This window comes from Mytilus trossulus, chromosome 14, assembly GCF_036588685.1.
Source record: "Mytilus trossulus isolate FHL-02 chromosome 14, PNRI_Mtr1.1.1.hap1, whole genome shotgun sequence".
NCBI lineage: Eukaryota > Metazoa > Mollusca > Bivalvia > Mytilida > Mytilidae > Mytilus > Mytilus trossulus.
Window position 1 is genome coordinate 11,502,603 of NC_086386.1, and position 264,144 is coordinate 11,766,746.

The 264,144-nt window shown below is 32.2% G+C and overlaps 13 protein-coding genes and 2 long non-coding RNA genes across 18 annotated transcripts; 7 read left to right on the forward strand and 8 right to left on the reverse strand.

Annotated features, from left to right (window-relative positions):
• Positions 1-10,401: 10,401 nt before the first annotated feature.
• On the reverse strand, positions 10,402-19,847 carry LOC134697241 (cyclin-I-like). Its single transcript, XM_063559390.1, has 7 exons — positions 19,625-19,847; positions 18,417-18,564; positions 14,426-14,554; positions 13,550-13,624; positions 12,719-12,859; positions 12,141-12,371; positions 10,402-11,736 (listed from the first exon to the last, which is right to left on the reverse strand). Exons 2-7 carry the CDS (start codon positions 18,534-18,536, stop codon positions 11,455-11,457), a joined length of 978 nt encoding a protein of 325 aa, XP_063415460.1. The 5' UTR covers positions 18,537-18,564; positions 19,625-19,847; the 3' UTR covers positions 10,402-11,454.
• A 106-nt stretch (positions 19,848-19,953) lies between these two features.
• LOC134697240 (cyclin-G2-like) lies at positions 19,954-39,829 on the forward strand. 2 transcript variants are annotated; one of them, XM_063559387.1, is made up of 9 exons: positions 19,954-20,056; positions 20,222-20,570; positions 31,163-31,234; positions 31,570-31,716; positions 32,228-32,302; positions 32,825-33,076; positions 35,615-35,719; positions 36,831-37,030; positions 37,871-39,829. In XM_063559387.1, exons 2-9 carry the CDS (start codon positions 20,487-20,489, stop codon positions 37,968-37,970), a joined length of 1,035 nt encoding a protein of 344 aa, XP_063415457.1. In that variant the 5' UTR covers positions 19,954-20,056; positions 20,222-20,486; the 3' UTR covers positions 37,971-39,829. The 2 variants fall into 2 exon arrangements, with proteins under 2 accessions (XP_063415457.1, XP_063415459.1); XM_063559389.1 differs by having other exon boundaries at positions 20,029-20,087.
• A 5,534-nt stretch (positions 39,830-45,363) lies between these two features.
• Positions 45,364-70,281, reverse strand: LOC134696915 (mediator of RNA polymerase II transcription subunit 16-like). The gene is made up of 8 exons (XM_063558882.1): positions 70,041-70,281; positions 59,073-59,250; positions 58,625-58,717; positions 57,833-57,970; positions 53,606-54,497; positions 52,387-52,616; positions 48,631-48,757; positions 45,364-46,103 (listed from the first exon to the last, which is right to left on the reverse strand). Exons 1-8 carry the CDS (start codon positions 70,169-70,171, stop codon positions 45,394-45,396), a joined length of 2,499 nt encoding a protein of 832 aa, XP_063414952.1. The 5' UTR covers positions 70,172-70,281; the 3' UTR covers positions 45,364-45,393.
• Positions 55,244-56,557, forward strand: LOC134696917 (uncharacterized). Of its 2 annotated transcripts, none has more exons than XR_010103034.1 (3): positions 55,244-55,391; positions 55,742-55,820; positions 56,380-56,557. It is a non-coding gene; the product is annotated as an uncharacterized LOC134696917 (long non-coding RNA). The 2 variants fall into 2 exon arrangements; XR_010103035.1 differs by lacking the exon at positions 55,244-55,391 and adding an exon at positions 55,504-55,599.
• Positions 64,435-69,536, reverse strand: LOC134696916 (uncharacterized). The gene is made up of 2 exons (XM_063558884.1): positions 69,110-69,536; positions 64,435-65,270 (listed from the first exon to the last, which is right to left on the reverse strand). The coding sequence occupies exons 1-2, from the start codon at positions 69,471-69,473 to the stop codon at positions 64,744-64,746; spliced, it is 891 nt and encodes a 296-aa protein (XP_063414954.1). The 5' UTR covers positions 69,474-69,536; the 3' UTR covers positions 64,435-64,743.
• Positions 70,282-73,394: 3,113 nt separating the features above from the next.
• Positions 73,395-82,266, forward strand: LOC134695789 (vascular endothelial growth factor C-like). The gene is made up of 6 exons (XM_063557198.1): positions 73,395-73,583; positions 75,831-75,927; positions 76,347-76,394; positions 77,319-77,506; positions 78,235-78,524; positions 81,785-82,266. Exons 1-6 carry the CDS (start codon positions 73,524-73,526, stop codon positions 82,029-82,031), a joined length of 930 nt encoding a protein of 309 aa, XP_063413268.1. The 5' UTR covers positions 73,395-73,523; the 3' UTR covers positions 82,032-82,266.
• Positions 82,267-89,185: 6,919 nt separating this feature from the next.
• LOC134696033 (uncharacterized) lies at positions 89,186-93,732 on the forward strand. The gene is made up of 4 exons (XM_063557583.1): positions 89,186-89,484; positions 90,628-90,815; positions 92,913-93,193; positions 93,615-93,732. Exons 1-4 carry the CDS (start codon positions 89,346-89,348, stop codon positions 93,697-93,699), a joined length of 693 nt encoding a protein of 230 aa, XP_063413653.1. The 5' UTR covers positions 89,186-89,345; the 3' UTR covers positions 93,700-93,732.
• LOC134696030 (allene oxide synthase-lipoxygenase protein-like) lies at positions 92,630-118,042 on the reverse strand. 2 transcript variants are annotated; one of them, XM_063557580.1, is made up of 16 exons: positions 117,902-118,042; positions 115,088-115,571; positions 113,811-113,855; positions 111,166-111,294; positions 109,883-109,980; positions 107,099-107,231; positions 105,728-105,823; positions 104,875-104,971; positions 103,488-103,605; positions 102,827-102,919; positions 101,477-101,537; positions 100,547-100,655; positions 99,873-99,964; positions 98,564-98,737; positions 97,866-98,029; positions 92,630-92,984 (listed from the first exon to the last, which is right to left on the reverse strand). In XM_063557580.1, the coding sequence occupies exons 2-16, from the start codon at positions 115,544-115,546 to the stop codon at positions 92,969-92,971; spliced, it is 1,884 nt and encodes a 627-aa protein (XP_063413650.1). In that variant the 5' UTR covers positions 115,547-115,571; positions 117,902-118,042; the 3' UTR covers positions 92,630-92,968. The 2 variants fall into 2 exon arrangements, with proteins under 2 accessions (XP_063413650.1, XP_063413649.1); XM_063557579.1 differs by lacking the exon at positions 92,630-92,984 and adding an exon at positions 94,956-97,217 and having other exon boundaries at positions 117,902-118,041.
• Positions 118,043-123,681: 5,639 nt separating this feature from the next.
• LOC134696031 (allene oxide synthase-lipoxygenase protein-like) lies at positions 123,682-148,388 on the reverse strand. The gene is made up of 16 exons (XM_063557581.1): positions 148,253-148,388; positions 143,824-144,308; positions 143,038-143,082; positions 140,107-140,235; positions 138,512-138,609; positions 136,398-136,530; positions 135,490-135,585; positions 134,890-134,986; positions 132,228-132,345; positions 131,785-131,877; positions 131,085-131,145; positions 130,145-130,253; positions 129,526-129,617; positions 128,146-128,319; positions 126,367-126,530; positions 123,682-123,918 (listed from the first exon to the last, which is right to left on the reverse strand). Exons 2-16 carry the CDS (start codon positions 144,280-144,282, stop codon positions 123,804-123,806), a joined length of 1,983 nt encoding a protein of 660 aa, XP_063413651.1. The 5' UTR covers positions 144,283-144,308; positions 148,253-148,388; the 3' UTR covers positions 123,682-123,803.
• Positions 148,389-150,364: 1,976 nt separating this feature from the next.
• On the reverse strand, positions 150,365-173,745 carry LOC134696032 (allene oxide synthase-lipoxygenase protein-like). The gene is made up of 16 exons (XM_063557582.1): positions 173,632-173,745; positions 168,984-169,464; positions 167,578-167,622; positions 166,335-166,463; positions 164,408-164,505; positions 163,681-163,813; positions 161,145-161,240; positions 160,251-160,347; positions 159,882-159,999; positions 158,394-158,486; positions 157,613-157,673; positions 156,623-156,731; positions 154,039-154,130; positions 153,085-153,258; positions 151,374-151,537; positions 150,365-150,619 (listed from the first exon to the last, which is right to left on the reverse strand). The coding sequence occupies exons 2-16, from the start codon at positions 169,440-169,442 to the stop codon at positions 150,505-150,507; spliced, it is 1,983 nt and encodes a 660-aa protein (XP_063413652.1). The 5' UTR covers positions 169,443-169,464; positions 173,632-173,745; the 3' UTR covers positions 150,365-150,504.
• LOC134697476 (uncharacterized) lies at positions 172,275-191,173 on the forward strand. Its single transcript, XM_063559756.1, has 10 exons — positions 172,275-172,589; positions 174,064-174,231; positions 179,664-179,831; positions 182,361-182,482; positions 183,346-183,527; positions 185,225-185,378; positions 185,729-185,785; positions 186,808-188,332; positions 189,150-189,241; positions 191,037-191,173. The coding sequence occupies exons 1-10, from the start codon at positions 172,372-172,374 to the stop codon at positions 191,171-191,173; spliced, it is 2,823 nt and encodes a 940-aa protein (XP_063415826.1). The 5' UTR covers positions 172,275-172,371.
• A 6,387-nt stretch (positions 191,174-197,560) lies between these two features.
• Positions 197,561-202,496, reverse strand: LOC134697341 (uncharacterized). Its single transcript, XM_063559552.1, has 2 exons — positions 201,367-202,496; positions 197,561-200,141 (listed from the first exon to the last, which is right to left on the reverse strand). Exon 1 carries the CDS (start codon positions 202,345-202,347, stop codon positions 201,370-201,372), a length of 978 nt encoding a protein of 325 aa, XP_063415622.1. The 5' UTR covers positions 202,348-202,496; the 3' UTR covers positions 197,561-200,141; positions 201,367-201,369.
• Positions 202,497-205,391: 2,895 nt separating this feature from the next.
• LOC134697477 (uncharacterized) lies at positions 205,392-210,451 on the forward strand. Its single transcript, XM_063559757.1, has 5 exons — positions 205,392-205,403; positions 206,292-206,327; positions 206,620-206,721; positions 208,051-209,295; positions 210,253-210,451. The coding sequence occupies exons 1-5, from the start codon at positions 205,392-205,394 to the stop codon at positions 210,379-210,381; spliced, it is 1,524 nt and encodes a 507-aa protein (XP_063415827.1). The 3' UTR covers positions 210,382-210,451.
• A 13,493-nt stretch (positions 210,452-223,944) lies between these two features.
• LOC134696879 (uncharacterized) lies at positions 223,945-230,297 on the reverse strand. The gene is made up of 3 exons (XR_010103030.1): positions 229,928-230,297; positions 228,710-228,781; positions 223,945-225,706 (listed from the first exon to the last, which is right to left on the reverse strand). It is a non-coding gene; the product is annotated as an uncharacterized LOC134696879 (long non-coding RNA).
• A 2,685-nt stretch (positions 230,298-232,982) lies between these two features.
• Positions 232,983-246,068, forward strand: LOC134697114 (heat shock 70 kDa protein 12A-like). Its single transcript, XM_063559157.1, has 5 exons — positions 232,983-233,088; positions 235,007-235,334; positions 237,487-237,705; positions 242,521-242,683; positions 244,512-246,068. Exons 2-5 carry the CDS (start codon positions 235,032-235,034, stop codon positions 245,564-245,566), a joined length of 1,740 nt encoding a protein of 579 aa, XP_063415227.1. The 5' UTR covers positions 232,983-233,088; positions 235,007-235,031; the 3' UTR covers positions 245,567-246,068.
• Positions 246,069-264,144: the final 18,076 nt, after the last annotated feature.

Consider the following 264,144-nt stretch of genomic DNA (forward strand, 5'->3'; position numbering starts at 1 on the left):
CAAATTTGATCTGCGTAAGTATTTTCATACCTGCAGGGCAGTTAATCGGTGGATTTTGTTTTATATTAAACCTACTAAGCATGGAATTTGGTTGTTATGCATTATTCTTAACTTCTGTTTTTATAAATGATTTGATACTTAGTCTGAAAATTGATATTGAAATTTACTGTGTATGTGAATTAATGTATCTGCCATGCAGTCATTTCATATACTGTAATATCTTAAATTTTTATGATTTCCACCGATCATGAACTTTTTAGTTAAATAATACTCAGCTTATATTCTTCAGGAGAAAATTTATATTTTGTTTTTAAAAGTTAAATCACAATTTGTACCTTTTAAGTTCTTTTCAGATATGCAAGGCTATCCCTTCTTTCTTCTGATATTTTTGTTAAACCAATGAAATTTTCCATCAGCTTGCACTTACTAGTGGAGTATACTTTGCACAACATGACATGCAACCTATTGTTGATATGGTTTATAACCTACCATGTTCTGTTGAAAATACACAAAGTACTTATTATATTAAAATAAAGAATTTGACCCATGGGGACTTTTTTTTAGGATAGTTTCATGTCATCAGATGGATTTTCAACCATTACCTAAGGACTTAGCAAATTGGTTACAGAATTTAGAAATTTTTACTTCTCATATAGCTTATTTTTTATACTAAACACTCTTATAATTTTGTCAAGATTATGGCACTACCAAACTATCTACTGTTCATAATTTTTTTCCAATTTTTTATAATCACTGCATGAATTGACGCCTCCAGCACATTTTTTCATTATAAGTAGAATATAGATTTTATAAAAGTGTTTTTTACATGAGTAATAATATGTCTGTGATGTTTTGTAAAAAGATAAATTGTACATTTCTATTTTGTTACCGTTTTATTTGTTATATTAAACTATATATTGTTTGTACTTAAAAAGTATTAAAAATAATTTTGCAAATAAAATTTTTAACTCTTGATGTCTTGATTTTTCTCTCATCATATTAATTACAAAGTTGTGTTATTTTTAAAGTCTCTTAGTACATGTACCAGGTTGTTAGTAGTAGTATTAATTTCTTCAGTCTCTCACTTTCATAACGTGATAGGATTGTGTCTTGTAATTCTTATAAAGTTCCAAGAAGATAGGCAAATCATATGAATCCTTTTACTGGTGGTGATGTCAGTTACTGTGCACTAAGTTTAGGAGGTTGCCATGTTTTTTCTCAACTATGCATATAAACTTATCATGTGTACAAGGTTTCAATTTTCTACATCAGATGCATGTTCTTCTACAAAGGACTCATCCATGACGCTCAAATCAATTAAGTTAAAAAGGCCAAATAAAGTCAAGAGCATGCAAAATGAGTTTCATTTGCTACATTAATTCATATAAAATTGAGAATGGAAAGGAGGAATGTGTCAAAGAGACAACCGGACTAAAGAGCAGAAAAAACTGCAAATGCCTATTGAACATGCTAATAATTGTGTGCTCTAGTTGTATAGTATCCAGGATAAAGTGTGTTACTGGTATTTACAGGTCAACATATTATCGTTTGAGGATTCCTTGTATGGGTACTTGTAATCCTGACAAATGAGACAATATCCCTAATGCACCTTAAAATGAGGAACTCAAAAGTCATGTGTAAACAAAAAATCACTGTGTAGTGATATTTAACACATTTCTATGATAAACAAATGACAGGAACCAGAAACGCTGAAGAAACCCAAAATAAGTGTACTGCTAAGGAATCAAATGACACATTTGGAGAAAAGCCGATAGGTTCCATTGTAGCACCAAAGCAGAAAATGTACATAGGATGTTGGAATGTGAGAATAATGGCAGACATATCAAAAGAAGCACAAGTAGCAAAGGAAATGAAAAATTATGGTTTTGACGTACTAGGTATCAGTGAGAGTAGATGGATCGATATAAGTACAAGTGATATCAAGCTTCAAAGTGCAGACACAGTGATCTATGTCGGCGATGATGAACATCAAGTCAATGAAGTAGCACTAATGATGAGTATAAGAGATACGAAATCATCGATGGAATAGACACCAATCAACAACAAAAATGTTAAAAGCCAGATTCTACTTAAAAGAATATTAAAGAAGTTGACAGTTAAACAAGCATACCAACCAACAAATGATGCAAGAGAGGAAGAGAAAGAAGGTCCATCCTGCAATAAGTATGATACGCTTATAGTAATGGGTGACCTGAATGCAAAGATAGGCAATGACAACAGCCATATGCAAGAGGTGTTAGGAAAACATGAATGTGGGACAATTAATGCAAATGGTGAATAATTATGCAACTCGCCAAATCAACGCCTCATCATAGCAGACTCTATATTCACACAAAAAAATACACAAAGTAACATGGAAAACACCTGACGGAAAATAATAAATCAGATAGATCATATAATGGTATGTGGGGATATGAGGACATCAGTTTTAGATACCAGTGTGATGAGAGGAGATGATGTGTATACTGACTAATACTTCGTAAGGTCAAAGATTAGAATCAAACTGGCAAGAAACAAAGACGACAAGAACAATAGCAAGAGAGTGAGAGAGATATGATCTTAACAAGTTAAAAAGTAGGAATATACGGGAAAAGTACAATCTTGAAGTGATACACAGATTACAAGTACTGGAAGAAGGTGACATATAAGATCCAGTTATGAAATATAAAGGTGCAGTAGAGATATACACTGAGGCAGCAAAACAAGTATCGGGCAGTAAAAAAATCTGTAAACCATGGATAACCAACCAACAATACATGGAAAATGGTTGATGAAAGAAAATAAATAAAAAATGAATAAGAAGGTAATTATAATAGATCAGAAAGATTAAAAGCGAAACTAAATGAAGAATACAAACAAAAAAATAAAGGTGTTATGAAAAGTGCTCGAGAGTATAAAAGGAAGTGGTACAATATGATGACTGGAAATACTGAAAAGAAGTAGAAAATGGCAGAAGCAAAGATCTATATAACAACACTTAAATCCTTACAGGTAAAAGAAAGAGGCAACACAGGAGTAATATGTTAATTAAGAAAAAGATCTGAAAAGTGAAAGAACCTATACACTAAAAAGATGAACAGAACATTTTAGTGAAGTTCTGAATAGGCATGGCCCTCTTCATCAAATTTTAGAGGAAGGTGTAGATTTTGAAGAAAATATAATAGTCGAATTCGAATTTGGAGAATAGACAGTAGCTGAAGTTAAAAGCTCATTGAAGAAGATAAACATGGGAAGTCAGCAAGTAGACAGTGTAATACCAGAGCTAATAAAGGCAGACATCGACCTAACAGCAGAGAAAATTACAGAAATATTTAACAGCCTATGGAAGAAGAAAAATGGCCATCAGACTGGAGAAAGGAATTGACTTGCAAGATCTTTAAGAATGGCGAAGTGACAGATTGTAACAATTTGAGGGGAGTGACTCTTTAAACTGTTCTCAGTAAAGTATTCTGCAGAATCCTTATAAAAAGAATAAAAGAAAGGATAGACAAAAGATAAAGGAATGAGCAGACAGGTTTAAGATAAAAAATAAAAAGAAAAAAGAAAAAGAAAAGAGGAACAACCGAACAGATTTATATCCTCCGAAACATACTTGATCCAACAAATGAATGGAGTTCCTTTTTAATCATACTTTTTGCAGACTTGAAAAAGCATTTGACTCAGACCACCGAGAGAGTTTATGGATGATCAAGTAGATCTTTGGACTATCAATCAAGATCAATAGAACAATAAAGGGAACATATAACCGGTACTGATTTTAAGTGAACCGTCGTCGATCAGGGAGAAACACCAGAATGGTTTGATATAACACCAGGAGTGAAACAGGGTAAACCGTTGTGTAATGTCAATTTGTCTTTCCTTTTAGTCATAGACTGGACCATGCAGCCAAGGGATAAGACGGAACTTAAAAACTGTTCTAGAAGATCTTGACTTTGCTGATGACATAGCACTTCTTTCTTCCAAACTTAGCTACCTTGATGAGAAAACGCAGAAATCAACAACAGAAGCTAAAAGAGTTGGAATGAAAATAAACTCATCATAGATACCAGAACTAAAAGTTTTGCACTTACGCCAGACGTGCGTTTCTCTACAAAAGACTCACCAATGACGCTCTTTTCAAAAAATGTTTAAAAGACCAAATAAAGTATGCAGTTGAAGAGCATTGACGACCAAAAATTCCTAAAAGGTAATCTACTTCTGAGGTAAAAAAAGGCTTAGTATTTAAAAAAAAATCCAAAGTTTTGTTAACAGTTAATTTATTATTTTGGACTGGGTTGGTGATACCCTCGGGGAAATAAATCTCCACCAAAGTGTAAAACTCTGCGACCCAATCATCCAAAGAGTAAAGAGCTAGAAAGAAGATGTAGACAAGTTTACATACCTGGGAGCAGTCATGGACAAAAATACAAAAAATAAAACTTAATACTGTACAACACAAATGCTTAAAAAAGATCCTAAAACTAAGATAGCAAAGTAAAACATCAAACAAAACATTAAACGAAATTGATAATACCAGAAACATCAGTTTTGAAATCAGAAGGAGACGGTGGACATGGATAGGACTTACATTAAGGCGTGAAAGAAGACAACAACAGCTATGTAGCACTTCAATGGTCCCAGAAGGGAAATAAACTAGAGGAAGGCCCAAAACTACATTGAGAAGAACAACAGCGAGAGAAAGGAACCAACAAGGATGGTCGAGTTCGAACGTGGCCAGAACTGCGTCTAAGATGGAAAAGGTTGGAATGGCAGCGTTGAGGCCTTATGCGACTCCTGGGTCGGAGAGAATTAAGGTTAAGGTAAGCTTCATCTGACCTAGAACTTATTTATAGGGTTTATTTGTCTCAGTTGACATGGTTAAGTCGATTTCTCAGATTCAAAAAGAAATAGGTCAACTATATTTGGTGTATGGAATGATTTTAAGGTGAATTTACGTGTCTGTTTGGCAGGTGTCATCTGACTTTGACCTCACTACGGTTCAGAAATCAATGAAAAGTTTTCATGGTTAAGACATAGGAAAGACGTGCTATATCACCAGCAAAGTCAAAATACCATCTATATTTGCTATATGGAATGATTGCATTGTTAGAATTTCTGTTTGGCAGGGGTTATCTGACATTGGTTTCACTTTCATAGATTATTGATAATGTTTAGTCTATGCAATACTTGTAGTTATACCTTCATGATTCAGTCTATCAACATAAATTCAAGCATTATACGTAAAGCAGGCAAGACATTTCTGCGTTTTTACTTTTCTTCAGGTTTTGATGTTAAATTTGGATTTTGTCTAATGCTTAGTCCGTTTCTGTGCGTTACATTTTAATGTTGTGTCGTTGTTCTCCTCTTATATTGAATGCGTTTCCCTCAGTTTTATTTTGTTACCCCGATTTCGTTTTTTGTTCATGGATTTATGAGTTTGAACAGCGGTATACTACTGTAGCCTTTATTTATGGTTGATGTCTTTATGAAAGAAAAGACAAGTCCTCCGAGGGATCAAAGTGATAGACTTTAAATTGTGTGTTATTTTGATGTTGATTTGATTTCAGATATAGTCAGCACCTCGGTGTTTTTTTGGCATTTTTCTAAATTTCCTGTTTACTAAACTTTGAATTTTTCGAAAAACTATGTATTTTCTTATCCCAGGAGAAGAGAACCTTAGGCGTATTTGGCACAACTTTGTTTGAACTTTGGGTCCTCAGTGCTCTTCAACTTTGTATTTGTTTGGCTTTTAACTGTTTTGATCTAAGCGTCACTGATGAGTCCAATGTAGACGAAACGCAAGTATTAAATTGTAATCTTGGTACCTTTATATATGCAATATTTGGCATGTCCACTTGTAAGTAGTAAGTACATATCTGGTAAGTGTAATTTGACCTCGACCTCTTTACAGATTTCACTGAAAGTTAAATATTTCATTAGCGAGTCTGATGACCAACTATTTTAATAAACCAGTGTTGTTTTTTTTGTGTTTTTTTTTACTGGGCATTTCCTTTATCTAACCTATGTTCCTGTATGTCAGGATTTTATATCTATTTCAATAAATTTCCTACATCATTCATGGAAAGAGGAGCAGCTTCAAATTGATTCAAGAAAAGGGGTCAAAATGGAAAAGTAAGAATACTACTGTGACAGAATCGTCGAATGCCAATTAATCATTTAGGAGGAATTCCAATGCATCAGTGATTAAAGGAACACACACACAACAATAAATAACTAACTCTTAAGTAAGCCTTGGCGTTATAAGATGTAACATTTTAGAGGTCATTATACAGCCTTTATCATTGGGTAAATATTTTAAATTATAAAGAAATCCATACTACCCAGGTACGATTAAATTCTTCTGATATTACCAAAGACCTGAATTATCTATACTTATTCTATGGCACTGAAAAGAACTCCTTGTGTACAGGTATAGTTACAAGTTATAAAAGCCCCTTTCGACTCTGTCATACAAGTGAGAGGTTTAGCTAGCTATCAAACCAGGGTTATTCGGATTAACCCTGGTTAACTTAATCCACCATTTACTACTTAAAACAAGAATGTGTCCAAAATACACGGATGCCCCAATCGCACTATCCTTTTGCATGATCCATGGACCGTGAAATTGGGTAATAATCTAATTTTGCATTAAAATTAGAAAGATTATACTATAAGCAACATATGTACTAAGTTTCAAGTTTATTGGACTTCAATTTCATCAAAAACTACCTTGACCAATAACTTTAACCTGAAACTTCCACTTTCATTTTCTATGTTCAGTGGACTGTGAAATTGAAGTCAAAAGTCTAATTTGGCTTTAAAATTTGAAAGATCATATCATAAGCAACAAGTGTACTAAGTTGCAAGTTGATTGGACTTCAGCTTCATCAAAAACTACCTTGACCAAAAACTTTAACCTGAAGGAACGGAGCCACAGACCAGAAAACATAATGCCCTTCTACTATTGTAGGTGGGGCTTAAAAATGCCTGTAACAAGTCAGGAATCTTGAGTTGCTGTCAATTCATTTGATGTGTTTGAGCTTTTGACTTTTTTTATGTAATTAAGGACTTTCCATTTTGAATTCCTTGGAGTTCAGTATTTTTGTGATTTAACTTTTTAGTTCTGAACCCTTCATTAAAAAGAACTGCTTATCCAGTTCCAGATTCCTGACTAATTATTTTCTTATTAGTTGTTAGTTGCTTTGAACTAGCTGTCAGTAACTACAGTACTCTCAGATCTGTACTTAGTGCCTTTTTGTTGTTGGGATGTGCAGGTACCCAGCCACGTCCACTCTTTGTTTTGTTAGATGTACTGTCATCTGATGAGTTGAGCCTTTTTCCGCTGACATGTTTAACCCCAAAAACATTCTGTATGTATGTGCCTGTACCAAGTCAGAGGCCTGTAATTCAGTGGTTGTTGTTTGTTTATGTGTTACATACTTGATTTTCGTTAATTTTTTGTACATAAATAAGGCTATTAGTTTTTTCATTTGAATCGTTAGTTGTTAAAGGCTGTTCAGTAACCAATGGTTAATAATGTCGGTGTCATTTGGTCTCTTGTTGTCTCATTTGCAATCATACTTTTTTTTATAAATAAAATGTATAACAATATATAATGTGCCACCAGACTTTATTGCTTTCTGATAACATGTAATCACAGCCTTCTTCAATCTATAATCCATATAAAAACTACATAATACAATATAGCAGTCTTAGTTATATATAAAGTACAGATGACCAAAATCAGACTTTTGGGGGTTATTTTTTTTTTTCAGATTGAAATATACAATCAGATCACAAAATTTTTGTCATTTATCTAAAAGTGTATCAATGAAAAAATTGGCACATTTAATATGTATTTAAATTCAAATTATTTTTAATGAATATTTTTGGGAAAATAGATTGGGAAATGATACTCTTCTTCAATCCTGATTCAGCACATGTTATCAGATTTTGTTCAGAAAATAATAATAATTCATGATAACTTACAATTATTTTGCCCTATTTAATATAACTATTGTGTATTAAATGGAATGACACAAAAATATAAGGTGGTATTAGATGTTCTGATATGTATGTTCTAGTCTTCATACATTCATTAAATTCCTACTTTATTAAGGATATATATCTTGCATTGTACTTTTCAAACACAGCTGATCTTCATGTGTTCATCTTTATAAATTTGCACCGTAAACAAAAAACAGAAAACATTTGTACAACTACATAACAACAACAAATTATATTTCTTATAAAACCTTTCTTACTAGTTGGTCTTTATTTGTATAAAAACAAAAAAAAGTCTTGCTTTAAAAACAAACTAAAATTTGGTTATAAAAACCATCTCTCTCTCTTCCCTAGAGTATTGCCAATCAAAAAGCATTATTTACAAAACTTCTATCACTGGTATACCCTCTGACAAAGTGACATTATATTATTACTATGTGTTTATTTAACTTCTTTGTGTATCAATTTTGTGTCTAGTATAGAGTGTTCAGACTTTAAAATATTGTTGATAAGTCGTTCATCATTTTCAATTGAGTACAAACCCTGTTTTGAACAATTAAAATTGAAATTTCTATGATAAAAACTATATTAATCTAAGATAGACACTTAATTCCAACATTTTTCTTCATTTAAAAACCTGCTTGACAAATCCTGTTAAAGATTTTTTTAACCGTTTTACATATATATAAACCCAGATGTAAGTTCCATTGTATCAATGCTTTACACTTTGTCAGAGTGCCAGCACACACACTACCACACCCTTATTTTCCAAATTTACATATTTTACTGGCCCAAAGTATACACATACCACTTATCTCTTTGGATTTTGCTGCCTTGATTTCATTTATTTTCATACGTTCTCTCTCTCCCAGGAATAAATCCCCAAAATAGCATTATCATTAACAGACAGTCTATCATTAACAATCACTAATTCTTATGCATCAACACAATAAAAAGAACAAAAGAAAAACTTAATCACTCTCTCTCTTTCTTGTTATGATATTGCTATTTTGGGAATAAAAAATTAAAACAGTAATTATTAACAAGTTTTTAAAAGATGCACCAAATAAAAATATACAGAATGGGTTGGTGAAATGATGAGATCCTTTGTTTCACATGATATCAAGCAATGAATTTTATATAACTTCTGCTTATCTCATTTGAATCATTGTTTAATTCCATGGTAAATACTTTCTGATGTCATCTAAGCAAGAATTTCAAATCAGATCTTATGACATTTGAGAAAATTTTGACAGTTTTAATCTGTTGAAGACCAAATATCTAAAACTACTGGTACATCAATTTGTATAATGATAAATAATAATACAGGTTACAGTGGAACTTTTCTATCAAAGAATAATTTCACTGTATAAACAATGTTCCAATTATGATACGTAAAATAAAGTTTTTTTTTCAATCATATATGATGGTGGCACATATTCCAATATCATGCATATCAAAATTGGGAAATTTAGGTTTAACTCATAATAGTTTCATTTATATCTTGAGATTATTATTATTAACATATTATTGGAAATGTTTTTATTTTGAATTATAAATGTCATTCAACCATTACAGCTCATATTTAATTTTATTTACAAGATTGTCAGAGTAAAAGGCTGAAGAGCTGAGATTTGTTTATATTAAGAAAGAACATGTTGTTTAAATGCTCGATAAAACCTAATTATGTGTCTATTGGTTTTGTTCCATATGTAGTCTTAACAAATCTGATTCATTATTATTATACTTAAAACACTAGATATAAATGAAACTATCGTCACAACAGTTTAAATAAATTAAAATATTTTAACTACAATTAAAAGCAACTGTTTTCTTACATTTTATGTTTATATATATATTTTTTTTAACAATTTTTTTTATGTTTCATGTTTTTTTTTGTATTTTGCTGAAAATATGAAATATAATATATTCTACACCACTCATGAACAAATAAGGGTTAGCAATAAAATCATAGGTTAAAAACAACAAAAATAAACTCTGAAACGTGCAAGTTATTTATTTTTCTTTTTATCTTAAATGTTGAAATTACTCAATTCTATTACAATTAATCATTTCTTTAAAAGTTAAAATAGTAATTATTGTAAAACTGTTAGAAAATAAGAAGCAGAGGAACAAATAAGACAAAATATCTTATCATCTACTCATGTAGTTTTTGTATAATTCGAAATATTCATTTCTTTTTTAATCAATTCAAATTGATATAATTAGATTTATTTTCAAATTAAGGTATGATATAATAAGATTTATTTTCAAATTAAGGTATCTTAGTGAAAAGGTCATATTTGAAAAAGTTTTTCTATAATCCAAGAAAATATTTTTTTATCTTTGGAAAATGCTCTTGAATCAAATTTTCCCTATCCATATTTGTAGATGTCAAATAAATTATATAAAATAACATTAAAGCAAAAAGATTCATAAATAACTTACAACACATAATAACATATAGAAATAAAATTAAAATCAAAATACTGTACTCATCAGTGGAAATAATAACATAATCGTTTGTTCTTGTCACAGCCTCTTCAAAAATTAAAAAGAAAAACTTTGTACAGGTATTTACAAACAAAAATAACAAGGAAAAAAAATAACAATTTATAATTTTCATATAATTTGGCTGCAGTATGAGCAAACAAAATTGTATGTTAGCACTAATATATTTTTGTGATTGAAAAAAATAAAATGAATTGTTATTAATTTCACAGATAAGAATTATTTCCAAAAATATATTCTTAGATTTAATAATTTCTAAATAATGTATTGTACAAAGATAATTTGAGAAATGTTACCAAAGAAAATTTTATTTTTAAAGAAGATCAACTCAACTGACCTGGATGTATAATATCTATGGTATCAAATTGAGAATGGGCAAGCTTCATAATAATGGCATTAACAATCATACGAGTGGGTAGATCTACAAGAATATGTTAAGTACGTAGTAATAATAAACAACTTCTATAAACAGAATAAAATATGGCACTTTAACATATTCTTGTGAAAAATGTAACATAAATAAAACAAATTATATCAAAAGAGACATGGGCTACAGTTCAAAGATTATTTCTGTTAGTTTTTGATTGACATATGCATCTCTTGGCCTCAGATAGGACTTGCATTTAGAAAAAGTTGAGAAACAGAAGACATAACAGTGTAGCATTTACTTCAACGCAAAGTTTACAAACTGTTAGTTTTTGTTCTTTTCGGTTTATTAATAACACATATTTCAAAAGACATTTACTCTTTAACTATTTATAAAGTATATATTTGTCTATGATTCTTTTTTGAAGAAGAAAAATTCAGAGAAAAAGATAAATTCTACAAACCAAGTCACACCAAAAGTATAATTTATAAAGTTTTCAGCAAGGATAATGATATGATTTCTCAACTCTATCTACCTGTAACATCCAAATTAAAACACCTGAGATTACATATTTAATTGGCACTAACAGTAGTCATTTGTATGAAATTGTCTTGGTTATCTTGGTGCAACTCTTTGGCACATGACATCCTGACGTCATTGCTGTCTTCATTGTACAGCCTCTTGATTCCGTCGTAGATATCGTCCTCGTCGTCTAGAATACTGGCCTTACGTTTGATAGACTTTTTAGGCAATGGCTTTTGAGAAGAAAATTTATAACCGGTGGGTAGTAGTTTGTTACTGGTTAGAAACCTTCCACTTTCCTCTCGGCATTGGATAAAATCTTCATTGTCAATCTGTAAGGTAAGAAGAGAATATTATCTCTGGTTTAAATAACTGGCTTAATGAAGGTTTTATTTATGAAAAGGAGAGTTTTCTCTACAAAAATGCAATGTTTAATTTAACTACATGAATATATAGTGATATAAAATATTTTAGTTGGAAATTAGTCGGAAAAGTGAAAACACCAAAATTAGTATCCTTTACAGGTAATCAGAAACGACTGTTTAAACATTTCAGAGATCCCAAGTTAAAATACATTAAAAACATTTTGTTGTTGCAAATTAGATTTTCTGTTTTCTTATGGTTTCTTGTTTTTTGATTGTTTTTATCTTTGATCTATCTAGTATTTGTTTATCTTGCCCTTATTGATTTTTTCCATCTGGAAGCATGTGTTACAATGTGATGTATTGATAAATACCTTAGCCATTTGTTGAACCATAATAACCATGGAGAGCCAATTAGGAGTCATCTGTTCCAGTTCTAAACAGATAACAGTCATAGCTAGGGTCACCGGTCTGAAGGTCATCAATCGATGGTCACTATAGCAACAAAACAAACGTCTCATCAGAAGTCCCAGATGACGTGAGGGTGTCATGTCAGAGAGTCCCTTAAGCAGTTGAGGGAAATAATTCATCAACAATCCGTGGATCTAAATATAGAAAAAGAAATAAATTAACACAATTTAATCAATTGTATGGTCATGAAGCCAATGTTATATGTTTGACACTTACATGTTATATGTAGACTATTTTGACCTGCAGATTATTTTAAAGAGCTAAATTACATGTCTAGTTCTATTTGACATATCATCATAGAAACACAAAAGTGATATTTTTAACTATTTTCTTAGAAATTACATTGGCTTTTATAAGACTCTCTTCATTTAATGCTTTAAAATATGGTCATAGTATTTCAATTCATGAAATACATTAAATTAAATATCTTTAAATTTATGCTTTAACTTTAACTATGTAACATATATTTGTTTACACTTACAATGTGAAGAAAGTCTACTGCTGTAACAAATTTACTGTTCCATGATAATTTGTTAAGAATGGCGAGCTCCATGCGTAGGATTTCTGCCACTGAGCAGCTACACTGACTAATCTTCACAAGATCTACGGTGCTGGGAATTACCTGAAATAATATCAAAATTTAGCTACAGAAAATGAAAAATTTGAGAAGATTACAGCTGTTATCCTAATGCTAGCAAGTTAAATGTTTGGTTTGCTTGCTTGTTTTATTTTTGTATGTGTTCTCGGGCATTGTAATTAAGATTGACACCGGCAATCAATACATAACCAGAGCTTCACAATGTTTACATTCATGATGGCGTAACTTCAAATAACATTTATATGTATAATTATACATACAAGATGAAGCCCCTAATATCTATTGAATATCAAGTGATTTTTACAATGTTACAAAAATGCCATTTACATGATTTATGAACTGAAATTTTTAATTATTATCTGAAATCATTTAATATTATTGCAACTGTGAATTTTTTAATGGTTATATATGAAGAGGGTCTCACTGTTTTGTCAGATTCCCCTATCCAGCTTACACTATGTATCGAGTAATTCTGTTTTATTTTTGTAATTTCCCGTGTCCCGCTAGACTTCATTTCCTGATTTCACGTTAAATAATTTGACTTTCACATGTCACGTACGCTTACAAAAACTCAGCAATCCTGAGTCACGCTTAGACCCCAGTGAGACCCACTATGAAATATTAGGTAATTTTCCTACCATGACTTAAACGACAGATTTATTTATGATCAATGAGGAATATTTCACAGAAAAGTTATTTCCCTTTAATACATACTTCTTCTTCCTCCAGGGTCTTAGCTGCGATGTAAAGACAGCTAATGGCTACACATGGCAGATACTTAGGTCGAACCTGTAAAAATAAATATCTTCATTTAACATAATCTCTCATGAGGCTTTTATTTCTTTCTTTTTTTTTACTATTTTGCATTTGAAAAACAGCACACTACAGTAAAAACATTCCCATTGACAGAACAATTTCTAAAGTACAAACTATAGAAATTGCTTTCATTCTAACTTAATACATATTCTTAATGTAGTGGTGTGCTTACAAACATGATTAACACCGTCTCATACTTTAAGTGCCTGTTCAAAAGGAGGAGACTGCATTGTGGTTCTTGTTTGTTATAATCCGTCACATTTGTTTTTTGTAAATTGTTTTGTTATAAATTAAAGGCAATTGGTTTTCTCATAGGAATTGTTTTACACTTATCATACAATTAGGATATGGTCTTACATTAGTAATTTTAGGGCTCTTTATAGCTTGTTGTTCAGTGTGAGCCGATGCTCCCGGTTGAAGGCAGTACATTGACCTAAAATGGTTTACTTTTTTAAATTGTTATTTAGATGGAGAGTTGTCTCATTGGCACTCGCACCACATATTCCTATATCTATTTATTTCATATTTTATAATTACTTTACTGAACCATGATGTATACGATGTTGTTGCCAACATTGGTGTAATTTTTTATCTATATTTTTTTCTATTGTTTATTTGGTGGTCCTCTGTACTGGACAAAGCCTATATATTGAACTTGGCATTGTTTGGAAGACCTTGGTAACAGCAAATTGGGACTTTGGATATAACATTGAGAATGGAAATGGGGAATGTTTTTAATAATAACTTCACCTACAATCATGTGGCTAAACTCACTTTAACAAGACAATGAAATCTGTCTAGAAGGGAAACACTGAGACCAAAGGTTTCTGGGGTAAATCCAAATCTCCTGTTTAGAAACAACATCCAGCGAACAGCCTCATCTCTCTGATTTCCATTCACTTCCTGTACAAATAACAAAACAAATCATTATCATGATTACTGATTACTTCCCGGTAAAAACAAAACATTTAAATTTACGTAAATATGCATCCTGGTTATTTCATAGAAAAAAGGAAGCTGGTGATTTTTTTAATTACTATTTCGTAGGTTTACTAATCCCTAATATCCCTGGTTTAATGACATCATACATAATACATATTTTGTAGTTTACTAGAATTATCTTGTCATGTTGTTGGCTGTTGTCTTGCTGATTATTCAATTATATCACAATTTTTAATCATCAAATAGAAAATGTAGTAATTTAAACAAATAAAATCTGAGTTAAAGCCAATTTTTTTTAATAAAATGAAAAGTAGAATAATTGATATGGAGATGACTGCCCAAAACACATGAAATGTGACTAACCCAACTTTTATACCATGACCCAAATGTTACTAAATGCACAAAACTATGTTAACTTACTATAGAGGTGAAATATATCTTTGATAATTTACTGAAATATTCTCATCACTCATGAAATGATGATCATAACAACTTTAAAAACATGCTTAACAGTTGTTTTAAACAATTACAGAAGGCTTGTTAGATATTACCCTTAACCCTTCATTTGGACCAAACTGAATTTTTCATGGTGTTCCAGGGGTAGGATATCCCCCCCTTTTCAAAATTGCTTGCATCTGCACCTGTTTAATATTTTTCTTTTATCACATGACTGTACAGACTTCAGATCACTTGACCATATTTCATGCACATGATATAAGAGAGTGTACTCTGTACTTATTCTTTACATTAAAAGCATGAAAAGTGTTTTAAAAAACAATAATGCTATGAACACTTATGTAAAGTGCTCTTAACTATGAGAATACACAAAAGTATATAGAACTCAACACAATAGGTTCCCTATAAAAAATAAAATATCCACATTACTTTGACATTTTTTGATGAATAAATCAGAAATTTTACTCTGAATGTCAAAATTATGATAGACAATGATAGATGTTGCATATTTAAAACAAATTTAAAATGCGCCTTTGAAACGTAGAAAAAAACAACTTCAGTCACTGACTTTTGGTACTTAATTTGTCAGTCATTTAGTAATTTCAAATACACTAATGTAAATGATCAGTCTATATGCAGTGGATACACAAATGTTTTATTCTTAATATTAATAACATTACAAGTCCCTAAAACCATGAAATATTTGATTGATTCTGAAGCCAATAATTTACTTTGGTTTTATGGTAAATATACATGATATATGTATTTATCATATATATTTAGTACAAAATACAGCTATTTTGTATATCTAATAAAGGTTCGTTTTTCCAGTTTGTATCACCTACCCTGTATCACATACCCCATATCGCATGGTAAAATCCGTATCGCATACCTTTTTTTTTTTTTTTTTTTTTTTTATTAAATCAGTTTTTTTTTTTTTTTTGCTTATAAAATAATTCCTAAAAATAGGCCAATTTTTTGAATGACGTCACTGTTTGGTTACGAACGTCAAGTTTTCATATTGTATGTGACGTCACGAGTGTTTACAACATATTTTGTGGCACACTAAATGCAACTATAAAAAATACAAAACACTCAAATAAATACAATAAGAAACAAAATATTTTCAAAACAACAGATTGTAAGGTAACCCAGGTGCTTCGTATGAATAATTGAGCAGTTATTTTAGAGCTTTGATACAAGACCAATGCAGAACTGAAGGTAATCCAGTGCAATGGATCAGAAAACAGTTCATATAATATAATACTCTTCTGTTGAAATATATGATAAAGCGTATAATACATGGCAAAATCCGTATCACATGCCGTATCAACCTCGACCAATATCATCCCTCGGGCTGATATTGATGTCTCGGGATGATACGACATATGATACGGATTTTGCCATGTATTATTCTCTATATATACAATGTATATGTATGTATCACTATTATACCATAGGAGACAGTAGCCTTTTCTTGTTTACATCCTACTTATTGATCAGACTAGATAATGGTAATGTCAGGGTTATACTTGGATAACATTTGTATTTACATACACCACAGGTAAAATGACTGGTATGCAGAAATATATCATACCTTAGACACTGTAGAGATTTAAATTTCTGTGTTGACAGTTGACCTACTTTTTTTGTTAATTAACAATGCATAACAATACTGAAACTATGTTTAGAATGTTACCTGTTGTTAAGTCTACAAAACTCAAATTAATTCATGTCTAAACATCACAAGTGAAATGTTATTTCTGACCTTTTTTTAAGGTAAACAATTTTTCACAGGTAAAATATCTATATTTAGTCTCTTGTGACTTAAAGCAATGTTAACAGATTTAACTATTGCTGGAGATAATTTAGAAAATACTTTAGTCTACAATCAAATAGACCATATTCTAAGTCTTGTTACTTAGACTGTTAAAAATGAATACCATTCACCAAAAAAATTCAAATATTTCGCCTGTTCCAGAAGCTGTTAGTGATAGAATTGTATTGACTATAATTACATGGTAGATACATATATATATTCATCTCTATTATAGGAGACCTATGATTATTGAACCTAGTTATTGATCACAAACAAAATTTTACAAATGGTAATTTTAGGGTAATACCTGAATTACATTGGTTTTATATATACCACAGGTAAAATTACTGATATCCAAAAATAAACAATATAGGAAAATTTGCAGAGATTTAAATTTTCTGTATTGACCGGTTGACCTACATTTATACAAACTAAAGAACAACGCAGTATTTCAGATTGTTTACATATATATATAACATTACTGAAACTATGATAAGAATGTACTGCCTAGAAAACGTAAGCAAGTCTAAACATCGCAAGTGAAATTTATTCAAGGTAACCAAATTGTTACAGGTAAAATATATAATTATATATAGTCCCTTGTGACTTTAATCATTTTCAGCTGATTAGTACTTGAGATACTTAAAATGTCAAAAACCTTGGGTGTACAATGTACATATTTACACAATTTGTAGTCTATAAGTGGGGGAAATGTCTTACTAATAATATACTTAAGTGACCTTAGTCTAAAATTAGAGTAGAAGATCAACTAAGTCCTATTAAAACAACAAAATAATGTTGTTTGAATGCTGAAATGGAGGTGTCAATTCACAATTATACTACAATACATGTATTGCCGATATATGTACGTGTACATGCAGTTCCATCATTAGCTATACATGTATACTCTAAACATTGTTGTGAACATGCTATGAATTGAACATTTACAGCATTATTCAGCATTAGGTTGACAAATATAATTCAAAATCAAATATGTTGATTAAATTTTGTAGAAAGAAGAATGTTATCAGATCCATTTTTTTTTGTTTTTCAGGAAGATAAAGTTGCAGTTTTTACTGCATTTTGATTAAACATGTTATATATATTTATTTCTCAAATATTGTCACATATTTCTGCTCTCTTTGCTATTTTTGTACTTTTTTCACTGCACGATTAATATAATTTAAAAATCCTATGCCTTCTTGGATTGCTTTTAGTGCAGGTTATATCTTTTATCTTGCAGGAATAACAATAAATATTAACTGACTATATAGCTACCTACCTTTTTTCACATATAATATAAATGTTGACACATACACAAATATATCTGCATACCTTACAGTGAGCCTTACAAAAATTTAATGAAATGATTCTGATGAGAATTAATTAAATTGAAAAAAACACTTCTTTTCTTTCTCAGACAGGAGGTTTGTTAAAAGTATTGCCTGAAGGAATTAATCAAATGTTCTCCTCATCATTAATTATTAGGATCATCAAGATTAGCATTTCGTTAATAATCCTGTATAATAGAAGGTCTATATTTCTTACCAATGTGTCAATATCAACAGAATTGTATGCCTTTGGTTTCCATTGGTCTTGTTCTTTAATTAAGTTCTGCCTAAGCATCTGCATTAGACGCTCAGCATCTATTCCATTGTGAAGCCTCATCCTGACCCTCAACTGTGCACCAAGATAACTAGAAAACAAACAACAAATCTAATAAAAATATTCATAAAAAAGGAGGGACCAAAGATACCATAGGGAGAGTCAAATTTAACTCATAGATAGAAAATAAACTGACAACGCCATGGCTAAAAATAAAAAGACCAACAGACAAATAATAATCCAGAAGACACATCATAGAAAACTAAAGACTTAGCAACACGAACCCCACCCACCACTTGGGGTGATCTCAGGTGGAACTTTTCCAAAATTTTAATATACAGGTACATGTAATACAAATAATCTTTTTTTCCCTGTGTGGTCTTCAAGTGAATTCATAGAAAATTGTATAAATACACCTTTTGAAATAAATTAAGGATTGAGTTTCTAATTTTTATAAGAATGTACATATATGTTTGTAGAAATATTTTACTGAACATTAATCTTTGAAAATATCCTTCATTTTTAGAATGCAGAATTATTCATGGTATTTGAAAACTTCCCTATTCAGTGGAATATATGCCTCACCTGTTGGGAACCCATAAATTTGGGGACATTATTATTTCACAATTAAATAGAAACACACAAATTACAAGCTGTATAATCAAATAACTGTGATGTGAGAATACAGAAAAATGAGAAGCAGTCTCTAGTCTGCAAGAAAAATTCCAGAATGTTCCATCTTAAAAATTATGAAATTCTTAGAAATCAATGGTATAAGAATATGATGTAACTATTAGTATAAATTAGAAATAAGTAATTACCTTCACGAAGTCAAACATGTTTATATAATTATGTTAGAAATTAATTGTCAAGCAAAAACAGCTGATGCAGTAAAATTGCCTCTGGGTATAATGGGTGGGTTGTCATAAGCAGTCTAATGAAATAAATTTACTGGGGAAAAGAAAATACTATTTTTTTATTGTTAAGTAAAGACATCCGACTTGCAATTTTGATAAATTTCTTCAGATGAATTTAGAAACAACATTTCATCATTCAATTTTGACATTTCTTATCATCTAAAATGGCTGCCATGACAAAAATTTGTTACTGAATACACAAATTTGGGTGGTAACAGTGTATTATAAACTCACCTGTGCAATATCTAGGAACAGAGCCTGGACAAAGATGTTCCTTTGGCCCATGAAAATTAAATCGACCTCTGAATCTTCTCTTATACCTCCATGGTTTTTAGTATGCGAAATTTACGATATAAAAGGAAGAAATTCTTGTTGATAATGAGATGTAAAAGAAGTTCGGGGAATACACAAAAATATTTACATAATAAATTAATGCGCAATGCTACTAACTAACTTTTCGGGAAAATGCTTCGATTTTTCTACATATGCATCAAATAAAAACAAATAGCAATGGTTTTTGTCGATACATCTTTTGTATTTACACAAGTTGACTTAAAACTCTTTGGATACTATTGAGGCTTCAATTTTCAAGCGCATGCTGAATACACTGACTGTAAACAGGCTCCGTATCGACTGAACTGTCAAAACATAGCAGGTGCCCGTTTGGTAAGATATTTTCGTTAAACTGCAAATCTAGGTAAAGAATTGTTGTATGCATCCAAAAAAGGAATATATAAAGTTCTTTAATAGAAATACGGGTGGCAAAATAACCTTTTATCTTCAAATTCTGATTTTCAATTGTTTATTTACAAACTTTACTTTTATTTTTAGATCAGAAGAATTGATAAAGTTACGACCAATGAGATAGCCAGGTTATTTAGTGAACCAATCACGGCGAATGTTACAATCACTGGCTGTCCGCCAAGATTTGAATTTGCAGATGATATTGACAGCTGATCGTCTGCCAAGAACCACCAACAAAACAACCCAGAAAAAAATTACAAAGGAGAAGCTGAAATCGTCATGCTAACACAGTAAAGAAAGGTGGTTGTTGTGACCTGTGTGAGCTTATTTGCCAGTTTAAAATTGAGTCAAGATGGTTAGTGGTCAACTTGTTGCGGCGTTACCATCGACCTGCAATCCACAAGACTCCGAGATCGAACAAAGAGATGACCGAAAGGTAGAATTTCTACTCTTTTTTTTGCACCCCTACATAAATTTGAGAATGGAATATTTTGTTCCATTTTGTTTTTCTAAAGTCGCTTTTCAACAAAACGTCTTCAATGTTTTATTTGTGTTACAAACATTTAGGTATTAAAGGTGTTGTAAATGGGCGAATGGTGAATGTACGAATATGTGTGAATGTGTGAATATATGAGTTACCTTTTAGTCGGGAGTATCCAACCAACTAGGTTATCAATCAAGTCTCTAGTTCTAAGTTATACGTCTAGACACAGAGGTTGTTTGCAAGTCACTCATTCGAATCGTCAAGTTCCCGCGGTCAGCTGATCTATATTTCCGGTTTCCGGTATGACCAAATACCAACTTTATCAATACAACATTCCTCCCCGTTTTCAGCAAGAGTGATCATCTCCTTATAATTCCACCATAAGACTATATACATATGTCCACAGATTAAAAATATCGCAACACAAAATTGTCCAACAATCAATGGTAAAATCTGTCCTTCTGTACACTAAAACCTATCCTATACATAAAGTCATATATGTTATCTACAGTTCTTTTATTTGGTATAACTTCTTGGCATTATCTGTTGTTATCCTAGCCACCTCCTCTGTGGAGACGTTGTGGAGGTTGGCTATCTTTTCAGCCAAATCTTTCACCAACAATGGAGAACCAGTACTTCCATCTGCTCCTGGTAGGTATGGTGCGTCTGTTTCCAATAGCAGGTCCCTTAGTTCCATCTTGCATACTAATTCCCTAAATTGGGGGTATTTTATCTCATTGAGTAGGAAAGGAGATATTCCAAATTTTACCTCTGGAAATGCAATTTTCCATTTGATATATTCCGCATACGATCCATTAAAGCAGTGTCTGTGGATATGATGGTCAGCAGGTAAGTTGTCTGTGAGACATCTAAGGCATTCGTTGGATGTGTCATAGTTTCCCCGACAATGTATGACCACAGGTAATCTTTTCTGTTTTGCAATTCTTGCCTGCTTTCTCAGGATATCTTTTTGTTTTTCAAAATCTTTTGACGATGGTCTGTCAGTTATATCTAACCCACATTCTCCTACCGCAACTACTTTCTTGGAGTCCAACAATCCCTCTAAGTCCTCTAGCCATATCTGTAGAGTTCTTGGGCTTTCCTGGTTAACTGTTCTAGGGTGTAAGCCGAAAGTCAATCTTACCCTTTTATCTTCTCTAATTTTTTCGCGTTCAGAACTGCTTGGCCATTTCTTAGGGAAACAGTAATTTGAAATTCCAAATTGAAGACAGTTTTTTATCCGGTCTTTATCAGTGTTGAACTGCGGAAAGTCAGAAGATCCGACTCTCCTTCTTAATTTTTCCAAATGAAAATGTGAATCCACATAGTTGATTTTAACTGGAGGTATGTATAGTTGGAGACGTTGTTCTGTAGATATATCAAGGTAACCCGAGTCCAAAGTAAGTAATGAAAGTACTTTCCAATGGAGAAGAGAAGATAGAGAGACGGCTGGGTATGGTTTCATATAGGCTGTATCCGGTTCTAAATGGTTTATACGGTTGAATGAAAGAATGGGAGATACGTCTTCATCAAGGAAGGTGGATTGATGACATAAATCTCTATATTTTTTGTTTTGGTTTACATAATCACAGGCTTGTGTAACTTCTTTGAATCCAAATGCATTTGATATTTGCTTTAAGTATCCATTAACCAATTCAACCCACTTCTGTTCATACTGTTCTTCTGTGTAATTACAGCCAACATCATCCGAGGAGTGAACTTCGATCATGTGTATTTGTACGAACCTTGCTTGTCCAAATTGAAGTTTGCAACTCCAGCATGCCGTACTTGGAGATAAATACCATGGTAAATGTGAACGAAGAGTGTGCCTTCTAGGGTGTGTGAACTTGCCTTTACACAGAGGACAGCTACGGCCGCGTTTCTTTACTAAAGTTGCCCCATTAATATGTTTTGCTTCAGTCTTTTGTGGTTCTGTTTCATCTTTGTCTGAGATATAATCTTCATAATCCAAGTCTGTGTCTTCATCCATACTGCAAAAATTCAATGAATCCAACATTCAGTGAATACAAATAATATTAAAATCCATAAACCAATGATTATACATATATACATTACCAATCTACTTCAACGAATAATCTATTCTAACTCCCAGTCTTGCACGTAATCTGCAAGATAAGCTGGTGCCTGACGTCTCCGTCTCCCCTTACTAGCAGTAGATGTGTCTGCGTTATTTTCTTCGACATCATATATAAATGTATGATCCAGGTCAGTAGCGTGGTCTAACAATTCGTCTATATTCTGGATAACGGGTCTATGTCCCTGTTCTGGGGTCAGAGTATCCGACTCCAGAGTGATATCCTGTAAATCATGTGTAAAATTAGTATCAGGTTCCGATGTCAGAGAATCCGACACCGTATCTGGGTTAGTAAATAGTCCAGAAATATCATAAATATCATCCAAATCTTCTGAATCTTCATTCTCTATTGGTACGTTGCTGTCCGTGTCATGTAAAATATTGTTTCTCAATCTTTTTAACCAAATGGGAAGTTCTGTGAAGTAACACATCTTAAGTCGGTCATGGTGAACCACAGACTCTGTTTTCTTGTCTTGTATCTTATATAGTACTGGGGATTTTACTTTCGTGACGATATAAGGTCCTTTCCAGGGTTGTTTAAACTTTGGGGTCTGACCCACTTTGGTAGCAGAGTTTATCTTAAGTACTATATCACCAATATCATACTGTTGTTGGTTGGTTTTTAAATCATAGTCCTTCTTCTGTCTTTTCTGGGCTCTTTGTAAATTAACTCTTGCCAGCTCATGAACTTCATATAATGTCTCCTTTAACTGTTTAATATACTCTGGTGGGTCTTTAGCAGTATCTCTTGATGTTCCTAACATTAAATCTATCGGATGGAAAACTTCACGTCCCAGCATCATAACGTTTGGTGTAAATCCTGTTTGTCTGTTCTCTGTAGCACGGATGGCTCCTACTAATTGTTGCAGATGCACATCCCATTCACATTGTTTCTTATTTAAAAAACATCTAATTATTTGGAGAACTGTACGATTATACCTTTCTACTTGTCCATTAGAAGCTGGGTGATAGGCTGTGGTTCTTGTCTTAGAAATTTCTAACAGCTCACAAAGGTTCCACATTAAATTACCATCCACATTCTTGCCTTGGTCGGTATGGACTTCCAACAGACACCCAAATCTGGAGATAAAACCATCAACTGCTGCTTTGGCAACTATTTCAGCAGTTTGACCAGGAATTGGAAAACATTCTAACCACTTGGTGAATTGATCAACAATCATGAGTACATATTTGTTTTTCTGTTTGGTTACTGGAAGTGGTCCAAGTAAATCCATGTGAACTCTACCCATAGGTACTCCTGATAAATACTGTCCAAGTTCAGCTTTTGGTCTGATATTTGGTTTTTTATTCATACTGCAAATCTTGCAAGTCTTGATGAACAACAAACAATCCTCCCTCATATGATGCCAAACTACTTGTTTTTTAAGTCTTGCCAGAGTCTTATCCTGTCCAAGATGTCCTGAAAATTTACGACTATGACAATTCTCCAAAAATTCTTTATGTAGTGCTTTTGGAGCAACTAACAACAATTTTGGTAATATTGGATCTTCCCACCAGTAGTATAAAATACCATCTTGTATTCTTAGTTGGGACTGACATTGCCAAAAATGTTTAACAGCCGGACTACACAATTGCAATTCATTTCTTGAAGGCGAGTAATTTTCTTGTAACCATGTCAGCAGTAATGACGTGTCTGGATCCTGTAACTGGCATTGTTTTATTTCTTCTCTAGGTATTTGTCCAATCCATACAGGTAAGTCTGGTACTGCATTTACTCTACGTACAGCCAATGGTGTCACATAATCTATATCCTCCTCAAAAGTTTTCCATTGTTCTTGAGCACGACGACAAAATTTGCAACCACCGCAAGGTAAGGAATCAATATCTATACCAGCCTTGTAGTTAAAGCAGTTCTCTGTTTCATCAGGTATTCTTGATAGGGCGTCTGCGTTTATATGTTTTTTCCCTGGTCTATGTTGTAAAATGATGTTATATTGAGATAACTCTTCAATCCATCGAGCCAACTGTCCCTCAATATTTTTGAAATTTAGCAACCAAGTGAGACTACTGTGATCTGTTCTTAGTATAAATGATCGACCAAGAAGATAGTGCCTAAATTGTCTTGTAAATGTCACTATAGCTAACAATTCCTTTCTTGTGGTACAGTATTTTCTCTGAGCAGGAGTCAAAACTTTGCTAGCGTAACTAATTATCTTTTCCTGTCCATCTTGTATCTGTGTTAATTCTGCGCCAATACAAACATTAGATGCGTCTGTATCTAACATAAATAAATCATCTGGATTTGGATAGCTCAATGTAGCTGCTTGAATTAATGCTAGCTTAAGGTCTTCAAATGCTGTCTGTTGTTCTGAATTCCAATGAAATTCTGCCTTCGATCCAGTAAGCGTATGTAAAGGAACTGCCATCTCTGCAAATTGTTTTATGTGGTCTCTATGGTAATTTGCAAATCCAATAAATGATTCAACCTCTTTTTTGTTCTTTGGGATAGGCCAACTTGAAACAGCTTGAATATTCTCCGGATTCACAGAGACACCATCTGCACTGACTAACTTTCCCAGGAATTTTAATTCTGTTTGAAAAAAATGGCATTTCTGTGGTTTAAGCTTCAAGTTATATTGCTGGAATCTTCTCAGTACTTTCTTGATATTTTCTAGATGCTTCTCAAAACCATTTCCTAAGATGATGACGTCGTCTAAGTAAGCGAGACACTCAATCCATGTGAGACCTTGCAGGACAAGTTGTATAACTCGACTGAAAGTGGCTGGACTGTTACATAGACCAAAACTCAGTCTTACATGTTCAAAAAGACCATATTTGGTGATAAATGCAGTCTTGTATCTGTCTTTCTCTGCTATCTCCAGCTGCCAATATCCTGCCGCCATGTCCAAAGAACTCATTAAAGTACTCCCTCTCAATGTATCTAAGCAATCTGATATATTTGCTATCGGAAATGCGTCTTTAATTGTGATCTGGTTTAATGGACGGTAATCAATGCAGTAGCGAAGTCCACCATCTTTCTTGCGAACCAATACTGGACTAGCTGCGTGATCAGATATTGAAGGTTGTATGATACCCTTCTTTAACATTTGTTGTATATGTTCATGTTCCTCTTTCTCAAATTTCAATGGTGTTCTTCTCAACTTCTGTTTTGCTGGTTTAGGGCCTTCTGTCTGTATCTCATGTTTTATTGCCCCATTGAAGAGTCCCAGGTCAAAATCGTTTTTTGCAAATATTTCTTGAAATTCAATTAAAAGTTCAAAAAATTTCATAGCTTGCTTACATGTTAAGTTATTTGATGAGTTCTTAAACAGTTGTCTAAGATGTTCCGGAAGTTTTAAATTTAAGTCTTCAATTGTTTCCTCCTGGACACTTTGTCTTTCTTCTGTTTTTAGTCTGTTAACTTTGATACTTTCAACTTCAAGTGCTGCGTCAAGGATCTCTTCTACTTCTACTCCTGTGCCAAAAGTGTGATATTTTCGAAGCATAATTGTACGTTCTGTAGGATTCCTCAGTAACGCTATAGGAGAAGTTTTATTACATACAATATGTGGTGCTAGTAATCCTTTTAAATCTTTCTGAGGATGAATTACTAAGTCTGATTCAGGTTCAGAATCACTTCCAATATGTACATATCTCATTGAAAAAGGAGGAACAATGGCCTTCTCAGTCAGCTTTATTCTGTATATCTTGACTTCTGTGTTTTCTTCATCTTTAATAAATGTCAGAGGTAAAAATTCATTGTTAAGCTGTATTGAATTTTTCTGCAAGTCAATTATTACTTTGTTATGTTCAAGGAAGTCTATTCCTAGAAGTACTGTATCTGGAATATCAGCAATAACCATGTTCCAATTAGACAATGTCTTTCCAATCTTTATAGGAATATCATTTGCTACCCTAGCCAGCATGTGACTGTCTTTTGTTATTCCTTTCAAATTAACATAGTCTGTTAATCTTGGTTTAGGATTCATTTTATCGTAAACTGTCCTATTCAAAACTGAGACTTGAGCTGCTGTGTCAATAACTGCATTAATTGTCATACTACCTATCTTAATTGGTAAAATTAAAGATTTTTTCTGACGAATAGTAGAGCTATTTTTCTCATATAAAGTGACTTCATAAATCTTGTGTGTATCCTCATCTTTTTTCTTAACATCATGTTCAGGCGGCCTTTTCTCTAAATTGTAATAGGTTGAAAATTGGCCTAAATTTTCAACCCGCTGTAGTTTAAATGACCATCTGTGCTTCTTACTCTGGGTGATGGTGACCTACTTCTGTCAAAATTTCTTTTAGGACAAGATGCAGCAAAATGTCCAAGATTCCCACATGCAAAACAGGTACTATTCTCTACTCTTTTCCTATCTGGACTAGGTGCAGGTGAGCTTTTTCTGAAAGCTATTGGAGATCTAGACCTTTCCTCTTTTCCTTTCAAGATGTTTAGTATCTGTGACAATGACTTCTTCATTTCTTGTATGTCGTCTTCATTTTTCTTAACTCTGATGTCCATTTTGGATGATTCTGACTGTGGCTTCTCCCTATATATAGCCCTAATAACAGCCTCTGACTCTTTTATTTCTGCAGGGTCCTCAAATGTTACTCTCTTGATATCAGTTGTTTTTCTGCTTCCCATTATTAACCTCTGATTAGTAATTGCACTTTTCATATACTGTGTGGCTTCATCTAAAGAACTTGGATTTTTATCCATAGCTACTAATGCTGCTTGTTTTTCAGCGCATCCTTTAAGAAAAGCATCTACAGCTACAATCTGAATGAAATAATCTGGAGATTCAGGGTATCCATCTGTGGCTAATTCCTGAACTTTATCTGCAAACTCTTCCAGTGACTCGTCTGATCCCTGTTTAGCTTCTTGCAATTGACGCCTCAAGATGTGCGGTAAGTCCTTCCTTCCAAATCTGTCATTCATCTTCTTACATAGTACTTGAAAGTTATCCTTTATCTCTACTGGTCTTGAACTGTAGAATTTAAGTGCTTTATCACGAAGGCAGACAATTAGATTATCTAACTTCTGTTGTTCTGACCATTTACAGCGTTTGGCAATATGACAAAACTGTGCGAAATATGGGCGCCAATCTGCTTTGCCATCAAAAGTGGACATTTTTGGTGTTAACGGTCCTTCTATCGAACTTTTAACATATCTATCTTCAGTTGACTGGTTCTTAGTGCTTGTTGGTAGTTTATTTTCTTTAACCTCTTCTTTTATAGGAATTGTCTGATGCTTAAGCAATACTGTCTTACTAGGTACTGAAATTTCAGATAATGTTGGGTCTTTGCCATATACCCCTGAAGGTGCCATCTGATTAATTTTTAATTCTAATTCATGCTTTTGAACCAGTTCCTTTTCTCTTTTATTCCAGTGGTGCTCCCTTTCTTCTCTAAATAGCTTTTCTTTGTCCATGTTGTCTTTGAATTGATTCTGCATATACACCAGCTTTTCTTCAAATTGTGTATGTATTTCTGCTATGTTCTTCTGATGCTGTGCCTCTATATCTGTTATTTGCGTCTTAAATTCTTGCCCTTGTTCTTCAATTGCAGCATTAAAACTTTGTAATTGTTTGTCTTTATCTCGCAGATTTTCTTGTAAACTTCTGACATATTCTTGCATTTCCTGATTAAATTTGAGCGAACCTTCTTCTGGTTCAAAATTAATTTTCCCTGTATCAATAAGGTTGTCCCATACATTTTCAGGTATATCAGGTATCAATTTTAAATCTTGTATTGACAATATTTTCTTTTTACTTCTTTCCTGCAAAATAACATTTGCCCTTGACTTTCCAATGTTCTCGAGCAACAATAAATCATCATATGTTGCGGTGTTGATATTCATAGCCATGGTAACCAAAGAAAACCGAAAATCACGTAAAACAAACAAAAATCACGAAAAAATAATATTTGGAAATAGAAAAATATTGATGTCAGAGCATCCGTCAACAATATATTTTCTATATGATCAAAATAAATACGTCAAACTACACGTATCTTGTTGTCAGAGCATCCGTCAACAAGTGTTTCATATGCGGTCAAAATATGTGTACAACGGCACATATACAAATGAACGCAACGCGATCAACACAATTCCAAATACTTTTCACTAGAAAGATAATTTTTATTTACTAAAAATAGTGAAAAATTACAATGTTTGATCACAACATCAACGAGTATATATGTACGTATGGATACACGCACACACCCGCACTACCAATGTTGTAAATGGGCGAATGGTGAATGTACGAATATGTGTGAATGTGTGAATATATGAGTTACCTTTTAGTCGGGAGTATCCAACCAACTAGGTTATCAATCAAGTCTCTAGTTCTAAGTTATACGTCTAGACACAGAGGTTGTTTGCAAGTCACTCATTCGAATCGTCAAGTTCCCGCGGTCAGCTGATCTATATTTCCGGTTTCCGGTATGACCAAATACCAACTTTATCAATACAACAAAGGTAAAAATTACTAAGAAAATTAAAAAAAAATGTTCCTAATCAAATAGCAAATTTATATAATTTAGAATTTGTTGATATATTAAGGGGGCCACACTTATATAAATTACCTGACTATAGAAATATACTATAAATGTCAGTTTTTTTTTTTTATAAATTTCTTTAAATTTTGAACTTATCACGAATGCTTTGTTTATTTAATGAAAAATAAATTATATAATGAAAATACTATTTATTGAAAGAAGAAATCTTTAATTTTTTTTGTAAGCATTTGATTCAAATGAGGAACAGATACAGATTTGTTTTTTGTAAATATAAACTAGAAAACTTAAGAGAGAAAACAACAACAATCATTTGCATTTTGTTAGTTCAGCTTTTAGTCACACAAAAAAATGATTCTAACTTTTACATATTCTTTTATATATAAATTGATATATTGATATGTCAATGTATATTTCTTCCGCCTAACAGAAGTTCCACTGGAAACTTTGTTATTAAAAATACCTTCTCCTGTACATGTTGGAACAGATGTTATGATACCTTTCTAATTTTGAAGTCAATCCTTTTTACTGCCTCTTGTAACAGTAAACTGTCAGAGTGTACAATAACATCTTGAAATATATAGTCTGGACTGTAGTTTATGTATTTTCCACTTTTATGACTTATTAACATTGATTACAATACAATGTATAACACTTTTAATTATCTAAAATGGAATTAAATTGCCTGTGGAATTTTTTTATTCAATTATATTTTATCTGATCAAATTAAAGATCTATGTTACATGAAAGGAAATGAAGTGTTATTAGCATTGATTGACAGACATAACATGTGTTATTCATTTATAGTAGTTTAAACATGATTTTTTACAATAAAGACATGTTTATTTCATATGCATGTAGGTAATGTAAAGTATTTTGTGGAATGTTGGTAAAAATAATATAATAATTAAGAAATTGTTCTTTCATCATGTAACTTTGTTTATTCAAATATATTAGGTCAATAATATAAACAGTTTGAGATTAAAATTAATTTCTTTTTATTAATTTAGATTCTAATATGAAGTCCTTATTACGCTTTGTAAACAAAGCCATGTTCTAATTAGCAAAAAAAATATGTTTGACACATGCGCACGAACTTACTGTGTATGTAAACGTTATTTCCATCGTTATCCTTTAAAATGTATACATTTAAGCTGCTAGCATAAATTTTTATCATATATTTTTATAAAACAGCATATATTTACCCTGCTTGTGGTTTTTAAACTAACCAAATATGAATTGTAATGCACAGACTCCTCGGTGAGGAAACGGGAAAAGCCAAACGTTTTTTTGTGTATTTTCTTACGCTTCGACCTATAAAAATACTGCATTTGTCCTATTAGAATCTAACGCTCAGTGTAAAATATCGACAAATTTAATGCCTACCCATGTTAAAATGAGCATAGAGCATGACATGAAGGAATTATTTCTTAATTATATTAATTGATATGAACAAAATAAGCACATTATTTTGGGTGGAAGGACCAGATATGAAAGATGAACATCCCCCTTTTTGTGCTTATTCCTACATATTTGTCATACCTAAAAGAAATATCAACGTTCTTGCTAAGCTAAATTGTACATCTTTAAAAATGTACTATTACATGCTATGCTACACTACAAAGATAGAAAATACTTGCTTTCTTTATTAAAAAAAATCTGTCATTTGGAATATGCCAACTAATAGTCTCAAATGAAACTTATTGCTTAAGCATGTTCCAGATCAGAAAAACAAGTTTTACTGAAAAAAGCACAAATAGTTGTCTCCACTTCCATTTTCACTACCAAATGTTCACGCTAAAAATTTCACTTCATTTGAGATAAAGTGGCTGTGTACCAACTGCAACACTTTAGCAGAAGTGTCTTATTTAATAGCCTACTTAATCATACAATGTATAATACTATAATAAGCAATTGTTCAGAAACTTGAGATGACCTAGCCAACACACATATTTTTGTTTTAATTTAGGAGTCTGTCTTGTATCAAGATCTGATGAATGATTTGATGAAACTGGCAAAGTGTCCATTCAGAGAAAATCTGGTGAGTTTCTTTCTAATTTGAATTACATTCATGACATAACTGTCAATTTTATGAAATTTGATTTGAACATACTCAAATATTCAGTTGTGGGAAATATTGTTGCTTTTATGATATGTTCCATTGCATTGAATTAAAAAGTAGTTCTTACACTTGAAAAATAGTCTTTGTTTTGACATGTGCATGATGTATAGTTACTCAACTTGAAACTTAGAACACATGTTCCCTATCAGAGTTTTAACCCAAATTTCACTGTCCACTGAACATAGAAAATGACAGTTCTAGTGGGGCATCATGTACTGGGGACACTTTATAATTTATACTTTATATAATTCTAGGCTGGGAAGTTGGAGAATAAGACAGACAATGACCAGAGAGACAATGCAGTGTCATCAATGAGATGTTTGAATCAGTTCTACAACTTCAGCTCACAAACATTTGCAACAGCTGTACAGTATTTAGACTTTGTTCTCTCAAAAGTAAAGGTATGCAAATTAGATATACATTTTACAATGTACTAAATAATAATATTTGTCTTAGATTTTTGAATTGAAGGTTAATGTACATGTTCAAATGATAAGCATAGTAAATTTCCACAAAACAAATTAATGCAGGTTAAAATTTTACATGTAGGCTTAGCTACATGTAGTATTCAAAAAACAAATCAAGAAATTAATAAAATACAAAAAATTATTCTTTATTCACAACTAAGGAGTCAACAAGAGAAATCGTTTTGCTTACACATGTCTGTAATTGGCCACCAAAGATTCTACACATGTATTTAAATCATGTAAATTGAATGCAATTGATAGCATTACAATTAAAAATACAAAATATTCTTCTATTGGCTACAGATAAATAAACTGAAATGTAAAAAAAATCAGTCTTTCCATGTTCATTCCTTTATTTACATCATGTCACCATTTAAACAATTAATAACTATACAGTATTGAACTATGTATAACAATAATATTTTATTCCTTTCACATGTTTCAGGTTCAGAACAAATACCTGTCATGTTTAGTTGCAGCTTGTCATTATATTTCTACAAAGATTAATGAGGAACCGGAGGTAAGCTCATTTATAAAATATTGAGGAATTCTAAATTATGTCAACAAATTCAAATCTTGTGACTTACAAATGTGTTGTTACTTTCCCCAACATTAAATTTTTCACAGTAACTTTTTATTTGTCTTTTCTTCCTGAAAAGAAAATATAAAGTTACTGTGGAACAATTTATTGATGAATGATAATCTGAAAATCAAAAAAAATCTGGCTTCAGCATATCTCAACAATAGTAATAGATAGTACTAAACAGCAGGTTCTTAGCTCAAAGGATTTGAACCAATAATTTCAGGTAAAGTGAGGCATCAAACTTGTTAAACTATTTTGAAATTTCATAGCTTTGTCAGCAAATATAGAGATGAACTTGGTATGGAAAGAAAATGTAACACAGGAAGTATACATTATTAATCCTAATGAAAAGTAGCCAATATGACAAAATAATCATGATAATTGTGTGTTTAAAATATAAAAGACTACCGTATCTTACTGAAATTTAAAGTTCTACTACATGTATGTTGTATAATTCAGGATACCCCATCAGCTACAGAGTTGTCCCACATTCACAGAAAGATGTGGAAAGCCTCAGATTTAAAAAGAATGGAACTAGTGGTACTACAAAAGATGAACTGGAAACTCTGGCCTGTTACCTGTTCTAGTATTCTTAAACACATCTGTGATATAATGAGTAAAGTCAATCCAAGTCTTCCAAGCTCTTTACTAGATGACCTTCTCCAAAAGTTTGAAGTTTGCATAAACTACAATAACTGTGTGCTTTATACTGTAAGTACACTATTGAAGTAGTTTTTATACGACCGCAAATTTTGAAAAAATTTTCGTCGTATATTGCTATCACGTTGGCGTCGTCGTCGTCGTCCGAATACTTTTAGTTTTCGCACTCTAACTTTAGTAAAAGTGAATAGAAATCTATGAAATTTTAACACAAGGTTTATGACCATAAAAGGAAGGCTGGTATTGATTTTGGGAGTTTTGGTCCCAACATTTTAGGAATTAGGGGCCAAAAAGGGCCCAATTAAGCATTTTTTTGGTTTTCGCACTATAACTTTAGTTTAAGTTAATAGAAATCTATGAAATTTTGACACAAGGTTTATGACCACAAAAGAAAGGTTGGGATTGATTTTGGGAGTTTTGGTTTCAACAGTTTAGGAATTAGGGGCCAATAAAGGGCCAAAATAAGCATTATTCTTGGTTTTCGCACAATAACTTTAGTTTATGTAAAAAGAAATCAATGAAATTTAAACACAATGTTTATGACCACAAAAGGAAGGTTGGTATTGATTTTGGGAGTTTAGGTCCCAACAGTTTAGGTAAAAGGGGCCAAAAAGGGACCCAAATAAGCATTTTTCTTGGTTTTTGCACCATAACGTTAGTATAAATAAATAGAAATCTATGAAATTTAAACACAAGGTTTATGACTATAAAAGGAAGGTTGGTATTGATTTTGGGAGTTTTGGTCCCAATAGTTAAGGAAAAAGGGGCCCAAAGGGTCCAAAATTAAACTTTGTTTGATTTCATCAAAATTGAATAATTGGGGTTCTTTAATATGCCGAATCTAACTGTGTATGTAGATTCTTAATTTTTGGTCCCGTTTTCAAATTGGTCTACATTAAGGTCCAAAGGGTCCAAAATTAAACTTAGTTTGATTTTAACAAAAATTGAAACCTTGGGGTTCTATGATATGCTGAATCTAAAAATTTACTTAGATTTTTGATTATTGGCCCAGTTTTCAAGTTGGCCCAAATCGAGGTCCAAAATTAAACATTGTTTGATTTCATCAAAAATTGAATAATTGGGGTTCTTTGATATGCCAAATCTAACTGTGTATGTAGATTCTTAATTTTTGGTCCAGTTTTAAAATTGGTCTAAATTAAAGTGCAAAGGGTCCAAAATTAAACTAAGTTTGATTTTAACAAAAATTAAATTCTTGGGCCTCTTTGATATGCTGAATCTAAACATGTACTTAGATTTTTGATTATGGGCCCAGTTTTCAAGTTGGTCCAAATCAGGATCTAAAATTATTATATTAAGTATTGTGCAATAGCAAGTCTTTTCAATTGCACAGTATTGTGCAATGGCAAGAAATATCTAATTTCACAATATTGTGAAATAGCCAATTTTTTTTTTAATTAAGAGTTATCTTTCTTTGTCCAGTATAGTAAGCAAGAAATATCTGCAAGATTTTTTTTTCATTGGAGTCATCTTTCTTTGTCCAGAATTAACTTAAATCTTTGTTATATACAATATACAATGTATATTCACTTTTTACTACCAACTGATAAATTTAAATAATCTTTACCATTCAGTGATAACAAGCAGTTTTTTTACATCTTAATATTTTATGATGTATTTAAATGAGTAGTAATTGTTGCAAACTCCATTAGAATATTTTAATTGAAATTAGTTTTGGAATAAGGGAAAGGGGGATGTGATTAAAAAATTGGGTTCAATTTTTCTCATTTGAAATTTCATAAATAAAAAGAAAATTTCTTCAAACATTTTTTTGAGAGGATTAATATTCAACAGCATAGTGAATTGCTCTAAGAGAAAACAAAAATTTTAAGTTCATTAGAACACATTCATTCTGTGTCAGAAACCTATGCTGTGTCAACTATTTATTATAACATGTATAGCTGTTTTTTGGTTTATAATATGCTTGATGAGAAATTGTTATGTGTCACTACTAAGTCCTATCTGTATATTTGTACTACTTGGGAATGTAAACAGATGTGGTTATTTTACTTTTTTATGGCAGTGTCAAAAACAAAACAAAATGTCAGCCTTCCTTTGTTGAAAACAGATGTAGATTTACCCCCTGTAGGATGTGATTTATTCAAAATAGATTTTTCTTTCTTGATGAATTTTGTAATTCTAAAAGATTTGTTTTTGTTTTGGGATGAGGTATTTTAAATATCATTTCATGAATTTTTAATATGAGTGTTTTGACAAGTGTATCAGGATACAAATGTCATTACTAATAATAGACTGAAATTTGTATCTTTGTCATGTTTGTTTTCTGAATGAAATAAATCAGATCATGATTAGGAAAATAAACTGCATGTATGGTATATCTGGAAGATTGTTTTGACCACCAAAGCATAATTTTGGCATTTTGTAATAAAATTAAGTGAGGACCAGCAGATTTTCTTCAAAGACACCATTGAACTTTTTTTTAAATTCCAAAATTCTATTCAAGCTCATTGCTGATTCGGGAATTCCAAAAATCTGATTCATGCCACTATGGCCATGCCCAATAGCTACAGGCTGCAATACATCATGTAAATGTATGTTTCTTTATTTCAGATTCCAACTCTTTGCCTTTCCTTGGTACAGTTACATTTGAAAGAAAGTGATCTGTTAACACCAGCTTTAAGTCTCTGTCTTCTGCAGCTTCATGAACTATGTGATGTAAGTCTTGATATAGAATATATAAAAAAGAAGATGTGGTATGATTGCCAACGAGACAACTATACACAAAAGACCAAAAGGACACAGACATTAACAACTATAGGTCACTGTACAGCCTTAGAAGTCAATACTATTATAGTAATTGTTGTTCGTAGATTTTCATATATAAGTAAAACTGATCCATCTTGATTTAGAAAAAAATATGAAAACAACACTATAAATTTTATGTGTCTGACATAAGTGGGCCCTAATAGCTTTCCTGAATCTACATTAGTCTTCAACTCTCAAAGTCAAATATATGAAACCCAAGGAGGTATAAATACAGAAACACATGATTCCATGAAGATGAGGTATAAATATAATTAGGAGTGACCTAAAATAATATGGGGATGCAGACCCGGACGCAGTCCCCTATTACAGTAGAAAATTCAATAAATAAAAAAAAAATCCGAGAAAATTTCCTGAATTTTTCATTGTACTAATGAACTCAAAATCGTTCAATTCTTTTTGTTTGTCGTGTTTTTGAATTTCCGGATCAGCGCAGAAATCTACTTCCGTTTCCGGTCTTGTTAACATGAGACTGAATAACATGTATAATTATCAGTCTAAGAAAGGAACTAATACTAATTCATTTAAAAAAAACAACGTTTGTTATTAAAAAAATGTTACCTGATGACAACGTTTCTTTGTTTACATTGAATATGACGTCATAACTTAAATGATGTCACAACTAAAATCCCTAACAACAGAACCAAAATCAGAAACTTTACGGTATTTACGTTTCTCTTTTTAACATTGTTGATTTAAAAAAAAAAATCAGACTTTGTCCCCATTCACAGGTTATGCCTGCCTCATATTAGCAAAACTCATCTATGGTCAACTCTGCTTACAACTTACAAGCAGACAATTTAAGAAAAAAATGTTTAAAATAAAGCCAGAAATAATGCACTGACTTCTGATGCCAATTTTCAAATCTGCTTAATGCTATCTCATACCAGTTGATGGGCATGTAAATTTCTTCAATCTTCAAGTGATCAGTTGTTATATCTGTTATCCATTTGTAATAATTCTTATACATGTAACACAAAATGTGTTTAATTTTGTTTTCCAGGTTGGAGATTCTGAGTTTTATGAGTGCTATGAATCAGTTACGAAGATTTTATATAACTATTGTAATTATCCAAGCAGTCATCCAGCTTGTCTCCCCTTGCCAAAACCTCAACCAAGGATCAACTTGATGACAAGACCTAGTGCCTATGGAGATACAGATCTACCCACTATTTATGAAAACCCTGTCACTACAATTTATGTGTGAGTAGACCATCATTTTATCACATGTCTGTTAGCATACTTCAGTCAGGTTAGAGAGCATGTTCTTCATAACTGACAAAGTATCTTTCAAAGTAAAGTGCACAGTGCATGAAGTAGAAAAAATTGCACCAAACTTAAAATAATCAGAAAAAAAAGGAAAGCAGTCAATTAAGTGTGAAAAAAAACCCTGAAGACATTTTATGTATTCAAACAAAGTTATGAACACATTAACAGGAATAGTTTATTTTTTTCTTAGGGCTATTCCAGAAAAAAATTAAATAGATGTAGGGGGGGGGGGGTATAGAAAGGCAGTTTTTCAGTTTTTTGACAGCACCCACCACCCAGACAATTGTAATGTAATTGAGAATTATAAAGCATTATAGTGTCAAAAGTTGCTCTGAAACCCATCACCCATGTATTATTAATACAATGTGCCTTCCAACCCCCCTACCGCCCATACATTTTTTTCTGGAATAGCCCTTTAAGAAACACTACTATGTATATATCATTGAGTTCTTATTTTAGGTGTTCAACTGACAAAAACTTTCATGTTTTTGTATAAATTTAAAGTTCATGCTTGTTATTCAGTGTGCTTCATACTTGCCAATACAATTTTTACAGTTCAAGATTAACTTGGAATTGGTACGGTCAACACAAGGCAATCATTTTATGTACATGCTCAAATTGATTCTTGAACATCTGAATAAATGACAGTATTAGATATGAGACAACATCCAATCAACACAAAACCAGAAAACATGAAATTTCCAGTACCTTTTTTTATAATGTATTTATAACATACTGATCATTATTTTTTGAAAATCAATTTTCTTATTTCAGATCTACAAGTGATTCTGATGAGTCCCCGGTTATAAAGAAAGAATATGACAGTTGGAGTTATTGTGTATTACCTAGAAGATGTTCCATTACGGCTGAATGAACTCAATCTCCCTTATTCCAATGTAGGCAGCAGTTATATACAATACTCTGGAAATCTTATTGTTATTGTTTCTCTGTACTAAATCTTTCCTCTTTTGTTGACAATGATTTCTGTTACATTTTTATAAATGTGTATGTTTGTTGATAATCAATGCAAATCATATGTGTACCTGATACGAAGGATATAAAAAAGAAGCTGTAATTGGAAATAAATGTGTGAATGTGTCAGTGTTGTATGATTGTTGTTGTGTAGTTGTTAGAGGGCAGATAGCTTAAAGTGTGATAGTATTATAACTTAGAGATGCAAACAAATATTTAATGTTTTATTATTTAATTTATTTCAATTATTTGAAATTTTAGGATTCAACAGTTAAACTGTTGAAGAATATTTTTAATAAATGTAAAATGGAGCTTGGATGTATCTGTTAAAGACTGTTCTTAAAATAGACAGTAGTTGCCAGCTGGTTTATTTTTAATTTAATTTTTGTTTCAATTTCACATTTTTAAATTAATTTTTAGAACATTATTTCCCTCAAGAATATTTTCAGTCCATTTCTAACTTTAAACAACAGATTTTGTTTATGTTTTTTTAAAATATGTTATTCATGTTCTTTATTTTAACAAACTTTAGTACCCATTTACTTACACTTGTATTTATTCTTTATATAACACAGACCCAGGGTGATAGAAAGAAAGGTGGAATATTTCACTTCCAAAGATCATTCACAAACAATATATTTATCTAATCTAGCACCTTCTTTCTTTGAGTAGAGGAAAGATAAAAAAATAATATATACCCTATTATGGTTGTGCCTGTCTACTTGCCAAAATTAAAAACAAATGTTGAAACATTTAAAAAAAAATGACGAACAAATTTTACCTTCAACTTTATTTATCTATTTATTAAGTTTACATAAATGACACATTATTTTAATTTTTTATATAATGGGCAACAGGAATTCTTTGGATTGAGATTAATGTTGGATTAGAGAAAATATCTTAAAAGAAATAGCTTTCAAAATGTGTATTTATTTATTTCTGGAATCGAAGAAGCTTTTTATTGTAAAATATTTTTATTTAACTTACATTGTTTGATTTTATCAAATGGCAAATTGTGTTAGTTACCGGTATTGTACATATTTTTTTAACGACCAAATTATAATTACAAGTTGTGCAATAACTATACTAATTATCCCTCCATACTGTTGAGTCAGTATTGTTATTAATCTGTTGATTATGTTAAAATTTAACATTGTCGGATATTATTGTTATGTGTAAATATATCTATTATTTATTGACATTATGTGTAGTGCCATACAAAATAATTGTTGAATGACAAAAATGGAACGATTTTCATATCAAGATTGCATGTCACAAAAATTCTGAAAATTAGTGCATACTTCAAATTAAAATTTATTACATTTTGTTTGAATGTAATAAAATTATAACATTTAGGGAGTTTGCATGACCAACCTATCCTTTTATAACCCCATTAAAGGAAGGCCCAAGCAAGTAAGAATATTGAAAACAAAATTGTTGTACTTTTTACTGATCTCACATTTGAAGAACAACTTCTGGAAACCCATAATATTTTGGCAAACTTTCTCCTGACCATGGCTTAACTGAGCATAAATTAAGAAAGACAGACTTATTGCAGTTTAAGTAATGTGTTTAATGCACAATTAAAGATACATACAGTTTTATTGATTTTAAAGCACTTAGTTAGATTTAACAACTGTTTTGTATGGCAAAATGTGATTGTACTTGTTCTATGCAGTAAGCATGAAAAAAAAAGTTTTATACATTTATATATTTTTAAAATGCAAAAATGGTGCAAAAAAGAATAAAATTTAAAAACAATGTGTAGTTTTTTTTTTAACTAACTCTCTTAAGATTTGCTAAAGGAAAAATAGATATAATCATTTTTTTACAGACATCTTAATAAAAGATATTACCTGTTTAAAATTCTACCAATGTATATTACCTCTTGAAATTACACCTCATTGACATATTTGTACAATTATATAGGAAGAAACTCCCTGTGCATAAACTGTTCACCTTGTGTAACTTTTACCTGGATTGTCGATTTGTCATCGAGTATGATCTACTTTTGAAATGTGAAAGTCAGCTTTTAAAGAGAAATAATTTAATACCTGCATCACCGATGGCGAAAACCGGACTTGTATCTGCTACTCTTTTCCATGCATCCATCCAAAAGAAAACATTTGTCAAACTTTTCTTGTTTCATTTGTGATAGTATACATTAATATTTGGTATGCAGGTTCATCATGATGAGTTGAAGGGAGTAAGCAATTCATACATTAATCGTGTAGCAATTTCTTGTTTGCTTTATAGTTTGAAATTTTCCAACACTCGTTACAGAAAATGTTCATCAGTTCTGGTTTGCTTCTATGAAAGAGAATGATTAAATATTTGGTCTTCACTCTACAGCATGTTAATTTTGAGGTGCAGCTGTAAGCAAATATTCATCTGCCGTATAGTCACTTCCTATTTGCTCACAATTAGAAATAGTTGGAAATATTCATTGTACAAGGAAAATTTGGGTTAAAACCATATTTGAGGCAGCCTGACATTTTATATCTGATCCTGATTGTAATCCCTTCAGACTGAGTAACAAAAGGCAAGTGTGGTAAACACTAAATCAGTTGGCTATCCAAATGATTGACAATTGAAACAAGAGTGCACACGCTGAAATGTCTCACCTTCTTTACTAATCATTGATATTCTGTTCATAGTCCTAAATATAAAACTTTATTACAACTGTCACATAAACTCAACATTAACCAAGAAAACTAAACATTGATCAATAAACTATGAAAATGAGGGCAAGGTCAAATAAACCATGCCAGGCAGAAATGTACAGCTAACAATTCTTCAATACAACAAATATAGTTGACCTATTGCTTATAAATTAAGAAAAACAGACCAAAACACAAATGCTTAAAACACTTAGCAATGAACAGTGAAAAAGAGGTCAAGGTCAAATAAAACCTGCGCCACTGACATATAGATCATAAAATATTTCCATACACCAAATATAGTTGACCTATTGAATATAGTATTAGAAAAAAAGACCAAAAACACAAAAACTTAACTATAACCACTGAACCATGAAAATGAGGTCACCTTACAGTCCTTCCATACACCAAATATACTAGACCTACTGCTTTTAGTATCTGAGATATGGACTTGTCCACCAAAACATAACCTTGTTAACTGATCCATAAAATGAGGTGAAGCACTGTCAAGGTCAAGTGAAAACTGTCTGATGGGCATGAGGACCTTGCAAGGTACACACATTCCAAATACAGTTATCCTATTACTTATAATAAAAGGGAATTTAACATTACAAATTTTTTTAACTTTTTTCCAAGTGGACATGTGACTGACGGAAAGTTTGTAACATGAGGCATCTATAATATACAAAGTATGAAGCATCCACGTCTTCCACCTTCTAAAATATAAAGCTTTTAAGGAGTAAGCTAACCCTGCCGTCGTAGCCGCAACTGCCGGATAACTATACCTATGTCGAGCTTTCTTCAACAAAAGTTGCAGGCTCGACAAAAAAAACGAAATTTTCCACTTTACATTTAAATAGATTTTTAATGTTCTGATGCAACATCAGCGTACTTATATCTGCCTTAGACTCTTTAAATTGTGCAAAATATCGTTGTCAAAAAGTTTACTTTCTTTTTAAAAATCCCATTTTCCTAATACAGGATGCTGACTTGACAATTGTTTAACACAGACCAGAGATGGATACGTTAAACCTGTCAAACTTTTTTTATGCGTCATATAATGCTAGTTTTTATTGAAGTGAATGATTAAATCATTTGGTCTTGGAATGATCAGCTATGCTCCAGTATACATGTTACCTCAATCAAAAATAGCATGAATCAAGGCAGATAAAGGTCTTGTTATAAAATAGAACTCCACCAGATTTAAATCATCAAATATGGCTCAAAAGGATGTTCTTTTGTCAAATTTTTGTAAAGCACAAGGATGCCCCACTCACACTTATCATTTTCTATGTTCAATGGACCTTGAAATCAGGGTAACTACTCTAATTTGGCATTAAAATCATTAAGATCATATCATAAGGGACATGTATATTAAGTTTCAAGTTGTTCGGACTTCAACTTCATAAAAAAATACCTTGACCAAAAACTTAAACCTGAATCTGGGCAGAAGGATAAACAAATGAAAGTACACACTGACCAGAAAACATAATGCCCCTCTACTATTGAAGGTGGCGCATAAACTAGAGGCTCTAAAGAGCCTGTGTCGCTCACCTTGGTCTATGTGAATATTAAACAAAGGACACAGATGGATTAAGACAAAATTGTGTTTTGGTGATGGTAATGTGTTTGTTCATCTTACTTTACTGAACATTCTTGCTGCTTACAATTATCTCTATCTATAATGAACTTGGCCCAGTAGTTTCTGTGGAAAATGTTAGTAAAAATTTACAAATTTTATGAAAATTGTTAAAAATTTACTATAAAGGTCAATTACTCCTTAGGGGGTCAATTGACAATTTTGGTCTTGACTTATTTGTAAATCTTACTTTGCTGAACATTATTGCTGTTAACAGTTTATCTATCTATAATAATATTCAAGATAAAAACCAAAAACAGCAAAATTTCCATACAATTACCAATTCAGGGGCAGCAACCCAACAACGGGTTGTCCAATTCATCTGAAAATTTCAGGGCAGATAGACCTTGACCTAATAAACAATATTACCCCATGTCAGATTTGCTCTTAATGCTTTGGTTTTTGAGTTGTAAGCCAAAAACTGCATTTAACCCCTATGTTCTATTTTTAGCCTATCAGCCATCTTAGTTGGATGGCGGGGTCACCAGACACAATTTTCAAACAACATACCCCGAAGATGATCATGGCCAAGTTTGAATTAATTTAGTCCAGTAGTTTCAGAGGAAAAGATTTTTGTAAAAGATAACTAAGATTTACGAAAAATGGTTAAAAATTGACTATAGAGGGCAATAACTCCTAAAGGGGTCAACTGACCATTTTGGTCATGTTGACTTATTTGTAAATCTTACTTTGCTGAACATTATTGCTGTCTATAGGTTATCTCTATTATAATAATATTCAAGACAATAACCAAAAACAGCAAAATTTCCTTAAAATAATCAATTCAGGGACAGCAACCCATTAACAGGTTGTCTGATTCATCTGAAAATTTCAGGGCATATAGATCTTGACCTAATAAACAATTTGACCCAGTCTCAGATTTGCTCTTAATGCTTTGGTTTTTGAGTTATAAGCCAAAAACTGCATTTTACCCCTATGTTCTATTTTTAGCCGTAGCAGCCATCTTAGTTGGATGGCAGGGTCACTGGACACATTGTTCAAACAACATACCCCAATGATGATTGTGGCCAAGTTTGAATTAATTTAGCCCTGGGTTTGAAGTCATAAAACTTTGCTCAGTGCTCAGAGCACACAAAGCGTCTTGAAACATGAAATCCAGTATTTTGATTGGTTGATTCTGGAGTCTGAGTACAAAAATCATGCTCGAAAGTCTTATGACCGTGCGGCCAGTAGTTTCAGAGGAGAAGATTTTTGAAAATATTACTAAGATTTACCAAAAATGGTTAAAAATTTACTATAAAGGGCAATAACTCATAAAGAGGTCAACAGACCATTTCATTCATGTTGACTTATTTTGTAAATCTTACTTTGCTAAACATAATGGCTGTTTACAGTTTATCTCTATCTATAATAATATTCAAGATAATAACCAAAAACTGCAATATTTCCATAAAATTACCAATTCAGGGGCAGCAACCCAACAACGGGTTGTCGGATTCATTCAGGGCAGATAGATCTTAACCTAATAAACAAATCTGCCCCATGTCAGATTTGCTCTAAATGCTTTGGTTTTTGAGTTATAAGCCAAAAACTGCATTTTACCCCTATGTTCTATTTTTAGCCATGGCAGTGATCTTGGTTGGTAGGCCGGGTCACGGGACACATTTTTTAAACTAGATACCGTAATGATGATTGTGGCCAAGTTTGGATTAATTTGGCCCAGTAATTTCAGAGACGATTTTTGTAAAAATTAACGATGCCAGACGACCGAAGCCGTACACAAAGTGATGGGAAAAACTCACTTGGCCATTTGGGCCAGGTGAGCTAAAAATGGTTAAAAATTGACTATAAAGGGCAATAACTCCTAAAGGGGTCAACTGACCATTTCGGTCATGTTGACTTATTTGTAAATCTTACTTTGCTGAACATTATTGCTGTTTACAGTGAATCCCTATCCAAAAACAGCAAAATTTCCTTAAAATTACCAATTCAAGGGCATCAACCCAACAACAGGTTGTCCGATTCGTCTGAAAATTTCAGGGTAGATGAACTTGACCTGATAACAATTTAACCCCATGTCAGATTTGCTCTAAATGCTTTGGTTTTTCGAGTTATAAGCCAAAAACTGCATTTTACCCCTTTGTTCTATTTTTAGACATGGTGGCCATCTTGGTTAGTTAGTTGAGTTAAACTAGATATCCCAATGATGATTGTGGCCAAGTTTGGTTTAATTTGGCCCAGTAATTTCAGAGGAGAAGATTATTGTAAAAGTTAAAGACGCAGGATGACGACGGACGCAGGAAGCCCGACGAAAAGTGATGTGAAATGCTCACTTGGCCCTGTGGGCCAGGTGAGCTAAATACTAGAAACACAAATATTATCCTATCCCCTGGCATTAATGATATTTGTTCATAAAATGTTCACTCAAAACTATAACAGCAGAGATACAGATATAACATTGAAACTTGTTTGATAATTTAGTCCCCATACCATGACTTTGGGGGCAAGGCCTTAAGATAGTCCTGAACCTGATATGTACTGATAGTAGTGACACTTCATACAAAATATCATTGATCTTTCACAAGTAGTTCTTATCAAACTAATGTGAGTATATTCCCCTGTGTTACATATTTGTTTTTCGTTCATTTTTTTGTTTGAACATGAATTAGGCCATTAGTTTTCATGTTTGAGTTGTTTTACATTTGTCATTTCTTGACTATGCTGTATGAGCTTTGCTAGTTCTTGGAGATTGTACGGTGACTATAGTTGTTAATTTCTGTGTCATTTGTTCTCTTGTGTAGAGCTGTATCATTGGTAATCATAACCCATCTTCTTTTTTATATTCAAACAGAAAACTTTTAACAATTATTGACGCTGTCATCCTCGCCAGAAAAATAATATCCATGTCTTACCTCTCACAACTTTCATTGCAGGCGAGACAAAAACCTCTCAAAACAGATCTCTCTATGATCTAAACTTTGAAAGAAATATTGCTTTGGCTTAAACAAAGTTATACAACATCCAAAATATATATTTTGAAAATTTACAAAATGTGATATAAAATGTTAATGTGTAGTATTAGGTGAATGTAGTTTCCAGTGTCCGCCACAAAGACAACTTTTCTGCCATCTTTGTTCCCACGCCTTCATGATTGATGACTTCGCCACACTTGACAACAATGAGAACGCCCCACATCTACAGCACTGCCTAACTAATGATGATAGTTTAACACCCAGATGAATTTGGCGAACAATGTCATGATGTTGATGGTTTTCTATTAATCCATCAGGAATAAACATGGAATTAGTTTTCTTAATGTTATACAGATAATCAGGTTCTTCATCTAGAGTCATCATTTGTGGAAATTGTTGTAAAAACAAACTGTATCCTTCATTTGATAATCGGAAACTTTGATTTATACCCGGAACTAGCATTTTACTGGGCAACACTAGACATTCATCTAAAAGTTCTTCGTCCAGATCAAGTTTTACGTTTTCTTTGCAACATAACCAGGCCTTTGTTAACAATTTGAAGAGGTGTGGCAGGCAGTCTAGAGATGATGCAGTGGTGAAGACAGGTTGACATGACGGACATATGATGCCCCAGATACGTATGACGATAATCAGTTCTCGTAAGATGTTGAGTATAAGGTTGTCACTGAGTAATGATGCTCCGGGGAAGTTGTTGTATGACTGAAACAATGGTATGGATGCCAAAAGATGTAAGGTGAAATCTGCCACCCACTGGATCAATGGTTGTATTGACTGCAGTGCCACTGAAATAAACAAAAGATGTAAAGTGAAATCTGCCACCCACTGGATCAATGGCTGTATTGACTGCAGTGCCACTGAAATAAACAAAAGATGTAAAGTGAAATCTGCCACCCACTGGATCAATGGTTGTATTGACTGCAGTGTCACTGAAATAAACAAAAGATGTAAGGTGAAATCTGCCACCCACTGGATCAATGGCTGTATTGACTGCAGTGCCACTGAAAAAGACAAAAGATGTAAAGTGAAATCTGGCACCCACTGGATCAATGGCTATATTGACTGCAGTGCCACTGAAATAAACAAAAGATGTATTAAGGTGAAATCTGCCACCCACTGGATCAATGGCTGTATTGACTGCAGAGCCACTAAAAAAAACAAAAGATGTAAGGTGAAATATGCCACCACTGGATCAATGGTTGTATTGACTGCAGTGCCACTGAAATAAACAAAAGATGTAAGGTGAAATATGCCACCCACTGGATCAATGGCTGTATTGACTGCAGTGCCACTGAAAAAAACAAAAGATGTAAAGTGAAATCTGCCACCCACTGGATCAATGGCTGTATTGACTGCAGTGCCACTGAAAAAAACAAAAGATGTAAAGTGAAATCTGCCACCCACTGGATCAATGGCTGTATTGACTGCAGTGCCACTGAAATAAACAAAAAATGTATTAAGGTGAAATCTGCCACGCACTGGATCAATGGCTGTATTGACTGCAGTGCCACAAAAATAAACAAGTGCATTAATTGTCATGAGGCTGCTGTAATGTATAAAGTCCTGTACTGAAAATCTAATGTGAATTTTAATGAGAAATTCAAAAGGAATGTTCATGTAATTTAAAAATAAAAGAACACAAAAAATAAAAGTTGAAATTTTAGGGTTGACCATGAAAATTATTAAGCGATTCGAGTTAACATTCATTAAGAGTTAAATCACTCTGCATGGCTACTGGTTATTTTCCCTTTAAAATACAACCTTTTCCCAGCATGAATTGAAACCCCAGCATTTTTGTTTAATTTATACTGTCTGCATTTTTTTTTTAAAAACTTAAAACATTTCAGTTTCTTGTGATTATACAATTTTTTAACAACAGAGTTAATTAAGGTTGGAATTCAAGAATGTTTTACGGCAGACAATCAAATATCCACAAAAATATTTTTTTTTACGTAATCCATGATATTTGGTCCACATAAAACGAAAGAATACACAGTATCAAATATATTGAAATTCATCTTATTTTACTTTATTATAAATAATGGGATGCTACAGGTGATTAATCTATATAAATCCATGACTTAATTTTACATGTATTATATATAATCATAAGCCTATTATGTATAGAATCTCGTTTAATACAAATACAGATACTACTACATGTGAAATGATGTCAGTAAAAAGGTGCTAAAAATATTTATGTGATGAACCACCCTATCAATCTTATTCTAGATAGTCTATATTAATCCTAATACGACTTCTACCACAGGATTAAAACTATTAAGTTATTTCCAAAATGAGTTATGAACGTGCTGTTGAGCTTAAGAACAGTAACACATGCTTGTTCAACACGTTTGTGTGACCATTTATTAATCATGAAAATATAATAGAAATCTTAACAATTCATTTTAAAATTGAAATTGGAGAAAGTGTCCATATATAAGACACATGTGATGCAATTTTGTAACTGGCACAGAACATCATCATCACAGAATTATATAACTTTTCAAACTTTCATTTTTTCTCTCTCTCCTCTTTCTACCTTTGAAAAAAAAAGACGGACGAAAGATACCAAAGGGACAGTCAAACTCATAAATCTAAAACAAACTGACAACGCCATGGCTAAAAATGAAAAAGACAAACAGAAAAACAATAGTATACATGACACAATATAGAAAACTAAAGAATAAACAACACAAACCTTACCAAAAACTAGGGGTGATCTCAGGTGCTCCTGAAGGGTAAGCAGATCCTGCTTCACATTTGGCACACGTCGTGTTGCTTATGTGATTACAAATCCAGTAAATAGTATAATTTCGGTAGGTCAAATTCATGAAAGGGAAGGGGATTGTAGTTACGACGTAAGGAACATATCCGATATCATAAATGATAATGGATGACAGGTGAAGACAAAAGCTTATAAGCCATGTGTGAGCTACAAGTATACTAATCCATATGGAAACATGAATATCCCTATATACCAAACCCCTATATCATACTAATGTCAAAAACACAATTCAACCAATGGATTTAAATCTGATGCTTTCACTCCTTTCATGATCCTGATTGTGTTATTTTGTAAGCTGTTCACTAGACACCAGTTAGTGAGCTAAATATTAACCCTACGTGACGATTTGACGTTTGTGATAATAGCATTACACAATACATTTATATGTTTAACTTAAAATCAATGCCATTTATCATCATTAGACAGTAAAAAATAATCTGATTATATGTAATTAAACTGCTAAATAGTGATGTATTGACCAATTTATCTAGCTTTTATTTAATATTTATTATTATTTTTCATACCATTCGGATTTCCAGACACTTTTCTGGTATCTATGAGAAATTCTTCTACTTCAAATTTGACTACCAAACTTTCTAGATCTCCATCCTTAGATTTTAGACACATTAGATTCAATCTCTCTGAGGGGCTCTAAAATAAAAACATACATTTTATCATGGATGAGTCATGAAATGTAACATGCAGTAAGAATATTTTTTTACAGTAAATCTGAGCTCTATGAGTACAACATATAATTGCCATATATACCCAGTACTTTAAACCAACTTATTTCAAGTTATTTTTCGCAGATACTTTATTTTGCATTTAGCTTTTTGTCACCCAATTACATGAATTAACAGTGATTCAATTTCGCAATTTCCAGATTTACTTGATCTAATTAGACAAGGGAGAGCCAAGTTTTAAATGTTCGCGAAGATTTGTATTTGCATTATTTTTCTTCTCGTGAAAGTTGTGAAACTAAATTGCTTGCCAAAATTAGTTGGTTTACATTACATATTACTTTCTGGATTGAGCGATGATGCTAGGAATAAAATCTGTAACATTCTTTGTTTGAGAAATCACCATAATAAAGAAGTAATATTTTTTTCTCACATTATAAGACAACCTTATTTTCCTGAACTATTTTCGTGTATTGCATTCTGTTGTAAAAGTCACAAACAAATTATTAATTAACAGGCTGTAATTAAAACTTGGAATTTCTTGTGCTAGAAAGGAGTAAGTTCGGTAAGGGCCATATTTGGCCCCAATTATAAAGTTCATAGTTACAAGACAATACATGTTTTAAGTTGCCTTAAAGACATGTTAGAAAGGTAAACAGAACAGATTTTGTCAAAGTTTAATTCTAACACGTTAATTTTTACATCCATAAAAGGTCAAAATAAGGGATTTTGGTGAAATTTGACAAAATCAGCCAGATTTCAACTAAATACAGGACCAGGAAACATAGAGCGCAGGCGTCGAGAAGCTTAAGATTCAAATAAGACATGTGAAATGTCTTCACAAACATTATATTAAAAGATCTTTGTTGTCGACGAATGCGCTCTATGTTTCCTCTCCAGTAATCTATGGAAATTTACCCATTTTCATTGCTTTTTTCGTGTAAAATCAACATGAGTACAACTTGTGACGTCATAATGAAACGCAGAAACGTAAAATTTTCAACAAAATGGTTTATATCTTAGCTAGTCAATGTATTAGCTTTAATTTATCGTGATATTGGTCAATGAATCCGAATTTGAAATTTACGCTAAAAAAGGGGGCCATTTTAGGACCTTATCGAACATACTCCTTTCTAATAAATTCTATCTTTATTCTGTGCTGTGCTCAACACTTTCTATTACAAAAAAGATAGTACTTTTTCAATAGAATGTTCTGTGCCGCACACAACACTATCAATATAAAATAAATTATATGGAAAGTGTTATGAAACGCTTAAAACATTATTATACCAAACAAACATGGAATTAATTAAAAATTTCTAGCACAGAAAATTTTGCAAATTCCATAATTAAAAATAATTCCAAGTTTAAATAATAGCCTGTTAATTGCAAAAAGGATGTATTTGTCAATAGTACTCGATGAAAGGACCAGTCAACTTATCATAACTCAAAAAGATTATTAAAAAATAAACTTATTTCCATGATCATAAATAAATGTAGATGAAAAAAATTGTCAAAATAGGTGCAATTTGGGAACCCTGAAACAAAATTTAAGAAATCACTGTAATGTAGAACCTGAGTAAAATGTGACGAAAATTTTGAACTTGGATTTCAAGTGCTAAAAGGTGTAGTGTTAGGTAAACAGGAATTGTTGAGTGATGAATCTGAAAACCCATCACACAGTATAGGTGACTTATATAAACCCTGAAACCAAATTTTAGAAATGCTTGGAATGTAGTTATCTATTGCTTTTATTATTAAAATTAGAGGCTCTAAATTAAAGAGCCTGTGTCGCTCACCTTGGTATATGTGAATTAAACAAAGGAAGCAGACAGTTCATGACAAAATTGTCTTTAGGTGATTGTGATGTGTTTTTACATCTTACTTTACTGAACATTCTTGCTGCTTACAATTATCTCTATCTACAATGAACTTGTCCGTGTAGTTTCAGTGGAAAATGTTAGTAAAAATTTACAAATTTTATGAAATTTGTCAAAAATTGATTATAAAGGACAATAACTTCTTAGGGGTCAATTGACCATTTTGGTCATTTTGACTTATTTTTTAGTCTTAAATTGCTGAACATTATTGCTGTTTACAGTTTATCTCTATCTATAATAATATTCACGATAATAACCCAAAACAGCAAAATTTCCTTAAAATTACCAATTTAGGGGCAGCAACCTAACAACGAGTTGTCTGATTCATCTAAAAATTTCAGGGCAGATAGATCTTGACCAGATAAACAATTTTATCCCTCGTCAAATTTGCTCTAAATGCATTAGTTTTTGAGTTATAAGCCAAAAACTGCATTTTACCCCTATGTTCTATTTTTAGCCATGGGGCCATCTTGGTTTGTTGGCCGGGTAACAAAACACAAATTTTAAACTAAATACATCAATGATGATTGTGGCCAAGTTTGGATTAATTTGGCCCTGTAGTTTCAGAGAAGAAGATTTTTGTAAAAGATCATGGAGATTTACGAAAAAAGGTTAAAAATTGACTATAAAGGGCAATAACTCCTAAAGGGGTCAACTGACAATTTTGGTCATGTTGACTTATTTGTAAATCTTACTTTGCTGAACATTATTGCTGTTTACAGTTTATCTCCATCTAAAATAATATTCAAGATAATAAACCAAAAACAGTAAAATTTCCTTAAAATTACCAATTTAGGGGCAGCAACCCAACAATGGGTTGTCTGATTCATCTAAAAATTTCAGGGCAGATAGATCTTGACCAGATAAACAATTTAACCCCGTCAGATTTGCTCCAAATGCTTTGGTTTTTGAGTTATAAGTCAAAAACTGCGTTTTACCCCTATGTTCTATTTTTAGCCATGGCGGCCATCTTGGTTTGTTGGCCGTGTAACAAAACACAAATTTTAAACAAGATACATCAATGATGATTGTGGCCAAGTTTGGTTTAATTTGGCTCGGTAGTTTCAGAGAAGAAGATTTTTGTAAAAGATCATGGAGATTTACGAAAAAAGGTTAAAAATTGACTATAAAGGACAATAACTCCTAAAGGGATCAACTGACCATTTTGATCCTGTTGACTTATTTGTAAATCTTACTTTGCTGAACATTATTGCTGTTTACAGTTTATCTCCATCTATAATAATATTCAAGATAATAACCAAAAACAGTAAAATTTCCTTAAAATTACCAATTTAGGGGCAGCAACCCAACAATGGGTTGTCTGATTCATCTAAAAATTTCAGGGCAGATAGATCTTGACCAGATAAACAATTTAACCCCAGTCAGATTTTCTCTAAATGCTTTGGTTTTTGAGTTATAAGCCAAAAACTGCATTTTACCCCTATGTTCTATTTTTAGCCATGGCGGCCATCTTGGTTAATTGGCCGGGTAACAAAACACAAATTTTAAACTAGATACATCAATGATGATTGTGGCCAAGTTTTGTTTAATTTGGCCCAGTAGTTTCAGAGGAGAAGATTTTTGTAAAAGTTAACGACAGACGATGGACGCCAAGTGATGAGAAAAGCTCACTTGGCCCTTTGGGCCCGGTGAGCTAAAAACAGACTTAAAATGTCAGGAAAGAAAGTAAGTTATATAAAATTAATGATTTAGTTCCTACCACATCCTGAATGGTAACATTCTTTGGTCTAAGTAATGCTTTGAACACAGCATACAGTGACAAGAGAACAAGTTTGGTATGACAGTCTGTGGCCTTCTGGTGACCAACACTACTACAGCAGTACAGCGCCATCTTCAGGGCAAGCAGACGTTGACTGAATACTTCTTGTGTAGCTACTGCTTGTTTGTTGTGCGTTTCTGTCAACTTCTGACAAATATTTTCAATCATACCTGAAATTCATACAGTTTTGTGATAGCAATAATTTTTTACCAGGAAGATATTTAATGATGAGACACGACTTGTTTATAATAATATTAATATGTGGCACAACTGCTAATGATACAACTATCCACCCAAAAACAAAGGACAAAGATGAAAAAAAGGAACATTGGAAAGTTGCAAGGATACCAACTTGATCAATTTCTAAACTGACTTTGCTCATATCCAAAGAGCACTACAAATTATATAATGTTGTCCTTAACCATGTTAACCATGTTAACTTAGAAAATATTATATTAAGATCATGTACAAAATTTGGACTTCAATCATACCTGCATGACCTGTAAGAAGATTAATTCAACAAAAAACTTTATACACAATTAATTTATTGTTTTCAAAAACTGGTATCCTAATAGTAATGTAGCGGGGTTGCTTCCCCTCAGTACAGGTAAAACATATATAGCCAGTTTTAATCAACTGAGCTCATGAATCGATTCTTTGGCTCAGAGGGTTAAAGCACTGACTGTCACGCAGACTACTGGGGTTCGAATCCCGGTGGTGATGATATGAATTTGTAGAGTAGATATGTGCTCTCCGGTAACAGTAATAACAAAAGCGTAGTTATAACTCAGGTTTATTGTTAAGCACATACATGAACCGATGGCACATGATTTTCTGTTTAACCAAAACATATCATAAACCAGTTCGTTCCCTGGATGTGTCTTGATGACACTAACTGAGTAATATCATCATCATAAAAATAATCCATTAGCTGTAAAAATGAGGCAAACACATGCTTCTTGTCAATATTTGTTTTTACCAGAAATTGACTTCCATTATTATTCCTGATTTCAATAGAGGTAGAATTTGAAAAGAAGGTGGAATTAATATGTGCTCAATTCATAAAGATTGGAAGTGAACATATTGATCTACCATGTCTAATGTAAGAAACAAATATTTGAATTTATTATACATAGTGAGTCATTATAAAAGAACTAACCTGGCTTGACTGCTAATAAAATATCCCACCAATCCTGACCTGTAATTATGGCATACTCTAACAACAAACACACATGAAGTGAGGCCATTGTCATGCTTACATCTCTCACATTATAAACCTTTAACACAGATATCTGTCCATCATGTACGGCTATCAGACCACATCCGCTCAATGTCTGAATCAAGTTAGTTATATGAACCGCTGTTTTCTGTCTCTTGCTTGGACTGAAGCCTTGAATCTGTCTTTGTAAGATATCTGAACTTGATTGCAGAACTTGATGTGTGAACCTGTGAATAAATTTGATACTTCCATCCCGATACGATACAGCAATGTATGGAGAAAATCCTGGTTCCATCTGGTTACTAAGAATCATGGGTAATCTAGGATTAGCTATAGAGGTTAGATAGGAAGCATGTTGAATCGTAGCTTTATGCATCCATTTTGGAATTTTGAAGCCAGCATCTTGTGTCTGTGGTATAGGGAACAATTTGTTCAATGGCATGTGTTGTTCAAGTAGCTGCCAGACTTCCATACAACTGTAACCATGACTACCACAACAGAGTATCAAGGTGTCGCTGGAGTCCATGTTTATAAACTCGACGTTAGTTGTCATCATCCTCTGAGTACTACTGCTCCCGTACTCAATCTGACTTTTCATGTGAAGACTTGCTCCAGCACGGATTTCAATCTTTGCACAGGTACCATTTAAACTTAATGATACCAGATGGCATTGTATGGCAGACGACAATTGACCATCAGTGGTTGCTATCATGACCTCACCATTACCAGTGTGAGCCATACTTGCTATGTTGAGTCTGTTGTAAGATTTACCTAAACATTCCTGAACATACTCCACACTTTGATCAAGTTGATTAATGATGCCTGCTTGGACCTACAATATATATCAAGATTAAACTTTAACAAGAAAGTGTCCATTGTACATGGATGCCCCACTCCCCCTATCATTTTCTTTGTTCAATGGACCATGATATTGGGGTCTATTTTTTGGCATTTATTAGAATAAAAAAAGATAATGATATAGGGAACATGTGTCAATGTACTTATTTTCAAGTTGATTGGACTTTTCAACTTCATAAAAAACTACCTTGAACAATTTTTTTTAACCTGAAGCAGGACAGAGGTACCAATGGATGGACAGAAGGAACCAAAAATATAATGCCCATCCTATGTGGACTCACACAAAAACAGAAATCTTAAAATAACAACATTATCATTTGAAAGTATAATAAAATGCAATTGTTGAATTAATTTGTCAATGATATTAAATACTCCCTCCAATCCAATCGCCTTTTTAAAAATTAAATACATGCAACCTGATAGAACAGTTAGGTAAAAACTGAACAAAGAAAGACAACTCAAATTCAATCATAGTTACTTTAGGTGTAATACCACCAAATCATGGTATGCCACATCTGGTTGCATACGAAAGTAGGCCTAAAAAAATATTCCCTTGAATTTGACAGTTGTAGAAAATTAACCCTGCATTTCAATGCACTTAAATTTTTCTGAGTCGTAAATATGTATGTTGGATGTCTGAATGAATCATTCTTTTTTTATTTGATCGACTTATAAAATATTCTGGAACGTTAAGGTTACATATTTACCAAAGCAAGTAACCAGTAAATACAAGTGTAAAAATTGGGTTGTTTACTTCCGGTGATGATTATTTTCTTATATGCAATGAAATGTAGTGTGAAATTTTCACTGTATCACTGGAAAGGATTAAACTTTACACATGCAAAGTATTTCTTTGGTTGAAATAAAGGTAAATACTGTACAATTTTTTTAAAAGTGCCAATTTAACAAAGACTAATAGGGAAAAATCAATGGTGGTATTACACCTATTTAGGGAAACCATATGTGCACTCGTGACCTTTTTGTACTTTCATTTTTAAAAGTTATAAATAAACCAGTTCATACATTGTAAACATGGACAATTCGGAATGGATTTAGACACAGAAAGCACGTTTGAGGTAAAATTGCCTTGAAATGGGGGTTTACAGGTGTTTTCTAAGTCAAATGGGTGGACAGACAAAGCTGTATTTAGTTTACTGTGTTAAATTTTAAATTACCCTAACAGTTTTGTTTATACAACATGTGAATTTTTTATTTCAGTGTTAACCATGTTCTGAAGAGCATTCTGTTGAAAAATCTTATATGTGAATTGGTCTGCAGATGACACTTCAGCATTAAAGTAAGTATCAACTATCATCATGTTTTTTGTTGTTTTTTTTGGCCGCAAAAGTTTACAATTTGCCATTGTGCCGTCTACATTTTGCACAGACAATAAATCATCTAAACACTTATTTGCCCTGGATTTATACACTTCAGATACCAGTCTCACATACTTAAACTTTACAATTTTTACCAATTATTTTTTGTACCAGCATTCCAAGGGACATAACCCTTTTTAAAACATTTTGAGGTATTTTTTTATCACTCTTTTTCCCCATTTTTTAATGTAAAATACAAGAAAGTTGACTCTTTGTATAAATCTATTAGAAATATACTGTTATGAGTAAATAAAAAGACCTTGATACCAGTAACAATAAATGATTGACTGAAAGGGAACCGTTATTTGTCACACTAGGCGAACAGACCAAAAACTCGAGTTACACATAAGGGCTTATAGAAACTTCCCTGTAGACTGTTTATAGAGACAGTTCTTTCAGCTAAAACACTTTAATTATTGATTTAACATTATATTTATTTAATTTTTGTGGGTAAAAAATCACATTTGTTTTATTTTTTAGACAAAAGATATCAAGTTTTGATGAAAAAGGAAGGAAGGAGGAAAAATGGACCAAAACAGACCAAAACAGACCTTCAAATGAACTCTAAAAGGTGCAATAAAATTGTTTATCATCTTAAAGTTGTCTTTTGTATTCTATTTAATTGTTTGAATGCATAGATCATGAGTTTATGATCAGATAGTAGTCAACACTGCATTTTATAATGATACACTGAAATGAGGATTTTTCGAAGAAATTAGACTGAAATTGACGTAGGATATGGCCTTACATTATAGTGATTTTCTCTGAAACTATAGCTCTGACTGAGACAAAACTTGACAGTTATGCTTGAAATAACTTGCAATTGGAGGGAAAAAAATTACATTAAGTTTATTTGATATTCAGGTGTTCTTTAGGTGTAATACCACCAAATCATGGTACGCCACATCCGGTTGCATACGAAAGTAGGCCTAAAAAAATATTCCCTTGAATTTGACAGTTGTAGAAAATTAACCCTGCATTTCAATGCACTTAAATTTTTCTGAGTCGTAAATATGTATGTTGGATGTCTGAATGCATCACTCTTTTGTTATTTGATCGTCTTATAAAATATTCTGGAACGTTAAGGTTACATAGTTACCAAAGCAAGTAACCAGTAAATACAAGTGTAAAAATTGGGTTGTTTACTTCCGGTGATGATTATTTTCTTTTATGCAATGAAATGTAGTGTGAAATTTTCACTGTATCACTGGAAAGGATTAAACTTTACACATGCAAAGTATTTCTTTGGTTGAAATAAAGGTAAATACTGTACAATTTTTTTAAAAGTATCAATTTAACAAAGACTAATAGGGAAAAATCAATGGTGGTATTACACCTAATGCAAACAGTGTATTTGACTACTTTCTCATGATAACTTTAACTGTAGAAAAATAGATTTAATAAAACTGTTTTAAATTAATATTAACATTTATACGGTTTTTCCATCCACAGTCTTAGATTGCCTAAGCATTATTTGACAGAACATTAGCACATTTTCTGGTCTTTAATACTCTTCAACAACAGATTTTATTTGGAGTTGTAACTGTTTAGATTCTAGCTCAACTAATGTCTTTCCTTTTCTAATATAAATAAGAAATGAATCATTTTAATCAGCAGATGAGATACAAAAGGAACACACAAAAATATAATCAAAATGAAAATCTGGAAGACAACTGATTTTCAACTATTCAAATAAAGGAAAGTGTGTATACTTATATAATTACTGGCTAATTTTCAAAAGTTGTTAACAAATTTAACAGAAATTACAAAATATCTCCCATACTTGCAAGGTTCCTGATTTGATACAGATACATCTGACAAAGTTCCTGGGTTGATACAGGCACATGTGACAAGGTTAAACTACATTAGTTTTTTAATAATATTGAGAGAAGATTTGATCTATTATAAAACACAATAAGACAATTTAACCTACCAGTCCTGTAGCAGTGAGAACCAACCAACCATCTTCTGCTTTTCCACCAAACTTGGTTAATGTTGGACTGAATGATTTTGATTTTTGAAACTTTTCCATATAAGAATTTGTATCTTTTTTATCTGGGTTGAAAATAACCTGAAAGTATAATTTCTACTTGTACAAAAGACATGATTTCACATATTTTATATGCTATTTTTTTCCAATTCTAAATAACTCAGAACTAATATGTCTGATTGTTTTGATAACATTTTGATTCATAATATGACTTCAGCTTCAGCTTTTCACTTTTCTTATTTGCTGAAATCATATTGATATTCTCTGAAAGTTGTGTGTCTAATGGATGAAAATCCAGGATGAGGGGGGCATGGTCTGCAACAAAGCAACAGTCATGATCAGAGTCAAAAGTTGAACATGTGAAAAAAACTATAGAGGGTCACTCCCTTGATACAACTCTGACTTGATATCTGTGTTATAAATAACCTATTCTTCATATCAACATTGAAATTTTCACTTCAAAACATATTTCTGGAAGCGTAATCTATATACCTGTTTTTTATACATCATATCGTACTTTACATTTAGTTCTGAATACTCCTGCAATTATATTTTTTTTTGTGTCATTTAGGTTGCTTTTGACCCAAAGGTCCTTTGTATGGTAGAATACCTACTAAATTTTACTGACAGCGCCAAAAATTTAGACCTTTTGATCTAAAGCATATTGAGAAGTTATACCTACACAAAATAAAATTGCAACAGTATTAAAACTTATCATATTAAAAATGTTTTTACCTGTACACCAGAATGGAACCAGACAGCTGACAATATTTCTTCTCCTTGAAGTACACTTTTCCCAATATTCTTCCATTTATTCACTAAAAAATCCTACAAAATATTATGTCTTATGTTAAACAATTGTTCATGTTATACATTTTTCATGTCAGGGTCATGTAAGGATTCCATAATCATAGTTGAAAGCCTTATAAAGCTTCTTCAGAACTTGTGTAGTCAGTAAATCCCATACTCTGTCTGACTGACAAAAAGTTGACAAAAAAATCATTCTGCAGAACAGGTGCTTTTTAATTTTTTTAGTCAAAAATAAAGTAGAAAACATCAAATTTTATTTCAGGTCAGAAATGTCCTAAAACAGTTTGGCATAGACTCTACAGTGTATGAAACAAAACAAGTAGCTAATATATTGATACCCTCAACTATTTTATAGAAATTGTATTACATATACCTCCATTAACCATACAGAACAACAACCATCCACAGTGGTCAGAAGTAAACGATGACCTGTTCTGTCCCATATCATACAGGTTACAGCAGATAGTCCATGTGTGACAATATAGGAGTCCCATGGTCTGTCTAAATCTATTACTTTCACTTCATATGTTGTTGATAATGGTGTATCTCCCCTGAAAATAAAAAAAATAAAACAGAAACAATGAATCAGAACTCAAAAATATAACAGTACATTTGTATGTACATGTATAGCAACAAAATTATTTAAAAGATTTAAAAAGTGCACCTTTTCAACATATTGAATTTGAGAATGACCCGACCCATCTGTTTGTATTGAAATGTGGTACAATATTTTTAATAACATTATAAATAAACATGCCCCTATTGTGAAAAAGAGGGTAAAAAAAGAAAGACAGCCTGAATGGTACAATAAAGAAATCTCATATGCAAGAAAAATGAGAGATAAATATCACTCACTGGGAATGTGGGCTGAATATAGATTCTGGAGAAACAGAACAAAATATATCATTGATACATCTAAACAGAAATATTATGATGATATGATAAAAGACTCAAAAGATTCTAAAACACTATGGAAATGTCTTCATAGCTTAAATCCATCTAATCCATCAAAACCATGTGAACTAATTACAAGTGGAGACCATAAAACAACCGATCATAAAGAAATTGCTAATACGTTCAATAATTAATGTGTTGTTGAAAAATTAAAGCATAGTAGGGCACCAAGCAACTCAAATTTTAATACTCTGACAAACTATGTACAAATGAAATTCTTGAAAAAAAGGCATAATAAATTCATCATTCCACCAGTAAAAGTTTCAGAACTATTTTTGAAATAACTAAACTAGATGTAAAGACATCTTGTGGTTCTGACAATATAGGTCCAAAGATTTTAAAACTGAGTGCTCCTTTCATAGCATCTTCCTTAACATACATTTTTAATCGAATGATTGATACTGGTATTTATCCATCTGTTTTAAAAAAATGCCAAAGTAGCTCCAATTTTCAAATCAGGTGAAAAAAATGTAGTTAGCAATTATAGACCAATATCTCAACATCTGTATAAATATTTGACAAAGTTTGATATTTTACACCCTTCTCAGTCTGGTTTTAGACCCAACCATTCATGTCAAACTGCCCTCATTAATATTATTGATAAATGGCTACATGAAATGAATAATGGAAATATCAATTTGGCAGTCCTCTTGGATTTAAAGAAAGCTTTTGATGTTGTTGATCATGAAATTCTATGTAAAAAACTTCTAATTTATGGCTTCCATGAAGATACTGTTGATTTTTTTAAATCATATTTGAGTGAAAGAACACAGCAAGTCCATATAAATAATCAGTTTTCTGAAAAAAAGTTTATAAATTTTGGTGTTCCACAGGGCTCAATACTTGGTCCAATTTTGTTTGTTTTGTTTATAAATGACCTTCCATTAGACATCAAAAACTGCCATACAGACTTTTATGCTGATGACATAACTATGCATACATCAGGAAAGACTATTGCTGATATGGAATTAAAAGTACAAGATGATCTCCAATGTGTTGAAAAATGGTGTCATGAAAATAGCATGTTCATAAATTCGGAAAAGACGAAATGTATGGTTATAGGTACAAGACAAAGGCTGTGTTTAAATCAAGCAGAACCAGTTCTAACTATTGAAAATAATATTCTTAAAAAATCGTCAATTGAAAATCTTTTAGGTGTTAGAATTGACTCTAATCTGTCCTGGACAGGCCATATTAATTACTTATGTTCATCAATTTCATCTAGACTTTTGTTACTCTCTAAAATCAAGAAATTTCTAAATATTGATCTAAGAAAATTATTTTATAATGGTTATATTCTCCCACTGATAGATTATTGTTGTATTATTTGGAGTGGTTGTGCTAAAAGTGAGCTAGTCAGAATAATAAAATTGCAGAAAAGGGCTGCAAGAATTATTTTAGATGCTGATCCACTTTCATCATCAGCTCCACTGTTTAAACAGCTTGGATGGATGACAGTAGAGAAAAGAATCTCATATCACAAATCAGTTTTGATGCAGAAATGCCTTAAAAATGAAGCCCCTGTATATATCTCACTGAAAAATTTAAAGAAATGCCAGAAATAAACCAATATTGTTTGAGAAATGCCTCTTGCAAAAATTTACAAGTTCCAAAAGCCAAAACAGAGCTTTATAAAAAATCTTTTATATATATATTCAGGATCTATTTTATGGAATAATTTACCAATATCCCTGAAAAAAACAACATCAAGTACAAGCTCATTCAAAAAAGATTTAAAAAATTACTGGTTGGAACATTAAGAAGCTGTGTTTTTTATATGCATAATTATTTTCACACACTTACTCAAACTTGTTATTGTTGATGTTATTACTATAAATATACCGGTATGTCATATGTGAATTTGTAATTTTTACCTGTTGTGAAAATTGTATACTTCATGACAATTTTTTATTTCATTATTCATGTATGTGTGTCTGTTTGATATTTTGTAATTGTTTGTTATATTTCATTGTATAATATTTATAATGAAAATGTGAAAATTAACACGCTGCGGGATCAAGTATTAAGGGACAACGGCCAATTAAGACGCTGCGGGATCTACGAAACTATTATGAAGGCGCTGCGGCACTGCAGGGTCATATCGGCCTGGGGAGAACACTGGGAAGGCCCCACATTATTACAAGTGTAAAACCATTCACACTGGAAAACCAACGGTCTAATCTTTATAAAAAACAAGAAACGAGAAACACTTATGAACAACAACAAAAGACGAAAACTATTTAACATCCTGACTTTATAGTTAACTTAGGCAGTATACATGATGTATTAACAATATATTTAAAAAAAAACATGTTTAAAAAGAAAAGGTGTTTGTATATTTGTAAACAAGATAGATAAAAAACATTTAATTGTTTTCTTTACATAAATGGGATTTTGAACTATAATTTTTTTTTTTATTTTTTTTTTAATAGTCCGGATTTAACATCACCCTTACAGCACCCACTGACTAAGGTGTTACAGGGTTTCAAATATATAACAACAAAAGACTATTGTTTTATCGAGATTTACACAAACTTAAATATAATTGTTTTGAAAATCTCTTTTTTTTTTCTCTTTCTCTTTTACAATAGACAATATAGACAATATTTTATTCGCACAAACACATTTACATTAAATGGTTATGGCATACAAAATTAAGACAGTAAACTTACAATAGTTAAATTGATTACAATTATATTAGAGTGACAGTGGTATTCACAGCAAAGAAGAAAAAAGGCTATAAATATCAACAGTTAACACATTATTAATGTTCATGAACAATTGAAAAAAGAACACAAACAAAAATTAGGTTGGCATTGCATATTAAAAGAAATACAAGTTATACAGATGTTCTTAATAAAAGACAATCATTGATATACTTTATGGTGATTTTTATAATGACTGGTAGACTGCTATTTAAAAGTACAGTCAAATGCTTATAAGTGTTATAGTGGACTGCAATTTAATAAAATTGAAATTAAGATTTTTATTAATATTTTGTATATACATGATATAGGTATCCCTTAATGATGTATAGCATGGACAGATTGAGAAGAAATGGTATTCATCCTCAATTTCTTGTCTGTTACAGGATAAGCAAATGCGTTTACTTCTTTCAATGTTGGTATAACGCCCTCTTTCAATTGCTAGGGAATGTGTACTTAGTTTAAATTTACTAAAAACTGATCGGTCAGTTTTGAATTTACATATATCAATATATGGGGGCCTTTTTCTAATACTTTTAGTATGACAAAAGAAATTTAATTTTTCACATTTATTGATAGAACAATTTATAATTTGATAAGCCTGGTCATAGATTCTTTGTTGGATACTATTTATGTGATATTTTTAATTAAAAGTATCAAAAGTGAGATGACCAAAACCTAATTTATTTAACCAGTCTTTTACAATGTTAACCCATTTACTTGTTTTCTCTACATTATTATATATTTTATGGACTAAAGTGTTAGGCGAGTTTACAATATGGTTTAGAAATTTTATAGCTGAAAGCTGAATTTTAAAGTACAAAGGGATTCTGTTTGTCTCAGTTAAACAGGCTACATTTGTTGTTTTGCACTGTACACCTAAAATTTCTTTAATAAATTTAATATGTAAATGTTCAAATGGATCTGAATCTTTGAACACTTGGCTTACACCCCAAACTTCACTTCCATAAAGAGTTATTGGAACAACTAAAGTATCAAATAATTTTTCAAGCATACTGCAGGAATTATCTAAAGAGACTGTTTTTTTAATTTTAAACCAAGCCTTTCTCCCTTTTTCCATAAGATTTTTTTTTGAATGACTTAAACTTCCTGAACAATTTATAGTTATTCCAAGGTAACAAATAGATTTAACAGTCTCAAGATGTTCTTTTTCTACTTTAAAATAATTACAGTGAGATTTTCCATTAGAATTGAATATTATAATTTTTGATTTTTGTTTGTTAACATCAAGTTTCCATAGGGAACAAAATTTAGTAAACTCATTTAGTGCATTTTGTAGCCCTTCTTGGGTTTCAGATAATAAAATAATGTCATCTGCATATAATGATGTTAATTTAACATCTCCTATAATAATTGGTTGAGTGTTTGCATGATCAAGGTCATTTACAAGGCCAATTACTTCTTGGCTTCATAAAAGACTGTAATAATAATATAAATTTATTTGGCCGAAAACATAAATCTTTACATACATGAATTACAATAATATAAAGAACAATTACCAATACATATACAAATATTAATACTTATTCAGTTAAACTAGAATAATATAAATTAAGGCGGGCCACAAAAATTAAATATCCGCCACATAAGTTACTGATGCATAAAATGCAGAAATAAAATAAAATAAATAAACTAGAAATTTGACAAAAATAAAAAAAAGGAGAGGGCGGGTGGGTAAATTTCGATCTGATTACTCTAACGTATTCTAATGTAATGACTAGGAAAAAGAATTCACTTTAAAACTAAAGGTGGAGTGAACACAATTCAAAATCAGTTATGCGAGAATATCAAATGATCGGCCAAAGGGGGGTAACTAGAACATATTTCGCATCTTAATTACTAGTTTTTTTAGAAAAAACAAACCAATTACTTCTTGGCTTCATAAAAGACTGTAATAATAATATAAATTTATTTGGCCGAAAACATAAATCTTTACATACATGAATTACAATAATATAAAGAACAATTACCAATACATATACAAATATTAATACTTATTCAGTTAAACTAGAATAATATAAATTAAGGCGGGCCACAAAAATTAAATATCCGCCAAACAAAACCAAACAAGTTACAGATGTGGTTAAACCCAAGAGATGTAACACTCTCTTGAAAGTTCAACTCCAAGCAGGAAGAATAAAACACTTCTTCAGCTGCTAGATCTACTTAGGAGATACTCACGGAAATCTCTCCTAAAAGTAGAGTACCTTAAAGAGACATATATACACTAATGAATCCAAAGGATGAAACACTCCCTTGAAAATTCAAACACCTAAGGAATGAAACACTCCCTTTAGGCTAGCCTATAAAAACTAAATAATAATAATGACATACATGAAGACAAAATACAAAATACTAAATTATTTACATATGATTAATAGCATGCTGGAAACACTGGCGCAATTCATATTGCCCAGCTTCATTAAGGTGAAGCCCACCATCTTTAAAAGCAAATAATGACCTTACTGGAATGCCTTTATGAAAAAATCTTTTAAAAGACCTAATATAGCTTAAATTACTCTTAGAGCACATCCTGCTCAATTCTAAATTAACACTTTTACACTTATTACCTGTATAAGAAAAATCAACAGGCCTTGGCAGAATAGAAGATATAAAAATTTTAATACTGGATGAATAAGATTTGATAGTAACAATAAGTTCCCTAAAATCAGCAATAATTTTGTCAACAGAGTTATTAACTATATCATTCGTACCTAAGTGAATAATAATATGAGAATAGTTAGCTAAACATATATCTCTACCCTTAATCATGTTTCTTAAAGAATATATCCTGGCTCCTCTGACCGCGACCAAATCCATGCAAATTATGTCATCCAAATATTTCCCTATAGAATCTGTAAAAACCAAAACCTTCTTACTGGTCACAACTTCTGAAAGACAATCAAACAAATTTTGCCATATTTCTAACTACAGAAATTTTATCCTTCATAGAAAATTCTAAATATATTTTATAGGCATCGCTTGCCCAGTCCCCATGTAATTGAATAAGATCACTAGGTACATGTGAACTAAATGCAAAAGTGGCACCACCTCTCCTAAAACTATGTGATGAATATAGATTAGGATCTCTCCCTGTCTTCAGAATAACAGATTTCAGCTTTCTCTGGAACTGACCATAAGTGACTGGTGTCAACTTCGAATTCTTACTTATAACAAAGGCAGGGGAATCATGAGATGCCGGAACTTTACTACACATATGATTATACACAGAAACCGGACAAAGGACAGAGCCAGGGATTTTAACCAACGGAATCTTTAATCTTCTTTCCCCATGTTGAATAGTCTTAGTCCATTCAAAAACAACTATAGCAATATTGTTAACAACAAAGACTTTACCTCTGGTCAATTGCTTATTCTTGTCAAATTGAGAACAAGAATCTGGAACTAAGTTAGATTTCCTGGACATCAAGAAAAAGGCAAACAAAAAAAAAAAACCAATATACACAATCAGAACCATTTTCTAAATTAAAATGTTCCACCATCTCTAATAAAATATCTGGTGAAATGGGTAAAGCTCTACGTGGCATATGTGACTTGGTTCGTGACAATCCTTTAAGCAGTAATTTATAAACAAAACTGTCTAAGTGTGGAAAAGAGCAATCCAACATTAAATGCATAACTTTTACACCATTAATATAATTCTTAATAGATTCTACAGATTTAAAAGACCGACTGAGAAATTGTGCATAACAACATATAGTATCCAAATTTGCAGGAATAAAACTCATATTAAAGTACGTGCAAAATAGTAAAAAGGCTCTCCATTGGACTAATAAGTTTTTCTTCGATCCTAGCGCATATGCTGCTCTAGTAGAAACTTTAACATCCTCTTTTAACTGTAATAATTCTAAATCTGAAAAGCATTCAAAAATTTCTTTTATTGGCTGTCCAATGCTTGTTCAAATATAAACTTTATCAACGTAATTACCACTTATGCGAAAATTTAAACAAATGTTCTTCCGCACTAAACTCTTCTAATGAACCTGATACCGCATTATAGAACAATGCAGCAAATTTATCCGAAGTATGCCATCTCGATAAATAATCAGGTAACCTATTGTCAGTTCCTGCTAAATGAACAGCCCTAATCTCAAATTCGTATATAGCAGCAATGTAGCAAAGTTCTCTCAGACAACACTGTAAAAAGGTATCTCTGGACTTACCAGTGTTAATTACAGTAACAGAAGTAATGTTATCGCACAAAATACGAATTCTCTTTCCCCTGAAGCACTGCGCCCACAACTTTAAACATACTATAATAGATAACAACTCGAGACAGTTTATATGTAGATTAGACTCCATAATAAATTCTGGAAAAACTTGATGAAAGAATTTTCCACCAAACCAACCACCGCAACCCGACAAGCAAGCGTCAGAAGAAAAAACTTCGTCCGGTATCGACCATTCCTCTATCATCATCATTGATATGCCGTTGTAATGAGGTAGAAAATTGACCCACCACAATATATCATTTTGAACATAACTAGGCACTACAATATAACCAGTTTGATCGTAAGCTGATCTAAGCCAATTGAGCAACCTGCTCATAAATATACGTCCAGGTCTAACACAGCTCGCCATAAAATTTAATTTCCCTACCAACGATTGAATATCGCGTAATTTGGCAGATCTCTTGTTTGTCCAAAAAAGTAAAATTTCCTGAATATCTTTTAATTTATCGTCAGGAATTTGTAACAAAAGTTTACTAGTATCACATATTATCCCCAGAAACTCCATCCTAGTACTAGGAGAAACTGCCTTATGAGACGATTCTTCTAAACCACAGGAATCAAGTAAACGCTTTAATTCAATATATGCCTTATCGGCTCTGTCAACTGATTCCACCCCCGCAAAATCATCTAAATAGTTTACTATATCAAATCCCATTTGCCGATACATGAAAGCAACTGCATTTGTAACACGCTGGCAAATATGAGCAGCTGATCGCAAACCCATGCTGAGGACTCTATCGAAATATAAATGATCATTCCATTTGTATCCAACTAAGTGCACATCGTGTAAGTCAATGAAAATTTGTCTGTAAGCCCTACTCAAGTCCCGTTTGAAAATAAAACAGTTCCGACCATGCTTTTTAATAAGCTCTACTAATGCATCAACATTTGGATATTTTAAATGAACCTCATTTCCTAAATAGCTGTCTTTGTCAATATAACCGTTGATAGCACCCCCTCCTATTACACTTAAGTCTAAGATGATCCTCCGTTCCTGAGAACCTTTTTTGGGAACACTATTCAGCGGCGAAATGACAATATCATGAGAAAACGGATTTACGTGAAACGGTCCTAATACTGCTTTCTTCTCGATTTCTTTTTTCAAATATTTCTCTAAATCATCCGGGAACTCGACCGCTCCCTTGTGATTTTGAACGATCTTCTCAGAAGAAAATTCAGTATAATTTTCACAACCAATAGGAAAACCGAATTCCAAAAATTGACAAATGTTTCTATCAAAATAATCTGTTAACATGAATTTGAAGAAGTCTATATTCAAATGCGAAACCACTGGGATTTACTATCCTCAAAATTATACTTTTGCGAACTCATAATAAGTTCGTGATCCGACACAGATCTTTCTAAAAACTCAAACCAATGTTTATCTAAATTGTGTACTTCTTTGCAAACTGAACAATTTGAAAAATCTCTATTACCTTCATATACTACCGTATTGGAACTAGAAAAAATTTTACGTGCTTGATTTCGTTTCAAATATTCAGGATAAAAAATTTCAGCGTCAGGATTCATCGGAGAAAAAGATATATCTAGTCATCCAGACTTTGGAAAATTAGGACAGGAGTTAGCACATTCAGGATGACTTAGTTTGCTTTTATCTTTTTTCCAGCATACTGCACAAATGTGCTGAACTACTCTCTGCTGACCTTTAATGAAAGTTGTATGTGACCCTTTGTGCGTACAACGGTTCCTATTAAAAAGAGTACAAAACCAAACCTGGTCATCCTTATTTTCCGACGACTTAGCGGGAAAACTCGATGTTTTTGCTTTAGGCACAATATACTGAGTAAGAATAGGAACTTCGATAGACGATGGATCATCATCCCAGGACTTCTGACCTAACTCAATTTTGCGTAACCACGCAGCATAGAAAGATAGCAGACCTTTCCAAGAATAAATATTGCTATAATATGTTATCTTCTTTAGTAGATTTAAACGACCTGACCTCTCTTTTTCTGAAATGTTTTTACTTGTAATTATCTCCAGCTCACCTGCAGTAAAAAGTTTAGGATCTAAATCGTTAAAGGACACAGACTCGTTAACGAATTCATATTGAAGAGCAGATTGGTGCCAGAGCAATTGAGTTTTGACTTTGTCGGAAGCCTTTGCTTTAATTCCGGACTTGGTTTTCTTGTTTTTCTTCTTTTTCTTTTCGTCACAATCTGACTCTGAATCGGAACTATCCGAAACCCTGATACAATCTACTTTCTTTTTTCCCTTCTTAACAGTGACAGAGTGAGATTTTTCAGATGAAGTACTAGAAGACGAATCAGAATCAATTGTTTGCTCAAGAAGACCTAGCTTTGATAACTTCTTGTCTACTATTTCGTTTAATTTTTCAAATTGCCTAAGTTCATTTAGTGAAGGGTCTTTAATTGATTTTTCCCGTAAAACCTTCTCTTTACTTTTGTCGCTAGATGTCGTAGCCACTTTCTTATGTAAAGTACTTTTACTCTCACCTTTCTCTTTTTCTAACTCCTGCTGTTTTCTCTTTAACTCTTCCTTCAACTTCAACTTTTCGTTTTGTAATCTCTGTGATTTTAAATCATCTTCTGTGCTTTTTAACTCCGCCCTTAAACATCTCAACTCCTCGTTTTCAACATCATCTTCATTGCAGGATTTGTCTAGACTGAGGGCTGCCGCCAACTTCTTCTTCGCACTGCTTAGAGATTTTTTCTCGTCCCTCACGTCCAACTTCCTTTTAACACTGCTTGGATCTTCAAGTTTCTTCTCCTCTTTGGTTTCCCCCACATCTGGGATCCCGTACTCCGATAGTGACTTATAATTCAATCCATGGACGTCTCTGCGAGGTCTGTCGGCCATCGTCAAACTTTTAACTTCAAACTTCTAACTCTAAATTTCGATCTGATTACTCTAACGTATTCTAATGTAAATTTCGATCTGATTACTCTAACGTATTCTAATGTAATGACTAGGAAAAAGAATTCACTTTAAAACTAAAGGTGGAGTGAACACAATTCAAAATCAGTTATGCGAGAATATCAAATGATCGGCCAAAGGGGGGTAACTAGAACATATTTCGCATCGTAATTACTAGTTTTTTTAGAAAAAACAAACCATTTATATAAATATTAAACAAAGTAGGGCTAAGTACATCCCCTTGTTTAACTCCATAATTTGATATAAATTCATGGCTCATACCATTTTGAAATTTAATTCTGCATTTGTTGTCATTATACATTGATTGGATGACATTAAAAAGCTTGCCTGGAAGTCTGTTTTGGAGTAGAATGTAGAATAAACCCTCCCTCCAGACAGTATCAAAGGCTTTTCGCAGATCTATAAATGCTGCAAAAATTTTCTTTTTTTTAGTTTTATATTTGTCTACAATAGACTTTAATGAGAAGATATGATCATGTAATGTCTCACCTATTCACAGTTATTTCGGTCGAAAAAGCCAAAAAGTTTTGGGGTGATAAAGAACAGCAGGCCTTTTTCTCTGATATCCAATCTTTCTCTCCGCCAGGAACATCACAGTCCACCGTGTAAACTAATTCCATCCTTTTCCAATATTCAATTCCCTCCTTTCGATGTCAAAAATTTTGTTTTATATCCTACCAAATTTCACCTTTAATCAAGCACATTGAAGACAAAGACATTTTCTTTCTTTTATAGGTGCGTTCTAAATTTAGTCATAAGTTACCATTATAATAAACGCGTTCTAAAATCTACGTTCGACAGCTTTACCGTCTTTCATCTAGCCGGGGATAACTGCTCTACAATAAAAGTATTAGATTGGATCAGCAGGCTATTTTGTCTTGTCTTTTCTGGTCTTGTAGTAGTTCCGTCCTATATAGGATCACCTCCAGTAAACGAAGTAGAGTATACATTCACTATTTTTCTATTTAAAATGTTGTTGGTTGTTTAGGAACAGTATCAGATGGCCAACAAATTGATGCAATATTATAAAAGAGGGAAAACAGATACCAAAGGGACAGTCAAACTCATAAATCTATTACATAAGACTTTGCCAAAGCCTTTGATAAGGTGCCACACAAGCGACTTCTCCATAAGCTCCAATACTACGGAGTCAGTGACTTTACTCTCAACTGAATGAGTGGAGAGCTTCATGAACAGTAGGAAACAACATGTCCTAGTGGAGGGAACAATGTCAGACGAAGCAAATGTAGTTTCTGGTTTACCACAGGGTCAGTACAGTAATGGGACCCCTGCTCTTTCTCGTCTTCATCAATGACCTCCCTGAATCAGTTAGCTCGAGCGTGAAACTTTTTGCTGATGACTGCCTGTTATATCGTCCTATTCGATCAACTAGCGATTCCACCAAGCTACAAGACGACCTAGACAAATTGGAAAAATGGGAAAATGTACCACCATTCATATAAGCAAGAAACGTAAACCCACCATATGCGATTACCATCTGCATGGCCACACCCTCGAAAGCGTCCCAGGTGGGAAATACCTTGGCTTATACATCAGCAAGGACCTGTCGTGGCGTGAGCACATTAACCAGACCACAGTCAAAGCCAGATCTGCGTAGGAACCTCAGGAGCTGTCCTCAGGAAGTGTAGCCTACACAACTTTAGTGAAACCCGTCCTTGAGTACGCCAGTGCTGTATGGGATCCACACCAGCATCAACAAATCCAACAACTGGAAAATGTACATCGCCAGGCTGCCAGATTTGCAATGGGGGACTTTTTCTCGAGGGAACCTGGTTGCGTAACTAAAATGACTCAGCAATTAGGTTGGGAACCACTGAAACACAGGAGAGCTAGGAACATAGTCATCATGTTCTACAAAATCATAAACCATATCGTAGAAGTTCCGGTACACCACCTGCTCAGCCATCATAACACCAGAACCCGTGGTTCCGTGTCAAACAACATCAGATAGATCAGGACCAGATTGGATTGTTTCAAATATTCATTCTTACTAGCCACCATCATATCCTGGAACAACATGCCTCCAGACATTCTAGCTTCCCCGTCTGTGGAACATTTTCGACATGCCATCAAAGATGTCAGCATGTCGACACTACTCCACATCTAAATTTATACAGCACTTATTTTAACTATACATACAGATCTCTTTTAATTAATTGTACACACTTGAAGGTTTTTAGCTGTTCGCTCACGCTGGAATATATGCACTCAAATATGAGTCCACTCCTTGACGGGAAGATAGATAGATAGTAATTTACTGAGGGGTGGATGCCCTTAATCCCTTCCTATTGCTACTAGGCAATATCTCTTATCAAATCAGTGACAAACCCATTAAAGGATATATTTTAATGACCTAGTCAGCCAAACAAGTTGCTTACAGGAAGTAAGGACTTTTGTTTGTCTGTTGTTTTTTTTTCTTCATTTTTAGCCATGGCGTTGTCAGTTCCTATTCCCAATAGAACCGAATCCGGGTTCGTTCGCGCCCATTTCACCTTTGCACCCTACATGTGCGCACCCAGAGTCCGTTCGCACCCTACATGATCGCGCCCAATTTTAATTGGTTTTGTGTTTAATAACTTTTGTAACGCAAAAATTCGGGGGACCTTCCTGGTGGAAATCTTATATAACCGTTGTTATTTTTTCATAGTTTTTGAAAGAAAAAAGGTGCCAAAAGTAAATGTATGCAAAATCCAGAGAGAATTGTTTTCTCTGCATCTTTATGAATAAATATAGCTGAGGATTTTTTTTTTTCGTGAGTACAAATAGTTTTATTGTACAGCAAGTAGGTTGCTTCAGAGAAAATGGATTTACGGCAATACTTAATGCCTCGTTCACACGGAGTTGACGTTAGGACGTTTATGTCGGTTAAAAGCTCATTAGAGCTTATGTTTGTCTATGTTTTATATACCATGCCGACTCTAAATAAAGCTTATTTATTATCTCCGATGGAACTAAATGATCTAGATCTTTACAGAAACTATCAGATATGTTAGAACATAAATGCAATTTATTTATAGGACCTCTTTTTACATATAAAGTGCTTCATAAGCCTATGCAGGCTGGCTGATATCTGTATTGTAAATTGTATAATCATGTATATATTCAGGTTGCATTATTATAAACAAATTTTTATATATGTATTTAATTGAAACTGCATATCCTCTGGCAATTAATGTTATTTTATGACAATAGCCATTATTAAAAACAACTTTCTGATTCATTAATACACACATATTAAAAATGAGGTACACCAGTTAGTGTATTCTAATAATTATAATACTTTCAAATTTCGATGATTTAGCCAATTTCTAATTACATAGATTTTATAAAATAGTGTTTTTCCTGTGAACAATTGTCGTTCCTAACAGAAGATGGAAAGTTTGTTCAACTCGTAGCATGGATACAGGGTCAGTCACCGGCAAAGTATAAATAATTATCATTTTTTATGTTTTTGATCCGATACTATTTTCAGGCTCCGTTTGACCGTAAAAAAATGAAGGTTTTAGATGATATTTACACGTTTCTTGAAAATGTTAAATACGCTCCTTTAAAAAAAAAACCAACATTTTGCTGAAGTGTAACAATATTGAGCTTGTTTGTATTCACACTTTCCACATACTTTCTTCACTGTATTTACTGGTTGAATATCGTGTAAATATCATACTAAAATAAATTAGTTTGTATCGTTAAATTGCCATTCATATCAAACACGTACGAATACTTGTTGATATATATTCAAACTGACACTAACTTGATTATAGTTTATCTGCTTTTTTTTATAAATCATATCTTAGTTAGAATTACGCCATTTCGATTTAACAGTCGTACTATTTTCCGAATGATAACACAGCGAAGCAATTGGCCAATTTTACCCTTTAACACTGCATGCATAATTAAACAAGTTGAGGACTTCGCTCTTCTGAAAATCATCAATCGATTAAAGCATTGACGATGGAAGGTCGTTATATTACCACGTTATTCTTTATTATACAAAATGGATTTTTTGCACTGGTAAGTGATTTAATATGTTAGTTCAAACTATTTTTATCTTTAAATTATAATTAGAGGAAAATATACTCATGAAAAAGACAAAGGATTTTGTTTTAAAATATTTGATAAAAGAAGTTTTCTTTTTTGCAATGTTAAAAGAGGAAACGTTTTGAATCGGTACCATACAATTTGAATGGACACGTTTGTGCATGCACCTCATTCCTTTGAATTTATTTAGCATTTTAGCATTTTTTGTTTCAATTAAATTTTTCTTATGAGTCAAATAAGATGAAAACTGGCGTATCAATAATACATTTTGTGTTGATAGGTTGCTCTCTATTTACTCTTGCACCACATCTTCTTTTTTTTTTTTATCAAATTCTACATACATCAAAATTTTGTGTTTGTCTCATTGTAACTTCCTTTGATATTTTCATGGTTTTCAAAGAACTGCCAACCCTTCCAGAGGATCAAAGATCAACCTTTGTTTATGATTCGGAGCATGCATGTTACTTATTCGCTTATTTTTTATGCCCTTGCTTTGCGTAATTGTGCGTTTGCTTATTTTTTCACGTATTTACATGGCATTGTCAGGTTTTTTTGTCATAGTGTTCTTCATTTTTTCCTTGGCGTTGTTTTTTTTTTCATTGCGTTATATGTTTATTGCAGTCGCGCGGTGCGTTTTTCTTCGACTTGAGGTTTGAATTTGATCATGGCCTTCGATCCGCCTTTTTAATACTGTGTCATTTTTTGGTATTCTGTTATCTGCATTTTCGGTTTGTAATGTATATCATGGAATATGTGATGTACTACAAACACTTTTGGTAAAAAGTTCTAACAATTTTAAAGAAATTTCATGATTCGGGTTAATCTAGTTTGTATCGTTAGCTAGAGATAAGTCAAAACTAAGGTAATATTTCTGTCTGCCATTACAATGATTAGCTTCACTCAGTTTAAATAAACGTCTTGAACCAAACAAAGTGAACACATTGAAAACACATTAGCTTGAACTTGTTATTTTACCAGAATGTGATACAGATAAGGCTGAAATTGAATGTCTTACTAGATAACATGTAAACAGTTTACGTCAGTTCTTATCTTCTCGTTTTTTTTTCTTGTAAATATTTATTTAAGAACACCAGCCTTGTCCTAGATATCTTACTTACGTGCAGTGTATTAAGAATCACGACTCTTTTGCCTGAATAATGCCTACACGATACACTCGAAAATACTTTTATTTTGCATAACGACTGAAGAATGTGTTCAATCAGTAAATATATAAATATTATCCAGATAAAATTCTATACTATTTATATTAATGATTAAGTTTTATATACATTTCGTATCAATAGTTTTTACTGGACGACATACCAGGATAAAGTTGTTTTACTACTGGACATCGTAAATGCACTCTTTGTCCATTTGTCCCTAAACCAAACATGTTAAAAAAAGTTTAAAACATCTTCGCTAGACAAGCTACGATTCAGTTCCCTCCTCTTCCTTAGTGAAGATGAAATTAGGTGAAACTCCGAGAAAGACTGAGCAAGCATTCTGATGTCACCTTCCCAAGTTAGAAGTCTATGTTTTTCGTGTATTGTTTTCGCATATATCAAGCAGACATTTACCTTCCTTTATTTGTTTTCCTTTTGAATTATTTCACATCTTTTCATGAAGTGGTATTTCTTAGCTTATTATACGGTTCTGGTGTTGTTCATTGTGAAAAATCGATACCATATTTTCAAAATGCAGAGCTTATTCGCTGCTCGATAAAATATCAATCCTTTAAGAACTCGGACGTTTTGGTTACTCGACGAAGAACTGATATTTTATAGTGTGACACACTTTACAGCAGATTCCAGCGAGTATGAAGCTACAGGTAGACTCCACCCAAAGGCTTGTTTACCTTACCTAATAATCATTTCATGGTTGAGCTAGCAAGGAAGCTAACCAAAGAATCTACATGTAGCTTCATACTCGTTGGAATCTGTTGTAAAATGATAGGCTACACATTATACAAATGACAAACATGTGACTTTCAAAACGTATTTTTTAACTTTTTTAAAAAATCTCAAATTTCTCTTAAAGTTTCACTCGCATCTGTGTTTTTTTTAAAACTGAAATAGTACTAAAAACAAGTACGTTAAAGAGTAAAGAGTAAAGAGTCAAGTAAATTACCAAGTTTGGTTTGGGAAACATCCAAGGAAACGTTTTTTCAGTGATTGTGTTTTATATATATTTTTCATCAATACATGGCTATATGTTTTACAGGCAATACCTCCGGAAATTCTCCGATCTGCTATGAATACGCCGGACTTTCTGCACAATTTCGTACGAATGCCAGACGGATCACGCCTCAACGTTTCCAGTAAGTTGAAGACCTTTGTGGCTTTGATTTCTACCTTATTACATTGCTTTCATATTTATTCTCTATACATTAACAAAGAGCCAGATTTAGGGGTGACTCAGGGGCCGAGGCTCCCTTATGATGTTACCTATATGATAAATGAATAGAACTGCTACAACTATCACTCTTGACGTTGGCTTGCCAGGTGTGTCCCTTTTTCAAAATCTAGATTCGCAACTTGGATAGACAAGATAAAATAATTAAAGTTGATCAAACTAGTACAATAGTTTAACAAGAAGCATTTGAGAGGAAGATCACAATTAAAAATCAGTACCAAGATTTTTGCATGCATGTCCGTTTATGTTTTTCATGTGGTTCTTCCATGACTTATTTAATAATACATATACTAAACACTTGACCATATTATGTTTTTGTTTCAGACTTGGTGCATGAAGATGGCAACACTGACGCTATGCACATAAGTGGAGGTATAGTACCTTTACATTAAATAGTTTGTTTGTGTCATATGATATGTTCTGACACTGATATAATTATATGATGAATTTTTAACCTGTCACTTTGTGTCCGTTGATAATAACAAAGTTATTATATTTTTAATAATATAGGGTTATTGCATGAATATTGGGGAATATTGTCCCGAGTAGAATTTTATATTGCACGAGCTTGCGAGTGCAATATATGTTCTACGAGGGACAATATTCACCAATATTCATGCAGTAACCCTTTTATTGTATAGCAATATAATATTTGAAAGTAAAAATTGGTTTAAACTAAGATTTTTTCTTTCATGACGTCATGAATTTTGAAGATTTATTGCACTAGTGCAATATTACAATTTATTGCACCCTAACATTTGGTTACTTTCTGTTGGAAATATTATATTGCTATACAATAATATGGTTAGTTTAACAAATTTCCTGTTTACAAAACTTTGAATTTTTCGAAAAACTAAGGATTTTTTTTTATCCCAGGCATAGTGTACATTTTGGAAATTTTGTACCCTCAATGCTCTTCAACTTTAAACTTGTTTGGCTTTAAAAATATTTTGATATGAGCGTCACTGATGATTCTTATGTAGACCACACGCTCGTCTGGAGTACTAAATTAGAATCCTGGTACCTTTGATAACTATTTCAGCACTATGTGTTAATGAAATTGTCTTTAAAGTAACAGAATTATTAATTTCTGAATCGTAGATTTTCCTTATTATGGAAATGTCATTAAAGAAAAATGCTACTTTTCCCCATTTATCTTTCAAGTTTAATCGACTAAAAATATGCATGTTTATACTTGTGTCTCATTGGCACTCACACCACATCTTCCTATATCTATGACACAAAGAAAACCATATAATTCAAATTAAATAAGAAGTCAAATGTTTGATATTACAGTCGGAACTGCTAGGTTGGCGTCGTATGATCGCTGTGAACCACGCTTTGTCACAGTTATGTTACCAAAAGATATGGACTCTAATGTTTTGTTATGGCCTCCATGTACACGTATTGAGAGGTGTTCAGGATGTTGTCCATCAGACGTGTTGGTCTGTGAGCCAGTACAAACAGAATTAGTCACTTTCAGGGTATATATTATATCTATGTTATGTATGTCGATAAAATATTCTCAATAACAAAATATTCAAGACCCTTGATCCTTTATTTTTACTTGGAATCACACGTAAAACCATATATTAATCCCGCTGCAATTATTTGCACCTGTTTTAAGTCAGAAATATGATGTTCAGTGGTTGTCATCTGTTTATGTGGATAACAATTGTTTCTCGATGTTTTTATATAGATTATACTGTTCCCCCCCGTTTGAATGGTTTTACACTAGTAATTTTTGGGCCCTTCATAGCTTGCTGTTCGGCGTGAGACAAAGCTCCGTGTTGAAGGCTGTACCTTGACCTTTAATGGTTTACTTTTATAAATTGTGACTTGGATGGAGAGTTGTCTCTTTGGCACTAATACTAGGCACACCTTTCTATATCTATTTTCAAAATGCTACTGCAGCAGTTTTTGACAATCCTTAAGTTATATTGATTGACGTTTTCTAAAATGTATAAATGAAGAGACCATAAAAGGCGAAATTATTCAAACGGAAAAACTATTCAAACATACCAACGTTTTGAACAATGTCATTTTGGTCTCTTGTGGACAGTTGTCTCATTGGCAATCATACCACATCTTTTTTTTTCATATTCCAATACCACACTTGATCAATTGTATTTAAAGATTGAGATTGCCATGCAGGTCTCATAAATGATAAATCTACTGGTTACTGTAAAATATTTGAACTGACTATTTACAGGTCATCAAAAACATAATGCCGTACCAGGGTTCTCCCGAGTTCCAATATGGTGGTATGAAGGAAGTCACTGTGGAGAGACATACAAAGTGTGACCAACGATGTCGTGTCAAGGCTCATCACTGCAACCCAAATATACACGATTATCTAGAAAGGGACTGTAGATGTCGCTGTAAAAATCGTGTAACATGTGCATCATCTAAACATATTTGGCGGGAAAACAACTGCAAATGTGAATGTGTACAGAAAAAGCCATGTACTGGATTTGCTCGCTTTGATGAGTCGACTTGCGAGTAAGTAGTTGCTTAAATATGGGTTACACCTCATAATCAGATCTATAGAGTGACTATCAAATAAATATTTAGAAAAAGGTGAAAAGGTTGTTACAGTTATCTGTGGTTAGTCAGCATTGCTTACAGATATTTATCGACAATAGCACTATATAATGTTTGAACTGAAGCTTGTAATATAGTTCAAAGGACAAGAAAAACACGAACCAGATAAATAGTATAGTGAAGAATACAGTAAAGGGCTCGAAGGACAATAAAATTGGAAATAGAAATGGGGAATATGCCAAGGAGACAACAACCCGACCAAAGAAGACCACATCCGATGGCCACCAATGAGTATACAACACAGGCTAACGAGGAAATCCCACACCCGGAGGTGGTCCTCAGCTGGCCCCTAAATAAAGTTGTGTACTAGCTCAGTCATGCAAATGGACGTCACTCTAAACTCCAAAACATATAAAAATGAACTAAAATTAAAAAAGCATATATTAAGACTAACAAAAGCAAAAGGCTCCTGACTTGGGATAGGCACAAACATGCGGCGGGATTAAACATGTTTTGTGAGATCTCAACCCTCCCCCTATACCTGTAGCTAATGTAGAATAAAGAAACCACATAGCAATACGCACAGTAAACCATAGTTTGAAAGAAAAGCTTATATTATCATCTTGAAACTGACGTGTTACCTAATTTCTATAATTTCAGTTAAATAGAAGGTATTGTGTACCTTTTCACACTTTTTTTTATAATACAGCATTGATTTATTATCGTACATTTCTAATCTAGGAATAATTCATTGCCGTTTCCCCGGTCTTTCAGATAAACTATTGACGCGTCTATCTTTCCGGAAATCTATTAATTTCCCCACTGCCTTTCATGAATTACATAATAAATGGTACAAGGGACAGGTGAACATTGAAATAATAAAGACATGGCCACGAATGCAGACAGATGACAAAGTCATTCTCGTTACTTGACCATCAGTTGACCATTGACACACGAATGAATGAGTAATTAGATAATGGAATATTACGGTTCCATTATAAGGACAAAGATAAAGTTGAAATCTTGTATTGATATCACGCAGGAAAATCAACAATCCAATTATTGTTACTTGTTCTATACAATATAACTTCGATATATGCTAAAAGACTCCGAGGATAGAAACATGTCAATCGTAGACATAAACCTAAAAATATGAAATGTGTTGGTTTTATTTTTAAAAGCCAGAAAAGATGTTTCTTGATCATGTTAATTTGATTACTATTTTTTGAACTAATATGATGTTTGTCAAGAAACAAAAGTAAAACATCTCCCATGTTCAACCCAAATATCACTGCTAGTTTTTTTTAGCTCACCTGGCCCGAAGGGCCAAGTGAGCTTTTCTCATCACTTGGCGTCCGGCGTCCGGCGTCCGTCGTCGTCCGTCGTCGTCGTCCTGCGTTAACTTTTACAAAAATCTTCTCCTCTGAAACTACTGGGCCAAATTTAACCAAACTTGGCCACAATCATCATTGGGGTATCTAGTTAAAAAATTGTGTCCGGTGACCCCGCCAACTAACCAAGATGGCCGCCATGGCTATAAATAGAACATAGGGGTAAAATGCAGTTTTTGGCTTATAACTCAAAAACCAAAGCATTTAGGGCAAATCTGACATGGGGTAATATTGTTAATCAGGTTAAGATCTATCTGCCCTGAAATTTTCAGATGAATCTGACATTCCGTTGTTAGGTTGCTGCCCCTGAATTGGTAATTTTAAGGAAATTTTGTTGTTTTTGGTTATTATCTTGAATATTATTTCAGATAGAGATAAAATGTAAACAGCAATAATGTTCAGCAAAGTAAGATCTACAAATAAGTCAACATGACCAAAATGATCAGTTGACCACTTTAGGAGTTATTGCCCTTTATAGTCAATTTTTAACCATTTTTCGTAAATCTTAGTAATCTTTTAGAAAAATCTTCTCCTCTGAAACTGCTGGGCCACAATCATCATTGGGGTATCTAGTTTAAAAATTGTGTCCGGTGACCCCGCCAACTAACCAAGATGACCGCCATGGCTATAAATAGAACATAGGGGTAAAATGCAGTTTTTGGCTTATAACTCAAAAACCAAAGCATTTAGAGCAAATCTGACATGGGCAAAATTGTTAATCAGGTGAAGATCTATCTGCCCTGAAATTTTCAGATGAATTGGACAACCTGTTTTTGGGTTGCGGCCCCTGAATTGGTAATTTTAAGGAAATTTTGCTGTTTTTGGTTATTATATTGAATATTATTATAGATATAGGTAAACTGTAAACAGCAATAATGTTCAGCAAGGTCAGATTTACAAATAAGTCAACATGACCAAAATGGTCAGTTGACCTCTTTAGGAGTTATTGCCCTTGAAAGTCAATTTTAAACCATTTTTCGTAAATTTTATATATCTTTTACTAAAATCTTCTTCTCTGAAACTGCTGTGCCAAATTGATCCAAACTTGGCCACAATCATCTTTGGGGTTTCTTGTTTAAAAAATGTGTCCGGTGACCTGGCCATCAAACCAAGATGGCCGCCACGGCTAAAAATAGAACATAGGGGTAAAATGCAGTTTTTGGCTTATAACTCAAAAACCAAATAATTTAGAGAAAATCTGACATGAAGTAAAATTGTTAATCAGGTCAAGATCTATCTGCCCTGAAATTTTCAGATGAATTGGACAACCTGTTTTTGGGTTGCGGCCCCTGAATTGGTAATTTTAAGGAAATTTTGCTGTTTTATATTGAATATTATTATAGATATAGGTAAACTGTAAACAGCAATAATGTTCAGCAAAGTAAGATCTACAAATAAGTCAACATGAACGAAATGGTCTATTGACCCCTGTAGGAGTTATTGACCTTTGTAGTCAATTTTCAATCTGCTTCCTTTGTTTAATATTCACATAGACCAAGGTGAGCGACACAGGCTCTTTAGAGCTTCTAGTTTTATCTACCTTAAACTTTTCAGAAGAATTTGAAAACTTTTTTAAATAACCATTGCAATTTCTATTTTTAGCAAAATATTGCTATTTGGTGTGTTGATATTCGTTCTTGTCTTTTTTTGTGTTTTGTATAAAAATGGGAATTTAAGGTAATGAATAAAACAAAACAAAAAAGAATAAGGTGTAGTGAATGTCAGATATAACTCACCGTATTATTATTATTATTATTATTTTAATGATCTTTAGGACTTTACGAATTTAAGCAAAATAACTTAAATATTTTTTTTGTGCATTTTCAGATGCGCCTTGCGCCAGACTATCATGAGCGAAATGACTGATGCAGAAAGAGAAGAGTTGAGAAATATTCTGTCTGGAAACGAAGGACCAGAACCGACGACGACGACGACGACAACGACTACGCCAGCACCAACAGGGTGTTCTTCTATGCATTGCACCATAGATGGGTGGGCACCGAGAAGATTTGGTACCACTTGTAGATGTTTTCCTATGTTCGGAAGAGGCCGGCGTCGACGTAGAGAAACGTAGACAACTTCTAAATGACAATCTTTGTGATTTAAAAAAAATATGCAAAGAGACATTGGATTTCACATGATTGCAAATCTTTTGCCACACATGTCTTTCCTTTTTTTAACACCAAAGGGGTTATATAATTGTTTATTTTGTCAGTATATTCTTCCCTGTAAAATGACTGTATGACGTTTATTGACGCCACTTTGAGATTGAAAACATTTAATGCAAATAAATTAAAAAGAATTTATTATTTACAGAGTTATTTTTCTCTATATAGATGAAGGAGATGTGATATGAGTGCCAATGAGACAACCTTCCATCGAAGTCACAATTTATAAAAGTAAACCGTTATAGTTCTCTTTGTCTTCCGATGAAGGAAATATTTCACTGTAAGTACACTCCATCTTCTGCGATAGATCATTTTAAACCAAAACGTTGATATGATGATTTGGGTCTAGTTACAAGAGTAAGGACGATTTTTAAGTATGCTCCGATCTTGAACAATTTTCATATACCAGCGAATTTTATAAAAAAAAATAATAAATCGAAATGATCCGCACACATACACAGTTAAAAGGAACGAAAATGAGAAGAAAAAGGATGAAATGACATTCGCTATCAAAATCATGCTTATTTATCTGACTCGGATTCTCCTATACGATTTACAACATACTAAACTGTATATTGACAAAAGAAAAAAAACCTGCAATCTATGGAATAGTTATAATGCTTCAACATTTCGTATTTACTGCAGATTAGGTACCATCAAATAAAAGAGGGGCAAAATACACCAAAGAGACATTTCAACAGATAAGTCGAAAACAAAACTGACAACGCTTTTGCAAAAAAAAAAGACGACAAAAAGACATTATACAATATAAAAAAGAAGATGTGGTATGATTGCCAATGAGACAACTGTGCACAGGAGACCAATCCGACACAGACATTAACAACTATAGGTCACCGTACGGCTTGAACAAAGCCCATACCGCAAAGTCAGCTATAAATGGCCCCGATAAGACAATGTAAAATAATTCAAACGAGAAAACTAACGGCCTTATTTATAAATAGAAAAAATTGAACGAAAAACAAAAATGTAACACATAAACAAACGACAACCACTGAATTACAGGCTCCTGACTTGGGACAGGCACATACATAAATAATGTGGCTGGGTTAAACATGTTCGTGGGATCCCAACCCTCCCTCTCACCTAGGACAGTGGTATAAGTCTAATTCTGTAGATCACATCCGGGGGGAAAATGACAAGATTGTGGTTACGACAATTGGAACATATCAATCGTTATCTGCGAAACATGTACTCCGTAACGGTCAAACAACACGTGATTACGTCCTTACAATTTACGAAGGGTAGATTTCAACTTCGCCACTTGGAAATCTCAATAGTCTACAATATATAAATACAATGTGGTATGGGTGCCAATGAGACAGCTCTCAATGTATTTTTATTAATAGATGAACTTGAGAATGGAAATGGGGAATGCATCCAAGAGACAACAACCCGAACAAAGAGCAGAAAATAACCGAAGGACACCAATGGGTCTTCAATACAACGAGAAAATCCCTTACCCAGATGCGCGCTTCAGCTTACCCCAAGACTTAATATGCTTTTTAAATCACAATGATTGGATTTGAGAGTTTTAAGATTTTTACCCATTTATAATTACCCGATGAAAATACAAACAATTTTCAGCTTGGTTTCCAGTCTCATCACCAATAATATTTCCATTCATATTAATAACCAAATAAGTATTGCAAACCAAACCGGAAGTTGTAATCATTGAATAATTTTATGTATAATTGAATTGAATTTCGATGAAAAAAGGTGTACTATTGTTTCTAAAGTAATTCATAAAAATCTTGCTAAATCACTGCATTTCCCCTTAGAAACAATACGACCCTTTACACTTAAGTAGCCACTCGAAACAAGGAAAGGGAAGCTTCATTGTTATACAAAAAAGATATACTAATAACGAAATTATATAAAATGATTCAATTAAGAGGAACACAATCAATGGTTCATGGAAACCATTAGTCTGATGAACTTTTTCAATTTTCGATTACTCAAGGTTTTGAAAAAATAGTCTTTATTCTCTCTGACAGATTTTATATTTAATATTGATTTAAGAAATTAAACACATAACACATACTTTTAAATGCTTTCAAATGTCTTAATTCCCTTTTTTTTATTCAAAAGATAAACATATAAAACTCATACGCCGAACTGACAACCACAGGAATGCTTCTTACCTGTTATATAAAGAAAAGAAAATGTACTGCATCAGAGAGACATGGTGAGTAACAATTGGATTATATGAAATAATCGAAAATCAGAAAGTCCAACCAAAATTAGTATTAATTCATATTGAATACTGGTCAAAGACTTTTTTGAATGTTCATGTTACCATGTTTAATGTAATATATATGTTTGCTTTCGTTCGCCTGAAAATAAAAATCACGAATGAAGCTGTAAATATTGATCTAAACTATTTTGCTGTATGAAAATATGTTGTTGCATCAATTGTTTTCCACAGCACATCGTTTTCTGCATGGTCTAGCGAACAGATTATCAATGTTTCATTGTGTTTTCAAAGGGTTTCTATAATACTTGTTTATGAGGAAGCTTACTGAGATACAAAATGCTCTAGAGCATACTCATAAACGTCTGTGCTTAAACGTTTCCTATTCCAATTAGATTTCTATAATGTATAACTTTGTAATTTTAAATTTCTATTGTAACTTTGAGTATCAAGTATCCTCGTTCCCGGTACAGTTCAGGTTCAGTTCAGATTCTTGTATATTCCACAGTTATTTGTGGAGCACTACCAAAAGGGTACCATTTTAGCATCTATATAAGTAAGTAAGTAAATAGTTTATTAAAGTGTCACATATTGATTGACATAAATATAAGCAACATTATATAAATATATACACAGAAAACAATCAATATCCAGCCATACAAACGACTTATGAGACACTAAAAAGCTTAAAATTCTATAAAAGTTTCAAATATATTCCGTAAAAACATACAAGTCACAAAAAAAAAAAAAAAGTCACCATTAAAATTAAAAATCTCTATATTTAATAAATATGTATATATAAAAATTGTCGAAATCTGACTTTCCTGGTAAAATTAAAATAATAAAACTCTGAAGCTAGTAAAAATTTCATGAAGAGCAGTTAAACAATTTTCTTCGCCAGAAAAATTTATATAAAAATTTGCAAAGGAGATATTGTATATCAGAACAGTTCATAATTTCAATAAATTTGTTATCTATGTCAAGGCTGAAAAAATTTTGAATTAATTTTGAACATTCATGAAAAAGGTTATACCGAATATCGTCATAAAGTGTACATTCCATCAGAAAATGTTTTTCAGTCTCTACACTGCAACTTTCACAAAACAAACAAAGTCTATCTTCTACGGGTGTAGGCGTCCTGGAGTATCTGCCAGTTTCGTGCGCTAGTGGTAGAGCCCCGGAGCGAAACAGAGCCTTTCCTGTTTAGAAATGTTTAAAAGCACATAAGGTTCTGTTTTCACACATTGTTTATAACATCTGTAAGTGCGCAATTTGTTTCCGTTTTTGGAAAATGACGCGTCAGCGGCATTCTTCCATTACTATTGACCAGAACAACAAGAACTCGATTATTGTCTCCGACTACCGCACTTGGATTCGTATTTACTATTTTACAAACTAACTGGTATTTGTTTGTATTCCGCTACACTAGAACAAAGTGTGTTAGTCGGACGGGAACCAGTTTACATACTTTATTTTATTTAGTACAACAAAAATGTTGACCTGTCCATAGGAAGTCTTGTATAGTCCGCGCTTTTATTCTCAACAATTGGACCTTCCTGTGGGGGTGCGCACTAAATAGTACAATTAGCAAGAAATAAGAGAACAAGTTCAATATTCGCGGCGAGGTTGTTTGTTTACATTCCGCCATCTTTGTTATTGATATTGTAGAGGGCGCTCTCATGATTTTTCAAACTAATTATTTTAACTCGTCCATATTAATAAGTTATTTCTATTTAATATCAAATTAAAAGTGATAAATATAAAAACTAAACCTTTCATTACAAATTTCTCCTTTCTGTTCAATGCATTTAGAATTTGTAAACTACAAAACGTAATCGGTTATTGTTCATTCCGGTTTGATGTTTCATACCGACTTAAAATTGGTTTGTATAAGCTTAGACCCTTCAAACATTAATGTGATAGGTATATTAAAGACTGTTTTACAAAAGGATGGAACTTTTTTTATTTTCAAAATCGTATTATAGTCATGTACGGATTTCGACTTTCACCGGTTAATTTCTTCTTTTACACGTGCGTTTTAAACTTCCTTTCAAAACATCGCAAAGTTTCAAAATTGTTTTTTAAGTGAATTAAACTTATTTCAACAATCATGAGGCGTTCTAGAATCATTTTAAAACAGTTTCTACTTCTGTTTGATGATCGAATCAGGGTTTCTCAAGAAAATACCGCAAACGATCGCAGAGGATTTGAAATGTTCAACTCAAATCGGCACCTGGTTAAATCGGCATATAGTCAAATCGGCACCTATTTGAAGTCAATTTGGCATCCAATAATATTTGTTATAATATTTTCTATTCAATCAACTTATAACTTTTACAAAGTACATAGTTAATTAGTTGTTGTGTATAAAGGTAAACAACGAAGCCCTTACCCAAGCTGTTACTTAACAATGAAACAATTAGAAAAATAAAATGGAAAACTATGAGTCCCTTTCAATAAATCTAACTTTCATGCCAAATAAAAGCTAATTTTAGGTGTTTTTTTCAGGAAAGTTTAAACAACATCAAACCAACAATCCTGTAAAATGCTCAACTGGTTAAAAAATGCATAAAAAATGAATATTCAATACCTTTAATTCCTAAATATACCTCATGTATATAATTAAAAATACATGTTCCAGACCATGAGTATTTGGACTGTACGTTCTGGACGGTACGTATACTCGTACAGTCTGACAATACTCGTATGGTCGGACCGTATAAGTAAACATGTATGGTCCAGTACGCGCTAACCATTTATCACAATCTTTATTTTTTATTTTTTATAAATTTTTATCATTACAATTACTTTTAGATGGATCAAATGAATAATTGAACAATTGAATTTAAATATTTTTTTAATTGAATATCTGAATCCTATTTTGGTACTCTCTCCCATGGTGACTCTTACTACCACAATTAATGATAAATTATTTACATTTACATGTTTGCAGTTAATTCATGTTCCTTGGCATTTGCATTATTTTATAAAGTTTCTAATATTCTAAAATTGTAGTTCCACATCATGTTAACTTCCGATAATGTAAATTTCTATGATCATAATTCAATTAATGTATTACTGATTGACAAGCTAAATACAAGATATTAACATGATGAACAGGTTTAATAAGCGTGAATTTTTGTATTAGTTAAAAAATTAAGTTTTTATTCCAATTACTATTGGAACTTTTACATATTAATTTGAGAGTTTAGTTATGTTGAGCTGTAAATGAACTTTACATGCATTTGTAACTTATAAACTTAAGCCACTTCTTAATGATATTAATCAGATTATTTTGAAAAAGAACGCATACGGTCCAGACCGCACGCGTACGGTCCAAATACTCATACGGTCTGGAACATACACATTTAGTTGAGAAAAATAAATATATACAAAATGTACATGAACCCCCAAAAATGTGAAAGTAAATATTTTCAGACAATCCTTTCCTTAGGTACTTAACTCTTTTTGCTTAAATACTAAAAACAAATCTGGCAACCCCTTTCTTATTTTTACTCTTTTTGCTTAAAATACTGTTAAAAATATATATTTATTAAACATGGGTGACAAATTGACTATATAGGGTGTCGATTTGACCAGGTGATGGTTTGACTATAATTTTTTTTAAATTACCTGAGTTTCATTAGACCTTTGATAACAGTAACAAAAAGTAAAATCACAAAAATACTGAACTCAGAGGAAAATCAATTTGGAAAGTCCATAATCACATGGCAAAATCAAAAAACAAAACGCATCAAAAACGAATAGACAAGAACTGTCATATTCCTGATTTGGTACAGGCATTTTCAAATGTAGAAAATGGTGGATTAAACCTGGTTCTATACCGAGATTCAAACTAGTCCAAAAATTATACATAGAATATATGAGAATCCAAAACTTTTTAAAGGGAACAATTTAACAGGACACAATAACATCTACTGTCTAAGAACACATGGATTGATTTGAGTGTCTGACGTTAGAAAAATTATATACGTCACATAAATTTGTTGTTCAATGTGCATACAAACAATTTTAAAAAAATAAAAAAGATAATTTAAAATTAATTAAAATTTTCTGAGAGAAGGGACTATGTACCAGTGAGAAATATACAAGCCTTTCTACGGTATTTATTTGTACAATTCAGGTAGTCTTGACCTATTCGTTTGTCTTAAAAAAAACAGTCACTTCACACACACACATATATACGAATATCAGTTATATGCTTACAAGACATGTTGCATTGTTAAATTAATTACGGTATGTGAAAATCAAGACTTGCATAAAAAATATCCCAATATTAGAGACAGTGGCGTCATTTTTCCTCAGAGCTTTCAGCTCTTTGATTTATATTACGACGGTCATCAAAAAGTTCTTCATACCATTCTGTGTTGTCCAGCTCACATAGTTTTTCACTAATCATATGCATAACTGATTTAGTCGATAATGTTAAGTCATACGTCGGATCCTTTAGTCTGATCTGGTCAACAATCTTATGCACTTCAAATGACCAACCCTTTCTTCTTCTAGACGTCCATTTAAAAGTTTTGTATGAAATTCTTTGTTGGTCAGTACGGATCAATTTGCACAAAAGTCTACAATAATTTATTCGTTGTTTGGTTATTGGCGAATATATACACCTTAAAACAGAAGGAAACATTTAATTATAAACAGATGACTAAATTTGGTTATAATAATCACTAAATAATAAATATCACAATTAATTGATAGGATTATCATAATGAAGTTGTTTCTATAATATAGCTTTCCAGGGTAAATACTGAATATTATACGATCGGGAACCAGTCTGAGTATTAAAAGTTATTGTGTGAGACGTTAAAATCACCGAACTAACTAATTTTATAACACTGTGGTTAGATAATCAAAATACTTTTTTAAGGAAAAACACAAGGAAGTTCTCTATATCTTGCAACGACATACAAGGAAAAACTTCACTTTCACTGCAATAGCAAACGACACAATCTCGTTTTGAAAGGTTCTTTTAACAGAAATGTTGCACACGACAGTATGTCTTGTATCTTTATATTTAGTGCACTCGATACCTATAGATAATTTGCGATCGTCGACTACTGAAGAGTTTTTACACAGATTTGTACGAATGGCGGACGGGTCACCTTTCAATATTTCCAGTAAGTTTCAAGTACAAAATAAATATTTCATTCAGTTTTTTAATTTGATATGTTTTATTTTTGTATTTGAAAAATACTATATATATTCGTTGAAGTTCACACACAAGTTATATATATATATATCATGACTTATTATTAAAAGAGGCTTTCAACCTCTCAAAATCTCTACATGATGAGCACAAAAAGAGCTGGTATACCAGTATTCAAACTTTATTTAAATACTTTAGCATCAATGAAAATTATGCACTTAATTTAAAGACTAAGTTAAAAAACTATTTATGTAAAAAGATGCAATCAAAATATGATTTAATATGGCAAACTGAGCTTAATAATGATTTCAGAGGCAATAAACTACATGGTAACAAGCTCAGAACTTATAGACTTTTTAAAAGCAGATTTTGCTTAGAAAATTACCTTTTGCAGGAAAATTTTAGATATAGACATCATTTAACAAAATTCCGTATCAGTGCTCACGATTTAGAGATTGAGAGGGGAAGGTACAAAAATCTGACAGTGTCAGAACGTATCTGTAAATTGTGTGGTACTGAGGTTGAGGATGAAATTCATTTTCTTCTTCAGTGCCACAAACTTTCAAATATTCGTTTCAATTTTTTAAATGAAATAAAACAACGGTTTAAAAATTTTAGTGGTTTAGATATTAAATCACAATTTATTTGGCTAATGTCCTCTGAAGATACTTTCATACTCCAGAAACTCGGAGAATTATTGCAAAATTTATCCTCATTTAGGAAAGTTTCCTTAAATAATATATAGATATAGAAATGCCCAGTGACAACCCCCCCTTATATTATTAAACACTGTGCTTGTTGTATTCTTGTATTTGTGTTGATAAATATGATTGTTCTGCTCCTTGTGGGCGCTTTGATTAGCAATAAAATATATTTGAATTTGAATTTGAATTTATTACGAGTAGTAAATTCGTTTTGAAATTAAAAAAAAGAAGATTTGTTTGAAAAGTAATGAAATTCAATCATCAGATATTATAAAATTGAAAGGGTAAATGACCAAAACGGATTTTTAGATATTGCTTCCTCGAAAAATCAAAAATATATAAGACACACAAACTAAGAAGAGGGATTTCCAAAAAATTGTTTTAACATTTTGATCTTTCTACAATTACAGCTACAAGATATCCTTTAGCAACGCTTGACCGTTGTCAACCACATTTTGAGACCATATCGTTACCAAAGGACACGGATCCAAAAATTGTAATACATCCGCCGTGCACAAGAATCGAGAGATGTCCCGATTGTACTTCTCTGGATATGCTGGTGTGTGAGCCCACAAAAACAGAAACAGCTACTTTTATGGTAACAATGTTAGAGTATACTAAAAATATCTGAACTCGTTGCTCGTCTGGTTTAACATATTTTTACCTGCATGACACAATAACAAAGTAGATCACTGAACAATATTTGTTAAATATTTGTTTGTTTTTATTGTGATTAAGATTATATCACAATATTGACTGCTGTACCCCTAATTTTGTCTGTTTGATTTGTTCTCGCATCGTTGTCAATTTAATGGAATTTGATGCGACTGTCGTACAAGTGAGAGGTTTAGAGCTATGAAACCAGGTTCAATCCATTTTTTTCTACCTAAGAAATGCCTGTGCCAAGCCAGTAATATGACAGTTGTTATCCATTCGTTTGATTGTTTGAGCGTGTGATTTTGCCATTTGAATAGGGACTTCCTGTTTTGAATTTTCCTCGGAGTTCAGTATTTTTATGATTTTACTATTTTGCTAGCCTGAACCTTTCACCAAACACCAGTTAGTATTATCAGGTCATACATAGATGAAACCTTAAGTCACAGTCTTAAGCATCTTCACTAGCCAAGGGTTACGATCCACTCCCGCTCTCTTCTTCACTGTGAAGAGAGCTGGACTGGATCGTAACCCTTGGCTAGCGAAGATGAATCTTTAGTATCTATGTTCTTAGTCCGTGAGACAGGCGCTTTTCAATTTTAGTACATATTCACTGCATTAACTTAAAAACATATCTTACATACATAGATGTGAAACCTAAATCTCGACAGCTTTTAAGGGACAATTCACATTATTCACACAAAATGGAAAAAATATAATTGTTAAAAGGACACAACAGAGTACAAGATCAACCATTACCACTGACTCATCTGAAAAAGAAAGAAAAAAACAGACATTCAAATAAAAAGAGTTGACCTATTGTTCCTTTAACGTTATTTGGTGACATGTGGAAAGTAGTCTCATTGGTAATCATACAACTTCTTCTCATTTTTAAATGGTCCGAGAACACAATTAATTCGTAGTGCATTTCTTTTAGAACATAAATGAAAATTTAAAAAATCCCACCTGCGCTTTCTCAATGAAATTTTTACAGTGTGTTGTACTACTTTTGGGACAAATTATATCAAAATTATAGAAAACTTCATCGCTTCTAACTCAAAATATGGACAATTTTGTGTTTAGGGTGTCTTGAAATCTTTTGACAGTTTAATTTTTAACCTTTTTCAGCTGGACCAAATCACTACTTTCTTGTAAAATTCTGGACCCAATTTTTTTTACAGTGTAATTTCACCCCCTACTTACAATTTGAGGCATTACATATGGAGAAATAAATTTGGAAGGGGTATAAAAATTATTGCACATGCACAAACATTTAATATGGTGGTGTTAAACAAGTCTTGCGTGCGCACACCAACCTAATATCTGTCTAGACTTTGTGTCATTAAATAAAAAATAACAGCAAAGTGCATCTTCCAAGTGGTGACCTAAATCAGGAGATAAAAAAAGTCAAATGATTTGGAAAGCAGCTCATGTAAACAAAATACTTGCTATTACATGACGCTAGCTTAAGGTATATACACTGCATCTTCGCTAGCCAAGGGTGACGATCCACTTCTCTCCGCTCATCCTGGTATCACTTACATAAAATCGTCAGACCAGCGAAAGAAATATATTTTTAATTATATCATGCTAGTAGGCCTTGCTTGTTTGTTTCTACGTTAATAATTTGTTATTTATGTAGGCCTACATTTGTGATAATTTTGCATATTTTTGAATTATAAATATTTTTTCGAACTGCATGCCTGGTAAATGTTTTTCATTTTTGACAATTTGATCAGTTTTTAGGTAACTTTACTTGGGAATTAGTAGCTTTTATTTGTGTTGCAACTGAGTAATTTCTAACATCGGGTTCAATTACTGATCAATTCAAGTTGTATATTTTTAGATAAATTTATTGAAAAAAACCTCAACATCTTCAGGGAAAGCTGAAGCTAGATTACTTTTCTGGTACTTCTTATGCTTTAGATATTATCTAGACGTTTAACCGATATTCTGCTTTAGTAATTGTTTGTCTCATATAATCTATATAACACATATTTAATTTTCCTGTTATCGAAATATTAATACTAACCATTTGTAGGTTCTTAAATTTCGATTGGAATCTGCAGAATTCAGATTTAATGGAACAAAAGAAGTTCAGGCTGTGAGACATCTAAAATGTGAACAACGATGTCGTGTAAAGGTTACAGACTGTAATCAAGGTATACACACATATATTGAAAGGGACTGTAGATGTCAATGTAAAGCACGCCAAACGTGTGCGTCATCAAAGCACATTTGGCGGGAAAGCAAGTGCTTGTGTGAATGCGTACAGACAAAACTATGCAGGGGGTTTGCTAGGTTCAATGAATCCAAATGCGAGTAAGTATGAAAATACGAATATTTTGAAAGTAAAAAAGTTACTAAATGGGACTATAGAAAACATTCACATTAAATACATCGTGACAAAATAAAACCGAAAAAACAAACAACTGTAACAAAACACTACGGTTAAATTTAAGATTGAGCCACACGAGCTCATCCAAAACGAGGGTTTATTTAGGTGCTCCGGAATGACCAACAACTCCTGCTCTACTGGAGCCCAGTGCATTGATTGAGACAGAGAAACATAACCGGAACCACACATACTTAGTATTACTTGCTTAATCGTAACTAGTCGCTTTAGTTTGTGTATTATAATTTTGTAAACATATTCGTTGAAGAATTTTTCGTGTGCTTTATTAAAAAGAATTGTGAGCATGTCTCTATTTCTCCAAAATAATTTTACCTACTTGTATTACAGGTGTGATCTGAAGAAAGATACCCGTTGGAATGTCAAAGGAAAACAAAAATCACTTAGAAATCATTATTGGAACAGAGATGTATAGGGAGACATGGCGTAATACAAAAACACAGTAGATAGAATAAAGATATTTAGATATTTGTATTAGTTTTATAATAAATACTTCTTGCCTTCATTCGGAATGCTCCCTCCTATCCCCAGGAGAAGAACAACACGTCGCACATATATAGGTACTCAAGGTGCTTTTCAGTTTATATTAGCAAAACGTAAAATCACAAAAGTACTGAACTCAGAGGAAAATCTAATCGGAAAGTTCATAATGACATTGCAAAATCAAATGACAAAACACATAAAAAACGGATGGACAAGAACTGTCATATTCCTGACTTGGTACATGCATTTTCAAATGTAGAAAATGGTGGATTAAATCTGGTTTTATAGCGCTAAACCTCTCACTTTGATGACAGTCTCATCATATTCCGTTATATTTACAATGATGCGTAGACTTAACAGCCGTAATAAATAAAATAGTCAAAATATTGATACAGCAAGCGGAATGTTTTAATTGATTAGCCAAAACCATCTACGGTCAACTTTTCCTGTGGGAGTTGGACTCGTAGTTTATTTATATGAGACGAGTTTCTTGTAATTCTAATGTAATCGAAATTTTATTGAATCAATGCATACATATCAGCCAAACTAAGTCCTGTTTTATATTTTCCATGTGTTCCCAGTTGTTTATTAAACTTTTCCTTAACAGTCAGTTGTTAGATGATTGTTTGCATTACCGATTAGTTATAACTGTTTACCTTATATACAGTGAAGCATGTTTTTGTTTTGTTCTAATCTTTTATTAAAGTTTCTCAGCTCGAACTTGCGCTGTGTGGTGGCCAACGTTCTAAGAAGAGGTCGTAGTTAAGGTCACTCGATCAAAAAAATATTGTCGAATTAGTGTACGGGAATACCACAATTCAATAGCAGTATATTGTTCTTTTACAAGAAAGTTGACAAGCACCTGTTCTGAAGTACTTCTTAACCATTCAAGTATATAACATATATTAAACTTTTTTTTTTTGAATTTGTATAACTTTAACATACTGGGAAGTTGATTTTAAATAACATCGGTACCCGTCTAGTGCTACTAAATGAAAATAGAATACTACAAATCTTGAATTCCAACAGTAAGATACATATTTCCAGTTGTTGTGTTAATATAAGTAAATGACGAATCAGTAAACTGAACTAGCACATTGGGGAATTTGATTACTTCAGTCCAAAGGTTACAATATATGATGGATTATATGTAAATTGTTTCTGAATAGATCTACAACTGAGGAACGGAACATACTCAATCAATATATAGACTTTCAATGCAAATGGGAATATTGCTTTGTTATTGATAGTTTATAAACATGTTTGATCGCTTATGTATATCGATATTGACGGTAAGGGCTGTTATATCCTATGTTTTCTTCGTATTGTTGATGTGTTTTCCTCGGTTTTAGTTTTTAAGCCGGATATGTTTTCTCTTTATCGATTCATGAATTTTGAACACTGGTATACTTCTGTTGTTTTTATTGATAGAGCCCTTACCATAGATACGACTCATTGATACTTATAGTTTGTAAAAAAAATATTCATAAAGGTGATTATTCTCACACATTAGTAAAATATTTAAATATTGTTTTTATCGGCACAAACATTGATTTTTGACAAATTGAAACACCGCAAAAAATCTGTTACTTAATAGGATAATTTAGAGTTAAAGTAACTAATTATCATACATCCTGAATATATTATATATATATTTTGTAGCATGAATGGCATTTTTTTCCATTAATCTTCGAGTGAGTTAACTTCTGCTAGTTAAGACGAATGCGTGATCTTCTGCCAGTAAAGAGGATTGGTAAACTGATTATTATTTTTTTAAAAGTTATGACACTCTATAGTCCCGCCATGTGTCCATTGTTGTAGAAAATCAAAGAATGGCTGGATGAGCTTAGACCAGTGTTCTAGTTGCTATCTTTTGTTTGTTATTTCACTGTCTAGCTGGACCTCCCCGGCTTGCTAAAGAACACACCCAAATGAGCATAATATGACCTCATAGTTTTAAACAAAACGCATACACATCCGTAAATTAAAAAAAAATCGTGAAAAGGGGATGGGTTGCTAAACCTAAATAAAAGCAACAGTAGTATACCGCTGTTCGAAGTTCATAAATCGATTAAGAAAAATAACCCAATTCATGTTACCAAATTTAATCTGAGGGAAACACATCAAATATAAGAGAACAACGTCACAGCAGAAACACGCCCAGAAACGAACTATAATAAAAAAATTAGCCAAATTTGTAAACATAGCCATATATAAACGTCGGGTAAAAGCAAAACCCGTGGCTTCCATTTGGAAATAACTATCTAAGGTAAAATTATGTTTGAAATAAATGTTTGATCTGTAGGTAAACTTACATTCATTAATACCGTTTAAATTGGTGTGTAAAAATTATTTATCAAATATTTGTTTGAGGGGTCTGTAGGTAAAATGACTTCCTGCTTGATGGGTCCGTATGTAAAATGACTTTTGAAATAACTTTTTGAGGGGTTTATATGTAAAATGACTTACTGTTTGAGGGGTCTGTAGGTAAAATGACTTAAAATATAACTTTTTAGGGGTCTGTATTTTAAATGAATTCTAAATTATCTGTTTGAGTGGTTTTTTTGGTGAAATGACCCTTAAATAACTGTTTGAGGGGTCTATAGGTAAAATATAACCGAAATGTAACAAGGTCTACACTGAAACAAAATTCACAACAAGTTATAGGTATTTTAATGTTTATGTACTACAATTAAACATTTTTCAGTGTTATATGGAAAAATAATTAAATACATATTAGCGGCCCAAGATAAAGCATAACACAAAGGTAAAAAATACGAAATAATATCGCATAAAGCATTTGTGAAGTTTCTGGAAACTAATGATCAGCTGGTGTGTAACTGGTATTCTCCCACCAGATATTATTGAACCTTGGAGTAGGTTTCCAATCGTCTGGAATGTTCTTAAGAATTACCTGCATCAAGTCAGGAATATTACAGATGTTCTCCTTCTGCTCCGTTAGTAACCAGAGTCTAAGGTTTGATTTTGTATTTTAATGCCCCTCCCCTTTTTTAATTGTTTTTCTTGGAGTTCGATATATTTGTCAGAAACTTTTTCTAGAACCTTAGATATATAAGAATGCCAATTGTTTCGACTGCTTTACAAAGACTACGCTGTGGTTGACACTTAACAAAATAATAGAAATAAGAACTTACAAAGTTCAACTCAACTTATCATCTCAGTTACAAATATAACAAACATAGCAGTTTTTATCTAGTATATAAAGGCGAACTAAAGCGTAATGACTACACTATATTAGAAAGCTCTCAATTATGCCTGTGTATACATGAACTATAATGGCTATTAGAAAAAAACTTAAATAATTGATTGGATGTCTAAATGCTTATGGCATTTGGGATTGCCGATGGTAGAAGCTCATCATAAGGATGTTTCCGTTCTTTGTTTCTTTCGTCAATGGTTTTACCAATCTCCCGTAAATTCTGCTGAAACCTACGACGAGATGAATAAGCATAACAATGAGAATACTTAAACAATAGTGCGAAGTAGTCGTTAATAAGAATATACTAAAAAATTGATGATATTTATTTTTCATTTATTTTATTAAGCATAAATGTGACTGCTTGTTTTCTCGTGAATTATTTCACATTTTGTCATGCAGAAGTTTATAGCTCACTATAGGGCATATATACTTAGGTAATTCCGGAAGGCCGTACAGTGACATATGAAATGATATATATTTGTCCCTTTGTAGTTGGTGTATAGCTAATTTCTTCGATGGTGATCAGTTACTGTAGTATCTAAATCACAAGAATAGTTGTCTCTTTTCTCTCGAAGACTTATGAAATGTCCTATAGCTTGGTAAGATGATACATGAAGTATTGCTTTGACATATTTTTGCCTTCTGAGATTTAGGCGTTTCAATTTAATTTGACCGAACATTAATCTAGTGTTTTGATATATTGATCAATGAAAGTTTACAATTTATCCAACATGTTTGAAAATGAGAATAGGTTCTAACGAATAACGGAAAACCAAATATTATATCAATTCATTTGCTATATATTAAGTTTTATCTTAATACCTGTATGTATTGCTTTTGAACAACTATCGTATGCATATGTGTGTTATAAAACTTACTCTTCAACAATTTTCATTGCTGGTGGATCCACTATCAATTGTTTCTCAAAATCACCCAGACTTTGTGTTGCTTTCTCACTGAGAACCTTATTGATGGTCATCGTCTCTAGAAGCTTGATTCGGTTTGCAATAGACCCAAGGACAGTTTCTATAGTAACTGGACACTTTATTATAACAAAAAATAATTATATATACATGATATCTGACCTCATAAAAAGTAACCACAGAATAGAAAATAATAAATCAGTTTACCTTAAAAAAAGTATCTGAAACTGTCATAAAATGAAGATTCCCTATGTAAAATAGAGTGGTTGAACTAATGGCGACGATGATGACACAAACATGAAATCCTCTCATCCCTCCGTCTGATTTTTATGTTAGAACATCGTTACCTAAAATTTTTTATTCCAAAATCCTCCAATATTGTAAGATAAAAATGAAGAAGTGTTTGTACCAAATAACCAAGATAAGTCTTATCACAGTTTTATCTCTAATTACATGTCAAATTCAAATTTTTGGGTTTGTAAAAAATCTTAATTAGCTTTTTTTAATTTTTCAACATTTAAAACAATTTTACACAATATTGATATCAAACTGGTTAGGATGGTGTATTGTTTGTCTTTCATAAGTTTGTTGTTTGTTCTTTTCCCCTTTTGAGAATCTTCCCTGTATTGTTTTTTTTAAACACCAGCAATTACCTTATCTTTAGGAGGACATCCAGACAGAAAGTATGGGTAATGAAATGGAGCACCATATTCATCGAATTGTTGGAAGTTGGCTGCGGCATGACCAACACTGCACGTGTAGATAATAGCTGTCAATGCTAGGACAAGTTGGTCTGTTGCTAAAAATTTACCGTTATTTGGGACTCCCTGTAACAAAACAATAAGAAGTAATCTATTTGTAAAGTTGTGTAACTGAAATTGTAAGACTAACAAAAATAATTGTAAGAAACCTTTTCAAACGTAAATCCCTACAATTGATTTTGTGTATTGTGGTAATGCACCTCTGGTGTAGCAACATTTGTACCGTTAATGTTATAATTAGACTGATTTGATGCATTGACAGTCCCCGATAGTACGATAACCAAGTAGAAAATTCGAATCCTGTGGTATTTAAATGTGCTTTTATGAATTTTTGAAATAATATATCTGCATCAAACTCGGTTGAATTGCACTGTTTTGCTTTACTTTTTGTACTCTTTTATCAGCATCTCAACATTTGTATAAAATTTTAGATTTTCAAAAATTGTGGTCTTAAACGTCATTAAAAGAGGGACGAAAGATACCAAAGGGACAGTCAAACTCGTAAATCTAAAACAAACTGACAACGCCATGGCTAAAAATGAAAAAGTCAAACAGAAAAACAATAGTACACATGACACAACATAGAAAACTAAAGAATAAACAACACGAACCCCACCAAAAACTAGGGGTGATCTCAGGTGCTCCGAAAGGGTAAGCAGATCCTGCTCCACACGCGGCACCCGTCGTATTGCTTATGTGATTACAAATCCGGTAAATAGTCTAATTCGGTAGGTCAAATTCATGAAAGGGAAGGGGATTGTAGTTACGACGTAAGGAACATATCCGAAATCATTTGTGAAACGGTTATTCCATAACGGTCAACCAACTGGTGATTAAAGATACGTTTATTTTCGAAATGCACACCTGTTTGCAATTCATTTGTTACTGTTAATGTCATCCATTAATCAAAATTTATATCAACTTCTTTTGTCCCATCATTTGTAAATACTGTAAGTTATGTTTTCAAAACCACAATATACAATATCACTATTTTATATTGGTGTGTTATTCAATGAATGTATTTATTTATATATATATACAAGTATAACTATATGCAGTCAACTTAATGCGCTACTGTCGCTTTCGTCTTTATGGTAATATCCTACGTAAACAAAACACTTGTTTGTGGACTATTGAAATATTTTTGATAAATAACACTTCGCCTTGTATACTTGAACTCACATATGATTTATCTACATACCAAGATTCCAATACCGCCTTCATCCCTTGATTTTACAAGTTCTGCACCCCATTTTTGTAGTTCGTAATCCATCGTCAAAGAATTGTGTGCGGCTGCAGAGGAAACACATTGTAAGTTATCAAAATATTCTGTAAATGCAATTTTGGTGCACCAACAATATATTAACAACGACAAGGTTAGCAGTTGATGCTTTCAATTTGAAAGGAAAACGACAAGTGGTATAATTAAAATCATATAGACCTGTAATGATTATCAGTAAGTTAAATGAGAATGGATGTCTCTTTAGTAATGTTAGTGGCCAACACCTTATAACAACGTTATTGGTACTTTAATCATGTTTAGCGCCAATGTGGTCGAATTGAAGGTTAAAGTTTAATCCAACACTGAACATCACCATCAAATTCTACATAAAACAACCATAAGTATCAAACATGACAGTAACTTCAAATGAGGTTCCAACTTCTAATGTTTAAATATTGTAATTTAAAAAACCCAATGTTAAGGTTTGATCATTTTCGTCAATCTCCGGCGCAGAGATCACATATCCGTTCCGTTCAATACTTTGTAACACTTTACTCATATTAAGTGCAGTATTGCAAAGCATGTATGGAACGGATATGAACTCTGCGCCGGAGATTGCATTTTCGTAGTATCGACGGTTACAATTAACTTACAATAGTAGTGCCCTACGTATTTCCTTACGTAGGTTCTGATGGCATCATATAACAACAGAGCATCATCTCTCATATGATAGGCTCCGTTCAGTACAGACTGATCAAATACCTATAAGACATCCAGAGAGATATAAGTTAGAAAAACGAAGAATTTCAAACTAAAGACATGAGATTGATATAACTGACGTCTATTAGTGAGAACAAAATAAAGGACCTGCTGTGTAAAATTTGATGTATGTGTTAAAATGTTTGTTTTCAACTACGGATTTAAGTTATCGTCGAATATCTGAAAACATCAAGTAAAATATCATTCATCTAAAGCGCATTTATTGATTTGTATTGACCATGAACATTCAAAGACAAATATTTGAACGCCATGGATGTCTAAGAATCGAAACAGTGAACGAACTATCTGACCTAAAAATCATGAAACGATATAGCATGAGTTGATGTTATTCACATATATTCATTCTTAGAAATGTTCTACCCATATGATGTAATTCTAAAACACATCTCTGTTTAAAGACCGGCACAAACTCTTTTAGAAAACAACAACTAATAAATCTCCAAAGGTTATGTCGAATTTATACCTTTACAATCCGGATTACTGTCTTAATGTACAAAATAGAAACGAATGAAAGATGCAGATTATAAAAGCCAAATCGACGTCGTCTTTAGGGTGAAGAATATCTCAAAAGATAATTTTATTTGCTTGTCCATTTCCTTTTTAGCGTCAAAGCTCGTTATACACCAATATCCCTTCTCTACCATGCAGTACATCATACATAGGCGTTCATAAACATAACTCTATCCACGAGGTATTTGTGTTTTTCTTCTAGTTGTTGTTTGTCTTAGTATGTATGTGTATTTGCCTGAGGGTGTCAAATATAAAAAAAGAAAAAAGAAATTAAACAAAATAAGGAAGTATACCCCTCGCTTCTTCAAATCCTCTGGAAGAGTACCATGTATATCCAATCTCCAGAAAGCCATACTAAAAAGTTGAAGTTAATATATTATTATGAGGAATTGAAAATGATAAGGAACGACATCAAAAACATAATAAAAGATAAAAAACTTAATTCAAATAGTTTAGTGTTGGGGGTAAAAATTGCTGCAATTTTTCTTTATACAAACACGATTTGGTCAATATTTTTTTCCCAAATTAAGTTAAGATAGGACGGTGGGGGTTCAGTGAAAAAATCAAACTATGTGAATTATGTTACTTTTGATGTCGTTCCTTATCATATAACGCAATTATTAAGTTGACACATGTTGTAATATTTTGTTAGTGTAGCACTGCAGACTAAATTGTATGTTATATTTAAAGAGTTTTTAAAGATATATATAGACAAACTAACATTTAATGTCATGCATAATTTCTTCAAGTTATTTATAAATTGACAAAACGTAACTTTCATTGCAATTTACAAAAATATGTACACCGTATACTTTGCTATTTATTTTACAAACAAAGCAGTTGTCCGACCATATTTGCAAGCCCGTATTTCATGAAAATGATTGCATAATAATTAAATGCAGTCTGCCTAAATAAATGCAAAAGGGATTTTATTGATAATACTTTGCATTTAAGACGAGGTAGTATCAAAGATTAATCCACGCATAATTGTAAAATGGACAGATTCAAAGGTGTGGTGAAAAGAACCCGACCACGTCCACTCTGTGTAGCATTTGTATTTATGTCCATCTGATGAGTTATTCCCTTTTCAACTGATTTGTTTAATTCGTTCTTATGTTGTACTGTTACACCACTATCCCAGGTTAGGAGAGGGTAGGAATCCCGCTAATATGTTTAACCCAACATTCTGTATGTATGTGCCTGTCCAAAGCCAGGAGCCTGTAATTCAGTGGTTGTCGTTTGTTTTTGTTTTACCTATTGTTTTTTGTTCATTCTTTTGTACATAAATTAGGCCATTAGTTTTCAAGTTAACTTGTTTTACATTGTCATTTTGGGACATTTTCTAGCTGACTATGCGGTATGGGCTTATTATTAAAAGCCGAACAGAGACCTATAGCTGTTAACTTCTTTGTCATTTGAACTCTTGTGGAGAGTTGTTCATTGGCAATCATACCACATATCATTTTTAATATATATTATTCCACAACTATGAAAACAAATTTCCATGACAAAATATCTCAACTATATATTATTATGCAAAAGCGGGTTCCCTTGTACCCTGAAAATTGGACAACAATTAATTAATTACAATAATAGTTTTCTTTCACAACAATAAAACAATCTTGTAAAACTAACTTTCTCACCTCTTTTTCATTATGTGAAAGTGGCCGTTGATACCTGCACTTGAAATTTTGTCTATTGCTCCACCAGGATTAATCAATGTGCCAAGTGCCAAACTGAAAAAAGAGACTTGATTGCAGTCAGCTAAGTATATGTCCTTTGTCAAAAACTCTAATATACTAGCATATTTATGGAAAGTTAAAAGCCAGAGGTTAAAAGCATAAATTTACAACAATTCATGACAGTTTTTGTCTTTTCGTTTTTAGTGCGTTTTGCTATTTGATTTTGCCATGTGATTATGGACTTTCCGAATTGATTTTCCTCTGAGTTCAGTATTTTTGTGATTTTACTTTTAACAAAATCAGTTTTGAAAAAAAACCGGAAGATCACAAATATTACCAGATCCAGATCGGAAATTTACTTCTTACTCTTGTTTCATTTTAACGATTAGGAACTATCAAAATAGTTCAACAGCATGGGTCAGGATATATATTTAGCTGATTTGCAGTATTAACATTGAGTATTGACAAGTTAAAGATCAAGTTCCTGTTCGAACGTAAGAACTTTCAGCCTAAAATTGTTTTACTTTTGTAAGAATTTGAATTATCTGAGGATAATTTACTGGTTGTCATTAAAACATGGTGTGACTAACTAACATATGATATTTTGAATGAAAATACATACCTATTTATAGCCATGAGATATAAGAAATGTGGATTAAGTAATTTCATAATTGGATGTGCTGGCGCTAGGTTTCTCTTGGCTGCGAGACTTATTCCTTCCATCATCAAATGAGTAAAATCTGAAATAAATAAATAAAAAAATGAACAAAATATCTATATAACCAAGTTTAAAGATCAAAATGGCATTTCAAAACATGTCATTGTTCAAATCCGTGACAACTACCTACAGAGATCATCCTAAATGTAGATTTAGTATCCGGCTTTGGTGCTATCTAAATTACCAATGATTTCCTTCAAAACTCTGTGGAGTAAAAAATAAATGATAACTGAAAAGATCTAAAATTAATTGTTATTTACTTTTATACTGTCATTACAACAATTTCAAGCTATTGATGATTACAAAAAAGGACTACACCAGATTTTTTTTTAGTGTATGCACGAAGAACCAAAACTGGAAAAACAGCCAAACATTCAGAGACTCATTTAAAATCTTAAGTCAAAATATTCAATCGAACATCTTTCTTAAAATCTTACCGCCATTATTTCATCATTTGGTATTCCAAAACATTGTGATTTTATCAATACAACCAATAAGTGGATTTTTAAAAGTTCGGAGATCTACTTCGAAATCTTCAAACACAAACGTTATACAATTTTGCAGCAATATCAAATTATCATTTTCTCTTTAAACCATGGCGTTGTCTATTTCTTTTCGATTTTTTTGGTTTATGTGTCCTTTCAGTATCTTTCCAACCCTTTAATGTAAAATATCAAGCATAAAGAGCCAAAATGTATGAAAACGTCTCCGTAAATTATCCTTTATCAACCATGTTCAACCACTAACACTTATTTGATTTATGCTTCATTGTGGAGTCGATCATAATGTATTTTCAAATTGATTTTCCTGTGTTCAAAGGACTGCCAGCGTTTTAGTGGAATTATGCCCGCGTCGAATGCATTTTGATGTGTCTATTGTAGTATGTCAAATCTTCCTGTGGCCTGTTATCTTTGAAGTAGGACATTAAAATCCTGAACATCGTTTCGGTACAGTACAAACAAAGGTTAGTATTCATTTATATATGCATTTACTCGTATTGGCACTCACACCACATCTTCCTTTATCTATTTAATTTTCCGATCAACCATCACAATCAAACCCCTGGGTTACTTACCCCTCGACATCAAACCGAGGTTGCATGTATGCCCGAATAAACTTTTTTTTCTTTTTAATTTGTAAAATGAACACTTACGAGAAAAGTTTTAGAATACTGTTGAAAATGCTCTATTTAATTTTCTATTAATTTTTTTCATGGGAAAATATCATAAAAACAATAAAAGCTAGGTAATTTAATTTCTACAAACTATCTTTGATTGAAAAATGTTCATACTTAGATGAGTAAGAGATTGGTGATATGTAGAATCAGCTAGGCTATACCACATCTTTGCCAACATCCACGTGTAAGTTGGATCTGATGGTAAGAAAACCTGTTTATAAGATATTAAAAAATCAAAATAGTTTTCCGGTAGTTACTAACGAGCCCATTGAAATGGTACATCTTTTGATCTGGATAAAAAAAGGCAACAGTAGTATACCGCTGTTCGAAATTCATATATCGATTGAGAAAAAAAAACCATATATGGGTTACTGACTAAAACTGAGGGAATCACATCAAATATAAGAGGATAACAACGAAACAACAGAAACACTAAAATTAATCACACACAAAAACGAAATATGTAAAACATAGACATAAAATGAATCTAGCTTAAAATTAAAGTCAAAACAATTACCCTTTGATAAGGTGTTAAAAAATGCCTTAGCATTAGAGTTCTGTTTTCATAATTTACCATCAGGAGGAATGCCAATACCTTAATTTAAAAGCATTTTGAGTAGAAATACGAATACACGTAAGTATTTCTATGATATCACTAGGTAAAATACCACAGTAAGGTATATCATTCTACCAAGATATATGCATCTATAAGTTTTTACCACAAAGGACGTTAACAAAATTATGCTAAATTCTGTGAAGGCCATTTTTGCGAGAGAATTACAACCTTAGTTAAAAAAATACTTTATCACCAGTGTTTTTTTCATTTTTTTTTAGAAACGTCTGTTACAAATCATGTCAGTACCGAATCATTAACTAAGAGTTCGAACCTTTATCATTTTCTCATAAGAAATGTACCCATACGGTAATACGACCACGTGTAGTTATATAGAAGGTATCCGCCACTTACCGGATTACATTGTCCTTTTTTCTGAAATAGCTGTATGGCTATTGGCATAAGACATTTGGCGTCGTTAAAATAAAATAGAGCAAATGGACAGGTCATCTGCAAGACATAAAAAAGATCTTAAATAATCGTGGTCAATATTTTTGATATTTTGTCGTCGTGTGCTTCAGAAGTTTTGCTAACTGACTTCTTTTAAATTCTTACTAACTTCCCAACTTGTAAATAAACTTATCATAGATACCAGGACTAACTTTTGTGTATACGCCATACGCGCGTTTCGTCTACAAAAGACTCATCAGTGACGCGTGAAGGGTCGTAACTTTTGTGTATACGCCATACGCGCGTTTCGTCTACAAAAGACTCATCAGTGACGCGTGAAGGGTCGTTATAAATTTTTTTATGTACAGCGAATCTTGTCTGATTTTCTGATATCTATCATACTGAATAGTTTTGTTGTTGATGCTATTTGCATTACAGAGAAGCTTATGGCAAACACTGAGAAATTGAAATCACATAGGCACTGACACTACATACATTGTTATTAGTTATTCTTATTGTCGAATGCTATACACTGGCCTATAATTGCTTTATTGTAAAATAAAACCACATCTCTTTATTCTTTAATTGACAAAATTATGAGAGAGAATTTTATTGTATCCACTGAATTAATTTGAATTGACGAATTATAAGATTACCGTAATTGTGTTTTTATAGTATAATTGTTAAGGAAAATCTTATACTGTATAAGTTATATTTTACATATTGTGTTATCCTAAGGCCACCAGAGCTAAAAAAATAAAAATCTTATACAATTAAAAAAAATATACTATGAAACAATAAACCCTCCATTACCAAAACCAAAACTAGCGCACAAATGTTAATTACAAATCATACAAGTATATGAAGCAGACAAAATTAACAGCTAGGTACCTAATGTTTAGTGGTTGTAAGATGATGTGGATCATAAGTGTTTCTCATTTTTTATATAGATTAAACCGTTGGTTTTCTTGTTTGATATTTTTTTTGGGACCTTCATAGCTTGCTGCTCGGTTTGAACAAAGGCTCCGTGTAGAAGACCTTACTTTGACACATTTATTTATTTATTTACTCGGACCGCACGAATTAAACCCTCCTATCCCGGTTCCAACGCTCACTGAACCCGGTTTAAACTCGTGAAACCCTCGAATGATATACTTTGTAATGCGTTAAATCTGGTGCAACGAAATTTGTAAATGTGCTGCATTGAGTAAATCATCATGACACATTGCCAAAAGATGCTAATGATTACTAATGAGTACTTAGTAACTACTTCTAGAAAGGCAACACAATTAACAGTTATCAAAGGTACAATTAAGATTGATAAATACTTCTTACAATGTTTTCCCCTGTAGTTGGACAGCCTTCTAATATTGCCAAGTCTATGATAAACAGCCTTTTAGCGTCCATGGCTTGTTTCATTGTCTTGCATTCTAAGAATGGTTTAACCATTGTTTCAGTCACTCCAAAACTATGAAATACAAAGATTAAATGCAAATATTCTACGACAAAAAGTAACATTAACACAGTAAATAAAAGTATTGCCTAACTGGAAACAAAATGCATCGATTCATGTTGGTGCCAATGTTGAAACACAAAACATAGTTGATTATGACAGATCATTAGTAAATAAGAATGAGTACTAGCTTCATTTGAATTTGATAATACTATTGTCCAAATACCGATGATATATGCGTGTTATGCAGTTGGTACTAAGTAAATACTTCTAATTGAAGACATTTTCATGGGAAAGAATTCGTTAAAAAAATCTTCTCAAAACAGAAAACAAGCAAAACAAAATAAAAATATAAATCAATTGCTTTTAAAAAGCAATTGTAAACGGTATTTCCCCCTTTGAAACATAGATTGATGGGGGGGGGGGGGGGGGGGGGTAGGGTGTTTGTTTGTTTTGTTTGTTTGTTTGTTTGTTTGTTTGTTTGTTTCTGTAAGGGGTCTAGTATTGTGTTACCGGAGAAGTTTCATGTTTAGTTTGGAAAGTTTTTATTTAATTTTAGGTCCAGCGCGCGCGCCAGATTGAGGAGACACCACGTGACTTGGGTTTATATTAAGAAAAACTTAGTCTTTTTATTTCTCTTTAGGTCGGGACGTTAAACAGACAACATCTATAGAGATGGAATGTACACAATGTAATTTCTTTTGTCATTGTAGGAAATTGACATTTTGATCACAGTTCACCAGCAGTGCATGATTTGGATTTAATTGATCCGGTGTAACTTTAAAACATGTTTAAGGATTATTTTCTTAAAATGTACATTTTTCAGCACCAGTTTGTAACAGATAAGTTTTTCAATCCAGGAGCGGACATTTTTATTGTAGGATTTCACTGAGAATAACGGACCTAGCAAGCGATTTTTACGGCATTGCCGTTTCTTTTCTCTAGGAAAAGTCTTGAGAGTTATCGGCACCAAGTTGTTTTATGAACCTTTAGTACATGTATGCCCTGCTGACTGTAAATTTTGGGATCGATTGGACTTGTAGTTTCAGTGTTTAAGTGATAACAAGGAGGCGGATTTTTTTTTCAGAAGAGATATAAGATCAATATTAAAAACCAATTGTTCAGAGAACCATTGATGGTCTTTCCACCAGTAAGAATCTTTTTTTATATGAAAATATTAAAATTTGGTTTTAAATGTCAATTGTACCGTCAAATGACAGCTTATTGAACGCTGATTCCCAAAATGTATGTTTTCTATGGAAAAAGATATAGTTAAGGGAGATAATTGTTTACTTCCGGTTCAAACGATGTTATTTCCGGTATAGTTTGATAGTTTAAGTGACACTGATTCCAAAAATATATGGTTCTATATACTTTAACATTTATTTAGAACAAAAAATAGCTACTTCCGGTAAACAAAAGGTCACTTCCGGTTGGCTTTTACAAGGTCACATTGCTTGCAACTCATTGCAAAAGGTCCCATGTCTTCATCATGTATACATATGAGGTAAAAGCAAAGGTCAAAATCTAGAACGTTAATTTTGCCTATGACCTTGAGCTCAATTTCAAGGTCAACAACCAAGGACCTCAAATCAAAAGACCCTAGGCCTCTACTGTATATTGTTAATGAGTAATATTACCATACAACTAATATAAGATATAAAAGGGGGAAAACTCGCATCAAATGTTTACGTACCCTTTTAACTAAAATTTACGTGTTACGACATGTCACAACTCACAATTGTGTGAAAATATTTTGTCGATATCTTATATGATTGCTGAAAATAAGTGATAACAAGCCAAAATCAAAATTTTGAACATGACTTTGACCTTTGACCTTGACCTCATTTTAATTTTTTTGGACCAAGGACCTCAAATAAAAAGACCCTAGACCTCTATCACTTATGGTTTTCCAGTTTTAAATGCATTTCAAAATTTCAAATACAAAAGGGGAAATAACTCTCATATGGAATCTCTATACGGCTTCGGTCAAAATAAAACAGAACATCCTGAGGATTTAACGAGCAATTTGGAAAAATAAATTTGTCGGTTTCTAATACGGTTGCGAAGCCTTAGAGATAACAAGAAAAACAGTGTTTGGGGAGATAACTCTTATATGGGAAAGTATTCGGTTAAGCAGAGTTGGTTTCAAAAGCGTATAAACTGTTCGATATCATATTCCAAAAATCTAAGCGACATCTTGCGAAACAAAAAAACAGCGAAGGAAAAAAATTAGGCGGAAGAAAAAAAAAAAAATAATAATAATCAGAAGAAATCCAATAGGTCTTTCCACGGAAAAGTGGAAAGACCTAATAAGTCTACTATTTTGTGAAATTATCTCATTGAAGTTTCTGATGAAAGATACCAAGACAAATAATTCATAGAACAATGACGTGATGTATCAGTACAGAGCCACGTCAAATGAATACCACCAAGTCTTTTAGTGGTAAATGAAGATGATCCAAACATATTGTAAGTGGATTTTGTTGAAATTTGAAGTACAGGCTTTCTAACTTTCAATCCGACACTTTTAGTGTGATTCAATGTATTAAGTTTACACACCAAAACATAAATTTCCATTTCACTCATCATTTCTCATATATCAAATCATATGTTTCATAGCGTTTGCTTCGTGTAAAATGATTATTGAATATATCTACGCTTACCATTCAGGAATGTTGGTACAGAGATTCAATATTGAAGGATTCAAACCGTTCAACCTCTGACGTCCAAATGCAGCATCATCATTGAAGGTTTTAGAACCCTGTTAACAAAACAATTACCATGATCATATAGTTATTCTAAATGTGTATTTCTGTATACTAGTAGTTCTTTTTTATTTTTCATATCCTGTTTTTTTTAATTTTATTAAGGTATGATCAAATTTTTACTTAATTTCACACTATCATTGTAAGTCAAAGTTTGGTTTGAAATTTTCACATGACCTATGCCGTAATATTCGCACTTTATTCCTTTTGCTAACAAGAGCTAACATTAACAAATATGATGATGCATGTCTAAATGATACCTACTCTATGGCTTCAATTAATTATTTCGACTCTAAAAAGTCTTAAACTGAAGGGAAGATATGTGTGCCGGATCGGAGGGTGTTGGATTTTACTCCCTGCAAAACAAATTTTAAAATGTCCAACAACTACATTGCATGGATTGTTCTAATAATAAAATAAAAAACCAAAAAACAGGAGAAAAAATGTGTAACATCCTTACATCCTTTCTGTATTATTTGATTTTTTGTAAAGAGTTCTCTCAATCATACCAAATCTGTTTTTTTGTATATTGAAACGTACAAAAAAAAGGAATTACTTAGTATGAGAGTTTTTATTCGAATGACACCTGTTTCTATCCATCATTTTTTAAAAATGTATTCTATTTCAATATTCTTGTCATATTGCGTTAGAATTACAAAAAAATACTGACCTTTTTTATTTTTCGTAAAGCAAAGTCGACAAAGTGGTTGAACATATGATTTACGTGTGAATGTACATGGGAAGGGAGAAATGTAACAAACTTGATCATGTATATAAACTCATCATACATACCAGGACTAAATTTAGTATCTACGCCAGACTCGCGTTTCGTCTACAAAAGACTCATCCGTGACGCTCCAATCCAAAAAAGTTAAAAAGGCCAACGAAAGTTCGAAGTTGAAGAGCATTGAGGACCAACATTTCTAAAAGTGTTGCCAAATACAGCTAAGTTAATCTATGCCTGAGGTAGAAAAGCCTTAGTATTTCAAAAAATTCCATATTTTGTAAACAGTAAATTTATAAATATAACCATATCAATGACAATTCATGTCAGCTCAAAATGTGCTGACTTCTGTATATTTGTGAGTCTGCTGTAAATAAAAACATATCGCAAATGTCATCACGGTGTTGTATATAGAGCGAAAATAGCACGAACTATTATAATTATGAGTAGTAGTTACCTGTGGTATTCCAAACACTGGAGTATACACAGATTTCACGTCTTCAACATCTTTCCACTCACTGCCGCTCACCATCACCAATCTCTGACCCTCTACCTGGTAAATTTTGCCTTTCAGACCTATGTTAAACTTTACACGAGAAAACAGTTTAAACATTATTCGAGCAACTAACAATCAAATTGAAAGGATATCCATCCCTGACATAAAATCAGTACTTGCAAAGCAAAATAATAATAATTAAAAACCAATTGTTCAGAGAACAATTGAAGGTCTTTCCATCAAAACAATGTATTTTGATATGAAAAGTTGTGAAACTAAGTTTAAAATGTCATTTCAATCGTCAAATGATAGCTCCTAGTAAGCTGATTCCAAAAATATATTGTTTCCATACATTTTTTTTAAATAAGGGAGATAATTTGTTACTTCCGGTTTGAAAAATGTTACTTCCGATTATATTTGAATATTTACTTGACACTAATTCCAAAAATATCTCGTTCTATATACTTTTATATTAATAAAGTACAAAAAAATAGCTACTTCCGGTTTACAAAAGGTCACTTCCGGTTGTTTTTTTCAAGGTTAAATGGTTTGATACCTTTTTCTAAAAGTTGTATATCTTTATCATGTACACATATTGAATAAAAGCAAAGGTCAAAATCTAGAACGTCAAATTAAGCTATGACCTTGAGATCAAATTCAAGGTCATAAACCAAGGACCTCAAATCAAAAGACCATAGGTCTTAATTATATTTAGTTAATGAGTTATATCACCAAACGCGTATTTTTAAATACAAGAGGGGAGAAAACTCCCTTTTACATTCAGCGTACGCTTGCAATCAAAATTTACATCTTACGACATGTCGTAACTAACAATTTAGTAAAAATAATTTGTTGATATCTTATACAGTCTTTGGATATAAGTGAAAATAAGCCAAATTCAAATATTAGAATATGACCTTGACCTTTGACCTTGACCTAATTTTCATTTTTAGGGACCAAGGACCTCAAATCAAAAGATGCTAGGTCTCTATCACTTATGATTTATAAGATAGAAATTCATATCACTTATATCAGATGCATAAGGGGAAATAACTCTCATATGGAGCGGTCATATCGCTTCGGTCAAAATAGGACAAATCATGCCAAGGATATAACGAGCAATTTTGTAAAATAAATTTGTCATAATCTTTTACGGTTGCGAAGGAGATGCGATAACAAGGAAAACAGTGTTTGGGGAGATAACTCCTACAAAGAAAAGTATTTGTTTACGCAGGGTAAATTTCAAAAGCGCATAAACTGTTCGAAATCATATACAAAATATCTAAGCGACATATTGCGAAACAAATGTTTATCGCAAGAACAAAATTAGGCGGAAGAAAAAAAAAAAATAATCAGAAGAAAAACAATAGGTCTTCTGTGGAAAGACCTAATAAAAAATAACACGCAAAGCAAAGGCAAATACATTGGACATGAATTAGTGTCCCCATAGTCTATATTATGTTTTTCAACTCAGGTTGTTCAAAGATCAGTGTAAGTTGCAGTTTCAGTTGAAAGTTGAAACATCTTGGCTCACATTACGCGTTGAACAAAAATAATAGTTACACTATTTCCTGTATGAAGTCTGGCTCGATCTTGGCGAATTGTACGCGAAATAATATTTTTCAAGTCTTAGAAATGATCTAATCTTAGTTTCAATAACGTATAAATATAAAGAAATGATATATATTATTATACATTATATGGACATTGTAAAAAAAAAAAGAAATTACTTTGTATCAACTTTAGAAATAGGAAGAAAGTTGAGACTCGCCGAGCTTGTATTCTGTTTCACATGTTTTTCGTTTTCCGACAATGCACATATATTGTTTTTGTCCTGAAATTTACGCCTAACACTTGAAACTTCAGTTGTTAAAATCTAAATTATTGTCTCCAAATCTCAAAGAAATTGGAGACATAGTTTAAACACGGATCGCAAAGACTACCAAAGCCTTGATCTTTCACCCATTAGATTTAAAATGGCAATACATATGCATATTTATACTATAACAAAACTATTCAAATTTATTTTGTGATATGCTTGAATTGAATGATATGTTCATGCTACTTTTCGTTAATTATTCATAAATCCCTGTTTATCTTATAAAAATGAAAACTTGTGAAAATGAGCAAATATACATTTATGTTTTCTAATTGACTATTACACTCCACATTTACTGTATGTTCATTTGTTTTGATGCTTGTCATGAAAAGACAATAATTCAGTTTTTATTAAATTTAATTTTTATTATTACAGACCATCATCTCACACTCAGCATTTTTTCTCTTCTGTGTCGTTTTATCCAGTTTCCGTTCAATTATACAAACTATCACAACTTCCAAACCCTTAACTATTTTTGATTACATCAGTATTTTTGACTATTTATTAAGTATTTTTAAAAATGTCTTGCACCGTCTCGAATGTGCGCTTCGCAGTTTAAATACATTTTAACTGACATGCAATTGCCACCAATACATGTACATTCCGTCATTTCGGCTATTTAATTTATTGCACCGACGTGCATGTGTCCTTCATCGTTCCGGCTATGGTACCTGACCATAAATAATTAGGGAAAAATAAAACAATTGCTTTGGTTGATTAAACTTACTTGATAATCAAACGAGAATCTCTCATCGTCTGGTAGCTCTTTTACCTAAAAGTATCATAATTATCCTTATAGCATCATAACATACTATAATGAAATAAGATTTTCACATCACACATACCGTAAAGCGGGTTATTTTCGTTTGTTTAAAATTTCGCTTATTTTCGCGGATAGAAAAAAATCGTCAAAATAAATTCCGCGAAGTTAAAATTGCGCATGCAAAGGTACTGATAAAAGTTTAAATCTGCCAACCCGGTAAAATAACCCACTATACGGTAAGAAAATAAAAAAAAAATGTTTCTAAAGTACATGTGACCTTTAAATTTCTTTGATGTATGAAAGAAAATAAACAAAAAACACCCTGACATCCTGCTCTTTTTAATTGGTTCTGTAATGACTATTCATTAATTATATGTTTGGCCTTTCCATAGATATTTTTGGACAATCGAATTTTGATTATGGCAGATTTTTGATACCATTGCTAATATCTAGCTAATACCATGATTTTCATTGGGTTTAAAGTATTAGAGTTAAATTTAAAAAAAAAACAATACTGAACCGTGAAAAATTCAAAAGGGAAGTCCCTTATATAATGGCAAAATAAAAAAGATCAAACATATAAAACGAATGGAAAACAGCTATCATATTCATAACTTGGTTTAATCATTTTCTCATGTAGACAATGATTGATTAAACCTGGTTTATAGCTAGGTAAGTCCTTCACTTGTATGAGAGACTCGTAATAAATCACAAACATGTGAATTATCATATGCATCACCTCTTTGTAGGATCTGGGGCATAAGTAGACAAACAATTCAGTATTGAATTAAGTGAGATAAAAAGCCCTGTTTTGAACGCTTAACTTCAATGGTACAAAACCCCGATCTAAGCACGGTGCACTCCGGGCATTCCATATCTATCATGGTTTATCAGTACGCCAACAATTGTATTAATCTTTTAAATGACGGGGCTAGTTTTAGCTATATATTGTTTTTTGCTAAACCAATCCCGAAAACCATTTTGCAAATATTTACAGATAACAAATCACAGTAGTTACTTCCATTTTTATACATTTTGAACAATCAGGAATCAATACATTGCAGTGGTCAATAAAACGTATTTTCTGGTGATTTTCTGGCAAAATGGAGGTAACCTAGTTTGCAAAATGTGAACATGTATTGTTAATATGATGCTGACGTTAGGTACCCCAAATAATTAAATAGTGAGTGGAATATTCAACACACTTTTAAGGTTTTGAGGTCAAACTACTGCATTCTTACCTGGGCAGGTAATCCAGGTACCTTAACTTGAATCTGGTAATCTCTCTGCATGTTCTGAAGCTCGAACATTCTCTCCTCTTTGAACGGATCGTCTTGTGGTAAACATGTGTCTATGTGATTGAAGAAGTAACGCTGGTTCTCTTTGATCCATTTCATTGCTGGGAATATTGTTGTGATGTTGGTTGCCAAGTTAGTTACTTCAATCCAATCTAAATACCAGTTACTGAACAAACCATATGCGTCTCGCCACAGCTCAATTCTTTGTACTTCTGGTATGTTTACGTCAAAATCAACAGAATAGTTATCAATATTACCTCTTTCGAAATCATTTTTAAAAAATGTATCAAGAGTGTACTTGATTGTCTGGATGCCTTTTCCATGAAGTATAATATAAACATTAGCATCGGTCCCAGCTCCCTTTTTGTCTCCAGTTTTCACCGTAATCTTGTAGGAAACCATATTACCGGACTTTATAGTTGATCACCTATACAGTAAAACACAAACCAAATGTACACTATGTATATTTGAAATGCTTGAGTAATCAACATTACCTTATAAGAAAACGCTCTTAAAAATGTAGCACATAATATTCGCTTGAAAAATAGATATATGAAGTTGTGGTATGAGTGCCAATTAGACAACTCTAAATCCATGTCACATTTCATAGAAGCAAACCATTATAGGTCAATGTAGGTCTTTAACAAAGAACCTTGGCTAATACCGAAGAGCAAGCTATAAAGGGCTCCAAAAACTTATTTATCGGTCGTCCCCCTGTCTATATCACTCTGTTCAGCTCTTAATATTATTCCGTATCATGTCTTTGTGACGTCAAATACGTTGACCCGGCCTTAATAACTTTGACCCGGACATATCAGCGACGTCATAATGTTTGAACCGACGTTAATAACTTTGACCCGAACTTATCAAGTCAACTTTGTACTTGTTTGGCTTTATAAATATTTTGATATGAGCGTCACTGATGAGTCTAATGTAGACGAAACGCGCGTCTGGCGTCCTAAATTATAATCCTGGTCGCTTTGATAACTAGCAACAGAGAAACACAAAAAGCCATATAAAGGAAGCACATTAACAAACATGAACGAATATTATACAAAATTAGTGTTGGCCATTGAGTTCTAACAAAATGACGCGATTTATATAAGATAGCAACGTCAAATGGATATCACAAAAAAACACTGACTTTACAAAAAAAAGTTATATTCATAACGACAAATAATGGATACTATGACAAATGAATGTATAACACGGATATATCTTGTACAATTTTGTGGTGAGATTTCTACAACAAAAGATTTCCTGTTTAATATATGACGAAAATATAGAAAACTGCAGTAAGCTTTTACATATGGGGCTAAAGTAGAGTACCGCCTGAGGTCACGATTTCACGATTTAATTTTTTTTACTTTTATGCAAATAATTATTAAAACAGGTTTGCACATTTATAATGTCGACCATCTCCATCCCCTTATTCAAACTAAAATCGAATTTGATCATTTTGGATTCACATTCAATATAAGTTTGGTTCATAGGTGTATAGATTAGACCGTTGGTTTTCCCATTCGAATGGTTTTACTACCCTTTAATGCGTGTTGTTCGTAGTGAGCCATGGCTGCGTGTTGAAGACTGTAATTTAACCTTAACCTATAATGAAACTGAGAATGGAAATGTGGAATGTGTCCAAGACACAACGACCCGACCATATAGTAAAAAACAGCCAAAAGCCCCCAATAGATCTTTAATGCAAAACTTTCGCATCCGGAGAAGTCCTTCAACTGGACCCTAACAAATATATATTCTACTTCAGTGAAATTGGACGTCGTACTAAACTCGGAATTATACACAGGAAACTAAAAAAAAAAAAAGACTAACAAAACTCTGTACTTGTTTGGCTTTATAAATATTTTTACATGATTGTTACTGATGAGTCTTATGTAGACGAAAAGCGCGTCTGGTGTACTTAATTATAATCCTGGTAACTATTGAGAAACGTTGGATTGTATTGAGTTTTCAGCAAAGATTAACAGATCAGTTCATTCAAGATGGTCAACATAAATGAACAATTCGCCCAAGGGGCTGTGTTATAGATTGTACAAAAATGTTTTTAAATTTGAACACTATTCATCAGTACCACCATTAATTTATTAATAACCTTATGTAAATTTAGATGTGGGAATAATCGTATGCCCATTGAGACGGCAAGATGGCGCAACATCCCAAGATGTGGATTGTGTCACCTTTGCGCCTCAGCTGACATTGGTGATGAATACCATTATATCATGTCATGTAATTATTTCAAAGATGAAAGATGCAAATACTTACCACAGTATTGTAAAAAAATATAAATGTTATCAAATTCAGAAAAGTATAGTCAACTCAAAATATTGTTGAGCTTGAGAAACTTTTAATTTGTAGATTTATTAAATCTATTTCCGTGAAAGTCTATCCTCTTGGTTTATACAACTATATGTTTATTTAACATTTGTGTAAATATTTATCATATTAATTTGTATTTCACACATGCTATATTTTATGTATGTTATATATTATATTATTGTAATATCTTCTCTGTAACTATGTATTTGGTTTATGAGAATAAAGATCATTCATGTATTAAAAAAACATCCAACACATTGTTTCCACAAATCAAATCAAAAGTATATATTATTGTCAATGAAAGACGCCCATTACAGGCAGAATAATTACAAGTTAACTGTGGTACAAATGATTACAATTATTCAACATAATTTAGATCGATTAAAGCCGCATGTGAGAAAGATGCATAAATAAGCTTACCTTGATAATAGGACTAGCTGCATGAGTGTTAAAAATATAAGATAAGAGTACAGACATTTACTCAGATATACCCCAAGCAAAATCCGTTAGTGTGATGCATTTGTCTCCGTTACAGATTCCGACGGATACAATAAACGGAAAAAATACATTTTAAACATGTAACCTCAGGATGCTTTTTTGATTACATAAACAAAATTGAGCAGTTAATCATCGGTTATAAACTTAATATACTGTTTCAAGTTGTTTTTTGTTTCCATTAGATGTCAATTAAAGTAGAAAGTATTTTTTTTTTGTATTTAGATAAAATGTTGCAATTTTAAATGACACAAGTCTTTTTTTCACTGATAGTTTTGCCTTGGTTTATTTTAATGTAATGTTAAATTATCATATAATATAATTATATTAATCATATAATATAATATAATTATATTATATGATATTATATGAAAAGTTACGCATTATAATGATACGGAAACCCCCAATCGAAACTCAAAGTATCGGAAAGTTGAAAGATGGTGTCTGACGAATCAAAAAATGCGTTTATATGTTACAACCTATCAATAACGAGTTGCTGACCGAGGTTGGAGGTATAACGTTCCTTTCTATAGGTAAAATACAAGTTCAATTAACATATAACAAAAATAGTTCCCCAATATTGCATTATTATACATATGTTTGCATTTCTTTGTTGATAAATTGCATATATCTTTTGAAACTCAATTTGAATAACTATACAGTTGTATAAATGTGAATAATTAAACACCACGAACAACATTTTCCTTGAGAGTAAACATCCATTCAGAAAACTACCAGTTATATAGAATGTTATCTGGAAAATGTATCATTTGCCCCATAATATTTCATTTGTTTTGTAGATTACGCCAAATGTCCCCTAAGTTTCAACAATATTTTTTCATATCACTCAACTCCGCTGCGAAGGAAATAATCAGTCAGCAATACCGAATAGCGAATACCAAAATTGACCATTACCGGCTCTCTAAATCGCTGCCACTTCAACCCTTTTAATTTTATGCAAACAAAGTTGGTCCGAGAAAGGGTTGAACTGGCAACCTACCGAATTAGACTATTTACCGGATTTGTTATCACATAAGCAACGCGACGGGTGCCACATGTGGAGCAGGATCGGCTTACCCTTCCGGAGCACATGAGATCACCCCTAGTTTTTGCTGGGGTTCGTGTTGCTTATCTTTAGTTTTCTATGTTGTGTCATGTGTACTATTGTTTTTCTGTTTGTCTTTTTCATTTTTAGCCATGGCGTTGTCAGTTTGCGTTAGATTTATGAGTTTGACTGTCCCTTTGGTATCTTTCGTCCCTCTTTTTTTCATAGAGATGGTAATGATTAATTTGGTATTCACATATATCTGTTGAAAATCATCTACTGAGTTGATAATGATGATAACATTTTTGTAAAACTTACTTGACTTATTACTTGTTTATATTTTTCAATTATCATCTCTATTGAAACAAGTAACAACCAAGTACACCAAAGCCCCCTTTCAGTATTTTTAAGCTTTTATAAATTTGTATTATTAGTTCAGTGACGACTAGATATACATTTGAATTTGTACATCTGAACGTTTAGTGACAACTAGATATACATTTGAATTTGTACATCTGAACGTTTAGTGACAACTAGATATACATTTGAATTTGTACATCTGAACGTTTAGTGACAACTAGATATACATTTGAATTTGTACATCTGAACGTTTAGTGACAACTAGATATACATTTGAATTTGTACATCTGAACGTTTAGTGACAACTACATATACATTTGAATTAACATATAAATTTTTTTTCCCCCAATATTGCATTATTATACATATGTTTGCATTCCTTTGTTGATAAATTGCATATATCTTATGAAACTCAATTTGAATAACTATACAGTTGTATAAATGTGAATAATTAAGCACCACGAACAACATTTTCCTTGAGAGTAAACATCCATGTAGAAAACTACCAGTTATATAGAATGTTATCTGGAAAATGTATCATTTGCCCCATAATATTTCATTTGTTTTGTAGATTACGCCACGTGTCCCCCAAGTTTCAACAATATTTTTTCATATCACTCAACTCCGCTGCGAAGGAAATAATCAGTCAGCAATACCGAATAGCGAATACCACAATTGACCATGACCGGCTCTCTAAATCGCTGCCACTTCAACCCTTTCAATTTTATGCAAACAAAGTTAGTCCGAGAAAGGGTTGAACTGGCAACCTACCGAATTAGACTATTTACCGGATTTGTAATCACATAAGCAACGCGACGGGTGCCATATGTGGAGCAGGATCGGCTTACCCTTCCGGAGCACATGATATCACCCCTAGTTTTTGGTAGGGTTCGTGTTGTTAATCTTTAGTTTTCTATGTTGTGTCATGTGTACTATTGTTTTTCTGTTTGTCTTTTTCATTTTTAGCCATGGCGTTGTCAGTTTGTTTAAGATTTATAAGTTTGACTGTCCCTTTGGTATCTTTCGTCCCTCTTTTTTTCATAGAGATGGTAATGATTAATTTGGTATTCACATATATCTGTTGAACATCATCTACTGAGTTGATAATGATGATAACATTTTTGTAAAACTTACTTGACTTATAACTTGTTTATATTTTTCAATTATCATCTCTATTGAAACAAGTAACAACCAAGTACACCAAAGCTCCCTTTCAGTATTTTTAAGCTTTTATAAATTTGTATTATTAGTTCAGTGACGACTAGATATACATTTGAATTTGTACATCTGAACGTTTAGTGACAACTAGATATACATTTGAATTTGTACATCTGAACGTTTAGTGACAACTAGATATACATTTGAATTTGTACATCTGAACGTTTAGTGACAACTAGATATACATTTGAATTTGTACATCTGAACGTTTAGTGACAACTAGATATACATTTGAATTTGTACATCTGAACGTTTAGTGACAACTAGATATACATTTGAATTTGTACATCTGAACGTTTAGTGACAACTACATATACATTTGAATTAACATATAAATTTTTTTCCCCCAATATTGCATTATTATACATATGTTTGCATTCCTTTGTTGATAAATTGCATATATCTTATGAAACTCAATTTGAATAACTATACAGTTGTATAAATGTGAATAATTAAACACCACGAACAACATTTTCCTTGAGAGTAAACATCCATGTAGAAAACTACCAGTTATATAGAATGTTATCTGGAAAATGTATCATTTGCCCCATAATATTTCATTTGTTTTGTAGATTACGCCACGTGTCCCCCAAGTTTCAACAATATTTTTTCATATCACTCAACTCCGCTGCGAAGGAAATAATCAGTCAGCAATACCGAATAGCGAATACCACAATTGACCATGACCGGCTCTCTAAATCGCTGCCACTTCAACCCTTTCAATTTTATGCAAACAAAGTTAGTCCGAGAAAGGGTTGAACTGGCAACCTACCGAATTAGACTATTTACCGGATTTGTAATCACATAAGCAACGCGACGGGTGCCATATGTGGAGCAGGATCGGCTTACCCTTCCGGAGCACATGATATCACCCCTAGTTTTTGGTAGGGTTCGTGTTGTTAATCTTTAGTTTTCTATGTTGTGTCATGTGTACTATTGTTTTTCTGTTTGTCTTTTTCATTTTTAGCCATGGCGTTGTCAGTTTGTTTAAGATTTATAAGTTTGACTGTCCCTTTGGTATCTTTCGTCCCTCTTTTTTTCATAGAGATGGTAATGATTAATTTGGTATTCACATATATCTGTTGAACATCATCTACTGAGTTGATAATGATGATAACATTTTTGTAAAACTTACTTGACTTATTACTTGTTTATGTTTTTCAATTATCATCTCTATTGAAACAAGTAACAACCAAGTACACCAAAGCTCCCTTTCAGTATTTTTAAGCTTTTATAAATTTGTATTATTAGTTCAGTGACGACTAGATATACATTTGAATTTGTACATCTGAACGTTTAGTGACAACTAGATATACATTTGAATTTGTACATCTGAACGTTTAGTGACAACTAGATATACATTTGAATTTGTACATCTGAACGTTTAGTGACAACTAGATATACATTTGAATTTGTACATCTGAACGTTTAGTGACAACTAGATATACATTTGAATTTGTACATCTGAACGTTTAGTGACAACTACATATACATTTGAATTAACATATAAATTTTTTTTCCCCCAATATTGCATTATTATACATATGTTTGCATTCCTTTGTTGATAAATTGCATATATCTTATGAAACTCAATTTGAATAACTATACAGTTGTATAAATGTGAATAATTAAACACCACGAACAACATTTTCCTTGAGAGTAAACATCCATGTAGAAAACTACCAGTTATATAGAATGTTATCTGGAAAATGTATCATTTGCCCCATAATATTTCATTTGTTTTGTAGATTACGCCACGTGTCCCCCAAGTTTCAACAATATTTTTTCATATCACTCAACTCCGCTGCGAAGGAAATAATCAGTCAGCAATACCGAATAGCGAATACCACAATTGACCATGACCGGCTCTCTAAATCGCTGCCACTTCAACCCTTTCAATTTTATGCAAACAAAGTTAGTCCGAGAAAGGGTTGAACTGGCAACCTACCGAATTAGACTATTTACCGGATTTGTAATCACATAAGCAACGCGACGGGTGCCATATGTGGAGCAGGATCGGCTTACCCTTCCGGAGCACATGATATCACCCCTAGTTTTTGGTAGGGTTCGTGTTGTTAATCTTTAGTTTTCTATGTTGTGTCATGTGTACTATTGTTTTTCTGTTTGTCTTTTTCATTTTTAGCCATGGCGTTGTCAGTTTGTTTAAGATTTATAAGTTTGACTGTCCCTTTGGTATCTTTCGTCCCTCTTTTTTTCATAGAGATGGTAATGATTAATTTGGTATTCACATATATCTGTTGAACATCATCTACTGAGTTGATAATGATGATAACATTTTTGTAAAACTTACTTGACTTATAACTTGTTTATATTTTTCAATTATCATCTCTATTGAAACAAGTAACAACCAAGTACACCAAATCTTCCTTTCAGTATTTTTAAGCTTTTATAAATTTGTATTATTAGTTCAGTGACAACTAGATATTCATTTGAATTTGTACATCTGAATGTTTAGTGACAACTAGATATACATTTGAATTTGTACATCTGAACGTTTAGTGACAACTAGATATACATTTAAATTTGTACATCTGAACGTTTAGTGACAACTACATATACATTTGAATTCGGACTACTTCATACAAAATCGGACAACCAAATATCTGGTGACCTTTTGTTAGAAAATGTCATTACCGCTCAAGAATAAAACAAAACACAAATAAGAATAACACAAAACAATATCGTCCGAATGATTCCTCTGGAAAGTGACTTTAAGTACTAAATCAATAACTCGTATCCCACCACTCCCCTCAACCTCATATACTTTAAGTTTTACTGTAGAAGAGGTTGTAGTCATCTAAAGTTTTCTTCGAAAAATGCGTGGACCAAGTCGGGATATGACATATTTTTTTTCCATTTGTTCCGTTCGTTGAAAAAGTATAACGTTAGTTTTTGTCAATTTTTATCGATTTCCTCTTTTGTATTTACCCTGAGGTTCAGTAGGTTTGTTAAAATCTTTATCTACAAAGCTTATGTTCTTAAGATTAAAAGCGTTAGGACTTCTTCACAAAGGCAGTGATTCAACTCAACTGAGCAACCCAGTTACAAAATAACAAATATAGCAGCTGTATTCTTATATATTTAAGGAAATCAACACACACTATGTTTCAACCCGTCTAGGGACTTTGTCTTTGCCTACATAAGCTATAAAGGCTTAAAAGACAGAAATCATCAATTGTGTGTCTAAATGCTAATGGCATTTGGAATTGCCGATGGATGAAGCTCATCGTAGGGGTATTTCCTATTTTTGTTTCTTTCGTCAATAGTCTTACCAATCTCCCGTAAGTTCTGTCGAAACCTACAATGAGATGAATAAAAATAACAATTCGAAAGCTTTAACAAAAGCGTGAAGTAGTATTTAACAAAAAAATATGCTAAAAAATTGATGATTACCAGATAAAAATACATCGTTTTGAAACATATTTACAAATTTGTATGGGTACATTTCTTTTAATTATACTAGAAGCAAGGAAAATGTTATCTAGAGGTTGTTGCTGGCCGTTGTCAGCCATAAGTTTTTTCATGTATTGTTTTTAGCATTAATTAGGCTGCCAGTTTCTTTGATGAATTATTTCACATTGTGTCATGCAAATATTTTTAGAGCATACGTTAGGGGCTCAGATTTTCTACAATCAAGTATTGCTTAATCCATTAATGGAAGAAGCCACGATTGTGAACTTATACGTCTATCTTATGTGTCATATGTAAAAATATTTCCTTTAAGGGCATACGATACAGTTACAGGGAAGGTAATGACGTTGCTAACGTAATTTGTTATTTTCGCGACGTCAAACTGTGACATACCGTGAAAAGATGCATTTTTCGACTGATTTTTATCATTCAACCTGATTTAATTTGAAAACAAGTTCATGGACCCCTATTTTTCAAAACGGCATTTGGTTTCATTTTACAGCGAGATTATGTGACCCAAATTTTATAAAACTGTAAATAGAGGATTTTTTTTAATTGTGATAAACATGCAGTAAAAAATTACGTTTTTTCCTCGATTCATGAACATTTGATAAATATGAATTATTTCTGAATAAAAAATTGCATATTTTCAAAGATATTTATAAAATACAGAAATTACCGATTATTCAACAAAAAACAATTTGTTTTTATCTTTTATAACAAAACAGTTATGTCTTTCTTTCGAAAAAGAAATTACGGCCACAAATCTGAATTTCGAGCAAATATACAAAATTTCGACCTCATTTTACTCCAAAAGTAGCACATGAAGGTATATTTTTTATTACATATTTGATTTAATCAGGCAAAAAATAGCCTATATGCAAATTTTCATGAACTTGTAAATACAGGATCAAAACTGTATCGTATGCCCTTAATACAAGAGTCAAATGGCTGATTGTGGTGGTCAGTTATCTAATTCAGACCATATCTTTTGTCTTTCGTTGTCTCACAAAGACTTTAAATCACCTGTTTATTCATTGGATAATATGTAAAAAGTAAAATCACAAAAATACTGAACTTAGAGGAAAATCAATTCGGAAAGTCGATAATCTCATGGCAAATTCAAATAACAAAACGCATCAAAAAACGAATGGACAAGAACTGTCATATTCCTGACTTGGTACAGGCATTTTCAAATGTAGAAAATGGTGGATCAAACCTGGTTTTAAAGCGCTAACCCTCTCACTTTGATGACAATCTCATCAAATGTAACTTATCGCTTTAATCTATTTTGACCTATATTATCACAATCTCTGTTTAAGGCTTTTTCCTTCAACTGGATCGAATTTTATTTTAGCTTTACGATATTCCACCAGGTCAGTATCGAAGTAAGAAAATGAAAATAAATCTGTATAATAATGTGCTTCCGAAACGCTTTTTAGGATTTATTTAATCAGAAACGGTAAAATCTAACTATTTGAAAACCAAGAAACGGACCGATCTATCGATCATTATTAGTTAATAAGTTATCTAAAATTTTGAAATTAGAAAAGGGGTTTAGATCAAACCAAACTATACGCTATATGACTAGTCCCTTCCAAACCAAAGCGTGGACTGTGACCTGCTCATGTTTTTTTTCTAACTGTGGTTCATTTATATGTTTCGGAGTTAAGTATGACTGAAATAGATATAGGAAGATGTGGTGTGAGTGACAATGAGACAAATCTCCATCGTAGTTACAATTTTTAAAAGTAAATCATTATAGGTGAAAGTACGGCCTTTAACACGGAGCCTTGGCTAACACAGAACAGCAAGCTATTAAGGGTGGAACCATTCAAACTGAAAAACGAACGGTCTAATCTACCTAAAACTAGAAACACCCATGAACCACATAAACAGACGACAACCATTGAACATCATATTCCTCTCTTAGGACATATATACACATTTTAGTTTAGGGGCAAGCTGAAACCCACTCCCGGATACGTGATTTTCTCGCTGTGTTGAAGATCCATTTGGTGGCATTGTGCTGTTTTCTACTCTCAGGTCGGGTTGCTTACACAGTTCCCGTCCATTATAAATTTTATAATGAAAAAAAACTTTGAATTTTTCGAAAAACTAAGGATTTTTTTTTATCCCAGGAGTAGATTACCTTAGCAGTATTTGGCACAACTTTCAGGAATTTTGGGTCCCCATTGCTCTTCAACTTTGTACTTGTTTTGCTTTTTAACTGTTTTGATGTGAGCGTCACTGATAAGTCATATGTAGAGGAAACGCGCGTCTGGCGTATTAAATTATTATCCTGGTACTTTTGATAACTAATTATAAAACTTACTCTTCAACAAATTTTATTGCTGGTGGATCCACTATTAACTGTTTTTCAAAATCACCTAGACTTTGTGTTCCTTTCTCACTGAGAACCTTTGTGATGGTCATCGACTCTAGAAGCTTGATTCTGTTTGCAATAGACCCAAGGACAGTTTCTATAGTAACTGGACTCTATAATTACAATGGATATACAATTATATAAATATATATATATGATAACTAACAGAAACTATTTAATTGACAGAAAGTAACTTAAGAATAGAAAATAATAATTCAGCTTTAAATATAAAATAGGACCAAACATGATCCTATAAAAATAAAGGCAAAAGTAATATAACGCTGTTCAAAAGTCATAAATCGATTGACAGAAAACAAAAACTGGGTAACAAAGTAAATCCGAGGGAAACACATCAACTATAAGAGAAAGCTACGAAACAACAGCACACTGCCCTGCCATAACATGGAGATCACCTGTAAAAAACATTGAGGAGATGCACTAATGAGGAGGATAAGAACACAAACATAAAATCCTCTTATCCCTCCGTTAGATCAATTCCTGATTTTTTAATTTCATTTTGCAGGTTAGAGTTATATTTTTCCGGAGACTCCATTGGAAGGTCATAAAAAGTCATAGCAGTGAATTTCATGACTTAATTAATTCATTATGTATGAGGAATTTGTTAGACAATGAGCGTGTACTACATTACATATAACAGTAGTCTGCTATTTTTATTTTAAACCAATTAAGTTATCTAGCATGTCTCCAGATTTTTTGGAAAATTTCGTGTTCACCCTTATAACTTGTTTGGCCACAACAATTACACGTTTATTTACAATTTACACAGTGTGCTTATGTTAAAGGAGCACTAGCTACGATATATATACAAAAATAAAGTATGATTTTTTTAGATAAATCATTAATTGAATTGGAATAATGAAATAATAATTTGCTTTTAGCAATCAATTTGCTTTAATTTTGTTGAAATAAGCGATTATACATAATTTTGGACGGATTCACTTGCAAGTGAATACGTCATCATCATTCTAAGCGATATTCATGTGAACTCAATTTAACCCCCTAGCTAGAGACTGACAACGCATGCATTGTACGTGAACTGGTTATTTAAAGAAACAAAATGTCAACAATGAAAGGGAAACTACGGTAAATCATGTGATTACTAATTCGATCCACATAAATCATTCTTATACGGTTAAAAACAATAAGAAACTTATATTTTTAATCTATAAATTCAAATCAAACAGACCTATAAAATCCAATTGCACGTGCTGGTTTAACCTATTCATATCTTTATTTGTGTTTACATCGCTTATATGGTCATCTGAGGTCAAATCGATAGTTAATTAGATGGCATCTGGATTTTAATACACACGAAACGAACCTACATATCATCTACCCCATGCTCCGTAAACTGTTTATTTTAAACGTTTGATAGATTGGATAAATGTTTTACATTGTTATTAATCAAATGTGAGAATTTGAGTCAAATTGGTGACCATGAACTTGACAGCTAGTGCCCCTTTAAGTATGTTTAAATAAACATAAGTTCCCATTCGTTATAAGTTGAAAAATACAGGAAAAGTTTAGACGATTAAGAAGTGTCCTATATTTTGACTTTAGTGGAACCGTTATCTAATTTTTCAATATCTAAAACAACATTTCACAAGACTGATATCAAAGACTGATTTCAGCCTGATTTGGTCGTGATGTTATATTTCCTCTTTGTACAATATTTCCTGTACTGTCTTTTTAAACACCAGCCCTTACCTTATCTTTCGGTGGACTTCCAGACAGAAAGTATGGATAATTAAACGGAGCACCATATTCATCATATTGTTGGAAGTTGGCTGCGGCATGACCAACACTGCACGTGTAGATAATAGCTGTCAATGCTAGGACAAGTTGGTCTGTTGCTACAAATTTACCGTTGTTCGGGACTCCCTGTAACAAAATGATAAGATATAATCTAGTAGTAAAGTTGTGTAACTGACATTAATATTGGAAAAATTGTCAGGCTTACACATATAATTGTAAAAACCTGTTCAAATATAAATCCTCACAATTGTTATTGTGTATTGTCCAAATGTGCATCTGGTGCAGATAAATCTGTACCGTGAATGTCCTTAGTGCAACTTGGTTGATGCATATGCATGTGCATCAATAGTCCCGGAGGGAACGATAACCATAGAAGAAAAAACGAATTCTAATGCAACAACGTTTGTAACGTTCATTTTGATTGGATAACGTCATTTTCTCACATGGCATCAATTGACAATTGATGCTATGGGACGTAAGCGCAAGCGCATACGGCATATGACATATTTTAAATACATGTGTTAACGTTGTTTTCTGTCAGTTTCATTAGAATGGAGATAACAATATTGTATTTTAAGCTCCGACGGCATCAATTTGGGATTTGATGGTCGCAAATACCCGTTTACTGTCTCTGCTTACGCGTCGCCAGTAAACTTAATTTGCGACCATCAAATCCCCAATTGATGCCGTCGGAGCTTAAAATACAATACAGTTATCTCCTAATTGTGTGTTAAAGTATTTAAATTTGATGTAAAAAATTTCGAAATAATCTTAAATAAAGGAATATCTGCATCATGCGTAACTCTGTTCAATTGCATGGTATCTTTGGTTTTACAGCATTAAAACGTTTTTTAAACATTTTTGATTTGCCAAATGTGTAACCTTGACGTCATTGAAGATACGCTTATTGTCGTAATGCATATCTTCTGCAGCAAAATTGGTACTGTTGATGTTGTGAAATGTCCAAAAAAAAATTGAAATCTACATCAACATCTTTTGTCTAGCAATTTTTTTTTACTTGAAGTTATGATTTCATTAATACTAGATTTTCTATTAATATCACTATATTGTATCAATGTCTTATTTTATAAATGTATTTTAATATGAATACAAACCATATATATGTATACCTATATGCAGGTATATTTCAACTTAACGTGCTACTTTCTCTTTCGTCTTTATGGTAACTGTTTTCCCAGATGCAAACGTAAACAAAACACGTGTTTACGAACTATTTAAATATTTTTGATTAATAGCAGTTCGCCTTGCGTACTTGAATTTAAAAATGATTTATATATATAGGAAGATCTGGTATGAGATTTATCTACAAACCAAGATTCCAATTCCGCCATCATCCCTTGACTTTACAAGTTCTGCTCCCCAACTCTGTAGTTCATAATCTGCAGTCATAGAATTTTCTGCGGCTGCAAGATATTGAAATATTTCGAAAATGCAATTTCAGTGCTTCAACAATATAATCAAAAGACAAGGTTAACAGTTAATTCTTAATAAGGAAAAAGACAAGTGGAAATGATTACAATCATATAGACCTCTTTAGTAAGGTTAGAGGCCAAACGTTATAAAAAAAACCGTTGATCGACATAAATGCATCTTTATAAAACTCAATCATAAAATTATATCAAATCCATAATCATTTTTTTTTATACAGTTTAAACATTTACGAGTAAAGAAACGTTTTGGTATTTGATTTAATAATACCATGTATTTGAATCGTGTATAGTTCCAATGTGTTCCTTGTTTAAACAGATGAAAGGTTAATGAAACACTGAACAACATCGTCAAATTCCAAATACATGTAAAACAACCATGAAAATCCAACAAGGTAGAAACTTCAAAAATGAGGCTCCAACGTCTAATATTTAAACATTTTACTTTTAAGGAACCCAAAATTGGGAAATCCCTTCTTCTGTAGTATATACTGTTAACTTACAATAATAATGCACTACGTATTTCTTTACATAGGTTCTAATGACATCATATAACAACAGAGCATCATCTCTTACATGATAGGCTCCGTTCAGGACAGACTGATCAAAAACCTAAAACAGATCATTCAGAGATGCATCAGTTTGGTAATAAATAATTCATTCAAGAAATGAGATTGATTTAACTCACTCCTTTTACTGCGAAAAATGAGGGACCTGCTGTTTGCAATATACTTTATCACTTCATCAAATTTAAAGTGATATATCACAATATAAAAAGATGTGGTATGATTGTTAATGAGACCCATCTCCACAATAGACCAAATGACTAGTAAAATAACAGGCATCCAAAGCGCATTTCTGGATTTACCTAGACCTGGAACACTCAAATACAAATATTTAAAACAGCTGTCTGAACAACAAATCTTGAAATGATATAACATGACTTGATGTTATTCTCACCTATCCAAGTTTAGAAATGTGTTATCCAGATAATGTTATTCTAAAACACATCTCTGTTTCAAGACTGACAAAGCCCCGTTTAGAAAACTACAACTGATAAGTCTCCAGAGGTAACTTCGACTTCATGCCATTAAAATCTAGATTATTATCTTAAAGTTTTCTTCGATTGTCCATTTCATAATTTTGGGTCACAATACCTTCTTTTCAATGCAATACATTATAGGCGCTTATGCATATAATTCTAGCTACAAAGTGTGTGTGTATTTGTTATTCTTTTTTACACCGTTTACCTTACATATCCAAAAGAATATGATTAGTTAAAAGTAATACTTGTTTGTTCCACCACATATTTTGCATACAACATTTAACGCATTTTGTACCATGCATTTTAGTTGTTGTTCGTCTTTTTATGAATGTCTATTTGCCTGGGCGTGTTAAGTGTAAAACAAAACAAAAATAAAAATAAAAAATAAGGAAGTATACCCCTCGCCTCTTTAAATCCTCTGGAAGAGAACCATGTATATCCAATCTCCAGAAAGCCATACTAAAAGGTTGAAGTTAATATATGTATAGAAACGATGAATTTTGAATTATTACATAACACAATAAATAAGTTTCCAGATATTAACATATTGTAATATTTTGATAATATAGCACTGCAGTCTAAATTATGTGCTACTTTTAAGAATTATCAGAGTCAAACAAAGACAACCAACTAACATTAAAATCTTTTTGTTATCTATAAGTTGTTTATATATTGACCAAATTCAACTTTAAAAATATATGTTCTTTTCTAATTTGACAAACAATGAAGTTGTAAGACCATATTTGCATTTCCTATATTTTGTATAAATCTTTGCAGAAGAATTTTATACTGTCTGCCTAAGAAAATGCAAATGCATTGATGACTGAAGTTTTTTTTATTGATAATAGCTCCCATTTAAATGGAGGCGGTATCAAAGGATTGGATATATTCCACATATTATTGTCAAATGGACAAATTCAGTGGTTTGAAAAGAACTTTATTCTTCCACAGCAATAAAAACGATCGTCTGTAAACAAATTCGTCTCCTCTTTTTTATTTTGCGAAATGATGTTCCCTTGTATCCTGATAATTAGACAAACATTTTTAAAAGTTTTTTTTTCACAGCAATAAAACAATGTCTACACCTAACTTTCTCACCTCTTTTTCATTATGTGAAAGTGGCCGTTGATACCTGCACTTGAAATTTTGTCTATGGCGCCACCAGGATTAATCAATATGCCAAGTGCCAAACTAAAAAGAAAGATGATTGATTGCAGTTAGCTAAGCACATAATTTAGTTTATAAACCCTACATATAAAATTTAGTAAATCAAACCGGAAAATCGGATATATTACTAGACATGACGTTATTTTTACTCTTGATTTGTTCTACTGATTAAGAACTATTTAAATTGTTCAGCAGTATGGGTCGGGATATTTAGCTGATATTCAGTATTGAAATTGCGGAATGACAAGTTACATATCAAGTGTATCAATTCCTTTTTGATTGAACTTAAAAAAATTCTAGTGTAAAATTTACTAGTTTTCATTTTTACATGGTGTGACTACATAAAGCATTATAATTTGTAAGAAAACACATACCTGTTAATTGCCATGAGATATATGAAATGAGGATTTAGTAATTTCATAATTGGATGTGCTGGCGCTAGGTTTCTCTTGGCTGCGAGACTTATTCCTTCCATCATCAAATGAGTAAAATCTTAGAAAAAAATAAAAATTATCAAATATTATGGATATGACCAAGTTTATGGCACTACAATACATGTTCTTGTTCAAAATAGTGGCAACTACCTCCTTAAATCATCAAAAATACTTATTTTGTTAACATAAGCTTTTATAGTCCTGGATGCAATAACATTTGAAAATGGTTTCATATAACTCTGTAGAGTGAGCAGTACATGCTTACTGGAAAGATCCTAGATTAATATCAGAACTGTTTGTTACCGCTTTATTGAAATTATACCAACTTCAAGCTACTGATGATTGCAGTAAATAAATACACCAGAAATTGTGTTGAGTGTAAGCAAGAAGAACGACAACGGGACACTTAAAGGGTTATAGCTGTTCGGTCATACATACAGAGTCGCAAAATTTACGATGTAAAATAAACACACATATTGCTTATCCTTTGAATACATTCTCTCTCTCACAACAGCAGAAAAAAACCCCTCATTGTTTAAATATTAAATCATATACAAGAATCATTACTTTCTAGTTAAAAGAAATCAGAAGCTGAAACCCAATACGCTGTGAGACCACCAATTACTCCTTCCAATTAAGAACGTGGTCCTACTCTGACACAAAATAGTGCTTTTGATGAAGTTGAAGAAATGAAACTTTTGATGAAAGGGAAATATATCCGTTATATTCAATATCCCCAAACGTGTCCAATTTTAGAATCCCCAAACGTGTCTGATAATTGTAATACGCCAAAACGTGTCCACTATTTCACGCCATAACGACTCACGTCTTTTTGCGTTAATACACTCATTTTTCGAATGAAATAACGTTTATGGCTATTCTATGACACAGTTGATGAAGAGGTTCAATGCCGGTTATTATTGATTATCATAATTGTAAATTCAATCTGTAATTAACTTTTGACTGTTTTTGCTTATTGGCCAGTTGCAAGTATTTCATACTCATTATTTTGAGCGAACATACAAATAATTCAGTTGAATTTATATTTTACTATTTAAATTAGTTTGTACTAATAAAAGCAGATGATGCTTTTATATTAATCCGAATATTGCATGGTGGGCTTTCAGCAGAATTTACTTCCTTTTTTCAACTCTCAGTCTGGTATTGTAAAAGCTCTTCATATCATAAACTGATTGTCAGGTTTTTTTTCAAATAAATCTTAGGTTTCGAGCATCACTTAAGACACACGAACGAGAGAAATATTGTCCAGAGTCCAATAGTTCATGCATTATTTGAACGATATTACATGTATGTAAGCAAAAATATATTTGTCCCTTCTGGGCCTTTTATTGCTGTTTATGCGGTATGGGCTTTATTCATTGTTGAAAGCCGTAAGGTGACCTATAGTTGTTTATTTCTGTGCCATGTGGTCTCTTGTGGAGAGTTATCTCATTGGCAATTACACCACATCTTCTTTTTTATACTGTAGATAGGTTCTATATTCTCATACCAGGAATTGAGGATTGGACCTAGATGTTTACGATTATTCGGGATTAATACTAGTTTGGATTTTAATTTAAAATATCCAAGAGCGAGTATAAACGATTTTTTTATGACTTCAGTTAGAATTGCGGAGTGAATGGGAAATTCTCCCTACACGAGGTATCTGAATTTATATCTACAATTGAAGTGAGCATGGCTGCTTACATTTACATCCAGCATGGCTTAATGAACGTCCCCACTTAACCAGGTTATTCTGCCGGTTTAGAAAAAAAGACCTAAAGTTATTTTGTACTTAAGAATGAAATAGCAAAATAAGCATTTACGCTATAGAAAAAGCAATAACCAAATAATCTACGTAATCATAATATTGACACAGATGACATTTTCTGTGAAAAATAAAAATAAGGACACATTAGGGGAATTGGACACGATTGGGTGTTTATTAAAAATGGACACGTTTGGGCGTTTATACAAATGACATGCTTTGGCGCTGTTTTACAATACAACTTCGACTTGTTTTGCAGTTCAGTAACGTCATGCGGACACGTTTGGGGAATCGGAAACGTTTGGGGGAAAGGACACGTTTCTGAGTGTTACATATATAAGCAACACAAAAGTGGATTCTTAAAACATTAAGCATAAAGGACCATTAGGTTTGAAAATGTATCAGTAAATTACAGTAAGCTTTTATCAACCATGTTTAATCGCTAGCTCTTATTAGATTCTCACTAAAGTGTTCTATTGTGGCGTCAATCATAATTGATTTTCAAGGTGCCTTCACTAGGTTCAAAGGTCTGTCAGTGTGATTTAGTTGTAGTATTGTCGCGCAGAGAGAGGGTAGTCGTGGAATCGAACCCAAATGCGTCAAACAAAATATTTTAAAATAAAATAAGTAATTTGTTGCTTCTCCGCATAGAACGCGGTATAAAAGACGGGTCGATTCGGAATCAGATTGATGTGTCAATGTATAGTACCATATCATCATGATGCCTATATGTTCCCTATTAATTGCCATGAGTGAAAAATATCTTGAAAACAATAAGAGCTAGGTCAAAACATTGTAAAAAAATGTCTCATTGAAAAAAAACAATGTTCGTACTTAGATGAGTAAGAGATTGGTGATATGTAGAATCAGCTAGGCTGTACCACATCTTTGCCCACATCCAGGTGTACACTGGGTCTGAAGGTAGGAATACCTGTTTATAAAATATCAAATAATAATATAAAATAGTAAAATGTACAATGAATAATGAGCCCACTGAATCGAGACATTTTTTGATCTACATAAAACATAGACCTGAAATTGGTTTAAATCCAAATTAAATTCAACACATCTATCGTTCTACTTTAATACTACGGAAAATTATAATACCGACAGAAGTTAACTGAGAGCTTGATAACATCGACAAATATCAAACCGTGGTCAGAGGAATCTTTTTTTCGTGCATTATCTTGATTAAGATTGACTCCTTTAGTAAGGTTTTAGAAAATGCCTTAACCTTCCTTGAAGGCTTGAGATAATTATAACCTAAGTTTAACAAATACTTTATCAACAGTGTGTTTTTTTTTTTTAGAAAAGTCTGTTATAAATTATGTCAGTAATGAATCCGTGAATACCAAGTTTTTATCTCATAAGAAAAATGCTATTCATTTGGTAACACGACCACATGAAGTTATATATATTGTATCCGCCACTTACAGGATTACTTGGTCCTTTCTGTTGAAATAGTTGTATGGCTATTGGCATAAGACATTTGGCATCGTTGAAATAAAATAGAGCAAATGGACATGTCATCTGCAAGACATACAAAAGATCTTCAATTATCGTGGTCAATATTTGTTGATATATTTTTCATCCTGTGTTTAAAATTTTTCTGACTTCTTACTTCTCACTTACTTCTTATATTTTCAAGGATTTTTTTTTTTTATATATAAAAGTGTTGTATGGACATTAAATCTTGTCTCATTTACTATCATACTGAATAACCTTGTTGTTTATAGCATTTTTGTAATTAAATTATATTTATCAGAATAGATGCATAAAAGAGAAGCTTATGGCAAAAAAAAATCAAAATAGATGTTTTTCTCTCTCGATGATTTGACAGACATCTCATACATTGCTTCGGTTATTCTCATTGTTGGAGGCTCTACAGTATCCTGAAATTGATTATTTCATTAACATCTGATTTCTGTAAGATAGTGGCTTTATTGTAAAATTAAACCAAATCTTTTAATTCTTCATTTCTACACTATCGCGAGAGAGAATGTTTCTGTTACCACTGAATTAGTTTGAATTGACAAATAATAAGAATACCTTAGTTGTGTTGTTATGGTATTATTGTCATGAAAAATCTTATATTGTATAAGTTTAATTTTTACCTATTGCGTTATCATATGTAACCACTACGACGAAAGATAATATCGTTTACAAATAAAACAAATAAAAAGTTAATTTATGAAACCAAAATAGAGACTAAATGTCAATTACAAATTATGCAAGGAGAAGAAAAAAATGACGACTATCAGTATTAAACGACCTAAATTTGTGAAAGCTGGTGCTTCAGAAAAAGAGTCATATTCTGTTTTAGATTTATAACTATTTCTTACAATGCTTTCCCCCGTAGTTGGACAGCCTTCCAATATCGCCATATCTATGATAAATAGCCTTTTAGCATCCATGGCTTGTTTCATTGTCTTGCCCTCTAAGAACGGTTTGACCATTATCTCAGTTACTCCAAAACTGACATACAAAGAGAAAATTCAAATATTCAACGATAAAAAATAATTTTCACATAGTAAATAATAGTATTGGTTCACTTGAAACCAAAAATCATTGATACGTGTTTGTTTCAACGTGAAAATACAAAAAAATAGTTGATTAGGATAGATCATAAGTAAATTAGAATAAACAACAGATAATGTAGAATTTGAGAATATTATTGTCCCAAAATCGACGACATATGCGTGTATTCAGTTATTTAGTAGTTCAATGGTTACCAAATTAGCACTTCTACTCGAAGAAACTTTTTGTAATTACACGAATTCATAAAAACAGTCTTCTCAAAGAAAAAAAAACCGAGCAACAAACAAAATATTTCGTGAAGTTCATTCATTTCAGTTTCTGATTTTTTCATCACAAACAAACGGCTCCAACAGAGTTGTAAAGGAAAAACGACTGCAATCCATACATCATACGTTGTTACCCTCACAAACTGATTGGCTGATAGTATTTGTCTTTGCCGGTATTAACTAATGAAATGTGTTCGCATTTTAGATATTTTAGAAAAGTGATTTTTTCTGGTTTATGACCTATTCTGTGCTTCTTTTAATTCCGACATTAAAAACATAACAGGAGATACTTGCTGTGTGGACGCACATATCATGGCCTATTCCTGAGTTTTTTGTTTGTTACCTTGGCATGTTTTATCACTAAATGTACCAATAACATAATGCCATTGTCTGTTATTTAACCTGAAGCCCATTTCATAGACACAGTTTTAAGAATTCCTAAACAGTGGAAATATTTGAGTTAGTGTAAAAGAAAATAAATCCAAACATATTTTAAGTAGCTTTAACTGAAATTTTAAGTAAAGGTTTAAACGGAGTTCGCTGATATGCAAGTTCGAACTTTCATTTGCATGATTTTGTGTATCAAGTTAACACATGAATGCCATTTCACTGATATAGCCTTTTTATATAGATAAAGGCAACAGTAGTATACAGCTGTTCAAAACTCATAAATCCATGGACAAAAAACAAAATCGGGGTAACAAACCAAAACCGAGCGAAACGCATTAAATATAACAGGAGAACAACGACACAACACCGAAACGCAACACATACAGAAACAGACCAATCATCAGACAAAACACCACGAGAATAACAAGTGTAACATGAAAACCAAATACATGAATTTGGGATAGACAAGTACCGTACCACGTCTTATCTCAATATCTCAAAAATAAGAGAAAAAACAAACGACTCAACGTTAAAATGCAACACAAAGAGAAACGAACAATATTATATCAATGACCATCTTCCTGACTTGGTACAGGACACTTTTAAAGGGGAATAAAAGTGGTGGGTTGAACCTGGTTTTAAGGCATGCCAAACCTTGCACTTTAATGGCAAAGTTAAATATAACATTGAAATGACAACATAATATTACAGGACTACAATACAAATAAATAGGAGAACATATTAGACACAGAAAAACATGATTAATAGATAACAAAAAGCATCAGGTTCAAAATTCAATACGCCAAAAACGCGCCCTGCCCACACAAGACTCACTAGCGACACCCAGATATAAAAGATCGAAAGTGAAAAAAGTACAAAGTTGTACAGCACTGAAGATCAAAAGTTGAAAATGTTTCGCAAAATACGGCATTGTTTTTATGCCCGAGATAAGAACATTCTTATTATATAGAACAATTCATGCTATTGCAAACAGTAAATTTTATCAAATGAATATGAAAGAGATATACACAAAGAAACTTAAGTATTAACTAATTACAGAAAACTAAACCTGAATACATAACGCCTAGATATAAAAGATCGAACGGGAAAAAGGTACAAAGTTGTGCAGCACTGAAGATCAAAAGTTGAAAAGGTTCTTTCATTTGCATGATTTTGTGTATCAAGTTAACACATGAATGCCTTTTTATATAGCCTAGCGTATGGTTAATGTAAAGTATTTCTTGTGTATATTTTGCACTTACCTTTTAGGAATGTTGGTACAGAGATTTAATATCGAAGGATTTAAACCGTTCAACCTCTGACGTCCAAATGCAGCATCATCATTGAAAGTTTTAGAACCCTAGTAATACAACAATTACCATGATCATATTTTATATTCTTATCGTGTATTTCTTTCATGTGAATAGTGTATCAATTCTATGGTCATTTTTGAAATTTCAATCCTTATAGTACTTTTTACTTTTCCATCACTTATATATTTTTCATTCATTCAGTCAAAGTAAAGCACAGAGGCAACTCGAGGAATATCGAGGGAAGGTTGTCCCGTTATAAACACTTTGTTAGGATCATGTAATTTAAGAAGAAATGTACAAAAAAAAAATCCAAATCCAAATTTGAATGTAAATTGAAAATGGCCAAAACCATAAAACTTCAAATAAATCAAACGCTCGACCATCTTATTTTTCATTTCTATCATGTATTTTTTTTTATTTCGCATTATACCTATCATTCAATCAAACCTTTGTATTTTAACATATTGTATCAAATTAAGAATGGAAATGGGGAATGTGTCAAAGAGACAGCAACCAATTATATATGAGTGAGTTATAGTAACTAATGGAATAAATTACGTTAAAACATATTTTGTTTTCAAAAATCTCGTTTAGTAAGTACCGGGTTTGTGTTTGAAAGGAATGACCTTTTCATTTACATATTAGATTTTAAATGATTATTGTAAGCCAAAGATTTATTATAAAGTTTTACATGACTTTGGCCGTAATATAAGACAACTCAAATGTAAATAAAGATTAAAATTAACAAACATGACAGCCAAAATGATCCCATCTCTATGAATTCAATGCACTATTCCAAATCTAAAAATCCTAAATCGGTATTAATCAAAACAGAAGGGAAACATTGTTTGGATTTGGCGGCTGCTGGATTTGACTTCTAACAAGACAAATAGCAAAATAGAAAAATTTGCTTATAACTTACAGCACCTAAAACGTGCAATTAGAAACAATATTGTTGTTTTTATGCTTCTAGTTTATATCATAACGTTAACGTATCGTACCTATATATTGCTGAAGTCTATAAAAGAGCGATCTACTCAATAGAAATTGAAATGAACCAATTCTATTCTAAAATATTCAATTTTAAAGAAAAAGTATCTCAACTTAAAACGTACAACAAAAGAAAAAGCTTTCATGTTGCGAATTTTTATTGAAATGACATCATGTTACGAGGTGACCCCAATACCCACGCGTCAAAGTCAATAATGAAATCAACATCTCATTCTATTCTAATTCTCAACCTTTTTTCAGAGCTCTAAAGTATCAATCTTTTTTATTTTCACATTACAAATCTTACATCACGGTTGTATATATGACTCCATCCAGCGTTATTGTTCGGATCTTACTTTCCTTTCTCAACAAAAAGAAATCGAAATATGATGTCACCACTGTTACTGTGGTTGATACGATACAGTCAATTTTCGTGGGGAAGAGTAGGGAATGTATCAAGCGTACATTTGTGAATCTGCACTAAATGAAGATTTGTCGAGTATTTCATAATACAACGATAAGCAGCAAGAAATATTACAGCTATAAGTTTGTACCTGTGGGATTCCAAAAAGAGGAGTATACACAGACTTAACGTCTTCGACATCCTTCCACTCGACGCCGCTCGCCTTTACCAATCTCTGACTTTCTTCTCTGTAGATTTTGCTTTTTAGACCTATGTTGAACTTTGCATGAAAAAAAACCCAGTTCAATATTATTTAAGCAAATTATAATAGCAAAGATATGGGGTATCCATTCCTGGCATAAAATAATAGACAATAAACAGCACACAAAGCAAGGGCACATGTAAAGCGCTTGTATTACTATTATTAAGTCTGCATAGCTATTTCATTCAGTTCAGACTGTCTGAAAAATCATAAAAAATCCATTTTCAGAACCTATTTCCATTCGTTTATACTAAAAACAATGCTAACAATAACAACGTGTTAGTTTTAAATTTCTTTATGAATATATTTCAATCGTTTATTATCAGTGTATTCGTCTGTTTGAACCGTTCAGGTGTCCTATTTGTTTTGAAAGGGAAGTAACTCCTTACTTACAATATATGGTTGCTAACTCTACATGGTAACTAACCATGTATTTTTTAGTAAACCAAATATCAAATATATTTAGTCTCCAAGTGTAGTCGCTTAACCAATCATTTCCCTTTAAATCTAAAGTTAAGATATCTTTTTTATATTTATTACGTATCTAATACGTTTTGTCGACACATAATATTTCAGTCAGTGATTGTTGTCGACGTCTACCAGATCGTGAAATTGATAGAACCATGGTATTTTGTGTATATTTTCATGCCTACCCATATGTTAGTTGAACTTTTCATTAACATTTAAAACATTTTTTGTATAAAATATGTCATTTCAGAATCAATTATTACTATTAACCTTCCAGTTCACATTTATAAACATTCTTTAAGCATGGTTTTCCTCTTATACTTGCGATGTTCAGTGGCCTCGAAGTTAACGTCAATGCATACGGGGAAAAAACTAGCGAATTAGTGTACGGGGGGGACACACATTTAATACCAGTTAATTAAGAAAGATATTTATGATATAAAGGATTTTCATTTGCAAGCATGTTCACAAACATTAAACTTACATTCTTTGTATTAAACTTTATTAGGCACTTTAAGTATAACGTACAATACACAAATATGTCTGACATCATCTAAGAAAATGTTTGAGTAATGACGTACTTTTAAAAATCAAGGGGTTCATTATTTCACTCATTAAATTTGAAATAACAACAACATATAAATAGTTATACTAAAGCAACATTATTAAAACTAATGTATAATATGTTTGCATTAAACGACATAAACTTGTTGAATACAAAAATGGTTGTACTTTCGTGTTTTTTTTTTAAAAGTTTGATCATTTAAAGTGCAAATAATCAAATACAATCTAGGAGAAAAGAAAAGTACTTTTAAAAGTGTGTGAACCTTACTATTTCCTTTTTGATGTTTGACTAGTCAACCAAAACAACCTTCATTTATAAATCCGTGGTAATCTAATGAATAGTAAAATATAAAATTATGTCTTTCAATTAATACGCTCCATATTTATTGTATGTTAAGTTATTTTGATGCATGTTTAGTTTAATGGATGACAAAAACTGATAACATCAACTTAATAAGTACTTAATATAAACAAAGTTGTCTTGTACATTAGCCAATAAAATGACCTTGTATACTTGTCAATTAAGAGCCTCTTATAGATGATTATGCGGTTAAGAATTTGGTCATTGTTATAGGCCGTGCAGTGACCTTTAATTGTTAATTTCTATACCATTTGGTGTTATGTGAACAGTTATATCATTGGCAAGTATTAAGTATGATGATAAATTTTCATTTCTGTTCAGGTACTATGAAAAATAATTTTGCGAAAAATATTTCCATGTATACCTTACAACAAAAATATGTGTTCGTTATTTTATTTGTCGACATTTTTTCCAAGGTTACTGTTGTCTTTCTAATATTGTTTAACATCTGAAACCCCTTTTTGTTAATTTTGAATGCACGTTTTTTCATAGATCAATGTATTCGTTCAGTGACTGTTCACTTGCTTTTGTTAATATGTCTTTTGGATGAGTTCAACCATTTCAATAAATATTTTATGATGCATTTTTTTTATGTTGTGATGTTTCACTCTTGTTTTTTGTAAGGGTGGACGTTGGCGTCTATTAAATGTCTTATTTCGCTGTATTTGTTTACCCGTCCTAAGCATAGAAACCTGATGTATAGTGATTGTCGTGTGTTTGTGTGGTTAATAAGTGAATTGCGTTTGTTGTATAGATTATTCCATTGGTTTTCCTGTTTAAATCATTTTACACTAGTAATTTTCGTGGTCCGTAATGGCTTGTCATTTGATGCAAACCAAGGCTCCGTGTTAAAGACCTTACTTTGACGTATTATGATTTACTTTTACATATGGTAACTTGGATAGATGATGGTCTCATTGGCACGCATACCACTTGTTCTTATATCTATGTCAATCAAAAGAAATGTTGTTTCCGTTAAACACCACATGAAGTCGTATTATTTTTCTATCGGAGCTGAGAAAATTGTAGTTTTATGAGACTCACTTAACCCGTCAAGCATAGCATACTATAAAATTAATTCCGTTTTATTAATTTCGTAAACCATCATCTCAAACTCTGCATTCTTATTCTTCTTTGCCGTTTATAGCTAGTTTCCAATCCTATATTTTAAACCATTAAAACTCCCAAACACTGATTTATACCGATACTCCGTTTCCAACTTTTAATTATTTACACCGATTTGCCATTAGCCTCCACAGTTCCGGCTTTTCGATATGGTGCACCGTCTTGCAATGCGTGTCGCAATTCCGTCGTTAAAAGTTCTTGCACCGACTTGCAAATATTCCTTACCGTTCCGGCTTATGGTACATGATAATAAAATATTAATATGGAGAAATGAAACGCTTGCTTTGTTTGATTTAACTTACTTGATAGTCAAATGAGAATCTCTCATCGTCTGGTAGTTCTTTTACCTAAAAGTTTTATAATTATCTATATAACATCATATAATCCTATATCTTAATAAACGTTTTCACAGAAAACATGATACAAAAATAGATGAAAATAAAGTGTATATAGTACATCTGACCTTCTTCGTTTAAGTATAAATATAAACAGCGAAAAAGCATAACACGCTGACGTCATGCTATTTTAACTTGGTTCTATATTGACTGATCATTTAAGATACTTTCGACCCTTCCATGGTCCTTTTGGGACAATTCAAGACTTATCACGGTAGCGTTTTGTTACAATTGCTAAGAACTATTTCATAAATGTTTGTATACAAATGATGTTATGAAACTTTCAAATGCGAGGTTTATTTATTTTAAGAAACTTATACCGCCAACATTTTTCGATAATAAACAGAATAAAATTACAGTAATTATTACCATTTTTACGCATTTAAACCAATAAGGAATTGATGCATTGTAGTAAGTGGTCAATAAAACGTGTTTCCTGGCAAAATGGAGATAATGCAGTTTGAATATTTTGTTACCGATACTCATTTCCTTCATAAAAGAAGATAAGAACAAACTAATAAGAAGTATGTATGTTTCGTGATGTTTGTAAACGTAACTTCATTTTGTGTGTAACAAAAAAATGGTGGTTTTAAACGTCAATCCGTTATACTTATTACATAAAAGAATATGCAGTAGTTAAGTGGGATATTCACGAAAGTTACAATATTTGAGCTCATACTACTGTATTCTTACCTGAGCAGGTAATCCAGGTATCTTAACTTGAATCTGATAATCTTTCTGTATGTTCTGAAGCTCTAACATTCTCATTTCTTTGAATGGATCGTCTTGGGGTAAACATGTGTCTATGTGGTTGAAGAAGTAACGCTGGTTCTCTTTGATCCATTTCATTGCTGGGAATATTGTTGTGATGTTAGTTGCCAAGTTAGTTACTTCAATCCAATCTAAATACCAGTTACTGAACAAACCATATGCGTCTCGCCACAGCTCGATTCTTTGTACTTCTGGTATGTTGACGTCAGCATTGACGGAATAGTTATCAATGTTACCTCTCTCGAAATCATTTTTAAAGAATGTATCAAGAGTGAACTTGTTTGTCTGGATACCTTTTCCGTGAATTACTATATAAACATTAGCATCCGTCCCAGCTCCTTTTTTGTCTCCAGTTTTCACCGTTATCTTGTAGGAAACCATATTGCCGATTGATGACGTTGGTTTACCTGTTCATGTTAACACAAACAAAAGGTAATATATATATATTTGACATACTTGAGTAATCAATATTAACTTATTCAAAGTAGATATAGGAAGATGAAATGAGTGCCAATGAGACAATTCTGGATTCATGAAACAATCCATAAAAGTAAACCATTATAGGTCAAGGTACGGCATTCATCACGGAGGCTTGGCTCACACTGAACAGCAAGCTATAAAGGGCAAACGAATAATTCTAGTGTAAAACCATTCAAACGGGGAAACCAACGGTCTAAACTATAAAAAGTACTTGAAGAAAGTAACACATAATATTCGCTTGAAAGACATACATTTTTCAAGTGTTTACAAGATTAAATAGATCGTGCATAATACAAGTACATTTTGTCTACCGAAGTTTTATTTATTATGCATATGAAAATAACAAAAAACATTATTTTCTATAGATTACAGAAAAAGTAAATTAACAAAAATACAGGAACTCCACGGCAAGTTCAGATTAGATAGTCTGTATTCAAATAAAAGAAATAAAAAGCGCAAACACATTTTAAACGAATGGATAACAACTGTCATATTACTGACTATATTTTTATTTGCAAGATAATTAAACCTGGTTGTATGACTAGCTAAACCTTTCATCTGCATGACAGTAGCATGACATTCCATTACATTGACAACGATGTGTGAACAAAACACTCAGACATAATAGGTAAAACTGTAAACAAAAAGTAGGAGCTCAGCAGTACTGTTGTAATCTTAATCACTTTCAAAACAAACAAATATGTAACAAACAAGCATAATAGGCATATAGACAAATAGAAAATTTATAAAAAATAGGATAGAAGTACCACAGAATAAAAACTAACACGAAAAACAAAAAAAGAAATCATATAAAACAGCACAAAATAACCTTTCATTGTCACCAACAGGATAACGCAACGAAATGACATCACATGCAAAAGTGACGTCACAGGTAAATTTCGAAAAGTTTGATATAGTTCACAATCAGGGTTGTAATTACGGCATTTAATGTATAATACAACATATACAATGTGAATAATATAGAAGTCTGTAGTAAGCAGATAATCAATTGTTTTATCTAGCTATGTAGGTACTAAATCTATAAACAAACTATAAAACAAATAAATCGTATACGTTAAGTTACACCAAACTAAAATCTTATACATGCACTGGGTGATTAATTATCTTTACTTTTACATACGAATAAAATTTAAAAAAATTTAACACCAAAACTACAGACAACAACACATTTAACAATATCCGATCATAACCAAGTTCATTAATTTTGGATAGCAAAGTACCCTGACAAGTCTTATGGTAATGCGAAATCACAGTCAGCAAAACAGTCAAATTGGGGAATAGATCACGTTCGGTACTTTAAAGACAAGCGACGTTAATGACAGACAACAATCTAAGACGTAATAAGAATATCCTTAGTTATTTTAGACAGAGACACAACGTATGGATCAACCAAGTCGTGATGGTGTCCATAATATTTACGGAGTGACATTTATAATCGTTCCTTCGTATAGCTTTGAATATACACGAGAATAAGGTATGAACTGATTTATATGCAACCAGCATACAAAGGGGCAGAGGATATGTTACGGCTGGGAAATAGGGAACTAATAACTGGAAGTTGGAATCGTCCCGTTTGTCATAAAACAACCCACAGAAACATTAATATTGCCAACAACATCGAGTTTATAATCAGGTCATACGTGGCATCAATCGGATAACTTATGCAAGATAACCATTCGATGATTAGTTAAATTCTATAATGGTACAAACGTAAACAACAAACACTTGATAAATGTAATGCATACGAGGCGCTTTTCTGAATATAACATCATCAATGTCGCTCACAGCTAAATATTTGGATGTACATGTATTAATACTTGAGTTGAAAATAAATTAATCAATATCGTATTGTTATTCAAACGAATATTTTGTGTTAATTAATTTAATGGTGAGCGCGAGTGCAAATAAATATTTTAACATAGCGAACTTGCATTATTATCGTCAAAGTCTAATTTATTTCGGGTGCAACAAGTAGTTTCGTCTATGACATTGATAAAAAAAAGCAATAATTTCAAGAGCTACTAATGGTAGCATTCTCGTCCAATTAGATTAGCGTATTCTTAAATATGCAAATTCAACAAGAATTATCAGTCAATATTCAGTCAGATGTGTCAGTATACGTATTATCTATACTATTAAACGAGAAGACCTCATTTTGTGTGTCGCTTCTCTTCTTTCCACAATAAATTAATCATCATGCCTCTGTGTTGTATGGGTACAGTACATAATCGCATTTGTCATCCTTTCATAGGATTATTCAGATTGAGTTATTTTGGTTGAAAAACGAGAAAAAAGACGTCCGGATATGTTTCCGTCATCGGGCGAAATTTTAAGTCAGATTAGACTTCCGGTTTGCTTTTTTCTGTATACTTTGAACATACATTAATACTACGAATACAGTGTATTTTCTGTCTGATATCATTTTAAAGTTTACTATCCACGGCAGTCACCGTGGAAGGGTTTATTTAATAGAGAGGATCTGAATAATATATCAATCACCGCTGTGGGTCAATTATTAAACTGAGAATTGACAATAAAAAGAAAGTACACTTTCGGGACGTCTGGAACGTTTTTTTTTAAGATCGAAATTTCAGGATTGACCATTTCGGGATCGGGGATTTCTTTTTTTGAATTTCGGGATGTCGAGATATTTAATTTGTATAATAATTTCAGAACCTCGGGATTCCATGTTTTTAAGCCCGGGATATTGGGATCAGGCAGTGGCGGATCCAGAAATGTTCATAGGCAGGGGCCCGTTGACTGCCTAAGAGGGGCCCGCTCCGGTCATGCTTCAGTGATTCTCTATATAAGCAACCAATTATTTTCCAGAAAAGGGGGGCCGGGCCCCCTAAATCCGCCTCTGCCCCGACCCCCCTTTGATGAATGTCCATAATATACAGATAAGCGCTAAAATTATTCATGTGTCTTAAAATTAATAGAGAACAATTATCCTGTCCCAAATTACCTATGACTTTTGATACCTTTTCTGAAATTCTCAAGTCACTAAATGTGTAAAAAAAAAGAAGATGTGGTATGAAAGCCAATGATACAGTTCTCCACAAGAGACCAAAATGACACCGAAATTAACATTTAAAGGTCACATTATGGCCTTCAACAATAAGAAAAGCCGATACTGCATAGTTTGATATAAAAGGCCCAGAAATGTCAATGTAAAACAATTCAAACGAGAAAACTAACAGCCTTATTTATGTACATAAAATGAACGAAACAAATATCACTGAACCACTGAATTACAGGCTTTTGACTGGAATGTTCATAATACTTGGACACTAAATTTATGTTCATAATGAAATTAATAGAAAACAAAAAATGGGAATTTTGGAAATAAAGAAGAGGGTTAAAAAAACCATTTTCCTGTCCCCAAGAACCTATGAATTTTGATACTTTTCCTGAAATTCTCAAGTCATTAAACTTTACTTTACAAAATTCTTCCTTCCACTTTACATCCTTTCAAATACGCTCTGAATGACCGCGATTTCGCGGGTGTGTTCTAGTTAATATAGATTATAGTAGTTTTCGCTGTTCAAATTTCATGGAATCGATTTAAAGGAAAAATCAAGGTAAATGTCTCATTTATTTGTCCACCAACTAAGCTTGCTATTGGAAGAAGAAAGGATTACTCGCCAATGTGTAAATCTGATAACCAGCACAAATTTGCGAAAAATAAAACAAACATGCACCAAATTATGACCATGAAGAGATCATGATTTGAAACTTTTGCATTATACATGTATCAGAAAAAAACTTAAATAACATTGATTTCACAAGATTCAACATAACTGAGCTAGATGTATTGTCGTATGTGATAAAGATACACAAATAAGCTTACCTTTGTAATATGAGTGGCTTCTGAAACGTCGAATGATAATGGTTCTTATATGAACATCGAAAAGAATCCGTAAGGGTGTGATAAATTTGTGTCCGTATCAGATTCCGACGGATACAATAAACGGAAAAAATATATATTTAACATATGTCCTCCGGAAGCCATGTTTGATTACAGATACAACTTCTCGCTGTTAAATGTCGGCTATTTACAACTAATGTTAAATTATGTTATTCTTATTTTCGTCAGAGGTCATAAAAAGTAGAAAGCTGATTTTTTTTAGATCTTTTTTTGATCTTTTGAATAAACGTATATATAAAGGTTTGAATTTAACACTCGAGTGAAATATTGGAAATTTTTAATCGGTACTAACAACAATTTTCGTTTTCAGTACTTTATTTCGCCTTTTTAACATTTTTTAATTCGAGCGTCATTGATGAGTCTTTTGTAGACGAAACACGCGTCTTGCGCATATATAATGAAATTTCAATCATGGTATCTATGATGAGTTAATCTAAGATATGATCTCAATGTATCATCTCATAGACATAACTTGTGATAATATTTTATAATACCAATTTTTCTGCACCAGATGCGCATTTCAACAATTCATGTCTCTTCAGTGATGCTCGTGGCCAAAATAGCTAAATTCCAAAGCTTATATAAAAGATGAGCTATAATCCAAAAGTTCCAAAAAGTATAGCCAAATCCGTGAAAGGAATCAGAGCTATGCATGGGGGAGATACATTCCTTAATTGTTAACAGTATAAAAACATATTTTTGCGGTGAAAATGTATTATGAAGTCGGCAAAAATTTAAGAGAGGAGTAGTACAATATTTTAATATAAGTTTAAATTTTAACAAGGTCAGAGCATATAAATGTCGAAAACATGCAGCACGGCCCTCTGTTTTGACCTTTGTATATAAAAGTAGTGCATATCAACTATCCATTCTAGGATATAATTTTTAACGGAAGTTTGTAGTAAAAGTATCACAGTTTTAGCCGCAGAGGGAGTTCCTATGGGGAATTGCATTGTCTATATTAACAAAAAATGCAATCTTCATTAGCTAATATATAGCTCGAACCCTCATTTCACAAATACAGCAAGTTGTACTTTGGAGTTAGTCACTGCGTTGCCGGCTTTGGTTAACTCGGCCGTGAATTCGCATGTGCTTATTTAGGTTGTTTTATGTAATGTGTCCATTTTTATTCTGTAGATAGTCACTACTTCGGTTTTATCATGTATGTCTATTATATAGTCATTTTATAAAATTTACTGTTGGCAAAAGTATGATTTATTCCAAATAGTAAGGATGTTCGTATCCCAAGCAGAAAACCCTATCCGTATGGATCGCAACGTAATGAAAGTTTTGGTCTTCTGTGCTCTTTAACTTTGTACTTTTCCGATCTTTTTTCCCTAGTCACTGGTTAGGTCTTGTGTGGACGAAAGCACGTCCGGCGTATCAAATCTTAAATCTGGTAACTTTTGTAAGCTATTATTGGTGGGTTTCTATGCTCTCCCATTTATTTGTATTGTAGTCCTGTAATGTTGTTAATTTTATATTTAACATTGTCATAAAAGCGGGAGGTTTGGCATGCCTCAAAACCAGGTTCAGCCCACCATATTTTGTCCTGTACCAAGTCAAGAAAAATGTGTTATATTATCGTTCGTTTCTGTGTGTGTAATTTCAATGTTGTGTTTCTGTTGTGTCCTAGTTTTCCTCTTATATTTAATGAGTTTCCCTCAAGTTCAGTTTGTGACCTGGATTTGTTTTTTTCTCAAACATTTATGAATATCGAACAGCGGTATACTACTGTTGCCTTTATTTAAATCATCTAGAGTTTTCTTCACAAAATGCCTTGACCATGTCGGGATATGACAGCTGTTTTCTATGTATAACATAAGGCATTGTCAGTTTTTAAGGACTATCAATTTTTTTTTATTAACCTTGGAGTTGAGTTGTTTTGTTATAAATTTTTTTCTAAAAAGAGTCTGTTCATAAGATTGATAGTGTTATGAGTACTTCAAAAAGGCAGCTGTACATGGTGGAAAAAAAACAATATAAAATTCACAAAGTTCAAATCAATTCACTGAGAAACCAAGTAACAAAATAACAAATATATATAGCAGCTTTATTAGATTATATTATATCAAAGCAAAACACAACATTTTTAAATCAAGCTCTGAGTTTTGTCGTTGCCTACATAAGCTATAAAGGCTATTTTTGATCAACTGATATAATTGATTGAGTGTCTAAATGCTTATTGCATTTGGTATTGCCGACGGATGTAGCTCATCATACGGGTATTTTCTATTTTTGTTTCTTTCGTCAATGGTCTTACCAATCTCCCGTAAGTTCTGTCGAAACCTACAATGAGATGAATAAAAATAACAATAAGAGAGCTTTAACAAAAGTGTGAAAAAGTATTTGTAAGAAATGTACTAAAAAGTTGATGATTACCTGATACAAAAACATCGTTATAAAACATATTTACATAATTTATGGGTACTTACACCATTTTTTTTTTTATATATGTTAGAAGTTAGGAAGGTGTATTTTAGGGGTCGCTGATGGGCGTTTTCAATAATATTGTTCTTAGCATTAATTAGGCTGCTAGTTTCCTTTGATGGATTATTTGTATTTCACATTTTATCATGCCAATGTTTTGAGAGCCTACTATAGGGTATTCATTTTTTCCATTTGTTCTAAAGTCGTATAATGTTTATTCCTTCGATGAATTTTATTTTATAAATATCTTTTCTTTAGACATAGACACAGTTCTAGTTTTGATACCGATTACTTATTTTAACACCACAGAGGTTTTTTCTATCGATTTATATTGGAATTCATACTTGTGCACATTTTTGTATTTTATATCCTTCGTTTTATAAGCATAAGTTTTATTAGGATTTTTTAATTGGTACTCCCGATACTTAAACTGGTACCCGTACCCTGGTTTAAAGAAGAATGAGTAGAATTTGTTTGATATTTAATGCTGTTTTAATTTTGTACCTTGCCTTAATAAAAGTTATACTTTTTAAATCTGTGTTTTTTGCTTTTTGGTCGGGTTCTTGTCTCTTTGACACATTCCCCGTTTCATTATCAATTATATAAAACTCACTCTTCAACAAATTTTATTGCAGGTGGATCCACTATCAATTGTTTCTCAAAATCACCCAGACTTTGTGTTCCTTTCTCACTAAGAACTTTAACGGATCCCATCAACATTAGAAACTGGATTCTGTTTGAAATAGACCTAAGGACAGTTTCTAAAGTAGCTGGACTCTATAATCAGAAAAACGTTACATTTATAAATATGAAATCTGACCGAAAATGATTCTGAAAAAATAACTGAAGATTGATTTAATATTAATCAAATATCGTCATAGCACACGTCAATTTAGCTACAATTGACCTGATTAATGTTATCAGTTAGTGGAATTTCTCAAAACTTACAGCGTTGCAGAGACAAGTGTTGGTCATTGACTTGTATGCGACTTAGTGTTTGTAATTCAAAATTAGAAAAACAAAATATAAGGAACATGCCATAAACGGAAAGTCAATTAGTAAATAGCAATATCAAAAGCTCAAACACATCAAACGATTTGGAAACATTTTTGTGAATTGTTGAACAATTATGTTTATTGTTTGAAACGAAATAAATGTGAATAACAAATAAGCAGCCAAAACTCAGTCAGTTATTTTTACAGACTTTAAAAATACATATGTGTACCGTAAAAATGGGCAAGAATATGCTTACAACAATAGCATTACTCACAATATATATAATAACTTGAAACTGAAAAGTGCAAAGTTAATATGAGTACGAAACTCTTGCATAAGGCAATACATACAGTGTTTTGATGATGAAATATGTAATGGTTTGAAGCGGTTCAGAAAGCATGACAAAAAAAATCTTTGGTCATATATATTGTTTTGTTTTTTTGTGCTACACTGTGCCGACCGCGAAATTCCTGAAAAGTGAATGAATTTAACAAGACTAACACCCCTTTTTATTACTTTTTTACATTGTGTCATAGGTCAAATCTATTTGTTCAGACAGTTTACTCGTTTTTGTTAATATTTTGATTTATTTTAGCCATTTAATTGATATATTATGTAGTGTGTTTTTCTATGTTGTGATTATCATTTTAGGTTAGGGTAGAGGCTGGCATTTTTTTGAACTTTTACACCCGCTGCATTTGTTTGAACTTGTCATAAGTCAGGAACTTCTTTCTTCCATTTTTTGAAGTGGTCGTAAGTGTTTCCCGATTCTCGTTTTTTATATACTAGTATATTAGATCGTTGGTTTTCCTCTTTGAAATGTTTAACACTAGTAATTTTTGTGACCCTTTATAGCTTGCTGTTTTCTGTGAACCAGGGCTCCATGCTGAAGGCTGTACTTTTACAAATTGTGACTTAGATGGAGAATTGGCACATCGGCAATCATGCCACATCTTCTTCTACTTAATTATTTCATCTAATACATGCGTGTAAAGACGTACAATCATATCACTGGACAATTTGAAAAAAGTACAGTTAAATATTAGAACATAGTTATTTTAATCTTTTAGTACCATATTACAAGTTTAATACCAAGAAGTGTATGTATAACTTAACCAAGTCCAGTTACAGTTATATCTCTATTACACGTAAAATCCAATTTTGGGTTTGTAAAACATGTTTTGTATATTTAATGTTTCAACATTTAAAACAAGATTAATATCTACTGATTTTGTCGTTATACTGTTTGTTCTTCATTAATTTGTGATTTTGTCTGCCCTCCTCTTAATATAATCTTCCCTGTATTTTTGTTCAACACCAGCCCTTACCTTATCTTTAGGCGGACTTCCAGACAGAAAGTATGGGTAATTAAACGGAGCACCATATTCATTGAACTGTTGGAAGTTTGCTGCTGCATGACCAACACTGCAGGTGTAGATAATGGCTGTCAATGTTAAAACAAGCTGGTCTGTGGTTACAAATTTACCGTTATTTGGGACTCCCTGTAACAAAACAATAAGATGTAATTTAGTAATGTAATTATAGACTATCGTTGGTCATCTGACCGAGATTGATGTTCTCGCTAGAGCCGGTAAGACCAAAGTAAGAAAAGCAATCGAGTTGAGATGACCACTGATGATCTGTTTATTGCTAGTTTGCCTATGATGATGTTGATAATTACATTGACAACGGCTGAGAAAGATAATTATCAGTCAGTAAGATCAAAGTAAGATTTCGTATAAAAGCCTTACTCAAATTAACGTTAGAAAGACATATGTATCCTTACAATACGACTTTGTAAATTGTCGTTGTCGATACGGTCATCTGTAGCTGTCGTATTTGTTCCCAAGGGTAGAAAATACGAATATTGTGGTATATGATATTAAAATCGAGATAATCGTAAGTAAAGGAATAGCTTCATAATGAAAAGCTCTGATCAACTGTTCGATTTCGCTTTACTTTTTCTTCCTTATTGTTTTTCAGCATTTAACGTTTGTATTCTATTTTGGATTGTTTGCAGCGTTGAGAATCATTGCAGATACATAAATAGCTGAAATGATTTATTTTTCATATCCACATTTATTTAAAAAAATATCCCTATCCCTATCTTATTTTATGAATATTTTGTATATATATATATAATTAATATCATTTGTTAACTTAATGCACTACTTTCTCTTTCGTATTCGTTGTAATTGATTTCCAACGTAAACAAACACTTGTATGTGAACTGCATAAATATTTTTTTCAAATGTATACTTTACAAATGATTATTTACATACCAAGATTCCAACCCCGCTTTCTTCTCTGGACTTTACAAGTTCAGCTCCCCACTTTTGTAGTTCATAATCAGCAGTCAAGGAATTTTCTGATGCTGTAGCGGAAATAATGTAACAAAATACTTAAACAAAATACTTAAATAATCCATAACATCAATTTGGAGGCACCAATTGTTTAGAATAAGTAAAATCACAAAAATATTGAACACCGACGAAAATTTAAGACGGAAAGTCCCTTTTCAAATGGCAATATCAAAAGCAAAAAAAATATATAACTAAAAATGAAAAAAATGGAATATAGACCAAGTATATTATCAAAAATTCAAGACAAGAATACACAAATTTATCATAGTACAATAACACAAGGACGGTGTGTATAAATACAGAGCCATGTCATAAATGTATCAAAGAAACATAAAAAGGCAAACAGACAAAGTACATAGTAACAAATTAAGACTACATACAAACATGTTTTGCAATAGCACAAGAACTGGATGTATAAGTACAGAGCCACGCTAAATGTATCGAAGTAACATCAAAAGGCATACAGACAAGGCACATTGGCGAAAATGAAAGACAACAATACGAGAACATCATAAGCAATAACATAATGACAGGATGTATAAGTACCGCCAATATCTTAATCACAATTAAAACAAACAAATATTTGATAAAGAAGCACATTAAGGCATATCTTACACGTAACAACCTCCTTCATTGCTTTCTTATTTTCAAATTGTATTTATGTAAGTTAAATCCACCAATGAAAAGTAAAATCACAAAAATACTGAAAAGTCAAAACAGAAAGTCCCTAATCAAATGACAAAATCAAAAGCACAAACACACAAAACGAATGGATAACAAAAGAGGGACGAAAGATACCAGAGGGACAGTCAAACTGATAAATCTAAAATAAATTGACAACGCACTGTCAATTTCCTGACTTGGTACAGGCATTTTCCTATGCAGAAAAGGGTGGATTGAATCTGAATTTATAGGTAGTTTAACTTCTTACTTGTATGAAATTGGCATCACATTCCCTTATATGAACGGATTTCATATTTAAAGAACTTGGACTGAATGTCTAGAATAACATTGACTCTGACGTAGAATCGCACTTTGGACGTCAGAATGTAAACATCACACAGGAAGAGATATAAAATAATTTTGTCGTTCAAAGTATGAAAAGAATATAGGTAATAGTTATTTAAGGCATATCCTCTACATAATGTAAATTAGAAATTTACATTTCCTTTACATGCAACTTGCATTTGTATATTTGACAAAAGACAAGGTCGACAGTAAATACTTTCATATAGACTTGCTTACACCAAATGCAAGTAGGATTAACATGCAGTAACAGTACCGTCTCTTTAGTAATGATAGAGGTTAAAACTTAACTTAAACGTTGATTGAAACCAATGAAACTTCACAAGACTCACGTATAAAATTATATCAAATTTTTAATAGGTGGAGAATATAAAGTTAAAACATGTTGGAGTATAGAAAGCATTTTTCATTTTGATATAACAAAACCGTGTATTCAAATCGTGTATTACTTGAAGATGTCCCTAGAAACAGCTCACAGTTTTAGGTAGCAATACACAGTTGAATATAGTTATCGCATTTTGGCCATAGTGAATTTTCAAATATGAACGTTTTTGTACAACAAAATTGATTTTAGATAGTTGACGAATGAAATAGCCTTCGAAGTGGGTTTATATGACCATTAAGATTGTTTTTAGCATGTTTTATATGCCATACACCATTTATATTTTGACAGTTTTCACATCAGTACCGCCAATAGTTTCTGAAATTATTGGGGTGTTTTTCAACAACGAGTTAACGCTCAATATTTTCAGTTCAATTATCTGGAAAAACGAGCAGAAATGCATATGAATTTTTTTTTCGACCTCGTGATTGATAAATGCCTATGGTTACAAGAAATATACCACTCTATAGTATTGAAATTTTCCTTTGGATCAAAATATGAATACATGTGTGACATTTTGACCCCTCCCCCTTTTGCATTTTTTTGTATAAAAAATGCAGATTATTGCTATGGTTACACCAAAATGAGATTATATTTCACCATTATCACTATTGAAAATCAAATCTATGGTAGATACTCTTTCCATAAATATACACATGTATAACAAAAATATTATTTGTTAAAAAGGAATGTAAAGTGGGTGGTTTAAAATTATGAGTGTCAATTTAAAGTTTTTTCCTAAAATCCTCCCATTCCTTTTAATAACATTCTTAAAATTCCTTTACTGCATAAACTTCTCGTTTAAATTATTCATGGTGTTAAGTATAATATCCAGTTATCATGTTACATTCAATCTAACTATCCACGGGAATATTTAACTATTATAACTACCGTTATAAAAATTATAGTTTTATGTTTCTATATCGAACTATACAAATCCTTGATAATACTATCTTTTTTTTAAAAAAATACCCCATTAGAAACTCACAAGACAACAGCGTCAATTGAGATTCCAACTGTTTATGGTTTAAACATTTGAAGTTTAGGACACCAACTTCGGATTGGACATATTTGTAGTATCGACTGTTAACTTACAATAGTAGTGCACTACGTATTTCCTTACATAGGTTCTGATGGCATCATATAACAACAGAGCATCATCTCTGACATGATAGGCTCCATTCAGTACAGACTGATCAAATACCTGTAATAATATATAATTATGAACAGGATCAGTTTTGAATGAGCTTTTCCTCTGGATTACTTTCATCAGGAGACCGATTATTTTAAAGATAAGGTTGTATAAAATATAAATAGTTTAAAATCTATCTGACGCAAAAGTGCGTAAAAACAATAGCCACATTCATCTAATGTCATGTTATGTCAAAACAATGTCAAAAGGGTTTCTTCAACTTCGTACTTTATTTGGCCTTTTATAACATTTCTGATTCGAGCGTCACTGATGAGTCTTTTGTAGACGAAACGCGCGTCTAGCATACATATCAAATTTTATTCCTGGTATCTATGATGAGTTTATTTGCAACCACTGGATTGATGCCACTGCTGGTGGAGATTTATTTCCCCGAGGGAATCACCAGCCCAGTAGTCAGCACTTCTGTGTTGACTTGAGTTATCATTGATATGTTCATAATGACAAAACTTTGAATTTTTGAACAACTAAGGTTTTTTATTACCTCAGGCATAGATTACCTTAGCTAAATTTGGCAAAACTTTTAGGAATTATTGGTCCTCGATGCTCTTCAACTTCGTACTTTATTTGGCCTTTTACAACATTTTTGATTCGAGCGTCATTGATGAGTCTTTTGTAGACGAAACGCGCTTCTGGCGTAAATAATAAATTTAATTCCTGGTCTCTTTGATGAGTTTATTTGTTATTTATGTTTTTTGTTCTGTTTTTCTTTGTATGCATTGGTTTTCTAAACACATCACGTTGGTTGCAACAACAAAAAACAACGTAAAAATATGTAAAGGGATGCAACATCAATATGTCGACATTTGTATTCGCAAATAATTTAGGTGAACACATATATTAATGAAATTATCCTTTCATTAAAGGAAACATACCCCTCTGCTCTTTAAGTCCTCTGGAAGAGTTCCATGTAAATCCAATCTCCAGAATGCCATGCTAAAAATTAGTTTTAGAGATCATATAGATTGATTAGTCTTAAACGCCACTGTAAATCAATTGTGCTAGTTCGTGATGGTTTTTATTGGTAGAGTGCTCGATGAGAACTGACCTTATTAAAACTGACGATACAAAGATTGGAGTCGAGTGCATCAGTCCCTAAATCTAACCACCTCAGTGTTGACAGACGAGTAATTCAGTATTTTGACTATCAAGACCACTTGGCAACTCCATTATATGTATATTCTGTCCATAAGTGACATTTAAATGTAATATTTTTATTTTCTGTCAGTAACTTTTTCATTTAGAGTAGGATTGTGTGCATTGTTTTGTTTGTGATATATGGTTTGTATGACGTTTTTGCGATATATGATTTGTATGATTATCAATTGACGTTGTTAAATATTGTAGACCAGATTTGAAAATGTGTTCCCTTTATTTACCCTGACAATTTGACTTAAAATGAAGTTGTCAATACATTGTTTTTATACTAGTGTACTAGCGGTATCAAATATTTTGATGTATAACTGCAAAGTTGTCAAAAGGACAAATTCAAAGGTAAAAAAATATTCTTGCACAACAATTCTTCTATGACTAAGTTATCCTACCTTTATATCATTCTGCAAAAGTATGTTCCCTTGTATCATGCCAATTGATCAACAAAATAAACTATTTTCTTTCACAACAATACAAACAATCTTCAATATCTAGTTTTCTCACCTCTTTTTTATTATGTGAAAGTGGCCAATGACACCTGCACTTGAGTCTTTGTCTATGGCTCCACCAGGATTTATTAACGTGCCAAGAGCCAAGCTAAAGAATAAGTATTGCAGTTAGCTAAGTATATGTCTTGGGTTATTTTCTATATATCAATTTACTTAAAGTGTTCCAAAATTAGTCAGTCGAACCGGCAACAGACTGGACAATTAGTTTTTACTCTTATTCCGTTGTAATGACTAAGAACTATCAAAATTGTTCACCAATATGGGTCAGGATATTTAGCTGATATTCAGTATTGAAATTGCTTATTGAAAAGTTACACATAAAGTGTTCAATTTGTTCTTGTTTAATCTAAGTCCTGTCAATCTAGCATAATTTTGAACATAACCTTAAAGTAATTGCAATTATAGAAGATTGTTTATTTTTAGTCGTTAGCATTATATCCCAAATAAACACAGAAGTAGTCCCATAAATTCTTACTAGAGGAAGATTAAAAAATCACGATTTTAAATTCCTATGGAGATTTGAATTAAACAAGAAAGATAACTCTGCAAAAAAGCCAGAAATAACAATACAAATTGATACACAATTAATATTTTACCGCTATTGTTCAACAAAATGTTATGATTCTTGATATTTTAGCCGTCTTTAGAGTATAACAAACAAACTCTAAAGAAGTGTGTATATCTTTTATACAGCTACAATCGAGATTCCGTAATTTATTAGTTTCAATTTTCAACATGTCAAGTTGAAGAATCTCAAATTTAATAAAAAGTATTAAGCATACATTTTTCTATTTTTGGTTAAATGTTTCTTTTAAACAAAGTATATCATGAACAAATATAATATACAAATATAAACAATACCAAATTTTTACATGTATTTTAAAAAAAATGGTAACAAAGCTACATATTTGCAATTCCTTTAATGAAAAATGCACACAAAAAAATAAAAATAGCCATAACACTATGGTTTTGTAAATTTCATGAACAGAAGACAATATAATATAGTCAAATACAAACTTATAACCCCATCAGAGTATCATACTTTACATAAATTAAAGGAAAATCAACCAAAGACTGACAAAAAAGAGACTCATTTTTGCAGAGTTATCTCCCCTTCCAATGCTAGTTTTCATAGGAAATTGAAAATCCTGATTTTGAGTTTTCCTAAAGTAAGATTCTATGGGACTTTATTCTGTGTATATTTAGGGCTTATTGCTAATAGAAAAAGATAATTTGAAAAAAAAACCTATTTGGTTTTTTTCTCATTTTTTTATATATAAATAAGGCCGTTAGTTTTCTCGTTTGAATTGTTTTACATTCTCATATCTGGGCCTTTTATTGCTGACTATGCGGATTAGGCTTTGCTCATTGTTGAAGACCGTACGGTAACCTCTATTTGTTAATTTCTGTGTCATTTTGGTCTCATGTGGAGTGCTGTCTCATTGGCAATCATACCATATCTTCTTTTTTTTTATATATATACCTGTTTATTGCCATGAGATATATGAAATGTGGATTTAGTAATTTCAGAATTGGATGAGATGGCGCTAGGTTTCTTTTAGCTGCGACACATATTCCCTCCATCATTAAATGAGTAAAATCTGAGAAGAAAGAACAAGAATGAAAAACATTATGCATATGACCATATTTAGAAATAGATATGCTTTTTTTGTTCAACCAACTAAGATCAGGAAAAACAAATAACACACTTTTTACTGCTGTACCCTTATTGTGGACATTTTAACCTATCATATATTTTGTTCAAACGTCGGTATTAATATAATGGAATTTGATGCGACTGTCAAACAAGTGAGATGTTTAGCTAGCTATAAAATAAGTAAAATGCGTATACTTAAATGAGTAAGAGCTTGATGATATGTAGAATCCGCCAAGCTATACCACATTTTTGCTAACATCCAGGTATACTCTGGGTCTGATGGCAAGAAAACCTGTTTGAAAAAATGAAATATTCAAATCATAAATTGGCACTTTTGTAAATGCAAATTCGACCCCAAAAATTTGATCACGTTAGCTGTATTAGCCTCATCCTTTTAGAAATTTTAGTTTCCACTACTCTTAAAGAGTGGATTTTATTTGGCCTTTTTAAATTGTTTGATCCGAATGTCACTGATTGGTCTTTTGTAGACGAAATGCGCGTTGGCGAACAAAACGTTTAGAGTGGTATCTTTATGGAATTGTTTTTTAAATAGAAAACATTCATTAGCTTTTAATTGATATCCCGAATGGTTTGTACTGCATTTACCTTAATTGGGACTTCTCAAAACTAGAATTTTAAAAACCATTGATGTATAAATACATGAAAATTAACCCACAAATTAGTAGGCTACGGGAATATATAAAAACATATGCGAAAATCATGCAAAGAATAGCTAAATTCATTTACAGTCAATTTTACCCGAAGATAGTTTGAACCTGTGTATATTAGTGTTATAAATCATGACAGTACCGAATTATGACTTCTGAAATTTTAACTATAAATTATCAGCTGGAGAACTATCCTATCCATACAGATACACGATCATATGAAGTCTGAAAATATTAATAATGATTGTAAATAACACGTCAGTAGAATGATAAATGATCTTGATTAACTATGACTGAAATATTTGTGAAAGTATTAGTCTTGCAAATATGTTTTAACTTTAATGGCCACATTTATTTTCTTGTAGACTGGGAGAATAATTTGACACAAGTGTAAGTTATATATAATGCATCCTCAACTTACCGGATTACTTGGTCCTTTCTTCTGAAATAGCTGTATGGCTATTGGCATAAGACATTTGGCATCATTAAAATAAAATAGAGCAAATGGACATGTCATCTGCAAGACATAAAAAAGATCTTCAGTAATTGTGGTCAATATTTGTGGATATATTGTATGATTCAGAACTTCTAATAACTGTCTTCGTTTTTAATTCAAAACTTTCGAAAAGGATTGTGTATGAAAGTATTGCATGTACAGTGAACCATGGCAGATTTTCATTTTAAATTTACAAAATTGAATAGATGTATAAGCAGTTTAATATTCAATATTTAATAACAGGACAATTTTAATATACAACTGATGTTAACACTATTGGGTAACCAACGTAAGTTGATCATAGTGAATACTTATTGACTGGGTATGGGTGGAATAGTAAGTTTATTGTTCCAGAGGTGCAACTATTGCCCTGTGAGGCGTAGTCGAGGTCAATAGTTGTATCCAAGGCGACACTCAACTTACTTTTCCACGAATATTCAGTCAGTAAGTGTTTTATTATATCGAAAAAATGACAACAGACAATGCATGGCGGTGACGAATCAACTATCGTAATATATATAGCAGAAACCCAACCATAGCGTTTGCTTCATTAATATTCTGGAATGCTTAGAATACGTCTTGCACTGATGCAACCCTAGATACAAAAAGGTAAAAAGCGACGTAGTAACTACTGCGGTATTTCGAAATACCGTAGCTGCATTGGAAATTCCTCTAAATATGATGACACTTGCGGTGAAATAGTTTCATAGAGTTCAACGATTGCAATTTGAAAAAAGGTAGTCATATTGTCTATTCATTTTATATAGAAAATGATAACCGAGGTGTAATGATAACTAAAATGAACTGATAAATTGATTTGAAAGATTTTTTAGGATAAAATGGCACTATAATTTTTTCAAAACATAGATTAATAAAAAAAAAAAAAATCCGCAGCTGAATTCAGTTTACTTGGGTGATTTCGTTCATAGAGACTGAAAAAAGAAATTGTAAAAAAAATTTTGCCAAGTGAATTTTATTTTTGCCATTTCTAATACTTGCTTAATAAAGTCACAGACCACTTAACTAAGTGCCAATTCAGGGTCAAAATATTTTTGCTTCTTGCATGTATAATGAAAAAGTTTTCTTATAATTTCACGTATATTTATCAAAGTTCTTCACATATCGATGCGAGTTTGTTCTGTTTAAATGTAGACGTGTTTATGCTATTGAAAGATAGGTGTGTTTGATTGGATATATAGAAGTTTACGTGTAGAAGGGTCGTTTGATATTAGTTTTAGTCATTCGAGTCCCTGCAGTCAAGTGCACCAGAGGCTTTTTTTCCAAATGAATAATTATAAAAATCATGTATTTACAGTTTGATATCCAAGATGGGTTGCAAATGCTAATATTGAACAGACGATTCCAGTTGCTATATCAAATGAATTACGTGTACTTATCACCTCAATACAAATGTAATTGACTTTTGAAAGTTGCTATTCTCTACGAAACTGCACTTGACTGTGACTGGCTTCTCCCTTCTGAGAGTTTTGTATTATACTGAAAAATGTTGTATGATCGGTTGAGGTTACGAATTTGAAAATAACAAGGTTTTATATACTAGCATTGATAGAATTGAGATGAATATATGATCTTCAAGGCTATGTGTTTAGCTGAAGAAGAGATTAAACTGATAACAAAATCATTGGGTCTTTCCTTTGAAAAACAAGGAATCTTATTGATATTCGTTTTTAACATTTCGATAATTACTTATTATATCATTCCGTGACATCACTATTTTGAAGAGAAAAAAAAACCTAGAAAAGGTACTCTCGGAAAGAGTTGATATAGTGGTGACCTTATGTCTAAAAAGTGAACAACTCTTTGACGATTGGATAATAACAATATACTTTACTTCTCAAAAGTTCGTTCGTAAAATTTGAGTATTTTAATACATACAAATTCTAGTGAAGATAAACACGCTTTAACACCGATTGCAATACCATGTATTGGCTTCATAAATGACTTTAAAACTTATACGAGGGGCGCAAAGGGTGGTATCTGCACGATAGAACACAAAATAAAATGAATGGCCATTTCACGATGAACGATCAACTCAAAATGTCTTGCCCTTTGATTTTTTTACCGATTACCCGAAACACGGTGAATAACGAACCTTTTTCACAGCTGCACGTACAATAAAAATGGCAAAACTATTGCACGAATATAAACCTTTATCACCTTCTTATACATATCATTTCATATTTGTGTCTAGTGAAGATTCATCTACATTTGTTTTGAACACATAATAAAGGTAGTATTATTTCAATACGAACTTATTTCTACATAAGATTTTACACCCTTTTTTAGCGTATAATTAAAGATTCTAAATATTATGTAAAGGAGTAGGAAAAATAATTTCACGGAATTAATTGTGCATAAAGCATTGCCAATAGATACTACGGATAGATTTGTGTCAACTGTTATGAATGCAGCACCATAAAGATTTATAACTGCTTCTTACAATGTTTTCCCCAACAGTTGGACAGCCTTCTAATATTGCCAAGTCTATGATAAACAGCCTTTTAGCGTCCATGGCTTGTTTCATTGTCTTGCCTTCTAAGAACGGTTTGACCATTATTTCAGTCACTCCAAAACTGACATATAAAGAGAAAATTAAAATATTAAACGATAAAAAGTAACATTAACACAGGAACCATATAAATGATAAACAAGAAACCATAACTCATTAATTTATATTTGAACCAATGTTGAAATAGAAAAAAGTTGATTATGACAGATCATAAGTAAATTCAAATGATTAAAAGATAAGCTAGAATTTAACTATGATTTTATTTCGATATCTATAACATACACATGTGGTATGCATTCCAACATATAGTAGGTAGTAGGGTCCTAAATAAATACCTGTACTGGACGACAACAATCAATTGATATTTCGTTTAGTTCTTTGATTTTCGTAAACAACAACTGTTAAAACTGAGTAATAAAGGAAACAAACCGACGAAACCGAACAACCCATATGTCAGGAACTGATTGGCTGATTATATTTTATATCGATTCTGACATTCGGAATGAATGTTGATTGGGATGCCGCATTGTGATTTTGATTTGTCTACCAAGTTTACACATCCATGCATAACATTCCGTTTCACTCATATTTACTTTTAATGATCAGAATCGTATCATAGCGTATGCTTTATTGATTATTGAATATACCAAACACTTACCTTTTAGGAATGTCGGTACAGAGATTCAATAATGACGGGTTTAAACCGTTCAACCTCTGACGTCCAAAGTTAGCATCATCGTTGAAGGTTTTAGAACCCTACAAACAATGATAATATACTTTATTTTTACTTCGTATTTCTTTGACTCGGCTATTATGTTGTAAATACAATATTGGAGTACCTTTTTTCATACCTTATATATATATATTCATATTGTGATGTTATTTCAGTTACACAAAAGCACATGATCAACGTAGGGTTGTCTCTCTGTAAAATCTTTTTGGGTTATGAATTTCAGGATAAAAAGGATGAAAAAACCAAACCTCAAAGTTCCAATTTTAATTTAAAACGGCTAAGTTAGCACTCCACAGTTAGGTGTGTAGTTTCGCATTTTGGCCCCTGTGGATTTTTCAAATATGAGAGCTAGTGTGCAATAAAATTCATTTTTGGATAGCTGAGTATTAAAATAGCTTTTGTATTGGGTTTATATGAACATCAAGGTTATGTAATGTATGTAATATAGGCTGTTTTCTGTATAACAGTCCGTATTTGCATGTACTACCATACATTGGTCCACCAATTATTGTAATGTTTCTTTACAACTTTTTATCGCACGAACTTTGTGATTGGATTTTACGAAAAAATGAGGCGAAAGACACCCATTTTTCATTTGATCATTAGGAAGATTTAGGAAAACAGTTTCTAAAAAAGTATCACTCAACGGCATTGAAATTCAAGTTTGATCATAATTGTTGGGGAAAATGTGACATGTTCACCCCCCTTTTTGCAATATTTTATGGGAAATAAATGCAGAATGTTGCCATGGATACACATAAAAGGAATTACTCGACTTTTAACTTTTGAAAATCAAAGAATTTTCTAACTGTGGAGTGCTACCTAAGACCATTACAACCATACAAAACGTTAGACTACATTGTTCGCCGAACCGACTCGAAAAAGGGCAACAGTAAGTATAAAATTCAAATTAATCTGAGCTAAAATATCACTTTTTTCAATCACAATCACAATTTTGTGTGTTGCACGAAAAAACTTTAAAAAAAAACTGTAGAAAATTGTACTCAATCCTTGTGATTTGCAACTAAAAAAATGTGCATTCATTTATTGATATTTTGAATAGGCTTCTATAAACCGTCAAGTCTAAAATTAACGTGTAGTATAAAAAAATCCATCTATAATGAATTGCTGGAATCTATTTATGTGCGATTAATTCGAAAGATTTGGAAATCAAGCAACAATTCAATATTAAAAAGAAAACATCTCAACTGCTACGTACAACAGAATAAATGACCTTAAGCTTGACAGCTCTTATTTTGAATTACATCATGTTTTTTTTTATTGAGTTAAGCCTTCCAATAAATATGTTATAGAGTGTCTTTCTAAGTTGTGATTTATACTATTGTTTAAGAAAAAGATACGGCTTGGTACCATTGAAACATTTAATCCCGCTGCAAATGTTTGCACTTGTCCTAAGTCAGGAATCTGATGTACATTAGTTGTCGTCTGTTTATGTAGTTCATACGTTTCTCGTTTTTATATAAATTCGACCTTTGGTTTTCTGGTTTGTATAGTTTGAACTAGTGATTTTTGGGGCCATTTATATCTTGCTGTTCTGTGTGAGCCTAGACTCCGTGTTGAAGGCCGTACCTTAGCCTATAATGGTTTACTGTTATAAATTTTGACCTAGATGGAGAGTGGTCCCATTGGAACTCATTCCACATCTTCCTATATCTAGGAAATAACGCCCATGTGACGAGATTAATCATGGAATTGCGTTATGTTATTGAATCTTAATTTTCAGCATTTTCCCAAGCTCTAAAGTAGAATCAATCGATCCAATCATGCATTTGAATTACATTAATTTCTGCTGTCTTTGTTTTCTGTCTTGATTTGTATAAGTAGTAATTACCTGCGGGATTCCAAACACCGGAGTATACATAGACTTCACGTCTTCGACATCCTTCCACTCGACGCCGCTCGCCATCACTAATCTCTGACCTTCTTCTTTGTAAATTTTGCCTTTCAAGCCCATGCTGAACTTTACATGTAAAACAAACAGTTTAAACATTATTAGAGCAATGCAAAATTCAAAAACAGAACATGCATAGTAAAAATAGAAACCTGACAAAACAACAAACAAACACAAATGTACAGCGCTTGTTTTGTTGTTTCTGAATTCTTTATTATTCATTTCATTCAAATTAGTTTGTTAAAAAATCAATGTAAGTTTCATTTTCGGCTCAAAAATGAAATAACATTTTACGATGAAGCAGATCTAAGCTAATAAAACTCATTGGATTTTATATGTAGTTGATCATCGACCTCTTTTGCCTAGGGACTATTCGTTTAGAATTTTCCTCGGAGATCGGTATGTTTGCTATTTTACTATATTCGTAATATTATGTAAGTCTTTTAGTTATATTAGTTTAATGATGTATACTAATACAATATTATTTAAAGGTATTTTGTGATATGATTGATTTGAATGATATTTCCTTGTTGAATATAAAACCGCTTTTAAATTTATGTATTTTTTTTTTATTATTTACATTGAAGATACAATCTTTGGAGAAAAGAAAAGTACTTTAAAAAGTGTGTGAACATTATTATTTTCTTTTGATGCACGACTAGTCAACCTAATCTGCTGATAACTTTCGTTATTAATTCACAAATCCGTGTTTATTTAATAAAACTGAAAGCATGTCAAAAATATTTAATATACAATAATGTCCTCGGAAAAAGAAATATTTGACAAATACGCAAAAAATATATTCTGCATGTTCAGTTTTTGGATAGTAGATAGTGAAAAAATCATGAAAACTAAACTGTAAAAATAGAGTTTTCAATCCTCAAAATGTTATTTAATGACCCATATTTTGGTTCAATTTGTAACATGTATCTCGTTTTTGAATGTTTTGGACTTTCTTTTGATATCTTGCACCGACTTTCAATTGTTCTCAACCGTTTCGTCTATGGTTCATGATCACATAGAATAGGGAGAAGGAAATGAAACGTTTGCTTATAAAAAAGAAGATGTGGTATGAATGCCAATGAGACAACCCCCTCAAGAGACCGAATGAAACAGAAATTAACAACCATAGGTCATCACACAGTCTTCAACAATGAGCAAAACTTAATCTGATTAAACTTACTTGATAATCAAATGAGAATCTTTCATCGTCTGGTAATTCTTTTATCTAAAAATAACATAATTATTTTTGTAACACCATAAACTATAAAAATTATAAATCAATCCATGGTATTCACAACAAAAATAATACACAAAAAAAAGGTTTAATTGTACTTCTGATCTTCAAATGTTTTTATTTTAGTATAAAGACTTTCCAAGAATCTCTTGGGACAATCGAATTAATATTGTTAATAATGCCAATATGTAGTGAATACTTTTGATTGGATATGAGAGACTTGTTCAGAATCCCCAACTGGTGAATTATACTGTGCACCAATTATATGCAAACGTCGTGTTTATTGATTAAAATAGTATCAAACACCAATAGCCTATACAATATGCTGGTAGCAATACAGGGTGAGCAATAGTATGTGATCATTGAATAGCATGCAGTATTATGCATGATTCTTTATAACGATGGTTTGCATACACTACTAGCTTTTAACTCACGAATGTTACAGTTACATGAACATGAAAACTGATTCTATTTTACCTAGCTAAATTTAATATACTAAAAAGATTTAAAGTGCAGATTGTTTTTTATTACTTTGTAGCTTACTTACTCGTAAACAGACTGATATTTAAAAAAGTCTCCATACTGGATATTTTTCAATTTGTACGATCTCAATTAATGCAAAATGGTTACAAATACCGTTACCAAAGTACTGCAAAGATTAAATTGAAGAAAGAGACGAAAAAAATAGAAAAAAATGATTGTGTTAAACATGTTTAAAGAAAAAAAAAAATTATTTGAACGCTTCAATTGCAAAAACAGGATAGAAGCACGATGCACTTTAGGAACTTTAAGTTGCACAGAAGCAAAATATTGTATTTATTAGGTTTTCTTGTTTTTATTTTTAGTATTCACCAATGGCCCAAAAGTCAAGATGAATTATTTCGATTAAATGAAAGGTTTTACATTAATACTAATATTAATATTTGAAACGTGAGGAATTAATTACTTGCTGAACCAACGATTATGCAAAAATAAACAGATAAAAAATCGCAGCGATTATTACCATTCAACGCATTTGGAACAATAAAAAAATGATGTATTGTTGTTGTCAATAAAACGGTTTTTTCCTGGTGAGTTTTATCTTTTTTTCTAAATATGGAAATACCCTTGTTTGAAAATGTGTTAATGCATTGTAAATTTGAAACCTACGTTAGGTACATCTTTTTTTCATAAAAAGAAGATTTACTTATAAAAGATATGTATAGCTTATTATTTTGTTTACCTGATGTAGGGATGTTTTTATCAAGGAACGTCAATTCATTTTACCGAAGCCTTACAAACAATAATAAGAAGTTTTTAATGATATATCTTGAAACCTATAAAGTTTGTGGCTCATTCTACTGTATTCTTACCTGAGCAGGTATTCCAGGTACCTTAACTTGAAGCTGATAATCTCTCTGTATGTTCTGAAGCTCTAACATTCTCATTTCTTTGAATGGATCGTCTTGTGGTAAACATGTGTCTATGTGATTGAAGAAGTAACGCTGGTTCTCTTTGATCCATTTCATTGCTGGGAATATTGTTGTAATGTTAGTTGCCAAATTGGTTACTTCAATCCAATCCAAATACCAGTTGCTGAACAAACCATATGCGTCTCGCCACAGCTCGATTCTTTGTACTTCTGGTATGTTAACCTCAGAATCGACAGAATAGTTATCGATGTTTCCTCTCTCGAAATCATTTTTAAAGAAGGTATCAAGAGTGTACTTGCTTGTCTGGATACCTTTTCCGTGAAGTACTATATAAACATTAGCATCCGTCCCAGCTCCCTTTTTGTCTCCAGTTTTCACCGCTATCTTATAGGAAGCCATATTACCGAACGTTGAAGTTGACCTGTACAACAGTAAAATATGTATATTTGATATGCTTCAGTAATCAACCTTACCTTATTTAAAAATACTTTTAAAATGTAATGTGCATTCGCTTGAAAAATCATATATGTTTTATGTGTTCATAAAATTAAAAATAGATCGTAAATGATAATAGTACATTTTATCTTTTGCAGTTTTATCTCCTTAACGTCAGTAAGCAACAAAATCAACAAATTCTATAGTTTACAAAATATGTTACATTTAACGAATGTGTATTTAAATTATATCTTGTGCATTTTTGTGGTTAAATTTCTACAACCACAGATTTCCTAATTAATCTATGTAAATATATATAAAGTAAACTAAAGAAAGCTGATACAACAGAGTTAAAAAAAGATGTATCAATTCATCTTAAAGTAGTTACAGTAGGATGCTCTCTTAGATGCTTAGGTAATAATCTCATGATTAAAAATTGTTCACCTAACATAAAACACGAGAATAAAAAAGGTTTGCACATATTGTTTTGAACAAGATGGCCGTTCATAATGTCGACCTTTTTTCTTAAGTTCAAAGTCAGCAAATTTCGGCAAATTGCTGGGCTAGCAAAATATCAAAATATATTTCATACAGTTCAATGCACCAATCAATTCCTTTAATATTAATTGTAGATTTGTTTTTTTTAAGCTTCTAGAATGGATGCCAAGGACGCAAACATTTCATATAAACATTAGCATCCGTCCCAGCTTCCTTTTTGGGTCCAGTTTTCACCGCTATCTTTTAGGGAGCCATTATATCAAACAATGGTGTATTCTTACCTGTACAGTCAACACAAACAAATAAAAATTAATAAAATATGTATATTTGAAATGCTCCAGTAATCAACATTACCTTCTTCAAATATAACTTCGTATAAAAATGTTGTGTTTTCGCTTGATAGAGCATACTTTTTTCACATGTTTACAAACTAAAAGATTGTGTATGATCTTGGTACATGTTGTACAGTACATTTTACATCTGTAAACAACAAAATAAAAATATACTGTAGTTTACAAAATGTGCGACATATAACAAATGGACAAGCAATACAATTATTTATTGTACTTGTTCGTCGATTTTATTTCGATGACCACATTTTTTCTGATACATCTATGCAAACGTGTATATAGTAAAACTGACGAAAGCTGTTGTAGCCAATTGTCAAGGTTTTTAGTAATGATATTTATGAACCCGACAATGAAGCTCAATAAACTTTCAAGGTAAAAATTCGTAAATCTCTTTATATACCTTCCTAGACCATTTTTTTCTTCTAAATACTTGACAGATGTATACATTAAAATAATTTGTGAGAGTTTTTCAATTAAAACAACATTTTTCCAGAGACCAAGTGACAGAGAAGTCCACAACTATTGGTCACCGTATGACCTTCAAAAATGAGAAAAACCAACACCACTTTAGAATGTTCTCTACATAAATACTTTTTCTCAAAGTAATTAAAAAGTTCCCTGGTACTTACAAAACACTCATTTAAACTTAGACTGTCATAAGCATGAACCGGTTAAAAGAAAAGTAAATGAATTATTTTTTTCATATCAGGTTTACATAAGTATTATTTCTCTACATAGGTCCTCATTCGGATTTGTCTTCACTTTTCCTAATCCTTTCAAATAAAGGCAACAGAAGTATACCGCTGTTTGAAAGTCATAAATCGATTGAGAGAAAACAAATCCAAACTCGCCATTCACAAACTATTAATCACCAACTAGATAAGTAGAACTTTTATTTTCATGTTCGTTCATCATGACATGATGTTTTATGTTTGCGTTTCCATTGGTTTTAGTTTGTAACTAAGAAGGTTTAAAAAGGTATGGAATTGTTTATATAAATGATAAGCAATATAAGTATATCGGTTGGTCTCTCTGTCACGCATATCAATGTATTTCAATCCAAAACCTGTGCAACGACTCAGATTATCTTTCAATTGGTGTGACTGAGAAACTTTTTTTTACAACCAAGTCCCAGGCTTTAGGAAGATGCATTGCAGAACTAAGTGTTATTAGCAGATGGTCTGTCGCGATGTAGAAATAAGTAAAATCACAAAAATACCAATCTCCGAGGAAAATTCAAGAAGGAAAAAAAATACATATTCCTGCCTTGGCGCAGGTATTTCCTTATGTAGAATATGCTGGATTAAACCTTGTTTTGAAGCTAGCTACACCTCTCACTTATATGATAGTTGCATAAAAAATTGGATAACCTCTGCTATTAGTTTATGTAACTAGTAATCTGAGTGTTATTGACTTACAGAAAAAAAATGACCAATCTAAATAATATGTGTAGCCTAAAGAGATACAAAGACATATGCAAATATAACAATGAAAGTCATTATGTAAAGTAAAGTAAATGCAACCAATCCAATATTTCCAAACTAACGGCCTTTCCTTTTGCCCGATATGTTGATTTTCTTATGCACTTTTTCAACTGTGCGATTACAATCCCTCTAGAGAAATAAGACGATTTATTCAGAGCACCTGTTATGATTATGTTATTATGTTAACACATATCCATTCGAAATGACTCATCAATATCAAAGACTGCATGATGAAAATATCTTTTATAGATTTAATGACCAAAGTTATTTCATAAAACATAAAATCTTTGTGATAATGAGTTGATGAAGATTATTATCTTAAAGTTTCAATTGATTTTATTAATTTCATATCATTTACATAAATAGATGAAATAAGCCATTATATTGTTTTACAATTTTCAAATTCACATTTGACATTTGAAATAACGTCATTGTAATAAAGTGTCATTATTAAGGTAATTGCTGTGAAACAGTCAGCTTTTTTGCTTTGTATTAATTGAGAAAAAATCGTTCGTTTGAATCGTGCAGATTAAGTATTCACTATGTACCGGAAAGGTACAAATGTTCAGTGGCACAATGACAGTAAACACACCCAAAGAAATGTCCAACTTTGGAAATATTAACTATTTTAATATGGACATATACGATAACCATATCATCAATGAGAAGAAAGATAAGAAACATCAGAGCTGGAGGGACGAGTGCTATCAATTTGCCCAGGAAACTACACTTCATGGTCTTAAATATATATCTCTGAGGGATGCATTTGTTTTTCGAAGGTAGGTAGTTTTTAATTCTTTGTGATAACTTACAAATTTCTGGGGTTCATATATTCTGGAATTTATGAAAATAACACTAAATCTCATTATTAAAGAACGTGCGTCCGAACCATTTTTCTAGATAAATAACAAAACAAATAAACCATAACTTAAAGTCAGATTTTTCAAAAAGTATCAATTTACAAAATTTTGGAAAAAACTAAACTTAAAACGGTTCTGAATTGAAAACTAGGAAGTACGGCATTTTAATTTTAATTTCAAGTTGATAGTTTAAGTAATCAAGTGCTGTCAGATGGTCTGTTAATATATGGATATAACTAATGTCGCGAAAATTCGTTTAATAGCTGATATCATTGCTTACTGACATAACTTCATTTAAAAAATATGCAGTGCTTAGCTGTTTCGTTGAAGATCACATTCTATTGACACAAAAAAAACCAAGTACCCTTCTTTCTAATAAAAAGGTGGAGCATAGTGAGAACCGTCATGTGGTCCCTAAAATTAAAAAAAAATGGTAAAAGACTTTTTATGTTGACCTTATTGATAAAGAAACAGGTAATATTATTAGCACTTTAGTGCAGAAAGGTAAACAATAATGTCACTATATAAATGTTAAATTTGACATTTTTTACCTAACAAGGTAGTTAAAAACTTAGTTTCCGGGCAAAAATAGACAAGAGCAATGGTTTTACAAAAAAAATATTTTTTTTGTGACATACTTTAACATTTGTTATACAATAATTATTGTAACAAACTGACCTTTTAGGTATAACCGTTGTTCATATATCTTGATATTTAATGCTCAGAAAATGAAAAAGAAATAGTGCTATTTCTCGCTACATTGAAGACCTGTTGGTGACCTTCTGCTGTTGTAGTTTTTTTCTATGGTCGGTTTGTTGTCTCTTTGGCAAATTTCCTATTTCCCTTCTCAATCTTATTATGAATTAACAATGAATATGATATATCCCTGCATAAACATTTAGACACATTCCAATTGAAATAAATGGCGTTGTTGGCATATTCTCAGACTGTTTTCATGAACCTGAAAATCCTAATCGAATGGCAAAATCAACACTCAAGCAAAAAAAAGAAAAGTTAACAACTCTTATATTCCTGACTTGGTGTACTTATTTCTTATGTAGAAAATGTTGGATTATTCCTCATCAAGTTCTCATATTAAACATTACAATTGATATCTACAAAGAAATAACTAATTGTTAAAGTGAACATATATATAATAGTATCCATTAGAACAGATGGAGTGTCGCTAAGTACATACTCAGAAAATGATAAAACCTCTAGTTTTCTTGTACTGCTACTACTCTTCTCTATTTATAATATTGCGGTCAGAGACACACCTTATTTTGTTACATCATTTGCATATAACGGCTATTAATCTAATAATGTTTTTTTATGCAATGTTCTGATAACGAATGCCCTATTATTGTAACGCTACTATTTTGTCTTATTGTAGACTATTTTGGTTCGTATTAACCTGTTCCTGTTGTGGTGTTATGTCATACCAGATAATAGACAGGATAATTTATTATTATAACTCACCAATTACTGTCAACGTTAAAGTCAACTATAATCGTTCACTGGTGTTCCCTTCTGTCACAATTTGCAACCAAAATGCATTTAGGTAGGTTGTCCCTTGTTATACAGTAAAGCTATATATTATCGCAATACAATTTAGGCATAATTTTGTTATGAAACAAACTGGTTGAATTTTAATAATGTTGACTGGCGGTACATAAGCCTTGGAGCCTGAAGGCGTTCGATGCCCGAAGACATTTGGTGAGCTTAAGATGATTTGTTGCTGTTCAACTGAATAAATGCGACAATTTGACTACGTATATAAATTTGGATTATTTATGAGTGTTGTTTGGTTTGGCATTCACATCGGCTGTTTTCGGGGCCAGTTATGTCAGCTATCCATTCCGCCAACCACGATGATGAAGTACTGGTCGATAGTTTCGGACGTAATAATAACGACAAAAGGAAAAATTATCAGGACCAAAATCATGATACACTCGAATATCTGTCCATTATCAAACACCACGCTTACAAGTGGAATGGAATGGATTTGATTTTCAATATGCCTATCTTCTAATCAATGAATTTGTTTTTATCAATTTGCCTCAGACATTTAAAATGAAACTTGGTGGATAGTTTTTAATGATTAAGTAGACAGACATGTCGAAACAATTTCAAGTGAAAGTTTCAAAAATCTAAGTACACCATCGTACATCTCCAAATATTTAGTAACGCGTCTGCTTAGGAAATCTTAGAATGGAATCAGAATCATATCATTTGTCTGAATTGAAGGTTTCCCTATTTGAACACCACAATATTGTCAATCTTCGAATCATGACATTAAACAACGACAGATAGTCGTCTTTCAAACATGTTTATTGCGCATTTTTGCGCCTGTACCAAGCCACGAGCCTCTGGTCTTTGTTAGTCTTGTATTATTTTAATTTTAGTTTCTTGTGTACAATTTCGAAATTTGTATGGCGTTCATTATCACTGAACTAGAATATATTTGTTTAGAGGCCAGCTGAAGGACGCCTTCGGTGCAGGAATTTCTTGTTACATTGAAGACCTGTTGGTGACCTTCTGCTGTTGTTTTTTCTATGGTCGGGTTGTTGTCTCTTTGACACATTCCCCATTTCCATTCTCTATTTTAACTAAAGCATTTGATGAAAGATATTTTCCCGTTTTCAGGGCAAACCCAACTCGAAAAAAATCGGAAGGGATGTTAGATCCACCTAAAGGGTTGCCTTGTCAAACAAACCTTGAATCTTTAGATGCTCACTTTTGTTTTCGACCAGTCTTGTCTTTTTCTCTCATGGTACTAGTGAACTAGATGAAAAGACTACCCGAATATGTGCCGCATTACTAGCGGTAATATCCGTTTTGTTGAAACCATGTTCCAACTTCCTCCATTCGAGTTGATATAACTTTGATTTAAAAAACACTTGTTTCAATTAATTCCTGAAGTACTATTGATACAATTGAACAATCAAATAAAAAAGTACATTTTATACAATTGACCCTACTATTCACTAAAGTACAATTGATAAAACTGAAGCAACTAATTACTGAAGTACCATGTATTCATTGACCCAACAAATCCATGGTACTTACACTTCAGGTTCAATCCACCATTTTTTACATTTGAAAATGCCTGTATCAAGTAAGGAATATGACAGTTGTTTTTCATTCGTTTGGTGTTTTTTTTTTATCTTTTCATTGTGCTAATTGATGAGGGACTTCCGTTTTGTATTTTCATCGGGGTTCAGTATTTTTGTGATTTTACTTTTTGATACAATTAAGCTAACTTCATCAGAACATCACTCATTAGTAGGATCCATAATGTAGAATTGATACAATTTGCCCAAATAATTCCTGTTATACTTTTGCTACAATAAACAAAACTTATCCCTGAAGTACTATTGATACAATGCAACTAATACATAAATAACAATTGACCCAAATGAATTGTTATGCACCTCAATATATCATTATGAGATTTAATGTGTTATGGAAGCGTAGAGATTTCTATGTGCTTTTTGGTCATAAATCATGCATTTATACATCATTGACATTTATCGATGAAGGCTATCACACGGGTGTCATTCGGTTTATCGAGAGAAATGAGCGTGAAAGAATATCTAACGGCGGTCAAGTATTGAGCGACGATCGTGAAAGTTCTGGTAATGGATCGTGAAAGACATTTAATCGAGAAGACATATTCCAATTAAATTAACTACACAGACAAATTTACGACAAAATAAAACTGTCTGTCAAAATGGTTTAACATTATGATCAGTATGTCAGAATATCCAGTTTTAAAAGTACATAGTTATTACAAAACAACAAAAGGCAGATTGCTTCTCGACATTTCAATGACATAAAAAATGTAAACAAACATGATTTTTTCACAATTTCGACTAGAAAACCTTCTTTAATACGAATAAGGGCATTCTATTTGAATTAATCAAATGGTTCTTATAGTTATTTTGTATAAACATAATATGAAACTTGGTAAATAAAGAACTATTTACACAAAATGGATTTTTTGGATCGTGAAAGATCATGTACCGTATTTTTGAAGATCGTGAAAGGGATCGTGAAAGATCTGATGCTACGAAGACGTTCAAATTTTCCATCAATCATATCATAGTTAATATTTGTTATTGATATTGAGAAAAGCTATAAAGGTCAACATCCTCAATAGGTTTAAGCTTTTCAAAGTATAAATATTGTCAGAAAATGAAATGTAAAATGGTTGGATGATTGTAGGATGAAGCTTTAATTATCATGTGAAGTACTCACTTATCACGAGTTATAGGATATCCACATTTGGTATATTGGATCCTATAAACTACATGTCCGTCAGACAGGATTCACCTGACCCCGAATTTGCCTTATTTCATGGATGAAGATTCATTTTTGTGGTCAAGTCCGTATCGCGGATTCGTTAAGCTTTAGGATAAGTGTCTGTTGTTATGATTGTGAGGTGTACATTTTCGACTTCTGCAAGGTTTCAACTGACATTGAACCCATTGTCATGCATCATTCGGCAATGCTCGTTTTATGTTGTCTAGCCTTTGGATATATACCTGTATGCTATAGCGCCATGGCATTTCGTGTATGTTGTACATGTCTGTTTGCATGTTTCATAAATGACCATAATGACGTCAATTGTATTTGATATATTGAATGATAGAAAGATGTCTATGTCTGACTGTCTGTCAGGGTTCATATACTTTTGACCTTATGTTTCGAAATAATTGGCCAGCATTACTTTTATATTTGTCAGTTTCTAAGGCACTGTAAGGATCGGAACACATTTATTTGGTCTACGGGATATTTGTAGAGATCTGAATGTCATGGTTCATCTGACCTTGCATTCTTTTTATTAACCATTGACAATCATAATTTAAAAAAAAATGTGGTATGATTGCCAAAGAGACAATTATCCACAAGAGACCAAAGTGACACAGACATTAACAACTATAATTCACCGTATGGCCTTCAACAATGAGCAAACCCCATACCGCATAGTCAGCTATAACAGGCTCCCATAGTGACAATGTAACACAATTGAAACGAGAAAACTAACGGCCTTATTTGTATAAACAAAAATTGAACGAATACCAAATATGTAACACATAAACAAACAACAACCACTGAATTACAGGCTCCTGACTTTGGACAGGCACATACATTAATAATGTGGCGGGGTTAGACACGTTATTGGGATCCCAACCCTCCCCCGAATCTGGGACAGTGGTATAACTGTACAACATAAGAACGAACTATAAAAATCAATTGAAAAGGCTTAATTCATCAGATTGACAAAAATACATTAAGCGCTTAAGCGCATTTGACACTTCTAGTAAAACCCTTAATATTATAGACGTTCCATAACATTAACTATCATAAGTAAAGCAGACGAGACATTACAGCATTTGCGATTTGGTATTCTATAGTCTGTAGTATATAGTTAAATCAATCCACATCTGCTTTGTATATACAGAACATAAGAAAGTACTGTTGCACAAAATGTTGGTTATCGTTCAATCTCAAATTACTCATGACAGATGTTGTTTTGCTGTAATTTTTTGATTGATGGGTATCATTTTGGTTTAAACGTTGCATATCCATATTATTGGCTATTAGTAAATAGTGTCACTCTGCATGAATTGCACTTGACCGATTCTCAGAGCTGAATCAATGAAACTTATCTAAAGATGTTTTAGTTGTTGTTTTTTAACTTTCGAGTTAAAGCATTGAATAAAAAAAAAACTTTAATGTTCATCCTTATCAAAATAGTTACAGACTTCAACCAGTTTCAGGTTTATCAAATGGTAAAAGAAATACTGATTTCTGATTACTAGTAATAAGTCTGGCCACCCATTCTCTTTCACGATCAAAATAGTGCGTTGCATGATCTTTCACGATCAAGTTTGATGGATATTCAACAAATTCAAGGTTTTCATATACAAATTAATGCTTCTAAGAGGAGAACATACCTTAATTTTACTGTACTATCAGATACACCAAAGATTACATTTCAAATATATCACGATGAACTGAAACATGACCATTATAGTAACAAAAAGCGTGTTATTTGTAATTAATTGCATAAACATGCATTGCGCCTTTTGTGTTTTTTCATAAAGTACTGAATATTTTCTCTTTCTTATTTCACAGTTATGTTGGGGAAGTTAAACCATTTTGACAGACATATTTTTTATTCGGATTTGTTCCGCGTTTTGAAAATTAAGCAATATTTTTAAAGATTCTGACCTAGAATTCCCATTAAATGTCTTTCACGATCCGTTACCAGAGATTTCACGATCGTCGCTCAATACTTGACCGCCGTTAGATATTCTTTCACGCTCATTTCTCTCGATAAACCGAATGACACCCGTGTATCAGAGAATGTTTAAAGTTTTTAAACATTCTCTTGTAACATATACTGATTAAACTAATAGTTAAAAACAACGTCATTGATGCGTGAACAGTCTAATGGCATTATGCAATCCCTTGATTAAGAATAAATAAACATCGTCTCTATTTCCACTCCACCCTTTTCAATAATGTGTATTCTAACAAAAATACCACATACGCTGGTACGATAGTAATGAGGGTTATAAATGTTTTAATGGATAAAGATTTAGGTTGCAACGACAAAAGCAAATAGAAATAAAGAATCTAAAGCAATTAAGAATGTTTTGTAAATATTAGAACTTTGTTCTCATGTTTCTATATTGGAAACAGTAGATATAGTGTATTAATTCACGACACAAAATCATTACCTGCCAATAGCATAAGTTAAGCAAAAAGAACGTTTATTAACCTCTGTTGATAAATGATAATATATTAACACAGTGTGATATTCTAGATTTATTCACATTGCTTTTTGTTAGATGTTTTGTCTTGATATGAAATAATGTGATTTTCAAAAAGAAACATATCCTTTGTTCTTAATTTACTACCTCTGAAGTTAAGTGTGTAGATGCTATTATGAATATAAAAGTATAATCTAAAATATTTTAGATCAACAGCTGCAGCTGAGAACAACTGGTACAGACTGATCGAAACCATGTATAATGACTCTTCAAAAACATTTGATTCAAGTGATTTAGTACAGTTTAATGCCAGCAAACTTAGAATTAGCAAAATGTTTCAGAAAGCGGGTCATACAAAAGAAGATATGATTGTTGGGTTAGTTTATTTAACATAGGTATTCAAATTACATCAATCATCTCCATGGAATTAAATTTAACCATGGAGGAAAATTTCATCAGACCCAAAACCTTTCGGTAGCGCTTCAATAACAAGTATTTTATTTATCAGTTTAGTTGTTTGAATAGTGAATAGACTGGTTTTGGTTATAAGTTTAGCATGTTAAGAGTGTATCTTGATTTATATAGGTTTCAAACGATAGCTGAACGCGTTATATGCGGTAATTCGCTGTTTTTGTTGGTTTATGATTTCGTAAACATTTATCCTGTTTATACTTCAGATACTTCATTATTTTGTGAACCAATCATCTAGTGAGAAACTAACATTTTTGCGGGCGATTTTACGATTTTAGCCTCGGGGTATTAACCGTTATTTCAAGCTGTAAGAAACTAACACATTAATAAACATGCATCGATGGCTTAAGACAATATTACATACATGTTTTAAAATAGTCTAGTGTACAGTGTTTGAAAAGCAAAAGTTTTACTTATTTAAAACTGCCAATTCCTCCAGAGCTGACCACGATTCTTAAAATTAAAACTATGGAATTATTCCATTTGAGAAATAGTTATGGATATACTCCCGTTGTCGTACGTCTAATCTGTTCAAATACTGATTTATACTTCTTGTCGGCTTGTTTGTTATCTTGGACACTGCGACGGGTATAAGTGCCATAGATTTAATTATTTAGAAAATTTGTACTAGATTTGTTTTTTTTTAAATTCTGCCATAGATTTGGGATGGCATAGCAAAATATTTACCGTAGATTTTGAATCTGACATAGATCTGGACCCCGTCATGAATGTGAGTTCTTTATATCTTATTAAGTTGCGTTTGAGAAATCTTAGCTTGCTGTTCACTATTTTGGTTTCTCTAACGACGTGTTATTTCAAGTACTGGTCAGGTTCAATTCCAATTTTTAGGTATTTGGTACTTCTTGATCTTCCCAGCACTCGTCCTTAGAGCGTGATCTAGTGGTTGTTTGTACACTGCACTTCTGCGGTAAGCCCATGACCTCGGTTTGTTCCCTCCACAAATTGTAAAGATCTTTTTGAAGTGTAATTATAGTTTATATTACGGCAAATTAGTGTCATGACTCTCAGCGTAATGTTTGTTTGAATCCATTTACGAACTACAAGAATTGAAATCAGAAATCGAGTAAACCGATTTAACTGGAAGGCTGGGCTTCTCTTCGATGTCTGGCCAAAACAGTGTAAACCCGCGGGCATATAACTTAATTGTAATACGTATGAGCTAAGCATAGAGAACAACTACTTCCAGTTATCAATTATGGTCGAGGTAAATTCAACTCTGGGGGAATCTGAAAGTTTTTGTGGAAATCTACTCATTAAGACTGTCGTACCCAGATCAGTTTCAGCCCGAGATAAACACTTTCATGATAAATATATTCACCCTACATGCATACGTACAGTAAGGTTCATCTATCATCATCCACTCCGTTTTCTATGTCAAGAAATTAGACGAAATATCGTCTAATTGAATTCTCTGGTAATTTTCGCAAGATATGTCAATCTTTGTGGAGTATACTGCCTATCCAACTAACATGATAGATCAACATAAACTTCATAAAACTTTATCTTTATTTCTCAACAAACCAAATTACATCAGGAACATATATAGATATACTGTTCCTAGATTACACCCACATTTAAAACTTAAAAATTTACATTCTGTATTGATTTATTATAATAAGTCTACGTTAAAGACAATAATTGATGTGAAAATGAAAATAAAATTATAGATAATTATAGATGAATAGCAGATAATGACTTTAATATTTTCCTTTTGTTTATTTTCTGTGTCATTCATTGCTCTATTTAATGACTGTTAATCTAATGCTGATTTTTAATATGACTAACGTTGTCTCATTACGTCTGTTTATATTCAATTAGAACGTTATAAATCATTTAACAAATTTGAATTAAAATATGATATGCCATTTTTGTTTTCTTCAACGAAGGACAAATAGCTCCATATTTTACTTTGTATGTATGCACCAATATGGAAGACAGAGCTTTGCTTTAAACATATGTTGCTCCCCAAGAACAAAGGGGAGTTGTCACCCAAAAACCAGCTTAACTTAATGCATAGTATAATATTTAACTATAAATGAGGTAAAACCCTTCATTAATCAAAGTTTTATATCATTGAATCAATAAAATAAATAAATATAACCAACCTTTCGGAGAAAGTATAAATTGGTTGAGCATTCAAGACATTTAATAACTTTCCGCTTTTAAAGGAAAAGTCCGTAAATAATGCACTTCTGCCTTACAAGTTTCTATGAGTGAGAATTTGGTCCAATCATTTATGGCCGTTGGTTCCTAATGATCGATGTAGGAACACTTTGTGAAGTTATGTCTGTGTCGAAACTATTGGTACTGTGTGGATGATACCCTCATAGACAGCCCATTAGTAACAATTACTTACTCTTTTACTCTTACTTAAATAACAAAAATAACAAACAATTGTCTAAATACATTACAGATGTTCATGGGCTGGTGTAACATGTACTCATGAAGATTTTGAACCAATATTAACAGACCATGGACTGTGTTATACGTTTAAACCAAAGAGTAGATCAGAAGAGTTTATCATTAGCTCTACGGGTAATGATAGTACTACAGATAAATAACATTACTTGTATATCCCTAGTTACGTGTTACTTTTGAACAAAACAGTAGACCAGAAGAGTTTATCATTAGCTCTACGGGTAATAAGTATATCTACTAGAAGTGCTACATATAGAAAAATAAAGATGTTTATTGATATCTGCATCATTTCTTAATAACTTTTCACTGCTGTATTACTTTCGAATTATAAAAAAACTGGTATATCTATAGTTATTTGCATTTGATGAGCTCTTCCTGAACTTCATACTGATGATTTCCTCTACACATTTCAGGTCAAGTAGTACATACATTTTAGTTGGTGCTTAAAGACATAAACTATAGATACGTAGATATCTAATATCAAATCCTAATTTTAGCTTCTTCTTCTTTTTTTTTAATGTACCAATATCATTTTCCAAACTTCACTTTCAATGAGCACACTACATCTTAAAAGAAAACACATAATCATCCTTGTAGAAGCTTTAGTAATATTATCATTGTGTTCAATTCAATGCTACTGACAACTGGATTAGTAAGGAAGGAAACACAAGTATTGTCATTACCGATCATATCTGACAGGTTTCCCCCCAAATTCCAATATCAATTAGCTAAAAGAAAAGAAGGAAATTTTTAATTAGCCTAGCTGAAATATCAGTATGTGTTATCACTTTGTACATTTCCTTGCAACTAAAGCTGATTTACTGAACTAGTGAAAATTGTAATTTACTGGATGATAATACTTGGCCAGCGAAGGTGCAAACACCTGTATTTCCCATACATATATGTGTTTTTCTTTTCTGTAAGGCAAATGATATGTTTTCGCTTACAATTTATGATTAACCATGTTTTGACATTTAAAGGAGCCGATCACGGTTTAAAACTGTTTTTGAATGTTGAGCAATATGAATACATGCCTGGTCCAAATGATGCTGCGGGCATTAAACTACTGACATATGATAAGAGTGATATACCACGTATAAAGGAGCTGGGAATGTCGGTACCAACAGGTATTCATGCTTTTGTCGGACTAAAGCTAATAATGGTATGTTGAACAAGTATTGCTGTAATATTTATCATAAAAATAAATGTCAAAAACGGTCAATTGTGTACTTACAAAAAGAAATCAAATTATAGATATTTCTATCGAGTTAAAAAAAAATAGAATAGAGGTGACATACCATCAATTACCCCCTCAAATAAAGAACGTAGGTATGTGAAAGTAGGCCTACTCGGACAAAAGATAGTGCATTTGATGTCCTTTTTCACCTAATAAAATTAACGGTACCAATTTTCTTGCACCAGATGCGCATTTCGACAATACATGTCTCTTCAGTGATGTATAAAATATTTGAAATCCAAAGCTTATATAAAAGATGAAGAGCTATAATTCAAAAGGTCCAAAAAGTAAAGCCGTGAAAGGAATCAGAGCTTTGCATGAGGGAGATACATTCCTTAATTTATAATAATATTTTGTAACAGCAAATTTTAATAACACAAAAAATCCGTATTTTCATGCCAGTACCGAAGTACTGGCTACTGGGCTGGTGATACCCTCGGGGACTAATAGTACACCAGCAGAGGCATCGACCCAGTGGTAGTAATAAAATTAACGGTGCCAATTTTCTTGCACCAGATGCGCATTTCGACAATACATGTCTCTTCAGTGATCCTCGTGGCCAAAATATTTGAAATCCAAAGCTTATATAAAAGATAAACTGACCCCCAAATTTGCAGAAATGAAACTTTTGTTGAAAGAGAAATATATTTAGACCATTTTGAGCAAAGATTTTACCTTTTTGGGAGTTTGCATTAAAAAATTAAGGATTAATGCGCTCCATGGTATACTAATTTAAGATTTCCAGAAAACCAAGGGTTATTTTTACATGTTTTAGTGGTACCTCCTTTTAGGAGCTCTCTTCTTTTTTATATGATTTTGAATATATGTTGAAAATTGGCATGCAGAAAGGTGACACCTGTACAATTCAGGATATACCTAGTGTCTATGAAGTAAAACTTAAGGCAAAATATTAAGAAAACTTTATTTTAAAATTTGCAAAATTTGGTTGAACAGATAGGGACTTTTAATTGGTGGTATGACACCTAGAGCACATGACCATTTTTTTATACTTTAATTGAGTGATTGATTGATTGATTCTATTTATTTCCCACCTTATACTGAAAATATTCATTTTTTTATAGCACAAGTATACTTATTACACGAAAGAAGAAATATTTTATTTTTTTTCATGTATAATTATATTGTTGTTAAAAAGTGAAATTTGATCGCGTTACCACTTTTGATCACTTAAAACTTTGAAATATAACGATAATCTAAGGAAACAAAAAAGTGCTGCTTCACAAAAAGATGAGAACGACATAAAATCAAATACTAATATACACAACTAGTTAATTGCTGTAGAACATCAAGCTGTGTATCTTCGGATAAGTGTCGAATGTGAATATCTAGATACCAAAAAGATTTTCAAAAAACTTTTTTGAAGAGATACATAACACAACAATTGCCAGAAAATTAACAACCAACAAAACAACTACACCGAAAACTAAAGCTTGGGCAATACGAATCCCTCAAATTCAGGGTTTTGACTCTGGTTCTCAGCAAAGATTAACTGTTACACTTCCTGCTTCAGCCATGCCATCTCATATAACATAATGATTTCAAAGTACACCGTTATTCTTACGGATCTGCTGTCCAACTGATGACTAAGATTTTCTTCCTAGATCAACAACTTACACGTACCGTATGGTGAGTGTCAGGAGACACAGTTGAAGTATAGTAGACAGTATTCTGTTGATGCCTGCATTATAGAATGTCTAAATCAGTTTACACAGAAGAAATGTGGATGCAGAAATTTTTTCATTCCTTCTACTACGGGTAATCAAAACTTAACAAGCAATAATGAAAATAATTCAAAATTCTTGTTGAAAAAATATAAAATACAGATAAGCGTTGCGCTTAGATAAAATAAAAAAATACAGACAAGCCACATTTGTAGCAAATGTAACAATCAAACATAACATCACACAGAATTTCTACAGTCTCAAACTCTGATATTGATAGACCTACAAATATGTTGTGCGGCGTCAGAATTATTATTATCAATCAGTTTAAAATTATGTTTTTCAAAGGAAAAATAACTGAGCTATCATAGAAAAACGTTTATGAACTCAATTGTAACTACTCAACTCTATTTTTCATTTTCATTATATATACATACTTTACAGAGAGTGGCGAAGAATGTACGATGGAGGCGTTCTATTCATGTTACAAAAATTATTACGGTAAATTATAATTATACAATTTAAAAAAAACAACAGTATACAGTATTATATGCATCGAATATATTATTGATGTCATACCTTCGCGTTTTATTTCTCAAGATTGTATGTTGTTTTCCCTTAAATTAATTGTCTTTTCAATCAGTAGACTTTGAAGTATGATAAATAAAGGCAACAGTATTATAATATACCGCTGTTCGAAAGTCATATATCGATTGAGAGAAAAAAACAACAGATCCGGTTACCAACTAAAACTGAGGTAATCACATCAACTATAAGAGGAAACAGCCGTTTTAAATGATCTTTACCAAGCACTGGGCAAAACAAGTAAACGCACTATTTGCTAAATCTTCAATTTGCGTTGGCAAAGTAAAACATTGTTTAATTGTTTAAATAATGCAGAAAACAGTAAGTACCAAAAATGTTTGACATTACAACAAAACAAACTTACCACTAGTGACTGGTTTCCAAAAAAGTAAAATCACAAAAATACTGAACTTAGAGGAAAATCAATTCGGAAAGTCCATAATCACATGGCAAAATCAAATATCAAAACGCATCAAAACGCATTCAATGTATCCAGCCTGTGATTACTCTTATGTTTTGCCTTTTTGGTATTTATATGACGCCTTTTATTCAAACTATTAGTAGTTATTTTAGTATGACCATACACATCACTATGAAAAAGTTCGTTGATGTTTTTTAACCTTTTGTTGCCTTTACCAATGTTCTTTCTAAATTTAGTTGTTTTTCATTGACATCTATGCTTGATAGCTGCCAATTCATGCGTAGAGTGTGTAAGACATGTTAACACCCTTTATTCAACAATTACAAGTGAACTTCATAGATAAATAATTTGATGTGAAATTTTCATTAACAGCGTTTTCAATAATATCAGAGCGTGTTGGTTTTTTTCCTTCCTTAATTTTTTAAGACTAAGTCAAACACGCAGGTGCCAGTTTTTGGTAAAATATTTTGAAACTTTTAAATAATCAAATGTTATTCTGAAATAATTTCCTTTGCAGGAACTGTGCATGATACACTACAAGACCAGTGTCACTGCCCAACAGCTTGTAAATACAGCGTGTTTGATCCTATCATGTCATATGCATCAACGTCAGAATACACAGCAGAGAAAAAACTTACTTCCGTTTCCACGTCAAAATTACAAGAGAAAATTCTTAATTCACGCGAGATTTCAAACCGTATGGAGAAAAAAAAATATGAATCATTTAGTGGCTTGGTTAAGAATTTTGAGAGGTCGTTTGACAATGTGATCGACATGTTGCAGAATATTCTTAAACGAATTTCAGTTCATTTACAGCTCATAGATTCAAGGTATTCAAATGACAAAGCAGCATGGAATAGAAAATCTTATCTTTACAAATACCAGATATATCACGTGACGAAAAACTTTATACGACCACGTGACGCTATGGAAGAAAGAACTCTTTCGAATTTATGTGTCGGTTTTCATGAATTTGTATTTATGATTGAAACAAATCTTAAGCACCTGTCTTCAGATGAGAGCCTTGATAAAAGTACCAGAGAGGCAATATATACAAGAAGCCTCGATTTTATTCGAAGTCAGATAGAAACTGCTGAACGCGCATCCGCAAATATTTCACAATTGTACGAGGCTTATCAAAACGGAACACCAATATTTAGATATAGATTTGGAAAAACAGCTCGAAAACATAACGATTACATAACCCCCAAAATACTTCTTGCCGAGTCGTTGGTCCATAACAGCTATGCGCGGAAGTATGCTCCTCGTGTACAAAATGATATAGAAGCCATTAAAAGTAAACTAAACAGTTATATTTCTTTATTAGACGAGGTAAACATCACTGGAAATTTAAATTTAACAATGATGGCATCCATATCTTTATCCTATATAGACAAATGTGAAGCCTTCTACCATAGTAAGAGTGTATTTTATGCCGAATGTATTGAAAGACCAAAAATTATTATCGAAAACCGGTTTGAAAGATTTAAAAAATATATTACTGATTACATAGAAACAAAGGAATTTATAGAAAGTAATCTGAACAATCTGAGAGATTCCATTCAAAATATATCGATGTTCGAGGTCATTCATATTAATATATTTATGAATAAGTTAACCCAGTATTTGAAAGTCGATTCGCGTATCAAGAAAAACACGTTAGCTAATACAGTTTTATCGGATTATCTATTAAGCCAGTTTTCACGATGTGAGGCGATATTCCAGGAAATCCGAAACAGAGGTCAGAATATTTATGATGGCTGGACTGTTCTGGTGACACGTTCTACAGACATATGGACAGATATAATTAATGATCCAGACATGATTCCTTATTACCATCGAAGAAATTACAGATCATTCCTGGTCAATCTGACAGACTTTAGTAGTGATATCTACACACAAATATCAGAAACAAGAAATCAAAATGATTTGCGTGCAATTATCGGAGAAACTGATAAAAAATTGGGACACCATTTTGAAGCCTTGAAAGAGCACATGGTTTCGTTTAAATCGAGTATAAAGATTGATCAGTATTTTTTAAGGTACTATAAGTTTATAGCTCTTAACGATTTTGGTCTTTATACATCCGTGAGAGAAAGAGAGCAATATCTCATGCACCCTTGTAGATTTGAAAAAAGAGCAGTCTAATGCCGCTACAAGGTAGCATTCGTAACAGCGAAGTGGGAACGGATTAAGATAAGTTGAAATAACTTGTTTTCCAATCCATTATAAAAATATGTTTAAACTAAACTAAACTAAATCCAGAAAAGCTCTTCGGACGCATACATTTATCGCGTGTTGTTTTCATTTTATTTGAACTATTTGTGTTCATCATTTTATAAAACGATAATATGTACATACATGTTTGTAGTGAATGTCCCCAATACACACAATGACAATATTATGGATACTCTAAATTGGCATCCCCTTCAGTTATTTTTTAATTTTCAAATTTTGAAAAAAAAATCTTGAAAATCGAAATGATTTTGATCATGTTATCCTATCCGTACTTTAAATTGAATACATGTTCCATCAAATTTCTGCCAAATTATAACCTCACAACAATTAGAGTAGCCTTGAAATTTATTGAATCCTGATTTGATGATTCACGTGTTTTCTGTTGTTACACACAAGTTTTATAGTCTGTAAGCTTTCAATATCTTCATTACATTTTAAAAATTATCAAGAACGTTTCATACGAGAAATTTTTCCGGTTTATTGTCGAACTTTTTGTGAAATTTAAAGAAGATCTGTCCAAACATTCTACTTGTAGTATTATTTATAGCTTAAGATGCTATACTTTTGCGTGATTTACAAATTAAAAATGAATATAGAAATACTCGTAACTGTACTTTACAGAGAAAACTTTTTGCAGCTGGACGTATTCTATAGAGAACTCAGCTACGAAGAAATAGATCAGCAAGAAGCTTATGACATATTTGGCTTGTTATGTATGTATAAAATAAAATTCAATGAGTAAACCAATTAAATTTACTGCATACTTAGGAAAATCAAAAAGTACAAGGGAGACAAAACAAATATCCCAATGACTAGATCATATAAAACCAGTTGGAAAACGATCATAAAAAAAATAGGAGCATTGTGTTGTCAAAGAGGTTGCATATGCTACGGTTGTCCCCTACCCAAAATTAATCGAAAAACAAACATCACAAATAAGGAAAACGACCCCCAAAAAAATAATAATAATAACGTACAAAAGTACGAGCAACAAAACAGTTTGACACAAAAACTCGAGGTGAACTAGTATGCTACTGTAAAATGAGGAGTTCTTGCTCTACTTGCGATTCACATCGCGTTGTTTTTGACAAGCAAACAAATGATTAAAGAACGCATTTGTAGACGTTACAATGAATCAATGATAGTCGACATATTGTGACATCATAATCGATGCTAGATGTCATTTGGTGACGTTACATTCGATGAAAGTATGCATTTGCTGACATCACAATCGATGAAAGTACGCATTTGGTGAAGTCACAATCGATAGTACGCATTTGCTTACATCACAATCGGTGATAGAACGCATTTGGTGAAGTCACAATCGATGATAGTACGCATTTGGTGAAGTCACAACCGATGATAAAACACACTTGATGACAACACAATCGATGAAAGTACGCATTTGGTGATGGCACAATCGATGATAATATGCATTTTGTGACCTCATATTCGATGTTAGTAGGCATTTGGTAACGTTACAATCGATGAAAGTATGCATTTGCTGACGTCACAATCGATGATAGAACGCATTTTGTGCTGTTAAAATCGATAATAGAACCCTTTTGATGACGTCATTATCGATGATAGTAGGCATTTTGTGACCTTTTTATCGATGTTAATAGTCATTTGGTAACGTTACACTCGATGTATGTTTGCTGACATTAATATCGAAGGTAGTTCGCATTTTGCGAAATCACAATCGATGATAGAACGCATTTGGGGACGCACAATCAATGATAGTACGCATTTGATGACGTCACAATCGATGAAAGTACGCATTTGGGGACGTCACAATCGATAATAGTATGCATTTGATGAAGTCACAATCGATGTTAGTAGTCATTTGGTGAAGTCACAATCGATGATAGTACACATTTGGTGGTGTCACAATCGATGATAGTACACATTTGGTGACGTCACAATCGATGATAGTACGCATTTGGTGAAGTCACAATCGATGATAGTACGCATTTGGTGAAGTCACAATCGATGATAGTACACATTTTGTGATGTCACGATAAAAAAAAGTAGGATATTTTGTGATTTAATTTATACTGCCTAGAGAAAAACCCTATTGTAATAAAAAGAAAAGTAAAAAAAAAGCCAAATATGAACCATGCCTGCTTTACATCTATGTTGTTTTATTTAATTAATATATGAAAACGACACCTACAAGCAAGGATTTGTTTAGCGAGACACTATACAAATCCTTGCTATAGTGCAGCAACCCTTTTATTTTCGGGGGGGGGGGGGCTATGGATTTTTTTTCTGGACAAACTTTCTAATTTTTTGGCGACAAGTCAGAGAATTTCTTTCAATTTAAGCATAACATATAGTGGCAGATGAATGTGGAACACACAATTTCTTTTTCTCAGGGTCAAAAAACATATTATTATTTCTCCAAAAGCTGGAAACTTTTTTTTTCCAAAAAAAATGCATAGCCTCCCCCGTACAAAACACCAGTCTACCTACTTGCTGATTAAGATGACATTATATATATTGCAGGTGATATTGGTGGATCCATGGGATTATTTATAGGAGCCAGTGTTATGACAATGTTTGAACTTGTAGATTTTGTAATGAACATTTCCGCCGAACGGGCCATTAGAAGTAAAAGATTCAGGGTCAATAGAATGAAATGAACATTTTTTTTCTCAGTTTTATATTGAGAGGGTTTAATTAACATACATGCTAAAGGTAAATGGAGATGTATTACCTTTTTTTTATTGTGAAAATGGCCTCACGTTAGAGTATTGCATTCGCTTTTCTGTGTATATTTGTTTTCATGCTTTTTTCTGTACCAAGAGACTATGTTTTGTAGAACGCCTGATGTCCATTGAATTTATGTTTCTCTCGAGGTGGCGGTTTTGAAGCGAAAAAAGGCTATCGCGGTAAGTAAAAGTATCAAAATGTCTTTTTTGAGAATTCTTTTTTTGAGAATTATAAGGACCAACTAATGTACTGCACAGAGCAAATCGACCCAAATCGACCAGCAAGCAAAAGACGTCTTCGGTGTTCTTCTCGTCATGATCATGATGGTAATTTAAAAGCATTTTCAGGTATAGGCCCTTTCTTTAATTCTAAATTTAAAAATGCACAATACAGAAAAAAACTTAAATATGGGCTTATAAATTGAAAATGTAATAAATCGTCATAACATAGTATTGACGTATGTTTAAATTCAAAATTATTAGGTTAAAAATACTGATTTATACGTAAATCTATCCTTGTTTTAATAAATGCATCATCCTTTAGGATACAGAATCGGATATCCCGAGCGCCACATTCTATTGCATCATAATGTGAAATTTATTTTTTTACCAATAAGTAAGAAGCTTGTAGTTTTATGATAGAAATTCGTTTCTTAATAAATCGTACTTACATATGAAGTATTAAAATCTGCAACTAGGAAATCTGGGGAGAGGTGTTTAAGAAAATGGAGCACAGGAAACGTCTGCCTTTGTTTGTTGGAATTGGATAAGTTTCGATTCCTTCCGTGCAATACATTGTGTGGTTCTAACAAGTCACAAAAACGAAATTGCGATACTTTTACCTACGACTATGGTTTTGTTTCCCCGCTTCAAAACCATCACCCTGTGTCAAACATAGCCAACACCCCGCATGTAAAACTGCAGAACTGTTCAACAGTATGTCACTTGACTATGATTAAAAATGCATCAAGAGTGGTCAGCAAGGGAAATGTTAAATGTATTCTCTGAGGAACAAATCAATTTACGTCCACTTTTACTAGTTTTCATTTGTGGCAAAAAAAAGTTAACTTGTTACGGAAAAAGTTACCGTCGATTTGTATGCATTTGTTTTTATATAAACTATATTGTATATAGGAATTTTGTTTTTGCTTAGCTAAGATTGCAAAATGATACAACTCTTCACAAAAAAACCAAATGACATAGAATTTAACTACTATATGTCACCACACGGCCTTCAGCTATGTCTTAATTCCATACCAATGTTTGGCAATAATAGGCAGAGGAATATGGATAATATATCGTTTAGGGTTCATACGAAAATGCGAAGAAAAAACAGAAATTGTCATTTTCATTATACAAATGTATATACCATGGACAAGAACTCCTATCTGCAGAAGTGAAAATCGTAAATATCAACTTTAGCTTAAATGTGGTACCAGTAACAAGTAGACAACCACTGACAAAAAAATTAAGCACTTTTCTTTTTCTGAGTTTAAAGCACTGTTGTTGACCGTACAAGGGTCACATTTTGTTTTCATACTATTATTAATAGTACTTGATACAGACCAAAACACAAAAACTGAACATTGACCAATGAACCATGAATGTGATGTTGAGGTCAGATGATACCTGCCAGACAGACATAAACAACATAAAACCATTCTATATATCAAATATAGTTGAAATGTTACTTAAAGTTCTTGATAAAGGCAAAACACAAACACGGAAAATTGACCATTGAACCATGAAAATTAGGTCATGGTCAGCATGATAACTGCCAGACAGACATATACACCCTACAACCATTCCATTTACCAAATATAATTTCTATTGCGTATAGTACTTGCAGAACATAAAGAAATACAAATACCTTACAGTGACCAATAAATCATGAAAATACGATCAAGGTCAGATAAAACCAGCCAGACTGACATTCACACTTTACAGTCACCCAATACACAACATCTAGTTGACTACTTATATTTATTGGAAACAAACCTTATCATGCAATAACTTTAACCTTGATCACTTATTTATAAGATAAGGTCGAGGTCAGGTGAACCCTGTGTGATGGATATGTAGACATTCCAAAGAACCAATACGGTTATCCTATTACTGAAAGAGGGACGAAAGATACCAAAGGGACATAAATCATAAATATAAAACAAACTGACAACGCCAGGGCTAAAAATGAAAAAGACAAACAGACAAACAGTAATACACATGACACAACATAGAAAACCAAAGAATAAACAACACGAACCCCACTAAAAAACTAGGGGTGATCGCAGGTGCTCCGGAAGGGTAAGCAGATCCTGCTCCACATGTGGCACCCGTCGTGTTGCTTATGTGATATCAAATAGTCTAATTCGATAGGTCACATTCATGAAAGGGAAGTGGATTGTAGTTACGACGTAAGGAAAATATCCGATATCATTTGTGAAACGGTTATTCCATAACGGTCAACCAACTCGTGATGGCGTCCGTAAAATTTACGAAGGGATGATTTCAACTTCACCATTTGAAACTCTTGGTTTAATAGTTTCCTTGTGAGCAGCAACCCTCTATCAAGAAAATCATGATAGGAAAAACAAGCACGGGAATATCGTATCAATCATCTCTTTTGTCGTAAAGTTTTGTTTTCAATCGACCCTCATTGTCAATTTCTAGATGTAAGATATGAAGCCGACTTAATTTTATCTGTTGTATCTTTTATCTCTAGTTCAATGGGATAGATGCGTTCCACATAGTCACCAAATTTTGAATTTATTTAGTGAAAGAACATCATCTATATAGCGGAAAGTAGAGTTAAAGGATATTGCTAACTTTTTGTTCTTTCTTGCGAAGAAGTTCCTGTATGAAGTCAGCCTCATAATAATAAAGAAATAAGTCGGGAGGGACAGTTTGTTCCCATTGGAATACCGACAGTCTGTTGAAAAACACGTCCTCTGAACGTAAAAAATATGTTGTCAATTAAAAAATCAAGCATCTTGATAATATCAGTTTCAAAGAAATTTTTTGTTTGAATCAGAGTGATTCTTTACAAAGTAGGATTTATCCCTCCCTAAGACAAGATATATCTTGTATCTACGTTGGCCATTCTTTTTTATGAAGCAAAGCAATACCAACTCTTTCAATTTGTCTTTTAGTTTGGAATGTGGAAAACTTGTGTACTGAGTAGAAAAGTCAAATGTTTTAATACTGTTGCAAGATGAAAGAGAGTTAGATTGTATGTACTCTAAAAGATCTTTGGAATTTTTAAGTATCCATATCTGATTCACGCCACCTCTAGAATAGGCAGTTTCACAATAACTTTGATTGCTGATAAAATAGATGTTAATAATTTAGAAAGAGGTTTCTAGTAGTTCCGGAGCACCTGAGATCACCCCTAGTTTTTGGTGGGGTTTGTGTTGTTTATTCTTTAGTTTTCTATGTTGTGTCATGTGTACTATTGTTTTTCTGTTTGTCTTTTTCATTTTTAGCCATGGCGTTGTCAGTTTGTTTTAGATTTATGAGTTTGACTGTCCCTTTGGTATCTTTCGTCCCTCTTTTAGGTATCTAATACAGTGATGGAAGATCCAGTTCTTCATCTTTGGTTGTAATTTCAAAGGAACAAAGAACAGACCTATGATTATCCAGGATTTCCTCTTTGGTAAGTGTCGTGAGGGTATATGCTGAGTTTCCAAGTGAATTGTCAATACTTAATTCGTTTATCAAGCAGTTAATGTAATGACTTTTACACACAAAAACGATGTTATTTGGGGCTTTATCGGGGACAACAACAAATTTATCATGGAGGTCGGATAGGTGTTCAGCAACATTTGGGTCTTTAACGATTGACGTAGCATGGGCATTGATGGACCCATTCAGTTTCTTATTTCTGATTTGTATCAACGACATCACTGCCTTAATCCATTCGGAAAGAGTGTCTACATCTTCCTTCACGCTCAGTCCATTGCCTGGCATAATCCTCGACTGAATCCATCAAAATTTTATGATTTTTATTAATTGATGGATTTAGGCTCACGATATTTCGGACCTTTCGATAACACATTTCGTAGAGAAGTGTTATTAACAATGTTGATGTAACCGGTAATAACGTGGCCAGCAGGATTATATGATAATTGGGAACTAGCACAAGTGCAATCAGGAGGTTTAGACTTGAAGTCGTCAATATCGAGATCCTGCAAAACGTGTTTGTAATTGAAAATTTTAGTTGCAATATGTTTGGTATAGGTATAAGAAATGATTGGTACAGACTGGTCTTTGAAATAAGGAGGTATTTTAGATTGAACTAATTTATGATGAAGGATATTGCCTAAGTTGACGCCATCGAGACCTTTGTTGGCAAAGGAAAGATTAAGGAAAGATCTTTTCTCTTTTTCATCTTTTCCAATGCGGACTTGCTTGATAAGTCTGTGAATAGCAATATCCGAAATTATAGCTTCAAGTTTGTATTGGTTTGAATGAGGGTTTGTAACAGTGGATTCCAAGCATAAATTGAACAGAGAATGAAGTTTTGTAAGGGGTAATGAATAAAGTTTCGTGCAAATGTGATGAATACCTAACGGCTAACCTAAGATTTGTCTTTCGTAGCTATGACCTTGAATTTAGATGTCAAGACATCAAAATCAACAGGGATTTCCTTCTTTGCGACCATATAACGATATATTCTTCCAAAAATCAAAATGATCAAACGAAACTACTTTCCTGCAGACGTTTCATATTATTGGTAATTTTGACTTTTGATCATAGTGCAAGTGGCCTAAAGAACATTAGAGATCTCCGTGTAATAGTGTGTTTAGAAATAAGAGGATATTATAACATGGCAAATGAATCAACTCTTCTCCAAAAATATCCAAGGATAGCTTCAATCAATACACAATATTTGAGTTAACATCTAGAAACAACAGGAGTGCACTGAACCATGAAAATGAGGTGAAGGTCAGATGACAACCACCAGTTGGACATGTACACCTTACAATCCTTCCATACACAAAATATACTAGACCTGTTGCTTCTAGTATCTGAGATATGAACTTGACCACCAAAACTTAACCTTGATCAGTGATCCATGAAATGAGGTCGAGTACAAGTGAAAACTGCTTGAAATATACGCACAACCCAAACATAGTTATCCTATTACTCATAATAAGAGAGAAATTAACAGTACAAATTTTTTTCAACTTTTTTTAAGTAGTCAGTGAACCATGAAAATGAGATAAAGGACAATTGAAATGTGACACCATCTAAAATATAAAGCTTTTAAAAAGCTAGCTAATGCTGCAGGCAGTGTAGGATATACGTGAATTACCGAATAAAACGTTGCATGTTCTAATAATGTAATCGATCTATATAATGTCCAAGTATACAAGTGACACGTCACAAAGTCTTGACGTTACAATATAAGACATAAGTGACGTTCCCGTGTTGTGTTCGCGCCGTATTTACAACAGGCAGATCACTATCCCTATGTCAAGCTTTCTGCAACAGAAGTCTCAGGCTCGACAAAAATGAATTATTCTGAAGAAACATATGTCTATTCTAACCAACTTTGACCTTTATTTGGACATTTGAGATCACTTTAAAATCAAAAGGAAACTCATCTCAATGAGGACAGTCTATAGGTCCCTGGTCTCATTTAATGGGACAATTCATCCAAGTAAATTTGCAATACAATATAAAAAATTTGACCACAGTGTCCACCAACATCCAGAAATCACTTTTGAGTAACTTTCAATTTTATCATAGACCCAGTAGTATCAAAATCAAAGAACCAAAATAACTGGCTTCTATAGAGTTTAATAAAAGTTTTCTACCCAAAGTCCCCTGAATTGACTGAGTGGTTGCCAGACTGTTTTATTGGACTTCCCTGTTTGTGATGCAGGGTAAACTAAAAACAGGGAAATTTGTAAAAACAAATACATTTCAGGGGCAATAACTATTACAAAATAGATGTTCAATTTTTCTGAAATATTGAGTGAATAAAATCATACCTGCAGATAATTTTTAATAAGTTTACCTGTTGGTTTTTTTTTTTTTTAGAAAAAAGCCCAAAAACTCCTGTTTCTGATTTTATTCTATTTTAAGTAACATGTCATGTTTGTCGATGGATCAAAACCCTGTAAATAAATTAAAAAGTATATTCCCTATATTCAGAAAAAGTTTGATTAATTTTTATCCAGTGGTTGAGGAGATTTAAAGATATTGACACTGGAAGGCCAATTGATGATGCCCGCCAGGTGATGGCAATAGGGTAATTAGCCTTTTGTGCCAGGCCAAAGTGATCTAATTAATAAAAAGCAGAAATCTGTAAAATAATATTTGAAAATTTTATTTTCAGCATAGACTCCAACTATATCAAATAGTTATCACAATAATCAAGTACTAAATTTAACACGTGACTTCTGTATCATGTTTATACAATATGTGCATCTTCCTTGTTACATTTTAGATTCTGTATAAACATATTAATATTGTTCCAATTTTTTTTCTGTTAACTGATACTCTTAATGAAAATATTTTTCAGATCTATTTACAGTTTTCTTAATTTAAAACCTTTTTTCTTTATCTCACAAAGTTACAAATGCTTCATGTTGCACATACTTATGTAATACTTTAATTTGTACCATCAAGTTATAACATGTTTAAGTCAATGAAAATTTCAAATTGTATTATTTTCATTCATGTTATAGCACAATATTATTTATTTCCAAGTTAAAGTGGTATTTATCCCCATTTGATCAATACAATTCGAAGGGAAAATACTGAAAGACATTCTATTTGTTATATATATGTAATTAAAATAGACTTTACCAAAAAAATTGGAACTAAAAATGGTTTTTTTTCTTAGTTACAGACTTGTAGAGTGTGGAATTTAACCCTTTAACATGTCTAATCAAAAATTATCATTCTAAAAATAGGTCTCATTATGATTGTGTTTGAAGTTTTTGTAAGAACTTGAATGCTTAAATTCCATTCAAAGTATATTTAAAGTTCATCTTATCCCCCAAAAATGTAAAAGTAGACTGGGAAATCAGTACAAATATAATAAATCAAACTGAGTTGAAGAAAAATACACAAATCAGGCCGATACAAGGATTTTCCAAGGGGGGGAGGGCACAAACTTGACTTTAACAGTCACATTTAGAACAGAATGTTGACTTTAATAGTGCGTATTTGTTTTCAAGGCGGGGAACCCCCCTGGCTACGAGTATGCAAATCTACAAACAATCATTGACTTGTTAATGTTGTTTCCATGTATTGCTTTAAGTTAGTTTTACAAATTATAATTATAGATCTACTATTTAAACAACCAATAAGCAATGAACACATCAAACCTCTCTCTTTCTCTCTCTCTGTAATTGAGCTAATCTGAATTATATTCAAATCCAATCTTTTTTCATACAAAGTTCTATCATTTCACTACTCACACTTGCATGTTCATATAAACACAATCAGATCTGTTCAAACTAAGACCATTGTAAACATATTAACACCAAAAAAAAAAATGCCTACTAAATTAAAGGTAAAAGTTTGCAATGTAAAGTACAAAATGTGTATTACATGATATATGACTGAATTACATCTTCCCTTATACTGACAATATACATGTTAATGTAAGTTATTCACAATGTAATTGTTTAGAAAACAAAAGAATATGATTATGAAATAGGCAGATATGCTGCGAGGCTCTTTACCAGTTACTTATTATCTTTGAGCAGTAAATTCTAAAATCAAATTCTTGTACAGTGTATACATATGGCATATTACAAACAATATAAACAATAGGTGACGTCAGAAGTTTCATCAATACAAAATATCTTTTATTACAATAAACTGTTTCTTAATTTAAAAGAGAAATGTATTAACTATATACTTTCCAAATTACAAAGCTGTTTTGTGTTTTCAACTGACAATAATTCTATTAGTTTAAAAATTAATGGCCTATACTAGTAATATTTCTAGTGTACATGTACATGTACTTCTAGAGTTATGTCTCAAAAAATACTGAGCTAATCAGAAGTACAAGTAAAATTAATCACATCTTCAAGTATATAAACATGACTTGCATAAGTAGTATCTCCAACTAATATTTATGTACCTTATGAAAAACATCACAATATCTTTACTTTCCTTCATTTTTTTACAACATAAAAAAGAAATTAAAATTATACAATAAATTGTTGAGTTACATGTATGCATGGTATATAATCATAAGATTCAATGATAATTTAAATAACAAAACTGCTGCTGTCCATTTTGTTAGAGTTATGGAAACTTTGACGAGTAGTATAAATATACATGATGTAGGTGGCTTAAGAGGTGTATTTCATAGGAAAATTACCTCTAAAAGTGAGTATATTTTACTGTAAGAACATGCTGATTGCCTTAAATAGATGATTAGGTAAACTACTCAGGGTTAAAATCCATAATGTAGGACAATTCAAAGTTAATGTAGGACAATTCAAAGTTGTTAAAATTAAACAGTTATTTTATCAAAATGACCATATCAATGAAAACTCATTTCAACACAAACTGATGCCTAGTTACTATGTACTGGCTGTTGGGCTATAAATGACATAGTTAATGCCTACACTTAAAAAGAAAATCTTTGCACTAGGAGCTCACAAAGAAAAAAAAACCCAAACAGAACATAAATTATATAAAACAAATACAACATTTCCATTTATACAATTACTTAAGCACAAACAATACTACATACACTGCATATATATACCACACATTGTCCAAGTAAACTATAATAGCATCCATTCTCATCACAGGCATAAACAAGTCTTCTTTGAGAAACACTTATAATCAATATCTTCTTATTCTTCACTCTGTATCTAACAATATCCATCTCAGCATTTTTTCAGGTCTCCATTCACAAACAATCCTGAAATTTATTCATGTATATTATAATTTAATTTGTGAATAAAGTAAACTTGACATTTCATGCCTTTTTATTCCTGCTGACTCTTATAAATGCCTTATCCCTGACACATAATGTAGATAAAAATATTCTTTTTTATAAAATGAAATGCATCAACATGATCAAACACTAACAGAATTGATAACACATTGTGTTGTGAAAAAATAAACATGAAAGAAGTCGTTTTAGATAGATAAACAAATGGGAAAAGGGAATGCATGACAACTGATGAATCTGATATCCTCATCTTTCCAGTAAACACGTCTATAAAGTTTTAACAAGGATGGTAAAGCTTATTTTTTGTATAACATGTTTTCAATTTTTATTTATTAGCTTTCCTGCTTGAAGATCATTCATTATTCACCAAGTTTCCTGAAAGAGCTATGTGAATCTGTTTTTTCTTGTTTGTGAAATGACAGTTTACATGTGATTCATTTTTGTTCTATTACATAACCACCAATTTTTGAAATTGTAAGAAGATGGCATGCATTTTATGTTCATAACAACTGAGCAATAATATTTCATGGAACTAGAAGTTCAGAAATGATGAAAAATAAGCATACATGTAGCCACATATTGTACATGTTGTAAGTAAGGTGAAATATATTGTTTTTTACATATATATTTTTCTGCCTTGAACATCTTGAAAGATTATTTTCTCTTTCTTTTTTGTCTGACTGATCAAGGAAATGAAAGATTCCTGCTCAGTTAGTCAAGAATATCATAAGATGCTTGTAGGGCATGTATCTACACTGCCACCATGGTGTGAATTAACAGATCAGTGCAGACACTTTTTTATTTTGTGACATATATACATGTATGCAACACAGTTTTAACATTTGACATCAAGTAAATGTACATCACGTACATTGTACATGTTAAGAGGGTTAATACATTGTGCATGTATAATCGGTCAATTTTGTAGCAAGCATAGAACTTGAAAGACTCATACAATTAATGTCAATGTGGCAATGGCTCTAACAGGTTCCTTTGGTGCAGAGATTTAGATGGAATGGGGAACCAGTTTAGTTAAAGTGCTTCAAATTTAAAGTCTGTCTTGACTGTGTTTAATTCTGTTTTAATATTTTACAGACTTATTCATATTATTGGTCCACTAAAACTACTGTGATTGACATGACATGTATGTGTACATGCAAATACCTGTTCAAAGATTTTGTGTTGTACTTACATCTTAAAAGCTCAATATCTCATTCTTAGAGTATGGATGGTCCTTTTGTGTGTTTAACATTTGTTTATAATACATTTTTTCTTCTTCTACTGCTGTTTCATCACAGGAATCTGTATCGGATTCTGACAAATCCATGTCGAGGCTCTCCACGGACCCTAAATGTTGATGTGTTTGTATTGTATGAAAACTATAATTGTGATCAAAATTTGATAGTTTGTTCTTCATCGTATGCATACTAAATATTGAGGCATCTGCTTTCCCACTTTGTTCCATGTTCAAGTTACACTTTGAATGCTTTGACTTTTTGGAATTTAACTTTTCAGGATCATTAAAGGAGAACTTTCCTCTTATGTCATAGTTGTGATCATTACGAAACAGATCCTGCGGCTCGGTAAATGCCAAAGATTTGGTACAAGTGTGATCAGTACTTGTATGAACAAGGGAACTTTCGTCACGAGCATAAGTATGGTCACAAACGGTCTGCTGACTGAAAAGCTGACCTGTGTCAATGTCTTTTACCACATTATCATTCATAAACTCTTTGAAAATGTTTTCTTTTGGCCATGAACTGCAAAGCTTATTTGTAGTTTCCCCGTCACCCAAAGAGACTCTTGATATGTCCCCTGTAGAGTCTGCGACAACCTGTTCACATGAATGGCTCTTTTTAGAAATAAGGGAGAAGTCATTAGCTGATAATTTTTCATTGTCGGAGGTAGAGACGGTTGTTAAATTTTCTTCAGATGAACATCTTTTCAGGTTGTATTTTGCTCTTCCTCTAAGCTCTGTTCTACTACATGTAGAATAATTGTGATCTTTTTCTTTCACTCGTAAACATTGTTCATCTAAAGTTTGTGGAACATCATAATTTCGTGCATAGTTATGGTCTTCCCCTTGGTCTTGTAATGCAATGGCCAAATCTGCCAAAGTCAGAAGCGACAAACTTCCAATTCCTACGCCTGTTTCATTCATATCTGTTTCCATTACTTAATTGGGATAAGCAACTACTTGCTTTGTGTGATAAATAAGCGTGAATATGTATGTTTACAAACAGTAGCTTTTACTTCCCGTTGTTTTATCAATATTGTCTTCCACGCAGTAAGCAAAGTGCATTTGTCCTGAGTCAACCAGAAGAGCTTCAGAAAGGGGGCATAATCATTTCCCGCGGAATTTCTTCCAGACAGATTAATTGTATTATTTAAATATACAATTCCTTGGTGGGGTTAATCATTATATGCAATAAATGGCCTGAATGGTGGTACTCTACTTTAAATTAGGGACCACAAGTTGAAACCCGTTATTAAGGTGTTTCTTTATCACCTCCCCCTTTTTTATGTTCTGAAATCCAGCGCCGGATAGAACTTTGTCGGGTTCATTCACGCAAATAGATGTTGGTGTCATTTTTTTGATTTTGAATTTAGATTTCAATATGCTTAATGTTTACAAGTCTAACAATCTTTATTTTTTTAAATTCCCGAGTCTAGCTCGAAGGCTATACAACCTACTGTGACGTATTAAATTTATATTCAGATCCATTTTGTTACATCTTGTGATCAATTTTATTTGGCAATCGTCAATGGCAGTCAGCAGGGTTAAAGAACATCAGTTGTTCGACCTGTTAGTCAAATGCGTTTTGTTTAAATATACTTTTTCACTTTTTTGGTCTTTCGGAAAGTGTTGTTTGTGCTGTTTTTAGACCCTTCTACAACCTAGTAAACTATATACATTCATTTTGAGACTAGTAGTCTCAGATTTATTTCGAAATTCTAAACCGAAAATTAACGATTCGGCAATTGCTGACAACAATAAAATTGTTTTAAAAATCTTTTTAAATTCACTATACATACATATCACAGGCACTTGTCTCTAAAAAAAAAATTATATTAAGGTATATAGGAATATTTTTTTATAGAGACAAGTGCCTGTGATACATATGATAATTTACAAGTTATTTCTTAACATGAGTCTCTATATCATACTCTATAATGTTAAAGTTATTTTAATATTTTTTCTTGAACAAATTATTATTTTCTTTCTCTTAAATTTACTTTTTCAATACTGAAGCTGTTAGTGTTATCAATAGAGGTCAGATCATAAAAATCCTTACCATTAAGGGGCATATCCAGCTATTTAAAAAAGGGGTATCCAAACCCGGGACAAAGGGGGGGGGGTCCAACTATATGTCCCCATTCAAATGCATTGTCCCCCCTCCGGGTCCGCCAATGCCATTACTTGATACTCTACTGCTTTGAGATTTTAATATTTGTTCATTGTAGTCCATATGCATATTCCAAGTTTCTGAATTATCATATCGTGACATTGAAATTTGCTTTCATGTAACATAATTAAGATTAAAAATGTGTTTCTTGTGTATATTTATATGTATATTTTCTATATTGTTGATACACATACTATGTACAACGAAAAGAACTTTTGTACCTTATTTAGAGAGTTCCAATGGGAAGGTGTGGATTCACCTGAATCCTCTATTTCAGAAACAGAATATTAAATCAGGTATCATTGCCAATAAACATCAATCGATCCGATGACGTTAACATTTTAGCTTTTAGACCAAACGATTCGATCAGCGGCATTAAATATATATAGTCCAGCCAAACTAAGTTGCAACAGAAAATATTTTAGCCCTTGTAAATGGCATTAAGCCCTAAATATACACAGAAAATAGACCACAACTTATAGAAGAGGGTCAGGATTTTTTTTAGGGGGGTCTGTTATTCTGTAAACATTTAATGTTCTCCCCTTTTTCTCTAATCTTTTAAAGCCGTGGTGTAGTGGTTAGTGCATCGGATTACTAACACAAAGGTTCCTGGTTCGATTCCCGTTTGGGATGAAAATTTCAGGAAATCAATTTTCGGCTCTCCCTTGACACCATTTGCGAGTATGGTCTTGAGGAAACGATGATAGTCCGTCGGAAGGGGACGATAAATGGCTGACCCGTGTTAAGAGAGAGCCATATCTCTTGCACGTTAAAGACACCCTTGTAGATTTCGAAAAAGAGTAGGCTAATGCCGCTACAAGGCAGCACTCGCACCCGCAAAGTGGAGAGGGATTAATATAAGTTGCAAAACTTGTTTCCCAATCCACTCTAAATAAATATGTTTAAAACTTAAAACTAATCTTTTAAAAAATAACCCCTTTGTTCTCTAATCTTCAAAAAATTAACCCCTTTTTTCTCTAATCTTCATTTTTTGGGGCCCATTATTCTCTTATCTTTTTAAGGGCATCATTCTTTAAGGTAGCAATACACAGTTAGGAGTTTAGTTTCGCATTATGGCCCCTGTGGATTTTTCAAATAGGAAAGTTATTGTGAAATAAAATTCATTTTTAGACAGATGAGTGTTAATTTAGCCTTCAAAGGTAGTTTATAAGAGCATCAAGATTATTTTTTACATGTTTTATGGGCTGTTTTCTGTTTGACAGTCCGTATTTTCATAGCTAGACCGGCCATCGGTCCAGAAATTAATGTACTGTTTACAAACACTCTTTTTCTACACGAAGTTTTTGACGCAATTTTACAAAAAAATGAGATGAAAGACATATGATTTTCATTGGATTTGCTGAATGATATATGTACACAGTTTCAGAAAAGGTATTACTTCAAGCAATTGAAATTCTACTTTTAGTCAAATTTTGGGGAAATATGTGACATCTTTCCCCCCCTTTTTGCAATATTTTATAACAAATAAATGCAGATTGTTGCCATGGATACACCAAAAAGAAATTATATTTTACCATTTTATATACTGGAAATAAAATCTATGAAAGATTCTGATTACATACATATGCCCATATATGACACAAACAGTAAGCTTGATATTGCAAGAAAGCAATGAAAAGGGAATGGTAAAATTCATAAGGGCTAATTTTATTATTTTTTCCTAACTGTTTATTGCTACCTAATCATTTAACCCCATCCAAACCCTCATAGAACAGACGTTGTCAAGACGTCACCAACGTTACTATTGGTACATCGTATAGTGCGGCAGTCGGTTTGACTAGCTGTTAGGATGACAGAGAATGTAAGTTATTTAAGCCGTTATTTTCTCTAGGCGAATTATAAGTTGATACTATTGAGATTTATTTTATTTTGTTCCAACAGTATTATATTCAAAGTGAATGATATCATCTATCCTTTTTTTGTTATCGGTTAAAATCAGAAAATAACCTATAAAAAAAGATGTGGTATGATTGCCAATGAGACAACTATCCACAAAAGACCAAAATGACACACACATTAACAGTTATATGTCACCGTTCGGCCTTCAACAATGAGCAAAGCCAATACCGCCTATAGTCTGCTATAAAAGGCCCCGATTAGACAATGTAAAACAATTCAAGCGAGAAAACTAACGGCCTTATTTATGTAAAAAATGAACGAAAAACAAATATGTAACACATAAAAAAACGACAACTACTGAATAACAGGCTCCTGATTACCAGGTTTGTGCATCTCCTCATAATGTCATAAAAATGTCTATATATATCATTCATGTACATACCATGTGAGTCTATCTCCCACCTTGTCATTCATTAAATCCCTTGGTGGTTTTTGCGGTTATGGTAAATATCCATTACAATGCAAACTTAATTTAGGGGTTTACTTGTGAAAGAGGGAATATATATATGTATTATATGTGTAGTTTATGATGTTTAAAATTGAGTATGGAAATGGGTAATGTGTCAAAGAGACAACCCGGACAAAAACCCAGCCGGAGGCCACCAGTTGGTCTTCAATGCAGCTAGAAAATCCAGTGTTTAAACTGCTTTTTCTTTTCTTTGTATTTGTACTCTTTGACTAATACTATTTCCTTTTGTTATTGTCTTATCATGTGTCTTATATTGTACTATGCTTAAAATAGAAACAAAATAGGACATATACATGTATATCTTATTTTTGGTAATTACAGGGAACCATTGACTTTTCAAAGAAGGAATTGGTAAAAGTAAGTATTAAATAGTTTTAGTGAAGAATTGCGTTAAACCTTTATATGAAAAAAAAAATCAGAAGGAATGGGGACATTCTAATAATCGGTGGTTTTCAATTCCATATATTTTCCCAGAATCATTGTTTACAAACCTACAATCATAGACTAGTTGCTGGTATGAATACTACACACATATATACTAATTCTTTAAATGGAAATATTTAGAATATTTAAAACAAATAAAATCTGAAGAACTTAATATATGACTTGGAAAAGATTTTCACTCCAGATTGATTTTTTTCTCATACAGGTTGTATCATCGGGTATAGGAGAACCTACACCGGGATTTGGATTGGGAGTTATCGACAGGGAGGCAAAATCATTTCATTTCTATGAGAAAGAAAAGCAACAGGTAAGATCACACTTTGACTACTATCTAGTTTAATAGTTTGTATTAGTCAGGACAAAGTTCATGTTGTCAGATTGTACGCTCCAAAAACAAAACTTTAATCAGTTTAATTCAAGGGTCACTAGCTGTCAAATTCATGTCACCAATTTTACTCAAATTCTCATGTTTGTTTCAGAACAATGTAAAACATTTATCAAAATTGTAAAAAGTCTAAAATTAACAATTTAAAGGTAATATAGGCTCTATAATATGTTAGCTAAATGTTTCGAGAATGTTTTAGTCTAGACGCCATCTAATTAACTATCGAGTTGACATCCGAAGACCTCCGATGATCATATAAGCGATATAAACATTAATATAGATATAAATAGATAATGAACTCGTGCAATTTGACTTTTCTAGTTCGGTTTAATTTCAAATTGTAGATTAAAAATATATGTTAATCATCGTTTTTACCTGTATAAGAATGATTTTGTGTGGATCAAATCAGACAAACGACAGATTAATCTTTGTTTTACTTCCAGTGTTGACATTATTTTCCTTTAAATAACTGCAAACACACCATTCATGCGGTATCCATCTCTAGCTTAGGGGTTACGTTGTAGTTCACATAAATACGATTGCAAGTGAATAATTCACCCTCAATGTTTCTTATCTTATTTTGACCAAATCGATCACATTTGAGCAAAAAAATAATACATGCATTGCATAGGCAATCATATACCAAACTTTCTTAAAAATAATGCTTCATTTTACATCATCATTGTAATAGTTATGAATGAATCATCAATTGATACTTATATTTTAATACGATATCCTTAATTAATGGTTAGAGTTAGTGTTATGGTGATTTGTCGTAGAGAAGCCACTTGCTTATACGTACGTATATCAAAGAATTATTTCTGTGACTGTAACTTAAGGTCCTTATAACGTTAGACAAATTGCTTATCTGCAATCAATTCCATCTTTGTGCCTAATATATCATATAAACTATGATACAACTCTAGATTCTACTGACGAAGAAAGGTAACATTAGGCCATCGCAAGTTGAATTTTTTAAGTTTAGTCTAGCATTAGTTTGAATTCTCGCCAGGGAAAAAATAATAAAATTTCTCAGTCCCGCTAACATATAACATTGTTGGGCTGATATTTAGACGAATTATATACACGTACTAGTATTTATATTTGTATACTCTTTTTTAATACGACTGGAAGCTGCATAACCATAACTCTAAAAAAATAAATGATCGGTATTAAAATATGTCTTGTGCACTTTTCAAGACGACTGTTATATAAAAGTTACATAACTATTTTATGTTGATTTAATTTTAGTCAGAGAAAAAATGTGTCAAAGAAAAAGAGAACAATGAATTAATGGTTGGATGGGACAACCTGACTCCACAGAACGGTTCAGCTCCAGTTGCTCGTCCAAGGTTAATTTTTGTTAGAAGTAAATATGATGAATTTGAAACACCGATTAGGATGAATACAGAAGGAATACAATCATCTGAAAATACAATGAATAAGTCAGATGATAGCCATCATGAAAGAAAACACCACGATATTGACAAACACACAAAAGCTCTAAAAGAGGAAGAAGATGAAAGTTTTACTGTTGATCATACACATATCACCCTGAAAAATGCATCTAATAATACGATAAAGAATTCACACGCTTTAGATAAACATAATGGAACTGGTCATAAAGAGAAATATATAAAGCAGAAGGCTGATGACACTCGTAGTAGCATTTGTTTTGAAGAGAAAAATAATTCTGTGAATATTGAAGGAAAACACAATAAGCTTTGTCGAAGAAAGAAATGCGGGTCTGCAAAGGCGAACATTGATGGCAAACATTGTAGACTTGCTCAAAATGTTAAACACGAGTCTTTAAAGCCAGACTCTGATGACAAACAAAATCGCCGTGGTCCTGGAGAGAAATGTGATTTTCTTGAAAAAGATGACCGAAAGAAACACAAAAATCCCGATAAAAAATGGAAACAAACCAAACGAAAAAGTAACCGAAAAATGAAGCAATTGTCAGATGAAATAAAAGAAGAACCAAACATTGATCCCTTCAATTTAGAATCTGTATTTACAGATAAACCAAACAATCTGTATGTTGGCTTAGGTATGCAACTGTCACCACGTATAAGACTTTCCCCACTGCCAATTAAACCGAAGGTCAATTTGAATAACCACAAGAGGAAGAGCCGTGTGAGGAAATCACCCGAAGGACAATGTAGCCAACAGAAAGAGAATGGCATTATCAATGTACGATCAACTGAGGAACAAATAAGCCAATCCAGAGACAATTTGCGGTTACGAAAGTCATTTAAAAAACGCAACAGCGGTTCTGAAGCAAAACTTGAAAGTGTCAATGGCGTTAAGGAAAAAAATCCAAAGGTGTATTTCAGCAGAACACCTGAATGTTCAACATCATGTGAAGACTCACACGACACCGTTTTAAACTACTTCAAAGAAATCGTGATAACCGATGTCAATCAACTGGTACCAATTCATGTAGATTCCACCACTAAAGAACCAGATACCAGCCTTCAAAACTCAGAAACTCAGGTTAGTTACCAAATTTCTCAAAGCGTTATTTCTATTTATTTTTGATGACTTCTTTTTACTTTATTTTGTTTATAATTTTTTTTTTCTGCTATCAATTTGTTTCTATTTTGGCTTTTATCTTGAAATCTATAATAGATAGAGCGAACTTTAAAATGCAAAAAATTATCAGCATGACAAGTTCTACGAACATAAATCTGCATGTTAAAAATTGTCAGTCGACTACACATCAGAGTTATATTCCATTGTTGATGCCTTTATATCTTCAAACATTTATAATAGAAAGATACAAACAAAAATGATTAGCAAGGAAAGAATTTACGGTTATGACTAAGGTAATATGGAGGAGATCATTCAACGACTCCTAATTATGGTTATTACCCTTTAATAACGATTTTTGCCAATATTTTTGCATAATATGTTAAAAATTATAATAGATCAATAGACCCGAAAATCACAACAGTTATCAACACAGCAAGTTCTTATTACAAGTCAAATTTTGCCGATATAGATAGTAGTCTGTCACTCTTTGTAGTAGTGGTTTGGCCCTTAAGTTAGATGCTTTTTTATTTGGTTTTCTTTTGTGTTTTGTTCAATAACTATAGAAGAAAAATGGACACTAAACAGACATATTAGCAATAAAAGATCAACAAAATTGAGATTTTTGTAATGAATTCTGTTCTCGTCTACACTGTTCGAGACTTTGTTGAACATGCGCATATACTAAGGTGAGCGACCCATGCCCTTTAAAGCCTCTAGTTATTCGTAGCTCATTACTTGTAATATTATCATATTTGCACTGACGCACATTACATATGAAAACATATACTGAACTATCCAAATATGTACGGTCTTTCCTTGTACATTCAATAGAGAGGAAAGAATCAAAATTAATTCTTTCCCTCTCCTTATGTATATTTTAGACTTTATCTAACAATAACTATACTGTATATTTAACAGGGTACAGACAGTGCTGAAACAAAAGTAGACGAACCTGCAAATAAAGCGAGGTCAAAATTCAAAGTTGGAAATTTCTTGAATTACATTGATGGAAAATTATCCAAGTTTAGCAGACTGTTGAAGAATTGATAATTGTATCGACGAAAAGGATATAAAGAATCATTAAAATTTAGTTATGAAATAAAATTAGCAATATCAATGCCTCGTCTTGTCTATTATAAACACTTTATTTAGATGCCTTTCTCCAGTCATACATTATATCATTTTTATATCCCATTTATGGGCATTATGTTTTTTTGGTCTGTACGTCCGTCTGTTTGTCCGTCTGTTAGTTCGTCTGTTCGTTCGTACGTCTGTCCCGTTTGAGGTTAAAGGTTTTGGTCTAGTTATTTTTTTACAAAGTTGAAGTCCGATCAGCTTGAAACTTAGCAAACATGTTTCCTATGATATGATCTTTCTAATTTCAATGCCAAACTAGATATTTTATCCCATTTTCACGGTCCACTGATCATAGAAAATGATATTGCGAATGGGGCATCCGTGTACTTGGGATACATTCTTGTTTACGGCAATATATCACTCTGCATCAAACCCGGCACTATAATGATGCATGCATTCTGCTTTCGTTTATATTTATAGTTTATTGAAAATAAAGTAAGTTAATATTAAACCCAAATGATGTTGACGGCATAAGTAAAAATAACAGATTTTACAATTATACATCACAATAATAATAAGGCAGTGGCTATTTGACCGGCACCGGCTAAATAGCAAATTTGCTATTTGACCGGCAAAATAGCAAATTTGCTATTTAGCCGGCACTGAATAAAACTGTTCCTTGATATGATTAGCAGAGAATAAAAAAGCTTAATAATAATTTAAAATCTTTTATCAGAATATCAATTAAGCATTAAAAATACACTGAGTACAATTAAAAAAAATTAACTTATTTAATATGTTCATAAATAAATAATTTATAACTTTATAATATTAATTAAAAGCATGAAAACACATTTGTCATGATTGTATATACATTTTTAAATATATTCTTTTAAAAAATATTTATAAAAAAGTTGATATTTGTGATTCTGTGTAAAATCATGGTTGAAATATATATCCTGCTATGCTATAAAAATAGTGTTATGTGAACACGTACATCTTAAAAAAAGACAATATTAAAAGTTGTTTGCTACGAATTTCAAAAGGACACATTATTTAACCTTTGCAATTGTTACAAAACCAGTTCTTTCCCTTTGCAAGTTGTTTTAATCTAGCACAAGATAAATGTTGCCACTCAAAACAGGAACTAGACACTACACTGGCAACGCTTTTTAAAATAGCTTCCCATGCATCGTTTTGACAATACTTTTTGATTAAATCAATGTTTACAATTGAGTCAAAACAAGAGGCAGTTAAATGTTCGGGCCTTACGGTCATAAAACTTTCGAACATGATTTTTGTACTCAGACTCGAAAATCAAATTGTTGGATTTAATGCTTCAAGCATGATGTTTGTGCTCCGAACACTGACTGCGGCAAAGTTTTATGCCTTCAAGGTCTTGCTTCAACTTGTTCCTCGGTTAGGTTATTGAAATATTGTTATTAGCAGCATTTTTCGTCTAATAAATGAAATCTGATTTCTTTAGAACTTTTCTTATAAAATGATCCACAATTGCTTTTCGGGTACTCTTTTTGGAAGAGCAATTGACTGTTGTAGTTGTCCATATACTTTCAGTGATTCATGACATCTTCAATAAATTTTTTTTATTGTACTTTATTTCTAATGCTTCATATTAAGATAAAATGATTATTAATTATTATAAGCTTTATATTCTCTGCTAATCACATCAATGAACAGTTTTATTCAGTGCCGGCTAAATAGCAAATTTGCTATTTTGCCGGTGCCGGTCAAATAGCAAATTTGCTATTTAGCCGGTGCCGGTCAAATAGCCACTGCCTAATAATAATAACATAAAATAAAATACTATAAACAAAAACATGAAGTCATATCTGTACATATACATGTATCCTGTAGTTGTTATTAACATACTATATAGTAAAAAATCATTTCTGTAGATCACCGAAAGGGGAAGTGGTCTAGAACACAGTATTATTTTATTTAGGGGGTTCACTATACATGCAAATTTTTATTAGTCTTCACTTCAAGGTTAATCGAGCAAATCTTATTAAATAAGGCTTTTTACAGTTGTTTTTTTACTTTACTACGGGCTCATAAGGATCTTAAATCTGATTTTATTGCTGTGTCCACAATAGACACAGCAATATTATTCTACGTATTTCACCTGTATCGGTTTGGACAATTCCATGGACTATTCCATACACACATCATTATGCTTAAGGGGTTTTCATATGTCATGTCAAGATGATATAGGCTATTTACCGTTGTTTGCCACAAAAATAAATCTGGTAAAGTCACTTTTATGAAAAACCAATATAAATATAGTCAACATATTTATATATTTAATCTAACTGTTTTCATTGACCCGAATGTTTTAATGACAACACACACCTAAAATTCGTTTTGGTCTATTCCATGACATTTGCGCGGGAAATATTCATCACAGACTTAATTTTAATGGACGTTCATTTGGAAAATGTTACTATCTATTTTATGTGAACAATTGTCATATGTGTATGTGTTTCGTACATTTAAAGGATCAACGTTATTTGAATTCCGTATATCTTCATTTGACATCAGGTTTGTACGCATTTAGTCTCTTCTCTAGTGTATAATCTAAACTGAAGGCCGCGAAGGGACACATATCATGATGACACGTGCTGCACAATCCCACACATTTCAACGAACAAAAAAGTTACTATTGAATAGACTTTATCAGCTGTTTATAGACATCTATATGCATTTCATCCCCTAATGTCAGTCATGATAAGGCAACAACCATTTGATTTTCGGGGGGGGGGGGGGGGGGGGGGGGGGGCTTAGTCCAAATAATTATCAAAACGTTTTAGCATTACACAAAGTGGCAGCTGAGGGTGAAACATACAATTTTTTTTCTCAGGGTCCGAAACAAATTTTTTTTTTCACCAAAACCTGGAAACAAACTTCTTTTCCAAAAAAACCATACCCCCCCAGAAAATCAAATGGTTGCTGTCTAACACTGGCATTAACAGTGGAAACCGTGTATTTGCGAATTCTGTCTTTCTGGACGATTCCATACAACATTGTATATTCGGGGTTTACATTATGGACGATTCCATATAACATTGTAGTTCAGGGGTCGTTTACATGTTTAGTCGTATCTGGTATCTTAATGAAAACGATGTACATTATTTCTACATATTTGTATATGTTGAAGGAAACAGATCAATTTCATGATAATTTGGTATATCCTACCGTAGTCTAAGATCGTTCATCTTGTCAGTTTGTTAGGTATTTGTGTTTGAACTTAACACACGGGGAAACTCCGCATTGATGTCACTACGGTACTTCTGGCGTAGAAAAACAGTGCAAAATACGTTTTTTCTGCACTTTTGAATAGTCAACATATTTATATATTTAATCTAACTGTTTTCATTGACCCGAATGTTTTAATGACAACACACACCTAAAATTCGTTTTGGTCTATTCCATGACATTTGCGCGGGAAATATTCATCACAGACTTAATTTTAATGGACGTTCATTTGGAAAATGTTACTATCTATTTTATGTGAACAATTGTCATATGTGTATGTGTTTCGTACATTTAAAGGATCAACGTTATTTGAATTCCGTATATCTTCATTTGACATCAGGTTTGTACGCATTTAGTCTCTTCTCAGGTTTGTACGCATTTAGTCTCTTCTCTAGTGTATAATCTAAACTGAAGGCCGCGAAGGGACACATGTCATGATGACACGTGCTGCACAATCCCACACATTTCAACGAACAAAAAAGTTACTATTGAATAGACTTTATCAGCTGTTTATAGACATCTATATGCATTTCATCCCCTAATGTCAGTCAATTATTGCCAAAAAATGCCAATTTTCTAATGCCCGTTTCAATCTCAACTTCCGAATATTTAATTAAAAACATTTTAGAACTTCACAAAATCCCATTTCGGGCCTCCATTGCTTTGTGTACATTCCATTCAGCGTCATCATTCTTGTGGCAGGCAATATAGGTCAAGCAAATCGTATTTTTAGGAATTTAGAAATGACATGCTCCTTACCTCTTTCTCGATTTTCCCACGAAAAAAGCCCAACCAAAATGAAAGGAAAACTATATGAAAAAACGATGTCCATGCCATAATTTTGAACAGGCATATAGAGTTGGTTAATAAGAAACAATTTACATTTATTTTTCATAGAATTTTCTTTTTACTCATTATACATGTTATAAAAAGATCGATATTCTGACCATCATGACTGTAGGTAAATATTCATACAAAATTCCCTTGATGTCAAAAGGGATGGCAAAAAAAGAGTTTTCCTGTTGAATAAAACCCAGACCTATTGCAAACTATTTTGAAGCAATATCCCACAAAAAAATAACGTAATTGCCGTAGACTGAAAAATCCCCTAATTGACAGTAGAGCAATTTGATTGGATATAACGAATTGACATCACGTGATTTTGACGCCATTGAAATTTTAATGTAAACGAACATGGTCAGAAGGTTCCGTATGGGACATCATCGTACATTTAGTTACTGACAAACAATTACGAGTTATCAAGCTTGCCAATGCATGGTTATAAAAAAATTAAAGCTAAGTCTACAGAAAAAATAAGAAAAAAATAGCCTTTATAGTATAACGACTTGTCATTACACCTGGATACAGAAACATGACATAAGTTTTTTGTACAATTTTGGTGTGTATAAATGACCTACATTACAGCCCTGAAATTTCTTGGTGCATTTAATGAGGGGGGATAGGAGGGGTTTACTCTTTAACGGATTTACTGTACACATGTAAATACTGGTGGAGGATATTCAGTGTATTTTTATACACCTTTCTCAGCTGGGTTTGCCTAAATTGGAAGAATATATTTACAGACAGCTATAGTATAGATGAAGCAGCTGTATTTAGACATGGCATTTACCTGGGAATTCCCAAAATACAATGCTGACATGGAATTTACCATCAATTTGGAATAAGCATGATAGTCATACTGTCATACACATCAATATTTCTTTTTTTAAACCAATATTTATTTATAAATGCATAGAGTATGAAAAGTATAGTTTAGCAATGATTGTGTATATCCCTCCTGTAAATGTGCTTTAAATTTTGGTGTATCTATTTGGTATTATTCATTTATTTAAAAACATGATTTTATCATGTTTTACAGAAACGTATCCTTCAATTGTCATTTGTTTTGTTTATCTGTCTGTTTTGGTGTGATAAAATTCAATTTGCAAGGTTTAGTCACAAATTGGGATTTTGTAGTTTTTCGTGATTTGTAAATATTTCAATGGTGCTCTCAGTAAGGCCAAAAAATATATGTTTGTTTACGGTTACCTGACCGATCCTATTTTGAGCACCCACCCTAAGCCATTTTATTGCCGTCATAAGAAATAATCCAATCATTATACATGTAAATAGGGGAACTCTCGCCCCATGGACAACTCGGACCATGCAAGACGGACCACACAATTCAAAATCATGGCGCAAAAAATAAAATGGACAAAATAATAAAAAGAAAATACTGACCTACCTACCTACCCTACATATTTTGATGATGTAAGCTTAAACAGACATTTTAGTTTTCTCGTTTGAATTGTTTTACATTGTCTTATCAGGGCCTTTTATAGCTGACTGCGGTATGGGCTTTGCTCATTGTAACATGTACAACAATCAAACATCAACCCACACTAAACTGAATGTAATTTAAAGACATCTAGAGGTTGATATCAGAGGCGGATTTAGGTGGGCCCTGCTTTTTGAGAAAAAATTTAATTGCTTATATATAGGGAATCACTGAATCGTGACTGGAGCGAGCCCCCTCTTAGGTCAGTCAGTGGGCCCCCACTTTAGAAAATTTCTGGATCCGCCACTGGATATACAGTATCGAACAGAAGATAAAAAAGGGAACAATATGGTGAATTTTAGAGATTAATATTATTTCATGTACATGCATTTGAAATATTTAAGATATATTGCTTCGATTTTTTTTAGTTCTAGGTTCCACGGTGACCTAGCTTCCATTTTCGAAAACTGTGATTTAAATGCTAGTCTATTAGAGGGATATTTCCTTTTCATTGGTTGTAGGTATGGAATCTAATTTTACCATGAAGTCAGATTTGAAAATGACTTTGGGAATGAAGATATCGTAAAGACTGAATGTCAGTTTTAGTCTTATATATACATGTATGTACTTTATAATTTTAGTCTTGCATGTACATAATTATGTGTACATAGATCACTGATTCAGTGGCAATGGTAAATAGACACTGACAAGTCTTAGATAATATTTTATAGTTTTGAATGTTTTGTCCGTTGACTAAAATTAGGTGGAGGTTTGTGTGTTCTTATTTCCAACAGAGGTAAACTCAACACATATCAATATGTGCATGAAACAAATTGATAGTTGCTAGATACGGAATGATTGTACCACAAGAAATTTTTAACCTGTGTATATATACTTAAAATATGATAAAAAAAATCATGTCTTTTTCAGGACTTCTGAATCCAACCATGTAGTATGGAATGTTTTTGAGATGTGGTTTTGGTCGATGGATGTTAATGAAGGACCTGTAGTACAAAGTATATCACTGAATTTAGCTCTTTGTCTAAGTGTATTATTGAATACTTTGCTTTGAGCTCAGTTCATTGTTATGCAAATCATTCTTTGTGAAATAAAGATTTGACAGAAAACTCCCATGTACAAGGATTTGTCAAAGTAGTATCACCTCTATTTACAATGTAAGTATTAGTGGCGGATCCAGAAATTTTCATAAGTGGGGGCCCACTGACTGACCTAAGAGGGGGCCTGCTCCAGTCAAGCTTCAGTGATTCCCTATATAAGCAACCAAATTTTTTTCCAAAGGGGGGCTGGGCCCCCCCTAAATCCGCCTCTGAGTATTCGGGAGATAAAAGCATTCTATTTTGATTTGAACCAAACATATTATATAAAAAAAAAGAACAAATTTACCCGAGAATGCTTCTACCACTACTAGCAATATGATGCTAGGTTGTTTTAATACATGTACATCTGTACTAGCTGCCTACTGATGACTCGGTTCTGAGTGTAAATGGTCCTTCAACTATGCGGGGAAAAATTATAAGGCATATCTAGGCTTATCAATTTCTAAAACAATATTTCATTGTACCAGTACATGTTTGAAATTTTTAAACAACCACAGAAATTTTTGCAGTTGAAATACATGTAGGTATCCTGTCGTCGTCTTCCCAAGACAGATGGTTTCTAAATAATAACTTTAGTATAAGTAAAAAGGAAGCCTTAACATTATAACATACTGTGGATTCATTTATTTTCGTGGGTACCAATTTTGGTGGATTAAAGAAAATTTGCATTTCATGGATATTTAATTTCGTGGTTTTGCCGAAGTCTGCATACAAGCCTATAGAATATTTGTTAATCGTTGAACATTTAATTCGTGGTTAGACTCTACCCACGAAAGCCACGAAAATTGGTATCCAAAGAATAATAATGAATCCACAGTAATATTTAAAATCATAAAGGAAGCTTAGGATTGTTTTGGGGGGATATATATATATAGTCCCTAAGGTTTAGGAATAAGGGTTCCAAAGGTGACCAAAACAAGCATTAATCTAGTGTCCGTACAAAAAGTCGTGTATAAGTATTTCAATTGTTCTGAAATTGTACCATAATATTGAATACCATAAGTAGAAGGTTGAGGTCTATTTTGTGGGTTATGGGGCAAACAGTCTATGAATTAAGGGCCAAAAACAAACATCTTTGTAGATTCCAGACAATAAATTGGAGTTATTTCTTTGTCCAGAATGGTTGTTGAATTACCTAAAACCAATGCTTTATGAAATCTTCTTTAAAAATTGGAGTTTAGATTTCTCTGTCCAGAATAGTAGTTGAATCAACTTAAAATAATGCTATACATGTATATACAATATACAATGCAAAATTCACTTTACTACCAACTGATAAATTTAAGCAGTCTTTAATAGCCATTCAGTGATTACAAGCACTTTGATTATCATTCTAGGGTTATGCCCTTTCACAAATGGAAAAAATTCTCAAGTTTGTCTCAACTAAATTTAGTGAAATGTGTATATAATGCTTATTACCTCTAAACTCAGTTTAAGTTCAATTTTTGGCAGCTTCACTTTATGTACCTTTTTAACATTATATGCTAGCGGGGCTGCGCATCATCACCATGACTGTATGACATTTATATTTTAATACTTTATGTTTTATTAAAATGAGTAGTTGAATAATTATTGTTGCAAACTCCAGTAGAAATTTGATTTGAGATCATTTTTATACGACCGCAAAAATTGAAAACTTTTTGGTTGTACATTGGTATCACGTTTGCGTCATCGTCTTCATCCAAAGACATTTGGTTTTCGCACTCTAACTTAAGTAAAAGTCAATAGAAATATATGAAATTTAGACACAAGGTTTATGACCATGAAAGGAAGGCTGGGATTGATTTTGGGTATTTTGGTCTCAACAGTTTAGGAATAAGGGCCCAAATTAGCATTGTTCTTGGTTTTTGCTCTATAACTCAAGTATTAGTAAACAGAAATCTATGATTTTTTAACATAAGGTCTATGGCCACACAAGGAGGGTTGGAATAGATTTTGGTAGTTTTAGTCCCAACAGTGTAGGATTTAGGAACCAAAAACAGGTCACAAATAAGCATTTTTCATGGTTTATTTAACAATACCTTTAGCATAAGTTAATAGAAATTTATAAAGGTTTATGACCACAAAAGGAAGGTTTGGATCATTTTTGGGAGTTTTGGTCCCAAGGAATAAGGGGCCAAAATTAAACTTTGTTTGCTTTCATAAAAAAAAAAAATTATTGTGCTTCTTTGATATGCCAAATCTAACCGTGTTAAGATTCTTAATTTTTGGTCCTGTTTTTAAATTGATCTACATTAAGGTCCAAAGGGCCCAAAATTAAAATTAGCTTGATTTTAATAAAAAAAATATTTTTGGGGTTCTTTGATATGGTGAGTCTTAACATGTACTTAGATTTTTGATTATGGGCCCAGTTTTCAAGTTGGTCCCAATCGGGGTCAAAAATTATTATACTAAGTATTGTGCAATAGCAAGAAATTTTCAATTGCACAGTATTCTGCAATAGCAAGAAATCTTTAATTGCACAGTATTGTTCAATAGCAAGAAATGTTCAATTGCACATAATTGCACAATAGCATGAATTCTCCAATTGCACAGTATTGTGCAATAGCAAGAAATTTTTAATTGCACTGTATTGCACAATAGCAAGAAATATGTAATTGCACAATATTGCTCAAAAGCAAGAAATTTTCAATTGCACAGTATTGTCCCGTTTTCAAATTGGTCTACATTAAGATCCAAAGGGTCAAAAATTGAACTTTTTCATTTCAACAAAAATTGAATATATGGGGTTCTTCAATATGCTGAATCTAACCGTGTATTTAGATTTTTAATATTTGGGCCTGGTTATCAAATTGGTCCACATGGAGGTCTAAAGGGTCTAAAATTAAACATTATTTGATTTCATCAAAAATTGAATTCTTCAGGTTCTATGATATTCTGAATTTAACCATGTATTTAGATTTTGGATATTGGACCATAATAGGTAAATGTCCAATTTAAAATTTTTAAGTTGAAGTTCTTAGGCCCTTAATAGAATATTGTTTGTTTCCCCAATCCCGACCGACCCTTCAAAATTGGTGCTACTCATAAAATTTTATTGTCAAAACTAAGTGAAATATTATTTTATTCATTTTGGATTTTCAGGCTTGCCGGATCGTCTGATAATATTCAAGCTTTTTGAAAAAATAAAATTATTTCCCTACCTACCTATCCACACCTGACTTGGCAGGGTCGGGATTGGGGAAACAAACAATATTTTAATTTAGGCCTTAGACCACATTCAATCTGTGTGAGAAACCTATGTTGTGTCAACTATTTAACCACAATCCAAATTCAGAGCTGTATCCAGCTTGAATGTTGTATCCATACTAGCCCCAACCGTTCAGGTTTCCAGTAAATGTTAATTACTACACTTGCATACCACAACAAATACTGTATTGGTACATGTATCACTTATATTTGTATCCATATAACAAAACAAAAAATGAAAAGGAATAATTTTGCAATACCTTTTGAGTACTAAATAGCTTTTTAGGTATTTAGACATATTAAGACTTATTAAGTAGATGTTGATGATATCTGCTTGACATGCTTCAAATTCTATCAGATTACTTTTGGAGCAGTTGTCTTTGAAGCATGCTCACAAAGGTTCTTTTGGTGAAATCATTTTTATATTGGTCAAAATTTGTCTTTGCTTCGACCAGCTTTGGAGGAGATATAAAGAATTGACATAAATCAGCACAGAGGTTTACTTCCTCTCTTATTTAGCCCCAATAATCATGTCAGACATAAGCCATTGTCATTACTTAAAACCAATAGATGTATTCTAATCTGAGGAAGAAATTCGACATTTTAACATAAAAATTTACTAATGATACTGACGATCCACCACAAAGTAATGTAAATAGAACCATACCAATAGTAAGCAAATACATATAAAAAAGTTGAGGTATGATTGCCAATGAGACAATTCTCCACAAGAGACCAAATTGACACAGAAATTAACAATTGCTCTCCCAGCTACAAAATGTATCCAAAACCCAAGATGTAGAACATGTTCTATCATAATCATTTGGTTACTAATGTAATTACTGTCTCCCCATGTCTGTATTGAACATAAAATTAAAAAAAATAAATAACACTCCTAATGCTCAGATCGGTTGTCACCGTGCAACACAGTTATTAACACCATATAGGAAAAACATAGAACTTTATTGTCATAAGACACTGCCAAACATCCAAACATACTATCCACACTCATCTGTGTCCACACTTGTAGTCATAAAAAAATATTGCTCGGAATTTTCCTCTTAAAAGTTGCCGAGTTTCTGGTTTCCTCTGATTTTAAAGCTTGTGGTTAGTCTAAGCAAAAAGTAAAATCACAAAAATAATGAATTCTAATGAATTCTAAGAAAAATCATAATGGAAAGTCCCTAATCAAATGGCAAAATCTCAATCACATCAACTGAATGGATAACAACTTTCATATTCCTGACTTGGTACAGGCATTTTTTGATGTAGAAAATGATGAATTGAACCTGTATGATTTAGTAAAGCGTTTACCATAACGTTGTCGACTGAAATATAAATAGACAATATTAACCCCGTCATATTACTTATGTATGTGCCTGTCCCAACTGAGTCAGGAGCCTGTAATTAAGTGGTTGTCGTTAAAACTTTGTTTATGCGTTACAATGTACATATTTGTTTTTTGTTCATTTTTTTTTTATATAAATAAAGCCGTTAGTTTTCTCGTTTGAATTGTTTTACATTGTCACATCGGGGCCTTTTATAGCTGACTATGCGGTATTGGCTTAGCTCACTGTTGAAGGCCGTACGGTGAACTATAGTTGTTAATGTCTGTGTCGTTTTGGTTTCTTGTGAACAGTTGTCTCATTGGCAATCAAACCACATCCTTTTTTTTTTTTTATATAAATAAGCAACGAAGGAGGGGCTGATATAGATAACAGACTGTCATATTCCTGACTTGGGACAGGCATTTTCGTACTTAGATAACGGTAAATATAACCTGGTGTTTAAGATAACTAAACCGCTCGCTTGTATGGCAGTCGCATCAAATTCCATTATATTAAAACAACAATAACAAATCCACACTATCACTCTGGGGAAAAATTTAAAAAGAAGCATAGACGAACCACAGTGATCAATGCATTGTAAAGGTAGCGTTCTTTATTGACCGATACACATGATTGATAATAATTGAACTGAGTGCATGGCGTTGTTTGCGCAGAAACTTAATCCTATTTCTATCTAGACTACATATCGTAAACACAATAACAAACCTTTTTACCAGCAGGATTGTTATCAAACTTGCTGAGGAGTAAATAAAATATGGCACATAATTTGATAACCAAACCAGCGTAACAAATTTGGATGGCATAGGGAAAGCTCGGAAATCAGGTTGGATATGGCACACATTTCACCTTGCAATAAGCAATATACAACCACCATTTCTACAAGTAACTTGACAACATGAACAATATAGACAATAATGCAAAAATAGTTGGTAATGGCTTTAATATGGTTGCAGTATAAGTCAACCCTATTCAAAATTTGAGAAGACTGGAAAAAAGGGGCATGCAGAATAGTGATAAATGATTGTGTTTGACTCTGAGCCGCAATGGTAAAGCTGAAGTGCGCTGGTTAAACGCTAAAGGTGCGATGGTGGCATCGACGCTATCAAGTCTTTTTGATAGCTACCCAGAAGTGCGACGGATTTCAATGACATACATCATATGTTTTATGTGTTCATGTTAACCATTTGTTAATATGTTTATGTTCAAGTCAATTTGTTTGTTAAAAGGAGCTTTTTGTTATTGTTTTATTATAAATTTAAAATATCGAAAGTATAACCCGTTTTAATCAAAACCGTCCTTACATTTTCAGTCCTCACTGAATAGACGAAGTCACGTATCATACACTTTGTAAATATAGTAAACCATGCAAAAAAAAGAGCAGCCGTTCATACAATTGATCACTGAGAAATTCAAGTGATGCTTCACACAGACCAGCATATTTTCTTTTAAAATTAGTACCGATTGCAATGACTGAAAACATGCGGTGCTTGTTTAAGATGCAAATACTTCTTGGTAAGTAATAAAAAAATCTTTACACTGAAAAACAGAATAAGATGTGCATCAGAACAAGGAGATAGATCATCGATAGTATTACTGGTGAAAATATTGAACGTATGATAATAGATAAGAATTAACTAACTAACTAAAATTCCAATCCCTCATGATATAACATGACGTCTACAATAGTTTAAGAATAGAGTATTTTATTTTCCAAATTACAGGGACTATAAGAGCATCTAAATCATTGAAGTAATCGTGTCGACAATAACACTTTACAACATGATATAAATATCACCATAAAAGAGGAACAGAAGATATCAGAGGGACAGTCAAACTCATAAATCGAAAATAAACTAACAAAAAGTGTCCATGGTAATATAAGTCTCTGTTAAAATTACACAATTACAAAAAGAAAGAAAAACGTTGACAAAAACAAAAAAGCAACAACAAAATAACCACATTGATATAAGAGAACCGTATCAAGAACTTTTCTTCTTAAATGGACATCTATGAGAAAACCATGCAGATGGTGCTCCATGCAAAGTTGTTTGATTTTGATAAAACTTTGCTGACATGTTCAGGTTGACCTTATATGAAAGTCATGCAAGTTTGAAGCCCTTACACTGCTGGTAACCATGGCAACGATAGAGATTTAGGGTATTTCCGAGTTTATTTATAGATGCATATACTGAAATGCATAGATTTCATAGATTTCTCAAATAAAAATAAATACTATAAAACTTTTGAGTGCTTAAATACTTTAATAGCACAGATAGGATGTGTATGAAGTAAAAATCACATAATTTTATTAAACTATAGAAAATAAGGGCGTGGCAAAACACATAAAGTGATAAAAAATATGGCCTTTTCATCAAATCACACTAAAACAGACACTACAGCCCAAAAGTCGCTTTAATTTACCCTAAATGTCAGACATACATTGCATTTTCTTTGGTTCAAAATATGTTGAAGGGATTTCGGTTGCAAATTAATTTTATAGATTTTATTGATCATTTAGATAGCCTCCCCCCCTTTTTTTGTGTATTTTCGCAATAAATTGAGGAAAGTCTCATATTTCAATAAAACCAAGCATTCAAAAATAAATACTTGAATTATACAGATTGTATTATGCAAAATAGGTAATTCAAATAGAAAATTCAAATTGAAATAGATTTTTGTGTCATAAACAATAGTAAGCATCAGGCTTAAAAAAGGGGGGAGCTGCCAAAAACAAATTTTTTTTGGTATTTTTTTTATTACACATTCCTTCAGTACACTTGTCCTTACTACTTTAAAGAGTAAAATCCTTTCATTTCTTCCTAGTAATCCTATTTTATTTATTGCAGCTTGCTAATTACTAAAGTTTTATTCTGGTTACTCAAAAATGATATGAAATTTAATGTCAAGTTCATCATATTGAAAAATCTTAAGTATTGACATTCAGAATATGTGTTCTACAGGTAAACAAAGTTAAGAAAGTTGCAACCTTTTACTTGCATGCTGGTAACAATATAAGTCATTTTGATCATGAGTACCTGAGACAGTGATGATAAAATCTGAATTTCTATTGTACAAAGGGAGATAATCCAATAAAAATGTTGTTTTTTAAAACCTTAAAATTGCATGTACATATTTATTTAAACTAACATAAGCTTCATCAATTTGATAAAATATAAACATATCTCTATTTGGTTATCTGGTGAGAAAGATAATAGTGCATTTGAGCATATACTATTGGTTTGCTTTTGTTGTAGTACTTTCTAAAATTCTCCTCGAGAAATGTCTAAATTTATAAATTCCTTTTAGCATTGATATATTTTTAAATATTTCAATCTGTTTTAATGATCATAAATGTTTTTTTTTTTTATAGCATTAGTATTATATTTAACAATCAATGAAGATGATACAATAACACAAAATGATGCTTAAATGCAAGAATAAGATTACATGTACTATAAACATACAAAGTAACATAAAAGTTAATTCAAATTGACTTAGCAGCACAAGAAAATTGTTGCATTATGTATGGAATTTAGGGACATATTAAATTGTTTCCATACTATCTGAAAAAAAATTACATACATGTAACTACATGAACTACGAAAGGTAATTTACTAATAATTCAATCAATAAAACTAGTTAGTCAATCTAAGTAACAATTTCTGACAAATGAAAAGATTTTAATATTTATCAAATGGGCAAGTACAACCGTAATCTTCTTGATTGTCTTCAATATTGATGACCTTTTTATACAGAAGTAATTTTAGACTTCTTCTTTGCTGATGAGAAAGCCATTCTGATGGTGAGACAGTGAGAACACTCTAAGTCCTTGCAAATGTCTCTCTCTTCTCATTTGTGTTGCAACTGTGTGTTGACTTGGTTGTTGTTAAGACTTCGGCAAGATTCACATTGCTGTTTTTTTTCTTTTTTTCAAAGCATACCTATGAGTTCCATTTCAATTTGTTTTTATTTGAGCTTGCAATTTGTTCACACCAACAGGAAAAATCAAAGACAGATCAGAGCCATATTCAAGTATTCGTAATCAGTCTTGTTTCATGAACTCTAGTTATTTTTGGATCACCAAATGTCTGTAAAAAATAATAAGAAAACAATTGTTATCCATTAAATGATTGAAATTTCCTAAAAAGAAATTTATTATTAACTTGGTCTTAGTGTAAATGTGTTTCGATTATCACAACTCTGACATTCCAGTACATAGAATAAGAAATAAAGTATACTAGTTAAAAATGGACCTAAATTTGATTTTTTTCTTATTCCAAGCTGCAGCAAACTTAATTTTAATGAAGTTAAATTTGCAGATTTCATCTTGATTTAATTAATGACATTATGACAGCACAAAAATAAGGAGATGAGTATTGATTACAAATGAGACAAATATCCACAAAAGATCAAATGAAATGAATGTAAGTCCCCTGTACAACCTTCAACAATGAGATTTAAACAGCTCAAGTACTTTTTATTACAACGCAGAGATTGCACCTTAATGAGGTTGGTGGGGGGGGGGGGGGGGGGTTGGGGAGGGGGGCTAGTATAGACACTACATTCAAACTTAATCCACATGATACAGTTCAAAATTTGCTTGTGGTAAAAGAACTTATGATTTTAAAATTGGACTTGTGCCAATATCCAAATTCTAAAGTCTAAAAGACATGATTAGATTTCTCATATCAAAGAACCCCATATATTCCGTTTTTAATGAATTTATACAACGTTTAAGTTAATCTGAATCAACTTGAAAACTGAGCCCAAATTATAAATCTAAACATGCTAAATGCATGATAACATTTAGCATAGAAAAAAACACCTTTAATAATATTTTAATAAACTAACAAAGCATGTTTTGCCCCTTTGATCTTTTTTTCAATTTGAAAACAAATATTAAAAATCTAAACATATTTATAAAAAGCTTTTAACCCAAAAAAGTACTTTTAAACAAAAGTGCACACGCTGAAATGTCTCGCCTTCCTACTAATCATTGCTATTATAATGATAGACCTAACTATAAAGCTTTATTACAACTGTCACTTAAACTCAACATTAACCAAAGAAAAGGAAACATTGATCAATGAACCATGAAAATGAGGTCAAGGTCAGATGAACCATTCCAGGCAGACATGTACAGCTAACATTTCTTCAATACAACAAATACAGTTGACGTATTGCTTATAAATTAAAAAAACAGACCAAATCACAAACACTTAATACTTATTAATGGACCATGAAAATGAGGTCAAATAAAACCTGTGTAACAGACATATAGATCATAAAATATTTCCATACACCAAATATAGTTGACTAATGCATAAAGTATTAGAAAAATAGACCAAATCTCAAAAACTTAACTTTGACCACTGAATCATGAAAATGAAGTCAAGGCCTGATGACACCTGTCAGCTAGACATGTACACCTTACAATCATTCCATACAACAAATATAGTAGACCTATTGCATATAGAATAAGAAACACAGACCAAAACACAAAAACTTAACTATAACCACTGAACCATGAAAATGAGGTCAAGGTTAGATGACACCTGCCAGTGGGACATGTACACCTTACAGTCCTTCCATACACAGAATATACTAGCCCTATTGCTTATAGTATCTGAGATATGGACTTGACCGCCAAAACTTAACCTTGTTCACTGACCATGAAATGAGGTCGAGGTCAAGTGAAAACTGTATGATGGGCATGAGTACCTTGCAAGGTACGCACATACCAAATATAGTTATCCAATTACTTATAATAAGAGAGAATTTAACATTACAAAAATTCTTAACTTTTTTTTCAAGTGGTCTCTGAACCATGAAAATGAGGTCAAGGACATTGGACATGTGACCGACGGAAAGTTCGTAACATGATGCATATATATGCAAAGTATGGAGCATCCAGGTCTTCTACCCTCTAAAATATAAAGCTTTTAAGAAGTTAGCTAACGCTGCCGGCGCCATAGCCACGCCACCGCCGGATCACTATCCCTATGTCAAGCTTTCTACAACAAAAGTTGCAGGATCGACAAAAAAATCAAACTAACTTTAGTTCTGAATCCCTTATACCTTGATGTGGTTCAATTTAAAGATTTTAAGACACGCCCGAAATTAGAAAAAATATGACTATAATGCACTGTTTAATTTTGCATAATATCAAAGAACACCAATTATTCCATTGTTTTATCAAATCAAGTTTAACTTTATTTAGATTTTAACATATTTTATTTTAAAGGATTAGACACAAGTAAAACATACCTAAAGTTTAACTTTGGACGCTTTTGACCCTAGCTGATATGGATCATTTAAAAACAAGCCAAAACATTTGAAATTGGTAAAACAATAAGCATTGAAAACAAATATATAATTAATTTTACAGCTAAATTCCTAAGGCATGTAAATCTAAGACTTCGGTTAGCTTGCATGGTTTGTTTGTATATTGTACAATTGCAATTGGCATAACGTCTAATCAAATTTAAAAGTACTCTACAAGAAGATATCAACATTAATTACAAAACTTGAATTAATATTTATACAATGGAGCAAGCAAATCTTCCAAAGTTTTACTCTACATTTAGTAGGAAAAAAGCTGTAATAATGCTCAAAGTGCTTTTTCAAAAATGAAAAATACAAATGTAGTCTTCGGGTTTACAATATATGCATGTATACTATAAATGAGGATCTGTCAAGCTGACAAGAAAACATATATTTTTTTCTAGGTTTAATTCTTATAAAAAAAACAATTTCAATTTGATGAGTAATGAAAATTTTGTTGTGTAAATTGTACTGATACATGTGATATGGCCCTTAATTGATCATAAAATAAGAATTTGAGTGTTCTGTTTGTTATTTTTACTTTTTGTTTACCAGATTCAACTTTTCAAAATTGAAGGGTTAATCTTATTTACTGAACATTTATCATGTTTTTACAATAATAAATGTAACTGGTCAATTTCAAATTTCTAAATATGATTATATTTCACAAATAATGCCACAACACAGATCTTATTTGCTGTCTATTTAGTAGTCTCTTGTTATGACTTGTCTGATTCATATTTTTATCAATTATATCATATATTTACCTATATGATTTCCTATCATATCTGCTTTCATTTTCACATTTTTTTTGGTGCTTTTCCATCTTCAACATTAACCTGTTGATAAGAAATAAAATATTATATATGTGTGCATTTGCATGATCAGTACAGTGAGTTACATCTACATGTACATTGTACATTGAGTTGGCTTTATAGAATAATGCATTGGATCATTGAAAAAAAAGGTTTGTAGATAAGATAATTAATCTGTGTAAATGTCATAAATACTACGATATCAATCACATCATCAAGTAATTCATTTCTTCAGTATTGTTATTTTGAATTTGTTTTATCTGAGTAATCTGTAATGTTATAATCTCATATTGCCCCTTCTGTGCCCTTTAATTTGGAATACATTTGTAAGCATATTCTATTCTGATTCTATTTTATTAACTGATAGAAGTAAATACATGTACAAGTTCTCTTTCCATGTTTATAACTGTGATACATGACCTTCAATTAGGAAACATAAAGAAAAAGTCTCACAGTAACAAATATTTAGAGAGAAAAAAAACAAGCTCATAGTCTGTAAAACATGTTTTTGAGTTCCTGTTCAAAGGGTTTTACACTAGTAATTTTGGGGTCCTTTATCATTTTCATAGCTTGTTGTTCCGTGTGAGCCAAGGCTCTGTGTTGAAGGCCGTACATTGACCTATAATGGTTTACTTTTATAAATTGTTATTTGGATGAATAGGCACTCATACCACATCTTCCTATATCTATCTACTGAATGTTTTCTTTTTCAATGGGTTATATTTAAAAACAGGGATTTGAAGCAACCATTAATTTTGAATTAGGAGAAAAAACCTGAGTCAACGGACCCTTTAATATTGACAATTTGGAAAACAAACTCAGGGCGAACTTTGTAATCAAATATATATTTTATCATGATTATTATAGATTTCTTGAGAGAAAGAAAAAAGTCTTTCTCTTAAAATTAAGAAGGCAAACACATCAATCTTTTAGTTTCAAAAGAATTCTGAATCATTATAAATGTATGTCAATGAAAATTAAATCAGTGTTTGCTTCAAGAAAATTATGAAAATACCCCCCCCCCCCCCCCCCCCCTTTCTTTTTCTCCCAAAGACAAATGGTCAATGCTCTTCTTCCTATATTTATGAGTTGATGTGATGTTTCTACAGTAGGTCTTTTTATGGTGTCAAATTGCCTTTTCTAACCAAAAGAAATAAATAACAAACTTACCACAACCAAATGTAACTGAACGTTTTGCCTTCGAATTTCCGTTGCTAGATTTGCAAGGGTCATGAAAGGATGACAGCAACTCATTTTTTCTTCTTGTCCAATGCAATCCAACTCCTGTCCATGTTTGCAGCATATGCATTTAAAATTATGTTATGTGAGTCTGAAACCTAGACATGATAGTGATAGTCTAGCCTCATAAGTCATGTCTAGACTATCTGATCAGGATCAGACTTATCCCAATGGCAGTAGGAATGTCTTAGCCACATGGTTTACTATGTCTTTGTTACACTCTTTCAATGAAAGTATGTTTTTGGCTACACCATTTTCATCAAAAATACCATTATTTTCTATCCTTCTGCACATTTGTTGATTTCCCTCCTTCTTCTTCTTTCCTCTATATAACTTCCTCCAATAGTTGGAGTACACCAACCTTACTAAATTAAGGTTGGTTAAACCCTTATAATAATTAATTATTCAGTGAAAACACAACTATTTAAAAATAACATTATAAAAAATATATACAGTTAAATCCCTGAAAAAATAATAATAATAACTTCTATGTAAATGTGTCACAATTAAAAGGTTATTAATAGAGTTTTAAGAAAGTTTTGAATATTATTTACAGGACATACATTATAGTAAAAAATCTTTACATTCACTAAAACAGTGTTACTAAAAGGTAAAAATGAAATATAAAAATAAATAGTTTTCAGATTTCTGCCTGCTACAGCTACTACATCTGTCTATGTGTACTACTAGGCGATTTATATAAATCAATAAAATCATGCATATAAGCTTATATGTCCTAAGCGATCTGATTATGCATAGCCATTATAACATGTATAACTATCTGTTATATATATAAATATATATACAACTCGTCTAAACATCAACCCAACAATGTTAGATCTGTAAATTTGCTTTCGCAAATTTTTGGTTCTTCCCTCGCCGGGATTCGAACCCATGCTACTGTGATATCGTGACACCAAATCGCCTGCACTGCAGCCGTCCCGCTAGACCACACGACCACCTGGGCTCTAAAAAAAGAGCTTTCGGTGGCCATATGTTACCTTTCCACGTCAGTTTTTAATCTAGCGGCGTACTACAGTACATGATATATTAGGCATGAAGATGTTATTGTTACAGATCAGCTAAATTATCTATAGTAAAGGATCCTACAAATTAATGTAAGATACAGTCACAGAAAACGTTGCTTTCGCAAATTTTTGGTTCTTCCCTCGCCGGGATTCGAACCCATGCTACTGTGATATCGTGACACCAAATCGCCTGCACTGCAGCCGTCCCGCTAGACCACACGACCACCTGGGCTCTAAAAAAAGAGCTTTCCGTGGCCATATGTTACCTTTCCACGTCAGTTTTTAATCTAGCGGCGTACTACAGTACATGATATATTAGGCATGAAGATGTTATTGTTACAGATCAGCTAAATTATCTATAGTAAAGGATCCTACAAATTAATGTAAGATACAGTCACAGAAAATAATATATATATATATGTGTGTGTAGCTACTGGGTATTAAAGCTAAACATGCATATTTATTCCCTTTATAGGTATAGCGCGGCACAACCACACTGACCAGTTATTCTACTATTTCATGGATTTTCTCAGCATTTAATTTTACATACAGGATTGATAGGTTTAGCGCGGAACACCCACACTGACCTAGTTGTTCTGTACAAAAGGCTTGGCGGTGACTTTACATTAAAGATAAGCAATGTTTCATACTACGGAGTTTAAGACAGCAAATGAAGGTATAGCGCGGGACAGCCATATTAACCTAATGAAGATTTAAAATTCGGTGTATAAGATTGATGTAATTGAGGTTTAGCGCGGAACAACCACACTGACCTAGTTGTACTGTCGAAAAATCATTAATGATTATTCCTTAGATTGTCCAGAGAATAAGCCATATTTCATTTCGTGAAATTGAAGATAGCTGATTAAGGTATAGCGCGGTACACATGGTACAACCACACTGACCTTATAGGAACTAGATATTAAGAAAGGATACTCTCTTTAGATGGAGTCTATAACATAGGTTCCTGCTTAGTTCTTCTATTGAATTAAGAAAAAGGTCATCCAGAGGGAGTATATTGTTTAGAGCCAGTTGCTGACAATCCAAGATTAGTTGGGCAATACATGTTCTCTCGTTAAAGTTAGAATTCCAGTTGCCTAGCCCAATTTTATTGCTGAAATTGCTGTACGTGAAGGAAGAGCTTGTATTTGTCTCAAAAAATTCACATGGAAATCTCTTAGCACCTTAATGTCCCCATTATGGGGACATTAAGTTGCTAAGAATTTATTGAGTGGCAGAACTTCCTTCTGTTATTGACATTAAATCTACCTTTTATTGTGAAGAGTTTTACAAAGGGAGATAATTTTAGGTATATTTTTCAGTTTTTCATCTTTTATTCAAATAAGCTTATATCAATTTGCAACGAAAATCCCGTTAAGGAATAGTAGTTTGTAGTGAACCATAACGTTTAACAAAATATTGTTTCAATTTGAGTGACTTTTGAGGTTTTATGGACATTTTCAGTAAAGGCTGAATTCAAATTTTAGAAAAACGTTAATAAAAATAAAAACAAAAATAAAGGTTGAAATAAGATCAAAATTACAGTTTATTTTTAGTAGAAAGTCTGAATTTTAAGGTAAAACTATTTTTTTTCTCATATAATACTTTGAACTATTCAATAAAAAAAAAAAAATGTCCATTTTCAACAACATTTTTCAGCAAATTTGGTACTAAAATAGAATTGCTCTGTATTCACATATTTTGAGATAAATTGTCATTTTTTAAACATAGAACTATTATGATAGTTGTACTTAATACTTTACTAGGAACCCAAAATCAGCTGAAAATTCCATAACCCCTTTCATAATTTTTTTTTGATTTTGCATGGTTTTCTCGTAGACATTCATTTAAGTCAAAAGAAGTTAATGTAGCGATCGATAGTCATGATAGTGAGTCGGAATATAACAAATGGATTAGTCAGGGTCCGAGTCTCTCTTAGGGCCGACATTGACTTATGTTGTAGATCTTAATAAATACGCATGCGCAACATGAGAGAAATATCGCTGCATTGAAAACGAAATCGAAAGTAAAGATCAATTTTTCGTACTATATGGTATTACAAAGGTGAAATTAACAATGCATTAGTCAGTTCTATAAATTTATCCAATGTTTAACTTGATGCTCTTTCAAAAGACCATAGAAAAGAAACATGTCACCTCCTCTTTATGCTGAGCATGCGAAACAACTTCCTTCTTGCAATTTTCAGATCTTAGCTTTTGGAAAAGTTCTCAACAGTAACCATACAATAAAGACATGTTAGCATTTTTCATTTCATTTGGGAATCGATGTCCAAACATTATACTGATTTGGGGACCTACTGCAAGTGTGAAAAAATAAAGTTTGTCCTTTGATCTTTGACTTTATGGATAGAACTTGTTTCATAAGCAATCATTATCATGATTATAATGTTTTAAGTCAATATGGATATAAATCTTAAAGAAACATTTTTCAAACTGTAAAGCGAAGACTAGTCAACTCTCTTGTATGTCTTTAAAGATGTAGAATGATAAAAAAAATGTTAATGGATTCTCCTTCTTGTAAGTTGTATAAACATGAGGGGGGATAGGACCTTTATCAGGACTCCGGGATCGGCTGTTTTTAAGCTCCGGATATCGGGACTGACCCTTTCGGGATCCAGGAATTCTTGTTTTTCGAATTTTGGGACGTCGGGATTCACATTATTTAAATTCGGGACTTCGGGATTTCGTGTTTTTAAGCCCGGGAGAACCCCTCCTATCCCCCCTCAAACATGGTCTAGTGTACACCATTACAGTTGTTTATTTGTTATGTAACATGCTGACTATAAATAAAGCTTTGAATTGAATTGAATTGTTGAGGTTGTGCCAAATGAATAATAACACTCAAAGGCCAGTTAAGTGCAAGAAGAATAAACATTCACACCCAAAGTCCAATTCCCACCCTACTCGTTTGTGCCCAATTTTTATTGGTTTTGTGTTTGATAACTTGTAATTGAGTTTTGGTAAATTTATGTATTATCTATAAATATATATATTTTTTCATTGTTTTTAAATAAAGTGATATTCTGGCAATGTTTTTTTTGTGTCATGGTAAGCACATTGCTATAAACATTTTTTTATTTCATCATGTGTTCATTGTTTTTAAATAAAGTGAGATTCTGACACCATTTAATAAACATGATACATGTAAATGGTAAGCATGGTAAGTGTATTGCTATAAATATGTTTGATTCATTGTTTCTAGTAAAAAAATGTTGGTCTAAGTTTTATTTAATTCAAAACTTTATCAGATGACAATACATGTACATTAGTCCAAAAATCAAGGCTTACAGAATAAGACATAGGCATTTAAATTCAGTCTCCGACCCAAGATATCACAGGCATGTTTTAGTATATATATAAAAGTTAACAACCATAGAAAAATCAATTGAGCATAGTAAGCTTTAAAATGATAAAAGGCCTGACAAACATGGTAAATGTGAAAGTGGCCAATTGACTTATACAAAATTTTATCTGAAACTAGGTGACCAAATTCAACCATCATCATCTTGTTTAAAAAAGAAAGGGCTATCCACATGGCTGGCTTGGCACAAAATAGAACGCAGGGGTAGTGTAAGCTTTGTCTTGTCTTAAAAACTGCTATAAATAGTTAAAATCTGACAGTTACAAAAATGTTGAACTGTTGAAAGTATAAGGGAAAATGGATTACATTTTTGTATTAACTCTAAAGCCTTCATTTCTATAAGATATTTATCATGTTAATGAATTGTTTTACAGATATTTTTTTTTTATAAAGTAATTGCCCATTGGACATGTTGGATAGATAAAACATGTGCAACACAGGGGACATTTGTATTTTGTTAATTAATCAACAATCAATCAATATTTACATATTTATATGTTGTCTGCTCTATCATGTCTATGGTTGGGTTGTTGTCGATTTGACACATTCCCAATTTCCTTTCTCAATTTTATGAAATAATGTATAAAATTTTGTTTAACAGTTAAAGATTTAAACAGACTACTGTGATGGCAGGAGCTTTAGGAAACAAGTTATTCTGTGCTGCTATAGACTTCGGTACAACATATTCAGGTTATGCCTTTAGTTCTAAGGATGATTATACAAAGGAACCAACTAAGATAAACACAAATATTTGGTCTGGATCTAAACTACTTTCATTAAAAGCGCCAACAGCTGTCTTACTTGATTCAAGTCAGGAATTTGTCGCATTTGGATATGAGGCTGAGAATAAGTACTCCGAATTAGTTGCTGATGAAGAACATGAAGAATATTATTATTTTCATAGATTTAAGATGCTTCTCCATGAGAGGGTGAGTATAAGTCTTAAAACAAACCAGAACTCTTGATTATCGTGACTAATCAAGTACCAGTGTTCTAATAACAGGAAACTCAATACAAAACTTCATGATCATAAATGAAATGATTTTTCATTTCCTATCTTTTATTAAATCCATTTTTAGATGGGTCTAGCTGAAGCACACCTCCGGGTGTGGAAGTTTCTTGATGCATTAAGACCTATCAATTGGGGGCCTTCAACTGTTGACAGCTCTTTGGTCGGGTTGTTTTTTGGTTGGGTTGTTGTCTCTTTTACACATTCCCTATTTCCGTTTTTCAATTTTATGTTGAACCCTAAAAAGTTTATGTATAATGGACTTTAAACCCTCTACATTGCTTTTTGGGACATAACACTAGTTTTTTGTTTCGCCTTGACGGATTCAAAAAGCAAGACATAGGTATGCTGTATCTGGCGATGGCAATGGCCTCAATAATGTATTAGTTTGTGAATTATAATAAGTCAATGGTATTTGGTATGCAGTCACTGAGTGAGTTGTATTAGCATTGGCACATTTCATTTACATGAAGATTGTTCAACCATGTAACTCGGTCATGGTTCATTGACTTTGAATATTTGCCTAACTTGTGTAAGATGTTAAAGTATTGCTATGTGGATTTCAACATATGCATAATCAAAATTACAAAAAGTCAAGACATATCTCTGTGATAACAGTTTATAGGAATTATATTGCTCATTAACTTCATGTAATGATTTAAGGGGCACTAGCTGTCACATTCATGGTCACCCATTTGACTCAAATTCATGAAATTCTCATATTTGATTTATAATAATGTAAAACATTTAGCAAAACTACCAAAAGTTTAATATAAACAGTTTACAAAGCATGGGGAAGGGAATATGTAGGTTCGTTTCGTGTGAATTTTAGTCCAGACACCATCTAATTAACTATCGATTTGACCTCAGATGACCATATAAAAGATGTTAACATCAATAAAGATATGAATAGATTAAACCAACACGTGTAATTGGATTTTTATAGGTCTGTTTGATTTTATTTTATAGATTAGAAATGCGAATGATTTTATATGGATTGAATCAGTAATCAAATGATTTACTGTAGTTTCACTTTCATTGTTGATACCCTTTTCTCTAAAATAACTAGTAAGCATACAATGCATGAGTTGTCAATCTCTAGCTAGGGGTTAAATTGAAGTTCACATGAATATGGATTTAATGAGGTCGAATTATTCACTTGCAAGTGAATAAGTAATTATCAATGTTTCTTCGCTTAATTCAACAAAATTATACCATTTTGACTGCTAAAAGCGAATTATTATTTCACTATTTCACTCTCATTATTGATTGAACAGAAAAAATCTTCCTTTAGATTTTTTTATATATCTCGTAGCTAGTTCCCCTTTAAGTTAGCAATAATCTAATCAATATTTTGTTGACACCTACTGAATCTTAATACTTAAATAGTATAATTAGATTCAAAGAGCAGTTACACATTTACAGAGTTGAAGATAGAAACTTGACACTGATGCTTTTAACAAGGGAGTGGACAGGGGGTCCCTAATTCCCACTTCCGCCTAAGATGAAAATAGGTCAAAAGAATATCCCTGAGATTATCTCTATTTTAACTACCCCCTCTTCCCTCAGTTCCTGCCCCTGACTACAATTTCCTGTGTCAAAATGGTCAAAGATTCCAGGGGAGACTTGATTTTGTATTTAAACTATGATTTATCAGTGTTTACTGTCTTCTTATTGTAAGGGACAAGGAAATCCAGGCCTGTAGCCAGGAATTTCCAAAGGGGGGGTCGTTTGACTCACAAACTTGACTTTAACAGTCACAATTCGAACAGAACATCGACTTTAACAGTGCTAATTTGTTTTCAAGGGGGGGGGTCGTCCGAACCCCCCTGGCTACGGGTATGAAATCACTTTCATGAATAGAAGGAGATATTGATCTTACAGGAAACTTTTAAGAAGAATCATTTGGTATTAATACTTGATATTATATTACCCAGCAATACTCGAGTGTAGGAGTACTTCTTGACATCCCTAAGATCTACACATGTGTATATATTATAAGCATGATAAGTACTAGCACAGTGACATATTCATGTAACTCAATTCATTTGCTTAAAATTTTTTTTCCCCAGAGAATCACGAGAGATATAAAGATAAAAGATGAGCTGGATAAAGAGATGGAAGCCTTGAAGGTGTTTCAGTATGCAATTCAGTTCCTGAAGGATCATTTATTTAAGAGTATATCGGATAAAATTAAAGGTATCCAGGAGAATGATTTACACTATGTTCTAACAGTACCTGCCATATGGGAAGACTCTGCCAAACAGTTTATGAGAGAAGCTGCTACTAGGGTTTGTTCTAGATTTATTTCACATCCGTGTTATAAAACATATTTACTTGATTCTGAGATTTTTTTTATTGGTTTAATCTTTGAAGTTTACTTCCAATGTTCATGATAGAATAAAATACCAATACATACACTTCAGATAACTGCTCCTTAGTGTTATGATTTACAACTGCATTTGTAAACAAACTGTTACATGTGTTACAAGGATAAGACTTGTGTTAAAGCAACCAAACCATGCTAATCAGCTTGTTATGGGACAAAAGTGAGTTCTCATTAAAAATATGTCCTATCATTTCAACTAAAATCAATATTTTTCAAAATTTATTTACCAAGTAACCGTAACAGCGATTTTTATAAAATATATACCAAAAGATGTAGAAATGTCTGAAGTTTTATTGTTTATTTAGCCCTAATTTTCTTTGGTTTCGTTATCATCATCTGATGAGTAAAACACAAATGCAAATTTTTACAATGTTAGTTTGGTTAGAATAATAGCAAACTTATCAAGAAATACTTTTCTTTGTGTTCATCTCGCCAGAAAATTAAAAAGAGCAAAAATAATATTATAACCAAATAAACAATAAAACTTCAGACATTTCTACATCTTTTGGTATCTACATTATCAATGGTTATGAAAATCGCTCATACAGTTACTTTGAAATAATTTTTTGAAAAATATTGATTTTAGTTGAAATGATAGGACTTTTTTTTTACTGGGAACACACTTTTGTCCAATGACTGTACTTCTTAGAATAGCTCACTGAGTGAGTGAGGGTATCAAGAAAAGTACTGTAGAAATTATTTTACATGATTAAATAACATTTGTCTATGTAAATGATGTACTAGATAAATGACTTTCTTAGTGCTTATCAATGTAGTGGAAGATCCAGAACTTTTTATCCTCACACTTTATTCTTGTGGCAGTATGAATCTTTAATATCGACGTATAATTAACAATGTGTCATCCTAACACAGACAATGACAGAGGCAATGATTACTAGTATATCAAATAAATGGCTAAAAATTAAAAAAAAAATCAAATGTTATTGCCTCAATGCTAAATTTAACAGCAGCAACTGAAATGTGGTGCTGAGTTAAAAGCACCTCTATGAATCTAGCATGTCTAGTGTATATATAAACTTTTTATTCCTGTTGTCATACTGCTATTATTATCCCCCCAACGTATTCTAAAAAGTTTTACCCTCGCCTGGGTAAGTATTTATGTCCCTTACTTGTATGAATGAAATTAGTTTCTGTTCCCTTATTTTAGTTTGCCATAACCAAATAATTGTATGAAACTTATGCCCAAAACTAATAACCACAAAACACAGGTCAAGTTTGAATTTTGTGGCGTCTCTTTTACCATTGTAGAGTTATGCTCTTTTACAAATGGAAAAGTTGATTGAGTTTGTATTTTCCTTTTCTAAATTTAGTTTGTCTTAACCAAATGTTATAAACTTATACACAATGCTCATTACCTCAAAACACATATCAAATTTGAATTTTGGTGGTGTCAGTTATAACTTTCTAGAGTTATGCCCCTTTAAAAATGTAAAAATTGTTGATTTTTTTTCTTCTTTTCTGTTCTCTAACTTTAGTTCGTTCACCCAAATGTTTGAATTTTGATGGAGTCATTTTTGTCGAGCCTTTGACTTAAGTCGAAAAAGCGAGAATAAGCATTCCTACATTCAGGCGTCGTCAGCGGCGTCAACAAATATTCACTCTGTGGTTAAAGTTTTTTAAATTTTAATAACTTTCTTAAACTATACTGGATTTCTACCAAACTTTGACAGAAGCTTGTTTATGATCATAAGATAGTACATGTATCCAGAAGTAAATTTTGTAAAAATAAAATTCCATTTTTTCCGTATTTTACTATAAATGGACGTAGTTTTTTCTGCGGGGAAACAAAACATTCACTCTGTGGTTAAAGTTTTTAGAATTTTAATAACTTTCTCCAAATATCCTGGGTTTGTACCAAACTTGGACAGAAGCTTGTTTATGATCATAAGATAGTATCCAGAAGTAAATTTTGTAAAAATAAAATTCCATTTCTTCCGTATTTTACTATAAATGGACTTAGTTTTTTCTACAGGGAAACAAAACATTCACTCTGTGGTTAAAGTTTTTAGAATTTTAATAACTTTCTCAAACTATCCTGGGTTTGTAACAAACTTGGACAGAAGCTTGTTTATGATTATAAGATAATATCCAGAAGTAAATTTTGTAAAAATAAAATTCCATTTTTTCCGTATTTTACTTATAAATGGAAACAAAACATTCACTCTGTGGTTAAAGTTTTTAGAATTTTAATAACTTTCTCAAACTATCCTGGGTTTGTACCCAACTTGGACAGAAGCTTGTTTATGATCATTAGATAATATCCAGAAGTAAATTTTGTAAAAATAAAATTCCATTTTTTCCGTATTATACTTATAAATGGACTTAGTTTTTTCTGCAGGGAAACATTACATTCACTCTGTGGTTAAAGTTTTTAGAATTTTAATAACTTTCTTAAACTAACCTGGGTTTGTACCCAACTTGGACAGAAGCTTGTTTATGATCATAAGATAGTATCCAGAAGTAAATTTTGTAAATAAATAAATCCATTTTTTCCATATTTTACTTTCAAATGGACTTAGTTTTTCTGCGGGGAACCATTACTTTCGCTCTGTGGTTAAAGTTTTTAAAATTTTAATAACTTTCTTAAACTATCCTGGTTTTGTACCTAACTTGAACAGAAGCTTATTTATGATCATAAGATTGTATCCAGGAGTAAAGTTTGTAAAAAGATTACTACATTTTTTCTGTAATTTAATTTTAAATGGACTTAGATTTTCTTACAATCATAAAATAGTAACAATAGGAATATTTTTATTGATTTTTTTCCTCATTGTTGTTGAGCCTGCGATTAACAGCAAAAATAGGCGAGACACTGGGTTCCGTGGAACCCTTACAAATTTTTACTACTCTAGGGCTATGCCCTGTTACAGATTGAAACATTGCTGATTTTTTTGGTTTCCATTCTTTAACTTAAATTTGTCTCAACTAAATGTGTAGAAATGTATACACAATGTTATAACCCCAAAACTCAGATCATGCACAAATGTTTGTAGCCACACTTTTACAGTTCTTGAATTGTTATAAAAAAGAAGATGTGGTATGATTACCAATGAGACAACTATCCATAAAAGACTAAAATGACACAAACATTAACAACTATAGGTCACCGTATGGCCTTCAACAATGAGCAAAGCTCATACCGCATAGTCAGCTATAAAAGGCCCAGATAAGACAATGTAAAACAAAAGAGAAAACTAATGGCCTTATTTATGTAAAAAAATGAATTGTTACCCTTTATAAGTTATATGCTATAGAAGGGGGCATAATTTGTGTCCCTTGGACACATTCCCTATTTATTGATCAAAGCCTTTAATATAAATACACTTTCATTACAGTACTAGTTGTATTGATTTAAGTTAACTGTTTTATTAAAAAAAAGATGTGGTATTTTTTGCAAATGAACCAATGCTATACAAAAGAGTTCAAAGAAGTAAGATATATTATGAACTATAGGCCACTATATATAGGCCATTATCATCAACAATGAGAAAAAAACGCATACCATATAGTAAGCTATAAAAGGCCTTGATATGAAACATGTGAAACTATTCAAACTAGATGAAAAAAAAAATTAACGGGTTAATCAGGAAAAAAACAATTTCCTAAAAACAAAAATGAAGGACCTAAATCAATAAATAAATACTAAAATCGCCGACCCTTGACATGGCATGGGCACATACAGAAATTGACAGAACTGTCTGTATATTTGATTGTTTTAGATCTATAGTTTACAGTTGCAATAGAAAATATCATATTTTATATCACCAACATATGAAAAAAAGTGATGTTTGATATATTATTCCTGAAAAGACAATGGTTTATTTAAAAACATAAAAGCTGTAATTAAATACATATTTGAAATAATACATGTCTATACCCTATTCAAATTATTACACATCTACAGTTGCAAACTTTCTAGAGGTGCTATCCAGCACTTTAATTTATAGTTGTAAAAGGGAAGTAATATTTTAGTTATTGCCCTTGGACAGAAAAGATGAAATATGTGCAACACAGGGATATTGGTACTGTCATGACTGTGTTCATTTATTTGTAGTTATTATGTTACTATATTTATTTGATATTTCAGTCAAAACCCCTTTCTCATTACAAAAATATTTTCTTCCCATGCTCATCAATCAAAATATCCTATTCTCTGCCAATTTGGCTTTTTTTGTACAATTAAGTAACATTTTATTTCTAATTCTTCTACACATCAAAATTAATTTAACCCCAGTTCTTAATAAAAGTATGTATTGCTCAATCAATGTTAATATTTTAAAACAAACTTTTGCACAGATGAGTACATCATCATTTCACATGCAATGAGCTAACAAATTTCATTTGGCTCTTAGGAGCCTTTTGTTGAATATCCATATGAGTTAATTTTCTATTATCGCTATTTTGTGCATTTTCCTTTGAACTTTTTTTATGATAATTTTCATATGCTTCTCGCTTGATATGGAAAAATTATCGCTAGAAAATAAGGAGGTCATGTGGCGTTGCTAACAAAATTGACATTGAAATTGACAACGTTGTCATAGGTAAAATAGCGATAAACAGATCATCATTGGTCATCTCAACTCAATTGCTTTTCTCACTTTCGCTGTACCAGCTCAAGGGAGAATATCAATCTCGTTGAGATAATCAACGATAATCTATAATTCTCTATAAACTTTATATATATATATATTTACAGGCTGGTATAAAAAGTGGCCAGTTGAGTATTGCTTTAGAGCCTGAAGCAGCTTCTATTTACTGCCAGCATCTTAAGACTGATAGACAGGGGGATGCTAAAGAGAAAAATGCTTTTGCACAGACAATTAAAGCAGGAATGAAGTACATGGTAGTTGACCTTGGAGGTAAATAAGTTTGACCTTTGAACAAGTTGAAAGGGCAGGACACAAAGTCAGCTACTTTTTGTTCATCTTTGCAAGAATGATCTTGCAGGCCACAACTAATGTTTCTGTGATAACCATCACCAAATATGCCTCAAACAAACAGCTTTAAATAAAAGATGGAAAACTCGTTTCCAACTTTAAGGCAATTGCAGAAAGAGAAAAGAAAAAAAAGTTAAATCTTTTCTTTGCTGCACACAACATACATTGACATATGAAATCTTCATAAGGCCAACTTAAATAAATTAGTAGATTTTCATTTAGAAATTAAAGTAAATGGGGCAGGTGGGAGGATTTTATTTTTTATTTTTTTCATTTCCTATGAATCCCTCTGGTGACGTGTTCTTCATATATGCATGTGTAATAATAAGCTCATATATAAATATCATGTATAAGGAATTGTACATAATTTTCAATCTTGATATATATCTCTTATTGGCAATCACTGTTATACATGTAATTGCTGCTTTAGAAATCTATTTTTAGTAAACAGTAAAAACATGGAGAAATGCTCTCTTCAGTTGGACTACCTTCACCAATTTTTTTTTTTATCTTTCTAAGCTTTATTTTGTTGTCTCCATAAAATGAAGCAAATATGGATTGGTATGCAACACAAGAATTATGAGAACAGAATAAAATGAAAACTCAAACCATTTTGAATATCAATGAATATAATAGGGTTGGTGCTTTTATGATTCTTCTTCAAGATGCAAATATAATTATAATGTAAAACATGAACTTAACAAAAAAGAAGAAGTTGTTTAATGACTCTATTGAGGGTATTGGGACAAAGGGTGTTTAATGACTTTCAACAAAAAACAATGTCCATAGGTAATATAAGTGTATGTTTGCCGACTATTTAAACTCAGTGTATGTTTGCCAACTTTTAAAACTCAATGAACTGTCACAAATCTAACAGTTTCCTGCTTGTGTCAATTTTTTATTTTAATCATGTCATGTTTTTGTACAAATGTGTTCCATAGCGCTTTGGATATAAATCATAGTTAAAAAATATCAATAAAATAAATCCACAGTTTTCTAATCACAGAAATTTGTGTCATAACACGATTTGCATTCTTGGACACAGCGTATTACTTGTAACCCGAAAATATTTCTTACCCTTCTTTAATCAATCTCTATTCTTGGAAGATGATGTTGTCATCATAGAGCTGCAGAATGATTGAAAACTGAAATTTGAAACGAAGATTTGAATGAAACAAAATTTTTGATGGTTACTGCGAACAGAAATAAACATCTCATTGGCACTCACACCACATCTTCCTATATCTACAGAATTGAAAATCTTAAATTGAAAAAAAAATAAAAATCGGGGCAGGACAATTTCAGAGGGTTGGGCAAGGATGAAAATCTATCAACATGATCAATTAATTTTAATTTGCCTAATAGAGATATTTACAGTATTTTCTGATTATTGTTTGAAATTCTCTAAAATTTCTTTGCCCATCATGCTCATTTGAAACAAATTTGACAGGAGCATTTTTTTCCATCAAACCACCTTTATTTCCATCCTTCTTAACATCAGATGGAATATATGCCATCATATTTTCTATTAGGGGGGTAAAAATGCCATCCAATTTTCCATCAAAAGAATGCTGATGGAAATAGTATTCTTAATTTCCATCATCTTTTGATGGAATTTTTAGGGTACTCCATGACAAGTTATTGATCAATTTAGCTTTTTATTCCAGTTCAATGAAATTTCAACAGGTAGGGGCCATGCAATTATCTCAGAATGTTTGTTTATAATTAACTTCATGTCATTGTTTTGCAGGTGGCACTGCCGATATTACAGTTCATCAGAGATATGGAGATGGTTCACTTAAGGAAGTTGTTCCAGCCAGTGGTGGTCCCTGGGGTGGTAAATCTATAGATGAAGCTTTCCATAGCTTTCTCAAAAGAATTTGTGGACCCAAAGTAATGGAAGAATTAAGAAAAACTGAACTTGAAGACTTTATTGACCTATTTAGAGAATTTGAAACTAAAAAGAGGTCAATACGTGTAGATCAAACTAACAAAGTAGTCGTTACATTACCTGTTGCTCTAATTGATTTAGTTAAAAGCCATAGAGGTAAAATGGAGACGGCTCTAGAGCAATCACCGTATGGTCAAGCAGTTTCCTACAGCAAGCAAAAGTTACACATTTCCCCAGATACATTTAGAGATTTATTCAAATCTACGACCGAAGCCTTAATAAAACATCTAGAAAGAATGTTTCGTGATGACAAGTTATCAGACTTAGAAAATCTTATTATGGTGGGAGGATTTTCAGAATGTGAGCTTATACAGCATAGAATGAAAGAAAAATTTGGAAAACATAAAAAGATAATTATTCCTGAAGAAGCAGGTCTTGCTGTCCTTAAAGGAGCAGTTTTATATGGCCACCAACCAAAGGCTATCAGCGCCAGAGTACTGCGTCGTACTTATGGTATCCAGAGCTGGCCAGAGTGGGATCCTCAGATGCATCCAGAATCAAAGAAAGTCAATCTGGGTGGTGTTAATCGTTGTAAGGATGTATTCTTTAAATATGTTCAGGTTGGTCAGCAAGTGGAGACTGGACATGAAGAGTCCCAGGTTTTCCAAGCTTTGAAACCAGATGAAAGAACCCTAGAGTGCACAATCTACGTATCAACAGACCCTAACCCACGGTACGTTACCGATCCAAGCTGTCAGAGACTAGGTAACCTTATCATTCCGTTACCAGAAATCAGAGCTGGACAAACATTAGAGATAGAAGAGACAATGGTATTTGGTGACACTGAACTTTTAGTCCGGGCTAGAGACTTACACACCGGACGAGTTGTTGAGACGCAGTTTGATTTGTTATAGAGTGCTGAACTAGAATATCATGTACTAAGGGATTCATTGTACTTTGGTATGCTAACTGTACAATGTATTAATATAGTATATTGTAAGAAATATTTGTCTTACTTACTTGTTATAGACTTTTATCATATAAAACATAGGAATCAAATTCATAAGTGCCATGTGATAACTATATAGAGGTATCTGTAATTCATCAAGTGGTAAATGTTGTTAAATATTTCCATTTCCCTAAAATTTTGCATGCAGCAATTTTATATAACAAGTATCAATTGATAATTAAATTGTCACACATTAAGTTTATAAGTGGATGCTTGCAAATCTTCAAATACTATACTTTACTTTCATTTCTTAAAGGAAAAAAATCACCCTTAAATCATTTATATCATAAATCATTTGCAAAACAACTTTACTAGCACATTTTCAGACCATCAATCATGGAATTGATACCCTTAAATTTAGCCTTATCCATCAAAATAGTAGTTGTAGAAAAAATATTTTATAAGTTATATGTTTTCTCAATTATATCATTTCTGATCTGTATTGATTGAAACAGAGTTAATAAGGATTTTTTTCTAAACAATATCTCTTTTTATCATGTCTATTTTTTAGTCACAGGAGTTAACAATTGCCAAGGTATTCTTATAAATTTGTAGACTTTCATTAATAAAACAGTTCAGAAAGAATAATCTCAGATAGTTTTGTGATCTATTTTTAGCTCACCTGGCCCGAAGGGCCAAGTGAGCTTTTCCCATCACTTGGCGTCCGGCGTCTGTCGTCGTCGTCCGTCGTCATCCGTCGTCGTTAACTTTTACAAAAATCTTCTCCTCTGAAACTACTGGGCCAAATTAAACCAAACTTGGCCACAATCATCATTGGGGTATCTAGTTTAAAAAATGTGTGACATGACCCGCCAAACCAAACAAGATGGCCGCCATGGCTAAAAATAGAACATAGGGGTAAAATGCAGTTTTTGGCTTATAACTCAAAAACCAAAGCATTTATAGCAAATCGAACATGGGGTAAAAATGTTTATCAAGTCAAGATCTATCTGCCCTGAAATTTTCAGATGAATCGGTCAATCGGTTGTTGGGTTGCTGCCCCTGAATTGGTAATTTTGAGGAAATTTTGCTGTATTTGGTTTCTATCTTGAATATTATTATAGATAGAGATAAACTGTAAACAGCAATAATGTTCAGCAAAGTAAGATCTACAAATAAGTCAACATGATTGAAATGGTCAGTTGACCCGTTTAGGAGTTATTGCTTTATAGTCAATTTTTAACCATTTTTCGTAAATTAGAGTAATCATTCACAAAAATCTTCTCCTCTGAAACTACTGGGCCAAATTAAACCAAACTTGGCCACAATCATCTTTGGGGTATCTTGTTTAAAAAATGTGTGGGGTGACCTGTTCAACCAACCAAGATGGCTGCCACAGCTAAAAATAGAACATAGGGGTAAAATGCTGTTTTTGGCTTATAACTCAAAAACCAAAGCATTTTGAGGAAATCTGACATGAGATAAAAATGTTTATCAGGTCAAGATCTATCTGCTCTGAAATTTTCAGATGAATCAGTCAACCTGTTGTTGGGTTGCTGCCCCTGAATTGGTAATTTTGAGGAAATTTTGCTGTTTTTGGTTATTATCTTGAATATTATTATAGATAGAGATAAACTGTAAACATCAATAATGTTCAGCAAAGTTAGATTTACAAATAAGTCAAACATGATTGAAATGTTCAGTTGACCCCTTTAGGAGTTATTCCCCTTTATAGTCAATTTTTAACCATTTTTCATAAATCTAAGTAATCTTTTACAAAATCTCCACTGAAACTACTAGGCCACAATCATCTTTGGGGTATCTAGTTTGAAAAATGTGTCCATTGACCTGGCCATTTAACCAAGATGGCCGCCACGGCTAAAAATAGAACATAGGGGTAAAATGCAGTTTTTGGCTTATAACTATGAAACCAAAGCATTTAGAGCAAATCTGACAAGAAGTTAAATTGTTAATAAAGTCAATATCTATCTGCCCTGAATTTTTCAGATGAATTGGACAACTGGTTGTTGGGCTGCTGCCCTCCAATTGGTAATTTTTAAAGAAATTTTGCCGTTTTTAGTTATCTTGAATACTATTATAGATAGCGATAAACTGTAAACAGCAATAATGTTCAGCAAAGTAAGATCTACAAATAAGTCAAATGACCTAAATGGTCAATTGACCCCTTAAGGAATTATTGCCCTTTATAGTCAATTTTTATCAATTTACATTAATTTGGTAAATTTATGTAAATTTTTACCAAATATAGTTCTCTGTTACTAATGGGCAAAGTTCGTTATAAATATAATTGTAAGAAGCAAAATCGTTCAGTAATGTAAGAACTTCAAACACATCACCATCACCAAAATACAATTTTGTCATGAATCCATTTGTGTCCTTTGTTTAATATGCACATAGACCAAGGTGAGCGACACAGGCTCTTTAGAGCCTCTAGTTTTATCAGTTCAAAAAATTCAGACATTTTTAATTGTGCACAAATATAAAAGTAGATTACTGTTAACCATTCAATCAATCTAGGGCTGTTACACAAGGAAGATGTGTGCAAATTGGATGTGGTGGGTCTTGTTATTAATTTTATATTTATGATAAAACTTGTTAGTGGTATTTTTATTACGGAGAACAACACACCTAGCAGCACAACATGATTAAAAGACACATCCTTATTTGTTTTTTCTGTAATTAACTGTTACATGAAGAAGAGTAGATCAAATATATTTACTACAATATATTTACTTTTCTGATGCATGTGTATCACAAGACAGGATTTTTATCATTTTTGAGGTTGCTTGCATCAAGATCACCACTTTCAACAATTTTGAAGTCATATTATTTTCATTTCTTCAGTTCTTTTATCTTGTTGAGTCCCCCTTTGAAAAAATTAGCCTCATTTTGTAGTATTCAAACTTTTCTACATCTTGTTCTACCTTTCCTTTCTCCTAGGTCTAGGTCTCATCAAATTTTCTCTAAGCCAAGACTTTTTTATTCTTTGACATTGACCCTTTCCTTTTATATAACAAGACGACAGTATCACACATTGTGAGACCCGACCATTAAGTTTGACCTTGTGGTAAAAAAATTGGATTCTTGTAGACATGTTTAAAGAAAATAAATATATACTCTGACATAGGATTTTGGATATATGTATTAGGCAAATGGATGCATCACCTTGAGACAATGTGTTCTATCTTATTTGGTCCTACAATTCTTCACATTGCGTTGCAGAAAGCATAGAATATAATGGTTATCACTATATGCCTGAAGGTTCAATTGGGTATGAAATACAGTCATCCCTTAACTTCTCCCTGTCTGTTGTTGATTGTAAAGTTTAGTTCTCAGTTTCTTCTTGTCTTGATAGACGCATTAATATGATGCCTTTACGTTCTTTCTATATGTAGGGAGAGGGCTGCACTATGTAACATTACAGAACCCTTGAAGCAACTATGAGGTCTAGACATTGCTTGTTATAATGTTAAAGTCTCAGCCTGTCCAACAAACCCTCATTTCCAGTGGCACTTCAATTTCCCTGTCATTTATTTAGGATTTAGGTACATCCTGAGATGTTGTTTGTACTCCTGAACTTAACAATTGGTTTTAAATGTGCTGAAGTTCTTTTTTTTTTAATATGAATGAAATTATTGCCATTGGATAATTAGCAAGCAACATTCTATCAGATGATACATTATTAAATTATGTCATTTCATTTGTAGTAATTTAAATGATAAAACATTTAGTTAATAAAATGTTTGTATCAGTTTCGGCATGTTGTTCTAATACCTACAAATATATATTGTAATATGAAGTTATGTTTATTTGATTTATATTATCATTTGTTTTTCTGTAGGCCAAGCGTTTTTAGTATAAGTACTTTGAAACTTATGTTTAAGTCGTAAGAAAATGCAATTAGATTTGACAGTGATTTGTGATAGATGATGAGAATGATGTACGATGTCAGATTTTACAATAAAAGTCCTCTTGTGTAGAGCATATTTCATTTTATAGGCCATTTTATGTATTCAAGCATAGAGCTTCATATGTAACTAATACAGATTGATAACAAATTCTTTGTACAACTCGAAAAATTACAGACTAAAATTAGGACAAATAAAAATAATAAGAACTGAGCATTTTGGAAAACTAATGGACTAAATCAAATATTATTATTTGTGCTCATTTTAATTTTCTGACGAGATAAACACAAAGAAAATGTTTCTTGAAAAGTTTGCTATTATTCTAACCAAATTTCAATCGTAAATTTGCATTTGTGTTTAACTCATCAGATGATGAAAACAAAACTCAAGAAAATTATGACTAAGTAAACAATAAAACTTCAGACATTTTTACATCTTTTGGTATCTATATTTATAAATGAAGATGGCTCATACAGTAACTTCGTAATAATTTTAAAAAAAATATCGATTTTAGTTGAAATGATAGGACATTTTTTGAGTGAGAACTCCCTTTTGTCCCATGACTGTATATTAGGTTAATCAAATCTTGCAAGGTCTATATTTCTGTAATGAAAAGATCCCTGATCCCTACCTCATTTTATGCATTACTATTCACGGTTATGTTATGGTAAAGTCTGAATCTCGGATACCATAATCAGTAAGTCAACTATATTTACTGTATTGAATGATCCTAAGGTGTAAAAAGTAAAAAAAAAAAATATGAACACCAAGGAAAATTTTACATGGAAAGTCCCTTATCAAAAGGCAAATAACAATGCCTCAAAAACATCAAACGAATGGACAACAAACTGTTATATTCCCAACGTGGTACAGGCAATTCCATTTTGTAAAGAAAAAGTTTCGACTGACAGGTTTGATCTAATCTAAATTTTTTTATTGGTCAATGTTAAGTTTTTATAAGCCCACAGAAATTGATTTTTTTTGGGTCGTATATTGGTATCACGTTGGAGTTGTCATCGTCGTCCACAGACATTTGGTTTTCGCACTCTAACTTTAGTAAAAGTAAATAGAATTCTATGAAATTTAAACATTAAGGTTTATGACTATTTAAAGAAGGTTAGAATTGATTTTGGGAGTTTTGGTCCCAACAGTTTAGGAATTAGGGGCAAAAAGGGCCCAAATATGCTTTTTGTTTTGTTTTAAGCACAATAACTTTAGTATAAGTTAATAGAAATCTATGAAATTTGAACACAAGGTTAATGACCACATAAGGAAGGTTTGAATTTATTTTGGGAGTTGTGGTATCAATGAATTAGGTTCCAAAAGGGTCAAGAATTAAACTTAGCTTGATTTTAACAAAAATTGAATTCTTGGGGTTCTTTGATAAGCTGAATCTAAACATGTACTTAGATTATTTGATTATGTGCCCAGTTTTCAAGTTGGTCCAAATCGGGGTCCAAAATTATTATATTAAGTATTGTGCAATAGCAAGAAATTTTCAATTGCACAATATTCCGCAATAGCAAGAAATCTTCAATTGCACAGTATTATGCAATAGCAAGAAATCTTCAATTGCACAGTATCGCGCGATAGCAAGACATATCTAATTGCACAATAGCAAGAAATTTTCAATTGTACAGTTTTGCGCAATAGCAAGAAATATTCAATTGCACAGTATTTTCCAGTTTTCCAATTGGTCTACGGGTCAAAAGTTAAACTTTGTTTGATTTCAACCAAAAATTAATAGATGGGGTTCTTTAATACGCTGAATCCAACCATGTATTTAGATTTTTATTATTTGGACCCTGTTATCAAATTGGTCCCATTGGGTTCTAAAGGGTCTTAAATTGAACGTTATTTGATTTCATCAAAAATTGAATTCTTGGGGTTCTATGATATGCTGAATCTAAACATGTATTCAGATTTTTGAAATTGGACCATAATAGGTAAATGTCCAATGCATTTTTTTTTAGTTTTTATACAACCGCAAAATTTGAAAAATTTTCGTCGTATATTGCTATCACGTTGGCGTCATCGTCTGCGTCGTCGTCCGAATACTTTTAGTTTTCGCACTCTAACTTTAATAAAAGGGAATAGAAATCTATGAAATTTTAACACAAGGTTTATAACCACAAAAGGAAGGTTGGGATTGATTTTGGTAGTTTAGGTTCTAACAGTTTAGAAATTAGGGGCCAAAAAGGGGTCCAACTAAGCCTTTTTCTTGGTTTTAAAGTAAATAGAAATCAATTGGAGTTATCTTTCTTTGTATAGAATAGTAGTTGAATCAACTTTTTTGCATCATAACTTTATTATTAGTGAATGGAAATCTAGGAAATTTAATCAGACGGTGTATGACTACAAAAGGAAGATTGGTATTGATTTTGGGAGTGTTGGTCCTTACAGTTTAGGAATGAGGGGCCAAAAAGGGGTCCAAATAAGCATTTTTTGGTTTTCATACCATAACTTTAGTATAAGTATATAGAAATCTATGAAATTTAAACACAAGGTTTATGACCATAAAAAGAAGGTTGGTATTGATTTTTGGAGTTTTGGTCCTAACAGTTTAGGAATAAGGGGCCCAAAGGGTCCAAAATTTAACTTTGCTGTTGTGTTTTTTTATTTTGGTCGGGTTGTTGTCTCTTTGACACATTCCCCATTTCCATTCTCAATTTTATTTGTTTGATTTCATCAAAAATTGAATAATTGGGGTTCTTTGATATGCTGAATCTAACTGTGTATGTAGATTCTTAATTTTTGGTCTCATTTTCAAATTGGTCTACATTAATGTCCAAAGGGTCCAAAATTTAACTTAGTTTGATTTTAACAAAAATTGAATTCTTGGGGTTCTTTGATATGCTGAATCTATAAATGAACTTAGATTTTTGATAATTGGCCCAGTTTTCAAGTTGGTCCAAATAAGGGTCCAAAATCAAACTTTGTTTGATTTTATCAAAAATTGAATAAATGGGGTTCTTCGATATGCCAAATCTAACTGTGTATGTAGATTCTTGATTTTTGGTCCTGTTTTCAAATTGGTCTACATCAAAGTCCAAAGGGTCCAAAATTAAACTTAGTTTGATTTTAACAAAAATTGAATTCTTTGGGTTCTTTGATATGCTGAATCCAAAAATGTACTTAGATTTTTGATTATGGGCCCAGTTTTCAAGTTAGTCCAAATCAAGATCTAAAATTATTATATTAATTATTGTGCAATAGCAAGAAATTTTCAATTGCACAGTACTCAGCAATAACAAGAAATTTCCTATTGCACAGTATTGCGCAATAGCAAGACATCTTCAATTGCACAGTATTGTGCAATAGCAAGTATTTTTAATTGCACATTTAGTCAGTATTGCGCAATAGCAAGAAATATCTAATTGCACAATATTGTGCAATAGCAAGAATTTCAATTGGAGTTATCTTTCTTTGTCAAGAATAGGTAGTTGAATCAACTAAAATCATTGTTTTATACAATATACACGGATGTCAAGTTGGTTCAATATTCAACATTCAACATTCAACATTCAATTTTTTTTTTTTTTTTTTTTTTTTTTTTTTTTTTTTTTCTCTCGTATCCATTTTCAACATTCAACATTCGATTTCAACATTCAACATTCGATTTCAATATTCAACATTCAACATTCAACATTCAAATTTTTTTTTTTTTTTTTTTCTCGTATCCATTTTCAACATTCAACATTCGATTTCAACATTCAACATTCGATTTCAATATTCAACATTCAACATTCAACATTCAAATTTTTTTTTTTTTTTTTTTCTCGTATCCATTTTCAACATTCAACATTCGATTTCAACATTCAACATTCGATTTCAATATTCAACATTCAAATTTTTTTTTTTTTTTTTTTTTTTTTTTTTTCTCGTCTCCATTTTCAACATTCAACATTCGATTTCAACATTCAACATTCGATTTCAATATTCAACATTCAACATTCAAATTTTTTTTTTTTTTTTTTTTTTTTCTCGTATCCATTTTCAACATTCAACATTTGATTTCAACATTCAACATTCGATTTCAATATTCAACATTCAACATTCAACATTCAACATTCAAATTTTTTTTTTTTTTTTTTTTTTTTTTTTTTTCTCGTCTCCATTTTCAACATTCAACATTCAACATTCGATTTCAATATTCAACATTCAACATTCAACATTCGATTTCAATATTCAACATTCAACATTCAAATTTTTTTTTTTTTTTTTTTTTTTTTTTTCTCTTATCCATTTTCAACATTCAACATTCGATTTTCAACTTTCAACATTCGATTTCAACATTCAACATTCGATTTCAACAGTCAACATTCGTTTTCAACATTCAACATTCGTTTTCAACATTCGATTTTCAACATTCAACATTCGATTTTCAACATTCAACATTCGTTTTCAACATTCAACATTCGTTATCAACATTCGATTTTCAACATTCAACATTCGTTTTCAACATTCGATTTTCAACTTTCAACATTCGATTTCAACATTCAACATTCGATTTCAACATTCAACATTCGATTTTCAACATTCAACATTCCGTTTCAACATTCTACATTCGTTTTCAACATTCAACATTCGTTTTCAACATTCAACATTCGTTTTCAACATTCGATTTTCAACTTTCAACATTCGATTTCAACATTCAACATTCGATTTCAATATTCAACATTCGATTTTCAACTTTCTACATTCGTTTTCAACATTCAACATTCGTTATCAACATTCGATTTTCAACATTCAACATTCGTTTTCAACATTCGATTTTCAACTTTCAACATTCGATTTCAACATTCAACATTCGATTTCAACATTCAACATTCGATTTTTAACATTCAACATTCCGTTTCAACATTCTACATTCGTTTTCAACATTCAACATTCGTTTTCAACATTCAACATTCGTTTTCAACATTCGATTTTCAACTTTCAACATTCGATTTCAACATTCAACATTCGATTTCAATATTCAACATTCGATTTTCAACTTTCTACATTCGTTTTCAACATTCAACATTCGTTTTCAACATTCAACATTCGTTTTCAACATTCGATTTTCAACTTTCAACATTCGATTTCAACATTCAACATTCGATTTCAATATTCAACATTCGATTTCAACATTCGATTTTCAACTTTCAACATTCGATTTCAACATTCAACATTCGTTTTCAACATTCAACATTCGTTTTCAACATTCGATTTTCAACATTTAACATTCGATTTTCAACATTCAACATTCGTTTTCAACATTCAACATTCGTTTTCAACATTCGATTTTCAACATTCAACATTCGTTTTCAATATTCAACATTCGTTTTCAACATTCGATTTCAACATTCAACATTCGATTTTCAACTTTCAACATTCTATTTCAACATTCAATTTTCAACTTTCAACATTCGTTTTCAACATACATTCAACATTCGTTTTTAGGATTTGAGCATTTGATTTGAATATTCCATCATTCGTGATTTGTTTTCATTATTAAATAATTTAATATTGTATTTTCGACTTCACTCTACTTAATATGTAGTTCAACAATCAATTTTAAGATTCATCATTTGTTTTGAACTACGGTGATAAAGTAATCAAAGACTTTCAAATTACATTGTTTATATCTTTGATAAAGATTAAATTGTTACATTTAGATATGAAACAGATCACAAATTTAAATTGTACAATATAATAATACATGAAGATGGTACAAAAAAATAGATTAATACAACATGACACTAACAAGGGAGGTAATTTCATTTTTTAAACCGACAAGAAATATAGCCCGTTAAACTTAAAGTATAAATTCACAGGTCAGAGATCGATTAATGGATCAAATTTTTTTATTTAATCGGAGATTATGTCGACGGATCATATACAACAGTCTTTTTCAATCTAAACAATAAGGGTGCGTGATCTTCAGTTTTAAGTTTGGAGATGATCTAAGATGATTAGAAATAACAGTGACTATCCTCTATTATTATTAAAGCATACCTACATTTTTGACGAGGGTTACCCGGTAGAGAATGGCGCAAAATCTTTCATTCGGAAAGTTTCTTTCGGACCCTCTCTAAATCTAAAGCGCAAGATTTGTTTAATTTATTTTTATAAATTCTGGTCTCGGAGTAAAATATATAGATACACTGTAAGACTTTTTATCACAAGACATTTATAGGATAAAGAAAAAAAAACCTTGTTATCCACATAGTCAAGTGTATGGCTATGGTTAGTTTAAACATATTAATTTGTAGTGGATTGAAAATGTTCTTTTGGAATTGGAATCGAACTAGGAACCTTTTGAGTTCGTGTTCCGGTGCACTAACCTTTGTGCCTATTTTTTTTTTAAGAATAAGAATACTTTATTAATCCAATTGTGGACCCTTGTGGGTTTTTTCATACAATGATTACAATGATTTGTTACAACAATGAAATAATAAAATGAAATACATGTCAATAGAACACTGAACAGTTATTGCATGCACATGGAATAGAAAGTAATATGGGAGACAATCAATTTCTGTAAGGATTATTCCCCTTAAAACAGATATGGTGTTTTGAGCTGCACGAAAATGAAGTGCAGCCCCAACTGATTAGATATATAGACTTTATAAGTTTGATTAACTTGTGTCTCATCCCTTTTGCACATTTACGCAAATAAAATATGTTTAAACTATTAGATATACTAGTAAGGGTATTTTTCTCCCATGTACACAGAGCAACCAATTACCAAGATATTTATGTATATGTCGTGTACAAGTTGCGATTTTGTACAGGTTATAACATGTACAAAAATATTGTACATGTTATAGCTTGTATGATGCAAAAATACAAGTTATAACATGTACAAAAGTACCTCATACATGTTATAACCTGTACAAAATATTGCTTAAAAATGGGTTTAACTTGTACAAAATCGAAAAATAAGGATATGTTTCTATTATCGCAACAGATGTTATTGACATCAATAATATTTTCATAACCTTTTTATTATTCCTTCATGTTAGTGTGTTTTGTCCTTTTTTGATACAGTTAGACGTTACGCACGATATTGCGTCCCAATTGGTAACGTCAAAATTTGACGTTTTACGTCGGTAATCGAGTATACTTTGTTCGTTTTTATTGTAATCATTTTTGATCGATATGGACACTTCAAAGTCTTGAATATGTACGAAATATTTGCTACTGGTAGATACGCAAGCAAATGAACTTTTCGGACTTCTGATTCGGCTTGTGTTGTGTATTTTTCTTTATATTTATTGTAACTTTTATTTGTTTGCTCTTTTCATTTTAGTTTCTTTATCTCTTTACAATATTTTATTCTCTCTGTCCCGGATATGAAAATCTTTTGTTCTGTAATTAATATTTTACTTATTTATTGACAAATTACCATATGTTTTTGTTTTCATTTTAGATAATTATTCATTTTCTATTTGATTATAACTACTTTTATATATTGCAGTTCTTATCGTGGTTTCTATGATTCTATCTATTTTCGAAATTTGTAATTTGGTTATTTTGTTTTGTCCTCTGATCTTAAAACATAAAATCGAACCGTACTTGTTATTTAGAAACAATGAAATATCGTTCACATATCATTTGATAATACGAATTGCTTTCAAGTTCGATGGCCTAGGAGGATGATTGGCCTAATAAGTTCATATAAAGTGATTAAAAGCATGATAATTTTAAGATACGCTCGTGGCGAGATTTGTTCGACTCCGATGCTAATCGACAGTTATTGCAACTATTTTAACTTAAGGTCGCCTGATGGCCGGCTTGTCCTACCTTTGATGACAGGTCAATAAAATACAACAAATTTCGCTTATACATGATGTGGTGTTTAACACCAAAACAAAAAACAAACTTTTAGAAATAATTTGAAAATACATATATGTATAGCGTCCCAAATCGAAAACGTTCAAAACGTAAGAAAATTGCTCAGTGGACAAACTTGCAAGACATTTGAATTGTTAAAAAACGAAGTCATTTCGACTTAACAGCTTATCAAAAAGTATGTTATCGTATTGTGGGGTAAAAGCACAATTACGAAAAAGCACTGTTTTATATGCTACAAATTGAATATTTAATAAAATGACGTTGAAACTGACAGTGTTTTTGTAAAAAGCGGCGAAATTCGACATTGGACAATCTTGCAAGACATTTTCCCAAGGCCAATGCGTTTTTATTTGTGGTGCGAGTGCTGTAAAATTCCGGAATTAAAATGGCCTATCTAAGCACATTTGTAGGAATAATTTATAAAAACAAAATTTTATATCATCTGATATTTTAAAAAGCGATAAATTTAGTTAACTTACCATTTTCAGAAACCTGACCATGGCGAGGATTATTCATTTTTGAAAAAATAATATTTTTCCGTTCGATCAACACAAAAAACAGCAATGGCGTCATAAATTATATTAGACTTTTATCATTCATGCGAATTTTCGCGAATTTTAAACTTTTTATTAGACCACAAAAATTCCCGCAAAAGTTATTTTGCGAATAATTTGTTACGTCTGACACGCATATTTTTGACGTTTTGGTAATATTTGTATCATTATTTGAAATTATTATGAAAAGTTAAAGAATATTTTTGTTATTTTTTGAAACAGAAATACCTCCCTAATCTACGGATATAAATTTCATAAAGCTAAACTAGTTAGTTTTCATAGAAGAGCTATTTATCAAATTGCTCTGTCGCATTTCACGGCATTGACGCAATAACGTGCTTAACGTCTTAATGTCCAGGGGCAGTATTACGAAGCATTCCTAAGACTTGTCATAAGATACATGTATATCTTAGGACGTGTCTTATGATTCTCTAATGACTATCTATGGACATATCTTTATTTGATGAATTGTAAATGTGAGTGTCCACTTTGAAGGCAATGGTAAAATACTTTCATTCTAGTTGACACTAAAAGACATAAGAGGATAGCCAGGACAGGTGTGTCTACAAATAAAATTGGGAATGGAAATGGGGTATGTGTCTAAAAGATAACAACCCGCCCAAGGAGCAGACACGTCCAAAGGACACAATTAAATACATGCTTTCAAAGTAGGGGATATATATTTAAAACATAAAAATGGCATTTGCCTAATGAAATAATCTTAAAGTTTGTAAAATAAATTGAGTTGTTAATTTACAAACGTCATGCTGAAGGCCAAAAATGTTGAAGAGTAGATCCAAAGATATTTATAATGAAACGTTGTGCAATGAAAACTATTTCAGCTCTCTCTTGATTTTACATAGTAAGGATATAAGACATTGTTTTAGTCTGTGCATGCTATAAAACGAGAGGGAAGAGTATTATCCAATATTATTAGGCATCGTTCTTAAAATTTGGGAAGAATTTAGTTACATGTACTAGTATCTAATGTAATATTGTCATTGAGGAAATGCAAGCTTTTAGTAAATAGTGTCACACTTATTTAAGCCATGATGGACTACATAAAACATTTAATCACATGAAAACACATTTTGCCAACATATTAGCCATGAAACATATATTTCTGTAACTATGTGAACATTGTCCTCTACAGAAGGAGACACGTTATATGGCCTGTTTATTGTTGTTGTTCTTTATGCATTGGTCAATTTAAATGTGTATTTTACTTCATTAAGATTTATCTTAAATTTTGTACAAGTTAGAACCATTTTTAAGCAATATTTTGTACAGGTTATAACATGTATGAGGTACTTTTGTACATGTTATAACTTGTATTTTTGCATTATACAAGTTATAACATGTACAATATTTTTGTACATGTTATAACCTGTACAAAAACGCAACTTGTACACGACATATATAATTATATTTCTTACACAATTGCAAGAATATGATAAGCACCTTAGAGATTTGACTGCAGTTTATTAATGCATATATAAGCATTTACATATTAATAGATGAAATATACATACACATAGATAGAGAAATGTGCACTTATATTTAATTTTTGAATTTGAAATGTATATATGGATAAACTAAAAGAGATTTAGCCAGACTTTGTGGATCTCAATTCAAAACTCTGGATCCATAAGAAAAATACTTAACTTTTTATAATGGGTATAAATGGTCCGGTTCCGTGTATTTATTTTCCCGAAAAAACAATTACAGGGCTACCGGTCCTTGCCGATATTGTCGCAAAACGTTCTTTGAAATATTCTTCCGCATGTTTTAACATACCTAAATCATCCCAATATCTGAAAGCGTTTAGAAAAAAGGCCGTATAATGGTTTATTGCGGAATGACGGGATGACAGAATCACGGACTAGGGTAAAACTATAAAGCACCGACAACTTCGTTGCAGGGCCATAATTATTTCTGCAAGTTCACATTTGAAACCCCGAGTACGTAGCTTTCAATTAATTTTTCCATTCGGAGCCCATTAAATATGAATCTTGCTCATTTGTGAAGGCTATATGGTGACTTAAACTAGAAGGTGTGGATGGCGTTTAAGGAATAGAGAATAGCGGGGTTGAATATTAGAGACAATGGAACAAAAATAAATAAAATAGAACAATGAGGTGTTCAAATATAAAGAGAATAAGTTAACTGGCAAAAAGTATAAAGAATAGAGAAAAATGGCTCACAACATTAAAGAGTATATAGAGAAAAAATGCTTAAGGGTTTCGCGGAACCCAGTGTCTAACCTACTTATGCTGTTAATCGCAGGCTCAACGAAAGAGGAATAAAATCAATAAAAATATTCCTCTTGATACTATCTCATGATTCTAAGAAGCTTCTGTTCACGTTTGGTAAAAATACAGAATGTTCTAAAAACCTTAACTGCAGACTGTCCGTAATATAATAAGGAAGAAAAACTAAGTTCATTTATACGTAAAATACATATACACAGGTACAAAATTTTAACAAAATATTCTTTTAGATACAATACATTTAAAATTTTTGTTCTAGCTTTTGATCATAAACAAGCTTCTGTCCAAGCTTGGTACAGGTCCAAAATAGTTTAAGAAAGTAAATAAAATTTCAAAACTTTAACGACAGAGTGAATGTAATGGTTCCTGGCAGAAAAACTAAGTCCTTTTTAAAAGTAAAATATGAAAAAAATGGAATTTTATTTTTCCAAAATTTACTTCTGGATACTATCTTATGATCATAAACAAACTTCTGTCCAAGTTTGGTACAGTATAGTTTAAGAAATTTATTAAAATTTCAAAAACTTTAACCACAGAGTGAATGTAATGTTTCCTGGCAGAAAAACTAAGTCCATTTAAAAGTAAAATATGAAAAAAATGGAATTTTATTTTTCCAAAATTTACTTCTGGATACTATTTTATGATCAAAAACAAACTTATGTCCAAGTTTGGTACAGTATAGTTTAAGAATTTTTTTAAATTTCAAACACTTTAACCACAGAGTGAATGTAATGTTTCCTGGCAGAAAAACTAAGTCCATTTATAAGTAAAATACGGAAAAAATGGAATTTTATTTTTACAAAATTTACTTCTGCATACTATCTTATGAATATAAAAAAGCTTCTGTCCAAGTTTGGTAGAAATCCAGTTTAGTTTAAGAAAGTAATTAAAATTTCAAAAACTTTAACCACAGAGTGAATATTTGTGGACGCCGATGACACCGACGCAGACGCCGACGGAATGTAATATCGTTATGTCTCGCTTTTTCGACTAAAGTCGAAGGCTCGACAAAAATGGCCTGAAGTAAAACTATGGTTTAAGTATTACGGAATACAGAAACGAAAACCCCCACTTTGAGACCATTATACGAGTAGCCTAAAGCAACGCTATTTTGTCCCAAAAATATCATAATAAAACACATAATCATAGCCAATAGTTTATTCTTAACCCAGACCAGAAAACATGCATTTAAACATGCCCACTCACAAACAAAATATATTAAAAGCGATTTTTTTTTTACACTTTTTTATTTTTATGTTGTTTTAGAATATAAATTTGACTTGAATTTATATGAGTATATTAAATATACATGTACATGTATATACCAATCTAAGTTAGTTTATATCTAGTTTCTCGTCTTACTTTACAAAAGGCCAGTAGAACTACTTTGATAGATCAGGTTGACTGATAAGCTGTCTATATAAAGTAATGGGACAATGCATGGAATGAAGACATCACCAAGTCACCGTATGCAATATTTAAAAAAACATCCTGAGCTTACCATATAGTCATCAACTAACAACCAACACGGTGTGAGCTCTGGTTTCCACGAATTTATAGATTATAGATCGGTTACAAGTCCAACACGCAAGTTACGTAAAGGAAAGCTCTCTCGCAACAATACACCGGAATGACTTCACGGTCATCTGCTGTAAAAGGGACAAAAAAGTACAGACCCGAGAGTAATCGCAGTTACTGACAGCTAGTTCAAGGCCAATAAAAACAAATTAATACAAAAATCATAAATTAAATCTAAGACAAAAATGTCAATCAGAGCAAATCCAAATCCAGTGGATTTAGTATAAAGACGTTATTAACAATAAATGAAAAACACGACCTTATGCAATGTTAAAGCATAGGTAACAACACATTGTAGTATTTTGATGTGTAAAACAATAATATCTAATATGTAGGTTTTAAGTTACAGATAACAAAATTACTATTTATACCAATGAGAACAATATTCAAAAATATTTTTACAGTGTTTGATTGATATTGAAAGGACTGCTAAGTTTGCTGCCCCATTCTTTTTTAATTGGCATGCATACACTTTCTTTTACATATTTATTGATTAATACTATATTGCAGAAGTAGTGGCAATATATCTTTATATATGTTTATTATCCTCCTTCAGGCACACATATTCCATATTACAAATTGTGACTTGGATGGAGAGTTGTCTCATTGGCACTCATAACACACCTTCTTATATCTATATAATCTTTTGATCGGTTTACTAGGGGTCTTCAGCTGGCATGTCAGTTACTGCTAGTAGTTTAATTTATTAATCAGTTTCATTTTGCGTAGTTTTTTTTGTTGGTACCTTTTCCGACATCGGACTAGGATTTCTTTTAAACTGAGTGTTTCTGTGCAATTGCTGTGTGTTTGTTTATTCTACATTGACTAGCTATAGTTGTATAGTTGTATAGTAGGAGGATTTAGATCTCACAAAGTATGTTTAACCCCGCCTCAATTTTTGCGCCTGTCCCAAGTCAGGAGACTCTGACCTTTGTTAGTTATTTTATGGTGTTTTCATTCTCAGTTGTATTAATTGAATAATTGATTGATTGATTGATTGATTGATTGATTGATTGATTGATTGATAGATTGATTGATTGATTGCTTGATTGATTGATTGATTGATTGATTGATTGATTGATTTGCTCATTGTACTACAAACAAAAGTCCTGATCATTTGACCAATAAAACTCTACATTTACTTTTGCCTTAGAATTAAATTTAAAAAAACCCAAAAAAACTCAACCTTTTTTAATGTATGTAACTTCTTTGACATTTGAATTCGACATTGTTTTTACAAACTACCATTATAGATTTCCAGGAAATGTTCTGCATAAAACCCTTTGGGAAAGCCTATTGACCCAATTTTCCAAACATTTATTGTAGCCCAATAATTTTGCAAGGTGTTGCAACATGTAGTGTAAAGACTTTACAGCCGATTCAGTGAGTGTGTAGGCAAATGTGGTATTCTTGGTCAAATTGCTTGCTAGCTGTATGGTGAAGTCAATATTAGGTTAGGTAAACTACCCTCCATTAAGAGTAGACTGGTTCGACATATAACCAATCAAACTGTCTGTAGGACTAGGCTAATTCCACACAAGGGTAGTATACCTTACCTAAAAATGACTTCACGGTTTAACAAGAAAGGTAACAAATGATATTACCTTTGTCTTCACATTCAATGCAATCGGCTGTAATGAAAATGCGGAGTTTGTAAGACTAGGCTCAAGCAGCCCGTCGGCAGCATCCAGCTCTCAAATATATATAAGCATAAATTTTGCATAAGACTCAAACGTACTTCAAAAAAAGACACCATTTAATGATTTTTTTTAAATTTCATTTATGGTTCATTAGTCATATACAGGCAATAGAAACCGCTTTCAATATACTAGTATTATACAACGTGCAGCACGCTTTACATTTTAAAGAGTCAACAATTGTGTGTGTTTATAGAATTGTAAATAGTTATGATTATTTTTAAATGATGTTCTGTGAAATACAAAGCTTTTGGAAATTCCATATTCTCGGCATCCTGTAAAATAGTTCATGAACAGTAATAATTGTTCTGCATTAGAAGAAAAGAAAGTTGCACTCTTGCTTTTAACTTGTTTAGGCCACACAAAACTGATTTTACAAAACATTCTACCCCGGAACTAGTGGATTCTTTTAATTATGACTAGACCAAAGGTTTATATTTTGTATTCAAAGTATGGTGGACAAGAAAATTATTATTTGGATTAAAAAAAATAATCCTAGCTATACCCAAATTTTTAATTCTGATCAAGTAGGCCCTATATCTCTAGCTTACGTTTTCGCCTAGTGCAGATAAAAGTATTGCCGCAGAATTGCTTTGATCAACTATCCGGTAAGGGTTGGGTTGGGTATTCGACCTCAAGTTGAGACCTACTTTAGAAGAAAAAAACTAAGCAG

Bases quoted from the DNA above. Each gene is read 5' to 3' on its own strand.
- LOC134697476 (XM_063559756.1), top strand. From the start codon at position 172,372: ATGTTCAGTGGCACAATGACAGTAAACACACCCAAAGAAATGTCCAAC. The intron at 183,528-185,224 runs GTATGTTGAACA...TTTTCTTCCTAG, and splicing joins TCGGACTAAAGCTAATAATG to ATCAACAACTTACACGTACC. The intron at 185,379-185,728 runs GTAATCAAAACT...CATACTTTACAG, and splicing joins TTTCATTCCTTCTACTACGG to AGAGTGGCGAAGAATGTACG.
- LOC134696031 (XM_063557581.1), bottom strand. From the start codon at position 144,282: ATGGTTTCCTACAAGATAACGGTGAAAACTGGAGACAAAAAAGGAGCT. The intron at 140,236-143,037 runs GTAAGTTAAATC...TTTCATGCAAAG, and splicing joins GATTCTCATTTGACTATCAA to TTCAACATAGGTCTAAAAAG. The intron at 134,987-135,489 runs GTAAGTGGCGGA...TTTTATAAACAG, and splicing joins AGAAAGGACCAAGTAATCCT to GTATTCCTACCTTCAGACCC.
- LOC134697114 (XM_063559157.1), top strand. From the start codon at position 235,032: ATGGCAGGAGCTTTAGGAAACAAGTTATTCTGTGCTGCTATAGACTTC. The intron at 235,335-237,486 runs GTGAGTATAAGT...TTTTTTCCCCAG, and splicing joins AGATGCTTCTCCATGAGAGG to AGAATCACGAGAGATATAAA. The intron at 237,706-242,520 runs GTTTGTTCTAGA...ATATATTTACAG, and splicing joins TGAGAGAAGCTGCTACTAGG to GCTGGTATAAAAAGTGGCCA.
- LOC134696030 (XM_063557579.1), bottom strand. From the start codon at position 115,546: ATGGTTTCCTACAAGATTACGGTGAAAACTGGAGACAAAAAGGGAGCT. The intron at 111,295-113,810 runs GTAAGTTTAATC...TCTCGTGTAAAG, and splicing joins GATTCTCGTTTGATTATCAA to TTTAACATAGGTCTGAAAGG. The intron at 98,738-99,872 runs GTATGTAGATAA...GTTTTGTTACAG, and splicing joins AAGGCGGTATTGGAATCTTG to GGAGTCCCAAATAACGGTAA.
- LOC134697240 (XM_063559387.1), top strand. From the start codon at position 20,487: ATGGTTAGTGGTCAACTTGTTGCGGCGTTACCATCGACCTGCAATCCA. The intron at 20,571-31,162 runs GTAGAATTTCTA...GTTTTAATTTAG, and splicing joins AACAAAGAGATGACCGAAAG to GAGTCTGTCTTGTATCAAGA. The intron at 31,717-32,227 runs GTATGCAAATTA...CACATGTTTCAG, and splicing joins TTGTTCTCTCAAAAGTAAAG to GTTCAGAACAAATACCTGTC.
- LOC134697477 (XM_063559757.1), top strand. The intron at 206,328-206,619 runs GTAAGTATTAAA...TTTCTCATACAG, and splicing joins CAAAGAAGGAATTGGTAAAA to GTTGTATCATCGGGTATAGG. The intron at 209,296-210,252 runs GTTAGTTACCAA...TATATTTAACAG, and splicing joins TTCAAAACTCAGAAACTCAG to GGTACAGACAGTGCTGAAAC.
- LOC134697241 (XM_063559390.1), bottom strand. From the start codon at position 18,536: ATGAGGCTTCACAATGGAATAGATGCTGAGCGTCTAATGCAGATGCTT. The intron at 14,555-18,416 runs GTAAGAAATATA...TTATTTGTACAG, and splicing joins CTGTTGATATTGACACATTG to GAAGTGAATGGAAATCAGAG. The intron at 13,625-14,425 runs GTGAGTTTAGCC...TTATTTTTACAG, and splicing joins GATTTCATTGTCTTGTTAAA to GTTCGACCTAAGTATCTGCC.
- LOC134696915 (XM_063558882.1), bottom strand. From the start codon at position 70,171: ATGGAATTAGTTTACACGGTGGACTGTGATGTTCCTGGCGGAGAGAAA. The intron at 54,498-57,832 runs GTAGGTTAAATT...TATATATTGTAG, and splicing joins TTCTCACTGCTACAGGACTG to GTCCAAGCAGGCATCATTAA. The intron at 52,617-53,605 runs GTTAGTTCTTTT...TATGAATTTCAG, and splicing joins TTTATTAGCAGTCAAGCCAG to GTATGATTGAAAATATTTGT.
- LOC134695789 (XM_063557198.1), top strand. From the start codon at position 73,524: ATGGAAGGTCGTTATATTACCACGTTATTCTTTATTATACAAAATGGA. The intron at 75,928-76,346 runs GTAAGTTGAAGA...TTTTTGTTTCAG, and splicing joins ATCACGCCTCAACGTTTCCA to ACTTGGTGCATGAAGATGGC. The intron at 76,395-77,318 runs GTATAGTACCTT...TTGATATTACAG, and splicing joins CGCTATGCACATAAGTGGAG to TCGGAACTGCTAGGTTGGCG.
- LOC134696033 (XM_063557583.1), top strand. From the start codon at position 89,346: ATGTTGCACACGACAGTATGTCTTGTATCTTTATATTTAGTGCACTCG. The intron at 89,485-90,627 runs GTAAGTTTCAAG...CTACAATTACAG, and splicing joins GTCACCTTTCAATATTTCCA to CTACAAGATATCCTTTAGCA. The intron at 93,194-93,614 runs GTAAGTATGAAA...CTTGTATTACAG, and splicing joins TTCAATGAATCCAAATGCGA to GTGTGATCTGAAGAAAGATA.
- LOC134696032 (XM_063557582.1), bottom strand. From the start codon at position 169,442: ATGGCTTCCTATAAGATAGCGGTGAAAACTGGAGACAAAAAGGGAGCT. The intron at 160,000-160,250 runs GTATACGCATTT...CTTTCTTCTCAG, and splicing joins TCAAGCTCTTACTCATTTAA to ATTTTACTCATTTAATGATG. The intron at 153,259-154,038 runs GTATGTAAATAA...GTTTTGTTACAG, and splicing joins AAAGCGGGGTTGGAATCTTG to GGAGTCCCAAATAACGGTAA.
- LOC134697341 (XM_063559552.1), bottom strand. From the start codon at position 202,347: ATGGAAACAGATATGAATGAAACAGGCGTAGGAATTGGAAGTTTGTCG.
- LOC134696916 (XM_063558884.1), bottom strand. From the start codon at position 69,473: ATGGCCGACAGACCTCGCAGAGACGTCCATGGATTGAATTATAAGTCA. The intron at 65,271-69,109 runs GTGAGAGTAAAA...ATTGTCTTTCAG, and splicing joins GGAGTTAGAAAAAGAGAAAG to AAGTTGTGACCAGTAAGAAG.